The sequence below is a fragment of the Crotalus tigris genome, unplaced genomic scaffold (genome assembly GCF_016545835.1).
Source record: "Crotalus tigris isolate CLP2741 ecotype Arizona unplaced genomic scaffold, ASM1654583v1 scf7180000018759.1681925, whole genome shotgun sequence".
Lineage (NCBI taxonomy): Eukaryota > Metazoa > Chordata > Lepidosauria > Squamata > Viperidae > Crotalus > Crotalus tigris.
The window spans coordinates 1-212112 of NW_024097185.1; the positions used below are offsets into that span (position 1 = coordinate 1).

Here is a 212112-nt window from a genome sequence, read left to right on the forward strand (position 1 = left end):
TTCCATTCTAAAAAAAGATAAAGATGAACAACTCAAATATTATGATAGGTTGAAATGTGCAAATTCACAAATTCTCAAGTTAACCGCCAGATACTTCATAGCAACTGGTATTCATAAGTGTATGATTTCTGATCCTCAAATGAATTACAAAACTATCATGATTATTAGTCATGAAAGGTATAATTAAAGAACTTTGGGTGAAAATAAGGAGTTTTAATTTGCTTTTATTTCTGCAATAGCCTTCCCTGTACCAGTGCACTCCAGATATGTGGTATTCCAGTTCATATGAATCCCTTTCTGGTTTTGACCATGCTGGCTGGGAACTGCAGAAATTGTGATCCATTACAGCCAAAGAGTGCCAGGTTGTGAAATCCTACTCTATATGAAACCAGATTCTACGACCTTCCCCATCCCACTTTTCCAATGGCAATTAGCAATACCACTTCACAATGCTTTACAGCCCTCTCTAAGCAATTTACAGAGTCAGCATATTGCCCCCAACATTCTGGGTCCTTATTTTACCAATCTTGGAAGGATGGAAGTCAATCTTGAGCTGGTGAGGATCGAACTGCTGGCAGTTGAAAGAATTAGCCTGCAATACTGCATTCTAACCACTGCTCCACCATGGCTCTTAAAATTAAATTAAAATTAAAACCAAATGGCTTTGTGTTTGCCAACCAGTAGCAGCACCTACTCGACTTTGGCTAATCTTGAATGTATATCCAAGTACTCAAAAGATCCAAACTTGCTTAGATTCTCAAGAAACCAGGGAATATTAGGGTAAAAGGTTAAATTGGGAGGTCAAAGAAAATATTCCAGTAGAAATAAGGACAAACAATCTCTCTATAATTTTTCAAACAAATCAAAGCTATTTCAGTGTTTTGTGAAATGCACAGCAATTGAATGGATTCAAGGGAGTTGTTATCTTAAAAAAAACTTACTTTGTACCATTTCACTGATGATTGTGGAAAATTAGAATAACAGTTTTTTCCTGGGCAACCAATAGATGTTCCTTGGTCCACAAATAGATAAATGTCATTTCTGTTGTTAACTGAACAATTAGCCATAATTTTTGTTTGAACAGCTATTAAAATATTGACACATGGTGATATGCTATCCCTGTGTGACACAAAAAGAAACTTCAGGAGAAATTATTCAGAGACTAATTCTGTGCAGGAAGAGAAAAAATGAATTCAATACATTGCTGAACCTGAAATGTACAGTAGTACCCCAGTACTCATTGTTAATTGGTTCTGGAAGGTGCGATGTGTACCAGCATTTTTTTTCCATAAGGAATAATGTAGTGAATCACAAGCAGCTGACACTGATAAGTTCTAGCTTGTGCATTAAATACCAAACAACCGATGAGTTCTGAACATTTTTGCATCAAAATGCATTGAGTACCAAATTTGATGAGTTTCAAAACAGTTGCATACCAAGGTACCACTGTATTATTAAAATCTTTGAAAAAAAAATTATAATGTCCCAATATATCCTATGATTGTAAAAGAGATTTTATTTATGGAAGAAATTGACAAAGAGGTTTGAAGATTTAATATGCTCCAAAACTGTATGGACATTGTGAGCCTTCCAGTTGCTTGAGTAAAAGTTCCTGTTCACTATCTATTGGATAGCTTTGTAACCTGGTTTAATTTAACATGTTCCAAAATTATATTATACAGTATCATATCATTCATGAAGGTATGTGGCTATGATCACACTACACAGCATCTGGGTATACTCTTAATAGTTTCCATTCTTTTTCTGACTTATGATTAATATGAAAATGTTGTTTAAATAAAAACATATTTTACAAAGAATTAGCTGCAGATCATATCAGATTTTTTAAAAAGTGATTGTTGGGATGGTAAAACACTAGCAAAATAGAAGTTTACTCACACAACCAACCTTTTCATACAGATGTATGTTCCAGAATGTTCAGTTTTTATTGGCCTAAACCAAAGTGAGCTCCCCCAAAGAGTAGGATTGGCGGTTTTATCACTGAGGATTATAGTGGCTCCTCCACCACTGGACTGACGGAACCACATTACATGATTTTCAGAAAGAGGAGAATGGTTGTAAATTGATGTGGTGTCTTCAGATGGCAGGTCGCATGATACAATAAATTTGTGGTTGCTGATGGCTCTGTACCTCATATTGATATGCTTTTTAAGGCAATCTGAAAATAATTTTAAAAGTCAGTACTATCTTTTTTTTTTTTTAAAAAAGGACATTTTAGTTATTATAAGCATCTAGGTACATATGTAGACCTTTGAGAAGCAATCAGCTCCTCAACTAATAACAATAAGGCATCAGTTTGCCAGTATGTGATATTTTATGAATTTCATTGCCAGCACTAGTTCTACAGCCATTAATAAGATAACAAGCCTCATTCCTTGGATCTTCTAAAAGACAACCCACGAAGACCTCTGATATCAAAACACTGAGACATTGCATGTCGCAACCATCCAAAGGTCCTGAAATAGCAGAAGTCCATTTACCCTCATTCTACTGGAAAAGAAAAGAAAATTCTTACACACACACACAAGCACGCACATGTCTTATTTCATACTAGGTGAATTTGGCAACATATAAAAGGGGGCAAAACCTAATTAAGTCCCCCCCCCCAATTCCTATAAGGGGAAGCCTAAAAACCACCATTTGCCTGGTAGATCTATTTCAGGAGATAAAAAAAAAAAAAATCTGGCACCAAGGGCTGGGTTGAGGCCAGTGTTCATACTAATGAGGAAATTGACTCCCCACAAACTACCGGTATACAGAGCAGCAGCATTTCAAAGAAAATTCTGCAGTTTAATTATGTCAGAAAAAAAAAATGGCTGAGTTGCTGAATACAAATGTTGGACTAAGATTACAGAGTCTCTACCTGATTCAGCATTAGTTCAAAGATTCCATAGAGTCAACGTATATTAAAGACATATTCAATATGTCTTTAATATACATCGAATTTATCAATCTCAATACAATCAGCACTGATACATTTCTCCAGGATTTCCAAGAGGAACTTCCAGAATGATCAGGAACAGGAACTGTTGGGAATTGAACCCAGAATCTTTTTTCATACAAAGTGTGTTTTTTTCATTGAATCTTCTAATTGAAATCTTTTTTATCTTCAGAAGCTGAAAAACTGTGTAGATAACACATTTAACAAAAAGATAACCCTTGTTTGCTATTCAAGACCGACCTATGATATATTCATAAGAGGATGGAGTTTTGAAGGATGAGTAATGGACAAAAATGTATGTATTCTTGAAAAGCCTTATATTGTTTATTGACATGCATAATAGACTTTTATAGCTAACAAAAATATGCATATTCCTGCCCCTGACCTATGAAGCCCTCCCTATCTAGAAATCATTAAAATCTGCCTCTGTGAAAGATATAAGATCACACTTTAGATAGGAAAATATCTTTAAAAACACAACCCCTTATAGCTGGGGTCCCCAACTCCCGACCCACGGCCAGCTACTGAGCCATGAGCTGTTTGGAACCAACCACAGAAGCGATGGCTGAGCACATACGCATCTCCACTTGCTTGAGCAGCAGACAAGCACAAATTGAGCCATGAATGCTTGCTGGCCATTTGAGCGGAACCATCACCTCTCCCCCCCCCCCATCAATCCATAAAGCTGGAAAGGTTGGGGGACTCTGCCTTACAGGAAAACTGAGAAAGAAACATCAACCAATGAAGATTTGCAGTAATCTTGAAATAGCTTACCAGTAACAGTAATATCACCAGCTTCTGCTTTTATCACAAACAATAGAAAGCACCAGGAAAAAAAAAGCATTGTTGTCTAAGATTTCATTTCTGCAGGGTTGAATCTTTGGCAGTAAGCCGCAGTGGCAGACATTGAAATTCTTTTCATTACTGTGAAAAAATCAAATGTAGTTACCTGAAAATAATTTATTCCAGACAGAAGCTACAAGGAAAGTGTATAGAGGAAAGCAGAAAATCTTTGTGACATATTTCATAATATGTTACTTTACTTCTAAAACACCTTCTTTAAACATGGGCCCTGTAAGGCTCATAAAATCATAGACTCATAGGACTGAAAGGAATCTTGGAGGTCTTATAATCCAACCTCCTGCCCAGGGCAGAAGTCCTTATTCCATCGTGGACAAATTGTTGTCTAATCTTTTCTTGAAAACCTCCAGGGATGGAACACCCATGACTTTAGGAGCAAGCTGTTCCACTGACTAATTGTTCTAATTGTCAGAAAATTTCTTCTTAGTTTAAGATTGGATTTTCCTCTAATAAGCTTGCATCCATTGCTTGTTGTCCTGCTCTCAGGTGCTTTGAAGAATAAATCAATCCCCTTTTCCCTGTGACAGCCCTTCAAGCATGGGAAGACAGCTATTATGCCCCTCCTAAGCCTTATCTATAGTTCCTTTAGCCGTTCATCATATGGTTTAGCCTCCAGACCTCTTATGATCTTTATTGCTCTTTTCTGCACTGATTCATAGGTACAACTCACTATTATATTAATTTTTATTAAGAAAAAATGAGGGATTATATTATAACTGCTATAAATAAGAAATTATAAAAATGACAAATATATCTGACTATATGACAACCCAACCATAATTATTATTATTATTATTATTTTTTTTTTTTTTTTACAAATATTTTATTATTATTATTATTATATTTAGTAAACTGCTTCTGGGACTTCAGAATGCAAACAGACAAGCACGTTTCAACATAACACACCAGCTTAACAATTGTCGATAAGAAAGACAAAAAAAGTCTGGATAGTGGACGTGGCAGTGCCTGGAGATAGCAGAATAGAAGAGAAAGAACTGGAGAAGATAACAAAATACACAGACCTACAAATAGAAATAGAAAGACTGTGGCAAAAGCAAGCAAGGGTAATACCAATAGTCATAGGCTCCTTGGGTGCAATCCCAAAACAACTGGAGCACCACTTGAACACAATTGGCATTGACAAATTCGCTATTAGTCAATTGCAAAAGGTGGCCTTATTAGGAACTGCTTCCCTCCTGCGACGATATCTGTAATACCATCAAACATCCACATCTGCCCTATCCAGGTCCTTTAGAGTAAGGACTCAAGAGTATACAAATATGCCAAATCCAGTCCTGAACACTGGCTTGACTATGCGATGGATCGATAATAATATAATAGAATAATAATAATACTAATATAATAATAATAATAAGCTCGGACTCGCCCGATATTAACAGGTCCGCACTAGATATTGGAGTTCCTGGATATCTGGTTAAATGATGGGTTACAGGACTACAGGACTGTTTGCTGAGCACCAGAGGCCAGCGAGACTGCAGAAACTACTGGAAGAAAAGGTTTTTAAAATCAGTAGATATGAAGCTCGAATTGCAAACTATAGGCAGAACCTCCAATTTCAATCCAATCAAAAACGTTTCTATCAATCCATCAATGGATTGAGAATGCACTGAATCAGTCAGTACCTGACAAGGAAGAAACAGTGCAGTTCTGGAAGCAGATATGGGATAACCCAAAGAAATACAACAAGGATGCGGCTTGGTTAAAAGAGGTGGATGCAAATAAAACAGAATTTGAAATGAAAGAACTAGTAATAACAACAAAAAATGGTAGAAAAAAGAGCAAAGAAAATAAAAAATTGGTCAGCACCTGGTGAAGATGAACTGCATGGGTTTTGGTTGAAACATCTAACTGTTATACACCCACTCATTGCCAAGCAATTCAACAATATACTACAAGGAGGAGAAATTGAAAAGTGGCTAACAACTGGGAAAACCTACCTAATAATGAAAAAATCCAGCAAAAGGGGCAACACCAGGTAACTACAGGCCAATTACCTGCTTACCAACAACATTCAAATTACTAACTGGTGTGGTAGCTGATGCAGTACAACAGCATCTAGTTGAAAACAATCTCTTTCCACCTGAGCAGAAAGGAAACCGCCCAATAGCAGAGGAACAAAAGATCAACTCCTAATAGACAAAATGATCTTGGAAAACTGCAAGAGAAGGAAGACCAACCTGAATGTGGCATGGATTGCCTACAAAAAGGCATTTGACTCTCTGCCACATGATTGGATAATCAAGTGCCTAGAAATAACAGGAGTAAGTAGAATAAAAAAAAGAGCATCCAGAAAATTTTGCAAGAGTCGATGGCACAATGGAAACACAGTTTGCAGATCATGGGTGAAAACTGGGAGAGGTTAATATCAAGAGAGGAATATTTCAAGAGATTCATTATCCCCATTACTATTTGTTATTGCACTGTTTCCTCTGTCAACAATACTAAATAACTCAGGACATGGTTATCAAACATCAAAAACATCTGCTAGACTATCCCACCTCCTTTATATGGATGATCTGAAGCTTTATGGAAAAACATCATCTGAAATAGAATCGCTGCTCAACACTGTCCGTATATATAGCCAAGATATTGGAATGGAGTTTGGCTTGGACAAATGTGCCACACTTACTATCAAACAAGGAAAAATAGTGAAAAATGAAGGAATCAAGATGCCCCACGAAAATAACATTAAGAGTCTGGATGAGGAAGAATACTACCAATACTTGGGTATCCTTCAAGCTGACAACATCAAGCACACTGAAGTCAAGAAAAAGATTAGAGGTGAATACATCAAGAGAGTGAAGAAGATCTTAAAATCCAAACTCAATGGAGGAAATACCATAAAGGCAATCAACACCTGGGCAATCCCAGTCAGTAGGTACACAGCTGGAATAGTGGACTGGACTCAAGCAGAACTAAAAGCAATGGATAGTCAGACCAGAAAAATAATGACAATGAATCATGCCCTTCATCCATGCAGTGACATTGATAGACTTTATCTACCAAGGCAAATAGGTGGGCGTGGAATGCTACAAGTACATCAGATGGTTGAAAAAGAAAAAATGGCTTTGGAAGAATATCTGAAGAACAATGATGAAGATGCACTGAAATTAGTATATCAGGAAGGCTTATTAACTACTGGAGAGACCAAACTTTTGGGCTACAAGAAAGACCAAATGAAGAACAGAATAGAGGCATGGGAATACAAAAGACTACAATGCCAAACATGAAAAATATGCGGGGAAGGCAGATAATAATAAACGCTGGCAATGGCTAATAGGCAGGAAATTGAAGAAAGAGACCGAAGGACTAATTCTGCTGCACAAGACCAAGCCTTAAGGACAAATGCATACAAAGTCAAAATTGAGAAGACAGCAACAGACAGTAAGTGTCGCCTATGCAAAGAAGCTGAAGAAACCGTGGACCACTTGGTAAGCTGTTGCAAGAAGATTGCACAAACTGATTACAAGCAGCGTCATGACAAAGTAGCAACAATGGTGCATTGGAAGATCTTCAAAAAATATCATTTGCCTGTAAGCAAAAACTGGTGTGATCATAAAATAGAGAAAGTCATAGAAAATGATAAAATTAAACTGCTCTGGGACTTCAGAATTCAAACGACAAGCAACCTGCAACATAACAACCCCAGACTTAACAATTGTCGATAAAAGACAAAAAATGTCCTGATAGTTGGCGTGGCATGCCTGGAGATAACAGAATGAAGATAAAGTAACTGATAAGATAACAAAAATACAAAGACCTACAAATAGAAATAAAAAGACTGGGCAAAAGCAAGCAAGGGTAGTACCAATAGTCATAGGCTCCTTGGGTGCAATCCCAAAACAACTGGAGCACCACTTGAACACCATTGGCATTGACAAATTCGCTATTAGTCAATTGCAAAAGGCGGCCTTACTAGGAACTGCTTCCATCCTGCGAAGATACCTGTAATACCATCAAACATCCACATCTGCCTATCCCAGGTCATGGGTAAGGACTGGATCGGTAGACAAAATGCCAAATCCAGTCTGAACATCTGGCTGACTGTGCGATGAATGATAATAATAATTCCCCCAGAGAGGCACTAACCTTGACGTGGTTGTGGGCTTGTTGTACTACTGAGGAAGATGAGAGCTAATGCCAGAGGTTCACCTACTGGACAGGTCTCATCAGAGGAGTCATACAAAGATGTCTCTCCCATAAAAAATATGTGTGAGACGTAAATTTCAGAATGCCCTCCCGGCTCGGATGTCGCCCGGGTTAACAAGGTCCGCGCTAGATATTGGAGTTCCTGGATATCTGGTGAAAAATGGTTACAGGACTCAGGACTGTTGGCTGAGCAACCAGGGCCAGCAGCTGCAGAACTACTGGAAGAAAAGGTGTTTACCCATCGCAGATACACAGTGATGGAAAACAAAGAAAGAATGATCTGTTACTACAGATCAAGTCCAACAAGAAGAGGATATCTAAAACGAATGCACCAGTTCTGGAAAGAACAACATCCAGAATCAGAAATAACAGAACAGAGACTAGCAGATCAACGCCGATTTATAACACGAATAAAATTTCACGAGAAACAGGAATTGGACCGAACTGCAAAGGTTTACCCAGGGCAAAAGAAATCAAAGCCTTAACCAGAAGTATTAGAATGTAGAGCAACCAGGGTTAATTTTGGCAGTGGAAAAATGAATCTAGCAGGAGATATACAACTGTTCTCATTTGGAACCAGGCACCTCTTACCTCAGGAAGAACAAAACCCTCGTAACTAAAGAAATAAAAGAATGAAAACAAGAATAACTGAGCATCTAGAACAGCTACAAAACAACAGAATAAGGCTACCTGCATTGAATGCTTGTTCCAAAGAAACAGCTAGCACAAGCATTAAAAGATGCAAATACTGCAATAGCAAGTATAAGCACCAATTCACTGCAAGAAACAAACCAACTAATGTACCGCACAGCTGCAGTTATAACTGAATACCTGGGATGCAAAATCAACAAAGAAGAAAAACAAACAAACAATGCACCACAAAAATGGAAGGTTAGACTAGAAAATAAGATCAGCAAGTTCAGATCACATGCAAGCAAGCTAGAACAGATGAAAGAAATCAGCAAGTTAAGATCACATGCAAGCAAGCTAGAACAGATGAAAGAAAAGAAGCTGAAGAACAAGAAGACAAAAGAATACCTAATCAAGAAATACCACTTAGAAAAAAGGAAGATCAAGGAAGCACTGGAAATAATAAAGCAACAAATAACAGCTATAGCAAGGAAAATCAGTAGATATGAAGCTCGAATTGCAAACTATAGGCAGAACCTCCAATTTCAATCCAATCAGAAACGTTTCTACCAATCCATCAATGGAGAAACTGCAAGGAATCAGTCAGTACCTGACAAGGAAGAAACAGTGCAGTTCTGGAAGCAGATATGGGATAACCCAAAGAAATACAACAAGGATGCGGCTTGGTTAAAAGAGGTGGATGCAAATAAAACAGAAGTTGAAATGAAAGAACTAGTAATAACAACAAAAATGGTAGAAAAAAGAGCAAAGAAAATCAAAAATTGGTCAGCACCAGGTGAAGATGAACTGCATGGGTTTTGGTTGAAACATCTAACTGTTATACACCCACTCATTGCCAAACAGTTCAACAATATACTACAAGGAGGAGAAATTGAAAAGTGGCTAACAACTGGGAAAACCTACCTAATAATGAAAAATCCAGCAAAAGGGGCAACACCAGGTAACTACAGGCCAATTACCTGCTTACCAACAACTTTCAAATTACTAACTGGTGTAGTAGCTGATGCAGTGCAACAGCATCTAGTTGAAAACAATCTCTTTCCACCTGAGCAGAAAGGAAACCGCCCCCACAGCAGAGGAACAAAAGATCAACTCCTAATAGACAAAATGATCTTGGAAAACTGCAAGAGAAGGAAGACCAACCTGAATGTGGCATGGATTGACTACAAAAAGGCATTTGACTCTCTGCCACATGATTGGATAATAAAGTGCCTAGAAATAACAGGAGTCAGTAGAAACATCAGAAAATTTGTGCAAAGATCGATGGCACAATGGAAGACACAGTTGCAGATCAATGGTGAGAGGCTGGGAGAGGTTAATATCAAGAGAGGAATATTTCAAGGAGATTCATTATCACCATTACTATTTGTTATTGCACTGTTTCCTCTGTCAACAATACTGAATAACTCAGGACATGGCTATCAAACATCAAAAACATCTGCCAGACTATCCCACCTCCTTTACATGGATGATCTGAAGCTGTATGGAAAAACATCATCTGAAATAGAATCGCTGCTCAACACTGTCCGTATATATAGCCAAGATATTGTAATGGAGTTTGGCTTGGACAAATGTGCCACACTTACTATCAAACAAGGAAAAATAATGAAAACTGAAGGAATCAAGATGCCCCACGAAAATAACATTAAGAGTCTGGATGAGGAAGAGTACTACAAATACTTGGGTATCCTTCAAGCTGACAACATCAAGCACACTGAAGTCAAGAAAAAGATTAGAGGTGAATACATCAAGAGAGTGAAGAAGATCTTAAAGTCCAAACTCAATGGAGGAAATACCATAAAGGCAATCAACACCTGGGCAATTCCAGTCATTAGGTACACAGCTGGAATAGTGGACTGGACTCAAGCAGAACTAAAAGCAATGGATAGGAAGACCAGAAAAATAATGACAATGAATCATGCCCTTCATCCACGCAGTGACATTGACAGACTTTATCTACCAAGGCAAATAGGTGGGCGTGGAATGCTACAAGTACATCAGATGGTTGAAGAAGAAAAAATGGCTTTGGAAGAATATCTGAAGAACAATGATGAAGATGCACTGAAATTAGTATATCAGGAAGGCTTACTAACTACTGGAGAGACCAAACTGGCCTACAAGAAAGACCAAATGAAGAACAGAATAGAGGCATGGGAAGACAAAGCACTACATGGCCAATACATGAAAAAAATAGCTGGGAAAGCAGATAACAATAAAACCTGGCAATGGCTAAGAGCAGGAAAATTGAAGAAAGAGACCGAGGGACTAATTCTGGCTGCACAAGACCAAGCCTTAAGGACAAATGCATACAAAGTCAAAATTGAGAAGACAGCAACAGACAGTAAGTGCCGCCTATGCAAAGAAGCTGAAGAAACAGTGGACCACTTGGTAAGCTGTTGCAAGAAGATTGCACAAACTGATTACAAGCAGCGGCATGACAAAGTAGCAACAATGGTGCATTGGAAGATCTGCAAAAAATATCATTTGCCTGTAAGCAAAAACTGGTGGGATCATAAAATAGAGAAAGTCATAGAAAATGATAAAATTAAACTGCTCTGGGACTTCAGAATTCAAACAGACAAGCACCTGCAACATAACACCCCAGACTTAACAATTGTCGATAAGAAAGACAAAAAAGTCTGGATAGTGGACGTGGCAGTGCCTGGAGACAGCAGAATAGACGAGAAAGAACTGGAGAAGATAACAAAATACAAAGACCTACAAATAGAAATAGAAAGACTGTGGCAAAAGCAAGCAAGGGTAGTACCAATAGTCATAGGCTCCTTGGGTGCAATCCCAAAACAACTGGAGCACCACTTGAACACCATTGGCATTGACAAATTCGCTATTAGTCAATTGCAAAAGGCGGCCTTATTAGGAACTGCTTCCATCCTGCGACGATATCTGTAATACCATCAAACATCCACATCTGCCTATCCCAGGTCCTGGGTAAGGACTCGATAAGTAGACAAAATGCCAAATCCAGTCTGAACATCTGGCTGACTGTGCGATAATCGATAATAATAATAATAATAATAATAATAATAATAATAATAATAATAATAATATAATATGCATCCATTCTCTTCTATACTATCTGTTTAAGGAAAATTTCAAAAGAAACATATGGGAAAATATGGTTGAGTTATAACTGTATGTCATATTTTCCATACTATTCCATGAAGCTTCTATGAATGAGACAGCATAGCTAGCACAACAGAAGCTTCATTTGAACTGATTTCATTTGGAACCTAAGAAATAAAAACTACTACATTAGTCTATACCAATTAACACAGAAAACTTACTGAGTGGAGATAATAGATTTATAGATATATTTAGTGAAAGAAATCTAAAGGCTTTTTAAGCCAACTACTTTCATTCAAATAAAAAATTAATTCAAATAAATTAAGGAATTCAAAGGAAAGGATACAAATATGTACATATTATTTGCCAAATTAAAAAAATCCTTAAATATTATTTGAGGTAATGAATCTGAGAAATTGTAATTTGAAAAGGGATTATTTTCTGAACGACAAATCTTACCTTTCAATCTTATCAGAAGCAGTAAATGTTGTGTTCCCTTCTAAACGGAATTTCATATGCATGCTTCCTTTTAATCATCTTCCTTGACCTCAATGTCATCATTTGTTCCTCTTTTAGTAAGTCATGTTTCCGGCTTCATTTTGTGAGTAAGAAGTAAACCTGTATTTTCTTATTATACACTAAGAGTAGGCAAATATTCCTTTCCCAGATTTTCATTGATAGAAACAAACATACTTCAGTACTGCCTATAATAATAAAGTCTCCTTCCTTTATATGTGTCCTCTCTATCTATCCACAATGCTCTAGAGCACTCCTTACTTTTTCTGGCAGATCACCTGAGTAATTTATTTTTTAGATCTAGGTCTGGGGTAGGAAACCACAGTCATTGCTACCATTGGTTAAATCTAGTTCACAATTGTGTTCATAGTGACAAAACAGATACTGCCAATAAACCACAAACAGAACACACTGTCTTTAAACAAAGAGTTATGACTAGTCTTAAATTTTTCACCCTATTTAATTTAATAACTCAAATGTCTTAGGCTAGTTAGGTGATACGCTGAAACATTCACAATTTTTGAAAAATAAACCCAAACCTGGTTAATAATCCCAATAGCCCAGGCTAGACTGAGAAAGAAAAGGGAGGGGGAAAAAAGGGGAAAAGGCATTGATAAATCATTACCCTGCTATCATGAAATACAGTGATATATCCTAGCAGTTAAGGCAGTTGTTATTTGAGTTCTTATCACCAGAGAGTGGTAATATACTTTCCTCTGGCAAATAAAGTCAAAAGATTGATTGATTGATTGATTGATTGATAAAATTTATTGGCCACCCATCTTACCATAGAGTAATTTTGGGTGGCTTACAATTACTTCTCAGTTAAAACATAAAATGTTACTCCTCAACTATTTTTATTGGGTATTTTTATGGATTTAGATGTTAATGAAACTATTTTAATGTTGAATTTAATAACTGCAGCAAGATTACTTGTAGGTTTATATTGGAAGAAGGATTTGCTGCCTACCTTAGAAAAATGGACACTTGTTTCTACTTTAGCGGAAATGGCAAAAATTTCAGCTTATTTAAAGGACCATACACAAGAAAAATTTATTATAGTGTGGAGAAGGTGGATAGATTATGTTCAGAATAAATACGGAACTTTAAAGTTCCACTTATTTTATGATTAATTTTTTCTTCAGGTTATAATTACTATGTATAGATTTTTATAATATTTGATTTATAGTAGATTTGTTTATGTTATTATTATTGTTGTTGTTATTATTATTATTATTATTATTATTATGTTTAGAGAGAGTTAAGGGTAATGTATGAATTTGTTTATTGTATATATTTTTGTTGTTGTTTTATTGTGTTTGTTTTGTTTATAATAACCCTGTATTTTGCTCTGGGAAGTGGGGGGTAGGGGGAGGGGTGGGGTGGGATTAAGTATATATAGAAATATTAAAGTGTGAAATAGATGGAGTAATTTAGAGGGAGGTGCCGCTCGGGTGTTTCCCCTGAACTGTATCCGAAGAGGGATAAGAGGGGAGGAGGAGGGAAGGAAGGAAGTTGGATGGGAGGAAGGGGTGAGGGGAGAAAGGAGAGGAGAGGAGAGGAGAGAGGGAATAGGGAAGTAAGGAAGGAAGGTTGAGAGGGCGGATGCAGTCGGGGGGAGATAGACGAGCGACACCTAAGGTCTTATTTTAAAGGTATTTTTATCTTTTTTTAGTTTTATATATAATGTATGGAAAGTATTATATGTATTGAAAATTCAAATAAAATTTTTAAAATAAAATAAAATAAAAAACATAAAATGTTAAAATCAAACCCTACAGCCAAAGACACATGGGGCGGGCGGGGGCAGAGGGGGGAGGGGGATCTGTTATTACTCAATCAGCCACTTCCATTGTGCTGATCCCCCACTGGGGCCCCAAGCCAACCTGCATAGCCATGTCTTTAGGCCCTTACAAAAAGATAGAAGGGTTGGGGCCAACCTCACATTGGGGAACAAGATGTTCCAGAAAGCAGGAGGAACAGCATAGAAGATTGTTTTATGAGAACAAGAATAGTCCATTTAGAAATCACTCTGGGATTGTACATATATTTTGCTTTAGAAATATATGCAAATCATTATAGCTAACAAGAAAGCAGGAAATCCATAATTCATATATAATCAAACAAGATTTAGATAACTTGTAAAGAGATGAGGATGGTGAAGTAAAACAGAATAATGTAACAGCTTCGAACAACAGCACTAGAAATTTTCACAACTCACAGCAATACTGTATGTATGTCTAATTAGCTAGTTACCTAGAATCCTGAAATTGTCAGCAAAGGAAAAATGCATATTTGCCAATTAATATATTGAAGTTGATTTTTTACCATTAGGGATGGAGAAAAACACTAACACATTCATCCTGAGCAAGCCAAAAGTTCTTTATATGTCAAACAATTGAAGCTAGGCTAATTTTGTTTCAACTGACTGACTCATTTTTTTCCATTACCTTGGACTGTTTCCTGTCGATGTCTTACTTTTCAGTTTCAGAGGCTTCAGATCTCTTTCCTAAGAGGCTTCATGGAACTACCTACACTACAGGGCAAACAATATTGTGTACCTTCATTAAAGCAAATAATACTGTGCTATTTGCACATGTTTAAGGCTAGGGGGTGAAAGGTTTTATCCTTCCCTTTGTTGCAGGCTGAATGAAAATCATCTTGCTTTCTAGGAATGTTATCATGGACACCACAGGCATTTGTCCATATTTAAGTAGCTAAAGGCACTGATACTGAAGTCAGGAAAACCAAGATGACACTTTTAAAAAATGAGTAGGGCTTCAGTCATGCCATTGTGACTGCTGGTTTGTCTTTTTGGACTCCCTGGACATCTCTAATTGATTATTAAAGAATCAAACAAAACCAAGATATCTATATCTTTTGAAAAAAAAATTGTAATATTTTTCTGTATTTTTTAAAACAAAAATTTCAACAGAGTCAGTAGATCAGTGGTTCTCAACCTTCCTAATACCGTGACCCTTTAATACAGTTCCTCATGTTGTGGTGACCCCAACCCCCCATCCAGCTGGCCGGGGAGGAGGGGGGCAGGAAGGCCGCTCTGTCAGCTCTGCCCAGCCTGGTTGGAGAAGTGCCATTCCTCTCCCTCTTTCGCTCTTTCTCTCTCTCTTTCCTCTCTCTCTTGCTCTCTTTCCTCTCTCTCTTTCCTCTTTCTCTCTCTCTCTTCTCATTCTCTCTCTTCTCTCTCCCTCTTTCCTCTTTCCCTTTTTCCACTCTTTCATCTCCCCCTTTCTCTTTCTTTTTCCTCTCTCTCTCTTTCTTTCCTCTTTCTCTCTTTCCTCTTTCTCTTTCTGTTTCCTCCTTCTTTCTCTTTCTCTCTCTCTTTCCTCTTTCTTTTCCTCTGTTTCTCTCTCTTTCCTCTCTCTCTTTCCTCTCTCTCTTTCTCTCTTGTACGGCAGTATTGTTGGGGGTCCCCACTGCCCCCGGCCTCTGCACATCCTCAGCCGAAGGGGCGGGGAGGGGGAGCAGGATGGGAGGCAGTGACTTCAATGGCAGTGGCGGCAGCACGGCAGCATTGTTGGGGTTCCTCGCCACCACCCCGGCCCGGCCACCGCCCCACATCCTCAGCCGAACGGGCAGGGAGGGGGAGCATGATGGGAGGTAGCGGTGGCAGCGGTAGCATAGCAGCATCATCTGGGTTCCTCACCACCGCCCCCGGCCCAGCCACCGCCCCGCCGCATCCTCAGCCAAAGGGGCAGGGATGGAAAGGACAGGAGTCAGCGGCTTTGGTGGCAGCAGCGGCAGCATTGTTGGGGTTCCTCGCTGTCACCCCCAGCCTGGCTGCCACGTCCTCAGTGAATGGGCGGGAGGGGGAGCAGGATGGGAGGCAGCGGCACGGCAGCATCGTTGGGGTTCCTTGCCGCCGCCCCGGCCCAGCCGCCGCATTCTCAGCCAAACGGGCTGGGAGGGGGAGCAGGACAGAGACAGCAGCCCAGGTGGCAGCAGCAGCAACAGGGCAGCATCATCAGGGTCCCTGCCACCCCCGGCCTGGCCACCGCCCCTGCTGGGACTCCGCGTTGCCCGGCCTCACCCTCTGCCCATCGATGGAGCCGTGGTGGAGGCAGTGCCCACCCAAGCTGCCTGGGGGGCAGGAGGAAGGAGAGGAGGAGGGCAAGGAAGCAGTCACCCTAGCCGGGACTCCGTGCTACCCATCCTCACCCTCCGCCCATCCAATGGAGCCGCGGTGGGGGCTGGTGCCGTGCGGCCCCTGCCAGCCCCTCTGCCAGCCTGGCTGCTCCCACCCAGGCACCCCTCTTGCCCCAGCGCCCGCCCAAGCCGCTTTGGGGGCAGCAGGAGGAAGAAGAGGAGGAGGAAGAGGAGGGCAAGGAAGCCACTGCCAGCACCGGGCCCCAGGAGGTGGCTCTCCTCTCCTACCTTTGCTGAATCTCTTCTTCCTTCCCAGCAGCCTGGATTCCGGCGCACCTTCCCAGCCAGCAGGTCCAGTGGTTGGGCTGGCTGGGGATCGCAGGGGCTGGTCTCCCTTGGGCCGTGGTTTCAGGAAGGCTGGCCCGCTCAGCAGAGCCTCCAGCGGGCCGCTCCCAGCAGGGATCCTGGGGCTTCCCCGGGTGGCTCCAAGCCACGAGGCCCTGGCCACACTTCTCCCAGGGGGTGGGGCACCTGGGCGCAGGGCCAATCAGGAGCCCTGCAGGAGGTAAGTCCACCTGAGAGAGAGAGAGAAGAGAAGTGAAAGTGCCTCTCTCTCTCTCTCTCTCTTTCTGCAAATGGCGGAGGAGGCCATGCAGAGATGGATGCGGAGTGGTGTCTCGGTTCCTAAGACCATCGGAAATGTGTTTTCTGATGGTCTTAGGTGACCCCTGTGAAAGGGTCAATCGACCCCCAAAGGGGTCACGACCCACAGGTTGAGAACCGCTGCAGTAGATATTTAAATCAAGTCATACTGCAACTGAACACATTGCAGTCGTTAGACTTCAACATTTGGATGTAACTGAAATTTTAATATAACAAAAAGTCAGTCAGCTTATTTAACAAATGTCTAACATATAAATCATAGCAAAGCAATGTCTAGCACACATTTACTCTTAAAGGGGCCTTTATTCCACCTAGACCTACGTTCCCTTGGTTGTCTCCATGCTCCATGCATTCAGGATAAAGAAGTTGGGAAAGTCAGGACCAACCTAAATTTAATTCAGTGTTTATGACTTTAACATTATTTTCTTTCTGGCACAGAAAAAACAATCTTTAAGGATTTAAAGGCTCTAGAGGTTATGTACCCTTTTATTAAAGAATTCTATCCTGGAAAGAAATATTATATGTAAAGAGAAATTATACTACTAAAATCATCCATCAAATTTAATGTGTTGTCACCTACAACCCTGGTGAGTTCCAGGCTAATAAGTTATTATATATTATAAATATGTTTTTAGTCACCTTGTAGCAGCATTATGTTAGATGTATTTTCTCAAGCTGATGCCAGCCAGATTTGATAATCTAGTTGTGAATGATAGATCTATACAGTACTGCATATTTGAAAGCAGAAAGATGCTTCAGTGCACATATGGGGTACATAGGCAGCACCAGACACCAACTTCTTAAAGCAGCCATTCTCAGAATTCTTTGGCAATATTAGGACCTCAGGGAAGGCATCAGAGTTATACACAGAGCTAGGTTCACACTAATGGACACTTAAGGATAGTGACAGCATGAAGTTTCTGTAAAAGAGGAGTATTGCCACTGCAGCTGGTCCTTTAAAACATATTTTATATATGCAATACCCAAATGAAAACTAAAACTATAACTGAACCAGGTCACTTATTCCTGCCCAAGTTAAATAACACAAGACCCAATGAATTTGAATGTATTTGGTATCTTTCAGTGCTTTCTTTCCAGTGTCTCTCTCTCACACACATACATAAACAGAGCAGAACTCCATATATAGTTATTGTTATTAATTGGGGATAATGTAAACGGTAAGTCAACCATCTTTCAACAAATGCTTGCATTTTCTGCATCATTCTAGTTCTAATTGTCTCTCTTGGCTTCTTATTCTTTGTCAGCATGTGCCGCACTTAGAGTCAAACAGCAATAAAATACAAAGAAAACACAGTTGTTGTTGTTGACATGTTGACATTGGACCCCTCTTGCAAATAAATCTGTAAGGCAGAAGTCTGGGATTTTGACATACTTTGTAAAAAAACAGACAACAATATGGAATATACATACTGAATAAAACAATATATAAAGATATTACTGAAACTAAGCCTAATGACACAGGTGGGACAACCCGAAGCCTGCAGCCTCAATTCTGCTGCTCCCAAGTATCTGTGGACACTTTCTTATATTTCAAGTTTTGCTTCCAGCACTTAGCCATCTCAAGCAATGATGAAGACCTAGTAGCAGGCAAGTGATGGCTCAGAAGTGATACCAAAAGTACTTGTTCTTTTTCTTTTGTCCTGCAACATTACCCCTTGACAAGCAGCTGAAATAGTTGGCTTGGCAGGCATGGCATAGCGAAGCTTTTTCCAAAATTTAGACTTTAAAGGCAGTGATTTTTCTTCTTTCCATTTCACTACTTGGCTGGAAGAAAGAAGTTCCAAAGACTTGGGCAAGAAATCAAAATAGTTTTTTGGCATGTATTCTATTAATATGACTTTGATCTTTCTTTCAACCAAGGCTTTATGCAGTCCAACTTCTAGCTCGAACATGACTTGGTCGGAGACATAGTTTTGGCTCAGAATAATAATTAATCTTCGACTTCTATCAATGGATGATTGGATGTCATCAATAATAGCTGTAAGTAAAAGAGGTTATGGTTACAGTTAGCTGAAGAAAGAAAGAAAAGTTGCATATTCATAATATATACTTTGAAATAACCATGTGTGACCTCCAAGAGATAATATGATTCTCAGCTTGTCTGCCATTAAGAAGTTTGAAAAATAATAATAAACCTACTTATTTTTTCATCAGGAGTTTCAGCACTTTTCTCCAAAATCACAGCAAACACAGATACAGACACATAAACACACACACGCATACATACTATACATGTACACACACACACGAATGCACACAAATATACATACTGCCCATGTACACATACACAAACAGTATAAACAAACAAATAATATAAGGAAGAGAAGCAAGGTGTTCTCAAATCTCAGTGGTGCTATTTCTAGGAAACTAAGTGGATGGTATATTTTAAATTTAAGCAAAAGAAAAAGATATTTTATCAGTGTTGTAATGCATTGAGTTAAAATTAAGAAATTGGGTGCTTGAACTGTGTAGTAACTGTTAGCAGGCCACGTGGCCTGCAAGCCAGACTTTCTGTCTGCAGCCTACTTGTTATGCATTTAAGCGGGAGAATACTGTGATCTTATAGGTTGCTGCCTCCTAAGCTGAATCTATAAATAGGGGTGGAGCATGTGCTTTCCAGTTTCGGTTTTGCCTTTGCAATAAAGAGAGTTGTGTTTCACCTGCTGCCTCTTCAATGCCGCAACGAACAGCAAACATAACATTGACGATGAAGGTGGGATCTCATGCTGCCTTTGATCCGAAGAGCTGAGTCACTACAGGGGTTAGGCCTAGGAGTCTCTGGGTCGCAATGGCAGTTCCCCTCCCCCTCACTCTAGCCTGCCAGTATGGAAATGCTGGAGGAGAGTGCTTCCAAGGATCCACCCTGGAAGTCCCACAGAAACTTACGCAACACGAGGCATTGAAGGGCCCACGAAAAACTTACCATAGCGAAAATAGGAAAAGTCTCTGAACTTGACATCGCTCATCCATAGAGGTAGAGCTCCTACATCGCAAGAGTTGAAAACTACCTGCAGGTTAATCAAATTCGAGATGACGGTTTGAAGGCCGTGACGCTGTTGTGTGTGGGTGGCCAGGCGACTTTTGATATCGCCGAGAACTTGGTTGCACCAGCACCACATGAGTCCATTGTGTACTCAGAACTTAAGAAGATGCTCAAAGAACACTTTGAGCCCAAGCTATCGGTCATTGCCTGGCGGCACGCCTTCAAACACCAAGACCAACACCTCGGCGAGTCTGCTGCCAACTTCATAGCTGCTCTTCGTCAAGTGGCCCGACTTTGCAAATTCAAAGACCTCGAAGAAAGACTGAGGGACCGTTGACTAAGGAGTTGAAAGCTGCAACAAAAGATCGTTTCAAGATGCCTTGTGGGAGATCACAGCTGAAGAAGCAGCTGGCAGAGCTGTCAAGGCCTTATGGCTATCCAAGAACACTCCTTGCATAGAGGCCGTCCACCAGGAGAACACCGAAAGAGTTGAAGACTCCGAATCGGACCATAAAGTCGATCGGTTACAGCAACCACCCAAAAGAAGGCCTCAACGACCAATGGACAAGACAGTTCCCTTTCCTCAATGTGTTGGGTGCGGAGGCTGACACAAATGGGCGGAATGCTGGTTCCGCAGAGCAACCTGCCAGGTGTGTGGCAAGCAAGGCCACATCTTCTGTTTACAGAAGAGAACACCCATCAGAAGAGTTGCCTCAGAAAGGTACCGGGGTGCCCGGGCAAAACAAGGTGGGTTATTGCGCTAGTAGAAGGAGTGTGTTTAGGACAGGTGCCCATTGCCCACTCAAGGAAAAGTTGCGTCTCAAAGTCAAGTTGCAAGGGGTTCCGTCTGACATGGAGTTAGACATGGGATCAGCCTTATCAATAATTTCCGAAAGGACTCTCCAGCAAATTTGTAGTCAAAACAGCAAGTGAGTTAAGCTCAGGCCGTCGAACCTCATTCTAACCGATTTCCAAAACTCCTGTGTAAAAGTCAAAGGGGAGGCCACACTCGGGGTGCAGTTCAGAACTCTGAGGGTCCCCCAGAAGTTGTAATAGTTGAAGGCAACCACACTAGCCTCATTGGACTTGATTGGTTTGATGTGTTGGGAATTCAAGTGACTGGGTTAAATAGTTTGCAAACTTCGAGCCTCTCGGCAGTTTGTAAAGAGTTTGCTGATGTTTTCAGCCCTAAGTTAGGGGAGTACAAGGGTCCCCCAATTGCCCTCCATCTTGATCCTACAATAGCACCAATAAGGATAAAGCCTTGTCAGGTGCTTTTTGCCCTGAAGCAGAGAATCAATGCAGAGCTGGACAAGCTGTTGCAGCAAGGCATTTTGGAGCTGGTAGATAACAGTTCATGGGAAACTCCCACAGTTACGCCACTTAAGGCCAACAGGGAAGTTCGCATTTGTGCTGACTATAAATGCACACTAAATAAAGCTATACAGCAGCACTCCTATCTGGTGCCTGTAGTCAGCCACATTTTGGCATCCCTACAGGGAGGTCTATTTAACTTATATGCAGAGCACATCATGAGAAAGGCAGGGCTAGATGAAACAAAAGTTGGAATTAAGATTGCCGGGAGAAATATCAACAACCTAAGATATGCAGATGATACTACTCTAATGGCAGAAAGTGAAGAGGAACTAAAGAGCCTCTTGATGTGGGTGAAGAAGGAGAGTGCAAAAGTTGGCTTGAAACTCAACATTAAGAAAACCAAAATCATGGCATCCGGCCCTCTCAATTCCTGGCAAATAGATGGGGAAGAAATGGAGGTAGTGACAGATTTTATTTTTCTGGGCTCAAAGATCACCTCAGATGGGGACTGCAGCCAAGAAATTAAAAGACGCTTGCTCCTGGGGAGGAAAGCTATGGCAAATCTAGACAGCATACTAAAAAGCAGAGACATCACCCTGCCAACAAAAGTGCGTATAGTCCAGGCCATGGTTTTCCCAGTTGCAATGTATGGCTGTGAAAGTTGGACCATAAGAAAGGCTGAGCGCAAAAGAATTGAGGCCTTTGAACTATGGTGCTGGAGAAGACTCCTGCGAGTCCCTTGGACTGCAAGGCGTTCAAACCGGTCAGTCCTAGAAGAGATCAATCCCGACTGCTCTTTAGAAGGCCAGATCCTGAAGTTGAAACTCAAATATTTTGGCCACCTAATGAGAAGGAAGGACTCACTGGAGAAGGGCCTAATGCTGGGAAAGATTGAGGGCAATAGAAGAAGGGGACGACAGAGAATGAGATGGCTGGATGGAGTCACTGAAGCAGTAGGTGTGAACTTAAATGGACTCCAGAAGATGGTAGAGGACAGGAAGACCTGGAGGAACATTGTTCATGGGGTTGCGATGGGTCGGAAATGACTTCGCAATTAACAACAACAACAACACAGGGAGGTCGCATTTTTGCCAAATTAGATTTGGCCCGGGTCTATCAGCAGCTGCCGGTGGACAACGCCACAGCTGAGGCCCAGACCATAGTAACCCACAGGGAAGCTTTCAAGGTGCAGTGATTATAGTTCAGGGTTAGTGTAGCCCCGGGCATTTTTCAGAGCGTAATGGAGCACATGCTCCGCAACATTCTGGGTGTGTGCCCGTATTTCAATGATGTCCCCATAGCAGGGGAATCAGTCAAAAACATCACTGACCATCTCAGGGCAGTCTTGCAGTGGTTCTGCGAAGCGGGGCTGAAACTCAAGCAGGAAAAATATAAAATTGGGGTTACTTCCACAGAATTCCTTGGGTTTCGTATAGATGCCAAAGGCATTCATCCTGCTGAATCCAAGCTTAAAGCAATTCAGCAGGCATCCAGTCCCAAGACAAAAGGAGAACTTCAGGCCTTTTTGGGACTCCTTAATTTTTATCACACCTTCCTTCCCCACAAGGCCAAAGTGGCAGAGCCGTTACAACGGCTCATGGACAAGAAGGCCCAATGGAAGTGGACGAGTGTCCACAAGCAGAGTTTTGCACCAGTTAAAGCACTGTTATCATCAAATGCAGTGTTAACTCATTTCAATGAACAGCTTCCAATCAGCATTGCTTGTGATGCATCTCCATACGGGATCGGAGCTGTGTTAAGCCATCTTCGGGCTGATGGAACACAAGTTCCCATAGCCTATTATTCTAGAACTCTCTTCAACAGAATGCAATTATGCACAGATTGATAGGGAGCCATTGGCCATAGTGGCAGGTATACCAAAGTTCCATGACTATTTGTATGACTGCATTTTGTGGTCTTCACAGATCACAAGCCTCTTCTGGGGTTGTTCACTATGAACAAACAAACACTCCAGATTATTTCTCCTAGGATGTTGAGGTGGTCAATATTCCTATCAGCTTACAATTATTGTCTGGTTCACAAACCGGGTAAAGAAATGGGCCACAGACGGCCTTAGTAGGTTGCCTCTACAGCTATTAGAACCAGCTCCAGCTCCAATTAACCATATCCTGGCTATCCAGGATTTGCCAGAGTCTCCCCTTAATGCAGGGGATGTAGCTACTGAAACAGCTTCAGACAACACGCTGAGCCGCATGTTGAACTGGGTGTTCACAGGATGGCTTGAAAAGTGTCCGGGCCCTAACTTTCAGAGTTTTTGGAAAAAGAAGAATGAGTTATCCACTCATAAGGGTTGTATTTTATGGGGCAGCCGGTTTGTAATCCTGACCTCACTGAGGGCTAGAATCCTTGATTCTCTGCATGAGGGACATCCAGGAATAGTCCGGATGAAGGCACTCTCATGCAGCTACTTTTGGTGGCCTGGGCTTGATAAAGATATCGAGGCCCAGGTCCACAGCTGCCTCATTTGCCAGCAGTCGAGGCCAGAAATGCCACATGCCCCAGTCCACAGATGGGAAACCACTCAAGCCCCATGGTCGAGGATTCATATTGATTTTGCAGACCCCTTTCAGGGGCAACTTTTCCTCATAGTTGTGGACAGCCACTCCAAGTGGTTAAAAGTTGCTCCAGTTTCCACTATGACTACTGCCAGGACCATCCAGGTTCTGCACAGCATCGTTGCAACACATGGGCTCCCAGATGTCATAGTCTCAGACAATGGGGCTCAATTTACTTCTGCAGAGTTTCAGTCCTTTCTAAGGGCGAATATGATTAGGCATGCCATTTCGGCTCCTTTTCACTCGGGCTCTAACAGCCAAGCAGAGCGTATGGTCAGAACGACCAAGGAAACCTTGAAGAAGATTGCAACTGGCAACTGGCACCATAGGTTGGCAGATTTCTTACTCTGCCAATGCACAACACCCTACACTTCTATGGGCAAAAGGCCAAATGAGTTAAGATGGGGGCGACGCTTGATCACGAAGCTGGACCGTTTACATCAGTGGTTCTCAACCTGTGGGTTGCGACCCCATTTGGGGTCGAACAACCATTTCACGGGGGTCGCCAAACAACGCAGTCCACCATTTTTTCCCCTTTTCCTTAGCTGTGCTACTCCATTATTGGCTTTTGAAAGTGCCACAGGTGGCACGCAAAGCCGTTCCTGCCTCCCTCCTCTTTGCGCATGCACAGCTTTTTTCTATATAAACTAAGGAAGCTTCGGTTTCAGAGTACGTGGCAGAAAGCGAGAGAGAACAAGCGGCAGAAAGCAAGAGAGGCCTCCTCCTCCACCACCACTTCTGTTTCTCCCACTTGGCTCAGCTGACGGAGGGAAGGTGGGGTGGTCGAAGAAGGACTAGCTGGATGCTAGAACCGTGCTTGCCGCTCAGAGACTGAGGCAGCAGCATCACCAGCTGCAGATGCCTTCCGGAGCTGCCTGAGGATGCCCCGGAGCTTTTTGGTAAAAAGGAGTAGCAGACCTATGCCCATCTCTTACCGGACGCATTGCTCCTGCTACCCGGCCGCTGGGTTGGAAGGAGGCGATCTGGTGTAGCTCTTGGTTCCTCCACCTTTTCCCGCCCCTCACTTCCCCAGCGCGGCTTCTGCCTTGGAATCTGCCAAAGCGGCACTTCTGCCTGTGCCCATGGTGCCGCATTTTGGGATGCCGGAGGGCCCCTCTTCGCTGGTGCCGCTGCACAGTCCAGCACGAGCAGTGAGCAAGGAACGTAGCCTCCACCTGGCCTCTCCCGTCTCAGCCAAGTCCTCCCCGGCACCCGAACCATTACTCTTGGGCCCTAGAGGAGACTTCAAGCTTTGGGCAGTCGCTGCTGCCGCCGCCATCACTTCTGGCCTGCCGCTTGCCCCTCAGCACAGCCATGGGCCAAGCCCAGGCACACCAAAGCGGTCTTAGGGCAGAAAGGCTAAGGCAACCCGCAAGTTGCACTTCGAGGACGAGGCAAGTACGTCGCCGGTGCGCCGACCAAGACCAAGCCTGTTCCAGAGGAGACTGCCAAGGGAGGGGGTGGCAGCAGTGGCAACAGTAGTAGCAGCAGCGAGCAGGATATGCCGAGTCCCGGGAGCAGTGGGGGCAGCAGCAGCGGAGAACGGAGGCTGCCAGAGCTGAGGAATTCACCTGTCCGCATTGCACCAAGCGCTTCTGACACCAGAGCACTCTGTGTAAGCACTTGCCGCTCCACCACGAGCCCCTGGACGGCTTATCCCAGGCTCGCCCGCTTCCCGAGGCCTGTCTGGAAGAGGCGGCGCCAGATAGCCACAGCCCGCTGACCTTGTCTGGGGAGTGCCACCTCTGCCCAGTGTGCGGGGAGATCATCCCCAGTAAGAGCGGTCAGGAGCGTCACCTGCACGTGCTCCATGCCGCCCAGGCCTTCCCCTGCAAATACTGCCCGATAACATTTTACAGCTTGCCAAGCCTCACCCACCATATCAACAAATCCCACCCCTCGGAGAACCAGCAGGTCATCTTGCTCCAGGTCCCTGTGCAGGTGTGAGAGGGCAGCCGGCGGTTCCGAGGCACGCGGATCCTCCGTGCTTCCGAGGCCCCGGATGTGCCACTGCTTGGGTCTCCGCCAGAGCCTCCTCCCTCCCCGGGGAATTGTGCGGAGCTGCTTGTGTGTCCTTGGCAGCGCCTCCCCCCTTCAATCTCTCTCTCCTTCCTTGCTTCCTTCCTTCCCCCTTCAATGTCCTTCCTTCTCCATCTCCTTCCTTTCCCCTTCAATCTCCTTACTTCTCCATCTCCTTCCTTTCCCCTTCAATCTTCCTTCCTTCTTTCCATCTCCATCCCTTCCCCTTCAATCTCTCTCTCCTTTCTTCCTTCCTTCCCCTTCAATCTCCTTCCTTCTCCATTTCCTTCCTTTCCCCTTCAATCTTCCTTTTCTTCCTTCCTTCCATCTCCATCCCTTCGCCTTCAATCTTTCTCTCCTTCCTTCCTTCCCCCTTCAATCTCCTTCCTTCTCCATCTCCTTCCTTTCCCCTTCAATCGCTGTCCTTCCTTCCTTCCTTCCCCCTTCAATCTCCTTCCTTCTCCATCTCCTTCCTTTTCCCCTTCAACCTTCCCTTCCTTCCATCTCCATCCCTTCCCCTTCAATCTCCTCTCCTTCTCCATCTCCTTCCTTTCCCCTTCAATCTTCCTTCCTTTCTTCCTTCCTTCCATCTCCATCTCCATCCCTTCCCCTTCATAAACTGCTTATAAACTGCTTTGATTCTTCCATTTATTGTTTAAAGTGGTTTAATACTTCCATTTATTTCCTTTTATTCCCTTAAAACTAGTTTGAATCTTCCATTTGTTGCCATTTATTCTCTTAAAACTGATTTAATTGTTTTGTTTATTTCTGATCCACGAAACCTATAACCTCCATGCCATTTCTCACTCTTCTTATTCCTTTCTGCTTTGCTTTTTATTCCCTCGCTTTCATATACTTTCTTTCATCTTCAGTGAAAGAAAATCCCTCCAGGTCCCCACTATAATCTATGGTTCAAATGAAAGCAGCCCGTTCTTATTTATTATTTACTAACTTTCTGTAAATTTTGGTCCCACATTTAAAGGCAGGGTAAACATGCATTAAAATACATGCAGCGGCAGCACAGCATTAATGGTGGCCGGGGCTGTCTTTCTTGCCACGCCCACTCAGTGGCCACACCCACTTGGGGGCCACACCCACTTGACCACACCCATTCGGTCATGCCCCTGGCACCCGGCGATGTATAAGTGGTTGGGGGTCACCACAACATGGGAAATTGTATTATGGGGTCGCGGCATTAGAAAGGTTGAGAACCACTGGTTTACATCCAGACAGGGTTGCTTCACAAGTGCAGCAGCCTAAGGCACCAAGGCACTTGCAAAAGGGTGACCCAGTGTGGGCATGGAACTACGGGCAAGGGGCACTGTGGGTGGTAGTTGTGGTTTACAAGGTGTCAGGGCCGTTCTCATACGAAGTGGCCCTGGAAGATGCTCGAGTGCTTCGAAGGCGCCGAGGTGGCGCAGCAGTTAGGGTGCAGTACTGCAGGCCACTTTAGCTGACTGTGTTCAGCAGGTCAGCGGTTCAAATCTCACCGGCTCAAGGTGGACTCAGCCTTCCATCCTTCTGGGGTAGGTAAAATGAGGACCCAGATTGTTGGGGGCAATGTAAATATATATATATATACATTGCTTACTGGTGTACACCGCTTAGAGAGTGCTTGCACTTAAAGCGGTATATAAGTCTCATAAATAAATAAATAAATAAGGCACATTGACCAGCTGCGACGGAGGCTGCCAAACCATCCTTCTGCTCATGACTCTGCTCAGGGGGAGGAGGAACATGATTGTGATCATGAATTTGGGTGTCCCAGCAGAAACGAGACCTTGTGATTGCCAAACGGGGTTTTTGCAAACAAGGCTGCTCCTAACTCAGGCACTGTATGCACAGGACATTGCCAACAATTGGCTCCTCAAAAGGCTTTTCACGCTGATCCGGTGGGTTCTACCTCACCGAGGAACACTGGCTCAGGCCTACCAGAACAGGCCAGCCACAGAGAAATAGACACAGACTTGGGTCTACCGAAACAGACCAGCCTTCAAGAATTGGCTCTACCCATGTCGGATGGGTCACAAAGCCCCAGTCTGCCGAGCCTGGCAGGCGAGCTTGCAGATTGGGAGCTAGCAGCAGCTCCGAGACATTTGAAGCAGGCAAAGGGCCGCCGAAATACTTAAAAGACTACATAAGATTTTTGTTGTTGCAAACTTGAATACTTATGTATTTTCCATTGCAAACTTAAAGGCTTATATATTGTCCTTGCAATCTTGAATGCTTATGTGTTTTCTTGAAAACTTAAATGCTTAAGTATTCTTGTTACTGGAATAGCGTAATGTCATGCTTATGTATATTATTATGCCTTGATTATCTGTGGTGTTACACAAACAAGCAAGGTTTGTAAGTGTAAATGATCCAGGGGGAAGGGGTGTAATGTATTGAGTTAAAATTAAGAAATTGGGTGCTTGAACTGTGTAGTAACAGTTAGCATGCCACATGGCCAGCAAGCCAGACTTTCTGTCTGCAGCCTACTTGTTAGGCAATTGAGTAGGAGAATACTGTGATCTTATTGGTTGCGCCTCCTATGCTGAATGTATAAATAGGGATGGAACATGTGCTTTCCAGTTTCGGTTTTGCCTTTGCAATAAAGAGAGTTTTGTTTCACCTGCTGCCTCTTCAATGCCGCAACAAACAGCAAACATAACAAGTGTATTCAATGATTATTTATCCCATCTACCTACCTCCTCCAGGAGAAATATCTCGTTCAAAAATGCATAACTTATATCCAAAATGATCTTCTAATGTTTTAGGTAGTATCTCCAGAGCAAATTTTCTCTCTTCACCACATATTGGTGTACAGTCTTTCAGGTAAGACACAAAAGCATCATACAGTTTTCCATCTATAAATAATTAATACACAGAGTCAATGTACTTCTCTGACATAATCACTCATAGGAATAACATTCAGGCAGGGTCTCCTATTCCCTTGTACAATTGGCTAAACAGCATTTATTTATTCTGTATTTACTGTATATGCTGGGGTATAAAGCGACTTCCGCAAGCTTTAAAATCGGCGCCAAAGACGGGGGTCGTCTTATATGCCGAGTCGTCTTATATGCCAGAAATACTGGTAGTTTCTGGCATATAAGACGACGTTCTAGGAATGCGGCTCGGCGACAGACGGGGGTCGTCTTATACGCCGGGTCGCCTTGTACGCCGGCATTTACGGTATTTTATTTATCAAACAATCAAATAAAGATTGTTTACTCCGTATTAAATGGTGAGCTAAAGGAAGGCAGAAACAAAGTGAACAGAATCAATAATTTCTAATTTTGGAGACTTGTAAAACAATTATGTATCTGTGTTACTTCAAAAAAACAACTCTATATCCTTAATTTCTATCTTCTTTCAGAACAGAGAAAGACTGTAATAATGAAAAGTGAAGAAGTTACAATTTCTTCTTTCTTCCCCTTTGATATTTATGGATTTCAATCAACACTATTTTTTATTAAGTCAAACCAATCATTTTACCTCCCAGTGTTTCATCTTTTCCCGTTATATCTCTGAACAATAAAATAAGCTCAATCTTGAATATTACACAGAGAATCACCATCATTACAGCAATAAAGGAAAATATTATGGCCATTATCATTCCAGCAGTAAAAGCATGAACTGGTAAATCTGGATTACATTCTAGGAAGAAAAAAAGAAGATAATAAATTATTGCTCAGGGAGGCAAGCTTCTCTAATAATCACAAGAAGTTAAAATATTTTCTAGCCAAATGCCTGTCTAGTATGCTTTGGGACAGAAATATAGGTAATAATATTTTGTACTTCTATCTTAAAATAGAAAAAAAAGGAAAAATATTCTTACAGCCTAAAATAGAAAAATATTCTTACAGCCTATAAAGTTATGAAATAATTTATCTATTATTAAGTAACCTTAACATAACTTACAAATTCAGAACTAGAAAATCCATCTGCTTTCACTCACTTAAGGTCACTATTTGGCATTAAAGAAGCAACTAAATGTTGTCAAATTCAAACAGAGGTGCAGAGCACTTTTAGGGGATACTTAGAAGGCTTTATCCATTCTCAATTATCCTTTATACAATGAAGTATCAAGCCAATTTTTTGCCAGCTGGAGTTCAAATTGTCTATAAGTCTATCAGCCTTTCCAGGGAGACCAAACAGAAAACATGACAGATGAGTCAAATTAATTGTAAGGCTATATTAACAAAATCTTGCAAGTGAGAAAGTAGAAATCTTCGACCATCTCCTTTACAGCCTGAGAAGCTAGGGAAGGTCGCTTCTGAGCATCTTTCTCTACCCACTCTCCATTATGCCCTCTCTTATCTGACCAGTCCCTCAGCAACATTTCTTCACCCTGTCTCTCAAGATCTCCTTCTCACAGACCACTTCCCAGCCTCATTTATGTAAAACAATCCTTAAAAACAGAACCAGAAAGGAGGATTATTCATAGTATATTATTATACATTATGCAGTTTTATCTTTTAATATTGTAAGCTACTCAGAGTACCGTTTGGCAAGAAGGGCAGCTAATAAATTTTACAAATAAATAAATGAATTATAGGGACATTGGCAGATAACTGGAGGCAAACAAGTACACTCATTCTAGATAGTATAGAATAAAAATCAATTTTAGGCAATTTTGAATTTTATATATAAGTACAAGAATGCTAGTCCCAAATTAGAAACCAGCTAATTTTTTTGTCTGCTAAGAAAGATATTCACAGAAAGACCTTTTTTATTATTTCCAAGAATTATCAACAAATATGTTTATACCTTCTTTTCTAGCCTGTATTGCCCACCTGAAAAACTTTGATAATTAAGGTTGAGTTTATCGATATTGCTGATGAATAACTGATTTACAAACAGCAAATTATAATCTCTTATTGTTATTTTATATAAATATGTCAACTTGATAAAGTAGATGAATATAAAATATTTTGAATTATGTAGTGTTTACATCCAAAGTTGGCCTGAGAATGCCATTAGTTTTTAAAAAAGAAATACTTAAAAATATAAACAATTAACCAAAGATGCTGGTCTTTTTAGGTGCCAAGGAAAATCATATTATTTTGTACAATAATATGGATGTCTTTCCCATTTTTTAAGAAATCTGAATGCTCAACTTATTAAAATAATTCATAAATGACAATTCCAAAATATTATGGCCATTTTAAAATATATATATTTTATTTCATTAGGAGATGGGTCTGAGTGTATGAGACTATTATCTAGAGATACCATAAGTGTTTGATATTAATGGGCATTAACTTGCTGTCTCTGAAACAATTACATCTACAAAAACTCAAATTTAGATTAAAATAGAATTCAACTAGTAATTAGCCTTGCATAATTTTCAAGTTCTATTATCAGCTACATCCAAAATTATCTGTCCACTTTCTAAGAATTCTTTTTAGGCTTTACAGTTTATTTTTCCCCATATGAGTTTAAACTTAGTACCACTTCTGGGTCATATGTAGACACCTGTATTACATAAATTAATTTTTATACTAGATTAAATTGTACAATACCTTTTTGCAATATAAATGTTTGCTGTTCAAAACCATTTTCAGAAAAGATGCATTTGTATGAACAATTGATGTTCTCTTCTTTCACACGTTTAAACCAAAGTTGTCTCATAACATATTTTTTCCCATTTTCATTACTGTTAAGAAAGGGGAAATTATACAATAACAATCCTATTAGCATTTACTCTGGAGAAAACCTCAAAGAATTCAAGGGATTGTACTTTTAAATAAACTGAAGAAGAGAGCTTATTGAATGCAATTAATTGATTTGGTCTTCAGTCATAAAAGATAGTCTGACTCCTGCTCCCTTTTTCAGGCATTTGATGTATCTAGAAGGATTTTGGAAGTTTCCAATTATGTAAAGGGCAGTTCTTATTTCCCTTGCAACCTCTTTGCCGTGGCACATTTTGGACAACTGGCTATATAACTTTCTATGTCCTTTTTCATGGACGTTTAATTAAATGTAAAGTTTTTACAAATCCAAAATGCCCTGCTGATTTTGTGTCATGGCAAAGGTGCATGAAAATGACTCTTTGAGTTGTTGGTATATATAACTTTTCCCCTACCCAAGGCAACCCGTCTCTCATTGTGCACACATTTTTGTTTTTCTGGAACCATTCATCTGTTTCCAAACTTTTTCTGAATTCAATTCCAATTTGGCTGTCCAGTTGTGGTTTTAATTTGGCTTGGGTTCTTGTGGTTGCTGGTGCTGCCAGTTGTGACTCTGCCATCATTGGTCTAGAGCAGTGGTTCTCAACCTGTGGGTCGGGACCCCATTTGGGGTCGAACGACCATTTCACGGGGGTCACCAAACAAGGCCGTCCGCCATTTTTCCCTCTTTTCTTTGGCCACGCCCCTGGCACCCGGTGATGTATAAGTGGTTGGGGGTCACCACAACATGGGGAACTGTATTATGGGGTCACGGCATTAGAAAGGTTGAGAACCACTGGTCTAGAGTCTGTGGTTCGTGCGCTGTTATATTGGGGCATGCGAGATAGTGCATCTGCCAGGAAGTTCTTTCTTCCTGGTAAATGTTTGAGCTTAAATTGGAACTGGTGAAAATGCTGGGACCAGCGGGCTTGTTTGGGATTGAGTTTCCTGGACAGTTTTCAGGGCTTCCAAATTTTTGTGATCAGTCCACACCTGGAAGGGGATTTTGTTGCCTTCCAGGAACTGTCGCCACGTGAGTAATGCCCAACGTATCCCATAAGCCTCCTTCTCCCATACGGGCCAGCGCTGTTCTGTTTCCGTGAGTTTCTTGGATGTATATGCACAGGGTTGCAATACCCCTCATCATTTTCTTGTAATAGAACAGCCCCCACTGCCACATCACTTGCATCTGCCTGTATTATGAAGGGCTTGTCCATGTCTGGGTGCCTTAGTACTGGTTCGGCAGAAAAAAGTCTCTTTAGTCTCTCAAATGCTGCTTGGCACTCCATTGTCCATGTTAGTGGCTGGCTAGGTTTTACTGAGGATGCTCCCTTCGTTTTTAGTAAGTTAGTGAGGGGCAAGGCTATCTGGGCAAATGAGGGGATGAATTGGCGGTAAAAGTTTGCAAAGCCCAGGAAACTTTGTAGTTGCTTTCTTGTGCAGGGTGGTGCCCAATCTAATACTGCTTGACCTTCTCTGGGTCCATTTCAATGCCCTGGGGGGATATGCGATAACCTAGGTAGTCTATCCTTTCCTGTTGGAATTCGCATTTTGAGAGTTTGGCATATAGGTGGGTGGCTCGCAGCTTCTTTAAAACCGCTCTGACAAGGTTGACATGTTCCTCTTTTGTTTCGGTGAAGATAAGAATGTCATCCAAGTAAACAAGGACCCCCTTAAACAGGTGCTCCCTTAGAACGTCATTGATTAATTGCATAAAGACTGCAGGGCCCCCTTGTAATCCAAATGGCAAGACGTTGAATTGATAGCACCCCATGGGGCAGTTAAATGCAGTCTTCCATTCGTCCCCTTCCTTAATTCTCACGCGATAGTAAGCTTCCCTTAGGTCTAGTTTAGAAAATTTTTTCCCTTTCTATAGGTGTGACAGCATGTCTTTCATGAGGGGTAGAGGGTATAGGTTGCTTTCACTGATTGTATTCAGGGCCCTATAATCCATGCATAAACGTAAAGAGCCATCCTTCTTCTCTCTAAAAAGGACCGGGGCAGCCACTTTAGGCTTGGCTGGCTCAATGAAACCTCTCTCTAGGTTTTTTTTTAATGAATCTTTCCATTTCCTCCTTCTCCTTTGGGCTCATGGAGTATAATCTGGGCTTCGGGAGTTTTGCCCCAGGCTTGAATTCAATGGTACAGTCTGTGGGTCGGTGGGGGGGAAGCTCATTCGCCCTCTCCTCACTGAAGACTTCAGCAAGGTCCCTATATTCCTCTGGTATTTCTGTTAATCTTTTTTCCTCTCCTATGGATGCTTTTTCTATTCTTGATTCTGGTAGCCTCCCTTGGGGTTTTAAGTCCATAGGGTCCCCCTTCGGGAATTTGATTTCTGTCGTCCTCCAATTTACCCAGGGGTTCCATTTTTTCAACCATTCCATCCCTAGAATCATTGGGCATTCCATGCCTGGGGTCACCACAAACGTTATGTCCTCTTCATGTTTGCCCAGGGAGAGGTGTATTGGTAGAGTGGCTAGGGTAGCTGGCACCCCCCCTGCTATGGATCCATCTAACTGGCCAAATGAGATTGGTTGTTCCAGTCTCCTGGATGGGATGCCCAGATTCCCCACTAGTGTTGGGCTAATGAGGCAGCGGGTGCAGCCAGAGTCTATTAAGGCTTCGGGGCATGGGGGGGATTAATATAGTCACTGTCTTGGGAGCTGTCATTGAGGCATCCCCTGTGGTGTAGGCTGGAGTTCTTTCCCCTTGGTGAGCAGTGGGGGGTTCCGCAATTTCCATCATTCTCATGGCAGTTTCTTTTGGCTTAGCTGAAGACTTTCCGATATTTGTTGATTGGAGATCTGTCTGGGTTGTGCTGGGGGGCTTTGGAGCGACATTCTACAGATCGATGCCCTTCTCTTCCGCACTTGAAACACCCCATTTGCTTCTTGGCTGTAGCCGATGATTTCACCGGTTCGTGTGTCAGCTCAGGCGGGGGGCGGCTCCATTGTTTTCCTCGGCGGTGTCTCTTCAATATGTCGATCTCTGCTTCCTCTGCCAAGATGTACCATTCCTCAAGTTGGTGTGGGTCCCCTTGGGGCAGGCAAGCGTCATATAGATCATAATTTAGTCCGTCTTTGAAATGGCTAAGGAGGATGTCTTCTGGCCAATTCAGTTTGCTGGCAATGGCCCGGAATTCTTGTGTATATTCAGCCACCGGGCGTTTGCCTTGCCTCATCGTTTTTATCCTTTCACGGGCTTTGCGATCAGCCAGGGGGTCTTCAAATCATCTTCTCAAAGAGGACATGAAATGGTTGAAGTTACTGAGTTCTGGGGCATTGGAGTCATGCAAGTTCATCACCCAATTTGCAGCCGGTCCATCCAGGGCAGATTGCACGATCCGGATGCGGGCTTTGTCGCTGGGAATGTCCTGCCCATATTCCTCCATGTAGCTGAGGACTTGGGTTAGGAAAAACTCCAAGTGTGTTGGCTCCCCTTTGAATTTCACCTCCAATGGTGGACGTCTTGGGATGGATCGGTGCCTCCGTTGTTGGTGGTAGTGTCTTCCGTCCAGATTGCCATCTGTGGTCCGGTAGGGGGTGGGGACTGCTGGATCAGTAGATGTCCCCGGGGTTGCAGGTTCCACGTCCCCCTCGGTGTCTCTCCCTTTGCGGCTCCAGGAGCTGGGGGAGCCGTAGGGCTCAGGATCCTCCTCTCTTAGGGAGCTGAGAGTTCTCTTCATCAGGTCAATAGCTTTCTCTAGGATCCAGTCTGAGTACGGTGCCCAGCTTCCTCCCTCTTCACTTGTGTGCAGGGATTTCTCCATCTCCTGCTTCCATTCTGGTTGCTTGGTCCCCCGTCTCAGGGTCACCTTTCTTGATTCCTTTCCCCACTCACTTTTCTTTCCAACGCCCATTGACCAGCGAGGCTTGTGGTCCCGTGTCTCCACCACTTCTTCTCCTGAGGAATCTGACCTCTCGGATTCCAACATCTGGCAAGGTTCCAATTTGGTCAGCGGCTCTCTTTCCAGGGAGTTTTCCCCCTTTCTTGCTCCATTGTCTGACATGGTAATTTTTTGCAAAATCCCCCGGCAAGGGTCTCCCTTCCAGGTGGATTAATTTCGCAAGTCCTGTCTAATGTAAAGACCCACCCCACTTTGCATCTTAAGAAGACAGAACTCTTGGAACAATTCTTCCAACAGGAATCCTTTATTAAGAGAAAATGGTTGCAGGCGTTCTAGACAGGACTTGGGGTTCAAGCTCTCCCATTCGAGGTTTTAAGGGGTTCCCCAGTAGTCCCACCCAATCACCCCCCTCTTCCAGTGACAGTTTCAGGCATCACAATCCCACCCCTTTTTTCCTTTCTTCCGGCTGGATGGAGACTTCAGATAAACTACATGAAAGGTAAATAGCCTCCTTTGTTATGATAAGGCCTTTTGGTGCTAACCACATTCAAACCCTTTGAAGTTGTACCAAAGGAAGTGAGGGCCATAAAGCCCCTTTGTTCACCCCCCTCTCTTTCTTTATGACAGAATCCAGAGAGGGCAGAAATGGGGTTTTCTATAATTGATAACTGGAGATGAAGTATAATTGGATTCTGACAGTTGTCTCATAACATATTTTTTCCCATTTTCATTACTGTTAAGAAAGGGGAAATTATACAATAACAATCCTATTAGCATTTACTCTGGAGAAAACCTCAAAGAATTCAAGGGATTTTACTTTTAAATAAACTGAAGAAGAGAGCTTATTGAATGCAATTAATTGATTTAGTCTTCAGTCATAAAAGGTAGTCTGACTCCTGCTCTCTTTTTCAGGCATTTGATGTATCTAGAAGGATTTCGGAAGTTTCCAATTATGTGAAGGGCAGTTCTTCTGTTGACCAGTTTGTTAATATTGGAAATATATACCTTAAATTATTTTCTTTATACAGGAACTTTCTCTTGGAAAGCTGTACTACTGACAATTTAAAGTTCCATATCTATTTACTACTTAAACTTCTCATTACTTAAAGTTCTAACACCCATAGTATGAATTCCAAAGATTGCAATTCTAATATATGTGCAAAGTATTTGAAGAAAGTTGTCAGGGAATTGAAGCATAGAAAGATTAGTTTAAATAACTATATTATTCCCATCTATTAAAAATGGCTGGTTTATATTTTATGAATGAATATAAAAGGGAACAATTTCATCTGTCCATAAAGTCCCATTCCTATGTTATGGAATTTTCATTTGGCAAAAATGAGGAAAGAGTTGTAACTTCCTCTCCAAAGAATAGGACTATTAATTATTTTTGTATAGTGCAAAATACGCCATTTGATTATATTGGATCTCAGTCATAGTAGATCACATTGCAAGACTTACCAAAGAAAATTAAAATACAAGTAGTACTCAACTTACCACAGTTCATGTAGTGACCATTAGAAGTAATAATGGCACTGAAAAAGTCAGAGTCATGTGATCACCTTCTGCAAACTTCTGACAAGCAAAGTCAATGGGGAAACCAGATTCACTTAACAATCATGTTTCTAACTTAACAACTGCGGTGATTCACTTAACAATTGTGGCAAGAAAGGTCGCAAAATGGGGCAACACTCACTTGACAAATGTCTCACCAACAAAAATTTTGGGCTCAATTGTGGTCATAAGTCAAGGAACTGCATGCATATCTAATTATCAAACAAGTGTAACAACATATTGTAGGTACATAATGTTTGGTTATAAATAGTACTTACTATTTGCATTCCTCCTTTTGACACAGGGAATTATTATTCTGACATTTTTCTATAATATCATCATGCACGATCCAATAAAGGTCATACTGGACTTCAACAAAGTTCGAATAACCTAAAAACGCTGTGCAATTTAGGATTTCCTCTTTACCTAACAGAAATATTTGTTTAAAATTAATAATTTTAATGAAAGAAATATTCTCTCTTTTAATCCTCTTCAGAATTAAATTTGAAATCATTAACAGCCTTGCTTCAATACATATTTCCTACCTGCTAGAATTCCTGACTTGCTGATATATTTTAATAAAATTTAACAACTACAAATAACAACAAATAAGAAATTGGAAATTTGAAAAAATGTTCACTTCACCGGCACTTCAAACTGAAAATATTAGAATTCTATTTCTATAATCATTAGTTATGAAATACATTTATCTATGTATCATAGGACTTGCCAACAATGTTTTGATACCACTGTTTCTTCTATTTGACTCTTTTATTCTAAAAGAGGGAAGGTACTGAAGGGTATTGAGGTACATTAAGTTTTATAAAATTTCAGAAAAATATTTTCTCATAGTACAACTACAATACAGTAGCTAAAAATTGTTGTATACCACTATCCTGCACATTACACCTTAAACATGAATATGGTAAAAAAAAAAATAGTTTACATGCTATGAACAACAGAACTATAAAACTGCTAGAAAGCTAAAGCTCCTGGATGACCTGAAATCTCAGAAACCAGCTGCTTTAAAAATTGACAGTAGATACAGGCATGTTCTTTGACAAGAAAAATAACTAATTATTTAAATTAAAGTACCATTAATTATTTCTCTTTACAATTTTTTCAAAGGCATTCCAACCAGTTGTTTCTAAATGCTCTGTTCTTACTCTACTCTTTTAGAAGCAGTGTGGAGTCTGAGGAATAAATTCTGGATTTAAATATAAACCAAGAAATATCATTACTTGGTTTATATTTAGTAATATAATATAGTAATATTATTCTAGCCCAGAGGTCCCCAACCTTTTGGGCACCAGGGACCAGTTATGTGGAGAGAGATTTTTCTGCAGACTGGAGGGGGTGTGGTTTTGTGTGCTGCCTGCGGGCGGGGCTTTGCTTGTTTGTGCGAACCAGTTGCTGGCATGCCGTGGCCTGGTACCAGTCCACGGACCAGGGGTTGGGGACTCCTGTTCTAGCCCAAGTACAGAAAAATCTATGATATTTTAAAGACAATATATACAGCCAGCTTTTGAAAAGGCCCACTTGTTGATAATATAGTCAAATATCATCACAAATTAATAATAAAGAGAAGTACCTATTTCAGTTTTGAAAACATTATAAGCAGATCCAATTAGCTTTGGGACATTTTCTTCAATACCTTAAGAAGAGAAAAGAGTATTACTTAAACTAATTTTCCTAAAGGCCAGCATGATGATAAATGGTAACATTTTTTTCAGTTTTTAAGTGAATTGGCCAATTAATCAAAGATTATTTTTCATTTAAAAACATGATTTTGGACTGTCCAAAGCCAATAAAGGGAGTGATGTGAAATGGAAAAGCACAATGAGGTTTACATAGAATCCTTTTTAAACATTCTCTGATGTGCTCAGTGAAAAATATTATTTTGTGTATTTACCTCCAATATTAAGATAATGAAACATATCAAATATTTTAAGATTCCTAGCCATTCATTTGCTAACATAGGATGTCTCATTTCTTTACTTCAAGCTTCTTACCAATAATTACAAAATTCTTATATTGGTCCTTGAAGACAGTTTTTAAATTAATTGGATTTAAGATATACTACAGCACTACTATTTCAATATCCTCACATCTACTCCATACAAAAGGAAAGAAGACACAGGGAACTGCTCCCTTCTATATTTTTAGTTATGTGATAGCACAGAGGTCTCCAAACATCGCAACTTCAAGACTTGTAGACTTCAACTCTCAGAATTCCTCAGTCAGCCATGTTGGCTAGGGAATTCTAGGAGTTAAAGTTCATAACTCTCAAAATTGCCAAGTTTGGAGACCCTTGTGATAACACATTAGTTATATGGATTACCAGCTAAGCTGTCAAACCATTATTCTCCTTTTGCCTTGAAAACAATGATTGTCAGCTTGAGGGAAGCTGAGGCAAATACTCCAGTCAATATAAAGACAGTTTTCCACAAACCATGCTAAGGATCAGTATTCAAATGGGAGATCCCTTTTCTGAGATTTCATAACTGAGGCAGAAATAAATAAATCAATCAGCCACCAGAAAGTGATGATGTCATGATTTCATATTGATTCTGCCAAAGGCAACAATCATCTGTGAAAATGTTCTTCTGTCATTAGGAGGTATTCTCAGAATTATATATAGCTGATTTTTCCTTTCTAAGGAGAGGAGTATCCAGTACAGCAGAATGATTTTCAGTATGATGGTCATCTAATACCATATGCAAAATAGAAGTACGATACATTGCATATAATGTAAAAACCATGTTAGTGGCATGTATACATAGGATCAAGTAAGCTGATATCAGGGAGTCCTCAACTTATGTATGGTTGCTACTTAAGATCCACTTTGACCCAGTTCTAATGTTGTGACAATGCCCACCTATGTCACATGACTACATTTCAGCCACTTGGGAATAATTTAGGACAATTTGCAGTGTCCCATGGTCACATGACCATGATTTATGACAGTTTTTTTTCCAAAAACCAATATTTACTTCCATTTTTCAGCAGAAATGCCCTATAGTAAACACTGGGTTCACTTAACAACCACGGTGTTCATTTTACAACTACCACATTTGCTTAATGACCACTGCAAAGAAGGTTGTAACATTGGGACCAATCACGTGATGACCCATTTTATGACATTCACTTGACAGTAATGGGCAGACTCCATTATGGTCATAAGTCAAAGACTACCTGTATCAAGCAATAAGACTTATTTCGTTCAGTTATACAACCAACAAGCATGAAGGACTTGAAGTAGAGATAATTTCTGATAGAGAGCTGCTGGCATGAGATAAAAATGAAGGGTTGTACAGAGGACTTGTTAGAAGACCCTATGTGTGTGCACAGTCATCTATTGGGCTTCTGTTTTCTCCAGCACAGCTTTCATTACTAGCCAATACATATATAAGCATGGACAGCTTAAACAACGGTAATCCATAAACATAAGAGAATTGAAAGTCTTTCTCTGTGTTGTGTTTTCCTGAGTTCTCCATTACTTCATAATTTACTAAAATTCAAACATTCCACATTAGAGCAAGAACACCACTGACTATGGTACCAAGTCATTTAACAATTTTACACATCCTCACCTTTAACATTTAAATTGGTGGTACTTGTGCTGTTATATTTCTTTCCTGCATGAAGAATTGTTTTTACACATGTATATTTTCCACCATCCTTTTCTGTTAACTGATCAATCTGCCATTCTTCTTCACCTCTCTTATTAATACTCTCTATGCAGTCCTATTTCAATGAAGATGTTTACAAAACAGCTTATTATAAACATAAAATATACAGATTTTTAAAAGGGGATATATTGTAAGATAAAGCTCCCAATCCTATTGGAAAAAAATGTATCAATTGCCTTTTTTCTGATCACTTGGATAAACATGATTGCATTCAGCTTTCATTTGTTATATCCAAAAAGTTTATCTGGGAATAAACTCTATAGAATCCAAGGAGACTAATATGCATAGATTTAGATGATTAAACTAAATCCTCAGACTTAGTTGCTTCAAATAAATTCTTTGTGTTAAATCCACTTCAGGAAAATGCAAGACTTTTTGGAAAGAATGAATGCAATGCAGAAACAACCTGCTTATGTCAATATTCACTCTTTTTCAATGAAATATGTAGTTATTACTAGAATATATTACCAACAGAAGTTTATATTATAAATCAGTATTCATGAAATTAACAAATTAAACCATCTGTAAAATATTAATAAAATGCTCCCCTTATACAAAACTCTGTTCAAAAAACATGTAAAGAGGGATTGATTAAAAACAAATTATTTTTCAACAACAGATAAGTTGAATAGAAGTTGCTATCCAGATGTAGAAGACACTAGCAGTGAAGTTTAAAACTCTAATTAGCTTCAGTCTAGGATCCTTGATGTATTTATTTCCACCATGCATGGAAATAAGGATATGAACTTCAGCTACACTGAGAGGTTTTTGAATAAGTGTGTAACTCCTTGAATGAATACTGGTTGACAAAAGTCCTCACTTTATACACCAATTCTACAAGCACAGTGGAAATGTTTACATTTGGGAAGCTTCACTAGAATGAAAGGTTCATGAACTGCTATCCAAATAATGCAGCATTTAGTAGTGTCTAGAAGTTTCTATATATCTATCTCTATAGATGATTAGTAGTGTCTAGAAGTTTCTATATATCTATCTCTATAGGTTGAACACCATTATGCTGTACTCATAGAGACTGGGTTTTTATTGAAGCCACCAGGATCACTAAACAAAGAGTAGGACAATGTTCTCTGCAACTCAGATGATCATTTGTATTTTTATTGTTGCAGTGGATAAATGCAGTGATGACAATTTCCATTATGGTATATTATCCCCCTCTTCCTGACTCAATCTATAAACAAAAAATAGTTTTAAAAGTACCTTATACCACGTTATGTTGATAACATTTGTACTATCATTTGTATCACTGCATGTGAAAGAATAGCCTGTCCCAATTATTCCATCTCTTCCAGTAAGCAAATGCTCTTCAGTAAAACAATTGTTTTTATTTCTCTTGATGACATTTAAGGACCATTCCTTGCAGGATCTTTTCCAGGTTCCATTTCTGCATGGGAACAAGAAATGTGACATTTAAAGCAGAATAGTTGTTTCAAGGAGGAGATATATACCCAACTTCTTCTCATCATAAAAATAAACTTACAAAATCTATGTGAAGAAATTAAGGGTATAGATCTCAAAAGTTAAAGAACATGCTCTTATTTTTGTTATGTGGCCACACTTTTAACAAGTGCTTAAAACTTGGATAAACCCAGCTATTTCAAAGGCTGAACTAGACTGCCAATCACAGCTACTACCATGATTGGCAGTTACCACGAGGATCAATTCAGTGTCACTCAGAAGTCCGAAATGTCAGACCAATTAGCATCCATGTTAATACAAGTATAACTTCTTTTTTATGTCCTTCTCTTGTAATAATTTATAATCACAGTTTAACTAGACAAATATATACATAAAGATGTATACTTATTCATTTTAAAATTGTACTATGGGTAATCCTTGTTTAATGACCACATTCAGTGACCATTCAAAGTTTTGATGATGCTGAATGAGTGGGATTTATGACTGGTCATCATATTTGTAGCCATCACACATCCCTATAGTCATATGATCACAGTTCAGGAACTTGGTGACCAGCTCAGAATTATGAGGTCACAATATCCCAGATACGTGATCACCTTCACTGTGGACTCCAACAAGCAAAGTCAGTGGGCAAGCCAGCAGAAGATTGCAAATGGCAACAATGTGACATTGCACTTAACAATTCTGCAGGATTTGCTTAACAATGGCAACCAGAAGTTCTAGAATTGCCATCTTAAGTCAGCACAGTCAACATGACATCATGCTTTATGACTGTATTTTTTTGCAACAGAATTGTTGTTCCCAATTACCATTGTTAAATGAGCACCTTTATTTTTTTCTAAACAAAGCAGTGTTTACTTCCAATTAAATATGTTTAGTATCAGAGCATAATATTCTTGAATACACATGATTAAAACAGAAGAATGACATTTTTGGTGGTTGTAAACCACATAGTGTTTGGAATGCGAGGAATAAGGGTATCATAGGTTAGACTACTCTACAAAGCAGGTTATAGATTTATTTTATCTGTTTTTCCTCCATTTATTATTGGTATCCACACATGTTGTTGTTGTTTCATTCTTTTTAGAGGTCTATATGAACAATACTAATAAAAGTACAATGAATGGTGCTACATTTTATAAATATACAAGACTATTATTTTCCCTGTTATCATTAAAAGGAAGAAAGGAAAGTATTTTTTTTATTTGGGGGCATACTCTTTTTCAGAATTGGAAAGAAACTATGCTATTTAGTTTTGATTAGAGGCCTTAGAAAACAGATGTATAATGCCTGATTCCTTAAAATGGGGGGGGGAGATGTTTAGAGAACTTACTTTTTCTTTATTGTCAAAAGGTTGGGTTGGGTTATCAGGAAAGTAGAAGCAACTTAAGAAATTGGATGACTAGAGAAAATAATGTCTCCATTATAAAACAATTAACACACGTAAGAATATTTGGAAATTCCACTTTAAAATAAGGAAAGGTTGAATTCATCATTTTCTAAAATGCAATTGCTGAAATATTTATGTAGATCATAGCAGTGAAGTGCTTAAGTACCATTTAAGTGACAGACTTACTCATAATTTTTGTAACATTCTTCCTGTTGTAGACATGCTGAGAAAAATTTAATTTGCAATACCCTTCCTGTTATACACACTCATTGAGGCTGAAAACTGTGCCATCACCTTTGGAGCTAAGAAAATGGAACAAACAAACCACAATTTCTGAAGCAACAGGGTTATTATATATCTGTGCTCTGCCACAGAATTTACTGATATCATATTCAAAGCTTCTTAACGCTTTAAAGTTTTAAAGACTAATTGCACCAAGAAGATAATGATATCTAGAAGACTAGCTATCTTTCTTTTTCACAAATTCTAAAAGATTTTGGAAGCTCTATACTGTTGTTTGGGCATAGGCAAGTGGCTGAGAAAGAATGAATAAACTGAAATTTCACATAAAAAGTCCTGTCACTCAAGTCAATCCTGGATGAAGTCATGTGAAAAGCTTAAAGGAAGGGGCTTATGGAATTAATGTTTCTCTTGGAAGGTTAAGAAGCAGCGGTAGACTCCCAAAATGCTTTCTTCCAGATTTCTCTGGAGATAAGTTCTCTATATTTTGAAGAAGGAAGATAAGACTTTAGGGATTTATTATTCAATCACTTCCCCTGTAGACTATCATTAAACACTTCAAGTGGGGCTTTTTTGAAAATGCAAATATTTGACCACTCATTATCACTTCCCTAATTCAGATTTGGACATTAACTAAGGGACTCTTGGACTTTCAGCTCCTGCTCAAAGATATATCCACATATATATCTAGTGAACCAATTATGCCCTTTCCTGCATTGGGAGGTCCTACATATCATTGCTCGTACAGTAGTCAGCTCTAAATAGGATTGCAGTAATGTGGTCTTGAAAACTTGAAAACTATCTGGAAACTATTACAGGTCCAAAATTGGTGGGCTGGGCAGTGATAGGGGCACTGCATTATGCATGCATGATCCTGCTGTTCACAAGTTCCAATGGTCAGGACACCCAGATGTAATTCAAGGTCCTGGTTATCACATTTAAAGTCATTTATGGCATAGGGCTGGTTATCTGAGGTACTGCTTGTCTTCAGTCGTCCCTGCCATCTGTTTTGATCCAGCAGGGTGGGCATGTTCCAAATCCTTTCAGTTAAAGAATGTCATCTGGCAGGACACAGGAGAGGCAATTACTCTGCTGCAATTTCTGACTTCTGAAATTAGCTTCCTCCCATAGATTTTTGTGGTTCCCAAACTTATGTCATTCAGAAAATTGCTAAAGATATGATTATTTTCCCAGGCCTTGGTTACAGTTGATTTTAGAGCCACTATTTTGTTTTGTTTTGATTTTCAATTTTACTTTCTATACACTGGTTTTTTTAGTTGTAAATTGCCCAAGAGTCATTTAAGAATAGGGCAATCTAAAAATTAAATTAAATTAATACTGTAAGCTGAGTGCAGGGATACAATGTAGCAGCTAAGATTCTAACAGGAATCTCTTTTGCAGATCATATTACATTGATCTTGAAAAAAAGATCATTGATACTGAGTTGGAAACTGGACACACATCAAACATTGCTTTTGATCTAAAACCTAAATGCTTGGAGATATACTATCATAAAGATTGTTCTTTACACATAATTTATAGTGCTCATTAAATGTCCAGTTATATGTCCATTTATTTAGTGACTTTGATGGGTTGGGTTTTGAAATACAGCCCTTTACAGTAATAGCAAACTAACTCTGAAAAATTACTCCAAAGGCACAGGTGACTTGCCACTTACATGTATTACACGAACAGGATAATTTTGTAATAATGAAATTTTAATATGTGTAAACACTTTATCATACTTTAACTTTAAATGCTACAAATGCTGAATGGATTTCTTGCTTTTACATTACTGTTGAGGAGGAAATGATTACTAAATTTACCTTGGGAACATGAAGAATTCTCACCATAGCAAAAGAGATGGTTTATTTCAAATTATTAAACTGGGTAAATGAATATTACTTAAATGTAACATCTGGAACAAAATATATACTTTATAAAGGAATGCTTTACCATGAAGAATTTATATCTTTTATAGTGCATATAGCTAACTTGTTATTTTTTAAAAATGCAATACACTATTTCAGAAGTTTACTTAGGATAAAATGCCTTTTTTGATTCAAGAAGCTTCTACTGTTATTTAAAGAAGGAAGTTTGATTTTCATATTAAGTTTATTTTATAGGGTGCATTTTCTTTTTCTGGTTCATGGATGGCAAGTTTTACTGTTGCAAACTTTTCCCCAATAGTTATATTGGAATTGTTGCTTAAGTAGGACAACATTAATGTTCAACTGTCTTGGAACATATGGGGTTCTCCTTCCATTTGTTTTATTTACTAGGGTTTGATCCTTCTGATAATTCTACATTAATATCAAACTCAAACTTGGTAACAAGACAACCTTTTTTTGGGGGGGGGGAGAATTTATGTAGCATGTGAAGCCTATACCTTAAAGAGCATTAAACTGTGTTTGTTTTGTTGTTATTTGAGGAATTGGAACATAAATATTTACCGACACATGCAAAATAGAAATATATTCCATTAACAATCTTTTAATATGGGCCACCACTCAAAACTCCCTCCAGTAATAAGTGATTTACCATTTAATTCTCAGATTAATAATATAAATTCTTAAACAGTTGTTAGAAAAGATTAAATCAGTTGTTCAAATGAACATGTTGCCCTGGTTGACTTCTGACTTGCTTAAAATCTCATTTCTACTTTTCTCATCAACCAGAGTTTAGTCACAAGCCGACTTCTTTACCACGATTCTGCTGCTACCCAGGTATTCAGCCATGTGACCATCAGAGGACAGCCAGCTGCCATTTTAGAGACTTCTCCCCTTGCTTGACTAACTTGTGCTCACTTTTCAGCTAACTGGCCATGAATTTAGGGAGGTGACATCCAGGAAACAGAGAATGGATCATAAGGTTGGAGAACAGAGACAAATATGAATATAACTTCCTTTTAAAACACATAATCCTTGTATCTATGTATATAGTGTACCTACTTGAGACAGCATTGATAGATTCCAGTGTCATTCAGTAAAATTGGCCAAAATCGCAAATTAGACCCATTCAAATCAATTCTGCTGTCTCCATGAATTAGCATTTCTTCTCCTTTTTTTTCTTTATACCAATGGATAACTTGTCCTTCATGCTGTGGTTTCTTAGGGCAGCAAAAAGAAAAATATTCTTCTTCTAGCACATTAATAGGTGAGTACCTTTTGCAAAGATTTCCTTCAGAAAATGAAAACATATAGAAAATAGAAAGAATATTTGCTATTAGAAATATGGTAACGCTTCGGCTAGTATAGTGCATCTTTATAGCACAACTTGTTGATGGCAGCTTTTCTTTGGTTAAAAAGTTGTTCGTATATATGCTAGAAAGAAAAGTATAAAATGGCAACATTTCTCATTTTGATCTCCTGTCCTACCTGCTTCCCATTCCAATTTAAATACTGTATCTGTCAACAATTTCATTACATCTTGTGATGTGATGCTAACGGCCATTTGTCTGAAATGGTATAGGGTTTCCTGCCTGAGCACGGGGTTGGACCAGATGACCTCCAAGGTCCCTTCCAACATTATTACTATTATTATTATTATTATTTGAATGAAAGTAGTTGGCTTAAAAAGCCTTTAGATTTCTTTCACTAAATATATCTATAAATCTATTATCTCCACTCAGTAAGTTTTCTGTGTTAATTGGTATAGACTAATGTAGTAGTTTTTATTTCTTAGGTTCCAAATGAAATCAGTTCAAATGAAGCTTCTGTTGTGCTAGCTATGCTGTCTCATTCATAGAAGCTTCATGGAATAGTATGGAAAATATGACATACAGTTATAACTCAACCATATTTTCCCATATGTTTCTTTTGAAATTTTCCTTAAACAGATAGTATAGAAGAGAATGGATGCATATTATATTATTATTATTATTATTATTATTATTATTATTATTATTATTATTATTATCGATTATCGCACAGTCAGCCAGATGTTCAGACTGGATTTGGCATTTTGTCTACTTATCGAGTCCTTACCCAGGACCTGGGATAGGCAGATGTGGATGTTTGATGGTATTACAGATATCGTCGCAGGATGGAAGCAGTTCCTAATAAGGCCGCCTTTTGCAATTGACTAATAGCGAATTTGTCAATGCCAATGGTGTTCAAGTGGTGCTCCAGTTGTTTTGGGATTGCACCCAAGGAGCCTATGACTATTGGTACTACCCTTGCTTGCTTTTGCCACAGTCTTTCTATTTCTATTTGTAGGTCTTTGTATTTTGTTATCTTCTCCAGTTCTTTCTCTTCTATTCTGCTATCTCCAGGCACTGCCACGTCCACTATCCAGACTTTTTTGTCTTTCTTATCGACAATTGTTAAGTCTGGGGTGTTATGTTGCAGGTGCTTGTCTGTTTGAATTCTGAAGTCCCAGAGCAGTTTAATTTTATCATTTTCTATGACTTTCTCTATTTTATGATCCCACCAGTTTTTGCTTACAGGCAAATGATATTTTTTGCAGATCTTCCAATGCACCATTGTTGCTACTTTGTCATGCCGCTGCTTGTAATCAGTCTGTGCAATCTTCTTGCAACAGCTTACCAAGTGGTCCACTGTTTCTTCAGCTTCTTTGCATAAGCGGCACTTACTGTCTGTTGCTGTCTTCTCAATTTTGACTTTGTATGCATTTGTCCTTAAGGCTTGGTCTTGTGCAGCCAGAATTAGTCCCTCGGTCTCTTTCTTCAATTTTCCTGCTCTTAGCCATTGCCAGGTTTATTATTATCTGCTTTCCCAGCTATTTTTTTCATGTATTGGCCATGTAGTGCTTTGTCTTCCCATGCCTCTATTCTGTTCTTCATTTGGTCTTTCTTGTAGGCCAGTTTGGTCTCTCCAGTAGTTAGTAAGCCTTCCTGATATACTAATTTCAGTGCATCTTCATCATTGTTCTTCAGATATTCTTCCAAAGCCACTTTTTCTTCTTCAACCATCTGATGTACTTGTAGCATTCCACGCCCACCTATTTGCCTTGGTAGATAAAGTCTATCAATGTCACTGCGTGGATGAAGGGCATGATTCATTGTCATTATTTTCCTGGTCTGCCTATCCATTGCTTTTAGTTCTGCTTGAGTCCAGTCCACTATTCCAGCTGTGTACCTAATGACTGGGATTGCCCAGGTGTTGATTATTATTATTACTATTACTATTATTATTATTTTAATAACATGTGTTACACAGAGAATTTGCTATTAGACACCTTTTGATTGTGCTTTCCATTCACAAATACAACGGTATTTCTCAACCTTCTCAACCTTGGCAATTTGAAGAGATGTGGACTTCAACTCCCAGAACTTCCCCAAGGCGCTAGGGAATTCTGGGAGTTGAAGTCCACACCTCTTCAAGTTGCCACGGTTGAGAAACACTGGTCTATAACATTTAGAATTTTAGAACATTTAGAATTCCAGAATCACCAGCTAACAAAGCTGTTTGTTTGTTTTTATTGGGGTCACCTCTGGGAGTTTGGGGACATATTTTTGGACAGTTGGTGCCAAAAAGTCAAGAAGCAACTGAGTGATGCAAGGCCTGTCCTAATTTTACATATGTTGAAGCTGCCATTTTGACTTTTTAATATCTTTATTCTGCCCATCTCCCAGATCCCCTAGGAGGCCTAGTATATTCATACTATTTATTGGTATCTTTCAAGGTACCTCATGAATATTTCACGATTCTGAAACAGAACACTAAACCTTAAAAGGATTTATGCATTTAAGCATTTGTGTCATAAAATCTTGCAGACCACTGGTATGGTAGGAAGGAGAAATAGATCTTATTGATAATGATGCCACAACAACAAACAAACTTTGGTTCATGTTATATTCTTGCCTTAATATAATTAAGAAAAAGAAGTTAATGACAAATTGCTCTATTTTAAACTATATACGAAAAATGCTATAAAACAGAGGTCCCCAAACTTTTAGGCACCAGGGACTGGTTCCGTGGAGAAAGGTTTTCCGTGGATCGGACAGTATGTGGTTTTGTATCCCATGAATGGGGCTTTGCTTTTCTGTGTGGACCAGTTGCTGGCATGCTGCGGCCTGGCACCGGTCCACGGACCAGGGTTTGGGGACCCCTGCTATAAGATATTATGATTCGAGTAGGGGAGAAATGTTGTCTTAAATGACTCAAATCCTTGATGATGTAGCACTGACATTTATTTTTCATTAGTATTAGATCATTTCCATTCCTTGGAAATATTTAAATGCTCAACCTCCAATCACTTTTATTTATTATCCTGCTGTATGGTGTATTTTTACATGAAGTTCACAACAGATTATGTTGAAAAGAAAACATGCAACTTCACAACTCCCAGCTTATCTTGCCTGATCAAACATGCCTTTCTCAAATGTTACCTATAACAACTTTCCATTGTTTCAATGTTTATGTATCATCTGCGTATGATATCCAGCATTCAATAGCATAGACAGTCTTAAAACAATCAACCCAAAATGGCATGTTTTAAGATAAAGAGAGAAAGCAAAAAGGATTATACTTACCTGAGCTGATAAAGCAAAAGATCAGTGTTAGTAGAACTGCCAGATTTTCAGAACACATTTTAAAATTTGTTTATCTTTAGTTTCTCCTCTAGAGCAAAAACAACAACAGAGTTTTTAATTATTTTTAAATGTAATTTTAATAGTATAATTCACTAGTCTTTACTATGGAGATGTGAATAAGACACACATGAAAATTAAATCTGAATATAAGATTTGAACTAGGAATCCAATTTAAGAAAAGAAAGTGAACATTTGCATAACAGATGTGGTGAGCCATTTTTCTAGTAAAGCTCATTCTTATAAACATGGTTACCCACAGGCTAAAAAGTCAACATACAAAAAAGTCAAGATGGTGGCAATGATAATACAATTAAAGCTTCACCCGTTTTTATGTGTGGCACATTAAAAATAGGCAAAGCTTTGATTGCATCATCAAGACTACCATATTAACTTATTTTTAACCATATCTTATGGATTTCCCTGCCTATAGTAGATTTTTTCATATTATACATAATTGGCTATTATTGTAGAATTATTGGGCAATCAAAAATACGTGATGTCTTTTCAAGACTAAAGATGTTATCTTCCAATGGAAGTGCCAGTGAGGTCTCTGAACATTATTTCCAAGTAATTCTGGGTATTTTATTCTTGAATCAGCCAGACCAGCCACAGTTAACAGAGAATTTATCTTTATATATTTGAATACAATCCGGTTCCCATTCTGTTTCATTCATATATCTTACTTATGCCAATATATATACTGTCCAAATGGATAGAGAATATTCATGATCTATCACAGTTCAATCACTGATATTTCTGACATGAAATAATATTGCATCTTTTCAACGCAGCACTTGAGGCCTCTGTAATCATCACAGAAACAAAAAATTATGAGATCGCTGTGTTGTAGTATTGCTTAAAAGCTTGTACCACTTAGTATACAGAAAAGACAATGTTATGTAGTAGTTCCAGTCCTGGAGTAGGATATAAGAAAACCAGGCTCAAGCCCACCTTTAGCCTTGGCTGTTCTCTGGATGACTTTGGGCACTCACTCTTCCTCAGCCAATCTCCTGACAGGATTGTCTCTTGGATGCCTGAAGGAAAAACAAGACAATAAATCTAATGAATAAAAGCCCTACACTTCTAAAAGCACATGTAGTCCACGACTTATTAATACAATTGAGCCCAAAATTTCTGTTGCAAGAAACTGTTAAGTGACTTTTACAAACTTTCTTATTAAATGAATCACTGGAACGGTTAAGTCAGTAGCATGCTGATTAAGTGAATCTGGCTTCCCCATTGAGATCATGTGACCCCGGGATATCCTGCAACCATCATAAATACATGCATCTGAATTTTGATGACATAAGCATGATGGGCCATGTGAAAAAACAGTTACAAATCACTTTTTCCAATACTGTTCCTACTTCGAACAGTCACTATATGAATGGGTTGTAAGTCAAGGACTACCTGTAATTGACCCCACTGCAGATTAATTTACCATTGGAAACCCATTCTACTACTCAACCAAATTCATTGGGGTGCAATTTAAGATTATTAGCTTATGTTTTCTGAGGTAGCAGACAAAGTGGGGGAGAAGTATCTGAGGAATTAGAGGTGGTCTTTATATAATAAACAGTCATTCAGCAACCATATGAACATACAAGGATACTGAATAAGTGGTACTTATGATCAGTCTTTGTACTTAAGTAGCCACAACATCTTGGACATCACATGATTGCCATTTGAGACCCTCAGTGCCAGCCAAATCAAAGGGGAAGCTGGCAGGAGCTTGCAAATAGTGAAAGTGTGACATCTTGCTTAATGATAGTGTGGGGGTTCACTTTAGGATGGCAACCAGAAATGCATGAACTGCTGTTGCTAAGTGGTGGTGTCACATGACATCATCCTTTATGACTTTGTGGCTTAGTGATGGGAACGATGGTCTTAAATAGTATTGTTAAGTGAGGACTATCTGTACAGTCATTAATATTTGGAAAGATTCTAGAGTAGATCATAACAATCACAATCTGAAAGCATCTTAAAAATAATGTGATAACTACCAGAAGTCAGCATGAATTAGTCAACAGAACTGAACTAATTTTTAATTGCTACTTTGGTGATAGATTAAATAATTATATATTCTTTATGGCAGCACTTAACAGGTTTGAAAATTGCATTCATGAAGCTTTTGTTAAAGGTTCCTCATCAAATCAGAGAGGAATGTCTCAAGATTTAAGCTTAAGTATTTATCTTTTTTAAAATGTAATGACTTTGCTGATGTAGAATACAGATCAATGCAGAATATTTATCAAATTTGCAGATGATACATGATGGATGAGATTATATGTCATAAGAGAAAAATAAAATTCAATATGACATTTTTAGAGAAATTTGCATAAAGTTACAATGATATATAACAAAATGCTATTCACAGAACCAAAAAGTTATGGTATGGGGGATACTTGTCTTGCTAACGGACTTGAGAAAAAGTGTTTGCAATAATACTTTATTGCAAAAGGAAGCAGGTGAACATTGTGATGCGGCTACAAACATTCCACACACTTTCCAAATCATGAAACTAACAGTTCTTTTTTATTCTTTTTTCGGTTAGAACTATATAAAGTATTTAACCTGCTCTGTGGCCTGAAGGTTAATTTGGGACCTAATTGAGAAGAAGGTCCATTTATGTTTCATTTAGGAAAATGATTCTCCAATTGTAATTGGAGCAAGTGACCCATCCAGCCTCCTCATGTTAACCACCAGTAACATAACCACTTGTTGTTGACTGCCACAGCCTTAACAAAAAAAGGATTTGGGTCTGAAAAGTTGTTTACCAAAGCACAGAACTCAAAGTATAAGTACTATACCAGTAAAGTAGTAAAACTCAGAAAAAAAAATGACAAAAGTGAACAGCTCTCAATTTCCATTATTATGAGTCCACGTGTGCTATCCTAAGAGGAACCATGATCTCAGACAAATAGGAAATGTGTTTAGGGGATTTCAGGGGGATGAAGACCCAAATACCCCCTTAATAAAGATTTCTATTGAAGAAAATTTTGAGCAACAAGTTTCTGCTTAGGAAATTGTTATTACTCTGCACCATGAGGTATACACAATTACTCAAATAATAAATGGATCAACATTTTTGTGGCAACATTTAGTTTCAAGATGCCTCCAAAAATAGAAGGGAGGAGAAAGCATACAAAAGCACAACTATAATCATCTAATACATCAAGAAGAATGAACCACAATATTTTTTTTTTTTAAAGACAAACATAGAGAGGAAGTATTCGTTTAACTGTGCGGTCTCTGCAACTTTACTTACTGATCCCTGTCAGGGAAACACTGATTTAGAAAAGCCAAATTTTGGCTGAAACATCCACTATTACAGTGTTTCCCAAACTTGACAATTTTAAGGCATGTGGACTTCAACTCCCAGAATTCCACAGCCAGCGTTGCTGGCTGTAGAATTCTGGGAGTTGAAGTCCTCATGCCTTAAAATTGTCAAGTTTGGGAAACACTGCACTAATTTTCAGTCTCTTTTTGCTGCCATCTAGTGGTCCTCCGATTTTTGGCAGCGCAAATCTAGGAAACCCAGAATCTGAATTAACCACGGCTCTCCCGATTTTCCAAACCCAGCCAGAGAATTCTGGAAGTTGTAATCCCAGCATCTTTTATGAAGGTTGCATTGTGGGAAAGATATTTTTTACCTTAAGCCAGATGCAGGTGCAATGACAGTGAGATGAGGCTGAGAGATGGGCTGCCAATTCAGATACTTCGGAGGCGAAGATTTTTCTCTGACATTTCCCAAAGCGAAGATTTTATGCTTCTGCCTTAGAGTTGGCAGCTGAGAGCGATCGCATCAGGGCCAGACAAGGGAACAAAGGAGCACCATCGGTTTCTTCCAGCAGATGTTTTCGATCGTCCGGGATTGACTTGCTGCTGGTAACTCAAGAGTGAGAGAAAGAGGAGTCTCACTGGAAGCCCCGCCTTCCACCTGTAAAAGTCCCCCTCCTACCCTGCCCCACTGTTGAGACGAGAGACGTGATCTGATTCAGATGTTCCGCGAGACGTGCCCCGAATCCGGGGAAATTGGGCTTTGGTTACTGCAGTCAAGGGGGGTAATTGGGGAATTGCTTTTCAAAGCAAGAAAGTGGTACAAACATTTTAAAAAAAAATTAAACGCCATCGTCTACACATCCTCACCCGGGCAAAAGACCTGTCGAAATCCTTGGGAGGTACTTCTGATTTAGAGCGTATGAGAGCCGGTAGTAACGTTCCCGATGGGGAAATGAGGAAGCGATGTGATGTAATCCATTTTTTAAATACGTGGGTGAATAAATTGCTCCCACCCCTTTCCCAAACAAGTTGTCCTGCCACATCATATTGTTTGACTGTCCTTATTGGTGGTGTACACAACAAATTCAGGCAAGAATTGAAGGATTCCTTAGTTTTTCCCTCACTTCCCCCAAACATGAGCAGCAGGAAATATTTACCAATAGTTTAAATTATTTAAAAGAAACGGACCAAATAAAAGAGGAGGTGGAGTTGCTCTCTATATAAGAAATAACTACATCTCTACAGAAATAGAGCACAACAATGATGAAAATTGTCCTGAATGCATATGGGTCAATATAAAAGGGGGGGGGGACGACATTGCCATAGGTGTATACTATAGGCCACCCAACCAAACACAGGAAATAGATGAACTTTAGTCAGTCAGCTAACTAAGGTATGTAGGAAGTACATCACAATAGTAATGGGGGACTTTAACTATTCTGACATCAACTGGGAGACAAACTCTGCACCAAGTGGAAGATCAAACAGATTCCTGACAAACCTAGCAGACAACTTTGTCTCCCAAAAAGTAGAGAAGGGAACTAGGGGATTAGCCATTTTGGACCTAATTCTCACTAACAGAGATGAAATAATAAAAGGTGTTGAAGCCACAGGAACCTTGGGAGGAAGCGATCATGCAATATTGGAATTCAACATTATGGAAGCATAAGCAATAGAACACAGTCAAACTAGAGTCTTGAACTTCAAGAGAGCTAATTTCAATAAACTTAGAGAGGGTTTGGGAAGGATTCCATGGATGAGAATCCTCAAGGGGAAATTTTGAAAAGTGAGATGATAAAGGCCCAATCTAGCACAATACCAACACAGAGGAAAAATAACAGCTCTCAAAAGAAACCAGCATGGCTGCATAAAGAACTCTCTGATCAATTGAAAGACAAAAAGGACAAGTATAGAAAGTGGAAAGAGGGACACATAACTAAGTCAGAATATCAGCAAATAGCCCGAGCCTGCAAAGACGAAGTGAGGAAAGCTAAGGCTCAAAATGAACTAAGGCTTGCAACCAAAGTCAAAAATAACAAAAAAAGTTTCTTTCAACATGTAAAAAACAAGAAAAAAGTGAAGGAAACGATTGGTCCATTAGTGGGTGAAAGTGGCAAGAAGGTGACAAGCAATAGGGAGAAAGCAGAACTATTTAGCTCGTTTTTCGCATCTGTCTTTACATAAAGAGAAAAAACCTACCAAAAATAGTACCATAAAAAACAAAATAGAAATACAAGTTAAGATAGGCAAGAAAATGGTAAGTGAACACCTGTCCAGCCTAGACGAGTTCAAATCATCAGGACCAGATGGATTACACCCCAAGGTTCTTAAGGAACTGGCAGATGTGATCTCAGAACCACTGAACTATATTTTTCAAAGATCCTGGAGCATTGGAGAACTACCAGAGGATTGGAAAAGAGCTGATGTAGTTCCCATCTTCAAAAAAGGGGAAAAAAAGGACCCAGGAAATTACAGACCTATCAGCCTGACCTCAATACCTGGGAAGATTCTGGAAAAGATAATCAAACAATGAATCAACTAACACCTAGAGGCAAACAAAGTCATTACTAAAAGCCAACATGGGTTTGTCAAAAACAGATCATGCCAGACAAATCTTATTGCTTTCTTTGACCAAGTGACAAAATTAGTGGACCAGAGGAATGCTGTGGATATAATTTACTTGGACTTCAGTAAGGCATTTGAGAAAGTAGACCACAACCTACTACTTGAGAAGATAGAAAAATGTGGGTTAGACAGCATCACCACCAGATGGATCCGTAGCTGGCTGACCAGCTGTACTCAGTGTGTGGTCCTCAATGGAACCGCATCTACATGGAGGGAAGTGTGTAGTGGTGTGCCCCAGGGCTCTGTTCTGGGCCCCGTGCTCATCAACATCTTCATCAATGATCTGGACGAGGCGATAGATGGGGAACTCATCAAATTTGCAGACGACACCAAGCTGGCAGGAATAGCCAACACTCCAGAAGACAGGCTTAGGATACAGGAGGATCTGGACAGACTTGAACACTGGGCACTATCTAACAAAATGAAATTCAATGGTGAAAAAAGTAAGGTTCTACATTTAGGCAAGAAAAACCAAATGCACAGGTATAATATAGGGGGTACCTTGCTCAATAGTAGTAACTGTGAGAGGGATCTCGGAGTCCTACTGGACAATCATTTAAATATGAGCCAGCAGTGTGCTGCAGCTGCCAAAAAAGCCAACACAGTGCTAGGCGGCATTAACAGAGGGATAGAATCAAGATCAAGTGATTCTTTACCACTTTACAATGCCTTGGTAATACCACACTTGGAATACTGCATCCAGTTTTGGTCACCACGATGTAAAAAAGATGTTGAGACTCTAGAAAGAGTACAGAGAAGAGCAACAAAGATGATTAGGGGACTGGAGGCTAAAACATATAAGGAACGGTTGCTGGAATTGGGTATGTCTAGTTTAACGAAGAGAAGGACAAGGGGGGACATGATAGCAGTGTTCCAATATCTCAGGGGCTGCCACAAAGAAGAGGGAGTCAAGCTATTTTCCAAAGCGCCTGAAGGCAGGACAAGGAGCAATGGGTGGAAACTAACCAAAGAGAGAAGCAACCTAGAACTAAGGAGAAACTTCCTGACAGTTAGAACAATTAACCAGTGGAACAACCTGCCTCCAGAAGCGGTGAATGCGCCAACACTGGAAGTTTTTAAGAAGAAACTGGACAACTATTTGTCCGAAATTGTATAGGGTTTCCTGCCCGAGCAGGTGGTTGGACTAGATGATCTCAAAGGTCGCTTCCAACTTTATCATCATCATCATTATTATTATTAATTGACAAGAACTTGGACTATAAAGGAGGAGAGCTTTGAGACCAGCAAAAACAAAGCTGTTCCAGTTTTGCACAAGTTATTTAAATGGTATGTCCAAAGGAAAATCTGCCTCTGATAGCCCAGCTCTCTTTAGACACAGATATAGTATTGATTCAGAGCAGTCCAAAAACCACCCAAGTAACAGATGTTGAGAGAACTGTGAAGTGAATAGCAGAGAGAGTCCATCCCTCCTGGTCAGCTGTTCTAAAGGTGTGAATGTCTGCAGATCAGCTTGGAGGCTTAGACCAAGCAGTTAATAGCCACTGTGCTATCCCACTTTTCAGGAGTGAAGAAATGGTAGAACACAGCAGATCATATCCGTAGACAGCAAAATTGCTGCAGCTTGTGGCCTGCATAAAGAAGAAAATACCACTTTAAAACAAGAACAACTAAGTGTCTATGGAGATTCTCAATCATCCAGGTAATGATTGTCTCAAGGGTGCTTTTCCAAAAAGCAACTGGATTTTTTTGACTTTTTTCCTTTCTCAGCCAAGAAATTCTATAGTTCTGACTGGATGGTGGGGAATTTAGAACTAAGGATCCCTTAAGGCTCCTTGAGATTGCAGCTGTGATGAAATGAAAGCAGCAGCAACATGAGGATATTACAGAAAAAAGAGGTTGCTAAGGTTGGTTAAGTGGGAATGGGAAACAAGTCACTGACATTGGTCATCTGATGTCCCTTTTTTACTCCAAGATTGTCATCATTTTAGAGAGTGAATGAGGAGTACCTGTTGAGTGTCCCCTCTTATCAGGGAGATAAAACAGAACAAGGTATGCTGCTTGGGAATTCTGAGAGTGGAAATTCATACATCTTAAAGTTGAGAAACATTCCATTTAAAGCATATTTGACAGATAACTCTGCAGTCTCTGTTGGAAGACCTCTAATAAAGAAGAAGAGTTTGGTGTAGCGATTAAGGCACCAATCTAGAAAATGGGAAACTAGGAATTCTAGTCCCATTTAACACAAAGCCAGTTGGTTGACTTTGGACTAGTCACTCTGTCATGGTGCTGGGAAGCAGGTGCTAGCATACCACCTCCAAAAAACCTTGTCGCCAGAAGTCAAAGGCACAAAAGACAGAAGAGTTCACCACTTTATATCTTCCAAATTTTCCTGATGTCCAGCATTTTTTTTTTTGTAAAAATTTTTATTTTCAATTTTACAATACATAACAATCTTACACATACTTCAGATAAAAAATAAAACAAATTGATACACACCACATTCGGTCTTGCCCGCCCATTTCCCCCCAAACCGCATCCCACCTCAAACCAACTTACTTCTTTCCCTATTTTTCTTCACTCACCCCCTCTCCTCCTTCACCTCCACCTTCCTACTTACTTCTCACCTTCTTCTTCTCCCTCTTGATGCAGTCCAGGGGAAATGCCCGAGCAGTTCCTCTCTCAAAATTAAATTATATACAATAAAACTATTTCTACTTTATCTGAACTACTTAAACTTCAACCCATCCACCCCCCACCCCCCTCCCCCCCGACTTCCCAGAGCAAAATACAGGATTATGCAAACATATTAAACATAATCTATTTAAGTTTACTAATTATACAATGAACAAAATCATAAAAAACCTTAACTCGCTTCAAACTTTAACATCATAAGTTTATAAACAAAATCATTACTCATAGAATAAGTGAAACTTTGTAGTTCCATATTTCTTCTGAACGTATTCTAATCATCTTCTCCATACGTTAAAATATCTCTCTTGTGAATGGCCCTTTAAATAAGCAGAAATTTTAGCCATTTCTGCAAAATTAGAAACCTTAAATACCCATTCTTCTAAAGAAGGCAGAGTATCCTTCTTCCAATATTGACCCACCAGTAATCTTGCTGCTGTTATTAAATTCAACATTAAAATAGTTTCTTTAACATTAAAATCCACAAAAATTCCCAAAAGAAACAGTTGGGGAGTAAACTTAATCTTCCTTTTAAAAACCTTTTGAATGTTCCACCAAATCATAATCCAGAAGGCTTTAATAACTTACAAGTCCACCAAACTTGAAAATAGGTTGCATCCAAGCAACCACATCTCCAACATTTAGGTTGCAGGTTCGGGTACATACAGGACAGCTTTTTAGGATCCAGATGCCATCTATAAAAAATTTTATAAAAATTTTCCCTCAAATTCTGTGCCTGCGTAAATTTAACATTTCTAGTCCAAATTACCTCCCATAAGTCCAACGAGATCGGTTCTTGAATATTCTGGGCCCATTTAATCATACAAGTCCAGCCTTAACCTTTTATTTTAGCCCATCAGTTCTGGTCATTTCCTTTGGGATAATAGAAAACATTTCCACTTCCTTTCTTATGCTACCTTTCAGTTTCATATTTCACCACCACATCTTTTTTTGTAAGTTAAATAATGTATACCTAGATAATTTAACGCTTTCTCATGGGGCTTGGTTTCTGTATCTTTTACCATCCTATAGCCTTTCGCTAAACTTGTTTCAATTTGTCACTGTCCTTTTTGGACTGTGGCGCTCAGAACTAAGTATGAACTCAGATAGACTTCTTTATCATTTAATAAAAGGGTCAGCAGGCAAGTATGTGTGTCTGTGAAAATGTTTGTGGTGTGGTTCAAATATAATTTCAGGGAATAGTGCTGGACAAGCTTGCTTTCTTGAAAAAAAATCATATTTTCACAGAAACAAAACAACTGTATGAAAGGACAAGAAATATAGATGTCTTTATCTACAGAACACTTGACATGTGGAGGATTAACTCTTTGATTATAGCAAGTGGCAGCCTATTTTTGCCAAATTCCAGTTCTTTTTGCAGTTGATTTATAACTATACCAGAGCAAATAATGTGATAAGAAGAGAATAAGCAAATTAAATCTACATTGTTGAATTAAAATGAAACCCACCCAAATAAGTATTCTGTGTCCTATAATGCTACCACTCAGAGATCTACTAGCACTTTCTTGCTGTTAGAGTTCATGGTTTTCTTATGCAAGTAACAATTCAGTCATCGTGGTAAATAGCGGTTATCTGTTTATGATGAACTTTGATGTGAACACAACCCACAGATGACATGAAAAGCCAGAAAAAGCACAGCAAAGCTTGTCTTCCTGTAAAGGATGAGAGGAATGCTGAGTCTATCAATAAGACTATAATCATGGGTGGGAGGGGTATTCCCATGCAGTGTTTTTCCAATGAAATATTTTCTTAAAAAAAACATCTATTTTGGTTTGCAAGCAGTTAAAGCTTATAGCAGCCTTACAGCAATTGACAAAAAGAAAAAAATATTTCCTTTCTAAACGAAAGTGTAAAAAACCAAACTGATGCAATGTGAAGCACAAACCCTTTTTCCAACTACTAATCTTTATTTATTAGATGGTTATTCTGACTGCATGCTTTCACATAGAAAATGGAGGGAAAGTGTCCCCTGCAAAAATTCTTCTTTCATGCAGCTTTTAACAGACAACAGATATCTCATCTCCTCATACAGAAAATGCTAATTCCCTCTGTTTCTTATATTCAGAGGACAGTGGCAAATAGGCAAATTGTAGCTAATAGCTACTGTAACAATGAAAAATAACTCACACTGAAAATACATTAATCATGTAGTCATTTTTGCCTATCAATGTTGTTGGGGTTTTTTTGAGGAAAATTTGCTGTCAAATATACAGTACAGTATAGCTATAAAAAGTTAATAATATTTTTTGTACAGCTTTCATCTTTCACCAAGGATTCAAATGAGCAATTTATACTGCTTCAACTATTTTTTCAAGATAGTTTAATTTTTTTTTAATTTTTCATTGTTTTTCTAACACAAACACAATACTGGAAGAGGAAATCTACAGATAATTTGCAGCAGTGGTTTGTTCATTTGCATTGCTCTCAGCCTTTGAATTAGGTTTTTTTTTCAGACAATACAATCATGTTTTTGAGAATATTGTATGATGACATTTTTTGCAATTATTCTGCCCCACATTTTTATCTTTTTAAAAAATGTTCAGTGCTGATTAATTCTGAAGATGTATAGTTCCTCAAGGCAGTTGTATACATTTATACTTTTTAATTAATTTAGATAAAAAGAAAAAGAATGCAACCTTGACTCGTACCTTGATATAAATTGAATTAAAGAGGAGGCACTTCACAAATAATCACCCATGATTTAGAAGTTGGATAACTCATATGAATCAAAATAAAGAACTTTACAGAAAACCCAATATATTTGTCAACATCCATTTTAAAAAATGGCTAACGTTCATCCATTTAAGTATCCATTCACTTCAAAAATCCCCGATCAAAAGTCATCAAATGCTTTCATTGTCCAAAGATATTATAGGTGTTCAGACTTAAATATGAAATCAATAATATCAATTAAAAATCTGATAACATCAGAAGCTTTATACAGCTTGATATATTAGACTCAGCTTAGTGTAGCACAGCTGAAGACATGTTCTGTAATCTCTGTGTTGAAACTAGATGAAATCTTATCATCTACCACAGTGTTTTTCAACTTTGACATCTGAAGAGGTGAGGACTTCAGCTCCCAGAATTTCCCAGCAAACAAGGCTAGCTAAAGAATTCTGGGAGTTGAAGTCCAACCTCTTCAAGTTGCCAAGGTTGAGAAACACAGATATTCTACCATCTTCATCCAGATGTATCCCTTAGATACTCATAATAGCAAGATACTAAAAAAGCAAAACTTGAAAAAGAAACTTAAAGATCATTTTCAGCTTCCATATGAAATCACCTGAGATCCATTTGATAATTTCAGAATGGCCAGAAATCTAATATTATTTTCTTAAGAGTTATTTATTGTAATATTAAACATTTTTCTGTATTGTTTGCTTTGTAAAAACATAAAAATGTATCATGATTTTTTTTTATCTCTCATGTTTAAATAATAAATCAAAAGAACCTCATAATATAAAGTAGGGTCATGTGAGCTATATGAAAAGGAGAATCCAGCATATGGATTGCCTAGTTTATTATCTTCAGTGAACTAATAACTTTTCAAATCAAAATTTTCTTAACATTTTGAAGATACCTGGATTAATGTACAAAACTGAAATGTTGGAAAGAAAGCGTAAAAGGGCTTCTCTTGTCAGTCATTATTCCAAAAATTAAACATAATGGGGTCAAATTTAGAAGGGTGAGGATACAAAAGGAGCATCCAATTTGAAAATGGGTTAAATCAAACTGTGAACTACAAATAAAATATACAGAAAAATACAAAAATATCTGGCAGATAGTTGGCAATTGCTCATCAATTCCTCTATTTTGAGCCCAGGAAGGATCCCTCCAGGTCCAGTGCCTCAAAATGTGGTACACTACCCTTTGCATCAGCAACCAGCAGCAAATTTCTGCCCTTTCTTCAATATCATTTTAATATAATTGTCAATTTTTGAAGAATGTTCACTTCCATGATCCCAACTTATTTAAATTCAGCTTCACATCAATTCATCTGAAAATTAGCTTTAAAAAAAATCTGAAGGTTTCTGAAAGTTTTATTTGTAACTATTGCTATTCTTATAAATATGCAACTACAATAAGTGAAATTTTCATGAAAAGGATAGAAGATATTTGATGTGACAATTATATTATATGATAGGTCTGGCTGTCAAAAAATGGTCTGTCCACAATGCAGCTTTGATATAAATGATAAATCTCCCAAATGATTATGCTACAATATTCCAACACACAAGATCATCTTTGCCATTTTAAAAGTACGATGGACGAGGGAATCAATACTCACAGAATATCCAACTTGTCAAGCCTATCATTAGATACAAGCATATAAAGATCAGCATTTAATCAAGCCAACTTTTAGACAGAGTTGGAAATCCAACAGCTAACAGTGACATCTTATGGGAAATAATGATGCTGCAAGACATTCTCTAAATCATAGCTGATCAAGTGCAGCTCCTCCCATTTCATTCATCAGACAGAATCACAATTTGTCCAGAAATGAATTCCCAAGCTGACTTTGTATGAGACCAGACAAGATAAAAACCAACATCTCTCTAAGCATTGACCTGATTTAATTCACTGCCATGAAAACAGGGTGGGTAATTCCTACTTTTGATTCAACCCTGGAGACAGGGAAATCATGGCAGATGCATCAGGAGATCACACATGGGCAGGGGTGACATTTGTACCAATTTTTAAGCTTCGGGAGGTTTATGGTAAGGTGACCAACCATCCTCCTTTAGGGAGGACAGTCCTCCTTTTGTGAGTTCTGTCCTCCCTCGAAAAGTGTCTTCCTACATGTCCTCCTTTTCGATATTTGAAGACTAATCTGCAGGGCTTTTTTTTTCTCATAGAGCACTCAGAACGGCGTACTGGCACCTTTTTTGATGTTTTTTTTTTTCAACTTTTGCATGAGCTGTGCTACTCCCACTATTGGCTTTTGAAAGCCAATAGGAATTGCTGCTGAGTGCACCAAAACACCCGGCCAGCAAACTTTGCACATGCAAGTTGTCTGCAGTGAAGGCGAATTGGCAGGAACTTTGCACCCCTCCCTGCTACCCAATTACACCATCTCCTAGTTCAGGAGTAGGCAACCCAAAACACTTGGACCCAAGAGCTACTTGGACACATTTCCCACCAAAAACAAGACACTGGGAGCCGCAAAACCCTTTTGATATCTAAAATGAAGATAACACTGCATATAATTTAGCTGTTTCAAATTTGCGCCATTATATGATGGAACAACTACCCCCTCCAGTGGTCACGGCAACACATGGGTTCAAACCAGGAGAAAGGACCATGTATTGTTGTTGTGTGTTCTCCTTTGGCAGTGAAAACCTTGGAGGGAAAGTCCTGGATCCACTGGAGTAGATTGAAAGCAGCTGCACCTGCCGATCCAGTAACTTACAAGGTGGATAAAACTGTCAAACCTTTGGTGTTGAAATTTACCAGAAATACACCTTGTTGAACCCTACCAGCAATGGGTTCTCAACACACGGTGTGAACAACAAACTTTGCTGAGACACTCCAGAAGCTGTCTCTCTACGCACGGTGGAAGATATGAGAATTCTACAACTTGTAATATCTGTTAGTTATTTAATATGGGGAATATAGACACACAAAGAAAGAACAAAAACACAGGGAAACCAGGGTTGTCAAAACTGCATCAAGATTACAAAACAAGGAAGCCAGATAACTAAGACTTTGATTTATTATACAACGAAACCAGAAGGGTGCCAAGATAGCTCCCCTAGCTCCTGTACATACAATAGAACTAAATATAAAGTTTGCAGAAAAGGGGTCCAAGATCAGTGTTATAACCCGAAGTCTGATCCTGATCATTGGGCCTTACAAATCTGAACATATATAACAGATGGGAGCTCTAGGGACCAGGCACTATTAAGGATCTGTCAATGGAAATCCAACCCACACTCCAATTTTAGCATCACCTTTGATGTTTGTAAGGCAGCTAATTATTGGGCTGCAGTAGATGGCTGCAGAGGGATCAGTTATATCCACAGCTATATCCCAAACCATAAGTACTTGTACCTTCCAGACGGGTGTGCAATCTCCATGGTCAGATGTAAGTGGTGGTCATGTATTAAGTGGCATGCCAAAGACCCAAAGGAGATGGAGCACATCTTCTTTGAAAAGAATACTACAAAAGCAGACTCCTGTGGAACGGATAACTATAATTTGATGACTCTTACAGTCATGAATGGCAGTTGGTTCCTGGAACAAAATAAATGGTCAAACTAGCTCACGTTCCGGTGCAAACCTGGAAAGGATTTAACTTGGAAGACATATTTTCAGGATAGTGGCCAAAATTACCAGGCCTACAAATCATCATAGTCTTGTTAATTTTAGGATGTATTTTGATTCCCTGCTTACTCCCCTGTGTTATAGAAATGATTTGAAGAATCTCAGAAAGTACAGCCCAATTAACTGCAAAACATGAAACAATGTTAGCCTTATGGGAATATAAAATGTTGCCCACTAAAGATCCTGAATTGGAGGTAGAATGGTGGAAGTTTAAGCAGGAAAACTTCCAAAGGGGGGAATAATGTGGAATAATAATAATAATAATGAAAAATCACATCACTAGAATAATGCTGTGTTAGCAATATGTGACTGACCTAATGTGCATTGCACTCAGATACAATGTATGTAGAAAAATTCTCCATTGTATGCCCGTGAGAAACTAATCTAATGTATCACAATGTGTGTAGTTCTTTGTTCCTGAGAAAAGGAATGTATAAAAATGAAGTCTGAACCCGCCCTCAGGGTTCAGAATTGCTTGTCTCTACTGCTTCTGAACCTGCGCAATAAATCTCTCTGCTAAACCCTCTGGAATTCGTAAAAGTTCCTTTCATTTTCCACAAGAGTGCAAGTGGAATCATGGCTTCCGGTTCTGGTTCGCAGCATCACTAGTTGTACGGGGAGACGTCTCTCCTCATCGGCTAGCTTTCCCTCCGTCGGTGGACCCTTATACGGATCCAAAGTCACCTGGAGGGTGCGACTTCCATCGAGGAAGCTGCTGTCCGGTTGCGGAGGAGCGGCACCTCCTCCAGCTGTCCAGACAATCTCCGAGGGCCAATGATCGGCCAATAAAATGGCCAATCGCCCTGCCGCTTCAGACCATAAGTCAGACAACTTCTAAGCTCTGAGTGCTCCCATGGTGAATCCGGGTGAGAATTTTTTCTTGTAACTCTCTCTTTTCTACTTTTTATGTTTGGGTACCTGTAAAAGCTTTTGGAATTATTTCCCTGGCTTGGACAGGCGGCTTCTGCTTTTTTGGGGAAGAAAGGCATTTTATAAATACTGAAAAAGACTATATTTTACTTTTATATATGTATTATTTGGATACTAAAAATAAAAAAAGATGGAAAAGGTTTTCTCTCTCCTCTCTTTTTAAGAACTGTATGTGTATGTGTGTGTATGTATGTATGTATGTATGTATGTATATATGTATGTATGTATTAAACCTCTAATAAGGTTTAAACCACCTTATTAGAAACGATCTCTCAGCCCTGAAGATGTTGGGGAGTTTTCCCAATGAAAGCTTGGCAACCTTTTAATATAGTAAAATACTTTAATTAAAGTATTTTAACTTTAAACTCTCCCGGTGAACGCGCTTTATTCATTCCATTTATAATTATGCCCAGGAGTCGCATTTTCACCATCATTATTGAATATGAATATATATATATATATATATATATATATATATATATATATATATATATATTAGAAATAAAAACAAAAACGCGACTCTTGGGAGTATTCATATTGTCAAAATAATGATCACCAAGAGAATATCTATCCAAAAATAGAATTTAATCCACCAAGCTTTCGTCAAATACATTTGACATCGTCAGGGTTAAAAGGCAAATGCCGGGGGAAGTCTTATATACAGAGCGTGAAAATGAACAGCAGATCACTCAGGAGAACTCACGGGAAGGAGGAGGGGAGGAGTAATAGCATGGGCTGTGACTATGAGCCTGCGTTACAACCCCAAGGGATAGATAAACAAGATCAAAGTGGTCTTGGGGTTTGCAGGGATATTGGAAGCGATTTAAATAATTGCCCACCCCCGCCCCCTAAGGGAAGTCGTGTGTGGGATGGTGGGGGTATTATGAGCAGGAGAGGAGAAAAGATCCTGACCCCCAACCTGACCAACCCTGAAACAGCTAACGGAGTAATGTATGACAGAATGCAAATTAGCAATGGAAACAGGATAGGTGCTGATGTGGGGGGTGTGCTTGGGACTCAATTCGATCAGCTGGGGCCGATGACACGCTCCAGGAGCCGGAAACAGGCATTAAACAACTGTATATAAGACTTCCCCCGGCGTTTGCCTTTTAACCCTGACGATGTCAAATGTATTTGACGAAAGCTTGGTGGATTAAATTCTATTTTTGATAGATATTCTCTTGGTGATCATTATTTTGATATATATATATATATATATATATATATATATATATATATATATATAATAAAAAAAAAAAAGGAATTGATTTTTGGAAAAGACTTTCTATAACTCACTGAGGGCATCTAGTGGCGAAAGTTTAATACTGCAAGTTCTGCTTATCTTCCTACTGAATTTCAAAACACTTTTGAGGGAAAGATAAGCTGTACAGCTGTGGAAGCTGTGGGGGTGGATGTTGTTTGCATTAAATATAGCCTCCACAAAAAGAAAAAGAGATCTTCTTTTAAGCATTAGTATTAAAATGGAGAAACCTCAGCTACAATTGAACTGTGCACTTATATTGGAAAAGATCTATGAGGCCACTGCAGAAATATGTGCTACATTTAAAAACTGTACTTTAGAATTAAGATCCAGAGACTCTACTACATTTGTTCAAACTGATGTTCAGGCTACAACTGACTATGGCATAAATCAAAATGTACCAGAAGAGGAATCTACAGAGATAGAAGAGGAACTTTATTTCATCTGACTAACCTTTAACTCTCATCAGCCAAACTTACATTTGCTTTTCTCAAAGATTAGACAAGCAAATCTATACCATTCTCTCTTGACTTTGTTAGAAAAACCTAAAGAGGAAGATGATTACACAGTTAGTGACTGCTGCTTTGGATGGCTCTAGATTTATTGATACAGGCAAAGAAAAGAAAAAAGATTTCTTTCTCCCATATTGGGAATTAGGGTGTTCATTCAATTAATATATATATATATATATATATATATATATATATATATATATATATATATATATATATATATATATATATCTGGAATTGAAAAAACGTTCAGTTATGAGAATGGAATTTTGAAGTGCTTAAATTGATTAGGTGATTTTTGTGTATAACAATATGATCTGATAAGGTATGATAATTAATTGGATGGAATTTAAAGTTTGTGTAATGAATTGAAAGGAATTAAGGTTTAACATTATTTTTTCTTAATTAAGTTAGTTATCATTGGAAGAAGAAATGAATGAGATTGGTAATAAAAAGAGGGATGAGAGAGATTAAGAACTTCAACATATCTGGTAGAGATATTTGAAGTGATAATTTGTTGATGTAAAACAATATTTGATTGTGGTAATTGTAAATTGATAAAGTTTTAAAACAGGTTGAGTAGTAATAGAAATCTAAGCTAGAAATGGAATATATTAAATTTATTATGTTATCTGTGGGAAATAGAGAGATGACAGTGAATGTATTAAGTTGAGCTGTTTATGCATGTTTTTTACTTTGGAATGTTTGTTTACCCAAACACCACAGTGTGTCTTAAGTACTTTTTGTTAAAAATAAAAAACCAATGAAATATATTTTTAAAAAAAGAGTGCAAGTGGAATCATAGTCATGTCTAGAATACATGCTACTCTGAAGTTAAAGTGGAGCAGTCAGAGGATAATATAAAAGCACAGGTAATAGATAACTTGAAAATGCGGAGTTACTGCATCACTCTCTGTGAAACTTCCTGTTGCTTTCTTAGAAAAACCCATTGTGCTTTCCCCCATTCATAGAAATTGCAGACTTTAAACCACAGCTGATAAACATTGGTAACAACGACTTAAAAGGCGCAGTCAGCTCAATAATTGTGCTAGTAGACAGATGTCAACAACTATCAGGACAATTATGGGAAGGGTTATGAAAATATTAAGTGGTGGTATTTCATTGCTTATTAAATGTATGTTGCTTCTAATAAGTCAATTCTGAGCAGCTTACAAACCATAAAAAGATAAACATGAAAATTATAAAAAATATAATTACAACACCATATAAAAACTAGAACCAATGAGATTGGTGGCATGGCAACCACTTCCAGCAGTGCACACTCCCCTCAGGGCCCCAAGTCAACCAGCAAAACCAGGTTTTGGTACACTTCCGGAAGCTTGGAAGGATGGGAGCAGTTTTCACTTTGAATGGTAGAATATTCCACAGGGCTGGGCCACAACAGAAAAGGCTCTTTTCCTTGCTTCTGCCAGCTAGAATTCCTTGGCTGACAGGGTCAGCAGCAGGCCTCTTCCTCTGGTGCCAGTGGGGCAGACTAGTCTCATTGGAGCCGAATGGTTCCTCAGATATTCTGGCAAGCCTTATGCATCTGGAAGACTAAACATATATGTTTTCGTCTTAAACTGGGCCCCCGGGATCCATCCACTATGGCAGAATCTGGGCCAAAAGAGAGTCAGATATATTCCAATGAATATTTTGCACCAGTGAGATCTTTTTAAAGTGGAAACAGTGAGCTGAGAGTAGAACAGAAATATAAAGGGATAGAGGAATTGCAAAAACAACAGCAATTCTAAAGCTCTAACCTTCAAAGCATTCATATTTTATATAATGAAGTCTACAATTTTGCTAAATTTCAAACCAATACAGTAAAAATCTACAGAAAGTAATTTCATTATTTCAGTTTTGATCATATTATTATTATTATTTGTTAAATTTATTTGCCTCCTATCTCACCAGGGGGCTACTCTAGGTGACTTGTAACAGTAAAAACAGAGAAATGAAAAGAAATGTAAATATAGCAGTAACAAAATAATGAAACAATAAAATGACAATGAAAATACAGTAATATAATAAAAGATGGGTGGAAGAAGCAGGAAATGCAGGGGAGAGGTGGAGTCTGTGGTAAGATACTCCCTCATTGAGTCCCCAGGCCAATTGGCAATGCCAGGCCTTCAGACTCTTGTTGAAGGATTAGCAAGGCAGATCCATCCTGGCTGGATAAGTAGCCTGGACCCATGCCATTAAGGCTTTAAATGTCATAACTACCTCAAACTTCATTTGGAAGCAGACCAGCATCTTGTGTAATTTGTGGAGCAGAGGTGTAATATGGAACATTCTAGGGGCCCCAAAGATTGTTCAAGCTGCCACACTTTGTACCAGCCGAAGCTTCCAAATGGATTTCAGAGGTAGCCCCATATAGAGCCCATTGTAGTAGTCCAGATGAGAGATGACTAGACTTGAGTGACTGAATGCATGGAGTCCAGATCAAGGAAAGGACACAGCTGGTGCACAAAGTAAAGCTGTGCAAAGAGTCTCCTAGCCACATTTACCACCTGCTCTTTGAGTTCATGAGATCCCCTAAGTTGTGAACTAGATTTGAACAGGGTAGTGCAACCCATCCAGAAGTAAAGATGACCAACAGATGATCTGATTCAAAGGCTTTATGTGGACATTAAACAGTAGCAGAGAGATTTATATGTTCTTTTCTTATTCTCCAATGATATATTTTATGCAGTCCTGAGAAAGGTAACCTCCATGCTGACAAGATTTCAACATGACCAACAATTCAAGACAAATTACATCTAGTCTTGGTTTCTTCCAAAAGTGTGAACTAAAAACTAGATTAAACATGAACTAGAAAGGCCTTCTGTGGACATGTGGAAATTCTCCACCATTTTCCACATGTCTATGAGAAGCACCATCTACAAGTTATCAGTCAGAATGCCTGAAAAAGTTGTTTTGCTATCTTGGGTTAGAAGGTATTTTTTCATTTAAATAATGATACTCTTAATATTGAGAGCAGGGATCTGGACCAATACACCCATCCTTACCTAAAGACGTAGGCTAGAGTGTAGACCTTTTAACCTTACTATTGGCCACAAAACTCTAATTTAAAGCCCTAATTTGTTTAAGATGTGCAAATCTAAAGAAAACATATGTATATAGGTTGCTCTTATTCTTATCTATGGCCTTAGTTCCTCATGTATTTAGAGGCTATGCATTAAGTTTGTCAAGAGGATAGTGCTATAGTCAAAGGGTGTCAGTAACACTTTCTTTTAGAATGGCAAAACAAGACCTGCTTGGCTATTTTTCAGTGTCAAGGTAAGATAGAAGTGAACCTTTGCAGTTAAACGATAAAAGTTAGCAGAATTTAGCAAGCTGCTAAATGCCAAAGGAATAGAAGCCAACTCAGATACTTCATCATCCTTATAGTGCCATTTCCCAGGAAAAATTGCTTAACCAACTTATTACTATTTACCAATTTCCAGCATGTGAGAGCAATATTTCAACGTCTCTAGCAAAAACCTTAAATAAGGTTTGTAAAAAATGCCTAGCTCTTCTTTAAAAATTTGGTTAAATAAGTGGCATGGAGAAAAGGATTCATGTTGCATTTGCCTTGAACGAAGAACAGAAATCCAATGTTGAGCAATAAAAAAAAGTTCTGTAATACTTGCGCAATACACCCTATGGATCAGAGCTGCTTTTCTGACACCCCACCCATAATTATGAATAGGTTGCATCATTACATATTTATTATAAACTCAATCAGCAATATATTATGTACCTTGTTGAATATAATAAACTAACTTGAGAAATCGTTTCATGATAATTATAGAGTCAATTAAGCAATACTTTGTTGTAATTTTGTTCACGATGGTATCACGCCTTTTTCATTTTTTACAACCATCTATGGCTTAAACAATAAAAATTATTGTTTCATCATACACATTATTTAATTCTGGCTAATTTCTTACACTTTAATATATTGGCAAATGTAACTGATATTACGTTCTAATGTTCTAATTTACAACCAATTTGTAGATCACTAATTTGAGTTATCACTAAAATAATTTAGTGTTATACTGTTAAAACTTCCAGCTGTGTTAAAAATTTAAATGTATATTAAATAAGAACATTGAGTGCTTAAAAAGCAGGGTTGGTATTGATATGGTCAACTGTTTATATCTTATATAAGAAGAACTCATAAAAATGGTCTGTTTCAAACAAAATGGCATTTTGCAGCTGTTGAGGATACGCCCAAAATACCCAGTCATTTTCCGCATGAGACAGTGACTACAATTATGCAAGGCAGCCCAAAGAGGTGCTTTATGCCGCACAGGAGTGTAAGGAAGCAATTCTCTTCAAATTGTGAATGTCTCTGTTTCCAGCTTATGTAGTTCTTTTCAGAAGTTGCTCCTGGCTGTATTTATCTTTGTCTCTTCACAAAGCAAAATGGTTGTGCATGCCCATGCATAGGAAAGGCAGCTGGAAAAATCTTCCGTAGGTTTGAAGAGAAATATTTTTCATTTTCACACATGGTGTAGGGCCTCTTTCTAATGCTTTATACAACTAATGAAAGGGAATATTAATGACAGAGAATTCAAAATATTTCAAACTGCCAAGCAGTCTGCAAAAACAGGACTGGATTATATCAACGGCTTATCTAACTCATTACTTAGTCTTCACTAAGGGACATAGAGGTTCAAAAGCAAAATGCCAGCAGAAATGCTACCTCCCACATGTGTATGTGTGCACATGTGAGTTTTCTCTCTTGAAAATGAGAAAAATGAATTAAAAAACTGAGCAAGTCAAAATGAAATATTTGAGACACTGACCAACATAAAGAGAGTGGGGTCCAGTCATTTAAAGGATACATCAAAAATAAAAATAAAAACCTGTAAAATGCTTATGAAAATCTAGAAAATATAAACAATATACTATAAGGTAAAAACAACGAAAAGCATATTTTAAAAAAAAGAATCTAAAAGAAGTGGTAGGAGAATTACATGGTTGCAGGAGAGCGTAAAAGGTGAGTATGTGGAAAACTGGATCTACCAAGTAACAAAGCACTTTAATAACATGGTAAACTAGATGGTCAAGAAATCTAGTTTATTGGAACAGGTCATCATCGGATGAATTTTGAGTGCTGCTGCCCAGAGCCTGGAGATATATATTGAGGCAGGATTGGTATCCAAAACTAACAGGGTGATATAAAATTGGTCAGTAAATCCTGGGTATTTGTACCAAAGTTGTAAGCAAGAATTCTTTATCAAAAAATCCCTCTTCGCATTACATTTTTTAAAAACACAAATGAAAATGCTGAACAGTTTGTTTTGTTGGAGTACCATTAAATTACCTTAATCTGGTGAATAAGAAAGAAAATCAGTTCAAACATGACATGTAAATTTAGGAGTCCATCTCCTGAGCACTTTGATGTTAAAATTAAAAAAACCAATAAAATGTGTATAAAAAAAGAGTCAATTAAGCAATACTTTGTTGTAATTTTGTTCACCATGGTATCAAGACTTTTTCATCTTTTACAACCATCTTTGGCTTAAACAAAAATTATTGTCTATTCATTGCTTCATTATACACATTATTTAATTCTGTCTAATTTCTTCTACTTCAATATATTGGCAAATGTAAATGATATTACATTCTAATGTTTTAATTTATAACCAATGTGTAGATCACTAATTTGAGTTATCACTAAAATAATTTTTAAAAAATTCACCTCTATTTTTATTTGGAAAAATTATATTTTGAGGATATATTAATAGCAAATTGATTAGGTTGCAGTATAGCTTATTCCTAATGTGAGCACATTTGTCACTCTATAGTAAACACATAAACATTTCTGCCTAGAAGAAGAAATAGTATTGATTTAGGCACCATATGGTTTTAATCAATTCTAGACAGTTCACATCATAAAAACAATATATACACATTACAATATATTTACAAACAAAAAAAGAGCATGTTGCAAATATACTGTTAAAACTTCCAGCTGTGTTAAAAATTTAAATGTATATTAAATAAGAACACTGAGTGCTTAAAACGCAGGGTTGATATTGATATGGTCAACTATTTATATCTTATATAAGAAGAACTCATAAAAATGGTCTGTTTCAAACAAAATGGCATTTTGCAGCTGTTGAGGATATGCCCAAAATAGCCCAATCATTTTGCGCATCAGACAGTGACTACAATTGTGCAAGGCAGCCCAAAGAGGTGCTTTATGCCGCACAGGAGTGTAAGGAAGCATCTCTCTTCAAATTGCAAATGCCTCTGTTTCCAGCTTATGTAGTTCTTTTCAGAAGGTTTGAAGGTGTAGGGCCTCTTTCTAATGCTTTATACAGCTAATGAAAGGGAATATTAATGACAGGGAATTCAAAACATTTCAGGCCTCCAAACCTATTTTGTGGTATAGCTGCAAAAACAGTCTGCAAAAATAGGGCTGAACTATATCAACAGCTTATCTAACTCATTATTTAGTCTTCACTAAAGGGAGCAAAGGTTGAAAAGCATGATGTCAGTGGAAATGCAACCTCCCACATGTGTTTGTGTGCACATGTGAATTTTCTCTCTTGAAAATGAGAAACCTCAAAAAATGTATTAAAAAACTGAGCAAGTCAAAATGAAATATTTGAGACACTGACCAACATAAAGAGGGTGGGGTCCGGTCATTTAAAAGATACATCAAAAATAAAAAAAACTATAAAATGCTTATGAAAATCTAGAATATATAAACAATATACTATAAAGTAAAAATAATGAAAAGCATATTTTAAAAATGAGTATCCAAAACTAACAGGGTGATATAAAATTGGTCAGTAAATCCTGGGTATTTGTATCAAAGTTGTAAGCAAGAATTCTTTATCAAAAAAATCCCTCTTCGCATTACATTTTTTAAAAACACAAATGAAAATGCTGAACAGTTTGTTTTGCTGGAGTACCATTAAATTACCTTAATCTGGTGAATAAGAAAGAAAATCAGTTCAAACATGACATGTAAATTTAGGAGTCCATCTCCTCCACACAGCACATGTTGCATCAGCCTCAATGCAAACATCCTTCCAGAGGGATTCTGAAATAAATTCAAGACTATGCTTCTATCATCTGGGAGATACTGCAAGGAACTGGCATCAAAGCTAGTTCTTGGAAGACTTGATGTTCTGGTGGCATTCGATATCTGACCTTTTTCCAGAAGGAACTATTTGCAGAAGAAGAGTCTTTCTTTGTGATGTCCCCTTTCCATCTGATAGCTCCCTGCTTTTGCTTGATGTATCTAATGGACTCTGGCATGTGGCTGTAATCCTTTATCTTATTCATTTCGATCAGGATAGTTTTCATTCCATCGGGTATAAGAGCGTGATACACTGCTATATTCTGCTCAGGAGCTTCTTCTGAGCTGGACAACCCAGGTACTAGAATCATTATCAGCCTCCTGCTTTGCCCAATGGCTTCATCAACAACGTTGACTAATGCTATAAATCACCACAGATAAAGATTGCATCAGATGTTAATATCCACAAACATATTCTCTTGTTTTGAATACACATGGATTTCAAATGACACAATAATGGACCAAAAACAAAGCCTAGAATTAAGATAATTTCTATAATACTGGTGCCTGAAATATAGCCTTCTTAAAAAATATAAAACAGAAAATACAGGGTTTATTATTGTTATTTTCTTTACTCAGATATGCATGTACAAATTTATTGTAAAGGAAAAATAGTTATATTAGCACTTCACCCACAGTTTAGTTTAGTATCTAGTTTTATAGTAATAAGAATGGATTATTTTATTATGTTACATAAGATTCTACTGTAAAAATGGCTTAATGATTATATTAAAATCATTTCTCATTTGTAAACTTAACACTTTCATGCTGCTTTCAAATATTAGTTGACTAAAATTTGATCTTAATTGTAGAGAACTTTATGTTACTTAAGTAAAAAAAAGAAGTTAAGAATATCAAGGGCTATTTTTTGTTTATTATTATGTGCATGTTTTTATTGCTTTATATATGCTTACTTTGTATGTCACTATGATTATTTAATATTTATATTAACAAATAACATAAAATTTACCCACTTTTTAGTAGCAGAAATGTTCCTTCTTTAATCATTCTGCCCATCATCCCCATTTTTTAAAAAAAAAAAATCTGCCTTTGTTTTCATATGGTATAAAATGCTGCATGAATTGAAAAGAACTTTAAGATTTTGGACTACCTAAATAATTATTTCCATTGTATCTGACTATGTGCATAGACCACTTGACAATTTGTATAGCTGCTGTCAGTGAGATGGGCAGTCTCAAAATTCAATACATAAAAATAAAATAAATAGTAAATAAGGAACATCAGACTGAAAGTTACATTTTACCTTTTCCTGGCAAATCATCCCTGCCGGGTATAAAGAGACTGTATCCATACTGTTTTTCCAGAACATCAGGAAGTACTTTCAGTACAAAGTCAACTTGGCTGCTGATTTTTGGATATAACACATATGCATCATAGATTTTTCCATCTGAAACTGACAATATAAGACAAAACTGCTTCAGAAATTATTAACAACCTCCATCCCCAATACATGAAACGGCTGCAAGTAGGATTTATTCCAGAACAAACCATGTCTGGTTTTATATCGGATGACTGATGAATGTAACAAATGGGCATCTATATCAGTGTTTCTCAACTATGGCAATTTTAAGATGTGTGGACTTTAACTTGCAAGACTCTCAAGTTTAAGCTGAGAAATACTGGGAGTTGAAGTCTAATATCTTAAACTTGTCAATGCTCAGAGCTTGAGCAGTGCAATAGAAATGAATTACAAAGAAATAGCAATTCCTATAACATTTTAAATAACCGTTATATACAAAATGTTAAATTGCAATTATCAGTTCTTCAGCTGCTATTGGTCTTCATATGCATTGAGTTTTTCCTAACTTACGATATCATAATGTATCACCTAGTATAAATGTGCATCCAAACAGTGTGGCTTTTGTAAATGACTGATGGAACATGTTGTCAATGCAGGGATTTTTTTAAAGTGCTGTCCAAGACTTTTAGTATGATACCCAATGTCCCAATAATCACTGATTATCATCATCATTATTAAAAAGATTTCAGAAGTTAGAACTTGCCCTGTCATCTTTCCTATCTTCAGAAGTTATGGCTATCAACCATGTTTAACCACAATTATTTATTTGTCAGCATGTTTTTTTCAGTCCAAGGAATTTTCACTTGAGGTACAAATGAACAGCTTCAAGTTACCCTACTTTGGTCATATTACAACAAAGACCTAGTCTCAGGAAAAGACTCCAAGTCTGGAAAAAGAGGATGGAAAGAAGAAGAAGACAGCAACATACAGCAATAAGGTGGATGGACTCAGGTATAGCAATTATGAGTCACTACTGGAAGATCTAAATGACCAGGCTGCGGTCAGATAGTCATGGAGAAAAACTATCTATATGATATCTAAGAGTCAATACTGACTTGATGATATGTAATAAATCAATATGACTTTACAAACAGTGTTACCTTTTTTATGAAGAAAAGAGCGACATGATTTCCGATACCAAAGGACAATTTCAATCTTGAACAAGATGCAGATTAATACAGGTATAATCAGTAGAAATATCAACAAAACAAAAGCTGTATGGTTTTTGGCTAAATCAGAAAAAAAAATAGTTACATTAAATGAGTATTCCATGAAATGGTTAGAATAATGATTAGCATTTGGAAATCACTGAGCCAAATTTGTCTTTCCTCAGGAAGTATTATTGTCTTGATTTCTAGTTCAAAGAAGATGAGATAAAAATCATGTGTGGTATGTTAAGGAAAGTAATTGTGGTATTGGCCAACCAGAAAATATATTTGTATCAAAGGGCTAATCCAGATTCAGTTTTCTACAAATTTAAAGTCATTAAATATTAGGATTCTATATGGTCTTAAATTACATCGAACACAAAATCAGCAGTATTTTACACAGAGGAAATATCACCCCTTTCTACTCTGCTAATGCCTTTAATCTAATCTATGAAAGGAACAAGGGAACTTTGGCATCGTATTCCATCACTCTTTGAGTTGCAGTCACTGGCATTCATTCAGGACAGCTCCTTTAAGATCTTAGTACAGGTAGTCCTTGACTTAAAACAGTTCATTTATTGGCCAACCAGAAAATATATTTGTATCAAAGGGCTAATCCAGATTCAGTTTTCTACAAATTTAAAATCATTAAATATTAGGATGTTGCAGCATCCCCAGGCTCACGTGCTCAAAATTCAGATGCTTGGCAAATGGATCATATTTATGACAGTTAAAGTGGATTATATGATCCCCTTTTGTGACCTTCTGACAAGCAAAGTCAATGGGGAAGCCAGATTCACTTAACAACTGTGTGATTAATTTAATAACTGCAGTGATTCACTTGACAACTGTGGCAAGAAAGATTGCAAAATGGAGGAAAATTCACTTAACAACTGTCTTACTTAGCAACAGAAATTTTGGACTCAGTTGTGGTCATAAGTCAAGGACTACCTGTAACTTAGAAGACTTCCCATTTTTATCCCTGCTTTGGTTTGATGTGTTTGCTATATTCTATGTGGTAAAATTACAGCAGTCTAAATGAAAAAAAGGAAACACATTTTAAGCCTTTGGGTGTAATCCAAGCAATTTAAGTACAACTTGAATTGAATAGAATTCCCTAAGGTTGAAATTCTACGCATACCAGAACACATTTTATAACAAACTTGTGTGGCTTGCTTTCCAATAAATGCACAGAATGTCTCCATTTCATTCTATTTCTCACTTCCATATTCAATATTTCAGAGGCTGAAATGCTGCAGCAATATTTCATTATTTGTAGTTATATCTTTTCCCTTTCTTCTGTTCTAGATTTGCATTCTTCACAGTAAGACTCATTTAGATATCACATATAAAATGGCATACTTGGACGCTGTATTTTGATGTATGCTGCAACTTCCCCTGCATGGCAAATAAAGTGCTGATCATAATCTTCATTTTTCAACTCTGTAATGTTCAGAGACACCGTAAAAATCTCTGTTCCTTCCTTTGGAATACTTGTTCTGTATTAAAATTGAAGTATATTAGAAGTTCAGATTTAAGTTAGGCTGTAAAGAATTGTCGTGTATTTATTCAGCGTAAAGATTCAGGTTCAAAATCTCAATGTTTTATGCCAGAAAGACTACCTACTGTATATCATCTACTCTTTGGACTGTTTCACATGTGCCAAGAATTGATATCATACGTGCTATGCCGTATACAGTGCCCATTCAAACTGCTTATGCCTTATGTGGTTAATTGCAAAGATGTTCTGTCTGAATTTCATTACTGATACAATAGACAGAATATTCAATAGTAATAGTGGTGATCATCTGTAGCTCAGATATAGGATGAGGGTGAAGGTTCGTTCTCTGAGCTTGGGGGTTGGTTTCCAAACATTTTGTTACCAGGCTAGGTAACATCTTCAGCAGAATTTAGGGGATGTCAGTGTCAATGTTCTTCTTTTCATAAGGACTTCAGGTGTGGGTGTGTCAATGCTACCACCCGTCACGCTTTTGAGTTCATGAAAGCCTGACACTCCATAAACAATTCCATCAACAGACACATCGATCTACAACCAGCCTACAAACCCTCAAAATCGAAATCAACCACAAAGCCAATCAAAGACAGCACTGACTCTCAACCAATCCACGCAAGCTCCCTTCCCTCAACAGCAGTTCACCTCCCAATAACCCTGACCTGATGTAACCTCCCCATCACAAGACCCTCACTTGAAACACCCACAACTGAAGCCCTTATGAACAGAAGAACACTGATGTTGACATCCCCCAAAGTCTGCTGTATCTAGCCTAGTAATGAAACATTCAGAAACCAACCCACAAGCTTGGAGAATGAACCTTCACCCTCATATTCAATAGTCTATAATACAAAATATTCTGAAGTAATCATTGTGTGGTTTGTCAAAGTTGTTGAAGTTTGTCTTTGCAGCAGTTAATTAATGTATGAGCATTAACTCTATTGCAAAAGGAAAATAAATTGTACTTGATTATTTTATGCATTAAAATATATATCATACTTACTGATTTCCTTCTTGAATTCTACCTTTAAAGAGATCGTCAACTAGTGTATTATTGACTCTCCAGGATATAGAAATAAAAGTGTCTTTGAAACTTGATACATTACACTCTGTAAAGACACTGGATCCTAAAAATCAATATTAGAAAATAGTATTTTTTTAAATAACTATATTAATAAGTAAATATCATTTTTTTCTTCTCACCCACTCTGGATGCCATTGCATCATTGAGATTTAAATGTGTACAGACTGAAAATGATCACAAGTTTTATTGTTAATAATACTAATAATAATAATATAATGGCAGAGAACTTACCAATATCAGCTTCAATAGTATTGTTTATAGGGTACAGAATCTCAGGTCTTTTCCTCTCTTTTTTTTCTGACAGAAAAAAAATCATATATAAGCCTTTATGTTATAAATTCAAACATATGCAAAGGTCACATATTTAGATTCATTTAGGCCAAAAAATTTTTATGTAAGTTTTAGAATGTCAAAACACATTACAAAGATTCTCTTAGATGTACATAAACCCACAGATAGCTTGGTATATATAAATTCAATATCTGTAGCATTTTTATTCCAAAAAACATCCCAGTGGCTTTCATACAGTAACTTAAAAAAATAAAATATATTTTTTAAAAAACGTATCACATGACAAAAGGAATAGAGAAGGAAGAAAAGACAAAAGACATTCAGGCCCCAAAAAACAATTTTAAATACTATCCAGATGAATATTGGGACTACAATGCTTATGAAAATGATTCATAAGACAGCTTTGGAATTTCAGCAAGTACTGTATCTCACTGCCATTTACTGAAGAAGCCCATCTTTTTCCAGATTTAAAAAATCAGCCTTATTGCAACTTTCCTGCAATTCTTGTGAAGAAATCTTTAAAAAGAGAAACTACTTTATTGATTAGCAAAGGGGGGCTGTGCTTCTCTGAAGTCCAAACTAATGATAACACAATGGAGCAGGTGACAAAAGAAACATAGCATTGCAAACTCTGCCTCTATCCTATTGAACATGCACTTGATATCACAACGGAAGTAGGAAATGGTGAAAATGGCATTGTGCCATCCTAATGTCACATTGGTGTCACTGTGGTTAGTAGGAGATGCCTATGGCCTAAAGCAATTCTTATGAATCATTTTGATGTGTGAACAGTTTAGATGCAGCTCAGGAATATCATAATGGATTTAGTCTTTTAACAAGGCTGATTTAATAGCCGTCACTACTTTCTTTCCCTTTGAGCTGAGGTGGCACAGTGGTTAGAATGCAGTACTGCAGGCTGATTCTGCTGACTGCCGGCTGCCAGCAGTTCGGCAGTTTGAGTTTCATCGGCTCAAGGTTGATTCAGCCTTCCATCCTTCTGAGGTCGGTAAAATAAGGACCCAGATTGTTGGGGGCAATATGCTGATTCTGTAAACCACTTAGAGAGGGCTGTAAAGCACTGTAAAGTGGTATATAAGTAAGTGCTATTGCTATAACCTATTATAAAAGAGCCAAGGTGGCGCAGCAGTTAGAGTGCAATACTGCAGGCCACTTTAGCTGACTGTGTTCAGCAGGTCAGCGGTTCAAATCTCACCGGCTCAAGGTTGACTCAGCCTTCCATCCTTCCGGGGTAGGTAAAATGAGGACCCAGATTGTTGGGGGCAATGTAAATATATATATATATATACATTGCTTACTGGTATACACCGCTTAGAGAGTGCTTGCACTTAAAGCGGTATATAAGTCTCATAAATAAATAAATAAATAAACCTAATGAAGGGCAGACTGATAGAAGAGTCAGTACTGTTATTTCCAATATTTAAATAGATAACAGTGCTTGCCCCTAAACTACTATCCCTAAGGCATTAAACAAATCAGCTTCTTCATATTATTCAGTGCAAGAGCATAGGTTTTACAACAAATGGAGAGATTGTAAAAACCCTTTGTATTAGAAGTATGTTTGGAACATGGAACTATTGTTTGCATTGCTGATAATTTACACACATACACCACACACTACCACCACACTGTGTATATGGTGTATATAAACTGTGTGTGTATATACAAATATAGATATAATTATATGGTCACCCATCTCAAAACAATGTTAGGTGGCATACAAAAATTAAAACCAAATTTTACAAACAATAATCCAGGATGCCTAATTGTTGTAATTCCCCATCCTCAACCAGAGCAACAGAAGGTAACACCTATGATAAAGCTTGATTTATCTAAATACATTATTATCTCAAAGATTATAAAAAGAACCAACTAATTTTTATTTAAACAATGTTCATGCTGGCATGACAATTGAACTTCTAATACTTTAAATTGTAATAAAAAAGGATTAATCTGTTGTAAACGATATTTAATTTTGAATTCTCCCCTGCAGTTGCATTCATTATATACACTAACATTGATTAAAAGGACATTTGGAATATTAAATGTTGTTTGAGATTATGTGTATAATAACAATGGCACAACACGTGTCCCAATTGCTAGATAGAGATGAATATATAACATGATCATTTTGAAAATGGCATTAAATCTCTTTTGAAATATGGTAAAATAAATATAAGTAAGCAGACAGAAAAAAGAGTGGAAAACATTAGCTGTCCACATAATATAGGAGGAAATTACAATAACACAAATACTTACCTAATAATGTCACCAAAATACTATTTGAAAAATTGTATTTATTTCCCTTAAAAGTATAGGTTCCTTTGCATACATATTTTCCCCCATCATCTTTTTTTATATCTTTCATAATAAGATGGTTTCTGAAGAACTCAAATCGTTCTCCTTGTATTGGCTTACATTCCTAAATATAATAAAGTAAAACATTTTTAATGACAAAAAGGGGAAAAATTGTCCTTAAATTGTAGCATACTTCAATAGGCCTGCCAATCACACCCATACATACTTATCAGTATATAAATTTGATTACTCTGTGTATATGTATCTCCACATACATGCACTTAGCTGTTCTTTGTTCATAATCTGGGTTACTGGACATCCAGATAATAACAGTGGTAAGTGGAGCCTTTCCCCAGCTTTTGATGATTAACTGATTATGTCTCTGCCTAGAACAGGAAACTTGCTTTTAGTGATACATGTGCAAATAACCTCAAGATTTGGTTTCTAAAATGTGTTATTAGTAGGGTAACCACAGAAGGTTGTCAGAAATTGCAGCTGGTCAAGAAGGCGGCAGCAAAGGTAACAAGTGGCATTGGAAGACCCTTATGTTGAAACAACAATATTAATTGCCACTTGCCTTCTGAGTTCAATGCAAGGTGTTTTGCTTTAAGGGGGCATTCAAAGTCAAATGAGAGGGAGGGAGGGAGGGAGAGATGGCCTTTTTGTGATAGGAATCATACATAGTATGAAATGTTACTATTACCGGTGTTGAGGCTAGCACATTCCTTTTTACAGCTTAGGAAAGGGCTTAAAACAGTTTACTTGGGACTTTTAGAGTGCTAGAAGCTGTAGTGTTTTAACATAGCATCTGAGAATTTTATATATTATTTATGTATTCTTGTAAGACGGACAGAGCAATTTGAACGATAGCATATAAATGTACTCGTTCAAATTGCTCTGTCCGTCTTACAAGAATACATAAATAATATATAAAATTCTCAGATGCTATGTTAAAACACTACGATAGCATATAAATGTACTCTAAAAAGCAGAGACATCACCCTGCCAACAAAAGTACGCATAGTCCAGGCCATGGTTTTCCCAGTTGCAATGTATGGCTGTGAAAGTTGGACCATAAGAAAGGCTGAGCGCAAAAGAATTGAGGCCTTTGAACTGTGGTGCTGGAGAAGACTCCTGCGAGTCCCTTGGACTGCAAGGCGTTCAAACCGGTCAGTCCTAGAAGAGATCAACCCCGACTGCTCTTTAGAAGGCCAGATCCTGAAGTTGAAACTCAAGTACTTTGGCCACCTAATGAGAAGGAAGGATTCACTGGAGAAGAGCCTAATGCTGGGAAAGATTGAGGGCAATAGAAGAAGGGGACGACAGAGAATGAGATGGCTGGATGGAGTCACTGAAGCAGTAGGTGTGAATTTAAATGGACTCCAGAAGATGGTAGAGGACAGGAAGACCTGGAGGAATGTTGTCCATGGGGTCGCGACGGGTCGGACACGACTTCGCAATTAACAACAATATAAATGTACTACATACATTTATTAACCTGATTTATTCTGTGTGTGTGTGTGTGTGTGTGTGTGTGTGTGAGAGAGAGAGAGAGAGAGAGAGAGAGAGAGAGAGAGAGAGAGAGAGAGAGAGAGAGAGAGAGAGAGATTGAGAGTGTAGGGTATTGTGGACAATTGAAAGAATATCTCAGAGAAGGTTGTATTCTTCATGTAGTCACCAAGAATTGAATTCAGTTTGTGGGCCTTTATTCTATAGACATACAAATACACTGATTTTGAACAAAGAGGCATGTAATTTTCATTTTTCTTTTTTATTATTCTCAATGTTTGTGTTTTTGGAGAACTTCTGTTTCTAGCTTTCCTCTTAGCAGCTCTTTGACCTGGATTATACAGAATATAAGTGGTCCACAGACCTTGAAAGATCACAGCAGAGGCAATTCAAACTGAAGGAATCAGTCTTTAAATTCAGTGAGCAATGAATCATAATTTCACCTGCTGTTAACTTCTTCAAAGCTCCTGCCTGCCACTGTGCTAATACAGTATTACAAAGGAAAAGCAACACACGGGATAATTGTTAATATTCAATTAACACTCAGTTAAAAAAATTACAGAAGGAGGAATTTTAAAAGATCTGTACCTTATACCAATGGATAGACGAATAATCTACTTCCTGTCCAAATTCATTCAGTTGATGACACACAATCCTGGATGGTGCTTTTGGAAACAAATTTTGCTTAAGGTAGTATTCTTTGTTAAAACAAAGACTAGCACTGTTATTGAGAACTGCAATTGGGATGCTGTACTTATAACATCTTTTTGAATTCCTATAATTAAACATTAAAATGTTAAAATTATTTTTTTGTACAGTACAATTCTATTTTCTGTCAAAACTTTGTCTTTTATTTTCTTATTCATTATTACCACCATGTACAAAACTATTAACCAGGCAACTAGTGAATCATCACTTAGTCCAAGTCTGAGGTTAAAATCATTCCCATTTAGATCAATATCTATAAAAATGGATGCAAAATATACATTTTTTTCTGTTTATTGTTATTTTTAGTTCTTTAAAACATAAGCTGTGCCTGGTTTCTTTGGAATTGGGAAGACTTTAAATATAATAAAAAATAAAAGCAAATAGATAAAAAAAATATTCAAAAAAAGCTCATTGTTGAGGAAGAATGTAAATTTTGAATAAAATTACTTTGCATCCATCCACTACCAAATTCATTACTTTAGCCATGAATGGAGGCAGAAGGCAAGTGGGCTATGTAAGATGTATGTTAGATGAAAATATAAGGTGTATTTTTTAACGGTTCTGTGGAGAGAGACTTTTCCACGGACCAGAGGATGCATGGCTTTGTGTGCTGCCTGCATCTGGCGGATGGGGCTTTGCTTGTTTGAGCGAACCGATTGCTGGCATGGTGCGGCCTGGTACTGGTCCACAGACCAGGGGTTGGGGACCTCTGCTTTAAAACATAAGCTGTGCCAGGTTGTTTTGGAATCGGGAAGACTTTAAATATAATAAAAAAACAAAAACAAATAGACAAAAAAATATTTGTGGGTATCTCAAATGCTGTTGGAGAAAAATGCTCATCATTTAGGAAGAATGTAAATTTTAAATAAAATTACTTTAAGTCCTTCCACTATCAAATTCACTACCTTAACCATGGATGGAGGCAGAGGGCAAAAGTGTATTTTTTTAATGGGCCATCTTCCTTGATTCAAACTAGTACTTTTAATAAGGAGTATTATTTGAGTTGGCAGTACGATGGGACTGTGCTGGAATTTTGCATTATATTTAAAGTCCATCCTCTATGTATGGGTTGCTTATTTCTTGCCTGGGAATGGACGTTTATCTGTAGTCTGAGGATCTTCTGATTCAGAGATCAGAGGCATAGTTCTTTTCCTGTTTTCTTTAAGCTTAAGTTCCTCATTTACAAGATGAGTTCTTTTTTTTCTAAAAGAACAATAAATGTTTTAACTTCCCTGAAATGTTGGAAAGCTATTAGAAGATTGCGGCAGTAGGTATGGAGGTTAAAACAGAGTGTAACCCTCAGTGCTAATGATGAATGAGATAGTTCATCAATGAAGTGGAGATGACCAATTCTACATTCTGCTGGTGAACTAGCAGTGATCAAGTAAAAGTACAACCCAGTATATGCTATGGTACCCATTTTATGGAACAAGTTCCCATGCACAAAACATATCAACCTACAACCAGAATTAAGAATGCAGTGGGTTTTTTTCAAGAAACTTATTTAGTCAAAAGCAGCATAGACTTAGAAGAGTGGTCATGCAATTTTAAAGAAGGTTTGATGGTAGCATGAAATATAGTATTGATATTCCAAATGTCATCTCCCCAAAACTTCTCAGTTTGATATTATAACATCTCAGTGCTAATGCACAATGCCCTTCCAACAAGAAAGAAACATCTGGCAAGGGTATATTTCAAATTCTCAATAAACTAAGAGTCATGGTGGCTCAGTGATTAGAATGGAGTATTACAGGCTAATTCTGTCAACTGCCAGCAGTTCGATCCTGACAGGCTTAAGGTTGACTCATCCTTCGATCCTTCCGAGTGGGTAAATGAGGACCCAGGTTGTTGGGGGAGATATGCTGACTCTGTAAACTGGTTAGAAAGGGTTGTAAAGCACTATTAAGTGATATATATATGTCTCAGTGCTACTGTTATTGCTAAATTATTGTCCCCTGTAGAAATTGCTGTCAACAATCCTGAGGACTTTATAGCCAACAATAAAATTATATGAAATATCATTAGCCTATAGAAAGTGCTGGGACTGCTGAAAAAAAATCCTATAGAAAAGCATCTTCTACCTACAGGAAAGCTATGGTTTTTCTGTTGTTTATGTGATCAATTGTTTCCCTAATTTTGGTGCTCCAATAAAGGAGCCATCAACAGATTGATGGAATTTTGTTATGATCTACACACAGTCAAGTGCCTGATTTACACTATACCAGTGGTTCTCAACCTGTGGGTCGGGACCCCATTTGGGGTCGAACAACCATTTCATGCGGGTCGCCAAACAATGCAGTCCGCCATTTTTTCCCCTTTTCCTTAGCTGTGCTACTCCCTTTTATTCTATTGGCTTTTGAAAGCCAATAGAATAGACTCTCTTGAATAGAGTCTAATTCTATTGGCTTTCAAAAGCCAATAGGAATTGTCCAGGCTGTCTCTGCCCTGCTGAGCCCGCCAAAAGTCCCATTCTGCAAACGGTGCTGCACCAGTTGAGTAGTCCTCGACTTACGACAAGTTGGGGGTCACGGCATTAAAAAGGTTGAGAACCACTGCACTATACACTACAGACTAAAGGAGACCAATTAAAATAGAGCTGGCACCATTACTAACCACCAGTTAACTGATAATCCCCAAGGACCCTTCAATCATGAATCAATCCCACAAAATTCAAATTTTACACAATTATAAATACTGCAAGGTGATCCCCACTTCTCAATCCTTGCTCTGAGGAAGCCTTGCCAGAACATAAGGTGGCACTTTTGCACAAAAACCCTGGTATCTTCTTTAGTATATATCTTGCTAAGCTTGGATAACTCCAACTACAGTTTAAATTTCAAATGATGTACCAAAATACAACCACCCCCTCCACTCCCAGAACCAGTAAATACAATTCCTTACCTTATAATACATTGATACAATCCTGAATCTTGAGCTATGGCAGGGATAAACCAGAGGCTGGTTTTCTCTTGGAATACTCTTGAAAGAGGCTGTGTAATTAAAGGTGTGCCATTTCCATTCATGTACCAGTTCAGGGTAGAGTTTGGAATTCTGTCCAATGGGCAGTCAAGCCTAAAAGGATTGTTTTCTTCAAACACCTTCTGCTTTCTAATATCTTCCTGGACAACACATTTCTCTACATGGAGAGGGGGAAATCATTGGGTTTCAAACTATACATACACTAAATCCACTATTTAGGAAAAAAAAACACTCTTCAGCAAAATCAAATCATATTGATTTGATCACTTTGTAGGAGATCCTAAGCACCTCTTGTAAAGTCTGTTGCAGCCCTTGGGCTAAACAAACTCATACTTAATGTTCCAAGACTTTTTTTTTGCAGATACTTTTTTGGGGAATGCTTTTGTAGTATTCTGTTTTGCAAATTATTGACATGCAAGTTTAGCTACTTAGTATGGCTGTTCAAAAGCAAGTCACATTTCATTCAATGGACCTTTCTCTCAGGGAGGTTGTGATAGGACTTTAGCCTTTGTCTTATTTTGCTTATGACTGAAACTTGCAGTTTCCATCATTTATAGCTTGCAACATAAATTAAGAAAGTCCACTGAAGAAAATTTTTGTATCCCCTTAACTTCTACACAGTCACTTTTGCTTGCCCAACATTTAGGATGGAGCAGCAGAGAATCTTATCCAGCTTTTAGACAAAAAAAGATCAGGGCTTTTATAAAAAGAAACTTCCTCAATTTAATTTGCCTGGGATCCATGCTGTTAAGCTTTTCCATTTTTCTCAAAAATATTAATAAACACTTCAATATCTCAAGCATGAAAAAGTGCTACAATGAATGTGCTTATACAGGTAGTCCTTGACTTACCACAGTTCATTTAGTCACAATGACATGGGAAAAAGTGACTTACACGGTCATGCGATCAAAATTCAGATGCTTGGCAACTGACACATGTTTATGACATTTGCAGTGTGCCAGGGCCAAGTGATCACCTTTTGCAACCTTCTGACAAGCAAAGTCAATAGGGAAGCCAGATTCACTTAACAACTGTGTTACTAATTTAACAACTGCAATGATTCAGTGTGGCAAGAAAGATCATAAAAAGGGACAAAATTCACTTAACAAATATCTCACTTAACTACAGAAAGTTTGGGCTCAGTTGTGGTCATAAGTCGAGGACTACCTGTAATCACAATCCTAATTCTGCCACAAAACCACTCTGAAACCTCCGCATAAAGATTTCATTCACTATTATGACTCCTTTGTGGCCCGTGGTATATTAGAACTGCGCAAAAAGAATAGATCAAGTCAGCATTGCAAAGCTAACTACAACAAGGATCTAAACACAAATCTAAAGTTACCTTTCTCTTCATGAAATAGCATATCAGAAACCCACTTTGAAATTGATTCTATTGGCTAGACCTGTGTTTCTCAAACTTGCCAATTTTAAAATGTGTGGAATTCAATTACCACGCTGGCTGGGGGATTTTAGGAGTTGAAGTCCCTGTATTATAAACTGTCATGTTTGAGAAACACTGAGATAAACTCTTTAATAAACCCCTGCTTACAAAAATAGCATAGCTCATTTTACACTTATTTTATACAACTGTACCAGAGTTTGTAATTCAAATCAATTTTAAAAGAAAAGTAAAAGCTTACATCTAATAACCAGGGTAATTATCATAAATACAATCATTCCTTTTTTCTGACTGAACATTCACTGAGTATTTGAAAAAGCTGTTTACAAGAAACTCACCTGATTTGAATACACAGATAAATGAGAGGACTAGAATACAGTAATCAGCTAAAGCAGGTTTCATGTTTTACCTGCACAAAAAGGAAAGAAGCAAAAGACTCAATACATTCAAGCTATAGCTGATACGTTTCTCTTTTCAATTCTTATCATTTACAAGAAACCTTGCTGTTTCTTCATTTTCCCCTCCACACAAACACACATCCCCCAAAAATGCCAGTAACAGAATTAAGTAAGACATCTCTGGATAATTTACTTTGTCAGGGAACTTAAATGTTTTCTTTTAGTATTTTTTCCTTTTAATGAATTTATTCAAGATTTAAAAAGTTAAACAAAAAAGATACAAAATTGTATCTTACAAAAGTACATGGAGTCTTAATTCAGCTGTTATAATTTGCCTGATGATTAAAGAGAGTTACAGCTTATTATTATTAATTTATTTAAATATACTAGCTGCCCAACTCCCATATCTTTACTAGCTGCTCAAAAGTAAGTCAATTCAAAACATTTACTCTCTCTGTTAATTAACTAAAATGTTGCTGTTTTGAATGTATAATATTTTATTATCTGTTATTTTATGTTCACGTAATATAACAAACTAGCGTTATTAGTGCCTAGTTTCATTTAAAACTAAAATATTGTCTACTTGCTGAAAGTTATTAATCACAGAGGATTTATAGATAATGCCAAATCTCCTGCATTCCTAGAATATACACTACTACTGGTAAAATGTACAATACTCCTAAAATGAATTGGACACATTTCTACAATTTGTACAAATTGTCTAGAAAACTGGAATATTATGTCCATGTTCAGACATCAGTTAGAAACACAGTCTATTTAAATAAAAACCTATGAATTTTAAAATATACCAATATATCTAATTATGCAATTATTTTGGCAAAATAGGCAATCCCATTACTGTATAAGAAAATCTATTTATGTTTCAAAAGTAAAGGGATTTATATAAATACAGCACAATAGGATTGTAGCCTATTGTGAAAGCTATTTTCTAAATACTGTGGTTTATTATGCTGTCGTTTGATAGATAACGATAAACTGATGTATAATATTAAAATCTACTAACTTGAGAAAAAAGGAAGCCACTAAATAAGGTTTTTTTTTAAATGGTGACTATTTATGGTGAAACCCCGTAGTCTTATTTTCCCCCGGAAATGCCCTGATAACTCTACATAAAACTTGTATATGGAAATGCAAGAGGACAGGTAATACTTTGAAACAACAATCCGTATGCTTGTTTCCGAGTAGGTGAACCGCTTTTCGCTTTTTAATTTTGGGCGGAAAATATGACTGCCCTCTGATTTGCATAATTCTTTATCTCTGTAAAAAGAGCTTTTCGGAGACACAGAAACCTATAGATTTTCTGCTGGTAAACTTTGCCTCCGGAAGGAAGCTCTCAAAACCAGCACCCTCAGGAAAGAGGTAGAAACCTAGAAGAGGGAGCGCGAAACAGCTGCTTCTTTTCCTATTAAACCCGCTCTACCAGTTTTCCTGGTAAAGAAAGCATCTGAGCTCAGCGCACAGACAAATTCAGTGTTGCGGAAACAGAAAAAAAGATTTGCGCTAAATCTCCCTCTCCCTCCCTCCCCCTCTCTCTGTATCATCTATCTATTTATCCATCTATCCACCCATCCATCCTCTTGAAGGCGCCCTCAGTACGTTTGGAGAAGATTGGGAGTTTCTTCCTGATGTGTACCAGAACATGAAATGGGTCGCATATAAATTTAAACAAATAAACAATTGTTTGAAAGTCCCCACTCACCACCCCTCGATTCCCAGTCCCAAGTATTTCAGACACACGTCCTGAACAAGAACAATCTTAAGGTACCATGAAGATGGATAAAAAGATGATTCCCTCAAGTGGAACTTAGCTGTAAATTCCATGGGTATGTCCACTCTGATTTTCAGGTAACACAAAGGAAGTGTTTTGCCATTGCCTCCTTCTTGGGTGATTTCTCGACTTCCACTGGGTGATTTTCTGGTTGTCTCCCATCCAAACGGTAATTGGCACCGACCTTCCGGATTTTGAGTAGCCTGCCAAGATCGGCCCAGTGCGCCGCCTCGAGCGGCATAAACGCGAGCGCTTGATCCACCAGGAGGACTGCAAAGTGGGCCGGGCCGGAAGGCGGGGGTGAAAAACAGGAATGAAGAGGAATCTCAGCCTCGCTCTGAATGCCGGAGACGAAGCACTTGAGAGCACCGAGAAATAGCAGTAAGAAAGCAAAAGGTCGTTTTGCCCAACATTTGGATTGGGGGGGGGAGGATTTTCCTGAGCCACCTAACGTTACGGAAAGCATTTTTCTGAGTTCTTTGATGGGAAATTGCGCCATATTGCGCACACAGAAGTTGCTGTTGCAACCTCGGATAATACACTTGCACTCCAAGGTCGAACAACTTCCGCGGCTCCTCTTTCCAGCGGCTCGCTCCGCCTCCGCCCGGCCCAGAGCAGCGGCGCAGAAGTGGCGGCGGAAGGAGGCCCCCAGTCGCGGCTTTGGCGGGAACGAACAAATCGACTCCACTAGGAAGCTCACCTTCCTTGCGATCAAGTCGAGCCCTGGGCAAGGCTGTCAGTTGGCGCGCAGTAGAAATTACGCGCGCAAAACAGGGGGAGGGGGGGAAGGGTAAAATTTCGCAGGAGCCCTACCGGTCTATTTCGCTTAAATAACGCATATTATCCCGAAATATTGTAAGCAGTTTCGTTCCATGCTAGCTATTCCGCACATCCGTTGATAAAGAAAGTGGAGCGTAGCCAGAAGTTCATAATTATGCTGCACTGTGAAGGTTCCTGTTGGATCCCCTGCTTGACTAAGCTGTTTAGGCTTGCGAGCGCTGTCTTTTCTCCCACTCTCCCTTTCAACTGGATTCTCTTCTTCCCCCTTTGCGCTGTCAGATCTGGGAGAGCGACCTACTTGTCTGCTTCGGCCTCCTGGAAAATGAAGCCCTCGTCAAGGCTGCTGAGAAAATTTTGGAGCCCTGTAAGAGCGACTGGATCGTTTTTCCAACAGACGTCCAGATAGCTGCCATTCTATTACTTTAGATCCAAGAATATGTGTTCCGATGAAGTGGCATTGTCAATCAGTTCTAGAGTGGAAGCCTAGGTATTCCCTAAAAACTAATTGATGGCATATTGTGATGCTCTTAAGATTCCAAAATGCCTTCCTGGACTCTATAGACACATTCATTGATATTGTAGATAAAATGCTTGGTGACTGATATGAAATATGCTTGGAATTTGTCCATTTTGCAGACAAATTCTTTGTACAAAGTAATCAAAGACCTTTTATAAACATTGGCCTGACTGTTTTCACCAAACTAGCTTGATGTTTATGATAGCTGAATCTTCCACAAGCTGTTTTACAAAAACTAATTTTCCCAACACACTGTGTACATTATCTCTGCTTTCAATTAGATTTGCAGGAATCAATTTGATTTGAATAATTAAACTTAACTTTTATTAAACTAGTAACAATTAAATTACTCAATGGTATTGGCAGTTATATAGATGCAGGCACTTTCTGACTGCCTTTTTACAAAATGTTTTTAAGATTTACAAATTGAGCCTGCTTAGGTTTTGGAGATCTGCCAGGATTACCTAGATTACCTAGAGGTGCCAGGATGTCAAGCATAATTCCTGTGAATTTTATAATTCCTGATTATTCTTCAGTAAAGGTTTGGATTTGTTTCAGTTGCTTTTTTGCACTTTTCTGATATTCTCTCAAGATAAAATCATTATAAACAGTTGCCCAAATATTACAATATAGCAATAGCAATAGTGCTTAGACTTATATACCGCTTCACAGTGCTTTACAGTCTTCTCTAAGGGGTTTAAAGAGTCAGCGTATTGCCTCCAACAATTTGGATCCTCATTTTACCAACCTCAGAAGGATGGAAGGCTGAGTTAACCTTGAGTCAGTCAGGATCAAATTGCTGGAAGTCAGCAAAGTTAGCCTGCAATATTGCATTCTAACTACTGCTTAGAGCAGCGGTTCTCAGCCTATGGGTCGCGACCCCATTTGGGGTCAAACGACCATTTTACGGGGGTCGCCAAACAACGCCATCCGCCATTTCCCCCCCTCGGGGTGCCGCCGCGCATGCGCATGGGGGCAGCAGCGCACATGCGCGCTGTGTCCATGTGACCGGGGGTCGCCGTATAAAAAGGTTGAGAACCACTGGCTTAGAGAGTGCTATAAGGCATGTGGAGAAAGGGTTAAGATACAAAATGTTGAAAATTATTATACCAGATCACTTCTACTCCTTTTCTAAGACAACACCACAGCTTAAACAATAACACAGGAAAAATTCTCCTATCTCCCTCACATTCTTCACAACCAAAGAATTTTTAGAATCAAGTCCACATAAAGCATGAAGTAGTTTTTATGTAAAGTATTGGGATGAGCATTAATAATGACAAAGATTTCAACTGACAGGTCTCTTGTATCCAAAATCTTGTAGATCTTTTCAGATGGATACATAATTTAGTACATAACGATACTATTTATGAAAATTTCATATAATAGTATTTTCTCATTCAGGTTTTCAAAAGCCTCTGATACGGTGGTTTTAATTTTTTTTATATCTTTGTCAGTTGATTTTATTCTTCAGGTACCTTTCTCAGGTCACTTGTGAGTGTTGCAGCACATTATCCAACAAAGTCACAAAGATTTCATAGGAATAACTTTATTTTGTGGTTATAAGATTTATTTATTTGTTTATATTTATATTTCACATTTCTGAATTACTTATCTCCCTCAAGGAGAGACTGAGCAATGTACAATAAAATATCAATATACAAAATAGTATATAAATATTAAAATGTTAAAATTAAAATTTTAAAATTAAAAATTATAAAAAAAATTAAGCAGGCAAGAATAATTAAACTGTTATATATTAATTGACAAAGGCAAAACTCCCATGGCACCAATCAACCCCATGACACAAGGCCTCAGAACCATGTTTTGATCCCTTTTATCATAAAATAGTATGAGAGCCAATGTAGTATATTTGTTAAGGCATCCGGCTAGATATCAGGAGATTGTGAGTTCTAGTCCCATCTTAGCCACAAAGCCAAAGTGACTTTGGCCAGTCACTTTCTCTCAACCTGAGGCAGTGGCAAACCACTTCAAAAAATACAAGCAAGTATTGTATAGACAGTTGTTCAAAAGCAGAAAGCAAAGAACCCCACTTGGGATATCCAATCTCATCAACTCACAGCCATAAAGGCTGTTTTTCAGTGGAAATTCTAGGAAGGATACCAGTTAAAGGAAGGACTAGAACTCACTCTTAAAAAGCTTGAGATACAAGGATTAAATCCTTGCTAATAGCTATAATGAACTTCAGTGCTGGATCAGTATTTACTATTTTGCTCAAACCCTTGGGGTTTAGATTAAAACTCTTTCATATAAAGTTTTCATATAAAAATAGCTCCTTACATACTCACTTATTTTGCATGTAAAATAATAGTATGCAAGAACAATTTCAACTTCGTGTCAAGCATTCACATTATTTTGCCACTTGCCCAAGTAGCTCATGCACCTCACGGTGAATGGTCTTTCAGAAAATACTGCTCTGAATTGTGTTTTTGTTGATCTCAGACTTGGAACAATCTCTAGCAGGTGCACATGTTTGTGTATCCATAAGGATCTACTGGAATAGATTTCAGGTAAACACTGCAGGTGTGGCTTTTGACATCATCCATCTGATATCTGAGAAGAGTGAAAATGTATTGGCAAAAAATGCAAGTCTGAAGAAAGTGTGCTTGGGCTGGCTGGCATCTGGTATCTCACATTCTTCCAAAACCTTGTAGTTGCCATTTCAGTGGTTTCTGTAAAAGTTCCCCTCCATGTGAGTATGCCATGCTTTTGCTTAAGATATCTGAGGGATTCTGGCATACTATTGAAATCTTTTATTTTGTCTAGCTGAATCAGTATAACTTTGGTTTCCTCCTGGATAAGAGCACTGTAGACTGCAAGTTCCTGTTCAGAGAACAAACTCTGCATGCCACCACAATATAAATCTGGCATTAAAATAATGATCACTCTTCTGCTTAGTTTGACCATTTTATCCACAATAGTAATGACAGCTATAAATAAAAAAAAAACCTGAATCAATATGGGCCAGGAAAGACATACATTTTAATCAGGTACCAATTAGAAAAATTGTTTAATTTTATATACATGGATAGTGTTTCTTGAATCTAAAGAAGTGAACTGAATTGAATTGAATCATCTCAATTCCTAATGACTTCATGGACACCTCTCCCAAATTTTCTTGGTAACAACATGGAAATGGTTTGCAATTGCTTTCTTCTGAAAAATATTGTCTAGTCTACACAGACAAATAAGTAATCCATTATTACCTAGTAATGCATCACATCTAACTTTCCTTGTCTGGCCAAAAATATCATAGCAGATAGAACATACAAAGAACCCAAATACAAAGACAAGGCAGATGTCTCCAAGGCTAGTCATTTCTAATGACACTTTTTCAAAATCACCCAAAGACATTAGGAGACATTTCTCCAGGTAGACATGTTGTTTAAACAATTAAGCAATAGTGTGGAAAAGAAAGGGACACAACCAGACTAGTGTCCTCTCTTAATTCTTTTATCCTTCTCCACATCATTTATTAATCTTTTTTACTACAGTATATACAATTCTAAATAATGCAATGTTGGTCTTATAAGCAATATTCCCATTTCCATTTTGGGCCTTCTGTACTAGCATTCGGCAAAGTTCTCAACAGATTGAAGATGGGAAGTTTGTCTAGCCAGATTGAATCAATCAAAGATAACTAAAGTTTTGAGAATGATACAAGAATTATCTGTGCAAATTGTCATTCTGTCTAAAGAAAATCTACCTAGAAAATCATCACTGCAGATGAATACAAAATTGGCAAACATTGCTCATAAGCTGCTAACTTTCCTGCAAATTAGGGCGAACTCATAATTTAGCTTCAATGAGGGCAAGCCATCACTTTCATGAACACAAGATACTTTTTGTGCAACAATTTAACTTCTTATTGTCCAGGTATTTTTAAATCAATGGCAAGAAAATTATAACTCCTAATTTTGTTTGTAAACTGCACTATCCCTGGGTAGTCTCACTAAAGTCAATTCTATTTTATCAAATACAGTTTTGGAAATCTATCCATTTCCACAGAACTCATTTTCCACCAATAATTATGCCCTAATCCTTGAATGTATATGAAGTTCTAATTCATTGTAACTGGAATCCTTTCTTATCCATATATTCCCCAAGGGACACAACTGTATTTGTTCTCAAAGTAGAGCATGTTTTAAACCCCAATCAGAAATGCTATAATACAAGCTCTGCCACCAGATCAACATTTCAAAGCATTTACTTATGAGTAAATAACAATTATTTACAATTTACAATTTAAGTAACAATTTACAAATTCTAAACACGGATATTAAAATTACATACCTTGCCCTGGCACATCATCCCTTCCAAGAATAAAAAGTTTATAGCCACACTGCTTTTCTAGGATTTCAGGTAATAATTTGAAGACAAAATTTTCAGTCAAATATACATAGCCTGATATATTGTGAGGATATAACACATATGCATCATAGACTTTTTCATCTGAAACTAGAAGGAAAGAGAAAAACCAACTCTAACCAAGACATTTATAGGGATAATTTATTATAGAAATTTACATTTCATGTACCTGAATTACTAGCTAAGGCAATAAATACATTTGGCTAAAAGACATAAAAAGACATCTAACTTGTGGAGATTAATATTAGATCAATGATTACAGGTATTTGGGAAGTCAATTTTGGGCTGGTTGGAATGGGTTAAGCCTGGCAATTGAAACAGCAGAATTAAAACATCAGGCCAGCAGCACTTCAAAATTTGAAACTTACTAAAGCTTCCTGAATAATCTAGTATTAACACTATCTTGGCTTAGTTTACTGGGTTGTTAGAAAGCTAATAAGTAAGAATGCTGTATGTATGTTATAACTAAAATTCTTTACAGGAAAGCCAAGACACTAATGAAAATCCAATACAGTATCGCATTTTTCAGACTACAGCTTAAACAAAGTATAACTATTCAAATAATTTTCTCCATTCCTTTCATTCCTGACATAATACTAATGTCATTTAGTGCCATTTTGGAGCACAGAAATATCTGCAATAAGTAAGTATGTAAATCATCAATATTTTATGCCTTTAAGTCAGTGTTAACTTCCAATGACTGCCTGGGCAAGTATTGCAGAGTTTACAAGGTAATATACAAAGACTATATCAGTTGATTGATATCAGTACACAGTACAATATTTTATATAAGTTTTATTTTCTTATATTTTTCTGCCCTTCCCTAACCACACAAGACAAGAGATTAGAGTGTGGAAAAGTCTAAATCTTGTCCTCTTCATTTTGTTTTGTTTTTAATTGAGAAAAAAATACATAAAATTCAAAACTATAGGTCAAAAATTCTACTTGTAAACAAAATCAGTAGATAAGACAACCAAGGAATTCCAGTTCTGTCATTCACCTTGATTTCTTTCTCTTTATTAAACTATGAATGAAATAGATAAGTTCTTTGTTTCTAAGTTCGACTCCTATAAATAAATGCAGTAAGGCTAACATTTCAATCCTTTGTTTAGTGATGTTACTAATCTCCCCAAAATTTTACACCAAAAGGGTATTGCTTTTTCACATGACCACAACTGAAAAAAAAAATGCTCCCTTTTTTTTACTCTCCAATATTTGGAAGAATAATTTTGAGATTTTATATCTCTCTCTATATATATATAAATATATATATAATAAGAAAATAAGAATAAGAAATCTTTTATATATGTGTAATAAGAAGATATAGATAGATAGATAGATAGACAGACAGACAGACAGACAGACAGACAGACAGACAGATAACCTTTATTGTCATTTTTACTATGGGCACATTGGCACACATTAAAAATGAAATTTAGTTGCTTGCTCTCAAAAGTGTACACATACATAACACACATTTACAACATATATATAAGCTTTCACCCTTACATATAAATAACATATACCGTAAATATTAATCATTGTGTCATGGTTCTGGTAGATGAGACCAATTAAAAGAACTTCAAGGCAAGGAATTCTTCCTCAAATAATATTTTTATTTGGCTACAAAATAACGGCACATACAAAGGTGAACCCAAGACTAAATTCCCCTCCCCTTGGTTACAAAGTTACAAGTTGCAGTTCCCACCCCAATTAGATGTCATAAATCACATTCACCAATTAGTAAAAACCGGGGCACTCCTCCCAGCTCTCCAGCCCACCAAAATGCTATCAGTAATGACCTTGGTTCCCATACATGAAATTGTTTTGGCTAACACAGAACTATACCCCCTCCCTCCTTCTTTCTAAATATGTGGCAACCAAAAACGAAATGAAAATGGCTTCAGTTCAGGTCGTTGCAGTGTTGGCACACTGTCTATCTTGAATACATAACAGAAGTAGGCTCACTGTTCACAAATTTTATCATTTATTCAAAAACACAGGCTTTTTATATAAGACAAAAAGGCTTCTCTCCCTCAGGAACTATAGTATTTGTCTGTAACTCATAGAATGAGTTGAAGTGGCAAGGTTGCCCCCTGCTGTCTGACTAACTATTCCCAGAAGTATGGTAGAGCTTAATCCAAAGGTGCTTTTCTAAAATTGGACTTTTTTTTTTTTTTTTTGGTGTTTTTCTTCTGCAAGTTTAAGGTTCCAGAATGTGTCCAGAATGTAAACTTCAAAGCATCAGGATGTGTCCAGAATGTAAACTTTAAAGTTCAGGTTCTGGACAGAGAACTGATTTGAAAGAGGAGTCAAAGAGACCATCTATGTTAAAACAGACCTCCCAACAGAGGGGGAGGGATATAATACCACCTATCTCCTATTTATAAAACAGTTCTTTCAGCAGTGCCAAGAAGATTCCATACCTATTTGCACTCTGACTCAGGTGATTCCAAGGATATAGATGAATCCCCAAGTGGCCTCAATGACTTGGATGAGAAATGTATCAAGAAAAAACCCAAGAAAGTCCAAGTGCCTTTTGGAAAAGTAATTTTGGGACAACCATGATCTGGATGATTTAGAATCTCCACAGACACTCAAGAGATTAAATTCCACAAGATTTATAATCAACAATTCAATATTGGAACACTTAAGGGAACCCACAATTCTTAATTCATCAATGCAATCACAAACATTAAAGTTACAAAAGTATGTTCTTTGTATTAACAAAAAGTTGTAATCTAGTCACTTGGAGCAGAAATGGTAGGGCAAAAAGTCAAAGAAAAGTTGCAAACTGTTTAGAAAGCATCAAAACCTTTATTCTTTATCACAGGGCATCAAATGAGTGAAGCTGAACTTACTTCCTTTCCTGAGATGTTGGCAAGAATCCCGGTACCAAAGGACAATGTCAACTTTGAAAAATTTGTAAGTAAGCAGTGATGCTACTATAATAAACAATGCTGAAATCAATCCTCCGATCACATAATACTGAGTGTTTGGAGCTGTATTGGCAAAGAAAAAAGAAAGAAAGGAAAGGAAAACAACAGGGAACATTCTTACCACAGTAAGTCCCATAAGATGTTTATAAGATGAGCAATTTATACAATTTCTACTTTACTTTCATTTTTCTAAGCAAATTCTCATAAAATATTTTATTCTTTTGAAAAGAGGCTTCTGATGTCTGAAAGATTATCCAAGTAACACCTTTTATTTCCAAATAAAGATGATTAAGCTGATGATGCTTGGCATTACTTTTCATCATAGCTTTTAAAGTTTATTTATTCTTGTAAATGATAGGTCATTCAGTCTCAAAAATATTTATATATGATACAAAAATAAAATAACAAAGCATAATAATACTACAAAGTCAATAGCAAAATAAACTTTTCAGTCCATTAGCAGTTGTATCAATTGCTTTCTATAGGAAGGAAACCCCTGATACCATCAAACTCCAAAAAGCTTTCTAGGTTGATATTGATCTGATCTTAGATGGAGCATTGGTTCAAAAAGGCATATGCGCCATCTTCTTCATTTAATCTTTCCTCTGGATGTTTTCATGGGCATTATCTTCTTACAGAAGAGAAGCCAACTGAATATCACTTGTGGAAAGCACTAGCAATAACCTCTAGCAACGTTATCCAACTCTGACTTACCTGGCCTTCCTAACGAACCCCAAGTATTTCTAGATAAAACAAGTGTCAACACTTCCTTTTTTTTTTTTTTTTTTGAGATAGTGACATTTTTCTCCATTAGGCTATGGAATTAAGCAGAGCTTTACAAGATGAAAATACCTCTGCAAACAATGTTTTTTTTATTTATACACAATTCAGTATCCATAATGTAATAAAATATGATGTATTATTTTAACTGGTTATGTGGCTATCATTTGCAAACATCCCCCTCCCTTACCATTTGGGTTCAATGACTGTTTCTAGATTAGAATAAGTACAAGTTTACTGCGACCATCCCAGAGTACTATCTAATATTATGTGAAACTTCGGAATCTCAGCCTCATCGAAAAGAAATGTGTTTATAACAGAGTACATAAAAATTCTTATAGATATTTGTTTGTCTTTATAACCAAGCAAAGCACCTTTTCTTTCTATTATGTAAACATACTTTTAGGTAGATAAAAAATATACAGACCTATAGACTTATACATAAAGCTACCTGGATAGTTTAGCATTACATATGCTACTTGTGTCACATGTTTAGACCATACTTCACATAAATATTTTCCATAATCTCTGTATTTCACTTTGGAAATGTTTAACTTTGCTTCTATTATTCGTTTTCCAGAAAGAACCCTAACAACACCAAAATATAAACAGAAAAAGAAAAGAAGAAAAAAATTAAGGAAAATTATTTTGATTTATATGAAATTGGGTCATGCTTAGCTTCTTAATTTAAATAAATTAATTAAGTTAAATGTATTCAAAATAGAAATTTAGATCTTGTCATTTGCTCAGTATTAAAGCAAAGCCTCAGCTTCTGTTTCCCTCACATACAGCACCTAGTTACCAAGATTTACTGTGGCATAACAATATCCGGATAATGTAATATAAGAAAAATGAAATATTTTTCATTAAATATATCTGTATAATACTATCTATTCTTGTGCAACAGTGCACCTATTGTCTAAAACTAAATAACTTCACTTATCTAAAATTTATCTGTTTATTCTCTCTTAAGTTGGCACTGTGGACATAAAACTTCTATATGTCACTGGAAGTCAGGCAATATAAAAAATTAATAATTGTTATTTTATTATTATTACTATTAATACTTATAAAACACTTATAAGCTGAATCAGGCCTGGTACAGTTAAGAATGTGATCATAATAATATATTCTTCTTTTTTAGCACATCATTGCTGTTGCTTTTAATTTTTCTGTCTTGCCCAATTCTAATGACTGAAGGAGCCTGATTTTCTTAGGATCTAGTTCACAGGTCGGCAACCTGCAGCCCTGGAGCCGCCTGAGGCTCTTTGAGCCTTCTTCTGCGGTGCCCAGCTTCCTCTGCCATTTGCAGAGACAGAGACAGAGAGAGGCACTTGCGCTTCCCTGCTTCCCCCCTCACTCTGTGTGTGTGTAAAAAAGAGTGGCCTCATGCTGTTCCAACGAGCTGACAAGCTTATTGGGCGGGGCTCCTCCCTTTGCTGCATCTTTGCAGGAAGGACAGGAGAGAGCCAGCCCAATAATGTGTGTCAGCTTGTTGGAGAAGAGCCTGAAGCCAGCTTGCCATATGAGCAGAAGATCGGAGGGGGGGGCAGAGAGAGAAGGGGGGAAGAGAGAAAGAGAGAGAGGGAGAGAGAGAAAGGGAGAGAGAGAAAAGAGAGAGGGAGAGGAAAGAGAGAGAAAGAGAGAGAGGGACTAAAGAGAGAGATGGGGAGAGAGGGGGAGAGGAGAGAGAAAGAGAGAGACGGAGAGGAAAGAAAGAGAGCAAGAGAGAGACAGAGAGAGAGAGAGAACTCATGCACAGCAGCCTCTATTTTTTTTTAATTAAACTCTTCAATCAAGGTCCCCACTCCTTATGTGTGTGTGTGCGCGTGCACACACACAAGTTTTGCAGCTCCCAGTGTTTTCTTTTCTCTGGGCCCAAGTGGCTCTTTGAGTGTTTAAGGTTGCATACCCTGATCTAGTTTATCTGCCTTTATTTATATTTTATTTATCAAATGTATATGGGTACCCATCTCACAAGAAGTACTTTTGTACTGAGTGACTGGGTTGGGTCAAAAATACTGGAAATTCACAAAACATATGCAGATTTCAATTGAAAGAAACATACCAGATGCACAGTTTAAAAATACAATTCCAGTTAGCTTCTGGAATAAATACTCAGATCCCCAAGATAGGTAGCTCCATTTTACTATAAAATGTCTGCAAAGTACTAAGAAGTACATTTTAGGAAATCCTATTGGTGTTGTACATTGGTGCACTATTACTAAATCAACAAGCTATTGCAGCTAAATGAATTTATTTCACAATGAGGCTTGCTTCATATTTATATAGATATCTAACCCTCAGCATGGAATGAAATGTAATAATCTGAAACTCCCTAGAAAATGACATATTGTACTTACTTATCGTTTTCATCTGTGTTTAATATCTCATTATTGAATTTCCAGGTTACAATTACCATATAATCCAGAGGATCAGCTGAGACATTACAAACCAGGTCAAATCTGGAACCTGCAAATCACAAATAATGATAGTGGGTGAATAATAACATTTTACAGTTTGCCTAGGACTGTTAAAAACAGTTTATTTTTCAAATGAAGTAATTACTTACCTGGTTTTACTTCAATTGAGTTGTTATTTGGGTAAATTATATCTGGAATATTTTTCTTTGCTATTTCTAAAACAATAAAAATACTGAAAGTAACTATAAAATCTATTGCAATTCTACTTTAATTTTTAGGAATGAATTTTATTACCATAATTAGAGCTTTTAGTTACTAAAATGTTGTGCCAATACCTCATAGTTATATACCGTAATTGGAAAGCAATGATAGGATGAAAATGAAAACATGTACTTTGTTCTGAACATACTTAGATTCTTTTAATGTAAATCTAATCATTTACATCAGGGGTCTCCAACCTGTTGGCCATTGGGCTGCAGGAATGGCTGGGGAGTGTGCGCACCCCCCACACTCATGCTAGCGTCCCCGTTTACGCATGCACAGGAGTGCTAGCACCACTGCCAGCGTCACGCGGGTGCTAACGACCTGTTTGAGCATGTGCACAGGCAATAGAAGCCCATTTGTGCATACATGTGGGCACTAGCAGCCCATTTGCAGGCACTAGTGGTCCGCCACCATTGTGCGCATGCACATTTCCATGCTCGACCCTTTCCCTCCGGGCCGCCAACCAGAAAGATTGGGGAGCTCTGATTTACATGATAACTGGTAGTACTGACAATTTGCTAAAATATTGGCAATATAATATGCTGAGAAGAATCTCAACCAAATATGTAGTATATAGTATCACAGATAGCGGGAATAATGTAACAAGGCTATATTACAAATTTAGGTTGCAGATTCCACAGATTAAAAAAAATTCAATTTATTTTATAAAATAAATTCTATTCTGCGATATATCAAGATGAAAATTACATACCAAAAGTAGTTAGATTAATAGCCCGTGAAATATTATATTCTTTTCCCATATATATATGTTTAGCCCTGCATATATAAATTCCTTCATCTTCCTTAGTTACATTTTTAATGAGAAGATAGTCTCCAGAACTCCTAAATTTCCAGTCTTCATATAAATGAAAATGGCATTCCTAAAACAAATAAGCAAATATTATAAGAATAGTTAATACCAAACTAAACTCTTTTATCAAACACATACTGTATAACCAAAAAAGAAAAATTAAATCAGTCAATTCCAGATCGGCAAGCTAAAGACAATTTTTCTACAAGACTAGTGAGCTGCAAATAACAAAAAAATCATAAATGTAAATTATGAACCAAAAGATTCTTGACATTTCTCAGGATATCACATTTATAGATTGATTTGATCTGATTTGTGTGCCACCCATCTCATCTAGAGGTGACTCTGGATGGCTAAAAATCAGTAAGCATTAAAATGATAAAATAATCATAATCACATGCTACACCTCAAATATTACCTTAATTATAATGGCAGTGTAGTACAGATGCCAGTGCCAAATGCTGTGTACCAAGGGCAGTAATTATTTTATAAATATTTCATGTAACAATATTAGCTGGAAAAAAGTAATTGTAGGGAACAATAAAGATTTAGAAGTAAGGAGAAATTTTCTGATGGTGAGAACAATTAATCAATGGAGCAGCTTGTCTCCCAGAGCTGTGAGGGTTTCATCACCGTAGGTTTTCAAAAATAGACTGGATAGCCATTTGACTGGGGTGGTATAAGGCTCCTGCCTTGAACCAGGGGCTGGATTAGAAGACATCTGAGGTCCTTTTCAGCCTTATGATTCTATGTTTATATTCATCATATTCTGTTATGATGGATATAAAGGAATGTAACAGTAGAATATTTGAGATAAAGTTGGAAATGATTTACAGTATATTTACAATTCATACCAGCTTGTTCTTAGAGTGTGATTGCAGACGGAGAATAGTTAAGCCTAGCTTTTGGTATGTATCTATTAATTTGAAGACTAAAGAGACGATAGCTGAGAAAGGTAAGCAATTAGATGATGTTAACCAAAATAACTCATAGCTAAAAATGAAGTTGAATGGATATAATATTTGTTCCAAAAGGCGATAACAACCCAATAAATATTCCAAAGGAATAACAGCAACTAAAACATTAAAACTAAATCACTGATGATATTACCTATTTGTGTAATAATTCAGAGACCACCAAGAACCCCACAATAAAACAGATTTAAATTTATTTATTTATATCCCGCCTTTATTTTTAATAAAGTTGGTGAACATATCCAGCACACCTTCCTCCTTCTATTACTTATTTGAAGACACCAAATATGGAAAGATGGATAACATATGGGAGAATAAGAAGGATACTGGGAAAGAAATGAAAACTAAAGAACATGAAACATGTTTGACCAAAGAAGAAAAAGAAGTCAGTGCCTTTATATCAGCATTGCAAAGACTTGAAAGCATATTTGAGGTTCATGTTGGAACTCCTCTTAAAAACTGTTAATTGAAGCCAAGCAATCTGGCTTCTAAATAATGTTAAAGATTATTATTTTATAACAGAAATAAAGTTTGGAATTACAATCAATACAATATTGCCTGAAAAATACATCAAAGATGAAGTGTCAGTATGATAAAAAGAGGGCCAACAGATTCTTGACATGACTTGCAGACAACTTGATCATATAAAAGGTGGAGGAGAAAATTAGATAATCAGCTACAGTGGACTTAATACTTACTCATGGTGAAAAAATTATTTTGGATGTGGAAGTTGCAGGAACCTTCTGAGAGAATGTCCATGTCATCTTGGAATTTACCCTACGATATTATCATACCATAGACAGAGCAAAATGAAGGCACTCATATTAGTGTTATGAATTAAAAAAAACTTACTCCCATAGGTAGAGGGAAAACATTGGAAAGATTCCATAGATAGAAATCCTGAATTGTAAAAATTGTAAAAAATCTGAGTTGAAAAATTCTGCAATACACAATATCAGAGAAGAAAAAGGAGAGGCACCCAGTGAAAACAATGAACTATTAGATAGAAACCTCATCTGAAATATTTGTTTATATATATTTTTGTTAAATAAGGATGAGAATGTTTATAGCTATTTACAGAGCCATTATGTAAGGGTAGGATAATTTATCAAGGTTTTTTTTATTTTTTATTTTCAGCATCCAGCTAGGATAGATCTTTTTTATGTTTAATGTTAGATGTTTATCTTTAATGTTGGGTTTTTAGTACACATTTCTTGTTGTTGTTACTGTTGTATGTTTTTTGGTTTTTTTCTGTTTTGTATTTTATTCCCATTGGTAAAACATTTTATATATATATATATATATATATATATATATATATATATATATATATATATATATATATATATATATATAAAAAAAGAAAAAAGAACTAACTGAGAAGCAAAATGGTCAAGTCTTTAGAAAAACATAAGGAGAGGCTTATAACAAAAGAAAAAAATCATAGAATAATCAGTGTCTGTAAGAATGAGTCTGGAAAGCTAAAACTCAGAATGTCCTGAGGCTGCAGTGAACACCATAGTTAACAAAAAAGGTTATTTGGTTATACATGGAGTAAGAGGAAATTCAAGTAAACAGCTGATTCAAAAGTTGTAGAACATGGCAGGATAGTGATTGCAAAATGGAAAAGATAAACTGCTTAATTGTTATTTTGCTTCTGTCTTGTGGAAAAGGACTTACCTTAAACCATTGTAAAGTAAGAGGAGCATTGTCATAATTTCTGAAATTATGAAGATCTGGACAAGTCAGCTTCCCATTGTATTTTAGTGGAACTTTCTGTTCAAAAACCATTCCTTTATTAAAACACAATCCAACACTGTTCTCAAACACTATTAGAGTTTTGTTAATTCTTGTGGAATTACTGTAATAAAAATGGTATCAATACTTCAGTTATTGTTATAAAATATATACAGCCACAAAGAGAGTGATTGGCATCAAGTTATCATTTAATATTTAGGAAAAAAACAATAAAATCAATTAAGAGTTGAATACACTTCTAAAAATATGAGCAGATCTTGGGCCAAGATACATTAGAGCAGAGATTAACAACTTTTTGTACTAATACAATTTCTTATATTTAATTTTCTAGTTTCAGGAAAATATATATATATCAGGAAAAATATATAAACAAATGAATAATAAATAGAACCAATAAACTTCTATTGTTCTAAAAAAATTAGCTAGAAATAAGATTCAAATCATTCAGAAGTGATTCCTCTCATTTAAGCATGTAAACTATTAGAGAGGCATGACCTACCAAGCATTGTTTGAACTCAAACTTTACACAATTAAAGCTAAAAATTAGAATCAATAAACATGGTAAAAAATTAATTTTATATTTTCTTCTCATTATTGAATTGTCTTCAATCACATTATAAATTCTTTCCATTTTCTAAATGCTAGAAGCAATGTGATTACTACTGTAATTATAATGTTAGAGTGAGATCAAATTATGTCTTTTCTTGTCAGTGGAGTTCATGGGAAATGTTAAGGGAAATCATAGTTTTTCACTTGGCTCAATCTCTATTTTAGAATTGTTCATATGGTGTACGTCCTTGATCTCCCACAGAAAAAGTGAGATATGTAGGTAGTCCTTGACTTACGACCACAACTGAGCCCAACATTTCCATCCCCATTTTATGACCTTTCTTGTTAATGAATCACAGTTGTTAAATTAGTAACAATTTACTAATTAGTAAATTAGTATGGCATCTATAGAAGACCAACAAAATTAGGTTAATGAATCTGCCTTCCCCATTGACTTTGCTTCTCAGAAGCTCACAAAATGTAACATGATCCAGGGACATTGAGCATCATAAATACATGCCAGTTGCCAAGCAACCGAATTTTGATCACATGATCATGGGGATGCTGCAACAGTCATAACTGTGAAAAATGGTCCTAAGTCAATATTTTCTGTGCCATTGTAACTTTGAATGGTCACTAAATGAACTATTGTAAATTGCGCACTACCTGTAAATGCAATGAATAAATAAATGAATAAATAAAGCGACTTACTAAGTGCACTGATATATTCCAGAATCTTCTAGTTTTGCAGGATAAAACCAAAGCAAGTTTGCTTGCTGATAAACCCGGGAGCAGTTATCTGTACTTATGGGTGCCTCAATATCATTTCTATACCAAGTCACAACATGGTTAGATTGGCTACCTTGTAGACAAGAGACAGTTCCTGGCTCTCCTTTAGGGAAAGAACTAATAAGATTCTCACCTAACAAATAAATAAATATACATTACTATTTGTACAACTATAAATATACATTAGTATTTGTATAATAGTGATTACAATAGTATAATTGCTATCTGGGTAGATTATCTATTTGAAATGTGTAAGCAGATCTACAATTATGGCATATATTTCTCGAATGTTCAAGCAGGTTTGAGTTATTCATTACTATAAAGGGAATATTTTGTTTACCAAAATTAAGCTACACAATTATACAAGTAACACTTTTTAAAGAACAATCACTGAATTGCTATGCAACATTCTCTTCTACTGTTTCTTGCATAATTTCATAATTTCAAATATTTCTAGAATGTATGATATGAATATTTAGCCTTATTTAACTCATATTATTCATTTGTCTAACTTAATACTAAAATTTAAAGCAAACATCTGTTCAAACTCAGAACGCTGAGATTATCTCTTCATAAGCATAAGCATGAAGTAGAAGCGTTCTGCAAAGATTAGTTAGCACTGGAATTGTAATACAGTATATAATACATATTAGGATAAGAAATAATTTATAATAATGCCATAGAAATATATTGCAGAATAATGCATAAAATCATATTACGGTAATAATAAAGAAAAGCCCAAATATGGGCAATCATATTTATCATGTACCAAACTGAGTCAGTAGGGAAATGTTCTAGGTTTTTAAAACAGCTGTATTCAAAGCATAAAAAAATCCCCTTAATGAAAGGTGGGATTATTGGAATTGAAGATGCAGTGGAAGATTTGACCAGAATATGACTACAGTATGGCATCTATAGAAGACCAACAAAATTAGAGAAATCTGGATAACAATTGTCGTGGGACAATGATTCTCTGTACTGGGTGAGAATGAGAAAGCAACTATGTAGAACTTGATTTCATATAAGCCTGTGGATTTGAATCACTGTATTTGATTACAAGGAAGAGTATATATAACCTTTTTCCTACCTTCATTTTCCATGAAGCAGCAGGAAAAAGATTATTTAGGTAGTGGAAAGAAATTAGGAGTGGCCTGTAATGATCTTATTCTCTAGAGCAGGGGTCCCCACCCCCCGGTCCACGGACCAGTACTGGGCCACGGCATGCCAGCAACCAGTCCGCACAAACAAGCAAAGCCCCATCCGCGAGATGCAGGCAGCACACAAAACCACGCACCCTCCGGTCCGCGGAAAAACCTCTCTCCATGGAACCAGTCCCTGGTGCCCAAAAGGTTGGGGATCTCTGCTTTAGAGTAGGCACGCACACCATCGCCCTAGTCCTAGGCCTTCAGCTGGGTTTTATAAAACCTTTTTGCTTTAGGCCTCTGCCGCTATGTGCAAAAAAAAAAAAAAGGTTCAATAAATCAATCAATTTCAACTTCTTGCGGGGAAAAAAAAGATCTTGCAAAGTTAGAATTGATTGATGGAACTTTTTAGTCCCACCCAGTCTTCCGTTACCACTGCAGCCATGCCCACCCAATTGGCCATGCCCACCCAATGGGCCACACCCAGCCAATGGGCCACACCCACCCGGCACTCGACGATGCATAAGTGGGTTTTGGGTTGCAGTTTGGGCACTCAGTCTCTAAAAGGTTTGCCATCACTGGTATAGGGTAAGGGTTGCCAACCCTGGTCCATGGACCAGTACTGGGCTACTTCCTTACCACCTGTTTCATTAGTGCACTTGGTATGGCACTCACTATTAAAAGCTTGATTTTGCTTGACAGCAAGGTTGATAATCTTATCTGCACACACATCTATGTTACATGCACTGATAACTCTATTAGTTTTAGATTGACGGTGACAGGAATGTTCTATATCTGCTCAGGCAGAAAGGTTGGACTAGAAGACCTCCAAGGTGTCTTCCAACTATTATTATTATTATTATTATTATTATTATTATTATTATTATTATTATTATTATTATTATTCTCAATCATCGCACAGTCAGCCAGATGTTCAGACTGGATTTGGCATTTTGTCTACCTATCGAGTCCTTACCCAGGACCTGGGATAGGCAGATGTGGATGTTTGATGGTATTACAGGTATTATTATTATTATTATTATTATTATTATTATTATTATTATTATTATTATTATTATTATTATTATTATTATATAGGACATTCCTGTCACTGGCAATCTAAAACTAATAGAGTTATCAGTGCAAGCAAAATCAAGCTTTTAATAGTGAGTGCCATACCAAGTGCACTAATGAAACAGGTGGTAAGGAAGTAGGGAAACTCAGACACCACACATGTTATGTAGAAAGTAAACACCAATAAACAGAGTGAATTACAAATTCAGGTAAATGAGGGCAGATATGATATTGTTACAATTACGGAAACTTGGTGGAATAAAACCCACAAATGGAACATACAGCTAGAGGGATTTAAATTATTTAAAAGAAACAGACCAAATAAAAGAGGATGTGGAGTTGCATTATATAAAAGAAACAACTACATCTCTACAGAAAGAGAACACAACAATGATAAAAACTGTATTGAATGTATTTGGGTCAATATAAAAGGGGGAAAATGATATTGCCATAGGTGTATACTATAGGCCACCCAATGAAACAGAGGAAATAGTTGAAGTTTTTGCTAGTCTGTTCTTCATATGTTGTAGCCTCCAGTCCCCTAATCAAGTGCTCTTCTCTGCATTTTTTCTAGAGTCTCAATATCTTTTTTATAATGTGGAGACCAAAATTGGTTGCAGTATTCTAGGTGTGGTCTTACTAAGGCTTTATAGAGTAGTATTAGTACCTCACGTGATCTTGATTGAATCCTCCTGTTAATGCAACTTAGGATTCCATTGGCTTTTTTGGCTGCCACCACACACTGTTGACTTATATTTAATTGATTGTCCACTAAGACTCTAAGATCCCTCTCACAGTTACTGCTATTAAGTCTGGTTTCACCCAATCTATATGTATATGTTTGGTTTTTCTTGCCTAAGCGTAAGACTTTACTTTTCTCCACATTGAATTTCATTTTGTTATATAGGCCCCAATATTCAAGTCTGTCAAGATCCATCTGGATCTTGAGCCTATCATCTAGGTTGTTGGCTATTCCTGGCATCTTTGTATCATCTGCAAATTTGATAAGTTCCCCTTTTATTCACTCATCTAAGTTGTTTATGAAGATGTTGAAGAGTACTGGGCCTAGGACAGAACCTTGTAGTATCCCACTGCTTACCTTCCTCTGTGTAGAATTAGTACCATTAAGGACTACTCATTGAATATGCTATGTTAACCAGTTAAAAATCCATCTGATGGTGATACTGTCTATCCCACTTTTTTTAGCTTTCCAAGAAGTAGGTTGTGGTCTACTTTGTCAAATGCCTTGCTGACGTCCAAATATATTCTGTCCACAGCATTTCGCTGGTCTACTAATTTAGTTACTTGGTCAAAAAATGAAATAAGATTGGTTTGGCATGATATGTTTTTAACAAACCCCTGCTGGCTTCTGGTTATAACGTTGTTTCTAGATGTTTGCAGATCTGTTTTTTTATTATCTTTTCCAGAATCTTCCCAGGTATTGATGTTAGGCTGATTGGTCTGTAGTTTCCTGGGTCTATTTTTTTTCTTTTTTTGAAGATGGGAAGGAGCGTTGGCTTACCTGAACGCCTTTTCTCAGCATGATGAAGAAGAATCCACCAATGGGTTATCATAGTCCTACTGCCCAATCAGACCAAGTTGTCAAGTTGTCACGCCTCCTCATTATCTGGGGACCTCCCAGTTTTCATCGACGGGCGAAGCCATTGACAACAGTACGACGTGATGACTCTCAAGCAGGTAGTAACGACAACTAACAGAACAACCATCCCACCCGGACCTGACTGACTTCTACTTAGGGAGGGCGTGGATTCTTCTTCATCATGCTGAGAAAAGGCGTTCAGGTAAGCCAACGCTCCTTCTCCAGCATGATTAAGAAGAATCCACCAATGGGACGTACCAAAGCTTCTCGAGTCCCTAAGGGTGGGAGTCAGTAGGGGCCGGGCCCCCAGATGGTGTGACTACTTGTTGTAGGATACGTCTACCAAAGGCGGCCTCAGCTGAAGCAAACTTGTCTAAACGGTAATGTCTAATGAATGGAGATGGCGACGACCATGTCGCCGCCCTGCATATGTCCTCAATGGACGCCTGTGTTGCCCACGCCGCAGTTGTAGCAGCACTGCGGGTAGAGTGAGCCGTCACATGAGGAGGAACTGGTAAGGCCAGGGAAACATAAGCGCTTGAAATACAGGCCCTTATCCACCTCCCTATGGTGGAAGCTGAAACCTTTTGCCCCATAGACGAAGGCTGAAAGGACACAAATAGAGTTTCTGACTTACGGAAGGGCTTAGTGCGCTTGATATAACATCGCAAGGCCCTCCTTACGTCCAAAGTGTGCCAGCGTTGTTCCAATTCATGTGACGGGTGAGGGCAAAAATTTGGGAGGATAACCTCCTGTGCCTTATGGAAAACCGTGTTAACCTTTGGAATAAATGAAGGGTCAAGCCTGAGAACTACCCTATCCTCGTGGAATGTGCATAGGTCTTTTCTAACCGAGAAGGCCGCTAACTCTGAAATGCGCCTGGCCGAGGTAATGGCAATGAGAAAGGAGACCTTGAATGACAAATGTCGTAATGAGCACATTTTGAGTGGTTCAAAAGGAGAAGATGTTAGAGCTTGAAGCACTCGGGGTAGGTTCCAGGAGGGATACCTGTGAATAACAGGCGGTCTGGTATTCGAGACCCCTTTAAGAAAAGCCCGAATGGCTGGATGTCTTGATAAGGAGTTCGAGGAGTCCCATGACAAAATTGAGGACAGGGCTGCTAACTGTCTGCGCAAAGTGTTGGGTGCCAACCTCTTGTTGACACCCTCCATTAAATATTCCAGGACCCTGGGAATCGTCACCTGTGATAGACTTATGTGTTCCTTATCACACCATTGACCGAAATGCTTCCACGTATGGTCATAAAGCCAGTTCGTTGCCAGTCTCCTGGCCGCCTGTATCATAGCAATCACCTCCGCTGAGTAAGATTCCCTGGTTAGGGCGCGGCGTTCAAGTGCCAGGCGGTCAGTTGAAGCCATTGTGGATCTGGATGTTGTAGATCTCCCTGTATCAGCCTTATTTGGCTGTCAGGAATCCTCCATGGAGCTGAAAATGAAAGACTCTCCAGATCCGCGAACCATGGTCTCCTGGGCCAGTAAGGGGCGATGAAGATCACCTCCGCTTGTTCCTCCAGGAGCTTCCTGATCGCTGCAGGAAGTAGAGGCAATGGGGGGAAGGCATACAATAGGCCTTGTGGCCATCTGCTGTGAAGTGCATCCGTTCCCTCTGCTCCCCGAGAAGGGAACCGGGAAAGGAATCTGGGAAGCTGAGCGTTCTCCGGGGTGGCAAACAGGTCCATGATCGGACTGCCGAATTTGGCTGATATCTCCCTGAAGATATCTGGATGAAGCATCCACTCCGAATGATCTATTGTCGACCTGCTGAGGAAATCTGCCTGTCGATTTGCCTCCCCTGAAATGTGTTCGGCTCTGATGGAGAGCAGGTGTTTCTCTGCCCAGGTGCCCAATGCTCGGGCTTCTGTCATGAGGGATTTTGACCGTGTGCCCCCCTGCCGGTTCACGTGGGCCTTTGCAGCCACGTTGTCTGTTTGAATCAGTACATGCTGGCCCCTGACTTCTGTGTGGAATTTTTGAAGAGCTAGATAAATCGCTCTGAGCTCCAACCAATTCATGTTGTGTTTGAGATCTGCTTGCGACCACCGACCCTGAGCTATCCGGGATTGGAGGTGAGCCCCCCAGCCGAAGAGACTGGCGTCTGTGGTCACCTGAAGGCGGTTGGGTTCTTTGAACAGGGTCCCTTTGCTGACGGCCGATGAAGTCCACCAGCCAAGGGAAACCCATACTTGACGCGGAACCCGAACCCGTCTGTTGGACGTACTGGTATGCTGTCTTTGGTATGGGAGAAGAAACCACTGAAGCTCCCGGGTATGTAGCCGAGCCCACGGCACGATTGCTATACATGAGATCTGTTTGCTAATGCCACGGTTCTGTCCCTGCGTACCTTGCGAGCCAAGTCCCTGATGCTCCTGCGTCTCTCCTCTGACAGGTACACATGACATGATTCCGTGTCTATTACTGCTCCCAGGTGAAGCAGACGGGTAGATGGATTCATCTGGCTCTTTTTGAAGTTGATCAGGAAGCCATGGGCCTGAAGAGTCTGTATAGTGAGGGTCAAATCCGAATGGGCGGCTGAGACTGACGGGGACTGGATCAGGATATCGTCCAGGTAGCACTGGACCCTGACTGGACCAGCCGCAAGTGAGCCGCCAACACTGCCAGGATTTTGGTGAAGACCCTGGGGGCTGAAGAGAGGCAGAAAGGAAGGGCTCTGTACTGAAAATGGCGGTTAAGATAGCAGAATCTTAAGTACCTGCGATCAGCTGGGAGAATAGGGATGTGGAGATATGCCTCCTTCAGATCTATGGATGTTAACAAATCTCCCCGCCTGATACTGGTTAGGATGGAGTGCAATGTTTGCATTTTGAACCGTTTGTAATGAAGGTGAAGATTCAATCCCTTGAGATCGAGGATTGCCCTCCATCCCCCCGAAGACTTTGGGACTACAAACAGGATTGAGTAATATCCCTGCCCTGCCTGGCTTGGGGGAACCTCCTCTATCACCTTGATGGCTAGAAGATGCTGTATAGCATCCTCCATGAGTCCCCTCTTTACTGGGTTTCTCATGGCTGGGCAAGACACAAAGTGATTGAAAGGAATGGATTTGAACTCCAGGGACAGGCCTTCCCTTATGGTACGCAATACCTAGGAGTCTGTGGTCGTGTTTTCCCACTGGCGAGTAAAGTGAGTGAGCCTGCCGCCAATGGGGGGATTTCCCTCGGAGTCATTTGCCTCGGCGGAAGGACCGACCCCCTCGGCCACGAAAGGAATTTTTGAGTTGTGGCTGGTACCTGGACCTGTCTCTATAACCTGTCCTGTCCAGTGAACGCTCCTGTTCGGGAGCGACCGGTCGGTACGGTTGTGCCGACTCTGTTGCTGTCCCTGCCCGAAAGGGCTGCTGGCGACTGTAAGGGGTGAACCGTCTTGTGGACCTCTTTGCCACGTGGGAGATCACCTTTTGCTTCTGTTTATTTTCAACTAAGTACGGTGTTAGTGCATCCCCAAATAATTTGCCACCTTTGAAAGGGGCTGTGGCCGCGCGCCACTTATGCTTACTTTCGGCCCTCCAATTTTTTAGCCACAGGAGTCTCCTAGCTACCACGTTGGAAGCCATAGCCCGGGCTGAATGTTTGGCTGAATATAGAGAGGCATTGGCCATATATTCGGATGTGGCAAGTATTTTTGTTAGATCCTGATGCATTCTAGTTTCCTCAAGTGGGATTCTATCCTGCAGCTGATGCAGCCAGGTGATAGAGATTCTTGCAAAGAAGGAAGTGGCCGTCGCTGCCTTCACAGCCCAGGCAGATGCCAAGTGCGCTTTGCGTAAGGCCATTTCAGATTTTTTTTTTCTTCTGCCTTAAGGGCATCGGATACATCAGCTGGAAGGCTGGCAGTGGAGAAAAGCGGTGCCAGCGATTCATCCACTTTTGGGACCTCTAGTAGGTCTCCGAATGCCTTAGGCATGTCTACCATTTTGCGCTCAGACGCGTTTTGAGATGGCTGGGCTGCTGGTGATTCCCACTGATCCTGCACATTTTGGAAGAACAGCTGTGGACAAGGGATATGGAGGTGCGTGTCTACAGGCACAGCAAACAAAGGATTGGTTTCCTGATCGGAGGAAGGCTGAGGGGTTGGTACCGACTGAGGGGAAAGCTTACTTGCCTCGCACGCTCTGCGTAACAAAGCCGGAAATAGCGAAGCATTAAAAAGCTCCGCCATGGGTTGGGATTCGTAAGATGGTTCCTCGCAATCCGACCAACCATCCTTGCCTCCCCTGTAATCTGAAACATCCGGGTCCGAATCAGGGGATTGGGAGGGAGAGACCATACCTGACTGATCCAGTGGAGGCCTCACGGCAGTTGTTGGTGCCTAAGAAGAGGATGGTCCTGGAACGGAGGGGGCTTGTTGATGACTCGCTGATGCCATAGCTTGGCACACTGCCTGTGATATCCACATTTGGAGCTGGTCGGAGACGGACTGCTCTAGCGGAAGCCTTAACCCTGCAGCAGGTGGTGTGCTGGCAGCAGTGGGTGCTGCAGATGAACCTGGCAAGGCAAAGTTCTCCCCAAACACGGGTGGGCCTACCTGACCAAGAGTCCGAGTTGGGACCTGTTGATACCCCGTCTCCGGCGACCATACTCTGGATGTGGATGGTTGAGGCTGTCCCCTGTCCGGTGGTATGGAGGTTGGCAATGTGAGACCTCCTTCAGCAGACGAGCGTTGGGCCCGGGAGAATTGCTTCTCCAGAACTCTGTGGGTGCGTTCAGCCAGTTTGTCGCTCGCCGTGCCAGCTTTCCTGCCGTGCTTAGACTTGGATCTCGCCTTACCTGATGGAGGCTCGGGTGTCGGCTCAGTTGAGGCGGGAATGACGTCCATGTCCAAGGAACGTCCAAGGTCTGCCATTTCCATCGAAATCAACCCAAGGTTGCCTTTGGCCTGATTCGTTCTGCAAGGGACGTCAGAGGCCCCCGCGGGGGACTGACCTACGTGGATTGGGTGGAGAAGAATCACACGTGTCCCAGTAGTGGCGATGGTCAGGATGCTGGAACAGCCACCAGATGCAGAAGGGCAGACAGGCAATATGGCGACCAGGCTGAAGAACCAGAGCTGCTGTTGGTACCACACTCTTGCTCACAGGTGCATGGATCAGGAGATGGCTGAAACTGAGACTAGATGAAGGAGCCAGCAATTTTGTTAATCAATCTAGTTTAATACAATTAACATTTGTAGTTCACCCCTGTTATTGCATTCAATTTAGATTTATTTATTTATTATTTATTTATTTTATTTTATTTATTTATTTTATTATTATTATTTTTAATTCAAAATGGCGACTGCCAGGGGGAATGAGCCTCCAAATGGCAGGCTCTGTGAACGTTCCCTTGGAGGGAATACCAGGAGGGAGGGGGGTAAAGAAGGGGGGGTGTGAGGGATTAATGCTGCACTGCAAGGGGCCAGTGACTGCCACAAACGAAGCTAATTGGAATCTGCTTTGGCCCGAGAAGCAGGGATTTGTGCCTAATAGCCGTTAGGTGCAAAAAGCTTTACTGCTGCCCCACGAGGCTCCTAATGCTTCCACAGTGGCTTTAGATGATTGTAAGGCCACTGTTGGGCTTTCCTTTGTTGCAGCAGTAAAAAAGGTGTTTAGAAGTGAGATTAGGCCTTTTGAAATTCAAATGGCTGCTGCTAAGAGTCCCTAGCCGAGCCCGGCTAGGGAGAAGCCACGAGGCTGCAAAACTGAAAGCAGCAAGGAAAGGAACCAAGCACGTGAAACTGAGATCTTTTTTTTTTTTTAACAACACCTTTGAAATGCGTATGGATTAAACCTCCCCCCCCCCCACTGCGTAGGGTGAGGTTTGTTTGCTGATTCAGCAGGATACTGAATCTGGGGAAGTGAAAAATCCACCCCCCCTTTCCTTAGAAAGTTTTAACCTAACCCTGAGGAGGGGAATGCAGCAAATCCTTACAGAGGGGAAAACAAACTCTCAACTAAGCTGCTAAACTCTTTTAAAGAATCCACCAATGAGTAAATTTTCTATCAGACCTGCTCCAACGTAGAGAGAGTCAAGAAATCACGTCTGTAATGGGCGAAGACCAAGAAGAAAACTGGGAGGTCCCCAGATAATGAGGAGGCGTGACAACTTGACAACTTGGTCTGATTGGGCAGTAGGACTATGATAACCCATTGGTGTATTCTTCTTAATCATGCTGGAGAACCACATCAGCTCTTTTCCAATCCTTTGGCAGTTGCTCAATGTTCCAGGATTTTTGAAAAATATGGTACAGTGGTTCTGAGATGACATCTACCAGCTCCTTCAGAACTCTGGGACATAATCCATCAAGCCCGGATGATTTATGTTCATCAAGATCAGACAGGTGTTTTTGTTTATTTTAATTTTTATTTCTAGTCTGTTCTTTTTCAGTTATGTTTTTGGTAGATTGAGCTATAATTCCTTTTTGTGTGAAGACCAATGCAAAGAATAAGTCAAGCAGCTCTGCTTTCTCTCCGCTGCCTGTTACTCTTGCCATCTTCTCTCTTTAATGGACCAACTGTTTCCTTGATTTTTTTCTTATTTATATGCTGAAAGAAACTTTTTTTTAAATTATCTTTGACTTTTGCTGAAAGTCTTTGTTCATTCTGACCCTTTGCTTTCCTGACTTCTTTGCAGATTCTGGCAGGAATAGCCAACACTCCAGAAGATAGGCTTAAGATAAAGAAGGATCTTGACAGACGTGAACATTGGGCGCTATCTAACAAAATGAAATTGATTGATGAAAAAAGTAAGGTTCTACATTTAGGCAAGAAAAACCAAATGCATAGGTTCAGTATAGGTGATTATTATTGGTCGTTGTCCGACCCATCGTGACCCCATGGACAACGTTCCTCCAGGCCTTCCTGTCCTCTGCCATCTTCTGGAGTCCATTTAAGCTCACGCCTACTACCTTGCTCAATAGTAGCAACTGTGAGAGGGATCTTGGAGTCCTAGTGGACAATCACTTAAATATGAGCCAGCAGTGTGCTACAGCTGCCAAAATAGCCAATACAATCCTAGGCTGCATTAACAGGGATAGAATCAAGATCATCTGAAGTGTTACTATCACTCTGTAATGCCTTGGTAAGGCCACACTTGGAATATTGCATCCAGTTTTGGTCAACATGATGTAAAAAAAATGTTGAGATTCTAGAAAGAATATAGAGAAGAGCAACAAAGGATCAGAGGACTAGAGGCTAAAACATATAATAAATAGTTGCTGAAATTGGGTATTTCTAGTTTAATAAAGAGAAGGACTAGTGGTGACATGCTATCAGTGTTCCAATATCTCAGGGGTTGCCACAAAGAAGAGGGAGTCAAGCTATTCTCCAGAGCACCTGAAGGCAGGACAAGAAGCAATGGATGGAAACTAATCAAGGAGAGAAGCAACCTAGAACTAAGGAGAAATTTCCTGACAGTTAGAACAATTAATCAGTGGAACAACTTGTCTCCATAATGTTGTGAATGCTCCAACACTGGAAGTTTTTAAGAAGAGACTGGACAGCCATTTGTCTGAAATGGTATAGGGTTTCCTGCCTGAGCAGGGGGTTGGACTAGAAGATCTTCAAGGTCCCTTACAACTCTTTAATTATTGTTATCTTATCCACAGGCAAAATATTTTTAATTAGGTATATTACAATACACATTATGTTATCTGTCTGATTCAAATGTTTTTGTTTTTAATTTATTATTTTAATGGCCCTTTAAATGGCGATTATCAGAAAAAAATGGATATAAATTAAATACATGCATGAAAAATGGGTCATTATACCAGCAAGGGCAAAACTATAGTACATATTCAAATGTGAAACATGTATCCAAAGTATTTAAAGAAGAAATGTCTTTTAACAATTAATTACTATAAGATCATCCTCTTACTCTTTCCTACTTTTGTTTAAATAAAGAGTTCACTTTATATTTCAGAATTGTGAGGATTATTCCAGGAAAAGGAAACCCGCATCTTATTTTAAATACAGAAGAAAAATGAGACAAAATGAGCTTTAAATTTTCTCTCATATGCATTGGTTTTCAACTGTACATCTCTGTTGCTATATTGCCAGAATAACCACACTTCATGAGACATGAAGGGTGGGTGTGCATGTGAAAGTGAAAATAAACAGCCATATAGGAGACTGGCTAACTGTAGGGGAAAACCCAACTACTGTTGTGTGACACTCACTGTGATATAAGACAGAAAGAAATACAGTATACTTACAACAGCTGAAAACAAAATGAATGAGATAAATCCAAGAAGTAAGCCACAGTGCAGAAAACATCTCCTAAAGAAATGAAAATACATTTAAACTTGTGTTGATTACACACACACACACACACACACACATCATACCTTAACGACCCTATAAACTAAACAGGTTGGACCTGTTAAATATTTGAACAGGAAACACCAGGGAATCATAGGACTAGTGGTTGTGGGGGGTATTTTTTTTTGGGGGGGAGGAGATTGCAAGAAAACAACCAAGCTCAGAGAGCATCAAGGACTCCACACCTCAACCCTGAGCTACAAATATTATCTTCTATCAGTAACTAACTCTGCTCACCTCCTATATGACTAACCATACTACTTTACCATTTGAAAATGATGCGGGCAGAGATATTCTATTAATATTCTTTCAATTAACTACTGCATCATATTGGGCATATGCAACAAAATAAGAGTGTCATAGATTTATTTGCACATTCACAAGAGAAAGTAATACTACAGGTTAGTTGGCCCTAGGGTATTTAGGGCTTTAAAGATTGTATCGATGCTAAATGAAGGTGTCCCAGTAATGGGAAAGTTCAAACCAAATAACTACTTTCATGTTACCTACTTCACAGGACTAAGAGGACAAAATGTAGCCAAACTAGAGAAAAAGCCATTTGCAAAAGTCAAGGTAAACTCTGTACTACTACATCATTATCAATATTTGCACTCTGGACTTCCAGTTGGGATTTCCTGGCGATGCAGACGCTTGAGGACGAGGCTCCATCTCTTGCGTCTGATTTCCCCCTGTTGGGGGACCCTGGAAAGGGTCGAAAGAGGGGATGCTTGTTGATCATGGGGGGTGGGGGGTGGCAGCCCCTGTTTAATCTGAGGAAGCCCTCCAAACTGGTGGGGGAAAGACTGGCTGCATTCTTGTAGCTGGCCCTAAGCTGCAGACTACAGAAGTCAACAAGCACTACGAAGCATTTTTACAGCAACGTGGATGAAACTGGGTGAGACCTGATCCTTTTTTTATGATCTTGAGACCTCTTCCTGAAAAGCTGCGCAAAGCACTTCCCCCGATGAAAGAGGGAAAGGGAATTTTTGCCCCACTCCCTCAGAAAAGAAAAGCTGCAAATTAATACTTGGGATACTGGCGAACCTATAAGATTCAACTGGAACTAAAATATACTTACAGTTTGAAAATTTGGGGACTAAAAGTGTTTTTAAGACCTTTTTATTTTTATTTCCTCTAAAGAAAAAGACTTCAAAAGTTTAACACTATGTTTTGGATTTAAAAACCAGAAAGTGGCATTGATGACATCTAGTGGTGAATTACGGCACCACAACTTATTTATGCCTAAAAGAAATCTGGCTTAAAGCCCAGAATTAGATAAGATTTTGACTAGCCTTGGGATTATTTTATTATTAAAAAGTACAGTTGAGAAAAAAAAGGAACAGGCTTGGGGGCTGCTTACCGATGTGGCAGAGATGATACACATTTTAAACTTGGTCTGTCTGAATTTTGAACATAAATACTGACTTCCAGAACTGTATTGTGGATTTATTTATTTCTTTATTGTAGAAGAAATAGATGGAACACTTTGGATTATAAATTTTGGCTGTTAAACAGCACTCAATGATTCTTTTTTTCTCCCTGGACAGAAAGGATATATTTCTTATTGGACAGAAAAAAATTGAACTTATATCTGCTTAGGGGAGATTCGGGAACAGACAGTCGGTTAGATAAATCTATAAAGGCTACTATAGATATAAAATACAACAAAATAAAATGGATATTTCAGACTCAGCATTAAATAGTAAAACATCATCTTTAACATCTGTTCCCAGCAGCCTTAACTTGTCATATCACTAAGAAAATATTGATGAAACATAGAAAGAAATACTCTCCATGCTGAAATCAATACAAAAAACAATTATTCTAGCTTGTGAACAGGTTACTCATAACACAAAAGAGATAAAAGAACAACTCTCTAACTCAAATCTACAAACTCAGAAGACAACTACAGAGAAGGAACCAGCAACCCAGAAAATAGAAGGAAAACTAGAGAATGCCGATGCAAACATTGATGATTTAAAGGAGGAAATATATTTCAGACTCAGATAAATGAAAACTCAGAAGATATAACGATAATATTGGAAATAGAAAAGACTTTTTATAAACCAAGGTGTCAGAACATACTGGATAATAAGAAAGGAGAGCTGATGGAATGGAAGATAAAATCATTAACAGAACTGTGGAGAAGCAGAGAAGAATATCAATGGGCTAGCTCTTCTAAAAGCATTTTAACCAAATTGTTTTTCTTGTTCCAAATAATATATATAAAAATAGAGGAAGAATTTTTTGATGACCTAAATGCACTAACTTGGAAAATTAGTTGGCAAAGAAAGAAAGCTAGAGTAAGACTGAAGGAAACAGAAGCTTTGACCTATTAGAGGGGATGCTATATTATTGATTAGAGGTTTGAATATGGTTAAGAATAGGTCGTTAGAAATAGAAGTATCATCATAACCAGACAGTTAAGTTTGTAATCAGAATATTATATCTTGGTATGAAAAGGGAAATAAGATTATGGTTAAGAACTTTGAATAAGGGATTCATTTGGTTACCCAAATAGAACTTGTTTGAAATTATAAATGATTGGATACTTTGAACATGGATGAGAAATTAAAATTGAAAAAAAAAGCAAAAATAGAACATGGACTAAATATGTGGAAATTCAATGCAAATGCAATTAAGATATGTTTTGGCTAGGAAAGATATTTTAAACTGATACTGATATGATTAGAAAAATGTAATAAATGTTGATATGCAATTGGATGTTTTCTAACAATAATAAGAATTGTATTTGCCTAATGCGAAAAATTGTTATTACCAGAGGAAGAGAGGATGTATTGGCAGGTGTAACATTGGACTTAGTTGGAAAAACTTATATGCATCACTGAATTATTGATGAACTCAGTCACCACATTGTTTATGGAGCACTTATTTGTGAAAATAGAAAATCAATAAAATATTTATTTAAAAAAAATATTTGCACTCTGAATCTGGGAGATTTTCATGGAGATCTCTCATAAAAAAAACAGTCCAAGAAGTTCTTTTTCAATAAGTAGTAGTGAAACTTTTCATCAACCCAACATCTGATAGGAAAAACATTCTGTTGAGCATGGACCTTTAAGGAAATTTCTGACTTTTTTTGATAACAAGTTCCTTCTTTAGAAAAAGGCACAAGAAGATTGAATATATAACATTGGAATTTTCAATGTACTGTAAATAAAAACTAAAATGTGTGGTTGGATGCTTATCCTGGAATTTAAGAAATTAATGAACTCAGTGTAGTAATAAGCAGAATTGTAAGATTGGAGAAGCTAATGAGAAAAGGCTCTCCAGATGTGTAGAGAGGGTCAATAAAATGAAGGTCAATAAAAGCACAACTGAAAACAAAACAAAAACTGAAGTATCTGTACAAAAAAACTAATGAGGTAGTGGGAAAAAAACCAAAAGAAGACACAGAAATAACCTGGAACTCTAGAGATGGTGTCAGAATGTTGAAAGAAGTTCTTTAAATATGCTAAAACTAAATATTGGAAATATTATTCCAGTTGCTCAACAGTGGTAGCAAAACATAAATATATAAATATAACAGAGAAAAGACAGATATACTGAATTTTGCCTTGAGCTGCTACAAAATCAGCAACAACTTTATTACAGTTTTAGTCCAGAACCGAAATGTTACAAAACAACTTAGCATATGTCAACTACTGTATTCTAGACATAGTTCAATAGATTTTAAAAAATAACAGAATATATACATTAACTAGAAAAGCAAAAGGAATACTGGTTTCCTGCAAGGATGCATCAATATAAATTTCAGCAGTAAATAATGTTTTGGATTCATTGATCTACATGACTCCTTCTTAATGCAAATTTTTGGTGTGTCAAAGAATATACAGAATTGGTATAAAACAGAAAGATTCAGTGACTTATTTTTGACAAAAAAAAAAACCCATAGAGAATCCAAGAGTAAGCATAAGTTAACAGGAACACACTCCTTTGTGAAAGAATGTGGGTGAAATCCAATTCCTTAGCTAAAACTTAAAGGATGATTTTAAAAAAAAAAATCCGGGAAGGCATCAGAGGAAAAGTGTTGTAACAATGGAAAAATTTAATTACTCTCATAGTTATCAGAAAAGGACTGTTGGTCACTACAAAGATACAGTAAGTAGTTGTGGTCTGATGCAAAAGTTATTACCTAATCAAGAATAATCACACCAGTGCACTTAAATCTAATACCTCTGGAGAAAATTGTCCAGATGGAGAAGATTTATTATAATGAAGAAATTAAAAATGAAGATCAATCTATAATCATCTATAATTTAAAAGCAAAATGATTAAAAAATTCAGCTAGTATACTACAGATTAGGAACAAGTCCAGAAAAATAACCTAAATAGTATTTGTGTTTCAGAAGGTTTATGCTGATTCCCCTTTTTTAGGAAATGCTTCATTTCTGCAAAGTCTTCCTATATATGATAAAACTAAAAACTAAATACTACCTAGATTTTTTTTATGTTTCTTACATTCATAATCTCTTTCACTATAGTATTTGTCATGCATATGAGTACAGTAGCTATTTCTTTTCCATGTTTGTTTGTGTTTTAGATTTTTTTCATCCCCTCTATATTATTTTTATAAATGTAGCAGAGCTGGGGGGAGATTGGGGCCAGCTGAGAGCCTTTGCTGGAGTCCTGCCGATCTGGCAGGGAAATGAGGAGCTCCGGCAGTTGCTGTTGGTCTGGCAGTGGGATGTGGCCCTTGGGAGGGATCAAAAAGGAGGAAGAGGTTGATTGAAGGGAAGAAAAAGGAACGGAAGATGGCGATTCTTGGACGTCAGGTGGAGCAAGCAGGACAAAAAGGGAGAGAGGGAGGGAGGGAGGGAGAGGGAGGGAGAGAGAGAGAGAGAGAGAAGCTTGCTTGAGTTTTTTTATGTTAAGAGCTAGCCAGGCAAAGAGAGAGAAGAGTAAGAAAGTGGGATTTTTTTTTATTAAAAGTTTTAAAGATTTTATACAATTTATACCCCAAATCCCTCCCCCCTCCCCCCTCCCCCACTTCCCAGAGCTGATTACAGGGTTACAAATAAACAATCATAATCTAACATACATTACCCAACTATACAAACAATCAAATCCATAACATACTTTAACTCCTTTTCAAAATAAATATTAACAAATTAAATACAAAAATAATAATATAATTAAACCATAAAACTAAAACTAATATAAATTCTACCACATTAAACTATTAATAATAATCTAAAATTTACTCATACGCTAAATAATACTTTTTAGTCTCATATTTATTCTGAATATAATCTATCCATCTTCTCCAAACCAAGATATCTTTCTTGTGAATAGTCCTTCAAATAAGCGGAAATTTTTGCCATTTCTGCTAAATTAGACACCTTGAGTATCCATTCTTCCATAGTAGGCAAAGAATCTTTCTTCCAATATTGCCTCACCAATAATCTTGCAGCTGTTATAAGATTCAACATCAAATTAATTTCTTTAACATCAAAATCTACAATAACACCTAACAAAAATAATTGTGGCGTAAACTTTATCTTTCTCTTAAAAATCTTTTGAATGTTCCACCAAATCTTAACCCAAAAAGCTTTTATATTTCTACAAGTCCACCAAATATGAAAATAAGTTACATCTAAGCTTCCCCCTCTCCAACATTTGGGCTGTAAATTAGGATACATAGAGGACAGCTTTTGAGGATCCAAGAAAGTGGGATTTTTGTGTCCTTTTCTTTTGCTTCATTGCGGCAAGCTGGGCAGAGGGAGAGAGGGGGGGAGGTGAAGTTTTTATCGTTTTTCTTTGTTGCGGGCAAGCCAGATGGAGAGAGGGAGAGAGGGTAGGTTGGGGGGAGTTTTATTTCTTTTCCTTCGTTGGGGCAAGCTGGACGGAGGGAGAGTGAGGGAAGAGCTTGACTGGGTGTAAAGTAATTTTTTAGTAGGGAAGAGTTAGAGAAGGGGTGTCAAACTGCCAGCCCATGGCCGGACACGTCATCTGGAAGCCGCACCCACCCCATTGCTGACAATGGTAAAACAGGCCCAATACATTGCGTGACATCACGTGATGTCATGAGTTTGACATGCCTGAGTTAGAGGGAGAGAGGGGGGAGGACTAGAGAGGTTTTTGGAGTATCAGTTGGAAAAGGCAAGGGGGACAGAGAAGGGGAGGATTACATGGAGTGAGGGCAGAGAGAGACAAGGAGAGTGGAGAAGGAAGGTCCCTGTGAGCTCCAGAGAAATTGACTACCATTGTCCATGCAAGCTGCTGTTACCAGGGGCTGACTACCATCATCTTACACAAGTTGCTGTTACCAGAGACTGATTACCATCGTCTTACACAAGCTGCTGTTACCAGGGGCTGACTACCATCGTCCACGCAAGCTGCTGTTACCAGGGATTGACTACCATCGTTGTATGCCAGCTGCTGTTACCAGGACTGACTACCATCGTCGTATCCAAGTTGCTGTTACCAGGGACTGACTACCATCAGTTAATTTAAGTTGGGTTCAAAAATCTCTAAGTCCCACTTTTGATATTAAGTCACAACTGGCTAAGTTCAGAAAATGTGCTACTGTAATGTACACTTACTATAATGGTAGCATAGCAAACTAAGCTAAACACCATACTGTAGATCATATGTAGATAATAGTTCATATTATTCTTCAAGATTTGCAGAGGCAGAGCTAAATGCAATCATATTTGTTTTGAGTATCTGTACTTGCTGGTCACTATTCTGATTTTCAATACTATACATGAGACCCTTCGGCAAGAACACCAGGATATTTTCTGTTAATTATTGGTCTTGTTAATTAATTGTAAACTTGTTAACTGCTAATAATTGGTTTTGTGGCACTCCAAGTTAACCAGTTAATGGTCAACAAGAAGTGACAAGAAAATAACTACTACTACATTCGTGCTGGAAGCACTTACCAAGACATTTCTGGGTTGAAAGGATTTGCGGTGACATCACCATTGCCCAGAGGATAACCAAAAAGCTCCTTTCAAGTCCCTGTTATTTTTTTCTATCAAGGTGGTACCTATTTATCTATTTGCATTTGCATACTTTCGAACTGCTAGGTTGGCAGGAGCTGGGACAAATTGATGGGAACTCATCCATTAAGCAGCCTCTGTTCATGTGTTTCGAACTGCCAAATTGCTGACCGCTCAATGGTCTTCTGACTCATGGTCCTAGCCATGGTCCTAGCCATGTGAGCCACTGTAGCTCCTAAGATAATAACTTACTGGTCGTTTACAATCTACCCCCTACTTTATAATCTGTATATACTACAGACACAATGCAAATATTCAGATGAAAGCAAGACGATAAAAAAAAACTCCAAAGTTTTTTAGGCAGAAAGGGAAGCATAGCTGAATCTGAGAAAATTAACTCCTTAGATATCTCAGGAGGGCAAAGAAGTGTGTTTGAGAATGTTTAGATATTTGAAGGTTAGTGTGAATATGGCAGGTTTATGGTTCAGAAATGTTTTACTGGCATCATCAAGGCAACCCTTAAATTTTGAGTCAGAGAGATTGGTGGTAAGTAAGATCCCAGGAGGAAATGGTTATATGGCAGCCACACCCTACTCTCATGGTACAATTATAGCCTTAAAAATTTAAAATTGAAATGCACAAATTCTCTTGGCCTGATTCACACTTGGCTTTAGTGGTATTCTGGAGGGGAATTCTGCAAAATAAACAGAGCTAAGAGAAGTACTTATAATTAAATATATTTAAACATTTACATTATCTTGTCAGTCTCCTTCAAATAAACAAAATGATGCCCCTATACATGGATACCAGCAGATGGAGTTTGCTGTATTATTGCTAAAAATAAAAGGATATAGCAACCCAATTACATGGCTAGGTGCTGATTGTGGAACAGATCACGAACTGTTCAAGGGGGAGGGGGAATATTGTACAGCAAAGTTTTCAAGATCTGAGATATATTAGAAGCTATTCCCTATTTACAAGAATCTCTAATACTACTGGTAGAAGATGTTAGATTAGCACATTGGTCATTACCAAGTCAGAAGGCTACAGGAATTGATACAATACCCACTGAAATATAGCAAGCAACAACAGAAGAAGAATCCATAAAATTTCTAACTAAGTAACACAGTGGCTAACCAATTGAAAGACTTAAATCAGTATTTCAATGCCATAAAAAGAGAGGCAACAGAGTATGCAAATTATTATACAACATCCTTAATTACACATCTATCAAAACAGTGTTTAGGATAATCCAATACAGATTAAAACTCTACATGGAAAAAGAGACACCGTATGTTCAAACTGGTTTTAGAAAAGACTAAGAAATGTGAAATATTGCTGATGTATGCTGGATCATTGAGAAAGCCAATGAATATTAAGAAAAGTCACTATATGCTTCAATTATTATAGAAAGGATTTTGATTGTGTTGCTCATGGCAAGCTGTGGAATGTACTCAGAAAAAAGCAACTTATTATGCTTGTAAAAAAAATTATACACAAGTCAGGAAGCTATAGTATAGAATACAGTGAAACATATTGGCTCTGTATTGGCAAAGAAGTATAGCAGTGGTTCTCAACCTTTTTAATGCCGCGACCCCCAGCCGGTCGTAAGTCAAGGACTACTCAACCGGTCGTAAATCAAGGACTACTCAACTGGTGCAGTACCATTTGCAGAATGGGATTTTTGGCGGGCTCAGCAGGGCAGAGACAGCCTGGACAATTCCTATTGGCTTTTGAAAGCCAATAGAATTAGACTCTATTCAAGAGAGCCAATTCTATTGGCTTTCAAAAGCCAATAGAAGAAAAGGGAGTAGCACAGCTAAGGAAAAGGGGGAAAAAAATGGCGGACTGCGTTGTTTGGCGACCCCCGTGAAATGGTCGTTCGACCCCAAATGGGGTCCCGACCCACAGGTTGAGAACCACTGAAGTATAGCAATGCTGTATTCTTTTCCCATCTTTATGCTGAATATGTATTGCGGAAAGCTGAATTTGAAGAAGATAAACATATTTTTAAAACTGAAGGAAAAAACATCAATAACTTGCTCTATGTTGATAATTGTAGCATGACAGCCATATACAAATAAATAAATAAAAGAAAGAAACCCTGCCCAAAGCAAGGGTTTCAGAACTAGGTATTAGGTACCATTAAAATCCAATTATCTTCTCTATACACATTTCAATTATTAATCAATATCTTTGATCACAGTCAAGCATTTCATGTTGACATAAGAATAAACATTAAATGTGAGTCAATACACTATCATAATCTCAGCCTGGAGGCACGGAATTTCTATCCTGGGCAACTGCCTGAAAAATAAATAAAAATATTTATTGGCTTTACTAGAACTACTGCAATAATAGATTCTACAGGGCATACTGGCAATAGTGTATTTCTAAAAATCATCCATTAATAATGCAATTTTTGGCTTTTCTAGGGTACAATATTCCCAGCTAAGAATAGTTTCTTCCATCTTCAGTTAGTTATTTTTTCTCCCCATTTGCCTTTCATCAGGCAAATGAGAAATGATTTCTCCTTTTCAACGTGCTAAATATTTCAACATTTTTATATAACTTCAGATTGCGCATCTGAATTCAAAGAATAAATAAAACAACAAGCCACAAGTCATATTGGAAAAAATAAACATGTAAATGATTCTCTTTCTACAAATACTTCGGCCAACTTTATGAGGACTCTGTATCATGAGGTAGAATTAGTCAGAACCTCGCATTCCCCTTTCCCACTTTTTGACCAGAGAGAAACAGTTCAAGGAAGATACCCTGGATTTGTCAGGCTGTGACTTTTGGTAGTGCAGAAGTTACTCTTTGACCGTCTGGCAGTACCCTGTAAAGCAAAATCAATAAGCTCCATTTACACTCATGTAAGATCAAAGCTGCAGCCAGGGGACGTTAACCATAAAAAGCAAGAAGTCAATGGGTCGAGAAAATTACATCTATGGCCAGTGTCCGGTGGGAAATACCCATGAGTAAAACAATTATTCCACGCTCTTTAAAAACGCTGTTTTAAAGATGCAATGAATCCTCCTTCGAAGAGCCGGAGATGGAACTGGAAATGTGCCCTCCTGGGCACGTCAGGTGCCCCTGCCAAAGCATCGCAGGAATACAACGAAGGCGCCTTTGGCGCAGAAGCAAAAGGCAGGAGGTGAGGGAAACTCGCTCCAGCCGGTCGCTAACAGGCCCGAGCAAGAGAAGGAGAGAAAAGCAGGCATCCGCTGGATGAGTCACTCCTTTCGGGGGGAAAAACCGGGGACGAATTCTCCGCGCGAGTCCCTCTCCTCCCTCGCGCTGAAGAAAAGTCCCGGGATCGCTATTGCTCCAAGCTTTTCCCAAACACTTGAGCCAAATGATCCATTGGCGCGCAAAACGACGCCCCGCTCTCCCCAAAACACCCTACCCCCCCCCCCGCCATCTCCCCGGCCTTACCCGGACTCCAGCGCGAAAACAGACCGAGCAACTCCTCACCTGGGCTACCCCAGGCAGCAACTTTTCCCGGCCTCGCCTCGGGTAGAGAGCCGCGAAGAAGGCTCCGCCCCCGGTATGATCTCAGCTTCGCCCCCGGCAGCTTGATCGCGATCGGGAAAGAAGCCACGGAGGTCGGGAGCTGTCGGAGGCGGAGAGGCTGGAGGACGGAGTCAGCGCGGCGGCGATGGCCGACCTTCTGAACTGTCTCTCAGCAGGCGATCCAGGCTCAAAATCTCTACTCCTCCCAGATGAGATTTTGGAGAAACTTGCCAAAGCAGGATCGGGTTGTCGTTTGAAACAAGTACAGGTACTCCTCGACTTATAACAGTTTGCTTAGTGACCATTGGAAGTTACAACAGCATTGAAAAAAGTGACTTATGACCATTTTTCACACTTATGACTGTTGCAGCATCCCTATGGTCATTTGATTTACATTCGGATGCTTGACAACTGGCTCACATTTATGATGGTTGCAGTGTCCCGGGGTCATGTGATCCCCTTTTGCAGCCTTCTGACAAGCAAAGTCAATGGGGAAACCAAATTTATTTAGCAACCGTGTTATTAAGAACTGCAGTGATTCATTTAACAACTGTGGCAAGAAAACTCATAAAATGGGACAAAACTCAACAAATTTCTCACTTAGCAACATAAATTTTGGGCTTAATTATGGTCGTAAGTTGAGGACCACCTATATGCTTTTTATCCCTCACTTTTGTCGACTGGATTGGGCAGATTTTAGTTGCTGGCAAAGAGCTGCTCCCATAAAATAAATACACCTAAGTCTTCAAATCTGTTTGCAAGGTTCAAGATGAAGACAATGCAATCAGGCGGGTGGTGGAAAATTGTTTCTGCCCCATAAGCATGGGGGCGTGGGAGGATGATGAGGCGTCAGATGTCATGGATGCAAAGTTTGAGAATAAATCTAAAGCTATGTAACCCTTCAAGTTGCTTTGCAATCATTCTTTCTTTTAATGTGCAGTAAAATGTTTTGTATCATCCAAACCAGTGGGGTTTCAAATTTCAGCCTGTGGAACCTGTTAGTTAACAATTTCCCAAAATCTTAAATTAGGAGGCAAAGTGATAGAAAATTGGCTGCATTTCTCTGATTATTATTTTTTTTCTTTTAATTTCTCATTGAGTCCATCAAGTTCTCACAAAACCCTGAGGACATTCCAGAACATGATGTCAAGAAGCCTTATCTATTTTTCAGGACAGGTTCTTGCTGTATAACAGGATTGAATTTATGCTGTTTACATCTCTTTAATACAAAACTTCATCAGCTGCTTAAAAATAAATAAAACTGTACTTTTACATTTTTTTAAACTTAACTATGGTTGCTCCAATAGTGAGTGTTCCTGATATTCATTCATAAATGGTTAACTCTTTAATCCTAGGCAAATTTACCTGGGAGACAGTCCTGGAAAAAAAAAGTGGTAGAACAAAAGAGAAGTGTTATTTATTTTTGGCCAATTTCCAAATTGGATGTAGAGTAGCAGAACAATCCAGAATAGCAACCCACAGAGCACAAGACAGATAGTGTGACAAAGTATCCTCCCATTTGGAGCTTAAAAGGATTACTCTAAATAGTGAGAAACATCTCAAATTTCATTAGAAATTTATTCATCCAACAATACAAGACAATACACCTAGCCAGGTTTAATATGGTTTGTTTAATTTTGGCTTAGCATCACAGCCTCTGCAGCTTGTAAGTAGTGGTTCATGACTTGTTTATTCAGTGACCAATTGATGGTCCTTCAGGGGCCTGAATTACTTGCTTCTGATAGTCATTCTTTAGCACTGAAGTTGTTTCAAATGTGATGCAAAGAAGTTTTTTTTGCCTATGCTCTCAGCCAAACCATCTTAGATCCTGGAGATTCTAGGAAAGATATTCTCTCAAGTGACCACTTCGTGCATAAAGGAAATAATCAGCTTACTAGTTGCTACTACCCCTCCAGCCCATTCTCAAAACATGCATTCGAATGTTTATGAGAAAAATCTCAATATTATCATAGGATAAAGCTGTCAGGATATCATGTTATTCCACCTATAATAACTATTGAAAATTTGGTATATTATATCATTAATTTTTCCCAAAGTCTCTTAATTATAACTTAGGACAGACCATGCAATGGGTCACATATTTATCTGATAATTATTGTGCTAGTTAGACATAGCCAATTGCATCTGATACATATTATGTCATTTTTACAAATATAATTTATGCATTCAATTTTTTAGTACCTATTAGACTGAAGGCATCAAACATGACTGACAACTTATGATGATGATAAAATTATTAATATGATTTTTTAAAAAATCCAACAATGTGATGTAGTTAATTAAGATTTATTTAACTAAGATGACACTAATAGACAACTAGCTGGCCAGCCATTTGAATGGCAAATGTACAGGTTTTAAGTTCAATGCTTGGCATTTCCACTTACAGAAATTATAGGCAATATTTTGGTCTACAAGGAGAAAGCCTCGGAAATGAAAGTGGCCTAATTTTACCAGAATTGGGTCACTAATAAAGGAAAATTAATGTCAGACCCCCAAACCTCTCGCCTATTTTCTTTTGTCTTCTATTCTTTTGGGGCCTGCCATTCTGTTGGGGGGAGGGGGTGCATGGGGGATTATGTTGGTAACTTTTGCTTTCCTCTTTCTTTGTCTAGCCTCCTCCTTTGAGTGTGGAATGCATCTAGGAGACAGTTGCAAGGAAACGAAAGCTGGAGAAGATCTTGAGATGCGTGCCTACTGTACCAGTCAGCCAGCCATCAAGCCACCTGTGGATTGGCTGGAGTTCAAATGGACATTATGACTTTGGTGGGATTTTATTGATACCAATAACATAACTTTCCATTCATTTATTGGTTTTTCATGTAACATTTACATGCTTTTTGCATGAAAAACTGACAAGCTCTAATATCAGATTAAACAACAAGTTTCCATCTTTTTTGTAATATATTTTATTGATTTTTTTAAAACATAAATCACTTAATAATTGGTGAACAGTGTGTTGTCTGGGTTTACATTTATAAAACAATCACTAACAATTGATTTCCATAATCCATAATCCACAATAATTCATAACAGTTTTAGTTGATTTCTTCTTTTCCCACAATATCCTCTTTTGCAAACATTGAATTAATACAATTCTTATTGTTTTGATAGATAACAATTAAATATATTTTTTCAGTATTCCTGAAAATAATAGTCAGATCAATATAAAATTTCTGTTCTATCCAATCTGGTTGCCTTATCATAGATCCTGTTACAGTCCTTATTTTAATTTGTTTCTCCCACCAACTTCTAGGTATTCTTACTGGTTAAGATTTTCTCAAAAACTAATTACATTTAAAAATTTGACTCTATTTTTTCTATATGAACCATCTCACATTTTTACATTTCCTAAGGGATAGATAAAACAGTGAAAAAAAGAAAGGAGAGCAAGAGTAAAGAAACATAAAAAATAACATACTACTTAAAATATATATCCCTCCTAAGCTAATATATATTTGTTTCCAAGATTACTTGGAAACAAAGAAATAATTAAAAATATGTTTAATCTTTAAATATTCCAATTAATACATCTAATCATCTAATCCTTTAATTCTTATTCAAAACATTTTTAATCCATTATAATTTTCTTAAATTCAATCACATTTAAATATCTAAAACATTTCCTTTATCTAAGTCATTTCAACTTTTTTATATTACTCATATCAAGAAAGAGAATAAAAAGGGGGAAAAACATATTATATTATTTAGGATGACATATATATTCCAAATCTTTTCTATTTCTTTAACCATATTCAAACAAATGTTTTTTTAAGTGTTCTCTCTGGTAAGTCCCAGCATCTATTTTCTTGGTTTCCAGTTTAATCTTTTTCCTTTGCCCAATATCTTTCATAGTCAATGTGTTTTGCTGAATCAAAAGGTTTTTCTGTATGTTCGTAAATATTATTGTAGATATAAAAAGTAAATCAGGTGAAGTGTCTTTGTATAGGGCTTCTGCCTTTCCATATTTGTTGACGATCTTTTTTTTTCTCTCCACTTCTCTTATCATTTCCTTTCTCTCCGATGTTCCTGACATCTCTACAGTTCATTTTATCCAATCTGTTTTCTTGTTCTCAGATTTATTTTGTAGTCTTACAGGATAACTTGTTTTTTCTAATTCTTGTAAACTTTTTTCCACTAGAATTAAATCATGTTTCCTTGTTTTGTTAAGTTCCATCTTTAAGTCTCTATTCCAATTCTATATCCATTTATCTGTTTTATCTGCTCCTTCTCTGTTGTTGTTTTCTGGGAATCTTTTTGTTGTAGAGTTAATTTGGAAATAGATTGATTTATATTTTCAAAGTTATTTTGGATTTCTTTGTGGTTTAAAGTCATTGTTGTTTGAATTAGTTGCAGTATATTATATGTCTCCTCCTGTAAAGTATTTATGTTTTCTTGATATGTTCTTTCTACATGTCTCTGATCCATGATGACCAAGAATTTGAGTTTTTCTTTTCCTTTCTTTTCTCTGTAAATAGCTTTAGACTCCCAATTAAATAGATATTTGTAATCCAAATAGTTAAAAAAAGATTTTTTCCTGAAATTTATAATTCTCTCTTTGTCTACAGCCCAGATTATTGTCTTTCTTTTTTATCACAGCTGTTCTTTATTGTTAAAGCTTTGAAGGTCACAGACACAGATTAGCTTTTCCCAGGTTTTGCCAAGTCTTATATTAAAGTCATAGCTATCATAGTCTTCATCCACCACTAGGTGTCAGCATCATTTCACTTCCATGTATTTTGATCCTCCATAAAAAGATTAATTGGCTGCTTCCGTTAGTATAAGGGTGGGGTGAAAATCCCCCTCTTTCCCTTTCAGAGGTATTTTGCTTCTTGGGGATCTTTTCCAGGAAATTACATATAAAATAGAAAAGAGAAAATCAGATTCCTCACCCAATTTCAAGCATGCTGTTCGCACTTGTGCTGGTTAGTGTTTTTGGACTTTGGTTGCTAGTAGCTTGGGCTGGTCAATGCAAAACAGCCAGCCTTTCTCCTGTCGGGTTAGAAGGCTTTCCTCAAGTCAAACAGAATGGCTGCCACCATTCCAGAATCGCTGGAGCACCTTATTTCTTTGCCACCTCTACAGGCTGACTTAGACCCATTTAGGGTCCCCTGGCAGGGTGAAATTAGCCATGGGGGTGCAGAGAATCCGCAAGCCCGCAACTGGTCACTACTTCGCAAAACCGGAAGTCCACAAGTTTCCATCTTTCTTCAGTATCTAAACTGTGCTTTTTGGCATTTCTCTTGTGAACTGCAGTAGGATCATCCCTGGGAAGATTCCAGTAGTAATTGGCAAGCATGGACGGACTCCATTTCTCTTGGTATCTTTTCTCCATGCCTGCAATATCCTGGTGGAATCTCTCCCCATGCTCATCATTCACTGCCTCACAGTTCAAAGGGAAATAATTTAATTGCGAGTGTAAGAAATGAATTTTCAGTGACATGTTTGCACCAAGTGCTTTATCGGGCCTAAGCAAATTTTCCAGGTGTTTTTCATAATCAACTGCCTTGCTGTTCCCGAGAAACTCCGTTGCCATGGACTTGAAGGCTTCCCATGCCTTCTTTTCCTTGCTGCGTAACAGATGCTCAAACTTGTCATCCTAAAATTCTCAAATCTGTGGACCGACAAAGATGCCTTCATTGATTTTGGCTTCACTAAGTCTTGGAAACTTTTCTTAGAGATATTGGAAATCTAGTTTTGTTTTGTCCATAGCCTTTACAAAGTTCTTCATCAGCCCCAGCTTTATATGCAATGATAGTAACAAAATTTTCTGAGAGTCAACAAGAACTGGATTTTGAACATTTTTCTTTCCTGGCTCCCAGGACTGTTGTGATGGTCATTCTTTCTTGATATAATGAGAATCTCTGGCTTGACTGTCCCATTCACACAGGAAACAGCAATACTTCATGTATTCACCCTGCAGGCCAAGTAATAGGGCAACAACTTTCAAATCACCACAGAGCTTCCACTGATGTTCCTCATATTTTATACACCTCAGCAGCTGTTTCAAATTTTTGTGTTTCTTTCATGTGGACTGCATGACTGACAGGAACTGATGTCAAAACATTGCCATTGTGCAATAAAACAGCTTTTAGGCTCGTTTTAGATGAATCTATAAACAATCTCCATTCATCTAGATTGTGGGTAATCTTGAGGACTGTCATTAAGCCATTGATATTATTGCAATAAACCAAATCACCTGACATCACTCTGCAAGAGGTTCCACTGTTGTAATCTGAAGCTCTGTAGCTCTGCCTTACTCTTAGGCAATTCCAAATCCCTGACCAGGTCATTTATTTCACTCGGTGAAATTAGATGTGGTTCAGGAGGAGCATACGGTGGGCTAAAGTTTGGGTCCGCTGACATCAACAGCCCTGGATCAGCTGCATCCTGATAATTGTCTTTATCATCATCTGAGTCTAAAGAGTAAGATTCTGATGGATGTGGAATTGGCAAGTCCTTGCTATGGAATACAAGATGCAATGCAGATGGAATGTTTGGATATTCCACAGTCCACTTCTTCTTTCTTGAGAACCCTTTTGCAGTTGGGGGAACCATGCAAAAATAGCAGTTTCTACTATGGTGGGTTCCCTCCACACAATTGGGACTGCGAAAGGCATGGATTTTTTTTTTCTTGTTTAGCTAATGACACAGATAAGTTGCACATTAATGCAACAATAATGAGGGGCCTAACTCTTGTCCTGATCCTCTATTTTGCATCCAAAATATGCCCTTTTGGCATCATACTACACTGCCGTCATACTACACTTTTGAGATGCAAATATAACCTTGCCGCAAATGTAGCAGAAGTTATCTGCATTGTTTACATGATTTTGAGGCCTCTTGATTTCTGAGGGAAAATATCACCCAACTGTTCCTTGGAAATGTTAGACAATGATATTTTTACAAGCCACCAGATGTAACTGTATGATGCGTAGATCTGACCAAGACAAATGTACCTTGCAATAAACAAACAATAAATTACAGTTAGGTAATCATCTTTTGTCTCAAAGTGAAGGTAAATTTATAAACTTCCATGTGGTACCATTTTTATTGTTCTAACGTACTTTGTTGAGAAGTTACAAGGGATCATGATCATTAGACACCTCCCTCCCTTGTAGACAAATATACTCGCCTGTGAATAAATATTTATTGTGAAATATCTTGAAAACTTTAGCCAACCAGCACCTTTATCACCTGTTTTCTAATTCATCTAAACAAAATATGTAAGAATTAACACATTTTATCTCAGAGGTCAATAATTTCCCAAAATTTGTAGACCAGTATACAACTACTAAGATCAAACTACTCAGTTGGGCAAATGAAACAGTGCCATAAAGGTTGACAAATTGAAAATACTTGGAGTAGCCACTTCACTGAGTCTAAGATTACAGTTTTTTGGAACAAGCTTTGAAATATCAGTGAGATGGATGCCAAATAAATTTAATAAATAAATAAAAATTTTCAGTTTGAGTGAGACAAAATTTGAAGGAATCTCAAGAGTGATTTTATTTGAGAAACAGGGTAAAGCTTGAGTATATTGTCTCTCTTCTTTTATCAGTTCCCAGGATAGCAGCTCACCCAACCTCCAGTCTTCTCAGTGCTGTCTTTTCCCTTCAGCTAGCATTGGTATCCTTGGCTTATTCCTAATCTCATCCCCCCCAGCAAAACTATCTCTTCCCTGTGTGGAACAAAGCACTCTCATTTATTTCTGTATAGAGCAAAATAAAAGGAATGACTACTCAAATCAGCTGTTCTGTGCACAGTAATTTTTGCACATCTCTAATATTTTCTGTCCCAGATGTCAGAGATAGGGTCCAGAGTGATTTGCAGCAGGCATTAATTTGGATAGGTTCAAATGATCGCTAGTATGTATATCTGATTATGTCCTTCTAATAAAAACCTATTTTATTAAGATATATATATATTTTTCTTCCCGACATTTTCCTGCAAGTGCAGGGTCGACTTGTTTTGTATTAACCAAAGGGTTGATTCATTGATTGTGACAAGAATTTAGGAGAGCTTCCGGTACGGGGCGACGGCGATGGCGGCTACCTTGTAGCCGTCCAGCTGGGAAGGTGTCAGAATCGCGGAGCGCAGCGCGTATCAGCTGGCCCGCGGTTCGGAACTCCCTTCCCGGGCAAAGGGAAGGGATAGAGAATGCAGGAGTAGAGGTAGAACCCCTGAACCCCCTCTGGATTTATTCCTAGAGGGGGTGAAAGGAGTGTTCCCTCGGAGCTCCTGCTGATCTCCGCCTCCCAGCTGTTTTTGCTTCTTGGAAGCAAAAGAAACCGCCGCCTCTATCTCCGTGAATATAGCATCCTGGTGAGTAATTTTTAAAACGGACAGAGCGGCTTAAAGGATTCTTTTATATAGCTTAGGATTTTATTTCTTTCTTTTATTTAGTTTTGGTTATCTCTCCTTTGTTCTTTTTTTTGTTGGTACGGAAAGAGGAAATAAGATGGCGTTTTGAAGTGTCGGAGTTTTTTTTTTCCCTTTGTTTCTCTTTTGTTTTTAAAGAACTGGACTTTAATGATTTTGCTTTTGATTTTTTTGTTTCTGGTACTGGATTTTTCTTTTGATTTTTTTTTCTTTTTTCCTTGGATTTCTAAGGATTATAGTGCCTTTGCTGTTTTTTTAAAAATTCTTTTTTTTCTCTTCCCCCTCCCCTTTCTTTGGGGAGAAGGGAAGTGAGAATTGTGTCATATAAAATGGCTTCAAAGAGACAGCCACCTTCTGTAACATCTAAGGCGGTCTCTTCACCTACAACTCTTACTGCACAACCACAACAACAATCTAAACATGTACCACCGACTCAGCCACCACCTTCTCCTCCTTTGCCAGGTCTGTCAGTACAAGAGGTTAAAGGTATAATGGGAGATGCTATGTCTCAAATGAGAGATGAAATGAAGCAATTTGTCATAGAGATTAAAGCTGAAATTAAAGAAGAGATAAGTGGGATAAAGAACTTATTAGAAGATAATAACACCATCTTGCGGCAAGATATAGTTGCAGCTGTATCAGGCTTGGCTACGGTGGTGGTGAAGCTGGATTCGAGAGTAGAGGAAGTGGAAGATAAAGTTGACTCTTTTGATGAGAAATGTCAAGATGTGGAAAGGAAGGTGGAGACTTCACAAGAAGATATTCTTATGTTTCAGTACAGACAGATGGAGTATGCCTTGAGGATTAGAGGCCTTAAGGAAGACATGAATCAAGACCTGATGGAGATGGTGCTTACTGACTTAGCTATTGCTCTGAATATGGATAAAGGAGAATTACGCAGAGAAGTGGAAAAAATTTATAGAGTCAACTCCTGGATTGCGAAGCAGAAGAATTTGCCTAGAGATGTGGTGATTTATTTTACAAAGAAGTTTCTGCGCAATGAAATTGTACAAGCCTTTTATAATAAGAAATTCCAGATTGCTACCCAAGATATTATTATTTTAAAGGAAATCCCATCCAAAATCTTAAGAAATAGGAAAGATTTTTCTTTTCTAGTTAATGAGCTTAAAGCCAGATTGATGCCATTTAGATGGGAGATCCCGATGGGTATTGTTCTGAGCCATGCGGGGACGCGTTATAGATTGAATACGGTTGATAAAGCTAGAGAGTTTTATAATACGGTCCTGGGTGCAGGCTCAGCTTCATCTGTTCAGAAATCTTTGAGTGGCAAAGAGTTGGGGCAGCAATCTGAGGCATTAGGTCTGGTCTCTGCTGGGATGCTTCAAGCTGAATGGCAACGTCAAACGGAGGTTAAAGAGCAGAGAATGACCCGTGCAGCTTATAGACGTAAGGAGAAGGAGCAACGCAAGAAAGAGGCCAAAGAATCTTCTTCTGAAAGTGCTTCATCGCCGGTGGGAGGAGCAAGACCCAAGAGTTATGCAACACATGCAGCAATGGCAGATCTCGAAGGAGTCTTCTCCGGGCTCTGGCCAAGGGAGATGGCAAAGTTTCTGACCTGGAATGTTAATGGATTGAATTCTCCTCAGAAAAGGAAAAAAATTTTTACTATTTGAAGCAACATAACAATGATGTTATTTGTTTACAGGAAACTCATATTTTACTTAAGGATCAGAAATATTTAGTTAATGCTCGTCTGGGATCCCATTTTGTATCTTCTGCTCCTGGGAAAAAGGGGGGAGTTGTTATCTATGTGAAGCAAAATTTACCAGCTTGTCTGGTAGAATCAGATCCCCAAGGAAGATATGTGATGATTGAACTTGGCTTATATGGTAAGAAAGTACTTATAGTGGGACTTTATGCACCAAATCAGCAACAGGAACAATTTTATAGGTTGTTACATCAAAAAATAACTTTGTTGGACTATAGATCCGTGGTACTAAGGGTGATTGGAACGGTGTCTTAGACATACAAAGGGATAAGAAAGGTTCTTCTCCTTTTTTTAAACAGGCAAAACTACCTAAAGCCTTTTTTGACATGAAAGAGGACTGGGAACTAAGGGATTATTGGCGGGAATGTAATCAAGAGGAGAGAGATTTCACCTTTTTTTCAGATAGACACCAATCCTTCTCAAGAATTGACTTTTTTTTATTACAACGGACTTATATAATAGAGTAAAGAATGTAAAGATTTTTCCTAGGTCGTTGACGGATCATAGTCCAGTTTGGATGGAGCTGATTCAAGAAAAAGAGGAGAGAAGATCCTGGAGGGTGAATGAAAATCTATTCAGACAAGAAAAGAATGTTCAAAAGTTAAAGGAGTGTTTAAAGGATTATTTTGCTTTAAATATGTATAAGGGGACTTCAATGTCAATGGTATGGGATGCAGGTAAAGCATTTATGCGTGGGATCTTGATAAAAATGAATAACTGTCATAAGCAAAAGCAGACTCAGAAACGTAAAGAATTGGAAGATGAAATTAAATTAAAAGAAAAGTCTTTGATCTTAAATCCTTCTGATGAAAGCATTAAAGAATCTGTAAAGTTGTTAAGAACACAATTTAACATGTTGTTAGCAGATCAAGCTGCAACTAACTTATTGTTTATGAAACAAAATACATTTTGTAGTGCCAATAAGCCAGGGAGATGGTTGGCTTATCAGTTAAGAAAGAAACAGAGACAGAGAATAATAGATAAAATAAATTATAAGGGTAAATTAGTCTCTCAGAAGGAATTGATTAAGAAATCTTTTTTGGATTACTACCAAAAATTATATAAATCTACCAATGTGCAAATTTTAGATATAAATAAATATTTAAGTGAGGCTAGTTTCCCCAAATTGACAGAGGATCAGAAACAGGAAATTAATGGCTTAATTACTAAGGAGGAAATTGCGTTAGCAATTCAACAATTGAAACCAGGGAAAGCACCGGGCACGGATGGGTTAACAGCTGTTTATTATAAAGCTTTAATGGAGGAGATGACTCAACCATTAGGTGATCTTTTTAATGACATTTTACAGGGTTTAGAGATTCCTCCTTCATGGCGTAGTGCTTTTATATCATTGATTCCAAAGGAGGATCAAGATCTTACTTTACCAAAGAATTATAGGCCTATATCTCTTTTAAATGTGGATTATAAGATATTTGCAAAAATCCTAGTAAATAGGCTTATGAGGGTTGTGCATCACCTTGTGCATAAAGATCAATCTGGGTTTATAACTGGAAGGTATATGAAAAATAATGTTAGACAAATTATCAACTTATTAGAATATTTAGATAAGAACAACCAAGTTCCTGCAGGGCTGATATTTTTAGATGCTGAAAAAGCTTTTGATCAACTGAATTGGCATTTTATGTTAAGAGTAATGGAAGAGATGAATTTTGGTGAAAAGATAGTACAAGCCCTTACGGTAATATATCAAAAACAAACTGCACAACTTATTGTTAATGGAGGTTTGTCAGAGGTTTTTACAATAGAGAAAGGTACTAGGCAGGGATGTCCACTATCACCGTTGTTGTTTGTTTTAACATTGGAAATATTGTTGATCAAAATTCGAGAGTCGCAGGAAATTAAAGGAATAGAAGTTAACAAAAAAGAATACAAGTTAAGAGCTTTTGCGGATGACTTGGTTGTTACTTTGTCGCAACCTACTTATTCTGCAGAAAAGTTATTACAATTGATTCATTATTATGGTTTGGTTTCGGGTTTCAAGATTAATGTTAATAAGACTAAAATTCTACCTAAAAATATGACTAGTCAGGAGAAGCAGACTTTGGTTAATTTGACGGGTTTTGAAATTGTTAATAAGGTAAAATATTTGGGGGTGATGTTATCTGTTTCTAATGCAAAACTATTCAAAAATAACTATGAAAGGTTGTGGGTTAGGGTACAGAAAGACTTGAAGAATTGGGAGAAGTTGCAATTATCCCTCATGGGAAGAATTGCAGTGATAAAAATGAATATTCTACCCAAGTTTCTCTTTTTGTTTCAAATGTTACCGATTTTGAAGAATGAGATTAATCTAAGTGAATGGCAGAAAGGCCTTAATAAATTCATTTGGGCAGGGAAAAAGCCAAGGGTTAAGTTTAAAATTATGCAAGACTTCCGTGAGAGGGGTGGACTCAAGGTACCGAATTTGAAATTATACTATGATGCGGTGGTTTTAACACTAATTAGTGATTGGGTAAATTTGACAAATCCTGAGATACTCCATCTAGAGGGATGGGATTTACTTTTGGGGTGGCATGCCTATTTAATATTTAATAAAAAAATGGATTGGGTCTTTAAAGCTCATATTCTAAGAATTTCTTTACTTAGGACCTGGAGAAAATATTATAAAAGTGATTTTAAAGTACCATTATGGGCTATACCTTGGCATGCAATAGAAGGAATAAAAAGAGGTGCTAAAATGGATATGGTGTCTTATAGACAGCTACTTAGATGGGATGGACAAAACTGGCAGTTAAAATCACGGGAAGAGTTAGCACAAGAAAATATTATTTATTCTTGGTTCCAATATAGGCAATTAGTAGATAGATGGAAGGTGGATTGTAAGATGGGTTTTCTTAGAGAAGATGAAAATTTTATTAAGCAACTGAAGGATCAAAGACAAACCCACATTAAGAGGATTTATGGGGTTTTAGTTGAATTGGATTCAGAAACGGAACTAATTAAAGATTGTATGACCAGATGGGCGCAGAACTTTGGTGAGCCAGTTCCATTGGACACCTGGGAAACCATCTGGGTGAGAAATGTCAAATTTACACAAGCCCAGAACTTAAGGGAGAATTTTTATAAAATGTTTTATAGATGGCACCTTGATCCACAAAAAATGTCTCTTATGTACCCTGACTTACAACCTAAATGTTGGAGATGTGGTTGTATGGATGCTACTTATTATCATATTTGGTGGTCGTGTAGAGAGATAAAAGCATTTTGGATTAAGATATGGTGGAATATCCAGAGAATTTTTAGAAGGAGGGTAAAATTTACTCCGCAATTATTTTTGTTGGGTATAGTTACTGATTGTGATACAAAGGAGGTTATATTGATGTTAAATTTGATTACAGCCGCGAGGCTGTTAGTAGGACAATATTGGAAGAAGGAATCTTTGCTTACATTGCAGGAATGGTTTCTTAAAGTGTCTTATTTGGCGGAAATGGCAAAGATTTCGGCTTTTTTAAAGGAACAAACGCAAGAGAAATTTCTTGTTGTTTGGGATAAATGGATAAAATTTATACAATTTAAACTGGATATAAAAAAATATTATATAGCCTTTTCATAATCTTTATTTTTATATATATACATATATATCTTAATGTTATATTTTCTTTTTTATATATAAATATAATTTTTTAATTGTTTTTTAATTAAGCCTATATTCTGCTCTGGGAAGCTCGGGGGGGGGAAGGGGGGGTGTTTGGGTGGGGGTTGGGGAAGGGGGGGTTTGTTGTGTAATGTTTAGGTTTTTTTGTATATGTTGTTTTTTGTTTTTGTATTGTTTTGTTCTCTTTGTAAAACTTATAAAACTTTTTAATAAAAAAAAAAAAAAAGAATTTACTGATCAGCTTGTCACCCACTCCTGACATCAGGGACTGAAAGAAAGTGACTGTCCCAGTCATCCAGCTGGCTTTCATGCCTAAGGCACAACTAAAACTCATAGTCTCCAGGTTTTTAGCCTGGTGCCTTAACCACTAGACCAATTATTAACCCTGATCTTGACTTAAATAATTGGCAATGACAACTAATATTCAATGCTACAACTGTATATCAAGTCCTTCAAACTACAGCTTTGATTTACAGAAATAAATGAAACTCAGATTTTATTTCCAAAAGTCTTGAATACCACCTTTGGGCAAATAGACAAGAACAATTTGGTTTTCAAAAAGAGAAATCATATGTCTGTTTTTTTACTTCAGTAAACAAAGGTCCAAAGTATTAGGCTGCATCTGGAAATATGCCTGATTTACACACAGTTTTTAGAAAATGTCACAGAGAAATAAAACAAGAGGTTGTGAACTGATTTTAGCTAGTGTCAATTTACAGCACTTCTGGGAATCTTTTTTTTATTACAAATGTGCCAGTGTTTTCTTCCTGAAGAATTAAAACTAAGGAAATATATCAACATTTCTATAAGGATATCCAGTTCTTCTGCCAAAGAGGCTCCTGTAAGCAGCATACAAACCTCCATAATTATACAGCTCCTGCCCTGAAGTTTGCAATTTAAAATGCATGAATCATACTGCAAGAAAAGGGATTGCATGGAGAAAAGCTATGAAGTTTGGATGGGAGTATATCTCACTTGATTGCTTAAAGTTTTCACTGCATGTATTATATGCCTGGCCTGGTTTCCTTTTTCCTGACTTGTGGTCCTTTGCAATTGTTTATTTGTTTTTCTTTCCTGTTATGGGAATAAATAGTAGGTCGGATTAGAAAATAGTTAATGTTGGTAATTAACATTTTAATAAATTTTGCAAATATGGCTTTAGGTTTTGCAAATATGGTCTGATGAACCTTGATTCTGTTACCAAAGTTATTGCCAAAATTTCATATTGAATGATTGATTGATATCTATCGACTATCATTTATATGTGCCATCCAACATCAAACATATTTTAAGGCACAATTTCTTTCAGTAATTTATGCTACTGGATCTCTATAAACCCTAAAAGTCCCATTCTTTTCTAATTCAATTGTTAATCTATAGTGAATGCTCTGTCACTTTGTTGAATGTTCCAGACACTGAAGATCTATTCTATAATTTCTATTGTCAGTTATTAAGTCTTGAGATTATAATTTTCCCAGTTCCTTTTCAGCTGCTTTGTCACTTAGTATTGCCACATATATATAGTATGCACTTTTAACTACTATGATGTTTGGCATGTTGCATTCTAATTTTTTTGCATGGTATTCTGGAGACTTTTTTCAACATATGATCATACCAATACTTTTGGACATAAAATCCATAATTTTTAAAATTCCAATGTATTTTTTTCCTCTTTAATCTTTTCTTGTTTTATCATCTATCTGGACAATTTTGCTACAACTACTTATTATATTATCAATGGTCTCTCTCTTTGAGGGAGATGGATGATTCAAAAACATGAAAACAGATAAATAGATTAATAAATTGCTGTTATTCTTAGTTCTTTAAATTCTCATTTTTATAGTATTAAATGTCCATATTATTCTGTTGGTAACAGTATGGAACTGGTTTGTTATGGTCTTCTTCAAAACATTTTTGGCTAATGGTCTCCCGTCTAAGTACTAACTAGGCCTGGCCTGCTAAACCTTTAAATTTTTGGTTCATGAATTAATTACTCTGGATTATTTCACATTATCTACTGTATACCTCTTGTTGGAAAGCCTCCACACCTACACTTGTGTCAGGCTGGCACAACCTTTGACAAATAGTTAAACCAACCAGTCTAGCCATCTGTCAAAACTTATCTTTCCTTGAGTTCTGTTGTGTCCTGAGCCTGCAAAGGCAGGCTCGGTACGTTGTAACGGTCCCTGGCAGTTGCAAGCTGCCCGGGATCAGACTGGCTGGTGCTGGCTTTGCGCGCATGTGCGAGGCGCGGAACGCGCCAAATGTTGCCATTTGGTCCGGGGAATGTTCTTAAGAGAGGCAGAGAGGCCTGCGTGCCTCAGAGCTGAAATGGAGCTGAAGAAACAACAATAAAAGCTTCTTAACTCTACGAGATGCTCTGTGATTTATTGCCATTAAGCTGAGGACTCAACAACTGGCGACGAAGGTGGGATGCCTTACAAGCAATTAAAAGAATTGTAAGCTTACCCAGGAATCCAGAGAACAGCTAGGAAGACGGCGTTAAATTCAGCACCTGCCTGCCAATACAGCATCATTGGAGGTAAGCTGGCTGATCGACCCTTTCTTTACAAAGGAAAAAATGGCAAAGATAGGAAAGCTTTCTGAGTTTGATGTCACACACCCAGAAAATGGGAGTCTTATGTGGCCAGAGTAGAAAACTATTTGAAAGTAAACCAAGTAAGAGAAGATGGCTTAAAGGCCGCTACTTTGCTCTGTGTTTGTGGTCAAGATGCATTTGAAATTGCTGGCTTCCGGTGCATAGCGTCGATGATGGCGGCTACCTTCTAGCCGTCCTCCTGGGAGAGCGTGAGAACCGCGGAGTGCAGCAGATACCAGCTGTCCCGCGGCTCGAAATCCCCCTCCCGGGCGAAGGGGGGGGAAGAGAATCACCCGAATAGAGGTAGAGCCTCTCAAACCCCCCAGGAATTTTTTTCTTGGGGGGTGAAAAGAGAGCTCTCTCGGAGTTCGGGTTGCCTCCGCCTCCCAGCTGTCTTTGTTCCTTTGGGAACAAAGCAAAACGCTGCTATCACCTCCGTGCTTAAAGAAACTTGGTGAGTTATTTTTAAAACGGACAGAGCTGGGTAAAGGATTGAACTTATTGGTTTTTATTTGATTTTTAGTTTAGGTTGATTTTCTTTTTTTTCTTTTTTTTTTGTTTGGGTGGAGAGTGAAAGTAAAATGGTGATTTGAAAGTTTTTTTTCTTTTTTTTTTTTCCGGAAGAAAGTGAGTCAAACGGAACGTTATGGACTATATAGCTTTCTTTTAAACTTTTTTCCTTTTTTTTTTTTAAAAAAAAGCTGGATTTGAGATTTTTTAAACTCTCCTTTGTTTTTTTTATTCTTTTTGAGGATATTTTTTATTGCTTTTCTTTTTTAAGAAGGAAGAAAGAAGAAACAAGATCTTTTGTTTTTTTTAAAAAAAAAATGGCTTCAAAGAGACAAGTAGCTTCTACAGTTCCAAAGGTGGCTTCTTCTCCTGCGATTCTACCAGCACAACAACCTAAAGCTACACCACCACCTTCTCCTCCTTTGCCAACAATAACGGTACAAGATATGAAAGATATAATGGGAAATGCTGTATCTCAAATTAGAGGGGAAATGAAGGAGCTTTTAGAGCAGAATAAAATCCAAATCAGAGGGGAAATGAAGGAGCTTTTGGAGCAGAACAATACTATTCTGAGGCAAGACATAGTTATGGCATTAACAGGACTTGCTTCTGTGGTTGAGAAGCTAGACTCTAGAGTGGAAGAGGTCGCAGACAAGGTTGACATTCTGGAAGACAAGTTTGAAGGCATGAAAAAAAGATGGAAATTTCACAAGATGATATTGTTATGTCTCAGTATAGGGAAATGAAATATGCTTTAAGAATTAGGGGTCTGAAAGAGGACATGCAGCAGGAGCTGACAGAGATTGTGGTAAATGACCTTGCTGTTATTTTGAATAGAAATAAAGAAGAGATATTTAGAGAAGTGGAAAAAATTTACAGAATTAATTCCTGGGTCGCAATACAAAAAAATTTACCAAGAGATGTGGTGATTTATTTTGCAAAGAGATCTCTGCGTAATGAAATCATACAAGCTTTCTATAATAAGAGATTTCAGATTGCTGCTCGAGATGTTATTATTTTAAAGGAGATCCCATCTAAAATTTTAAGAAAGAGAAAAGACTTTGCTTTTTTAGCTAATGAGCTTAAAAAAAGAATGATGCCATTTAGATGGGAGATTCCGATGGGTATTGTCCTGAGCCATGCGGGGACGCGTTATAGACTTAACACAGTTACTAAAGCAAAGGAGTTTTACAGTTCGGTCCTGGGAGCAGGCTCACCATCATCTATGATGCAGAAAGGTTTGGATGATAAAGAGGCAGAACAGCAGTCTAAAGGATTAGGTGTGATGGTTGCTGGAAAGCTACAGGCGGAGTGGTCGCGACAAACAGAGATCAAAGAGCAAAGAATGACCCGTGCAGCACATAGACGTAAGGAAAAGGAACAACAGAAGAAAGAAGTTAAAGAATCTCTTCAAGAAATTGTTTCACTGCCGGTGGGAGGAGCAAGACCCAAGAGTTCTGCAGCACATTCTTCAATGGCAGATCTTCAAGCAGTCTTCTCCAGGCTTCTGGTTAAGGGAGATGGTAAAGCTCCTGACCTGGAATGCTAATGACCTTAATTCCCCTCAAAAGAGAAAGAAAATCTTTCATTACTTAAAGCAACACAATAATGATATTATTTGTTTGCAGGAAACACATATTACACTTAAAGATCAAAAATATCTAGTTAATGCTTGTTTGGGATCTCATTTTGTATCTTCTGCTCCTGGGAAAAAAGGGGGAGTAGTTATTTATGTTAAGCAAAACCTATCAACCTGTTGGGTAGAATCTGATCTTCAAGGAAGATATGTTATGATTGAAATTGCTTTATATGGCAAGAAAGTACTTATAGTGGGATTGTACGCACCAAATCAACAACAGGAACAATTTTATAGACTGCTACATCAGAAATTAACTTTGTTGGACTACAGATCTGTTATATTAATGGGAGACTGGAATGGTGAGTTAGATACTCAAAGAGACAAAAAAGGATCTTCTACTTCTTTCAAACAGGCTAAACTACCTAAAGCCTTCTTTGAGTTGAAAGAGGACTGGGAGCTGAGAGATTATTGGCGTGAACGCAATCAGGAGGAGAGAGATTTCACCTTCTTTTCAGATAGACACCAATCTTTTTCAAGAATTGACTTCTTCTTGATTACAACTGATTTATTTTTCAGGGTAAAGAACATTAAAATTTTTCCTAGGACATTGACGGATCATAGTCCAGTTTGGATGGAGTTGGTCGATGAAAAAGAGGAGAGGAGATCATGGAGGATGAATGAAAACTTATTCAGACAAGAAAAGAATGTCCAAAAATTAAAGGAGCATTTAAAGGATTATTTTGTTTTAAATATGCATAAGGGAACTTCAATGTCTATGGTATGGGATGCAGGTAAAGCCTTTATGCGAGGGATTTTGATACAAATGAATAATGCTCATAGACAGACGCAGATTCAGAAACGTAAGGAATTGGAAAATGAGATTAAATTAAAAGAAAAAACTTTGATTTCAAATCCTACAGATGAGAAGGTTAAAGAATCTATAAAGTTGCTTAAATCACAATTTAATATGCTGATGGCTGATCAAATTGCAACTAATCTATTGTATATGAAACAAAATACATTTTGTAATGCTAACAAACCAGGGAGATGGTTGGCATATCAATTGAGAAAGAAACAGAGACAGAGAATTATAGATAAAATAAATTATAATGGTAAATTGGTATATCAGAAGGAGTTGATTAAGAAATCTTTTTTAGATTATTATCAACAATTATACAAGAGTACTAAAGTATAGGTTTTAGATATAGATAATTACTTAAATGAAGCCAACTTCCCTAAATTAACAGAAGATCAGAAACAAGAAATTAATGGTTTGATTACTAATGAGGAAATTGAGATGGTGATTAAAGAATTAAAATTAGGTAAAGCACTGGGTACAGATGGCCTGATATCTATTTATTATAAAACTTTGACACAAGAGATGGTTCAACCTTTAAGAGAACTTTTTAATAATATATTACAGGGTTCAGAGATTCCCCCGTCATGGGGTAGAGCCTTTATATCTTTAATTCCAAAAGAAGATCAAGACCTTACTTTACCAAAGAATTATAGACCTATATCTCTTTTAAATGTAGATTATAAGATTTTTGCGAAAATTTTAGCCAATAGGCTCATGAGGGTTTTGCATCATGTCATACACACAGACCAAACAGGTTTTATAACTGGAAGGTTTATGAAGAATAATGTTAGACAAATCATTAATTTATTAGAATATTTAGATAAAAATAATCAAGTTTCCGCAGGATTCATATTTTTAGATGCTGAAAAAGCTTTTGATCAATTGAATTGGCAATTTATGTTAAGACTAATTGAGAAAATGAATTTTGGAGGAAAAATTCTACAAGCTCTTGGTGTTATTTATCAAAAACAAACGGCACAACTTATAGTCAATGGGGGTTTGTCAGAGGTTTTTACAATAGAAAAAGGGACTAGACAGGGATGTCCATTGTCACCACTGCTGTTTGTTTTAACTTTGGAAATATTGCTGATTAAAATCCGAGAATCACAGCAAATAAAAGGAATAGAAGTTAATAAAAAAGAATATAAATTAAGAGCTTTTGCAGATGACTTGGTCGTTACCCTATCACAACCTATTCATTCTGTAGTAGAGTTATTACAATTGATACATCAATATGGACGGGTTTCGGGTTTTAAAATTAACAATAATAAGACTAAAATATTACCTAAAAATATGACCAATCTTGATAAGCAGACTTTGGTTAATTTGACAGATTTTGAGGTTGTTGATAAGGTAAAATATTTGGGGGTTACTTTATCTGTCTCTAATGCAAAATTGTATAAAAATAATATGAAAAGCTGTGGGTCAAGATACAAAGAGATTTGAAAAATTGGGAGAAGTTGCAATTATCTCTTCTGGGAAGAATTGCGGTGATTAAAATGAATGTTCCGCCAAAGTTTCTTTTTCTATTTCAAATGATACCTATCTTAAAGAACGAGGTTAATTTAAATGAATGGCAGACAGGTATTAACAAATTTATTTGGGCAGGGAAAAAGCCAAGAGTAAAATTTAAAATTATGCAAGATACTCGTGAGAGAGGTGGACTCAAGGTACCAAACTTGAAATTGTATTATGATGCTGTGGTTTTAACATTAATTAGTGATTGGGTTAATTTAACAAATGCAGAAATACTCCTCTTGGAGGGTTGGGATTTACTTTTTGGATGGCATGCCTATTTAATTTTTAATAAAAAGGTTGATAGGGTTTTTAAATCTCATATTATAAGGATTTCTTTACTTCGGGTTTGGAGGAAATATTATAGAACTGATTCTAAAATTCCATTATGGGCCATGCCATGGCATGCGATAGAGGGGATAAGGAGAGGAGTTAAGATGGATAGTGTTTCTTATGCACAATTACTTAGATGGGATGGTAAAAATTGGCAGTTAAAATCTTTGGAAGATTTAGCACAAGAAAATATTATATATTCATGGTTTCAGTATAGACAAATTGTGGATAGGTGGAAGGTAGATTGCAATGTGGGTTTGCTTCGAGAAGATGAGAATTTTTTTAAACAAGTAAAAGATCAAAGACGAACTTATATTAAGAGAATTTATGGGGTGTTAATAGAATTGGATTCAGAAGCAGAATTAGTTAAAGAATGTATGATTAAATGGGCACAAAATTTTGGTGAACCAGTTTTATTAGATACTTGGGAAACTATTTGGGTGAGAAATGTTAAATTTACACAAGCCCAGAATTTAAGGGAGAATTTTTATAAAATGTTTTACAGATGGCACCTTGATCCACAAAAAATGTCTCGTATGTATCCTGACTTACAGCCTAAATGTTGGAGATGTGGATGTTTGGATGCTACTTATTATCATATTTGGTGGTCGTGTAAAAATATAAAAGCCTTTTGGATTAAGATATGGTGGAATATTCAAAGAATTTTTAGAAGGAGGGTAAAATTTACCCCACAATTGTTTTTGTTAGGTATCGTTATTGATTGTGATATTAAGGAGACTACACTGATGTTAAATTTAATTACAGCCGCAAGGTTGTTAGTAGGGCAATGTTGGAAGAAGGAATCTTTGCCTACTTTGCAAGAGTGGTTTCTTAAAGTTTCTTATTTGGCGGAAATGGCAAAGATTTCGGCTTTTTTGAAGGATCAATCGCAAGAGAAGTATGTTGTGGTATGGAAAAAAATGGATAGATTTTATACAATATAAGTTAGATATAAAAAAATATTATTTAGTTTTTTAACAATTTATATTTAAAATGGAATATTTTGGTTTTTTTTCTTTCTTTCTTTTTGTTCTTCTTTTTTCCCTTTTTTCATTCTTTTCTTTTTTAAACATTTATCTTTTGTATTCATGTTTCTTTTATATATATACTAATGTTAATCATTTTATAATTTTTCTAATTAATGTATTTAGATTTTTAACTAATGTTAGATTTATTTATGGTTTATATCTTTTTTTAAGATTTTTTGATGAAATTCTAATTAAGCCTATATCCAGCTCTGGGAAGGTCGGAGGAGGGAATGGGAGGGTTGGGGAGGTTGGGGGGGGGGAGATTGTTTTTTTTTTTTGTAAAATTGTTAAAAATTTAATAAAAATTATCTTTGAAAAAAAAAGATGCATTTGAAATTGCTGAAAACTTAGCAGCCCCTGCACCTCTTGAATCTGTTACCTACACAGATTTTAAAAAATTACTAAAAGAACATTTTCAGCCTAAGTTGTCTGTTATTGCATGGAGACATACCTTTGAACAGAGGGATCAACGGGCTGGTGAATCAGCTAACGAATACATTGCAGCTTTGAGAAGAGCAGCTAAGCCTTGTGAGTTTAAAGACTTAGAAGAAAGGCTGAGAGACAGATTTGTATGTGGGCTTAGAAACAGAGACTTGCAGCAGAGACTTTTTGCAAAGGAAGACATATTGTTCCAAGATGCCTTGAGAGAGGTTACTGCAGAAGAGGCAGCAGGTGGGGCAATTAAGAATATGAGGCCTATCAGAAGTACTCCAGAAGCTGTTTCCATGCACCATGAGGGAGTCCAGGAGAGCTTGGAAGAGTATCCTGAAGAAGAGGTGGATCATCTCTACCCAGCCAAAGAAAGGAAGCAGAAGGAAGGCAAAGAAAAGTCTTCAGCTGTACCCAAGTGTTTCGGGTGTGGAGGTCGCCACAGGAGGACCGACTGCAGGTTCCGTTCTGCAATCTGTAGAGCATATGGAAAACAAGGCCACACAGCAGCTGTGTGTCTGGGCCACCAGAAGGTACAACCCCAAGAAGAATTGCACCTGAAAGGTACCAGGGTCCCCAGCCAAAACAGGGTGGGTTTCTGTGCTTCACGAAGAAGCATTTATAGGACAGGCACATACAAGCCACTCAAAAAGAAACTGTCATTTAAAGTGAAGTCGCAAGGAGTTCCATTGGTCATGGAACTAGACACTGGGTCTGCACTTTCCATTATTTCCATTCACACATTCAGAAAGATTTGCTCTAGCAGTGGGTTCCAGGTCAAGCTTAGGCCACCCAATATAGTTCTAACAGACTTTCAAAACTCCAAAGTGTGTGTTAAGGGGGAGGCCACCCTTAACGTACAATATAAGGATTTTGAAGGTCCATTAGATGTATTGATAGTTGGGGGTGAGCGCACGAGTCTCATAGGACTTGATTGGTTTATGGCCTTGGGAATACAAGTTACAGGGCTCAATAGCTTGCAAACAGTAGGTCTACAAGAAGTCTGCAAAGAATTTGCAGATGTCTTCAGCCCACAGATGGGTACTTACAAAGGGCCCCCAGTTTCCTTAAAATTGGACCCCACTGTCACTCCTATCAGAATAAAGGCAAGGAGAGTACCTTTTGCTTTAAAAGGAAAAATTGATGCTGAATTGGACAAATTGATTCAGCAAGGAGTCTTAGAACCTGTTGACTCCAGTCCTTGGGAAACTCCCATAGTCATGCCTCTTAAGGCTAATGGGGACATTCGCATATGTGCAGATTACAAATGCACTCTAAATAAGGCATTGCAACAACATGCCTATCCTGTACCTGTAGTCAGCCATATTCTGGCTTCCCTTAAGGGGGGGCGTGTTTTTGCAAAGCTAGATTTGGCACAGGCTTATCAACAGTTACCTGTTGATGAAGCTGCTGCTGTAGCACAAACCATTGTAACACATAGGGGGGCATTCCAAGTCAAAAGACTACAATTTGGAGTAAATGTGGCTCCTGGAATTTTCCAAAGCGTAATGGAAAATACCTCAAGGGGTATACCAGGGGTTTGCCCCTATTTTGATGATGTCTTAATAGCTGGAGACTCCACTCAAAATTTAGCTGAGAGATTGAGGGCTGTCCTGTTGCGGTTCCCGAAAACAGGCCTCAAGCTAAAAAAAGACTAGTGTAAAATTGGGGTGCCTTCTACAGATTTCCTGGGATTCAAAATAGATGCCAATGGGATTCACCCTGCTGAGTCCAAATTAAAGGCTATCATGCAAGCTCCTAGGCCTAAGTCCAAGGCTGAACTACAAGCTTTTCTGGGCCTCTTGAATTTCTATAATGCATTCATTCCTAACAAAGCTAATGTAGCTGAACCACTTCATAGGCTTCTGGACAAACAGGCAGTGTGGCAGTGGTCACAAGCACATGAAGCAAGCTTCAATGAGGTTAAGGCCTTACTCACATCCAATAATGTGCTTGCACACTTTAATGAAACTCTCCCTGTGTGCATTGCTTGTGATGCTTCCCCTTATGGAGTGGGAGCAGTACTTAGCCATCTACAACCTAATGGAACTCAGGTTCCTGTTGCATATTACTCCAGAACCTTGTCTTCTGCTGAGCGAAACTACGCTCAGATAGACAGGGAAGCCTTGGCTGTTGTTGCGGGCATTAAAAAATTCCATGATTTCTTATATGGCAGACATTTCACGGTCTACACTGACCACAAGCCTTTGTTGGGGTTGTTTACTACAAACAAACAAACCCCCCATATCATCTCCCCCAGGATGCTGAGATGGTCAATTTTTCTATCAGCCTATGATTTTTATTTAGTTCACAAACCTGGCAAAGAAATGGGCCATGCTGATGACCTCAGTAGATTACCCTTACAAGTAGTGGAGGCTGATCCTGCCCCTGCCATCAATATCCTTTCCATTCAGGCGCTGCCTGAGTCACCTTTAAATGCTAGGGATGTGGCTGCTGAATCAGCCACAGATCTCACACTCTCTCATGTCTTATCCTGGGTTATGTCTGGATGGCCAGAAAGTTGTCCAGGTACTGAGTTTCAGAGTTTCTGGCTTAAGAAACATGAGTTATCCACTTTTCAGGGTTGCATGCTGTGGGGCAGCAGAGTTGTTATTCCTACCTCAATGAGGTCTAGAGTCTTAGGTTCCCTTCACGAGGGTCACCCTGCCATTGTAAGAATGAAGGCGCTTGCGCGCAGCCATTTGTGGTGGCCTAGGTTAGACAAGAAATTGAGGCTAAGGTGCACGCATGCCACCTTTGTCGGTGCTCATGCCCAGAAATGCCCCAGGCTCCTGTGCATAGATGGGAGGAAACACAGTCACCTTGGTCTAGGGTGCACATCGATTACGCTGGGCCCTTTCAGGGTCAATTCTTCTTGGTCCTGGTTGGTAGCTATTCAAAGTGGCTTGAGGTTGTACCTGTCTCTTCAACCACCGCTGCCAAGACCATTCAAGTACTGAGGGGGATTTTTGCTGCACATGGGCTTCCGGATTGAGGACAATGGCCCTCAATTCACCTCTTCCGAATTCCAAGCTTTCTTACAGGCCAACATGATTCGTCATGCCACCTCTGCACCTTTCCACCCTTCCACCAACGGTATGGCTGAATGGATGGTCCGCATCACCAAGGATGCTTTAAAGAAACTGACCTATGGAGACTGGTACCACAGGTTGGCAGACTTTCTTCTTGCATACCACACCACACCCTCAACTTCTACTGGGAAAAGCCCAGCTGAACTTCGCTGGGGGCGCAAACTGATTACTAAACTTGACCGGACAGACTGCCTCCTAAGGTTACACAACCCAGGGCACCGAGGCAATTGCAAGCCTGCGTGTCTCAGAGCTGAAATGGAGCTGAAGAAACAACAATAAAAGCTTCTTAACTCTACGAGATGCTCTGTGATTTATTGCCATTAAGCTGAGGACTCAACAAGTTCCATCATACCTTAAGGAGAACAACTGAGGAATGTTTTTTGAATGATGTTTTTCAAAAAGCTGTGGAAATCCACTAATTTTATCTTTAATTGCATCAACACACTGTAAGTAAGGATAGTACCATCCTATGGAAAATAGGGGCAGGAAATACTATGTCAAAGGAATTTTCAGCCAGCTCATGCACAGATGGATAGTTCTTTAAATCAGACCTTCTGGAAGAAGCCAAGTTATCACATTATTCATTGAAAAGCAAAACACTTCCAAAGAACCTTTTGTTTAAACTTCTTTCTTCTCAGAGCTTTTATTCAGTAACAAGGCAGTTCCTTCACCTATTATCAAAAATCACAATAATTCAGCTTACAACGTAATCACACACTCTTAAAGATGCAGAAAATCTCAATGGATAGCATGAATAAAAAACAGCCATTGGAATCTTTGGAACCATAAGAGATTGAAGCCTTCCTACTGAATTAAAAAGTGTATATCTTAAGATGATGGAGAGAATAAATGTTTTAAGCATATTTTATCACATTCTGTTCCCAAACAACTATACAATCTGAGATGGAACATCTTTACTTAATTTCTATGAGGTTTATCAGAGCGTGCACAGTCTTATTGCGCGAAGCAACCCAGGAGTAAACACAGTAAATAGTGTTCCATATTAAATGGTAGTTTATCTTACACTATCTACAATATCATACACCAGGAACAATATACATACATGTGCTAATACAGCAGGTTCCAACACACAGCAATTACAGCAGGAAATGGAAGAGAGAGAACACAGCAGTAGAACCTTCCTTTTATACAAAGCTCTTAAAGAGACACAGACCCAGCTGAGTCCTTCCCAACATTACATCATACATCTCACGTTACATCAGCTGGTTAGCTTCTAAATTATTACCTTGACAAAGTTCAATATGATTTAGCCCCTTGCCTGAAAATTCAATTAAAGTTTAGTGAAAAATAGAAGTGTTTTGCCTATGGAGGTCTGATTTTCCATATCTTCCTCTGAAATCAGGAATTGTCAAGCTGGATTGTTTCTAGAATAAGTTGGATTAAATTGAAGTATTTCTGAATTTCATATCAATACTTTGTCCATTTGTGGGTCTCAGTTCGTTTCTAAAGGAGGGGAGGGAGAAAGCAATAAGAATATAAAAGGTAAAGTGGGTCACAGGTAGCCAACTTTTACTATACAATGTTTCCAACAGGCATTCTGAGATGTCAAATATTGCAGCAAAATACATGCAGTGTATATATAATAAAACAGATGTTCACATCACCTATTTTTTTCAGAGAAATATATTCCATGTTTAGGATTAAGAAATTGACATTATACATTGGTATCCATGCTTGCATTTCAGCCTACTGAATGTGCATAGGCCAGACTGTGATAATTTAGGGATATGCATGTATTGCATAAAACTGACTATTGGTATTTAATGTTGCAAGGAGAAATGAGTTTGCCATCATGCATACACTGAAGAAAAACATAATACAGAAGAATAAAATGTTTGTTCAAGTTTCAAAGTAGTCTGTGACGTTCATGGAAATAATTAAATAAGAATATTTCCTAATATATATTTCACTGTATCCAGAAAGACATCAAATATGACTAATATTTGAGCATATGCAGTCATTGGTAAATAATTCATAAATCTTTTCTTTGTGTTGTTTTTAGTGGAGCTAACATGAAACTAAACAAATATTGTATGATCGTATATTCGCAAGGGTCCATATTTACTGTAATTCCTTCCTTATTACAAAACAAGTATCTCATTTGCCAAGTTTGTACAGCATTCTAATTCTCTTTATCTTTAAATATTTAACCCTTAATTTGCTAGTAATTTTTTTAAGTATGATAAATTATATCTGCAAATCAAAAGAAAAGACAAAGGCTGGCTCAGGAATTCTGGAAGATGAACTCCACAAGTCCTAAAAGAGCCATGATTCCCCACCCTTGTGCTAGAGCACACGTGTTAGAGAACATTTCAAAACCTAAAGAAAGAAGCTAAGCAAGAGCCCCAGCATTTTCACTAGCAACCTCCCAAGCACTGAAGATCTTGTTTCCTATGATATTAAAGAAAATGTTAGAATCAAAATTGGTTAAATTTATAATGTAGTTGACTCGTTCTGATTCCAAAAAAAGATTTGGTTTGGTTTTGGTTTTGGATTTTTTTTCTAGAAATCTGCTAAAGTTGTCCCAGATCCAAAGCAACCCAATACTTAGAAAAGGGGCTTGCATATATGAAAGACTGAGCTGTAAAGCAGCAGACAAACAATACTCTTTTCCCCACTGCATCATTCTCCTGTCATTTAATCTTTAGCACTTGAGATGATTTTAATGAAAACCTTTACTAATATTATTATTCAGTAATGTTTTTAAACTGTAGTTTTGCAAACCCTTTTCCATAGCATTATGCAACTCTTAGAAACAGGGTTATTATTTTTTTAAATTATTGCTTGTTTTAACTGGAAACCATTCTCAGCCATTTGGCTTGCTCAATAGTGTGGTAAAATTTTCTCTGTTTCCTTAACAATTACTTAAAATAACCAAATAATCCTGTTCCTGTCACATGGAAATATTTCTTGAAACCAACCTAAGGATTAAGATACAGCACTTCTCCAAACAGCAATGTTTTAATCAGAAGAATTACAGAACATCAGCAGTGAAACTGAAAAAGACTTTTCCTTCCTTCCCTCCAGTTTTACCAAAATGAAATGAAGGAAACAAAAAAATTGAAAGGAGGATAATGGTAATAGTGATGGTGACAGGAACCCAGCAGTGTGATAATTGGAAAAATACGTTGCCTGGGTTTTCAAAAACAAATGAGTTAATAAATACTGCCAACAGTAGAGTAAAACTGCTATTGTGAAAGCTGATATAGAAATCTCAGACCTCTTAAACATCCCAAGGGAGTGTCATGGTTCTGACTGATGAACCCAATGAAGTAAATACAGCTGAGATGATTAGATCTCTAATGCAAAACTTTATTGAGTACACCATTTTGGCATTGATGAAAGTGAAAACCTGCTTTGAGGTTTGTCATATTAAAAGAATAGAAACCTCCCTCCCCTCTTCGTGCAGGTCACTTTGCCCAATTGCAAGTTAGGCAGCTGTTCTGAGAGAACCCACAATCTTCAATAAACATCTCTCCATGTGTCCTTGCTTCTCATGATGTAGCTGGCAGATGCTAATAACTCACACTCCAACCACCCCCCTCCCACCAAGCTGTTGACAAGTTATGAAGCAGTTATGTCTGGACCAGCCTGTTGACAAGTTACGAAGCAGTTATGTCTGGACCAGCCTGATCACTTTGTGAGGCTTGACAGGCAGCCCCCCCTAAAATTTGGAAGGAAGCTGGAAAACAATAAGTTCAAATTTCTGTAATATCTCTTATCCTGGTTCTGACTTTTGGGGGTACTTAGTGCGGAATTTGGTTACTAAGCAATCTGCTTTAATTTGGTGAGCTTTTGTCCATCTCACTTCTGAGATCGGATAGCCTCTCCACTGCACGAAGTATTGTAATCTCTCTCTACGTATTCTAGAGACAAAATTCATTTTATTTTGTAACACTCTTCACCTTCCACCATGATAGGATGGGGGCCTCCCTTTCAACTGGTCTCATCCTGGATCCATGAACTGGCTTTAGCAGGCTACAATGGAAAACTGGGTGTACCTTGCCCAGTATCCTAGGTAATTTTAACTCTACTGTAACTGGATTGATCACCTTCACTATTGGGAAAGCCCCTATGTATTTAGAACCTAGTTTCTTACATGGCAGCCTCAGGTTTAGATACTTTGTGGAGAGATACCTTCTGTCTTCTACATGAAACACTTCCTGTGGCGCTCATCTGTTGTCTGCTTCTTTTGGCTTTCTGTTGCTTTATCCAGGGCTTTCTTTACATTGCCCCAGACACTTTGGAATGAGTCTACCCAGTTGGCCAAGGCCACTGATAAGGGGGGCTCTTGAGGACATTCTGACATGGCATGAATTCTACCCCAGCAGCCACTTTAAATGAGGTGAATCCTGTGCACCGCATTGTTGTATGCCACCTGAGCAAACGGCAGGAGTCCTGCCCAGTTAGACTGTTCGTAATTTACATAGCAATCCAGGTACTGTTCCACCATTGCATTGGATCATTCTGTGGCCCCTTTGGTACTCGGATGAAAAGCTGAACTAAGCCTAAAGACCCAATTATCTTTATGAATGGCCTTCAGAACCTAGCGGTGGACTGACCTTCTTGGTCTGAAATAATGCATTTGGGCACCCCGTGCAGGTGGTAGATGTACTGCAGGAACATCTTTGGTAGCTTCTGGGCTGAAGGGAGTCCAGGGCATGCAATAAAATAGGCTTGCTTGGAGAACAGGTCCACAACAGTCCAAATCATGGTATTCCCCCCATTCTTGGGCAATTCCACTATAAAATCCATGGCCTTCTCTTCCCAGGGTTGAGTTGGGTTTACAACTTGTTGCAGCAGCACTGGATTCTTCCCTGGCATTCTTTTACTGGCAGCACATAGAGCATAGCTTTTCACATAGTATCTTCTTTGGCCACCAGAATTGGTGGTTAGCCAGATGCAAGGATTTTAGAAACCCAAAGTGGCCTACTTGCTTGGCGTCATGGTTCCATTGCAAAACTTGCACATGTAAGTGGTTGGGGACAAACAGTTTATCCCTCTTCCAGGCTACTCCATCTCTTAGGATCAACTCCCCTCTGTGAGCTCCAAACCATGGATTGGTCTGCAACTCTTGTTTCAGTTGCTCAGTGAAAGCATCACTAGGGGAAGGGCTTTTCCTTTTTGTCTGTTGCCTAATGGTGGCTTGGGCTGCTCCCTGGTTAGTGGAGATGATGGAATTCCCCACTTCCTCTCGATTGCTTTTGTATTGGGCATGCGGGATAGGGCGTTGGCAGGAAGTTCCCCCCCCCATGAAGTACTTCAACTCAAAGTTAAACTGATTGAAGTATTGGGCCCACCTGACTTGCTTGGGGGAGAGTTTGCGGGGGATCCTCAATGCCTTTAGGTTTTTATGTTCAGTCCATACTTCAAAAGGGATTTACTTCCCTCCAGGAATTGCTTCCAAGTCAACACTGCCCATCATACTGCGAAGGGTTCTTTTTCCCACACTGCCCACAATCTTTCAGTTTTATTCAATTTTAGGGACATATACACACGGCTGCAGCCTCCCGTCTTTGTTCTTTTGGAGGAGGACTGCCCCTGCTGCCACATCGCTATTGTGCACTTGGATTCCAAATGGTTCCTCTGGGTTGGGGTGCTTTAGGACAGGCTCGGCAGCAAACAGTCTCTTAATTTCCTTAAATGTCACTTGGCATTCCATTGTCCAATTAAGTGGCTGGCTTGGCCAGAGTTTCTCTCCCACTCCCCCCGTTTTCAACAGTTCTATAATCAGCAGGGTGATCATTGCAAAGGACAGAATAAACTGCCAGTAAAAGTTTGCAAACCTCAGGGAGCTTTGTAGTTGCTTACAAGTTCATGGGGCTTGCTGTTCTAAGATGGACTTCACTTTCCCTGGGTCCATCTCTACTCCTTCGCACAACACTCTATAGCCTAGGTCACGGATCGGCAACCCACGGCTCCGGAGCTGCGTGTGGCTCTTTGAGCCTTCTCCTGCAGCTCCCAGTCCTCCTCTGCCATTTGCAGAGACAGAGAGAGGCACTTGTGCTTCCCTTCTCTCTCTCTCTCTCTCTCTCTCTCTCTCTCTCTCTCTCTCTCTCTCTCTCTCTCTGTGTGTGTGTGTGTGTGTGTGTGTGTGTAAAAAAGAGAGTGGCCTCACGCTGTTCTCGGACAAGCTGACAAGCTTATTGGGCAGGGCTCCTGCCTTTGCTGCGTCTGCAGGAGCAGGAAGCAGCATTTCTCTCTCTCTCTCTCTCTCTCTCTCTCTCTCTCTCTCTCTCTCTCTCCCACACACACACACACACACACACACACACACTACACTACACTGAGTGGGGGAAGAGGACTGGCAGACCAAGGGCAGTCCAATAAGAATGTATGTCAACTTGTTGGAGAACAGCATGAGGCCAGCTAACCAGGTGAGCAGAAGATAGGAGAGAGGGGGAGAGGGGGGGGAGGAAGAGAAAGACAAGGAGAGAGAGAGAGAGAGAGAGAGAGAGAGAGAGAGAGAGAGAGAGAGAGAGAGAGAGAACTCATGCACAGCAGCCTCTATTTCTTTTTAATTAAACTCTTCAATCAAGCCCCTTCCTCCTCCAGTGCACGTGTGCGAGTTTTGTGGCTCCCAGTCTTTTCTTTTCTGTGGGAAATGGGTCCAAGTGGCTCTTTGAGTGTTTAAGATTGCCAACCCCTGGCCTAGGTAATCTAGACTAGTCTTATGGAACTCACACTTTGACAGCTTGGCATACAGCTTAGCATCCAAAAGTTTTCAACACTTGCCTTACAAGCTTCACATGTTCATCCATTGTTTCTGAATAGATGAGGATGTCACCAAGTACACAAGGAACCCCTTGTACAGGTGCTCATGCAGCACCTTGTTAATAAGTTGCATGAATACTGTGAGAGTCCCTTGCAGCCCAAAAGGCATCATTTTAAACTGGTAGCATCCCAGTGGGCAGTTAAAAGCAGTTTTCCACTTGTCACCTTCTTTAACTCTCACTCAGAAGTATGCTTCCCTCAGGTCTAATTTGGTAAACACCTTCCCCTTTGCCAAGTGGCCTAGCATGTCCTTCATGAGGAGGAGGGGGTACATATTCTCCACACACACACTGTTTATTGCATAAAAATCAATGCACAATCTCAGCAGCCCATCTTTCTTTTCCTTAAACAGCACAGGGGCTGCCACTCAGGATTTGACAGCTTGGATAAAGCCCCTAGCCAAATTCTTTTCAATATAGTGTTTCAGCTCTCCCATTTTCTTTGGTATCATTGAGTACATCTTGGGCTTGGGAAGTTTGGCCCCCAGCAAGATCTCAATGGCACAGTCTGTTCAGCTATGAGGGGCAGGGTGTCACACTCCTTCTTGCTAAACACCTCCATTAAATATCAGTATTTTCTCGGAATGGGTGACAGCTCTGTTGACCATTCAGACATGGGTTTGCTGTGCTCAGGGCATTCTTCTTTCCATGGTTCAGGCTTATCTGGCTTTCTTGCTAGGGAGGTGGGACCTTTCTTCTCCATCACCATGTTCTTCACTTTCTTTCCCCAGCATGGGTTAGGATCCCGTTTGGTTAGCCAGGATAGCCCTAGAATTACTGCCTTGGCTAGTTTGGGAGCAACCACAAATCGAATGGTTTCTTTGTGGTTCCCTAGCCTCAAGCACATGAGCTCAGTCAGGTAGGAAGTGGTACTTCACCCTCATTATCAAATCATCTACCTGTTTGAACTTCAGGGGCTGTCATATCTTCCTCACTCACAACCCCAGTTTCTGCACTGTCTGTAGACTGGCCAAGCATCTAGTGTACCCTGAGTCTATGAGGGCCTTAACTACAGTCTTTGCCCCAGAACAGGGTGCTACAATCTCTGCTTGGACAGTGAGGGGCTTGATGGGTTCACTTACCATTGGGTCATCCTCCCTTTCACTGTCAGTTTTGTAGAGGACCAACTGCACTTCCTCCATGGTCAGAGTTCTCTCCCCTTCACTGGTTGGGGGGGAACTTTAATGATCTGGCAGGCTACTCACAGCTTTTCTTTCCCCGTTACTCCCTAAGAGAGACTTGTTGACCGCTTAGAAAATAGATAAGATATAAGCAACCTTGAAACACCAGCTGCAAGAAACTCAGCTCTGCTCTTTACTTAGTGGACTTTCTGACTGTAAGCTTTTAGTTCAATATACTACAATGGAAGAAGAACAAGAATGGACTTTTCCTACAGAGGAAGAACAGGAACAAACTCTTTATATGTTAAAAGTGATTGTCCAAACCCTTCTTACAACTGGTGATGAAATAAGAAACGGCAGGAAAAAACAAGAAAGCAGCCTGGATATGCAAACTCAAATTATGACTTCAACTAAAGAATAATTTATACAGAATAGAGAAAGTGGAACAATTAAATGCTATGATAGAAGATTCAACCATTCAACAAATACAGATAATGGAAGATATAGAAAACAAATTGATAATAGAGAAAAAGGAAAGGACTTTTCTTATAAATCAGAAGGAACCTGAAGATCAAAAAGAAAAACAGATGAAAGAGAAGATAAACACTTTGGGACAACCACGTTGAGATGGAAAAACAAGGAGATGACATGTTAGATCAGCTAGTACCCTTTTAAAAAAGGCAATTGGATGGTCTTTTCAACATCAGACATAATCACAACAACACAAGGAGATCTGCCTGATGATTTAAAAGCAAAGACACGAAAGATGATTTGGCAAAGAAAAAAAGCTAGAATAAGACTGAAAAGAACTGGGGTTTTGATTTACACATGAGATTTAAAATAGAATATACCCCTAAGTATTCTGAATATAAGATATTGTAGCGACTACTAAACTTTGGTTATGTAAAATTAAGAAGTATAATATTAAAATAAGAATATGATATTGTTTTATTAATTTGTTAATGTAGAGGATAAGAATCTATATATAAGATGTGTATCTTAAACACTAGATTGTGTGAGGAATTGTGATAAAGGAATTGTGGTTAATCAGAAATCTGGAAAAATAAATATTAAGCGTTAAATTTAAATATTAAGGGAAAACTAAAACGGGGAAAAGCTTATCAGGTCACTGATTGGATAAAAGATTGAATGTTTAAAAACAATTAAGATTTGAATTCAAGATATTGTTATGAGTCAAGACAAAGAAAAATTTTGGTTAAGTAAAACTTAGAAGTAAAATACTAATAATTAAATTTATATATTGGTTTATGGTATAAATGCTAATAGGTTAAAAATTATTAGTCCCAAATATGAGATAGGAGACATAAAGAGGAAAGAAGAGGAAATAGTAAGTGTGGAAATAAAAGAAATCTTGGCTATTAAATTTGAGATTTTAAGATACTGGAGAATTACTAGAAAAACAAGAATATTATTTCGTATTATTAATTGGTTAATGCAGATGGTGAGAACCATGTATAAGTCAGAGGTGTATCTGGAACTTTAGACTGTGGGGGGAACCGTGATAGAAATTGGGGTCATTTAAAATTTGGAAATGAAAAAGATTAAACATTAAATTTAAAATATTAATAGAAAATTAAAATTAAGAAAAAATTATTGGGTCATTGACTGTCTAAAAGATGGAATGTTAAATTTATTAAGATATGTATAAACTGAAGATTATTGATGAATGTTAGGAAGTTATTTTCTATTTGACTGATAGAATAAGAATTGTGTTGGTCTGAATATGAGACAGTATATATTAAGGGGGAAAGAGAGGGAATTAGTTGTTGTAATACTTTGAGATTTGTATTGATGATATTTAAATGTAATGGAATTATTGTATTCAGCTGCCACATTGCTTTCCAAATATGCAAATGTAATATTAGAAAATTAATAAAAAAAATTAAAAAAGGAATTTGACTTCAGCTGCCTTCGATATCCCACCTCTCCACAGCTCAAATTCGGGTTGACAGAAGGCTCCCATCATTTTGGTTCCTCCATGCACGCCTAGTAGCTCCTCCACCTTCACCTTTGGGCAGGTTGCTGCTGCCTGGGTGCTGGGATCAACTTGGGCTGTGATCGAAGGTTCCTTCTTTCGCTCCATTCTGGACCTCTTCTCCTGAGTCTTCACAACCCACTCCGGTCATAGCCAGAGAGGATGTAGATGCTCAGGACTCCACAGGTTAATTTTGTTTTAAAAGGTTGAAATAGAGAGCTGGTTTAATGTCATGGTTCTAACTGATAAACCTAATGAGGTAAACATAGCTGAGATAATTAGTTCTCTAATGCAAAACTTTATTGAGTGCACCATTTGGCACTGATGAAAGTGAAAACCAGCTGAGGTTTTTGCACCTAATTTGCCATATTAAAAGAATAGAAACCTTTCTTCCCTCATCGTGCTGGTCATGTTGCCCAGTTGCAAGTTAGGCAGTTGTTATGAGAGAATCCACAAACTTCAATAAACGTCTCTCCTCATGTCCTTGCTTCTCACGATGTAGCCAACAGGTGCTAACAACTCACATTCCAATCACCCCCTCTCCCCATGCTGTTGACAAGCTATGAAGCAGTTATGTCTGGACCAGCCTGGTCACTTTATGAGGCTTGACAGGGAGGGGATCATGTCCTGTCCACTTCATCCTCATTTATCTTCACAGATAGATGTATGGAGCAGGATGGTAGCTGACATGTTGGTTTTTCTCTTAGCTCACTAGCAAACCCAAACCCTTTTTATTCTCTCTCCTTAAAGACTTCCTGAGCACTTGAGACAGCTATCAGGATACTACAGAAAACTGAAGGGATTTTAAATCATCTCCACAAAACAGCTTCAGAGAGTAATGGCTTAATGATTGTTAGATTTTCTAACAATTGGACTGGACATGATCTCAGTCTCATATGGTTATTGGCCTGGTACTAAAGAGGAATCTGGCATGCATAAATTATCATTTCTCTGTAATAGTCAGGCTTCCTGTTATGGTGAATGAAACTGATGGCTTTGCTTGCACATTGCTGTTGTTCAAAGAATAGGGTAGAAACTTGCTGGCCTTCAAAAGTTTCTGAGACTTCACCACCATCCAGCCAAATCTTTCAATATTTGATCTTCACTATGATGAACAAGGGCAGTTATGTACCATGTAAACAGCTATGCAATACATAGCTACATACATAGCAACACAGAAGAATATGGTGAGTACAACCCTCCTTTCCTTTTATCCAGTTGTGCAAGTACCCCTTTTACACTGTATACATTTTGTAGTAAATTAATTGATTTAAGAAATACTACAGATTTCAACAATGCTAGCTAACTAAATATCTAATGTGAAACGATTCTACTTATATAGCATTAGATAGGGCTGGCCCAGGTACTATCAAAGATAAAGGCCAGATAGTCTTTCCTCCATACTGTGCCCTAGAAAAGTCCATGAACTTCATAATTATAGGATCTTACTTCATAACTAACAATTATCTTCTGCATCATAACAGCAGAAGCCTGGTCTGGTATAACAAAATTTCATAATAGTGTGTCCACAAAGAGTCCCCCATCATATGCTGCCTTACTCTCTAAAATAGTTAGGCTGGAAAGAAGAAGAACTTACAATTAGAATGATTAAGAAAGTCTGAGTTTTTGTGTCCTGCCCCCCTTCCCCCCTTTTAAAAGCAATAAAACTTTGAATAGCATGTCATGTACAGGAAGCAAAACAGCTTGTTGTTAAAAAGTTGGAGAGAAAAAACTATATGACTCTTTTTGTTATGACCAGGTCATAAGAAACCCGGGATCTAAATACAATTTATCACTCAGTCTTTTAAAATGTTCAGAACAAAACTAAGCAGGATGTGATGAAATTAAAATTTATCAGTCAACTTCTTATTATACAGTTGTTTTTAATTAGTTAGAATTATATCAGGTTTCAATTTCTCTGGGATTTGTATGAATGTACCTGAAAATATCTGCTAGAAAACCATGCCACAAGATTCAGCAAACAAGAATTCATTGCAGTATAACAAAACTACCATGTATTCTGTTTTTTTTATTTATATCCTGCATTCTTCTTAACCAAAAGAAGCTAACAAATTATGAATCCATTTAAATTTCATAACTCTTTAGTTAGTACCGTACAGATTATTTTTAAATATGGAAGTTAATACAAAAATAATACTCATTTAGCGACTACAATTGGGACTGGCAGTTTGGCATTCAGCAAAACAACTGTCCTTAATTTAGCTTTCCTTTGCTTTACAGACCTGCAAAGACTGTAAATGCAAGGATTGGTTATATAGTTCCTTTTTAATCACTATTGTAACAGTGAACAGTTGTTAAATGAGGCATTTGCTAAACAAGGACTACCTGTAATTCCTTATTAGCTTCCATACATTCATACAAATCTGAAGAACAGTTCTATTGTGTTGTCGTTTAGCCCACAGTTTCCTAGAGGCTGAAAAGCAATTTCTTTGTTTTTTCTAAGGTCTGCACAAGCCTTTTTGCCTCAATCACTATTGGTTTCTAGCAAAGTTTGAGATTAGCTTGTTCTCACACACTCTCCTGCCTATTTAATACTAGCACAATACCAACAAAGAAGAAAAATAACAGTTCTCAAAAGAAATCAGCATGGTTGCATAAAGAACTCTCTAATAAATTGAAAGACAAAAAGGACAAGTATAAAAAGTGGAAAGAAGGGCACATAACTAAGGCAGAATATCAGCAAATAGCCCGAGTCTGCAAAGATGAAGTGAGGAAAGCTAAGGCTCAAAATGAACTAAGGCTTGCAACAAAAGTCAAAAACAACAAGAAAAAAGTGAAGGAAATGATTGGTCCATTTGTGGGAGAAAGTGGCAAGAAGGTGACAAGCAACAGGGAGAAAGCAGAACTAAACTCGTTTTTTGCATCTGTATTTACACAAAGGGAAAAAACAGATCAACCTATCAAAAACACTACCATACTAAAGAGATTAGAAACACAAGTTAAGATAGGAAAGAAAATGTTAAGTGAGCATCTGTCCACCCTAGATGAGTTCAAATCACCAGGACCAGATGGATTACACCTCAAGGTTCTCAAGGAACTGGCAGATGTGATCTCAGAACCACTGAACTATATCTTTCAAAGATCCTGGAGCACTGGGAACTACCAGAGGACTGGAAAAGAGCTGAAGTAGTTCCCATCTTCAAAAAAGGAAAAAAAATGGATCCAGGAAACTACAGACCTATCAGCCTGACCTCAATACCTGGAAAGATCTTGGAAAAAAATAATCAAGCAATGAATCAGCGAACACCTAGAGCAGCAGTTCTAAACCTGTGGGTCGCGACCCTTTTGGGGGTCGAACGACGCTTTCACAGGAATTGCCTAAGACCATCGGAAAATACATATTTCCGATGGTCTTAGGAACTGAGAAACCGCTCCTCTATCCGGCCGCCATCGCCACCCTTCTCCTCCTCCTCCACTGGCTCCTCCGCCTCCAGGGCACCCTTCTCCGACAGTGCCTGCTCCTGCCACTGCAGCGCTATCATATGCACCCACGACGCCGCCCTGGGCTGGCTCAGCTGTGTGGGCTGCCGAGCTGAGCCAGGTTTGGGCTGCTGCTGGCACTGCTGCTGGGCTGCTCCGCCGCTGCCGCTGCCGCTGCTGCTGGCTGAGCTGAGCTGCAGTGCCGAGCCTGTCCCCATGCCTCCTGGTTGTCCAGCCACGCTCCGCTCCTGGCTGCCTGCCACACTGGAGCCTCCCCTGTGCCGCCTGGCCTGCCTCCCTTGCTGTTGGAGGCCGCCTCAGCCCTCTGTTGCCCAGTGCAGCCCTGGGGCTGGTGAGCAAGAGCAGCTCCTTCCCAGCTCGCCGGGCTCTGAGCCTCGGAAGCAGCCAGGTGGTGGAGAAGAGGATGAGATGGCGGCAATGCCCGCATGTGCATCAGAGGCCAGCCAGCTGGGCCGGAAGGGGAGAAATGGTGCCTTCCAAGTGGGAGCTGGTGCTCCAGCTACGCCCCTCTCGCATGCGATGAGTCGGGGAAGGGTTTGGCGGTGAAGGGCTGCACAGCGTGGAAAGGGGCTCCCACGACCCCGCCGCTGCGATGGCGCTTAGGAGGTTGGAGGGGCAGGCAGGTCCTGGGCTGGAAGAGGGCAAGAGGTGCTGGGATGAAGATGGAAGGCTCCAGGTTGGCGGGTGCGAGAGGGCAGCCGGTGGCTGTGAGGCGCGCAGATCCTCCGCGCGGCTTCTGAGGCCCCAGAGGTGATATCGCTTGGCTCTCTGCCAGGCTCTCCACCAGAGCCTCCCCCCCTCCCTGGGCAATTGTGTGGAGCTGCTTGTGTGTCCTTGGCAGCGCCTGCAGGCAAGACTGTGTGCCCAAACTGAAACGCCACACTTTTCCTACCACTTCTCCTCCCGTTGGTCAAAGAGACAGACGCGATTTCCCTTTCCCTGGTTCTTTTCATCTGTGCTGGAAATGACAATTTGGGCTATTTTACTACCAGTACCTGTTGCTTGTTTTATTACTTGTTGCCTTTGCTGAACCAGGGAAAATTGGTTAAAGTGATTTTCAGGAGCTGCAGAATGCCTCCATGTAAAGCCACAGCAATTACCCGGCCAATTTTCCCTGCTAGGGCATCTGTGTGTGTCTCCAGACCTTACTGGACTACCATCTCCAAAAAGCACTGTGGAAAAGTGGGGAATGATGGGAGTTGCAGTTCATCACCATCTGGGAACACATGACTCTCCAAAGATCAATCCTTCCTTCCTTCCTTCCTTCCATCCATCTCCTTCCCTTCCCCTTCAATCTCTCCTTCCTTCCTTCCTTCCTTCCTTCCTTCCTTCCTTCCTTCCCCTTCAATCTCCTTCCTTCTCCATCTCCTTCCTTTCCCCTTCAATTTTCCTTCCTTCCTTCCTTCCTTCCTTCCTTCCTTCCTTCCTTCAATCTCTCCTCCTCCTTCCTTCCTTCCTTCCCCCTTCAATCTCCTTCCTTTTCCTTCCATCCTTCCTCCTTCCTTCCTTCCTTCCTTCCTTCCTTCCTTCCTTCCTTCCTTCCTTCCTTCCTTCCTTCCTTCCTTCCTTCCTTCCTTTCCTTCCTTCAATCTCCTTCCTTTCCATCTCCTTCAATCTTCCTTCCTTCCTTCCCCTTCCCTCCCTCCCAACATTTTTGAGCAAGGAAGAGTAAGCTTCTCCAGCGAGCATTGCTATATTGTTTTTGAGATTAATCACTATGCTTTAATTATGTTCAATTTGTAACAATGAAAATACACCCTGCATATCAGATATTTACATTACGATTCATAACAGTAGCAAAATTACAGTTATGAAGTAGCAACGAAAATAATTTTATGGTTGCGGGTCACCATGAGGAACTGTATTAAAGGGTTGCAGCATTAGGAAGGTTGAGAACCACTGACCTAAAGGCAAACAAAGTCATTACCAAAAGCCAACATGGGTTTATCAAAAACAGATCATGCCAGACAAATCTTATTTCATTCTTTGACCAAGTGACAAAATTAATGGACCAGAGGAATGCTGTGGATATAATTTACTTGGACTTCAGTAAGGCATTTGATAAAGTAGACCACAACCTACTACTTGATAAGATAGAAAAATGTGGGTTAGACAGCATCATCACCAGATGGATTTGTAGCTGGCTGACCGGCCGTATTCAGCGTGTGGTCCTCAATGGAACTACATCTACATGGAAGGAAGTATGTAGTGGGGTGCCCCAGGGCTCTGTTCTGGGCCCAATGTTCTTCAACACCTTCATCAATGATTTGGCTGAGTGGATAGATGAGAAACTTGTCAAATTTGCAGACGACACCAAGCTGGCAGGAATAGCCAAGAAGATAGGCTTAAGATACAGAAGGATCTTGACAGACTTGAACATTGGGTGCTATCTAACAAAATGAAATTCAATGGTGAAAAAAGTAAGGTTCTACATTTAGGCAAGAAAAACCAAATGCACAGATATAGTGTAGGTGGTACCTTGCTCAATAGTAGCAACTGTGAGAGGGATCTTGGAGTCCTAGTGGACAATCATTAAATATGAGCCAGCAGTATGCTGCAGCTGCCAAAAAAGCCAACAAGTGCTAGGCTGCATTAACAGAGGGATAGAATCAAGATCACTTGAAGTGTTAATACCACTTTACAATGCCTTGGTAAGGCCATACTTGGAATACTGCATCCAGTTTTGGTCACCACGATGTAAAAAAGATGTTGAGACTCTAGAAAGAGTACAGAAAAGAGCAACAAAGATGATCAGGGGACTGGAGCCTAAAACATATGAGGAATGGTTGCTGGAATTGGGTATGTCTAGTCTAACGAAGAGAAGGACGAGGGGAGACATGATAGCAGTGTTCCAATATCTCAGAGGCTGCCACAAAGAAGAGGGAGTCAAGCTATTTTTCCAAAGCACCTGAAGATAGGACAAGAAGCAACGGATGGAAACTAACCAAAGAAAGAAGCAACCGAGAACTAAGGAGAAATTTTCTGACAGTTAGAACAATTAATCAGTGGAACAACCTGCCTCCAAAAGCTGTGAATGCTCTAACACTGGACATTTTAAAGAAGAGATTGGACAGCCATTTGTCTGAAATGGTATAGGGTTTCCTGCCTGAGCAGGGGGTTGGATTAGATGACCTCCAAGGTCCGTTTCAACTTTATCATCATAACCACCACCACCACCACCACCACCACCACCATCACTACTACTACTACTACTACTACTACTACTACTACTACTACTACTACTACTATTATTATTATTATTATTATTATTATTATTATTATTATTATTATTATTATTATGTTTGAAAGTACAAATCTCCTGCCATGTCTTTTTAGTGCCTGATAAGTTGGGGTGGAAACTTTCTACATTTCTTTCTTGAACCATTATTCAACTGCAGGCTCCTCCGCCTTTTATCTGATTGCTCCCTAGGCAGCATTTCCCCCACACCCCCACCTCCTTTATCCAAAGATGTCTCACATTCCATTATAAATTCCATTACTTAGAATAGAAATTGGACTAAAGGGTTGCAGTTCTTGAATGATCCTCGAGTTCCCTTTTGAAGGGGACTAAGTTATTCAATATCATTTAAGAATCAAGAGTTTTATTTAAGGAATAAGTTGTATAGTTGTTGTTTTTTTTGGAGGGAGGGGGGTAAAGAAATGAAATGTGTGGTTTACAAACTTGTATTATTTGTTTTTATATATTAAACATTTGCTCAGGTAGCCTTCCTGAGAACCAGTTTAGATATAGGTAAAGATGTCTACAAATAATTTACTTGTTGCATTTTTTGACTAATTGAGAAGAGCGTAGTGATTATAGAACTGATACAATTTTCTGCTTATTCTGGTATCTCCTATTAATATTCCAGGCAATGTACAGACATAGGGAATATAATGAGAAATTCACAAAAATTCACATTTTAAAAGGTGAATTTATTTTCTAACTGGGAAGATTATTTAAGAAATGTATACAAAGATTTACACAAAATGTAGGCAAACTTATCCATTTTTTTGCAGAACCTTTTCATTAAAAAGTAGTAGTGCAACAATATTAAAAACAGACTAAAATAGTAATTTATAATAATGTCTGCAACTTTTGATTGCTTGGAGAAGTATCCCAGAACCTTTCATTATTTCCACAGCTGATTTTGTGAAGAAAAAAATAGGCAGCAGCCTAGCCAGATGGTTTAACCACTGATTTTATCTTGCACGTGGCAAGGAGTAGGAGAAGAGCAGGTAGAGCTGGGGGCGGGAGGAGCGGGAATTAAATGCATCAGTATAGAGTTGCCACAAGAATTCCAAGTCCAGCCCCCTCCCAAAATTCTATTGACCCTTATCTATTGCCAATTTAATGTTGAACTTTAATTGATTTGTGTATAGGGTGGACTAGATCTTCTATGCTGCAACCCGATAAATAATCCTGATTCTTTATGCCTGACACAAGGAAAAATAGTAGGTATACAAAGGAGGTGGGGATTGGTAAATATTGGTATCGTTTTCTGAAAACTCAAGGATCATTGGTAGTACATTTTGAGCTTATATTTGTAGGCTCTTATTTTTATACATTTGATTGATTTGGTGCCATCAAGTCAGTGTCAACCCTTAGTCACAACATAGATTTTCTCCAGGAGGGTCTATCTCCAAATTATGGATACTATAGCTAATCTTAACTGGTTGAAATGAATCAATGTTCTGTTACTAGAAGATCTCTCCCTAGGGAAAGACTTCATCAACAAAATGTAAATGGGAGGAAAGTGACTTGAGAATGGATTGTGAGCTTTTTCTGCTCTCAACTCTTAAACTTTCAGTTTTAGCTTAAATGGCTTTGTTACTTGTATACCTGCTAATATTATATGCAGCTGATGGAGGGAGGTGAGTCGCTTCACAAAATACTTCAGAAAGAAAAAAAAATATTTGCCACAGCCATCTTGTGTTTATAATTAACACAAGACTTTGAAATAGCAAAGCTCATATATCTGAGTGCTGCATATTTCCAGCTTTGCAATTTGAACAATATTTGTACAGGTAGTCCTCAACATACAACAGTTCATTTAGTGACCATTTGAAGTTACAACGGCACTGAAACTAGTGACATATGATCATTTTTCACACTTATGACCATGGCAACATCCCCATGGTCACAAGATCAAAATTCAGATGCTTGGCAACTAGTTTATGCAATGTCCCGGGATCATGTGATCAACTTTTACAACTTTCTGACAAGCAAAGTCAATGGGGAAGCCAGATTCACTTAATAACCATCTTACTAACTTAACAATTACAGTGACTCACTTAACAGCTGTGGCAGGAAAGGTCATAAAATGGGGCAAAAACTCATAAAATTTCTGATCACTCATGACAATAGAAATTTTGGGCTCAATTGTGATCCTTAATTACCTGTATACTATTCTCCCACATTTTTTTCCTTTTTTATGGGACCCATTCTAGGATTGCATGTTCTTACCACCTGCCTGTAACTATTGTAGAATTGTACACTGTAACCAAAGTACAAAAGTTATGATTAAAATAAACTGGACAAGTTTCATGTTATAAACATAGTTGTTATAGATCAGGGGTTCCCAACCAGGGTGCTTGCATCCCCCGGGGGTGTGAGACAATATTCCATGGGGTGTGAAAACTTGGATTTTCAAAATTATAGTGTATATGCATAATTCGTTGCTGTTATTTCAAACTTTTGTAAGGGGTGTGAGAATATATCAGAAGTGTTCTAGGGGTGTGGGGTATAGAAAAGGTTGGTAGCCGCTGTTATAGATGAAGAAGATTCTTTCTAGAAAGGAGGAACTTGCCTTATAGAAGTATCCCACTTACATAAGGGAATAGAATCAAGGAAGCCTCCAACTTTCAGGATCAATCATCCCCATGTTTCTCACCTTCAGGAATGGCATTATTTCTTCAAGCATCTAAGAAGGAGATTTTCCATCCTTATCATTCTAGAGCAGTGGTTCTCAACCTTTTTAATGCCGTGACCCCCAACCGGTCGTAAGTCGAGGACTACTCAACCGGTCGTAAGTCGAGGACTACTCAACTGGTGCAGCACCGTTTGCAGAATGGGACTTTTGGCAGGCTCAGCAGGGCAGAGACAGCCTGGACCATTCCTATTGGCTTTTGAGAGCCAATAGAATTAGACTCTATTCAAGAGAGTCTCTTCTATTGGCTTTCAAAAGCCAATAGAATAAAAGGGAGTAGCACAGCTAAGGAAAAGGGGAAAAAATGGCAGACTGCGTTGTTTGGCGACCCCCGTGAAATGGTCGTTCGACCCCAAATGGGGTCCCGACCCACAGGTTGAGAACCACTGTTCTAGAGCAATGAGGCTTTCTTTTTGTCCTCTTCGATAACTGCTGTATATACATTGCACTGGGGACAATGTTGCCATGTCTTTTGTGTGCAGGTTTAGTATATTTATGTATTTGGTTAATGTATTTGGTTAATTTGGAATGAATTCTTTTGAACTGCATTCTGCATTTCATATGAGTTTCTGTTACTGTGGTTTTATATTCTAAGAAACTTAAATGAGAATACTTTTTTAGCTTCCTTATACTTAATCCTCTTATTTTTTTAGAAGTGTTGTCTTTTCTCTTTAAATATAATGGCTTGAAACTTCCTGGGCAAGTTTCCATTGCCATTTAAATTGAACTTGTAAATAGGTATAAATTGCCAGCTGGCTCAATAAAACATGCATCTCATATTAATTCTTGAATGCTGTTTGGAATTATATCCACATAGTTATCTACCAAATACTAAGTCCTTTGAATAACTACTCAAAGGCAGGCACTTACTGTATCTTTCTTTCTCCTGAACTTACGTAAATCTAAATGATGATGTAAGGCAAATTGATTTTTCCCATTATTACAACACTTTCTATCCATTTCTTCATTCCAAGATGAGTTGTCAAGTTTTAGTAAAAGGCACAGGCTACACTTCTGGTGCTAATATATTTTTGGCACTGCTATTTCCTCCCACTCTGATTCTGTGATGTAGTATATTAATGTGATTTCTATCTTATTAGATTCTATGTCTTTCATAGGACTCTGCTTCCTCTTCAAAAATTGTCTCTAGCCTTTCTATAGATCTTATTTTGAAGAGTAACTACAACTTATTCTTTCCTGTGCAACATGTTCTAGAGAACATCTCTATGCCAAATATATGTGTGCATATGTATGATGATATTGCGTAACTTTAATTTCAATTCCTAGCACAGAAGTTTTTACACACTTTTTCTTCCATCAACACGAATGGAATGAAAGATCTTGTATCCAGTTCTATTAACTATTCATCACTGAAGCTTACTAGAAATTGGGTCATTATGACAGTGAATCAGCCATCACTAAGAAGACATATTTGTTGCCTCATAGTCCCTTGGATTGTAGTGACAATGCTGAATATAAGAGAAAGCTCAAGCTAAGAATTGACCTTCTGCAGCATTTTATTATCAAAAGATTCTGTAGGCTTTTGATCTTTGGGAAAGAATTATTTAGATTATATTCCAAGAATGCAATGGAATAACAACTTGCTTTCCTCTCATAATTACTGGCAAAATGTAGGTGAGCTCTTACTCTCTGTGACTTGTGTGGAACAGAAAAATGATTGTAGGAACATTTTGAGAAATGAAGAATAGGCACTACTATCTTTCTCCAGGCACTGAAGAGTGATAGACAGTTATTGCCACAGTGGAATTCAAAAATTAGAAATGAAAACATAGGCTCCTATTTTTGACATAGATCTGCAAAGTGGTGAGAAGAGACAGAACCACCAATAACTTGCTATGCACTTAGTTGAAAAGATAAAACAGGTAAATGAAGTATAGAGACCAGAAATTTTAGATTGCCAGGATAGAGTGGCAATTCTTAAGGAAAATACAATACTTGATCAATGACAAAACATACACCAAACATCCTTGGTGTTCCCTGAGCATATTTGCTTGCAGAGTTTCATTACCCAATTAGGTAACATCAGTGCTAGTGAATGTGGGTTTACTCCCTGTTTATATATAGTAATTTGCCCTGGCAGTATGGTTTTCTCCATGTTAGTTCCTTGATTAGGGTAATGTGGGCTGCCTTAGAGGTATTTTTGTTACCTTCTTAGTTTTTTTTATTTTGAATGGTATGTAAACATAGTTTATTGTCTATGTATCTATCAATGCCTGAAAGACAGGCTTCCAGGAATCCCTAGCATTGTTGGATTTAGCTTGGTCTAAGGATGCTCACTGTTTCTCAGTGGAAACAATGATTGAGTACTGTCCTTATGTTGTGAGATTAAGGCATTTTCATTGTGTCTTCTGACTGCTAGTTGGTGTCCAAGCTCAGAGAGCACCAAGAACTCCACCATTCAATACTGAGCTATATATATTCTCTCCAATTGGAAACTTGCATTTGTTTTGATAATTTATTATTCCTCAAATTAGAACGTATGAAAATATTTCATGTATTTTATTCTTTAATTTCACTGGTTTACTTCTTTTGATAAGGATCTGGATTTTTTATTATTATTTTTCAGAGAATTTATAGGCACTAAGGCTTCAAATATACTAATAAACCACTGAAGGATTTCCTGTAAAAATTTATTTCTCTGCTATACTCAACATTTAAAAAAGTTAAGCACTGTGTTGTGATTATCAGGTTCTTCAAGAATGAGTAATACCTAGCAACCAAACAGAAGCTTAACAGGTAAAATCATCTTTTGAAATTTCTCTCTCTCTCTCTCTCTCTCTCTCTCTCTCTCTCTCTGTGTGTGTGTGTGTGTGTGTGTGTGTGTGTGTGTGTGTGTGTATCCCTCTCTAATGTCTAAATTCAGTTATTGGATTATATTTCTTACAAAAGATATTAATATTATCTTCTGGTTGCTGTCAGGAAAAGCTAAATTACAACTTCAGTTATTATGGGTTGTGTCTGATTTATCTGCTAACAAAAACATGTAACACGTGCTGTATATAAAAGAAGTTTGTTCAAAAGCTTTGAAGCGCCTGGTATAGCTTCTGAAGAGAGCTTCCTTTCACCCTTGGATGTTGGCCGGGATTGCAGCTGGAGTCTGTTTGGGGCAGAGGAAACATTCCTGCTGTGCTTGACATTTTCCCATAGCCAGTACTGACAGTTTGTGGTGTATAAAAGTTTCCTTGATAAATAGAACAGCAGTTGTAGATTTTGGCTGCATTCCTGCTCTGAATAAGAGCATGAATCAACAAAAATGCTTATGTATTATGAGAATCATTTTTCCTATTTGGTTTGCCTGGTTTGAAAGATTGGTACATAGGAACTATGTAATGCACTGTAAATAACATGACTAGTCAAAAATACATCTATATACTACCAAAAACTCTTTTATTTGTTAGTTTGTACTCTCCAGTTAGCTAAAATGGTGCATTATATTGGAACATTTTTTAAATCAAGGTACCTCAAATCTGCTAACTTAAAAAATATGTTAAAAAACCCCCTATTCCTCCTATGGAATTGAAATTTCCACTATGTTCAGACCAGTTTTATTCACAAAGTTATGTGGTCATAGGATCATGATTTCTGATGGTCCCTGCCAGTTTTCCACAAACAATATCATAAGGGAAGCCTACAGGAAGTTGCAAGTTGCTCCCACTCCCAATGCATTATACTGCAACAATTTTTGAATCAAGGCACCTCAAATCCATTATGAATTAAAGAATGTGTAAAAAAAACTGGGACCCATTACTCTTGAACTGAAATTTTCTCCATGTTCAGAGAAGATTTATTCCCACATTTCTGGCCATTGCAGCATCCCCGCAGTTATGTGGTATATATTCAGCATTTGGATGAAAGAAAATATGGCCAGCCCAATTATTCCACATAAAAGGCCATTGATTGTCTAATATATATTAATTGTCAGCTGTGGCTAATTCTGAATATATAGTAAACTATAGTAATCTATAGATTGCTTGCTATACCTGGAAAGTAATTCAGGATTTAATGATCATCCCCTTGGTGGTTTGTGATACATTTTCAATGTTGTTTAATTGCAGCAGCAGAAGCAGCAGCAGCAGCAACAGAAACAACAAGAAAACATTTCTGCCATGCTGAAACATAATTTGGGCTTTACATTTGTGTATGTAAAAGCCATTCACTTCTAATTCTCAAACCAAATTCTCAGCCTTGACATCTTCACTTTTAAATATTTATATAAAGTTGATGGATTTCACAACTCCTTTTTTAAAAAAGAAAATGTTCACATGTCCATGGTCTGCCAGTCTTTGCTCTACCAAAAAAGAGTAAGAAGAAAGATGCCCACTGTTATGTCCCGAGCCTTGCAAACGGCTCGGGCGTTTGCAGGCAGTCCCGGGCAGGTGCAAAGCTGCCCGGGACCAGACAGGCTGTCGCCAGCGCCGTGCGCATACGCGGATGCTGGCGCGGGAAAAGTATCGCATTTACCCGGGAAATGTCTATATAAGAAGTTGGGAGGTTTTTGGGAGCTGCAGAAGCCATCTACTTGTAAGCTGAACGCAGAATAAAGAAAACTGAGAACTAGGACTTCCGGTGGTTCCAGCGACGACGAATGGCGGCGTTTTACAAAGCCGCCCGTTCCTGGTGCGTGTAAAAGCCGCGGGACTTTGACAATCAGCTGTCCCGCGGCTTGAATCTCCTCCCTGGGAAAAAGGGAGGAGGAGAGCTCTCAGGTAGAGGTAAGAGCTCCCCTGGATTCCTGTTATTTTGGGATCGGAGGGTAGAGCTCCCTCGGAGCCTGAGCAACTCCGCGTTCCAGGGAGACTTCATTCCAAAGTTTTTGGGATGAAGCAAGTTGCCGCTTCCACATCTGCTTTTTTTTCCAGCTGCTTGTGAGTATTTGAAAGCAGACGGAGCAGACCAGGAGAGACTGTGCTTAAGTTTGATGGTGCCTTTAACTTCAGCAAGTTTCCTCTTCTTTTTCTTTTGTTCACTTTCCCTTTAGAAGAAAGGGAAAGTGAAAACTAAAATGGCGATCGTCTTTCTTGCCTGATTTGCATTACAGAGTAAAACTTGGATACAGATTAACTCTTTAAATACAGAAGTAAGAATTTGGCTTTTATTCTTTCCTCTTTTTTTATTTTTTTTTTTCTCTTTTTTTAAGAACACTTAAAAGAACTGTGCCCTTTTTTTTTTTCAATAAGAATCTTTCTTCTTGGAACTTAAGAAAATGGCTTCAAAACGTCTGCCTCCCGCCTCTAAGGTTCCTATTTCTTCTCCAATGCCTCAGCCTGCATCTCAGAAACCAAAATCACCTCCACCTTCTCCTCCTCCTCCTGCAATTTCTCTTAATGATTTACAAGATGCTTTAAAACAGCATGCCTTGGATATTAAGGAGGAGGTAAAAGATCTTATAATTGCAGAGAGGGCTAATACAGAAGAATTATTGGAGAAAAAGAATAAACAAGTAAGAGACCATATCCTTCTGGCCTTTCAGGGCCTAGCCCTGCACATAGAAAGGATTGATGACCAGATGGAAAAGATTACTGAAAATGCATCAAGGATGGAATTTAGAATGCAGGAGGTAGAGAACAAGATAGAAATTACACAGGATGAACAAATCATTTCACAATATAGGGAGATGGAACACGCATTGCGTATCAGAGGCCTGAGGGAGAACCCTCAGAAAGACTTAAAGATGCTTATTGTGAAAGATATTGCTCCTAATATTGGTTGGCGGCCTGAAATAATTGAGAATGAGATAGAAAAATTTTTTAGAGTTAATTCACGGGTTGCTAGACAGAGAAATCTACGTTGGGGAGAATTTCAGCTGTAAAAATGAATGTTCTACCAAAGTTTCTTTTTTTGTTTCAGATGATACCTATTCTTAAAAAAGAGGAAAATTTGGAGGAATGGCAAAAGGGTATCAATAATTTTATATGGGCCGGGAAGAAACCAAGGGTTAAATTTAAGATATTACAGGATGCTCGAGAAAGAGGGGGACTTAAGGCACCCAATTTGAAATTATATTATGATGCAGCCGCCCTAACTTGGTTAAGTGATTGGCTTAATTTAACAAATATGGATATTCTTTTTTTGGAAGGTTGGGATTTAATATATGGTTGGCATGCATATTTAATTTTTAATAAGAAAGTTGATCGGACTTTTAAATCACATATTTTGAGGAATGCCTTACTTCGTGTTTGGAAGAAGTATTATTATAGATTAAATTATAAAATACCTATCTGGGGGATTCCCAGACATGCAATTGAGGGAACCTCTAAGGGGACAAATTTTGATAAAATTTCATATAAAGAATTGTTAATTTGTTCTGGTTCGAATTGGCATTTGAAATCCCTAGATGTATTAAGGCAGCAAAATATTCTACAGTCATGGTTTCAATATTTACAAATAATGGATAGATGGACTGTAGACAAGAAAGAGGGAATAACACTAGAAGATAGACAATTGGTTATTCAGATTAAAAACCAAGGTCCGGCTCATATAAAAAGAATATATAATGTTTTATTAGAGTTAGATTCGGAAACAGAATTGGTTAAAGATTGTATGATTAAATGGGCTCAGAATATACAGGAGCCGATCTCATTGGATTTATGGGAGATAATTTGGATAAGAAATGTTAAATTTACACAAGCTCAAAATTTGAGAGAAAATTTTTATAAAATGTTTTATAGATGGCATTTAGATCCTAAAAAATTATCTTGTATGTATTCCAACATACAGCCCAAATGTTGGAGATGTGGCAATAATGATGCGACATACTTTCATATTTGGTGGAATTGTAAAAAAGTAAAGGCTTTTTGGATTATGATTTGGTGGAACATTCAAAAGATTTTTAGAAAGAAGATAAAGTTTACTCCTCAACTATTTTTACTTGGTATTTTTGTTGACTTAAATGAAAAAGAAACTACTTTGATGTTGAATTTATTAACTGCAGCAAGGTTACTAGTAGGTCTATATTGGAAGAAAGATTCTTTGCCTACTTTAGAAGAATGGATATTTAAAGTATCTAGTTTTGCAGAAATGGCAAAAATTTCTGCTTATTTAAAGGATCATACACAAGAAAGATATATTACTGTATGGGGAAGGTGGATAGATTATATTCAGAAAAAATATGGAATTAAAAAGTTTTATTTATTTTATGAATGAATATCAAATATTATAGAGAATTGTTTTATAAGTTATGGAGTTAAAGGTTAATTATGATATTTTTTTTCTTTCTCTCTTTTTTTTTTCCTTTTTTCTCAATTTTCTTTTTCTTTTTCTTTTCTTAACCCTGTATTCTGCTCTGGGAAGTGAAGGGAGGGGGGTGGGGGTGGGAGGGAGGGTAAGGGGGGGGGTTCTCTATTTTAAAATTTTATTGTATTTTTACAAATGATTGTATGTTTTAAAAAATAAAAATTTTCAATAAAAAAAAAAAAGAAAACTGAGAACTTCAACTGCTTCTCGTGTCTGCTTCCCGCCACGGACTCAACACTGGCGACGAAGGTGGGATCGCCTTACACCGCCTGGAAAGGAAGAAGTGTAAGCTTACCCAACTGAGTCCTGAGCGGCGGAACGGCATCGACTCGGCAGCTACCCGCCAATCCAGTGCGCATTCGGGGGTAGGCTGGCTGATAGACCCGTCTCCTGAAGATGGCAAAAATCGGAAGGCTTTCGGAATTCGACGTCTCACATCCAGAGCGGTGGGAGTCATACGTAGCCAGGGTGGAGAACTACTTCAAGGCAAACCAAGTGAGGGAAGAGAGCTTGAAGGCTGCCACCCTGCTTTGTGTTTGCGGCCAAGACGCCTTCGACATCGCAGAAAACCTTGCAGCACCTGTTCCAGTAGAGTCTGTAAGCTACGCAGATCTGAAGAAGCTACTGAAGGAGCACTTCCACCCCAAGATGTCCGTCATCGCATGGCGCCACACCTTCGAGCAGAGGGATCAACGGCCCGGTGAGTCGGCCAAAGAATTCATCGCCGCATTACGGAAGGCCGCCAAGCACTGCGAGTTCAAAGACCTCGAAGAACGACTGAGGGACCGATTCGTGTGCGGGTTAAGGCATCGAGATCTACAACAGAGACTTTTCGCTAAAGAAGAATTGTCCTACCAAGATGCCTTAAGGGAAGTCACCGCAGAAGAAGCAGCAGGCGGCGCTGTCAAGAACATGCGGCCGATCAGAAACAGTCCAGAGGTTGCATCCGTGCACCAGGAAGACGCCCAAAGAAACTCCGAGGAGGATCCGGACGAGGAAGTCGACCGTCTCCACCCCACAAAAGAAGAAAAACAGAAGGGAAGCTCTCCAGCTCCGCTCAAGTGCATCGGCTTGGAGGTCGCCACAGGAGAACCGACTGCAAGTTCCGCTCCGCTACCTGCCGGGCATGCGGCAAACAAGGACACATTGCAGCTGTGTGTCTGGGCCGACGAAAGGTACAACCTCAGGAAGAACTGCGCCTGAAAGGTACCAGATTCCCCAGCCAGAATAGGGTAGGGTTTTGCGCTTCGCGAAGAAGCATCCTTAGGACAGGCACACACAAGCCCATTAAGAAAAAGCTGTCACTCAAGGTGAAGCTACAAGGGGTTCCATTATCTATGGAACTAGACACAGGGTCTGCCTTTTCAATTATCTCCTTGCATACATTTAGGAAGATTTGTTCCGGTAGTGGAACTCAGGCCAAGTTAAGGCCTTCTGACATTGTGTTAACAGATTTTCAAAATTCAAGAGTGTGTGTTAAGGGGGAGGCCACCCTTAACGTGCAATACAAGAGTTTTGAAGGTCCACTAGACTTATTAGTAGTAGGGGGTGAACGAACGAGTCTCATAGGACTCGATTGGTTTGAGGCCCTGGGGATACACGTCACAGGACTCAACAGTTTACAAACACTCGACCTACAGGAAGTCTGCAAAGAATTTGCAGATGTTTTCAGCCCCCAGCTGGGCACATTCAAAGGACCCCCTGTGTCATTAAAGCTAGACCCCCACTGTCACTCCCATTAGAATTAAAGCAAGAAGGGTCCCTTTTGCTTTAAAGAGTAAAATTGACACTGAGTTAGACAAACTGATCCAACAGGGAATTCTAGAACCTGTTGATTCCAGTCCTGGGAGACCCCCATTGTCACGCCTCTAAAGGCAAATGGGGACATTCGCATTTGTGCTGACTACAAATGCACTCTTAATAAGGCATTGCAGCAACATGCCTATCCTGTTCCTGTGGTCAGTCATATTCTGGCCTCCCTCAAGGGGGGGCGCGTTTTTGCAAAGCTTGACCTAGCTCAAGCGTATCAACAGCTGCCTGTTGATGATGATGCTGCTATAGCTCAGACTATTGTGACCCACAGGGGAGCCTTTAAGGTAAAAAGGCTGCAGTTTGGAGTGAATGTCGCTCCTGGGATTTTCCAAAGCGTAATGGAAAACACACTGCGGGGCATACCGGGGGTTTGCCCCTACTTTGATGATGTCTTAATTGCAGGAGACTCCACACACATTCTAGCTGAAAGGCTAAGAGCTGTTCTGTTAAGATTCAGGAAATCAGGCCTCAAGCTCAAAAAAGACAAATGCATGATTGGGGTGCCTTCTACTGAATTTCTGGGGTTCAAAATTGATGCTGCTGGGATTCACCCTGCTGAATCCAAACTGACTGCTATTTTAGAAGCACCTAGGCCAAAGTCCAAGGCCGAACTTCAGGCCTTCCTGGGCCTCCTGAATTTCTACAATTCTTTTCTTCCACAAAAAGCTAGTGTAGCTGAGCCTCTTCACAGGCTACTAGACAAGCAAGCAGTGTGGCAGTGGTCACAAACGCATGAGGGTTGTTTTAACAAAGTCAAGGCTTTGCTCACTTCTAACAATGTACTTGCACATTTCAACGAGTCTCTTCCTGTGTGCATCGCTTGTGATGCGTCCCCTTACGGGGTTGGAGCTGTCCTGAGCCACCTCAGGTCTGATGGAACTCAGGTTCCTGTTGCATATTACTCCAGAACATTGTCTTCTGCTGAGCGCAACTACGCTCAGATAGACAGGGAGGCTCTGGCTGTTGTAGCTGGAATTAAAAAATTCCATGACTTTCTATATGGCAGGCACTTCACGGTCTTCACTGACCATAAGCCTCTGCTGGGACTGTTTACCACACGTAAGCAGACTCCCCAAATCATTTCCCCTAGAATGCTTAGGTGGTCTATCTTTTTGTCTGCATATGATTTTTCCTTACTCCACAAGCCTGGAAAAGAAATGGGCCATGCTGATGGCCTCAGTAGATTGCCTCTGCCAGTAGTAGAAGCTGACCCTGCGCCAGCTGTCAACATTCTATCAATCCAAGCCTTGCCCGAGCTCCCTCTTAGTGCCAGGGATGTTGCCGCTGAAACAGGTACAGATCACACACTTTCACATGTCCGTTCCTGGGTTTTGTCTGGTTGGCCTGAGCACTGCCCTAGTCCTGAGTTTCAGAGTTTCTGGTCCAAAAGGAACGAGCTGTCCCTTTCTCAGGGTTGTCTGCTTTGGGGAAACAGAGTTGTCATTCCCACCTCAATGAGGACTAGGGTCTTAGAATCCCTCCACGAGGGTCATCCTGGCATTGTTCGTATGAAGGCTCTTGCGCGCAGCCACTTGTGGTGGCCTGGTTTAGATAAAGATATTGAGGCTAAGGTGCATGCATGCCACCTGTGCCAACGATCTCGCCCAGAGATGCCCCAAGCTCCCGTGCATAGATGGGAGGAAACGCAGTCCCCATGGTCTAGGGTGCACATTGACTACGCTGGGCCCTTTCAGGGCCAGTTCTTCTTGGTCCTTGTTGACAGCCATTCGAAATGGCTTGAGGTTGCATTGAAAAGACTCACCTACGGTGACTGGCATCACAGGTTGGCTGACTTTCTCCTTTCTTATCGCACCACACCGTCCACTTCTACAGGGAGAAGCCCAGCTGAACTTCGTTGGGGGCGTCAACTTACTACTAAACTTGACCGGTTGCATCCGGACAGACTGCCTTCATCTACCTCACATCCTAGGGCACCTAGACAACTACTTGTGGGTGCCCCGGTTTGGGCTCGCAATTACGGGCCTGGTCATACATGGGTCCCCGCTTCTATTTCCAGGGTCACAGGTCCTCTCTCCTACGAGGTAGCCCTGGACAACGGTCGTGTCCTGCGTCGGCACATCGACCAACTCCGCCCTCGGCGGGACTTTTCAGATGAGACTCCTGGGTCTTTTCCAGGGGGGAGGGGGACCCTTTGGAGCAAAGGGAAGGGCACGAGCTGCTGCCCATCTCCACTGATGGAGCTACAAACGGCCCATCCCAGGGTTCCGCGAGAGCTCCGAACAAGAATTCTACGAGCCTACCTAATTACCAGGCATCCACGCCTACTCCAGCCAGGGAGTCACCCCGGGGGCATACTCACTTTCCACACACATCACACAGCACTCCAGTCACGGAGGATACCCGGGGGCATCCCAACAAATCATTCCCCGCAAGAGAGCTGGCACACAATTCCCAAGGTTGGCCTGACCTTACCCCAAATCCTACAGGGGGTCAAACATACAGGGAGGTGGTCGAGGAACCAAGTCCCGACTACAACACCTCTAGCCCAAATCAGGGAGTAACTGAGTTTTGGGAAAGTACAGAAACCCACACAAGCCCGGACACAGAACGGGGTTCAGGGAATGGACAGCCTCCTGACAGGTCTTGGATGGACCTAGGAGGTTCAACAGAGACGCCCAGCAGTGGCTATCACTTCAAGGGGCCCGAGGGTCTACAGCTAGGCAGGTCAACCAGGTCACAAAGTGACAGAAGCCCTGGCCTGACGAGCCCGATGGGCGAGCAAGCAGGCCAGGCAGCGGGGCACAGTCCTTGGAAGGCACCAAGGCAAAATAAGGAGAACAGGCTCACATCTCCCTCCAGTCAGGGAACTCATGCTAGTAACCCAGAGCTGAGAAGGTCACAGAGAGCAAAGAAGTCTCCTAAATACTTAGAGGATTACATAACATTGCTGGCTAAACAAAAGCCAGGTAACGATAGGAGCACTGAGAAGCAGAACACTGCATAAAATAAATGATTATATGTTGGTAGTAGTTTTAGCCCGGGGGAAAGGGGTGTTATGTCCCGAGCCTTGCAAACGGCTCGGGCGTTTGCAGGCAGTCCCGGGCAGGTGCAAAGCTGCCCGGGACCAGACAGGCTGTCGCCAGCGCCGTGCGCATGCGTGGGTGCTGGCGCGCCAGTATGCGCATGCGTGGGTGCTGGCGCGGGAAAAGTATCGCATTTACCCGGGAAATGTCTATATAAGAAGTTGGGAGCTTTTTGGGAGCTGCAGAAGCCATCTACTTGTAAGCTGAACGCAGAATAAAGAAAACTGAGAACTTCAACTGCTTCTCGTGTCTGCTTCCCGCCACGGACTCAACACCCACCATTTGAACAAAGGCAAGATTGATAGATGTAAACTAAAAATAAAGTATGACACCATAGTGATCAGGAATTCATAAACTTTCCCAGGTGTAGTCTATGGGAATATAGGGGAGGAATGTAGCATTTGGATTTGTTAATCTCATGTACTCCAAATATCTTGAGAAAAGTGTAAAAAATGTCCTCTGTGTAGAAAACCAATAATTTAATAATTTAATAATGTTTAATAATTTATTATTTGTTCTTTACATTTTTCTTCAATAGAAGAAAATGTTACATATTTTTTTAAAATAATGTCTGAATAGAAGCAAATTGTATTACTGTACATCTTTTGGGGGGGGCATACCGAAGAAAACTAGTTGAGATAGTGGCTTAAAAAGCAAGACTGCCAAAGCATGTCTTCAAAAAGAGCAGAACTAATTTTAGAAGCCATCATACCCTGGGCTGTTTAGCTCCTTTTGTGACACCCAGCAGTGCTACATAACAGCCCTTGACACAACTTTCACAGAATACAACATTAGGATAGATAGGACAATATGACAAATATATATGTCACTGTGCCATTAAGCTAATAACATGTATATGCACCAAGGTTGGCAGGATGTAATCATTATTTCTTTATATATTTATCTGTGTCATTTATTGCTAGGTTGCTAAGTACAGACTATAGCAAAGAGAACATATTTAATGAATATGTATTAATATATACAGGTAGTCCTCGACTTATAACCATTCATTTAGTGAGCAAAATTACAATGGCACTGAAAAAGTGACTTACATCCATTTTTCACACTTGCAGCATCCCCATGGTCACATAATCAAAATTTGGACCCGTGGCAACTGGTTCATATTTATGATGGTTACAGGGTTCCTGGGTCACATGCTTACCTTTTGTGACCTTCTCACAAAGCAAAGTCAATAGGGAAGCCAGATTCACTTAACAATTGTGATGCTAACTGAACAACGGCAGTTATTTAACCGTGACAAGAAAGGTCATTAAATGAGATAAAACTAACTTAACAGCTGTCTCACTTAGCAATAGAAATGTTGGGCTCAATTGTGGTTGTAAGTTGAGGACTACTTGTATTCATCAGCCTTCTCTGTATTAAAAATATTTAATACAGAGAAAGCTGATGAAGGAAATGGCTTATAGGGGAGGATTTTCAAAGATGTTGTTGACCTGATATCGCTCAGATTTTTTATTTAGGAGGAGGAGAAGAAAAGGAATATAAATTAAAGGACAGAATTCTATTAATTTGTTTTATTTTCCCACACTTCTGGCTGTTCCATTTGCAAATGTTTCTGAGTAAGGTACATCCCAACCTGGATAAATTGGATTAAAAACAATACAATAAATAAGAAAAATTAATAATATTACATAGCCGACAGATAGAGCCAGGATCAGTCATCAGTATAACTCCAAGACAAGAAGATCTAAAGCTGACAACCAGCTCTATACATTGAAGTATAGCTTCATATTGTAGACTGCATGTACTACATGAGATTAATTAATTTTTCATGCAATAATATTACTTGAATTAACTCAGAATTTTTTTCTGAGATACCATTTGCTTGCATCATTTATTGCTTTGGGGAAAATACCTCACCTAGAATCTCCACAGTTCTCCATGACATAATGCTTGATTAGTTGCCTTCTGTCTTTTATTCCTAATACCTTTCAGCAACTATAGAAATGAAGGGGATTATTTCTTCTTTTTCTGAGTTCAAATGAATAATCATTATGTCAGTACTTGGTGTGCTTCTAATTACTTGTTCTGGTTACAGAACTTGCTATTTAATTACTTCATGATTTCTTCCTTACTAATCTTGAATTTTTTTTTGAAAAAAATGTTGATTAGTAAAACTGAATCCAAAATAAACATACTGGATTTTTTACTTTGTATGGATCCAATATTGATCAAATTTTCTTTGCACACTGATTCTTATTCCTTTCCTCACTTGCCTTACCCCATATCACAATATAGTATGAGCTTGTAAGAATGCATTTACCATAACCTAAAATACAATAATAATAAAGAAAAAAAATGACCCAACTTACATCCAGGGTTAATCTTTGGTAAATTTTGACTTCTGCTCTCCTAAGGGAAAATTATTACCTTGGTATGGCTATGAAGCTGTTTTAAAGCCAAATTAAGTTAGAAATGTCATATTTAGTATTGCAATGAACTGAATGTCTATGTGAAGTTCCATCTGTTGTTTTTCCAGTTATGATTAATTACTTTGCACTGTTTAAATTACTGAACATCTATGAGTGAACTAAGTAAAGCAAGACTCAGCAGATTCCCAAAGGATTTTGAGAGGTGGTTGCTCATTGCAGGACTGGGTGTCCCTGTCTGGTATGACCATAGCTACACTGTGAGCTTAGTCAGAGGTCCAAAGGTCAGAACAATCATTGGGTCAGCTCATTGAATGATTGAGTTTTATGACCTGAGATTACTGGATGCTTATTGTTGATACACAATCATCAAGGAAGGTATGCAAAAAATTATTTAAGACTAAGTTTTAAAGAGGCTGGTTATCAGTTCTATGGGAGGTTAAAGGAGGAAAAGAAAGAAGAGGATTCATTGACCTTGTTTAGTTAAACTTGTCACAGCCTAGGCCTCCATCAATACTACCTAGATCAGGATGTCTTGGCAGTGCTGTAACCACCCATCAGTTGAAAATATAGGAATATTTTATTTTGATTCAGATCTACTGACTGACTTCTATGCTTTTCATAAATTCAAGATGAATTAGCAATCTCAGTGATTAAAAAAACAAAACTTTCCAGGTAAACTCAGTTCCTTTTTTAGATAAGTAGATGTAAATTAGAAAATTCCTTAAAATTATAATAAAATTAATTTAACAAATCCATAATGATTAATAGCATTCTGTGTTAAGGTACCAAACTCTCAGACACTCTACTGGTATTCTTTTAGAAGCATCAGCTTGTATAAGGAAATGGTGGGGGGGAGGTAGAAGAGTAGCTTATCAGGGACTCACACCAGTTCTGGAATGGCTGACTTTACTGGATCTGGAAACTAACAGCAAAATATATTTAAAAATATCATTTAATAATATACAGCCTAAAGCATGAGAAGTTCAGTGCTGTTTAATGAGAAATCAGCAATCTGCATTTCAAGACCCCTGCTCTCAAGTGAATCAGCCTATCCTGGAAGAACTTAACCAACCATCTCTAAAGGAGTTGCAACTGCATCTGTATCTTCCTCAATGGTGTTATCTTTCCTGTAACCACTTGCCCTAGAATATGTAAGCACCACCTCCTTCCTTTCAATTTTCTGCAAAAAGTGAAAAGCTACTGGGGGGGGGGAATTTATGGGGGTATTAAATTTCTGTTTAACATCTACCCTTGTTGGTTAGTTTACTGTCCCATGCTAAAGAATTACAATTAACTGTGGAGTCCTTGGTCCTCTCTGAACTTGGTTGTTTCTTTACAAATGTTTCTTTATGCAATTAAGTAACACCTTCAGTGCTAGAAGAGAGAGGGGTTTGTTCTCTGTTTACATACAAGTGGATTGCCCTGTCAGTGTTGGTGGAACAGTTGTTTTCTTTTTGGTAATTCCTTGCTTAGACTATCATTTACTATTTGATTGTTGGTCTGGTATTAATCCTGCTGTTAATCCCATAATTAAATACATTTCAATTGTTTCTAAAAATAGATCAAAGATAACATCACTGAAAAGTATAAGAAGCAGCCCCCTTCCTCACAAAATTTCTAGAAAACATCACCTTGTTATCTTTGTCTACTTTCTTGTCTATTTATTTTATAGTTTGTTTATTTATTTTATATTATATTATTTTATTTTATGAATGCTCTTGGAAAAACACAGGGGAGAATGTGCACAGAGAGATTTCCCATTAATTTCCTTTTTGCCTTTGCAGACTCATGGATAGATTCATGTAATATTTCTATTTGTTTTACTTAACAGCTTTGTTTTGTAACTGCACAGATATCAAAAAAGTTTCTCAAGTAGAATTTAGTTTCATTTATTTGTAAAGTGTTCCTATCTTCTAAAAATTATGGGAATAAAATAGTACACAGCAGCTGAGGTTGCCAGGATGAAGCAATCCGACTCACTGAAAGACAAACAGTGTAAATTCTTTATATAAACAAATCCTTGCATGAAATATTCATATGTACTGCTCTCCCTTTTGCTCAAAAGGTCAGGAGCATAATCTAGATTAAATTAAATAATAAATGTTATTTCATCCACTTATCTTTTTTTCCCAAGCATTTGGGGAAAAGCCCCAGGTTGTTGTGATTCTGTGACAGCCTGTGCTCCCAACAGCTGAGTCTGAGGAATCTGAGGAGGAGGTGGAGAAGGCATTTGAAGAGCCATCAGGGGCAGAGTGAGGCTCTGATGAATTACAGGACTCACGGTTTGATGCAGAGCCTGGGCCCTCCAGTTGTGTTCCTGATGAAGCTCAGCTGTGTGAGGAGAATGAAGACTCACATCTGATGGACTTGCCAATTGATGCTCGCACACATCGTCAATTAGCGAGAGTAAATCAGCAATGAGAGGCAACGCCTTGGGACTTCTGAATAAAAAGAGGAGGTGTGGGGGGTGCTGGTTGCTGAAGGCAACCATTTGCAAAGTGCTTCTTGGAATCCTGGTCTGTTCGTCTTGCTTACGACTACTCGTCTGTTTGCATCGTGTTTCCTGTGGACTATTTCCTTCCTTTGGACTTGAGTTTTGCTGTTTCTGTTTTGGACTATTTGACAGGTTTGTCATCCATATTAAAAGGGGTTTGTTTTGTTTTAAAGTCTCCAGCCTATTGTATCAGCAGGGGTTTGGTCCTTGTGCCTTTAACAAGGACGGCAATAGGCTGGGATAGAACACAGGTTGCCTCTTAGCACTTAGTACTTAGACTTATATACTGTTTCATAGTGCTTTTCAGCCCTCTCTTTACAGAGTCAGTGTATTGCCCCCAACAATCTGAGTCCTCATTTTACTGACCTCAGAAGGATGGAAGCTGAGTCAACCTTGAATTGATCAGAATCAAACTCCTGGAAGTGGGCAGAGTTAGCCTGCAGTACTGCATTCTAACCACTGAGCCACCACAGCTATTCCTCTGGTGTAAAGGGGAAGGCTTTGGATATATTAGTCACAATATCTGTAGTTGGTCCAATGGAAAGATGCACAAAAGAGATGGTTTGCATCCATCAAAGAAAGGGACTGAGTTACTCAGCTATAAATTCAAAGATTTTCTGGAGGAAAATTTAAACTAAACAGCGGGGACAGTGAGTTAATTGATACAGAACAACACTGTCCCTGGCAATCTAAAAATTATAGGGCTATCAGTGCATGTAAGAATACCAACCTTGCTGTCAAGCAAAATCAAGCCTCTAATAGTGAGTGCTACACAAAGTGCACTAACCAATTAGGTGGTAAGACAATAGGGGCACCACACAGGTTATGTAGAAAGTAAACACAGGGCCGGTCATAAAGGACTCAAATGTCTATACACCAATGCACAGAGTATGAACAGCAAACAGGGTGAACTAGAAATTCAGGTTAATGAGGGCAGATATGATATTGTTCCATTACGGAAACATGGTGGAATGAAACCCACATATGGAACACATAGCTAGAGGGATTTAAATTATTTAAAAGAAACAGACCAAATAAAAGAGGAGGTGGAGTTGCTCCCTATATAAGAAATAACTACATCTCTACAGAAATGGAGCACAACAATGATAAAAACTGTCTTGAATGTATTTGGGTCAATATAAAAGGGGGGAAAATGACATTGCCATAGGTGTATACTACAGGCCACCCAGCCAAACAGAGGAAATAGATGAACTTTTTGCTAGTCAGCTAACTAAAGTATGTAGGAAGCACATCACAATAGTAATGGGGGACTTTAACTACCCTGACATCAACTGGGAGACAAACTCTGCACCAAGTAGAAGAGAAGGGAACTAGGGGATTAGCCATTTTGGATCTAATTCTCACTAACAGAGATGAAATGATAGAAGGTGTTGAAGCCATAGGAATGCTGGGAGGAAGTAATCATGCAATATTGGAATTAAACATTATGGAAGCACAAGCAATAGAACACAGTCAAACTAGAGTCTTGAACTTCAAGAGAGCTAATTTCAATAAACTTAGAGAGGGTTTGGGAAGGATTCCATGGATGAGAATCCTCAAGGGGAAAACAACTCAAGAAGCTTGGGAAATTTTGAAAAATGAGATAATAAAAGCACAGTCTAGCACAATACCAACAAAGAGGAAGAATAACAGCTCTCAAAAGAAACCAGAATGGCTGCATAAAGAACTCTCTGACAAATTGAAAGATAAAAAGGACAAGTATAGAAAGTGGAAAGAGGGGCACATAACTAAGTCAGAATATCAGCAAATAGCCCGAGCCTGCAAAGATGAAGTGAGGAAAGCCAAGGCTCAAAATGAACTAAGGCTTGCGACCAAAGTAAAAAATAACAAAAAAAGCTTCTTTCAACATGTAAAAAACAGTGAAGGAAATGATTGATCCATTAGTGGGTGAAAGTGGCAAGAAGGTGACAAGCAACAGGGAGAAAGCAGAACTATTTAACTCGTTTTTTGCATCTGTCTTTACACAAAGGGAAAAAACAGACCAACCTATCGAAAATAGTGCCATAAAAAACAGAATAGAAATGCAAGTTAAGATAGGCAAGAAAATGGTAAGTGAGCACCTATCCAGCCTAGATGAGTTCAAATCACCAGGACCAGATGGATTACACCCCAAGGTTCTCAAGGAACTGGGAGATGTGATCTCAGAACCACTGAACTATATTTTTCAAAGATCCTGGAGCACAGGGGAACTACCAGAGGACTGGAAAAGAGCTGATGTAGTTCCCATCTACAAAAAAGAAAAAAAAAGGACCCAGGAAATTACAGACCTATCAGCCTGACCTCAATACCTGGGACGTTCCTGGAAAAGATAATCAAACAACGAATCAACGAACACCTAGAGGCAAACAAAGTCATTACTAAAAGCCAACATGGGTTTGTCAAAAATAGATCATGCCAGGCAAACCTTATTGCATTCTTTGACCAAGTGACAAAATTAGTGGATCAGAGGAATGCTGTGAACATAATTTACTTGGACTTCAGTAAGGCATTCGATAAAGTAGGTCACAACCTACTACTTGACAAGATAGAAAAATGTGGGGTAGAAAGCACCACCACCAGATGGATCCGTAGCTGGCTGACCGGCCGCACTCAGCCTGTGGTCCTCAATGGAACCACATTACATGGAGGGAAGTGTGTAGTGGGATGCCCCAGGGCTCTGTTCTGGGCCCAGTGCTCTTCAATATCTATATCAATGATTTGGACGAGGGGATAAATGGGGAACTCATCAAATTTGCAGATGACACCAAGCTGGCAGGAATAGCCAACACTCCAGAAGACAGGCTTAAGATACAGAAGGATCTGGACAGACTTGAACATTGGGCACTATCTAACAAAATGAAATTCAATGGTAAAAAAAATCAAGGTTCTACATTTAGGCAAGAAAAACCAAATGCACAGGTATAGTATAGGGGGTATCTTGCTCAATAGTAGTAACTGTGAGAGGGACTTCAGAGTCCTACTGGACAATCACTTAAATATGAGCCAGCAGTGTGCTGCAGCTGCCAAAAAGGCCAACACAGTGCTAGGCTGCATTAACAGAGGGATAGAATCAAGATCACGTGACGTGTTAATACCACTTTACAATGCATCCAGTTTTGGTCACCGAGATGTAAAAAAGATGTTGAGACTCTAGGAAAAGTACAGAGAAGAGCAACAAAGATGATTAGGGGACTGGAGGCTAAAGCATATAAGGAACAGTTGCTGGAATTGGGTATGTCAGTTTAATGAAGAGAAGGATGAGGGGGGACATGATAGCAGTGTTCCAATATCTCAGGGGCTGCCACGAAGAAGAGGGTGTCAAGCTATTTTCCAAGGCTCCTGAAGGCAGGACAAGAAGCAACGGGTGGAAACTAAGCAAGGAGAGAAGCAACCTTGAAGTAAGGAGAAATTTCCTGACAGTTAGAACAATTAACCAATGGAACAACCTGCCTCCAGAAGCGGTGAATGCTCCAACACTGGAGGTTTTTAAGAAGATACTGGACAGCCATTTGTCCGAAATGGTATAGGGTTTCCTGCCTGAGCAGGGGGTTGGACTAGATGACATCCAAGGTCCCTTCCAACTTTATGATGATGATGATGATGATGATGATGATGGATCATCGCACAGTCAGCCAGATGTTCAGACTGGATCTGACATTTTGTCTACCTATCGAGTCCTTACCCAGGACCTGGGATAGGCAGATGTGGATGTTTGATGGTATTACAGGTATCGTCGCAGGATGGAAGCAGTTCCTAGTAAGGTTGCCTTTGCAATTGACTAATAGCGAATTTGTCAATGCCAATGGTGTTCAAGTGGTGCTCCAGTTGTTTTGGGATTGCACCCAAGGAGCCTATTACTATTGGTACTACCCTTGCTTGCTTTTGCCACAGTCTTTCTATTTCTATTTGTAGGTCTTTGTATTTTGTTATCTTCTCCAGTTCTTTCTCGTCTATTCTGCTGTCTCAAGGCAGTGCCACGTCCACTATCCAGACTTTTTTGTCTTTCTTATCGACAATTGTTAAGTCTGGGGTGTTATATTATTATTATTATTATTGATCATCGCACAGTCAGCCAGATGTTCAGATTATTGTGTTGTTATTATTATTATTATTATTATATATTTATTATTATTATTATTATTATCATCAATCATCGCACAGTCAGCCAGATGTTCAGACTGGATTTGGCATTTTGTCTACCTATCGAGTCCTTACCCAGGACCTGGGATAGGCAGATGTGGATGTTTGATGGTATTACAGGTATCGTCGCAGGATGGAAGCAGTTCCTAATAAGGCCGCCTTTTGCAATTGACTAATAGCGAATTTGTCAATGCCAATGGTGTTCAAGTGGTGCTCCAGTTGTTTTGGGATTACACCCAAGGAGCCTATTACTATTGGTACTACCCTTGCTTGCTTTTGCCACAGTCTTTCTATTTCTATTTGTAGGTCTTTGTATTTTGTTATCTTCTCCAGTTCTTTCTCTTCTATTCTGCTATCTCCAGGCACTGCCACGTCCACTATCCAGACTTTTTTGTCTTTCTTATCGACAATTGTTAAGTCTGGGGTGTTATGTTGCAGGTGCTTGTCTGTTTGAATTCTGAAGTCCCAGAGCAGTTTAATTTTATCATTTTCTATGACTTTCTCTATTTTATGATCCCACCAGTTTTTGCTTACAGGCAAATGATATTTTTTGCAGATCTTCCAATGCACCATTGTTGCTACTTTGTCATGCCGCTGCTTGTAATCAGTTTGTGCAATCTTCTTGCAACAGCTTACCAAGTGGTCCACTGTTTCTTCAGCTTCTTTGCATAGGCGGCACTTACTGTCTGTTGCTGTCTTCTCAATTTTGACTTTGTATGCATTTGTCCTTAAGGCTTGGTCTTGTGCAGCCAGAATTAGTCCCTCGGTCTCTTTCTTCAATTTTCCTGCTCTTAGCCATTGCCAGGTTTTATTATTATCTGCTTTCCCAGCTATTTTTTTCATGTATTGGCCATGTAGTGCTTTGTCTTCCCATGCCTCTATTCTGTTCTTCATTTGGTCTTTCTTGTAGGCCAGTTTGGTCTCTCCAGTAGTTAGTAAGCCTTCCTGATATACTAATTTCAGTGCATCTTCATCATTGTTCTTCAGATATTCTTCCAAAGCCATTTTTTCTTCTTCAACCATCTGATGTACTTGTAGCATTCCACGCCCACCTATTTGCCTTGGTAGATAAAGTCTATCAATGTCACTGCGTGGATGAAGGGCATGATTCATTGTCATTATTTTTCTGGTCTGCCTATCCATTGCTTTTAGTTCTGCTTGAGTCCAGTCCACTATTCCAGCTGTGTACCTAATGACTGGGATTGCCCAGGTGTTGATTGCCTTTATGGTATTTCCTCCATTGAGTTTGGATTTTAAGATCTTCTTCACTCTCTTGATGTATTCACCTCTAATCTTTTTCTTGACTTCAGTGTGCTTGATGTTGTCAGCTTGAAGGATACCCAAGTATTTGTAGTATTCTTCCTCATCCAGACTCTTAATGTTATTTTCGTGGGGCATCTTGATTCCTTCAGTTTTCACTATTTTTCCTTGTTTGATAGTAAGTGTGGCACATTTGTCCAAGCCAAACTCCATTACAATATCTTGGCTATATATACGGACAGTGTTGAGCAGCGATTCTATTTCAGATGATGTTTTTCCATACAGCTTCAGATCATCCATGTAAAGGAGGTGGGATAGTCTGGCAGATGTTTTTGATGTTTGATAGCCATGTCCTGAGTTATTCAGTATTGTTGACAGAGGAAACAGTGCAATAACAAATAGTAATGGTGATAATGAATCTCCTTGAAATATTCCTCTCTTGATATTAACCTCTCCCAGCTTCTCACCATTGATCTGCAACTGTGTCTTCCATTGTGCCATCGATTTTTGCACAAATTTTCTGATGTTTCTACTTACTCCTGTTATTTCTAGGCACTTGATTATCCAATCATGTGGCAGAGAGTCAAATGCCTTTTTGTAGTCAATCCATGCCACATTCAGGTTGGTCTTCCTTCTCTTGCAGTTTTCCAAGATCATTTTGTCTATTAGGAGTTGATCTTTTGTTCCTCTGCTATTGGGGCGGTTTCCTTTCTGCTCAGGTGGAAAGAGATTGTTTTCAACTAGATGCTGTTGTACTGCATCAGCTACCACACCAGTTAGTAATTTGAAAGTTGTTGGTAAGCAGGTAATTGGCCTGTAGTTACCTGGTGTTGCCCCTTTTGCTGGATTTTTCATTATTAGGTAGGTTTTCCCAGTTGTTAGCCACTTTTCAATTTCTCCTCCTTGTAGTATATTGTTGAACTGCTTGGCAATGAGTGGGTGTATAACAGTTAGATGTTTCAACCAAAACCCATGCAGTTCATCTTCACCTGGTGCTGACCAATTTTTGATTTTCTTTGCTCTTTTTTCTACCATTTTTGTTGTTATTACTAGTTCTTTCATTTCAACTTCTGTTTTATTTGCATCCACCTCTTTTAACCAAGCCGCATCCTTGTTGTATTTCTTTGGGTTATCCCATATCTGCTTCCAGAACTGCACTGTTTCTTCCTTGTCAGGTACTGACTGATTCCTTGCAGTTTCTCCATTGATGGATTGGTAGAAACGTTTCTGATTGGATTGAAATTGGAGGTTCTGCCTATAGTTTGCAATTCGAGCTTCATATCTACTGATTTTCCTGGCTATAGCTGTTATTTGTTGCTTTATTATTTCCAGTGCTTCCTTGATCTTCCTTGTTTCTAAGTGGTATTTCTTGATTAGGTATTCTTTGGTCTTCTTGTTCTTCAGCTTCTTTTCTTTCATCTGTTCTAGCTTGCTTGCATGTGATCTTAACTTGCTGATCTTATTTTCTAGTCTAACCTTCCATTTTTGTGGTGCACTGTTTGTTTGTTTTTCTTTTTGTTGATTTTGCATCCCAGGTATTCTGTTATAACTGCAGCTGTGCTGTACATTAGTTGGTTTGTTTCTTGCAGTGAATTGGTGCTTATACTTGCTATTGCAGTATTTGCATCTTTTAATGCTTGTGCTAGCTGTTTCTTTGGAACAAGCTTCAATGCAGGCAGCCTTATTCTGTTGTTTTTGTGCTGTTCTAGATGCTCAATTATTCTTTGTTTCAATTCTTTTATTTCTTAGTTAGAGGGTTTTGTTCTTCTGAGGAAGAGTGCCTGGTTTCCAAATGAGAACAGTTGTATATCTCTACTGGATTCTTTCACTGCCAACTCCAATTGCCATTATTATTATTATTATTATTATTATTATTATTATATTATTATCATCATCATCATCATCAATCATCGCACAGTCAGCCAGATGTTCAGACTGGATTTGGCATTTTGTCTACCTATCGAGTCCTTACCCAGGACCTGGGATAGGCAGATGTGGATGTTTGATGGTATTACAGGTATCGTCGCAGGATGGAAGCAGTTCCTAGTAAGGCCGCCTTTTGCAATTGACTAATAGCGAATTTGTCAATGCCAATGGTGTTCAAGTGGTGCTCCAGTTGTTTTGGGATTGCACCCAAGGAGCCTATGACTATTGGTACTACCCTTGCTTGCTTTTGCCACAGTCTTTCTATTTCTATTTGTAGGTCTTTGTATTTTGTTATCTTCTCCAGTTCTTTCTCTTCTATTCTGCTATCTCCAGGCACTGCCACGTCCACTATCCAGACTTTTTTGTCTTTCTTATCGACAATTGTTAAGTCTGGGGTGTTATGTTGCAGGTGCTTGTCTGTTTGAATTCTGAAGTCCCAGAGCAGTTTAATTTTATCATTTTCTATGACTTTCTCTATTTTATGATCCCACCAGTTTTTGCTTACAGGCAAATGATATTTTTTGCAGATCTTCCAATGCACCATTGTTGCTACTTTGTCATGCCGCTGCTTGTAATCAGTCTGTGCAATCTTCTTGCAACAGCTTACCAAGTGGTCCACTGTTTCTTCAGCTTCTTTGCATAGGCGGCACTTACTGTCTGTTGCTGTCTTCTCAATTTTGACTTTGTATGCATTTGTCCTTAAGGCTTGGTCTTGTGCAGCCAGAATTAGTCCCTCGGTCTCTTTCTTCAATTTTCCTGCTCTTAGCCATTGCCAGGTTTTATTATTATCTGCTTTCCCAGCTATTTTTTTAATGTATTGGCCATGTAGTGCTTTGTCTTCCCATGCCTCTATTCTGTTCTTCATTTGGTCTTTCTTGTAGGCCAGTTTGGTCTCTCCAGTAGTTAGTAAGCCTTCCTGATATACTAATTTCAGTGCATCTTCATCATTGTTCTTCAGATATTCTTCCAAAGCCATTTTTTCTTCTTCAACCATCTGATGTACTTGTAGCATTCCACGCCCACCTATTTGCCTTGGTAGATAAAGTCTATCAATGTCACTGCGTGGATGAAGGGCATGATTCATTGTCATTATTTTTCTGGTCTGCCTATCCATTGCTTTTAGTTCTGCTTGAGTCCAGTCCACTATTCCAGCTGTGTACCTAATGACTGGGATTGCCCAGGTGTTGATTGCCTTTATGGTATTTCCTCCATTGAGTTTGGACTTTAAGATCTTCTTCACTCTCTTGATGTATTCACCTCTAATCTTTTTCTTGACTTCAGTGTGCTTGATGTTGTCAGCTTGAAGGATACCCAAGTATTTGTAGTACTCTTCCTATTATTATTGTTATTATTATTATTGTTATTATTATTATTATTATTATTATTATTATTATTATTATTAATGGCTAAGGCTGAACCAGAAAATGGTTGGTCATCTCTTTGATTGCATGACTGTGTTGTAGTAGTAAGAGTGGCAAACATTACTTTAGATAAACCTCACTGATTTCCTTCAAAGAAATGAAGATTTTTCATTGTTTGTAAATTGACTTATAAACAAAGCAATTTCATTATATGAATGCATCTCAAATTAAAAAATTAAAAATATTAAATTTTTCAGAGAAGTGTGTTTTCTCAATGGTTGCTTCATATTGGGGATTAAGAGAGTAATTCTATGCACAAAGTTATACTTGGAAATGCTTAATAATATTATGTGTGTAATAATTAACCAAGGTGAAATTCAAATGTTGCCATTTGAAATTTTAATTTCACCCAAATTGAAATTCAAGGTTGAATCCAAGTGAATCTGCCTAACAAATTCTAGCAGGAATTAGACATAAAGGTAAGCCAGCAGTCTCTTAAATGCTGTAATAATGTCAGCCCTGCAGGATAGTCCAGACAAGAAGCACACTCAGGAGCAGTAGCTCCATCTTTATTGTAAGAGTATATTAACAGAATATTGCAATCTAAAAGTATCCTTCCTGTCCCTTACTTTTATTCTTCTGAACACTAGGAAAGGTCTGAGTTGTTTCCCCACCCTCTCCACCTTTGAGATCATTGTCTAGGTATTTATAGAGATTCTCAAACATCCAGGTCATGTTTGTTCCAAATGTGATTTTCAGAAGGCAACTGGACTTTGTTTTTTTTTCCCTTGAAAACATTTTGCTTCTCATCCAAGAAGCTTCTTCAGTTCTGACTGAATGATGGGGAAATGATGGGGATCATCATTGCCTAGGGCAGGGGTCCCCAACCTGTGGGCCATGGCCTGGTAGTGGGCCGAGGCCTGCTGGCCACTGAGCCGGCGGACAGGCTGGCCAGTGTCGTGTGTGTGCACACAAATCCCCTCACTTGTGCTAGTGCCTCAGCCACAGGGTGCAGAAATGGGCCGCTGTGCTTTGGGGTGTGAAAATGGGCCACCGATGCCATGCCTCGGTGGCAAAATGGGATGCCGACGCCATGCCTTGGGGCGTGAAAACGGGAGGACAATGATACGCAATGGGGTGAAAAAATGGGCTGCTGCCATGCAGCAAGGCACAAAAACGACTGCCGCCACGCTGCAGGGCACAGAAAAAGGTGCTGCACCATGCACGAATGGGGCAGGGCTAGTGACTATCATGCGGGCACTAGCCCCACCCTGTTTGTGGTGTATGCGTGCTTGTGGCCCCGTAAAATGTTTCCCCCTCCCTTTTCCTCCGGTCCGCCAACCGACAAAGGTTGGTTACCTCTGGTCTAGAGTCCTACTCTTCCTCCTGCATCCCAGGGTTATTCCCACATACTATTACAGTATGTAATATACTATTATATACTATTACTATTACTAATTCTGGATAATATAAGGAACCCATCACACTTTAACCCTACCTCGACTTTCTGATTGTGTAGAAGAAACTGTAGCAGTATTTCACATTTGAAAGGTTCATTGTTTACAAATATCTTTGACACATTATAAATCATTTGAGAATGGCTATGGGACTTGGGTTTGGCTAGTCTAAAGAAAAGAAGAAACAGGGGAGAAATGATAATAGTATTCCAGTATCTGAGGGGCTGCCAAAAGTCAGAGGGGCCCAGGTTGTTTATCAAAGCACCAAAAGGAAGGACGAGAAACAATGGTTGGAAACTGATGAAAGAGAGAAGCAACCTGGAATTAAGGAGAAATTTCCTGACAGTGAGGACAATCAACCAGTGGAACAGCTTGCCTCCAGAAATCGTGAGCGTTCCATCACTGGAGATTTTTAAGAAGAGACTAGACATTCATCTGTCTGAGATGGTATAGGTTCTCCTGCTTGAGCAGGGGGCTTGATCAAAAGACCTCCAGGTCCCTTCCAGCTCTATTCTGTTCTGTTCTGTCTGACTTGATTTAATAAATTGAGATTTGAATCTTGTTTTGTTAAAAAGGTTCAACTTAGATGGCAACTACTCAATAGAAAGAACAGATATCATAATTCTATATTTTCTTTTTTCTTTCTTTCTTGATATGAAAACAGAAGCAAAGGTTTACTCATGATTCAAAGCAGCATGTAGATTTTGTGATTGTTAAAAGATGACATGTTAAGACAGCTTATGGAAGGATGTTTCCTAATATGTGTTTTATTACATTCAGAAGTTCACAAAACCTAAACACAAATCTATAAATAACCCTTCTGAATCATTTTCAGTGGGTATATTCTTCTGCTCCATGTCAATCTAACAGAAAAGTCTGCAAATACCATATGAGAAAACAATTTCTAAAGTTCATATTTACCATCTTTTTCCCCAGATTAGAAGATTACCAATTACACAAGCACACAGTTTACTCAAAATTCAAAGCAGAGTTTGGGTTTCGTGACTGTTAAAAGATGGCATATTAAGATAGCTTATGCAGGGATGTTTTCTAACATGTTTTACTACATCCAGAAGATCACAAAAGATAAACAGAAAAAACTGTGCATAACCCTTGGCAGACTTCTGAATCATTTTCAGTGGGTGTTTCCCCCTCCCCTCTTGGATCAAACTAACAAGAAAGTCTCCAAATATTACATGAGAAAATAATTTCTCACATTTATATTTACTCTTTCCTCCCAGATTACAGAAGACCTCTGCCCTTTTGCTTCATTTTTATACAGCTATAACTCTATGCAATTCAACATATTTTTAATCCAAAGTTAAGCATGGACATAACTGGTTAAAATTAGAAATTAAAACCACTAGTTACAATGACATACTAAATCTGACTTTTTGTGAATAAAACTGTTCATTAGAGTTGATTTTTTTTCTCAGATACTCCATATCTGGGAATCATAGAATTCAGACAGAAAGAAACTTAGACCATTTGTATACTGCTTGTATACAAATCAGTGAAATCTTCTAAGGCTCCTAGGCTGCAGCCTCCTATATACAAAACCAATAATAAATATAACACATTATTTTTCAAAAAAAAAAAATACAGAATAGAGTTTGTGTTTTATTATCTTTATTTCATGCTCTGTAGCCTTATTGTTCAGATACAGTAACACCAGTTCCTGTTTAATTCTTAGTTCGGAGAGGACATTGCCAAGAATTACAAAAGAAGTAAAAGCAACCGTTAATCATGTCAAAATAAAAGAATGTTAAAAAGTGCTTTTTAAAAAAATAGATGAGCAGTTCATAGAATTATCCAACCATATGTTGTCACATTAACAATTAGTGAAGTATTCATGTTGGGATAGGGAATGTGAAGATATTGAGTCTGCCTTCTAAACATTGGCTGTCATTTTCGTCTTTCAAACTGCTTAATCAAGAATGTATGTTTCAACACAACCAAAAGTGCCTCCCCTATTTTATCTAACTATGCAGGATCTGAGGCCTTGAACCTGGCAAAATAAAACCAACAAAATGAAATGTATTGCCTGAAAATAAAGTATTCATTAGCTGCTTTAATTCTGGGAGTTATTTAATTCTCTATCACTTACTATGAAACAACTATTAGAATGTTAGGAAATGAAGATGTACTCTCCAGACAGAGAAATCATTGCAAAATTTAAAGATATTTGAAGTTATAGCATGGAAAAACTGGAAGAAGAATAAATATTGGCTTATTTATAGTGACACTGAGATAAACAATGTGCTTTTTGAAAAATTGTATTCCAAAATTGTAGTGTAGCTAACAAATATTCTATATCTCAATAAAGTGTTTGATCTGATATTGGAAGAGGAAATTAGAAAAAAAATACCGCATGATTACAAGTTATAGAAAGCATATGGTTTCAAAAATTCAAGAATATAGGAGTTTTATTTCTGTTCTCTATGATGTTGTTATGAAAATAATAGCTGGCCATAATATGAATATTAAAATATTGAATTCTTTATGATGATAGGCAAAAATTATTAAAGACAGCTTAAACAGTTATGCCTAACTATGGATTTCTATCCATAGTAGAATTTTGAGTCTGGAATTATTATTGTTTAGTAGTAGTAATTATTGTTGGTCACATAAACACATGTTTAAACTGGGTTTGGCATTTTTATCCACCTATTGAATCCTCCCCAAGTTGTTATCTGTTCACAACAATGTAAAGTCATAACTGCAATTCTTTTGGTTGGTGTTGGCCTTCATGTGCATCAAGTTCTTCTCAAGAACCAAGGATATCATAATGTATATGTGTGTATCCAAGCATTGTGGCTTGCAAGTGATAGATGCAAATTTTGTCGATGCATAGTTTTACATGTTATTCAAGACTTTTTTGGATGACTCCTAGTATGGGACCACCATAGCCATTTTTTGCCATAAAGAAGTCATACTTTCTCATTCATAACATAATGCAGTAGTGAAATATCTTTTGTACCAGGTAAAGATGTATCAGCTAATTATGTGGATGCATTAACACTTCTGTTACATTACAGTTCTTGCACCATAGTAATAGTCCAAATAAGTACCAAAGAAACCACCAACAGAATTAAACCAAAGAATCATTTATATACAGGACCATTTTGATGGCTGCTGCTTCATATAACCTCTAATAGAACTTGCATTACTATTATAATTGTCAGATTTTTTTGATAATGCACAGAGGTTGCATGCTCAATTCTGTATGGATGTACTGATATTCTGAAGTAGCACTTCTACAACAATCTTTTCTAACTTTATTGTTCTATAATTCCCATGCTTTCATAAGTAGTTGTACCATAGGCCCATATATGAAGAAGCCTTTTGAGGAAGAATGTACAATCGTTTTTGATACAAGGGCTTAACTTCAATTACATGTCGGACACCCACTCCCCATGAAAATAGATAAACAAACTTTAAATGTTATTTTTCATTCCAATAATAAACTTTAAAGGTTATTTTATTTTTAATTCCAATAATATGTTTAATTTATTAGAATTAACCACAATTGAACAACATCCTAGAGCATTTAATTATGAGTTTCATCTGTGATGGCTATTTATTTACATCTAACAAGTAAAGATTTATGAGCAGGTGATAAACATGTTTTGGTGTGAACATTGCAGAAAAATAGCTCCAAAGTTAGGGACTGAATTTTTAATGTACATTGTATAAGATTCTTTGCAAAATTGTTGTAATCAGTAAGATAATTAATTTGGAATAATTAGATTCTCTGTAAAGAAAATCCAAACATGAGTAACGCATGACTCATAAAATAGTCATACCCCAAATTTAATGAATAAAAGCAGATTTTTTATTTGACAAGAACTGAGTTCTTTACTATGGGAAGCTTTGAAAGTATGACTGTTGATAAAACAGTAATCACAGTGCTTACTGGTATATATGGTTGCTAGACCAAATCATTTCTGGAAAATAATATTTTGTTTCCTTTCCATACTTCTTCCCAAAAGCAAATCATTCAACAATCATTTGTTTTTCATTCTCTGCCTGTCAACATCTATTATTGTAAAACAAAAATGACAAACACGATAGCATTTATCTATATAATTAATTATAATTAGTAATGCCTTAGTCTACAAATGCATAGTCATGGCATTAATATTTTACAAATGAAACAACTCAGATAGAGATCATCAACAATATAGCAGTTTCTCTAGAGAAACATAGTTTGGTCATTATGACATCAGTAAATGATGCTTGAAAACACAAATGACTAGTTTTAAAATACTTTCTTTTTTAAAACAAAAACATAATTAGTTTCTTGCTTGTGGTGGATTTATAAACCATCACAACTACCCGACAATGCAGTAAATGATGGCAAAAGAACAAAAATACAATAATAAAAACTAAAGAATATCTACTCTTATAGACACCAGGAGATTGGTTATATTGAATACAGTATATTAAACAAATATTCCAATGCCAAAAGAAAAAACATTTAAACATCCCACTCCCAAGGTTTGCTGGAACAGCTAGGTTTCAGCAAATTTTCTATAAACTTATTATAGAAATACAGATTTCTATAAAAAAATACTATTCTACAATAATTGAGAAGACTCACTTCTGTGATCTTTATTATTTGATGCAAGGATATGGAGAGAATCTGCTGTACCAGATCTTAGTGGATGGACAGATAAAATTGGATCTTTAGATAGGTCTAGAGGTCTCAGGTCCTGACTTGTGTATAAGGCTTTAAAAGAGACAACCAGCGCCTTGAAAGCCAAATGGCAACCACTGCAGTTCTTGAAATAGTGATGTTATATGGATGAATCAAGACGTATCTATGACTATTCAAGTTGCTGAATTCTGGATCAGTTATATTCTCTGACTGCTCTTCAAAGACATCCTCATGGAGAATACATTGCCAAATCCAAGTAAGAGATAAACAAGGCATAACTTGTAATTATCATAACTTGGTTTCTGTCAGTTCAAAAGGACTTGCTCAACAAGTATCTAGCTCTGGATCCTAGCAATGTTTTCCTCCAGATGCCTATACAATTTTCACAGAACATCTTCTGGCCTATCTTTCTCTAATATGGTCTGGGTCAATTTAAGAAGGCTCTGGTGACTTGCAGATATAATAACTCAAATAAATAGTAATGCTATTATTACTATGGTGTAGACGCAAATATAAGTTTTATTTTGTGTCTTCCACTAGCAGCACTCAAGAGGTTTCCTAATTCAGTTCATCTCTCAAATTGCCTTAGGAAACCAAGCTGCCCTAAACTGACAACTGGGAAAGCGCACTCATATGCAATGCTATTTCTTTCCTATTCCTGCAGTAAACTAAAGAATCTGTCCACCATGGTCACAAGAAATTCTCCAATTGCCCTTTGGAAGCCAAAGGATTCTGATAATGTTTTGAGAGGGTAAACTACATATGTCTACTTTTCCTGAAGAGATTGATGGCACTAGTCAACTCAAATGCAATCAGGAATGATATTACCATGACAAGGGACAGATGATAATGTCTCCCAGCTCAGATCATGTCATCTCTGCTCTCAGACAAAAATCAAATCAAATCTAAAAGTGGCCATTTTTTATTTCCAGATATTTTTTGCCTAGACTCTTTGAAAACTGAATAATTTAACCTTGAAAATGAGGTCATCTTAGTCATGCTGCTTTTAGAACTTTAAAAGCTCTGATATGGGACAGTTCCATAAATACAATAAACCTAGAAAGAGCCTGGGGCAAAGAGGATACCAATAGCATGATATAAAATATTTAGAGAATAACTCCTATTTGGTTGGAGATCTAAACAAAGCCTCTGTTAATATAATATTATGAAACGTATGTAACACTTATTTTGAAAGCTGGTAAACATCCTTTGAGCACATCATTGTTAATATGGCTTTTAAATGTTAATGCTAAGACTTCGTCAAAAACATTACAGAAAGTATTACAGTGTATTCAATCATTCATCCAGCACAATTTGGTTTAAATAAAGGATATTTGATTATATGACACTTTCAGCAGACATGTGAGTTCCCTGTGCAGATAATATGGATCAGCCAGTTTGGCAACATCAGATGCAGCAAAAAAAAAAAATGTTATGGTAAATCAAGTTTCTGATGCTGATGATATACTGTAGAACATTAAAAGATTACATTAGCCATAATTACTCTTAATCAGATAATAAATAGTAAAAATAGTAAAATTGGAAAGGAATATAATTTATTATATGATATCAAATATATACATTTGTATACAGTTAATACAATTAACTACATTTGCTATATTCCCTGTTCCACTTTAATATCTTACTGGCTTCCAAAATTACAGAAAATCAGACATATTTAAAACATAAGCATTAACAAGTATAAACATAAAATAAGGTTTTGGTACCGAAGAAGTGAAAAATTAGAATTATAACTTATCTGGAGGTTCACTATGTAATTTTCTTTCTTTGGAAGATTAATTTCCTTTAATTTTTTAAAAAGAAATCTGCCTTTTTTATAATCACTCTCAAAGTCTCTCTCTTCCCATCTTTCTGTTTTTCATTTAATCATATTTTTTTAAAAAAATCAATATACTTTATAAAATATGCACACATGCTCCCATTGCTATAAAACCTAAATAAGATAGTAGCTGATAACTTAAATTTACAGTTAAAGTTACTTTTCTGCATCAAGTTTCAGTGGTAAAATTAGAGGTAACATTAAAAAAATTACAATTATTATATTTTTGCTATTATAGAAACTTGCATTAGATTTCCTTCAACAAGCATCAAAACAGCAGCTTCATTTCTGTTTACAACCAAAAGGTTTCTAAATATCTTAGGACAGATGAGAAAAATAATTTAGGATGCTAAAATAAAAAAAGTACAAGAAATAAAAGTATGTTCATTAGGAGTTAGCCACAATATATCCCTTGGTAGATCTTTGCTTCCAGTATTTATTTAAGTAAACTCCTCCTATGATGAGAACAGCCAGGGCCACAGGAGTAACTGCCAAGTACCAAGACAACTGGCGGTCTTTTAAAAAAGAAAAAAAAACCCCAATGTTAGACATCGTACTCTGCACTGTTTAAATCATTGTTTTTCTAAGCTCCCTGGTTCCCACAAACACAAGTTTTATCAGTAGCAGATGGAATACAAAACAACAACATGCCATATCTATGGCAATAAAAAGAAACTTGGTTAAATTTTGTAAGAATATACAATCACTGCAGAGCTTTAAACTAGGGCAAATCAGATGCTTCCAACATGTGTAACTGAATAATAGCCTAACAACTGCAAACTTTTCTCCCCTTCAATGCAGTCCTTTGCTCTTAAAGGTGTGTAATCTTTTTAGCTATCATGTTGCACTGATATAATGTAATTAATCTAATCTATGACCCTTCGGGTGACATTAGGATACATTCTTGCACCTCTGCCAACTCATATATGGTTGTGAAGTTCCCAAGCCACTTTTACATGGAATGAAGAGATACTTCCATTTGCTGCTACAAACTCCCCACTGAAGTAGAATTCCTTCAGTGTTTTGGTGTACAGATTATAGGGCAAGCTATTGCCCAACAGAACATTAAAGTTCTCACAAAACATTGGACTCAATAAATAATTTCAGAAAACCTCACCAAGCCAGGTTGGGAAAGATATTGGTGGGATGTTTATTTCAATCTAATAAAATTTAGTCAAGAGTAATCTGATTCTTACATCAGTTTCCTGCCCACAACCCTTGAAAAGTCAGCCTTGCTCCAGATTCTTTGCAAAGGCAACTGAACATCCCAAATACCTGACTTGGGTCAATGTAGCAATGTAGATGCTAATTGTATAGCTTATAAAAATCAATGTGATTGGTGTGGAAAAGCTCACCTAAGAAGCTCACCAAATGAGATTTAATGGCTCTAGTAGAGATGTGGCATTTACTGGGGAACTAATCATGTTATCTGTTTGATGCATAGTAGTTTTGCATATTAGCTACATGTTATGGATTCCAGACAGAATTAAAAAAAAACCCAATTACATAGCAGTAATAAGCAAAATGTGGGATAGTCTTTGGCAAAATTGGTTAATTTTGTAATTTCCTCTCCTTTTTCTTTATAAACATGCAAAGAGAAATTGTAATTATTTGAAAGTAAAACAACTTATTAGAAATCATGTAATATACGCTGACCAGAAGTTATTCCATATATTTGGCCAGTTATTATCTTAACTTTCTTTCCATATTTACAAAATGAGAAAATGAATGGCCAATATCAAAGTCATCCGAAAAAATAATGAGGAAAAGATAAACACAATTGAGTTGTTATACAGACCTTTCTTTTTTTCCTTGACTGTCACTGTTTGTACACGATTCCCACTACCATTTTGTGCCACACATCTGAAATCAGTATGAAAATCATCTTCTGTGATAGAATCAAAGATCAATGGCACCTCAATAGATCTGTTGTTATTTTCTACAAATTTCCTAAGAGGAAATATAATCATTTATATTGTTAGACAGAGATGCAGAAGAGCTCAGAAAGAAAAGGGCAATTGACTGAGGAATGATATAGCCTGATTTTTTTTCATTTAGGAGAAAAATAAATCCAAATGCAAAATAAAATAAATAAATATCCTGCTATTTGAGTTTATTTCTTCTCACCTGACCTTTGCTGTTACTATAAGAAAACTTAAACTGAAAAAGAATTGATGTAACCACCTTATCACACATCCAGCTACATATCTCTTTTGCTCTGAAAATTATATAGCTCATCTATCACATTAAACTAGATTAAAGGGAAGACACAGATTTGGAAAAATGATTTTATTGTCATCCAGCATTTTACTTTGACTTTAATTGACACTAATATATTCACATATGTAATGTATCTTTGAAAAGTTCTCAGATTACCACTATTTAGATGTCAAGCCATTATTCCAAATGAAGTTGGAACAAAT

General features: G+C 38.4%; 5 protein-coding genes and 2 long non-coding RNA genes across 15 annotated transcripts in view; 2 read left to right on the forward strand and 5 right to left on the reverse strand.

Moving 5' to 3' along the window:
* Positions 1-738: 738 nt before the first annotated feature.
* On the reverse strand, positions 739-12546 carry LOC120313677 (interleukin-18 receptor accessory protein-like). 2 transcript variants are annotated; one of them, XR_005558218.1, is made up of 4 exons: positions 12188-12546; positions 3737-3886; positions 1909-2179; positions 739-1119 (listed from the first exon to the last, which is right to left on the reverse strand). XR_005558218.1 is itself a non-coding variant. In XM_039355814.1 (3 exons), exons 1-3 carry the CDS (start codon positions 3804-3806, stop codon positions 927-929), a joined length of 543 nt encoding a protein of 180 aa, XP_039211748.1. In that variant the 5' UTR covers positions 3807-4487; the 3' UTR covers positions 739-926. The 2 variants fall into 2 exon arrangements, 1 of the variants encoding a protein (XP_039211748.1); XM_039355814.1 differs by lacking the exon at positions 12188-12546 and having other exon boundaries at positions 1900-2179; positions 3737-4487.
* Positions 12547-18386: 5840 nt separating this feature from the next.
* On the reverse strand, positions 18387-54179 carry IL18R1 (interleukin 18 receptor 1). 2 transcript variants are annotated; one of them, XM_039355810.1, is made up of 12 exons: positions 53954-54179; positions 51252-51334; positions 50241-50328; positions 46696-46924; positions 41896-42079; positions 40579-40732; positions 38577-38639; positions 37264-37411; positions 31438-31571; positions 29408-29569; positions 28618-28776; positions 18387-19010 (listed from the first exon to the last, which is right to left on the reverse strand). In XM_039355810.1, exons 3-12 carry the CDS (start codon positions 50296-50298, stop codon positions 18610-18612), a joined length of 1692 nt encoding a protein of 563 aa, XP_039211744.1. In that variant the 5' UTR covers positions 50299-50328; positions 51252-51334; positions 53954-54179; the 3' UTR covers positions 18387-18609. The 2 variants fall into 2 exon arrangements, with proteins under 2 accessions (XP_039211744.1, XP_039211745.1); XM_039355811.1 differs by lacking the exons at positions 46696-46924; positions 50241-50328; positions 51252-51334; positions 53954-54179 and adding an exon at positions 42499-42656.
* A 19170-nt stretch (positions 54180-73349) lies between these two features.
* Positions 73350-92205, reverse strand: LOC120313652 (interleukin-1 receptor-like 2). Of its 3 annotated transcripts, none has more exons than XM_039355754.1 (11): positions 91494-92205; positions 89604-89674; positions 87786-88020; positions 84765-84951; positions 82629-82791; positions 80292-80357; positions 79980-80103; positions 78826-78962; positions 77416-77544; positions 76259-76408; positions 73350-75355 (listed from the first exon to the last, which is right to left on the reverse strand). In XM_039355754.1, exons 2-11 carry the CDS (start codon positions 89665-89667, stop codon positions 74973-74975), a joined length of 1638 nt encoding a protein of 545 aa, XP_039211688.1. In that variant the 5' UTR covers positions 89668-89674; positions 91494-92205; the 3' UTR covers positions 73350-74972. The 3 variants fall into 3 exon arrangements, with proteins under 3 accessions (XP_039211688.1, XP_039211687.1, XP_039211689.1); XM_039355753.1 differs by having other exon boundaries at positions 91450-92205; XM_039355755.1 differs by lacking the exon at positions 91494-92205 and adding an exon at positions 91384-91406.
* A 2102-nt stretch (positions 92206-94307) lies between these two features.
* On the reverse strand, positions 94308-131151 carry LOC120313650 (interleukin-1 receptor type 1-like). Of its 5 annotated transcripts, none has more exons than XM_039355751.1 (12): positions 131021-131144; positions 130318-130382; positions 120467-120530; positions 108348-108558; positions 107010-107190; positions 104257-104425; positions 103430-103495; positions 103221-103329; positions 101285-101445; positions 100000-100140; positions 97064-97228; positions 94308-95700 (listed from the first exon to the last, which is right to left on the reverse strand). In XM_039355751.1, the coding sequence occupies exons 3-12, from the start codon at positions 120525-120527 to the stop codon at positions 95309-95311; spliced, it is 1656 nt and encodes a 551-aa protein (XP_039211685.1). In that variant the 5' UTR covers positions 120528-120530; positions 130318-130382; positions 131021-131144; the 3' UTR covers positions 94308-95308. The 5 variants fall into 5 exon arrangements, with proteins under 5 accessions (XP_039211685.1, XP_039211683.1, XP_039211684.1 ...); XM_039355749.1 differs by having other exon boundaries at positions 130982-131087; XM_039355750.1 differs by lacking the exon at positions 130318-130382 and having other exon boundaries at positions 131021-131151.
* LOC120313654 lies at positions 99945-106019 on the forward strand. The gene is made up of 3 exons (XR_005558209.1): positions 99945-100063; positions 103266-103351; positions 105559-106019. It is a non-coding gene; the product is annotated as an uncharacterized LOC120313654 (long non-coding RNA).
* On the forward strand, positions 131126-133972 carry LOC120313653. Its single transcript, XR_005558208.1, has 2 exons — positions 131126-131327; positions 133693-133972. It is a non-coding gene; the product is annotated as an uncharacterized LOC120313653 (long non-coding RNA).
* Positions 133973-209500: 75528 nt separating this feature from the next.
* IL1R2 (interleukin 1 receptor type 2) overlaps positions 209501-212112 on the reverse strand; it is a 17243-nt gene continuing 14631 nt past the window's right edge. The window contains exons 6-7 of the mRNA XM_039355812.1: positions 211488-211639; positions 209501-210204 (exon numbers count right to left, since the gene is read on the reverse strand). Of these exons, the coding sequence (XP_039211746.1) occupies positions 210077-210204; positions 211488-211639 (280 nt within the window). The 3' untranslated portion in view covers positions 209501-210076. The remainder of the gene's footprint in view (positions 210205-211487; positions 211640-212112) is intronic.

What these genes read in the sequence shown, in the direction of transcription:
- LOC120313677 (XM_039355814.1), bottom strand. Translation starts at nt 3,806, where the DNA reads ATGCTTTTTTTTTCCTGGTGCTTTCTATTGTTTGTGATAAAAGCAGAA. An exon ending in TGGTGATATTACTGTTACTG is followed by an intron (nt 2,180 to 3,736) that starts GTAAGCTATTTC and finishes AATTATTTTCAG; the next exon opens with ATTGCCTTAAAAAGCATATC. An exon ending in TGTATGAAAAGGTTGGTTGT is followed by an intron (nt 1,120 to 1,899) that starts GTGAGTAAACTT and finishes TGTGTCACACAG; the next exon opens with GGATAGCATATCACCATGTG.
- IL18R1 (XM_039355810.1), bottom strand. Translation starts at nt 50,298, where the DNA reads ATGTGTTCTGAAAATCTGGCAGTTCTACTAACACTGATCTTTTGCTTT. An exon ending in TGTTTTCAAAACTGAAATAG is followed by an intron (nt 37,412 to 38,576) that starts GTACTTCTCTTT and finishes TATTTCTGTTAG; the next exon opens with GTAAAGAGGAAATCCTAAAT. An exon ending in CAAAAGGAGGAATGCAAATA is followed by an intron (nt 31,572 to 37,263) that starts GTAAGTACTATT and finishes CTTTCTTAACAG; the next exon opens with TAATGAAAATGGGAAAAAAT.
- LOC120313652 (XM_039355754.1), bottom strand. Translation starts at nt 89,667, where the DNA reads ATGAAACCTGCTTTAGCTGATTACTGTATTCTAGTCCTCTCATTTATC. An exon ending in AGAATTCAAGAAGGAAATCA is followed by an intron (nt 78,963 to 79,979) that starts GTAAGTATGATA and finishes ATTTTAATACAG; the next exon opens with AACAAGTATTCCAAAGGAAG. An exon ending in GGATGATTTGCCAGGAAAAG is followed by an intron (nt 75,356 to 76,258) that starts GTAAAATGTAAC and finishes GGTGATTTATAG; the next exon opens with CATTAGTCAACGTTGTTGAT.
- LOC120313650 (XM_039355750.1), bottom strand. Translation starts at nt 120,527, where the DNA reads ATGTTTTCTGCACTGTGGCTTACTTCTTGGATTTATCTCATTCATTTT. An exon ending in TATTAATCTAACTACTTTTG is followed by an intron (nt 103,496 to 104,256) that starts GTATGTAATTTT and finishes TTATTGTTTTAG; the next exon opens with AAATAGCAAAGAAAAATATT. An exon ending in CTTTATGTATAAGTCTATAG is followed by an intron (nt 100,141 to 101,284) that starts GTCTGTATATTT and finishes TTGCCAATACAG; the next exon opens with CTCCAAACACTCAGTATTAT.